The sequence below is a fragment of the Lutra lutra genome, chromosome 6 (assembly GCF_902655055.1).
Source record: "Lutra lutra chromosome 6, mLutLut1.2, whole genome shotgun sequence".
Lineage (NCBI taxonomy): Eukaryota > Metazoa > Chordata > Mammalia > Carnivora > Mustelidae > Lutra > Lutra lutra.
The window spans coordinates 133,908,355-134,196,712 of record NC_062283.1 but is presented as its reverse complement, the minus strand read 5'-3'; positions in this window follow the sequence as shown (position 1 = coordinate 134,196,712).

Below are 288,358 nucleotides of genomic sequence, written 5' to 3'. Positions count from 1 at the left end.
ATCAGCAGTTGCAACATATATAAGAAATGTAAATTCAAAGTAATGCACACATACATACATACCACCAAGTACCTGGTGTTGCAACACATTTAGTAAAAGAAGAGTATTTTCCCCCTAATTTCTTGCTTTAAGTGAAAATCTATTCCCATGTTTATCTGGATGAAAGTGGCGTGACATTTTTGTAGCTCTCTGGTGATACATGACCAATATTCTTGCGCCTTCATGCACCCATGATCTTTATTTATCATTCTATAGATCTTCTTAAAGTGCCTGCCTTAATGCCATATGCTATGTTCACCAAGAACTTTCTCCCTGTGTACAATGGCCTTCTCCACCCCAAATCCTATCAACTCAGGAAGTGGTTTCAGCAACTATAAGAATGGAAGTTCGACTGAAGATTAACCTAATTTCTGTGACTTGCACCTCTAAAATAGCTTACCCACCCTCTTTTAACTGTCTTCTGCAGCATTATTAGCTAAAATTTCTATAACTTTGAACACTAGTGGCCAACTTCTTGATCATAAATTTCTATTTTTCCAATTTTTCCCTCACCTCATTCCTTATACCTGCTAAAATACCTTGGATTTTAAAAACTTTTCCAGCCCTTGGTCTTGTGCCTTATACTTTCTCGTGGGTTCGTTGTTCCATTTTAGTCTTTCCTTCCCCTCCTCCTCCTTTCTGTCTGGCTTCAGAGGTTGATTATTCAATTCTGTCATTATCTGGCCCTGGAATACACTGCATGTTAATACATATTGGTTGAATGAATAAATGAAGAACCTTAACGCTCATTACCAGCAATAAGTACACAGTGACTCTGCTAACAAAACGGTTTTAGAAAGAAACTATGACAATTTTAATAAACTGTAAGTTAAAGTTAGTCTATTTAACACATTGTGCTAAGGTGAGTAAATAAATCATTAGGGAAATTATAACTTGCCTCTATATATTATTCATCTAAATCATGACGGTTCATTCAACCTTAGAAAATAATCTTTAAAACTGATTGTCCTTTTTCTATTCTAAGTATTTGCAAGTTACGGTAGAAATTTAAAATCCTCAAGCTGAACTTCATTGTATTGTTTGATACTATATGCTATCTAGCTTTAAGTTGTCGGTGCCTGATCAGGCTCCACAAATCTTCTGTTAAACATTCAGGAAAGGTGGTTAAATTTCAATATCAATGGACAACAACAAAGCAAGTTACTGAAGAGACATCTTGTCAACAATTTTGTATTTCCTTTCTTGCTTTTTCTTAAACACCTAGTGCTGTAACATAATATATGAATAATTTTAATTCTAACATATGAATTCTTTATCCTAAAGTGATACAAAGATTTAAAATGCATTTGTGAGGTTCTGTGTTTCAGTGTCATTTATTTTGAAACTAAGTTCCTGTAGTGTTTAAAAGATAGGGATAACTCCTGAAACCCACATTTATGTGATTAGACACCTAGAGATATATGAAATATATTTATTTATTAAGGAAAATTAATATTTGTTAATCTAAGAAATATTAAAAAGGAATATTATAAATCTATCATTTATAATATTTTCTACTTTCTCAGAGCATCAAGTACAATAATTCCACTGTATAAAAAACTTTTTTTTTTTTTTTTTGGTAACAAAAGTTTATAGGGGTATAACAACAGGAAATAAAACTCCTCCACCTCAACAGCTAGTGAAACCTAGTGTATAGGAATTGATCCTTTTTCACCACGAAGTGACGCATCTGACATTAAGCTGAAGGTTTTGGTAAGAAATAATCAAGAAAAATCCATGTTGTACTTCCATAGGGGGTATCCAGGAGAATTCATTATAGATATTTTTTTAACGGTTTGTTCATTTTTGTTTTGTGTAAAATAGGACTTTTGTAATGACTGATAAAATGCATGTAGGCCACTTTTTGTGTATGTTACCTAGTCATCCTGAAGAGTACGTGATCAGTCATTTCAATTTTTTTGTATTTTTTGAATGAGAAAAAGATATAAATAAATAAGATACTAAATCAACCGCTTAAGAACATTCATGATTACTGGATTTTCTAAGTATAAATTTAAGCAGATTTATTTTTATATTAGAATAGAGAGAACTCAGTGATATTTTAGGATGGTCAAGAAATTTAACTTTGTTCAAATTGTGGTTTAAGAGAGAATTGCAGGGGCACCTGGGTGGTTCCATCAGTTAAGTGTCCTACTCTTGGTTTTGGCTCAGGTCATGATCTCAGGGTTTTGGAATCAAATTCTGCTTTGGGTTCCACATTCAGTGGGGAGTTTGCTTGAGGAATCCCCCTCTCTCTCCCTCTGTCCCTCCCCCTGGTTTGCCCTCTCTCTCAAATAAATAAATCTTAAGAAGAGAGATAAAGAGAATCACATATACTTTTTATATAGAGTCAGCATTTACTCTGCCAAATTTTGGAGCAATTCAGAGTCTATTTCACATGTCATGTGCTTTATATTTGAAAACTAATTCCAAAATATATTTATATGCATCTAATAGAATTGGATGAGATCAAAAGATTAGATTATCTGGTCTATCTTGACAACTGATCTGTTTTGGCACCAGAAATTGATTCTGCTTCTAACAGGCCTATTTAGTGAGCTGTTGGCACAAGTAATGACTTCACACCCAAAAATGCCAGGGCATAATGATATGAATACATTCAGCAAAATGTTAAAATGGTGCATTTGGTTAATGGCCAAGGAACTTATTTATGAACATTAACTAGGTGTGTCACTATAAAAATACAATTATTTTGTTTGTGGTTTACATAATTATAGATTATGTGGTATGTGGTATGTGGTTTACATAATTATAGAAACAAATTATTTCTATCACCAAATGGACTTTCACCTATAACAATTTCAATTAAAACCATGACTACAAAGTTTACCGTATATACTCAAAGAAAGTTTGTTTTGCCATCCTGAAATTATCATAGTACAATTTTATTCTACTTTTAAAAAATTTAATCTGTAACTCATGGGTTAAATGCCAAAAAGGGTTTTGTTTTTCTCTTGCTTTGTTTTAAATTTTAGTCTATGTGAATTGCTTAGTTCTGCAATATTCAGAAGGAAATCTCTGGGATACAGATTTTGTTAAAAGAGTTCCAGTATTTCCTGCATCTGTTGGGTGGAAATGGTACCCAATGCAGTTTTAACAACTATTTCAATTTTTAAAAATTAATTAATTAATTAAAAAAAAAAAACAAAACAGAGGTGGACAGAATCTAAGTTTAAAACAATGGGGGAAAATTCCTGGTTTTTTTTTTTTTTTTTTAAAGAACTGTGGTTTTTAAAGCTTCTATTTATTTATTTGACAGAGAGAAATCACAAGTAAGCAGAGAGGCAGGCAGAGAGAGAGGAGGAAGCAGGCTCCCCGCTGAGTAGAAAGCCCGACGCGGGGCTCGAACCCAGGACCTGGGATCATGACCCGAGCCAAAGGCAGCGGCTTAACCCACTGAGCCACCCAGGCGCCCCTCCTGGTTATTTTTAATGTTAAAAAATATGTTTTAAGGTGGGCACATATTGCATGGAGCACTGGGTGTGGTGCATAAACAATGAGTTTGGGAACACAAAAAAATTAAATTAAATTTAAAAAATATATATGTTTTAAGACTAGTTCCTGAAAAGGTTAAACTATTGTTTCTTATCCTATCTGAATTCTTTTAGTCCTTCAGTCCTTGAATTGAAAGTAACTTCAAGGAAGTAAGGTTTAATTTATGTTACATGTGCATTCACATGTAAATCTCTTAGTTTCTAGCAGTTTCAATTTCTGGGTATTATTAGTTTTTCTATTAGTCTATAAACCATAGTTAATTAAGGAAAATTTTACTTTACTACAACATATACTTCATTGTCATTCCAAATCACAATATTTAAAATGCCACTTAGAGTTAGGAATTAATTGTGGCCCATGGGTGGCTCAGAGGCTTAAGGGTCTGCCTTTAGCTCAGGTCAGGATCTGAGAGTCCTGGGATCCACCCCAGGTCATCTGTTGTCCTCAGGCTCCCTAATCAGTGGGGAGTCTGCTTCTCCTTTTGCCTCTCCCCTCCACTTTCTGTCTGCTGTTTGTCTTTGTCTTTCTGTTTGTCTATCTGTGTGCCTTTCTCTGTCTGCTCTGTCTGCTCTTTCTCTCTCTCAAATAAATGAATAAATACAATCTTAAAATAAAAGATCTTTTAAAAAAAGGAATTTATGCAGGTTCATACTTTTTTTTTTTTAAGATTTTATTTATTTATTTGACAGAGAGCACAAGTAAACAGAGCAGCAGGAAGAGGGAGAGAGAGAAGCAGGCTTTCTGCTAAGCAGGGAGCCTGATGTGGGACTCGATTCCAGGACTCTGGAATCATGCCCTGAGCTGAAGGCAGCTGCTTAACCAACTAAGCCACCCAGGCGCCCCTCATACGTATTTTTTAAACCCTTGAAAAACCATAACAGTGGGGGGCCTGGGTGGCTCAGTTTGGTAAACGACTGCTTTCAGCTCAGGTCATGATCCCAGGGTCCTGGGAATCAGAACCCCACATTGGGCGCTCTGCTCAGCAGGGAGCCTGCTTCTCCCCATCCTTCTGCAGCTCCCTCTTCTGTTTCCCTGCCTGTACTCTCCTGTTCTCTCTCTGTCAAATAAATAAATAAAATCTTAAAAAAAAAACAAAAAACAAAAAACTGTAACAGTAATAGAAAGAACACTCTTAATAGAGAGTCTGACTTTATTTTATATATTTGATCACTGACAGCTTTCAAGCCCATCTGTCTTCCCCTTCTTTTGTACAGTCTAGGCACACTGATCAGACAATTCACACATACTCCCTCTTTTGGTACCAGCAAGAAATTTAGATCTTGCAATCCTCCAGCTCAGGCTCTGGAATTTTTCCCCACTTCCAAAGGCTAACTTCTATAAATGGTCAGCTTACACTCTGTCTCACTCACCCCACCCAAACCTGCTTATGCCTGCCTTGTGCTGTTCAGGAGTCCTTCATTATACTGACCCATTGAAGGGACACCATACACTTTTATCTAGCTATCTAAAGGAGCACTTCTAGAGCCCTGGTGTGGCACAAAATAATTACAGATAAGATTTTAATCACATCCAACTTTCTCCAGGAACACGGGCATGGTATTACATTGATGACCTCAGCCCCCCATCTGGATTTATGTGCTCTATCCCCATGAAGACCTTAGCCCTGCAGGGGTATTAACTTTTCAACATATTATCAACTCCACAGCTGGATTTACTCCAGTGAGGACCTCAACTCAAAAGTTTGAATAGTTGGAGTTATTCTGGGTTGAATTATCCACAACCATAAGTCCCATTATAAAATTTCTGGAATCTATTTATGACTTCCTATATTCCCTTCTATTCTCCCATCTTCTTTCCTAATTCAGCCCCAAACTCTATGAAATACCCTTCCTCCTTCTTCCCTTTTCCCTTCTGTTCCTGACCTTTGCTTTCCTAGCCCCGCTTCCTGATGTACAATTACCAACCTTGAAAAGATAATAAAATCATTTTTGTGTAAGCCTCACTGAACCAACAAGCTCATAATCTTAAAGTATACTAAGTGTTGGGTATGTCCCTCTCTCAATTACCTGGCCAAACTACAGTCTTTAGAAGATCTTAAAGAAACTTTACAATAGCGCAATTCACCCCCTGTCAATCTGTTTCACTGGCCACATCTCTAGACCTAAGCCTGAATTGTCCTCCTGGTTCCAGGTGGGTGGCTCAGTCAGTTGAGCATCCAATGCTTGGCTTTGGCTCACATCATGATTTCATGGTCCTGGGATCAAGCTCCATGTAGGGCTCCATGGTCAACACAGAGTCTGCTTGAGATTCTCTCTTCCTCTGCCCCTCCCCCCCATTTGTGCACATGTTCTCTCTCTCTCTCTGAAATAAATAAAGTCTTTACAATAAAGTAAATAAATAAAATACTAATTACAACTATTCAGGATGGCCCCCTATGATATCCAAATCAAAAATACCTACTGGAATATATTAATTCTTGGTTATCCATGCAAAATGCAAAGCCTAAGATTTTAACCTCTAAGGATTAAAGGATTATTGGCATCGTTGACCTAAATACCCCTCAGTTTTATACTTACTGATTCCTCTACCTCAGACATCTCCTCTTTATTGACTTGCATCTTTTGAATTTTGGACTGAATGAAACCTTACTATTAAGCAGAACATAAAATGGCCTTCCACAATTGAGTGTGAACACATGTAACAGTGCTAACAGTTCACTAGACAGGGTGCTAGAAGGAGAATCAATTCCTGGTGCTGAAACAGTTAAATCAATGGTCAAAACATAGGTTTAGTCCAATCTTTTGAGCTCACCTCATTCTACCATGTAGTTTTGTTTTGTCATAGTTTGCCAGTCTCTTAGTTTTTGAATTCTGGCAACTGCAAAATAGTCCTTCTCTGCTTCTTCTTCTTTTCTTTCTTTTTTTTTTTAATAAATTTTATTTATTTATTTGACAGAGATCACAAGTAGGCAGAGAGGCAGGCAGAGAGAGAGGGGGAAGCAGGCTCCCTTTTGAGCACAGAGCCTGATGCAGGGATCGATCCCAGGACCCTGAGATCAGGACCTGAGCAAAAGGCAGAGGCTCAACCCACTGAGCCACCCAGGGGCCCCTGTCCTTTTCTGCTTCTTACACAAGATCTGAAAGCACTAGTTGTCAATCCCCTTCGTCAGTTTACTGTTTTAGCTTCCTGCTCATCTCCTGAAGTCTGACTTTTTCCCTTGGCTTTTAGCTTCATCTGCCTTTTCATACTTCTATGGATATTTCTCCCCTGTCTCCATGTTCTTACACAGGACATACTTGACACACTGCTTTCTTGTCTTGGACCTTTTTCTCTTTCAAAATCTCATGTTCTCTCAATAATCACTGAGATTTGTTACCTGCCTCTTTAACTTCTCTCTCTCAAATCTTGGCTGTCAGGAATAGAAAGTATAGCTTTCTCTGGTGGTATCAGAGTATGCAGGGGGCACCCGTTATTTATACCTGGCCAGCCGCCATTCACTGTTCTTTTCAAAAGTTCCCACTTTTCTATGAGAAAACACCTCCCCCCCAATTCCTAGTGCATGCAGTTTGGGAAGAGTTGGTCACACTTCCACATCTTGGAGGACTTATGAGTCAAGGGAAGTCCCTTGGGGCTAATAATCTTTAAAGGAAGGACTTTCGTGGTAGTATAGGAAAATAAGTAATTTCTTTTCTGTAGGTTTGCTGTAAGATTAGATATAAGCTTGAAAATTCCTTGCAATCACCACTTAGAAGGGAGTTCTTCCCTTATGTCTTCACATGGTGAGAAGGGAGATCTGGGCAGGATCTGTAGATTTGTAAATCATTATCAGGTGTGCTGCAGTGGAAGCCAAGGGAGTGAGCTCATTGAAAAACCATTTGCAGAGTGAGAAAACTTGCCAAATGGAACTTTGGGGAGAAGCCCAATACTTCATGGTTAGGTGGAAGAAGAAAAACCCATACAAGAAAAGAGAATGGCCAAAATAAGTTGGAGGAAAATTAGGAGCCATTGCTGAAATAAGGCAGAAGAATGTTTTGAGAAGATATGATCAGCCGAGTTAAAATCTGCAGAAGGGCCAAGTAAATTGGGACTGAACACTGAGTGGTCTTTGGTGATCTTGGCAAAAGATACTGAAATAAATCAAGGAGGGGATAGGGCTTGAGGAAATGGATACAGCTAGTACACCTACTCTTTCAGAAGCCTTTGACTCTGAAGGGAGAAAAAAGGTAAGGGAGCAGCTATAGACCAACAAAGGATCAAAGTGAGGTATTTTTGAAGATGAAAGAGATTAACATATGTTCATAAGTGATAGAAAAGGGGAGGGGAGAAGAGGGGGAGGGAGGGGAAAGAAAGAAAGTTAAGGAAGAGAGGGAAGAAGTGAAGAGAAGAAGAAAAAAATAGGGGGGAAATTTACTTTGTGGAATGAAGTCTCTGAAGATGGTGGCTGAAATAGATGTCGGAACATAGTTTAAAAGAAGATTCTCTATCCTCTCTATCCTCGTCTCTATCTTCTATCATCTCTACTCTGTATCACCTGTCCCTACCCTCCCCCAAGATTGGATTTATGACAAATGATATTTATTTTGTAATTACTTAAAGACACCTTAAATCTATATACACTAAATAGTTTGCCTTTTCTCTGAAAACCTACTTTCTCTCAGAATATTGCTTATCTTTATGGTACCATCATATACTTTGCATCTACTTTACCAAGTTAATAATCTCACATTCTTTCTTGAAATTCTGGTCTGACTTACCCACTAGCTCATTAATCAACATTTTTAGTTCAAGTTATTATTAGTATTTACTGAAAGTAATCATTTAAGAAGCATCAAGAGCCTCCGAAGCATCTCCACCCTCCTTTATATCTCTTCACAGCAATCCTTTCCCTACATTGCTACTAGAATAAAATATAAACAAAACAAAAGACAAAAAGCCCCTTACCAAGTTTACAGATCCTTCAGAATTTACTGTTACCTTAAGGATAAAATTCAACATACCTAATCTGAATAGTAGCTAAGTTTTATTTTGATTGTTTTCTTCTACCCAGTACGTCCTCCATGTAGGACTTCTTGTTTTTCTGAATTATTCCTTTCTCTGTGACTGCACAAAATTCCTTCTCTGCCTGGTTTTCATTTTCTACTTTCCTCATATACCTTTTTTTAAAAAGCCATTTTACTGAGGTATTACTGACATATTAAAAAACTGTAAATATTTAATGTTATAACTAGATGAGTTTGGGGATAAGTGTATATCCATGAAACCGTCACCACCATCAAGACTATATACATATCCAGCACCTCCAAAAGTTTCCTCCCACTCCCTTTAGCATTATGTTTATTTTTGTGGTAAGAACCACAAGATCTAGTCTTTTAGCAAATTTTATTACACAATACAGTATTGTTAGCTAAAGACACTCTACTTATACCATTATAGATCTACAGAACTTATTTATCTCATACAACTGAAACGTTATAGCTTTTAACCATCACCTCCCCATTGCTCCTCTTTGACAGCCCCTGTTTAATCACCTTTCTGTTTCTGTGAGCTTGACTATTTTATATTTCACATACAAGTGAAATCATATAGCTTTGTCTATGTCTTATTGTGCTAAGCATAATGCCATCCAAGTACATCCATGCTGTCACAAATAACAGGATTTTCTTCTTTTTAAGGCTGAGTATATTCCACTGTATGTATATACCACATCTTCTCTGTCCATTCACTGGTTGATAGACACTTAGATTGTTTGCATATTTTGGCTGTGGTGAATAATGTTCCAACGAACATGGTGCAGATCTCTCTTTAAGATCCTGATTTTATTTGCATATATGTCTAAAAGTGGGATTGGTGGATCATATGGTAGGTAAATCTATATTTTTTAAGAACATTCATACTGTTTTTCATAATGACTGCACCAATTTACATTACGCAAAACAGTGTACAAGGGTTACCCTTTTCTCCAGATCTTTACCAATATTTGTTATTTTTCTTTCTGATAATAGCCATTTTAACAAATGTGAAATCACATCTCATTGTGGTTTTGATTTGCATTTACTTGAGCACCTTTTAATGTACTTGTTAGGCATTTGTGTATATTCTTTGGAGAAATGTCTATTCAGGTATTTTGCCCATTTCTAATTGGATTTATTTGACATGGGATCTTTTTAATGTACTGTTGAATTAGGTTAGCTAATACTTTGTTCAGGATATTTGCTTCTATTTTAATCAGGAACATTGGACTGTAATCTATTTTCTTGTAATGTCCTTGTTTGATAATCTGGCCTCATAAAATATTTTTGAAAGTGTTTCCTCTTGTTCAGTATTTTGGAAGAGTTTGAGAAGGATAGGTATTAGATTCTTCTTTAAATGTTTGGTAGAATTCACCGGAAGCCATCTGATCTGGACTTCTGTTTATTGAAAGGTTTTGATTACTAATTCAGTCTCCTAATTAGTAATTGGTGTGTTCAGAGGTTGGTTGGTTGTTTGTTTTTATTCACAAGCCATTCTTGGTAGGTTGTATGTTTCTAAGGATTCATATATTTCTTCTAGGTTTTTAATTTGCTTGTGCTTAATTGTTCATTATAGTTTCTTATGATCCTTAGTGTTTCTGTGTTAACAGATGTATTGTCTCCTCTTTTATTTCTTATTTATTTAATAAGTCTTATCTCTTTTTTCCTTCACTAATCTAACTAAAGTTTTATTAATTTTATCTTCTAAAAAAAAACAGCTTTTAGTTTTGTTGATTTTTTCTATTGTCTTTTTTGTCTCTATTTTATTTATTTCCACTCTGATACTTGTTAATTATTTGACTCTGCTAACTTTGGGCTTAGCTTGTTTTTTCCTTTTCAGTTTCTTGAAATACAGTCTTGGGTTTTTTATCCAAGAATGTGCATTCTGCTGCTCTTGGATGGAATGTTCTATATAAGTCTGTTAAGTACATCTGGTCTAACATGTTAAGTCCATCTGGTCTAACATCATGGTCTACCATGTAGGTTGAGGCCAATACTTCCCTATTAATTTTCTATCTGGAGGATCTATCTATTGTTGAAAGTTAGGTACTGAAGTCCCTGCTATTATTATATTGCTATTTCTTCCTTCTGGTCTGTGAACATTTGCTTTATGTTTTTAAGTTCTCTGATGTTGGGTGGATAAATATTTATAATCATGACATCCTCTTGATGAATTTATCCCTTTATCATTAGATAATGACTTTCTTGTATCTAATTACAGTTTTTGGCTTGAAGTCTATTTTGTGTGATATAACTACCCCTACTTTCCTTTGGTTTCCATTTTAATGGAATATATTTTTTTATTCCTTCGCTTTCAATCTATGTGTCTTTAAAGCTGAAATGGAAAAAAAAAAGCTGAAATGAGTCTCTTGCAGGCAGCCATATAGTTGAAACTTTTTAAAAAAATTTATTCAGCCATTCTAGGTGTTTTGATTGGAGAATTTAGTATGTTTACATTAAGAGAAATTATTGAGAGGTATGGACTTACTACTGCCATTTTTAAAAAATTGTTGCTCTTGTAATTTCTTTGTTCCTTTTTTCTTTTCTTGCTATTTTCTTTGTGATTTGAGTAGTTGCTTTAGTATATGTGTTGATTCCCTTTCTTTTATCTTTTGTGTATATACTATATGTTTTTTGCTTTATGGTTATATGATGCTAACATAAAACATCTTACAACTTTTGACATTTTAATTATAATGTGTCTTGTTGTGGTTCTCTTTAGATTCTTCTTATTTGGTATTGTTTGGGCATCTTGGGCCTGGATGTCTATTTCTTTCTCCAAATGAGGGAAGTTTTCAGCCATTTCAGTTATTTCTTTGAATAAGATTTCCACCTTTTTTCTGTCTTTCTTCTCTTTCTGCACCTTATGTTTTGTGTATATATTTGATCTTTTTTTTTAAATATTTTATTTATTTATTTGACAGACAGAGATCACAAGTAGGCAGAGAGGCAGGCAGAGAGAGAGAGAAGGGGAAGCCGGCTCCCTGCTGCACAGAGAGCCCGATGTGGGGCTTGATCCCAGGACCTTGGGATCATGACCTGAGCTGAAGTCAGAGGCTTTAACCCACTGAGCCACCCAGGCGCCCCTGTGTATATATTTGATCTTTTGATGGTATCCCATGATTCCCATAGGCTATTTTCATTTCCTTATTCTTTTTTTCTCTTCTGATTTTATGAATTCCATTGCACTTAGTTTGAGTCTGCTGATCTTCAACTTCATGTAGCCTGCTGTGGAAGTCTTCTACTAAATTTTTCAGTTATTGTATTCTTAAGCTCTGTGATTTCTGTTTGTTACTTTTTTTTAAAGATTTTTATTTATTTATTTCACAGACAGACATCACAAGTAGGCAGAGAGGCAGGCAGAGAGAGAGAAGGAAGCAGGCTCCATGCAGAGCAGAGAGCCGGATGCGGGGCTCAATCCCAGGAGCCTGGGATCATGACCTGAGCTGAAGGCAGAGGCTTTAACCCACTGAGCCACCCAGGCGCACCTGTTTGGTACTTTTTAATATTCTCACTTTGTTCATGCATTCCTTTCCTGACCTTGGAGAACATCTTTCTGACTGTTATTTTGTTATTATTGAGTAAGCACTTACATATATCTGTTTCATCAAGATCTGTTTCTAGAAGTTTATTTTGTTCTTTTGTTTGGAATATATTCTCTTGTTTCTTCATTTTCCTTGACTCACTGTGTTGGTTTATGTGCATTCAATAAAACACTTTTCCCAGTCATGACAGATTGTTCTCAGGTAGGGCATGAATCTCATCTATTAGCCCAGCCTCAGCTCCTAGTTAGCTTTCAAAACTGATTGTTCAAGTCATGGTCTTTGTTTTTAGTAGCTCCCAATAGTTGAGGGTATGCTAAGCCCCATCACTGTCCTATAGGGGAGGATCACAGTCATTACCTAGATGGAGACTGATTAGAACCCAGATCCCAGAAGCAACTGGGAAAGTATCTAGTTAAACCACTTCCACAGAGTACCTGGGAGATAGGCATTTTGTCTGCTCTCTCTGCATTGAGCCCAGGCTTATGGCTACGGGCAATGGCTTATTTATTCCTCTGGTGGTGTTCTCATTCCTTAAAGTTTTTTGTGTTGATGAAAGACTTGCATTACTGTATTCTAATTTGAACATTAGTCACCTCCTCTAGGCTGTACTGACTGGATTTGGAAGAGAAAGATCTTTACTCACCAGCCTGGTTAGGAACCCTCAGGATTTCAGAACTTTTCTATAGTTGTACCTTCTCCACTCTTCTAATTCTCTTTTAGCCAAGGGGGTGGGGAGGGAGTCTTAGGATTGTGTGCAATCTCTCCATCCCTCAAAATCAGGTTGGTTGCTAAGAGCTTCCCATTTTCCCTAAGGCAGTGTTCTGAAGTTAAAGTTGTGCTCCTTCTGCCAATCTGGCAGTCAGACCAGTTGCTAAGATTTCAAACTGCTACTGAGTTCTACATCTCTCTGCAAAAGCTTGCATGTGCCATTTTCAGCACTGGGGGTAGGTGTTGGGTAACTGGGGGATTCTGTAGTTGTCCCGTGGAGTTTGTGTGTGAACCTCTTGTTGCAGTTCATGAGCCAGTTACCAGGATTCATGTCTGGCTGTTGAGATCCATGTGCCAGTTTTCTTTGAATCCATTCATGTTTTCCCTGATTGCTAGCTGTTGATAGTTGCCTCTGGACAATTCAGCAGTGCCAATCCCCTCAGTATTCTGGGTGGGATGGGATAGAAGCAGGCCTCCTGGACAGTGTCCTACAAAGTGAGGAAGCCAGGTGCTCACTTCACTCACTTTTCTTCTTGGGAGAATCACAGGCCAAGTGATTCTCAGCTATCTCAGCACCAATTTGCACCATTCTGAGGAACAGATGATGCGCGGAAAGTGAAACTGCTTTTCTTACCCTTTCAATGCATCCACCTAAGTACTGGAATCTCTCAGCCAGACTCTGGGCTCCCACAAAAGTATTCTTATGCGGATGGTTGTTCATATTGGTGTTTCTGTGAAGGAATGAGGACCAGAACTTCCTATTCTGCCTTCCTGGTAATGGCATTCCTCTCTCATATTTCTAAGCCCTCTTTATCCTTCAGGCTACTACTTCTTTGGCAAATTTTTGGGTAACATTTGGGATCTATGAACACTCATATCAACCTAAGACTTTTATTTTAATTTTTAAAACAGCATATATATGTATGTACTTTCTTGCATACTAGATGAGATTTTAAGCTTTTAAGCTCTTTGTCTTATATGTTTATATTCTCAGGATATATTGCAATTACAGACATATCTCAGATATATTGCAGTAACTGACATATGACATTTATGTTTGAATAAATGAAATAATGTTGCATGTTGGCTATATATAAAAATTTTAAACAGGCTTTTCTTTATATTTTATCTTTCTTTCCTCTTCCCAGATTTGTAGGATTTACATAATGTCTGTAAGGATTTTTATAATCAGCTTCTAAGTATCTGTTCAGCACCCCTCTTTTCTAGATTCTTCTCATTCTGCTTCATTTCTGTGTTCTTGTGTAATGCTTGTTGGAACTACCATGTGTTTATACAGTGTTGATGACTAGAAATAGTTGATTGGCTCTAGAGTGATCCAAAATAAAGTATGACACAACCAGATTTCTTTCCTGGAAACTTTTGGACCAAATCTGAAGGACTGAAGGAAAGAGGGTTTTTTCCTTTGTTTGTTTTTGGTGTCATTTTTTTTAAGAGAGGTGAAACTTCATGTTCTGTAGAAAATTAGGTATAAAGTAAGAGGCTACACACACACACACACACACACACACATTCACCCCAAAAGAGAAAGAAGTTGACATATACAGAAAGAGACAAGATTTTGAGAATGGTTTAAGGTGATATTTAGGGTCTTGACATTACTTGCTTGTAACATTCAGCTTTTACTCTAACTCTTAAGGCACTCATGCCCTTTTCTTACCCAATGGTTTCAGGTGGTTTTCCATCACTTGAAACTGAAGAATTTTGAATAGTGGTCTCTATTTAGGTGAGGAATATGAAAAGATAAATCTATCATATCCTTTAGATTTTGTGACATTATTTTGTGGTAACAAATAAATCTAAGTTTCACTAATTTATAACAATAAATATCTCTTTCACTTTTGTGTTATATGTGAATTAAACATCATTGAGGGTCTTATTCGTTTTTTGAACCAAACCAAAGAACAGACTTTGCTTAGGGTGCCATTCTCATGGCAGATGGGAAGACCAATTGTAGAACTATGAAATGACTTTTAAGCTTTTGCTATGCATGACTCATAATACTTCCCTCATATTTGATTTGCCCAATTAAGTCACATGGCCAAATCTTTTTCAGCATGATGCAAAGTATTTTCCTCCCACAGGGAGGTCTTGTAAGTCATATAACAATTGATATGATATATGATTTTTTCTTCATTGAGCCAATTCATCTTATTAAAATTTCACTTCTTCTCTTACCTGATCTTAGATACATATTAGAAGAAAAAAGAATGGGCCTACACTAAAGTCTTCCTAGATTTATTTCCATTCTTAAAATAGAGGTTGATTAAAAAAAAGAAGAAGAAAATAATTTAGAATTATTAAATCTAATAGGAGAAGAAATAAGTGAAATATTTCATGTAGTATGAGGGAAATACATTTTGAGTTATATTTGTTTATTCTATTCCCCCTTATACCTACTCAGTATCTTTCCTGTATGAGAGAATATACAAGAGCAGAAAAGCATGGTGTCATACTTACACATCCTTTACTCTGGAGGTAGACCACCTGGGTTGAAATTCTGGCTCTACTCTTTCCTAGCTATGTGATATTGGATTAGCTATTATTCATCTTTGTATCTGAATTTTAACTAAATAATAGTTCCCTTTATAGGATTATAGTGATTAAGCAACTAGAGACAAGAAAAAGAATTTAGAACAGTATAAGCATGGGTATAAATCTTTGTTATTGTTATTGTAAAGATGTAGATATCTTTTTAAAATCACATTCCCAGTACTTATCATAAATCCTGTATATAGCTAAAAATATTTATATATTGAATGGATGAAAGACTGAAAATAAATGATTATTTCATTGATATACTTTTATGCATGTGAGTACACACCAACATTATATATGTATGTAGATATATACATATATACATATAATTGTCTTATCTTCATATGAAAACACATTAAAGGAAATACATTTAAAATGTGGAGATAGTAAAAATCTTACATTTTTAAAACTACACAGTCATTAATTTTGCAAGATGTCAGAATTTGAAAAGACATTATCAGTGAAATGCTGTGGAGGTGTTCCTGTGTAATAGGGAGCAAAAGGAGAAAGGGATGGCATTTATACTTTTGCCCTGTCACTTTGGCTTTATGTCAGCTGCTTAAAAGATGGAACTGAAACGTGATTGGTTTCATAAGAGCTTTAAAAATGAAAGAGAAAAGTGGTTTCCTGCATATTAAAACAAATGTACAACAAATTCAAAACACTGAAGGAGAAAGAGGAACAGGAATAGTCATGTTTTATTATAAATACCAGTGTTGTATTTTTTTTTTAAGTTGACAACCAAGATGGCCAGACATTAGGCCATTGCTATGTGTATTGATGGTCCCCCATATTTAATAATATTTTCTAGTGTTAAGAAACCTCAACAGTGATAATCAGCTGGGAACTTCTACTAAAAAGAATCATAAAAGACAAGAGCTAAAAGAAACTCAGGTTGTCTGACTTTAGGTCCTGTGTTCTTTTTCTGTTCTATGATTGCTCCATCTGGCCCAGTCTGTTTTGTGGAGCCTGTTAAGTAAAGGAAATAAAACATTTACCAAATGTGTCATGTCATATTCAGTAATTTGAATATATATAAATTATTCATTTGAATGTAGAGAATCTTTTTCTTTTTTCATGTTTAAGACAGGGTAATTAAAAAATTGAAATGTAGTGCCTTCCCAAACCAATGTTGTTAATCAAAATAGTGAATAGAGATTTATTTAATAGACATTCACTCAACAGTTTATGATGAATGATTACCTAAAAAAAGATAATTTAAACAGATAATCACGTCAAAAAATGGGCAGAAGACATGAACACACACTTCTCCAAAGAAGACATACAAATGACTAACAGACCGATGAGAAAATGTTCATCATCATCAGTCATCAGAGAGATTCAAATCAATACCACATTTAGATACCCCCTTACATCAGTCAGAATGGCCAAAATCAACAAGACAGTAAAGTAGACAACGAGTGTTGGAGAGGATGTGGAGAAAGGGGAATCCTTTTACACTGTTGGTGGGAATGCAAGTTAGTGCAGCCACTTTGGAGAACAGTGTGGAGATTCCTCAAGAAATTAATAGAGCTTCCCTATTACCCTGCAATTGCACTACTGGGTGTTTACCCCAAAGATACAGATGTAGTGAAAAGAAGGGTCATCTGTACCCCAAAGATCATAGCTGCAATGGCCACAGTTGCCAAACTGTGGAAAGAATCAAGATGTCCTTCAAAGGACAAATGGATAAAGAAAATATGGTCCATATATACTATGGGGTATTATGCCTCCATCAGAAAGGATGAATCCCCAACTTTTGTATCAACATGGACGGGACTAGAGGAGATTATGCAGAGTGAAATAAGTCAAGCAGAGACAGTCAATTATCACATGGTTTCATTTACTTGTGGAGCATAAGGAATAACATGGAGGACATGGGGAGATGGAGAGGAGAAGTGAGTTGGGGGAAATTGGAGGGGGAGACGAATCATCAGAGACTGTGGACTCTGAGAAACAAACTGAGGGTTTTGGAGGGGAGGGGAGTGGGAGGTTGGATGAGCCTGGTGGGTATTAAGGAGGGTATTGCATGGAGCACTGGGTGTGGTGCATAAACAATGAATTTGGGAACACTGAAAAAAATTAAATTTAAATTAAATTGTAAAAAATGATTTTTTTCTTTTTAAATGATTATTTTAGTTTAATTTACATATGACACAGTGTCCAAATTTAAAGTATTTAGTTCAGTGAGCTCAGGGAAGCACCCATGTAGCCATCATAAACATGATATAGAATCTTTCTTTTATCCTAGATTGTTTTCCCATGCTGTTTCCAGTTAGTTTCTTCCCTCATTCCAAAGTCAACTGCTATTCTCATATGTTACTTTTGCTTGTTTTTGGACGTCATGGAATCTAAATCATGAAGTATGAACTCTTTCATTCTTGGATTTCTTTCATCGATGTAGTGTTTTTGAGGTTTTCCAAGTTATTGTATGTGTCAGTGTTTAAATTCCTTTTAATTACTGAGGAAGATTCTATTACACTGAGTGAATGCATTCCAATTCTTTTCTTCATTTTTCCATTGCTGGCTATTTGATTGTTTTGCTATTCATTAATTATTATGACTAAACTTTCTATGTTCTATTAGTTCTTTTTAGTTCTATTAGTATTTTTGTGGATTTATGTTTTCCATTTATTTAGTAGTGGAATTCATGGGTCAAAGGGGAAATATGTTTTTAACTTTATATTAAACTGCCTTTTCTTTTTCTGTAAAGTGAGACATTCATACAGACCATGTATGCAAATTCTGATGGCTCCACATTTTCCCTTTAACAATATTGTCAATCTTTGAAATTTTAACCATTATAATAGATTTGAAATGGTATCCCATTTTGTTTTTTATTAGCATTTCTCTGGTTACTAATGATGTTGATCATCTTTACAAATGCTTATGTTGAGATCTTTTCACCTTTATTTAGGTACCTAAAATCCATCTCAGATTATTTTTATATACAAGATAGAGGTCAAGACATTTGTTGGTTCTTTGGTTGGTTGGTTGGTTTTGTTGCCTCTCCCCCCACCATGTTTTCTGCTACTTTAGTTTTTTCTTTTTTTTTTTTTTTTTATTATGTTCAATTAACCAGCATATAGTACATCATTAGTTTTTTATATAGTGTTCAACAACTTGTTAGTTGTATATATCACCCAGTGCTCATTACCACATGTGTCCTCCTTAATACCCATCACCTGGTTACCCCATCCCCCCTCCCTTCTGTAACCCCAATGCTCATAAAGGCAACGTCTGCAATAGCCAAACTGTGGAAGGAGCTGAGATGCCGTTCAACAGATGAGTGGATAAAGAAGATGTGGTTCATATACACAATGAAATATTACTCAACCATCAGACAGGATGAATACCCACCATGTTCATCGACATGAATGGAACTGGAGGGGGATTATGCTAAGTGAAATAAGTCAAGCAGAGAAAGGGAATTATTATATGGTTTCACACATATGTGGAACACAAGGAATAGCACAGAAGATCACAGGGGAAGGAGGGAAAACTGGGAAGAACTCAGAGGCTTCCTACAGAATGGCCTCGCCGGAGCAGCCTTGTCTGAGGAGCAGCCTCGCCAGAGCAGCCTTGTCAGAGTGGCGTCATGGGGAGCAGAGTCTGTGTCATCAGTGTTGTCCTCCTCATCATCGTTGCTGTCGTCATTGTCTCTTCGTCATTGGGAGCGGCTTCCTCCAGAGTGGCCTCTTCTTGGGAGCGACTCCAACTGGGGAGTGGCCTCGTCGGTGAGCGGCCTCGTCGGGAGTGGTGGCCTCCTCTGGGGAGCAGCCTTGTCAGAGTGGCATCATGGAGAGCAGAATCTGTGTCATCGGTGTTGTCCTCCCTGTCATCGTTGCTGTCGTCATTGCTTCTTCGTCATTGGGAGCGGCCTCGTCCTGGGAGCGGCTTCCTCCAGAGTGGCCTCTTCTTGAGAGCGGCCCTGTCCGGGGATCGACCTCACCAGCAGCGGCCTTCTTGGGAGTGGCCTCTTCTTGGGAGCGGCTCCGACCGGGGAGTGGCCTCATCTGCGGAGCAGCCTCATCCGGAGCGGCTTCTTGGGAGTGATCTTGTCGGAATCATCGTCGTCGTCTTTTCGTAAGAGACAGCCCTGACCGGTCAGTTTGATTTTTGATGCTTTGCGTGAAATAAAGCTTTGTTTGATTTTCACTTTAAAAAAAAAAAGAAAAAAAAGAAATCAGAGACGGAGACAAACCATGAGAGACTCTGGACTCTGGGAACCAAACTGATGGTTTTGTTTTTAAATGTATGAATATCCAATTGTTCCAGCACCATATGTTGCAAAGTTTGTCCTTTCTTCATTGAATTATATTGGCATATACGTAAAAATATGTAATTGGTCATGCATATATGAGATCATTTTTTTAGATACTTTTCATCTATTGATCTATTTGTCTATTTGCAGGCAAATACTACATCATTGTAATTATTGTGGTTTTATGATAATCTTTAAAATAGGTAATATAGTTTCACTAAATTTGTTATATTGTTTAAGATTGTTTTGAGTATTTTAAGCCCTTTGTTTTTCCATAACTTTTAGAATAATCTTGTCAATTTCTACTGAGATTTTTTGAATGGGATGACATTGAATCTATACACAAATTTATATGGAATTGACATCTTATTAATGAGTCTTCCAATCAATGAACATGATATATCTTCTTTAGTCTTTCTCTATAATGTTGAAGATTTTTAATATGAGATCCTGGACATAGATGTTAAGTGTATTTCTGATTATATATCATTCTTTTAAATTAATATTTATCTTTTAAGTAGGCTTCACACCCAGCATGAAGCTCATCATGGGGCTTGAGCCAATGACCCTGAGATCAAGACCTGAGTGGAGATCAAGAGTCAGACACTTAACCAACTGAACCACCCAAGTGCCCCGGTCATGTTTTTTGTTACTCTAAATGGTATTGTTTCTTAACTTTGTTTCCAACTGCTTTTGCCGGTATAAAGAAATTAAATTGATTTCACATATTGATTATCTATTTAAATCTAGCTCAAATAACATTTTATTTCTAGAAGGTTCTATATGATTTATCACATATGAATGGTAGTGTAATTACCACCACAATCAAGTACCTCTTCCTACTTCTTTATTTAGATAGCTATACCTGTCCTTCATCCACCCCTAATTCCTGGCAACTAGTCTACTTTGTATCTGTATAACTTGGAAAATGTTATATAAATGAAATCATAGTATGTGACATTTTGACATATTTTTGACTCAGGGTAATGCCTTTGAGATCTATCTAAGTTGTTGTCTCTTTAAATAGTCCTGGAGCTCCTGGGTGGAACAGCTGGTTAAGTGTCCAGCTCTTAGTTTCAGATCAGGATGTGATCTCAGGGTGGTGAGATCAAGCCCCACATTGGCTCGATGCTGAGTGTAAAGCCTGCTTTAGATTTTTCCTCTGCCCCTTCCATTTGTTCTTGCTCTTTCTCAATCTCTCTCTCTCTCTCAAATAAATTTAAAAAAAAATCTTTAAAATAAATAAATAAATAAATAATCCTTTAGGGGTTTTGTTTGTTTATTTGTTTGTTTGTTTTTATTGTTTAGTAGTATTTCATGTTATAAATATAACATTTGGTTTAACCATTACCTATTGGGAAAGATTTTGGGTATTTCCAATTTTCTTTTTCTATTACAAATAAAGCTGCTATGAACATTAATATACAGGTTTTTGTTTGAATAAAAATTTTTATTTATCTGGAGAAGATGCCCAACAGTATGATTTTTAAAAAATATTTATTTATTTTTCTTGGTAGGGAGGGGCAAAAGGAGAGGCAGAGAGAGAGAGAGAGAGAGAGAGAGGGTAAAAGTCCTAAGCAGACTCCATGATGAGCACAGAACCAAGGCGGGGCCAATCCCACTAACATGAGATCACAACCTGAGTGGAAACCAAGAGTTGTCACTCAACCTACTGTTCCATTCAGGTGCCCCCAGCAGTATGATTCTTGAGTCATACAATAAGTGTTTAATTTTTCAAAGAAACAAACTATTTTTCAGAATGACTCTACCATTTTACATTCTCACTAAGCAAGTATGAAAATTCAAAGTATGCATATTTGCCAGCATTTTATGTAGTCACTATTTTGCTATTTTAGTTGTCTAAAATATTTCAAGATATCTCATCACAGTTTTAATTTGCATTACCCTAGTCACTTTTGATGTTTAAGATATTTTCATGTTTTTCCCACCATCCAATATATCCTCTTTGATGAAATGTCTCCTCATGTCCTTCACCTATTTCCCAATTGGATTGTTTGCTTTTCACAGCTGAACTTGAGAGTCCTTTATAAATTCTGGATACAAATCCTTTGCTAAATATGCTGTTTTCAGATATTTGCTCATGCCCACCACCAGTATTTTCATCTTCTTAACAGGGTCCTTTGCAGAATAAAAGTCTTAATTTTAATGAAGCTTAATTCATTGGATTTTTTTTTCTTCTTTTATGAATGATGCTTTTGGTTATATCTGAAAACTCTTCACCAAACTCTAGTTTTTATAGATTTTCACTTTTATTTCCTGTATAAGTTTTAGAGTTTTACATTTTACACTTAAATCAGTGATCTATTTCTAGCTAAAGTTGTATATGGTGTGAGGTTTAGATGGAGATGATGATGATGGTGATTGCCGATGGTATATGAGGCAAAGACTATTTTTCCTTCATTGAATTGCATTTTCACTTTTAGAAAAAAATAAGATGTATGAATGTATACTTGTGTACTTTTATTTCTGGATTTCTATTCTGTTGCATTGATGTATATGTTTATTGCTCTGGTAACACCACAGTCTAAGACTATACAAAATCTTAAATTGGGACAGAGAGTTTCTTGCTATTTTATTATTCTTTTCCTCAGAAGAAATCCATTATAGTTCCTTTGTCTTTCCTTAAAATTTTAGGATCTTGTCTAGAACTATAAAGTATTTTGCTGGGATTTTGACAGATATTGCCTTGAACTTATAACGGTTTAAGAGATTTGACATTTTTAGAATGTTGTATTACAATCCATGAACATGATATGTGTTTTCATGCCATTTGTTCTTCTTTGATTTTTTAATCAGTGTTTTGTAATTTTCAGCATGCAAATCCTATACATGTTTAGTTGTTTTTTACCTATTTATTATTTAGTTTACTTTGTTTTTTTAGAAAACATCTAAATATTTCATTTCTTGAATGATTGTACATGGTATTATATTTAAAAAATTATTTAACTCCGGGGACAGACAGAGAGAGAGGGAGAGAAAGTGTTAAGCCACTCTGTGCTGAGCACAGAGCCTGACATGGGGTTCAATGTCACAACCCTGAGATTAGGATATGAGCAATACCAAGAGTCAGATGCTTAACCATCTGTGCCACTCTGGTGCCCCATCAAATGGTATTTCATTTTAAATTTTGATTTCCATATGTTCACTGGTCATTTGTAGAATTTTTCTTATTAATGTTGATATTATATTCTGTGACCTTAATGAAATTAAATATTAGTTTTAGGAGTGTTTTTGTAGATTCCTTGGGATTTTCTATATAATCATGCCATCTGCAATAAAGACAGTTAATTTCTTCTTTTATGATCATCATGTGTTTTATTCCCTTTTTGCCTTCTAGCATGGTCTGAAATTCCTAGTACTATGTTGAATAATAGAAAGCATTCTTGTATTGTTCCAGATATTAGGTGAAAATAATTCAGTTTTTTACTAATATAAATGATATTAGATGTAGGTTTTTGTTGTTGAGGAAGTATCCTTCTAATTTCTGATTTGCTGAGAGCATCTATCATGAATAGGTGTTGAATTTTATCAAATGATTTCTTGCATCAATTGGTATGATCATGTGATTTTTTTTTTTCCTTTAACCTGTTAACGTGGTAATTTGCATTGAACCATCTTTTCTTTCCTAGAATAAATCTTCCTTGGTCATAATGTATAATTCTTTTATATACACTGCTCAAATTTATTTGCCATCATTTGGCTAGGGAATTTCAGTCTATACTTGTGAGGGATATTGGCCTGTATTTGTCTTCTTTTTCTCCTTCTTCTTCTTCTTCTTCTTCTTCTTCTTCTTCTTCTTCTTCTTCTTCTTCCTCTTCTTCTGTACTGACCATTTTTTTTTTTTTTGGTATTAGAGTAATGATAGCTTTATAAAATGAATTAGGAAGTATGCCTTTTTCCATTTTTGCAAGAGATTGTGTAGATTGGTGTTTTTCTTTAAACATTTGGGTAGAATTCTCCGGTGAACTCATATAGACCTTGAAATTACTGTTCGAAGAGTTTTAAATTTTTGAATTTATTTCCCTAAAATTTTTAGAGCAACAAATGCCTGGACCACCAGATACTGTAGTTTTTAAAGAACCTCATAGTTCTGGAAGATATATTTTTCTTCCAGAAAGGGCATGGTAATGAATAAGAAACCCTGACTCTGGTATTGTATTACTTTTCCCACTGCATATCTATCATTTTGTTATTCTTCTACAGTAATAATGTCCAAACAATTTTTTTTTTTTTTGTAAGAAGCCCAGGGTTGAAAACAGAAAAAAAAAGTGTCATAATTGGGAGAGTTTTGTGTTTGCTACTGAGGTGTCTCTGAAATGAACAGGGCTCTGTGGGACACAGTTATCAGTAACTCTGGTCTAAGGAAATAAAACCCTGGAGTGTGAATCAGCAGGCATGAACTCTAGGATCGTCTCTGCCACAAAATTTCTGTGTAACCTCAGTTAAGTCTCTTCACTTCTCTAAGACACATGATACACATGAAATTATATGCAATATTTTGTACCTAAAAACATTAAGCAACATGGAACTAGAAAACACTCTCTGTTCCATTGTAGTTATAAAAATGTGTGATTCTGTATTTATTGCTTTATAAACATGATAAAGTCTTTGAATAGTATGGCTTGTGTTTTCAAAATTTTATGATTTTAACTTGCTTTTATTCACATTTTATTTGATCCTGGTATTAGTCTGATAACATGGTAGGATAATTCTTTTTTGTATCCATTCTCTAAGGAGGAAAGAGTGAGTATGAATTGTCCATGGTAGAGGCATCTATAGAGAAGCTGATGAACACTTCATTCTGCTACCCCCATGTATACCATATAAGAAAATTTTGAGAGTCATCCTGAAGTTATTTTTATGCTGAAGCAATCTGCAGCAGTTGTGTTATATAGTGTCATATAAAGTCAACTTAAATTCTAAGCCTATTATCCCATGTAGGAAGGTAGAAGATATTCTATTAAATTAATCTTCAAGTTAAAGTTAACACCACTCTACCACCTAGAATGTAGGTAAAACCAAAAGGGGGGAATCTAAAATCTTGTATTAGCAACTTCTGGATTATTGTAAAGAATATGATTTTTTTAAATTTTATTTTATTTTATTGGAAAATATTTTATCATTTTTATGCTACAAATACAAATCTTATACTTTCTAAATTTCTAGCCATGTGGCTTCTAAAACCTCAAAGAGCATTGCCTCTTAGAATAATGACCTCTTAAAGTGTATATATATATATATATTTTTTTTTTTCAGTGCGCTGATCTCACTGTTTCTGGAAAGAATTAAATCTACTCTTCAAAGTTCTCAAAAAGGAAAGCTCTATAACCTGAAAATACTAACATTTTATACAAGATTCCTAGAAGTTGTTTATGGAAAGAATTTTGCTGTCAAGAATATTCTTTCTCTCTCCTTAAAATTTCAACTTAAACCTATATCCTGCTAGGTGGACTTTAATAGGAACTCAAAAATATAAATTCAGATTTATAAAAGACACTACTCAGAAGAAGTACTCTGTGAAGTGACTCAAAGGAGTAAAGTTACTGAATATAGCAAATGGTTTTAAAGGGCTCTTCCTTTTCTTCTCCAGAAAATATCTATACCCCTTTAATTAGAGGTTAACAGAGAAGGTTAATAACTGTCTTTACAATGACAGCCTGAAAAAAAAATCAATGGCATATTAAGGACAACTACTTTGATTTTGCACATATAGTTTTTGAGATAGTATGCATCTTCTAATATTATGTACATATTTCTGATAAAGCTATTATATTACTCCTGCTTTAAAATAAATTGAGTCTACTTTTGTTTGTGTCCATATTTTTCTGGAGTATTGTGAACCAAGGTAACTATGTTTCAGAGATAAGTTTCAAGATAATCAAATTTGAATTTATACTGTTGTCCCATAAAGAGAAACTTTCATAGTTCACAGAATCGGTTTCTTTGAGCTTCATTGTTAATAAAGAAAATGTAGAGAGAGTTGTCTTTAAGCTAAAAAAAAAAAAAATCCCATGCTTCAACTGACATCTGGTAAGTAGGAAACTCATCTGCCCTTTGAGCGCTGGTATCTGAGCTTCTGAAAGTAGAGGCTGCAGTGGGTCCAAATCTTATAAAATTCTCTAGACCTTATGAAGTATTCAGAAATCCATCACAGTGGAACTATTGTTGTTGATGTTACTCAAAAGATTCACTAAATATGCATGCCAATATTTGTGGGAAAAGTTAGTGATCTTCTATTTCAGAAGAAACAGGAAGACAATTTCTCCAAGTTGATATAAAGGAAAACTACCCAAAGTTTTTATTTATTTTTGTTGTAAAGCACATAACATAGAACTTACAATCTTAACCATTTTTAAGTGTACAGTTAAGTATCATTAAATATCTTCACATAGTTGCAAAATAGAATTCTGGGACTTTTTCAGAGTACAAATTTGAAATTCTATATCCATTAAACAACGCCTCCCCTTCCCCTTTCCCTTTCCCTGAGCTCCAGTACCTTTCGTTCTACTTTCTGTTTATATAAATTTGATTACTTTAGATACTTGATACAAGTGAAATCATACAACATTCGTCTTTTCATGACTGGCTTATTTCACTTAATATAATGTCTTCAAGGTTCATCCAAATTGTAGCCTGTAACAGGATTTTCTTTCTTTTTAAGGCTGAATTTTATATATATATATATATATATATATATATATATATATATATATATATAATGTTGTATCATATATATCTCATATATATGATGACATTTTGTTTATTCATTCATCTGCCAATAGACATTTAAGCTGTTTCTACCTCTTGGCTGTTTTGAGTAGTGGTGCTCCAAAGCTTTTATTTATTTTCTGATTTAATCTTATTGTTTGGCTTACACCAAACCAAGTAAGAAGAACATATTTAGTTAGGAGTTGGGAATTCTGATTTGCTCTAGAACTAACCAAGATAGTATGTTTAAATGAATTTTAATAAGTGAGTCAGTTTCAATTTCTTCAAGAGTAAAATCAAGGGGCGCCTGGGTGGCTCAGTGGGTTAAGCCGCTGCCTTCGGCTCAGGTCATGATCTCAGGGTCCTGGGATCGAGTCCCGCATCGGGCTCTCTGCTCGGCAAGGAGCCTGCTTCTCTCTCTCTCTCTCTGCCTGCCTCTCTGTCTACTTGTGATCTCTCTCTGTCAAATAAATAAATAAAATCTTAAAAAAAAAAGAGTAAAATCAAAAAGGGCAACATACTCTAGGAGAGAATATGGGAATAGGAAGTGGGAATGGAAAATGGGAACTCAGCCGAGATGGGTGATGAGAAGCAGGATTAATTTGCCTGTCTCAAACACATTCAGGTATAAGAGATGGTCCATGAAAGTTAGGGATTTGGAAAAAGGGCCTTTACTTAAAGTGGAGGACTTTGAGTTGCTATACCATTAATGAAATGGTGGACAAAAATAAGTCTAGATACCTGTATAGGAAGATAATAAGGAAGGCCTTGCTCTGATTAGACAAAGAAAAGTATTCTCAGGTAATTTCTAACTTTTTACTTCTTATAGGAGTTTGATGTTTGAATTTATACAACTAAGCTAAGAAAATAACAAAATAGTTTCAGCCACACTAAATATTGGCATAGATATAGAAGAAATGGAGTTCTCAAACACTGCTAGTAGGAATATAAAATTGTACAATTGCTATGGGAAACAGTTTGACCATTTTGTAAAAAGCTAAGCAAACACCTGTCATATGGCCCAGGCATTCCATTCCTAGGTATTTATCCGAACAATTAAACATATGTTCACATAAAGGGTTGTGCATAAATGTTCACAGCAGATTTTTGTGTAGTAGCTTCAACTGAGGACAATCCAAATATCCATCAACAAATGAATGTATAAGTAAGTTGTGGTATATCTATGCAATGGAATACCACCCAAATAAAAAGCAGTAAACTATTGATGCCTTACAATACTTGAATGAATACCAAATTTTGAAATTTTTGGCATCAAAGTATCAAAATTATTATGCTGATGAAAGAAGCTAGACAAAAAAATGTACATGCTATATGATTCCATGTATATAGAATTCTAGAAAATGCAAACTAATAGAGTGATAAGAAGCAGATCACCGACTGCCTGGAAAAGGAATAGAAGGAGAAATGGGATACAAAGTGGCACAATGAAACTGGGCTGACAAAAATGTTTATTTGTATTGTAGTAAAGGGTTCCCAGATATAGATGTATGGTAAACTGGATACAACTGTATACCTTAACACTGGACATTTAAAATAGGTTACATTCATTTAAAAAATTGTTAATGGAAGAATTACTACAAAAACTGACTAAATACTTGTTGCATAAAACTTGAAAAGGTCATTTTAAGTGTCATAGGGAAAAACAAATATCATTAATAGACTAATTGCTTTGATAAAAAGGTAATAAAGGATGTATTGAGGTATTACTCCTGTAAAATATCAACATTTATCATTAATCTCTCTTAGAGCACTTACTAAAAATATTACAGAGCTTGACAAATAAACTAATGTAACAGAGTCCTGAAACACACCTGGAAATATATGGAAAAGATGTGTCTCAGAAATGGAATTATGTATTAATGGAAAAAGAAGATCTATTTTTTGGAAGATGTATTTAATGAATATACACAAAATAATTTTCAGACAGATCAGAGAACAAAATACAAATCTTCATAACTTTTACAAACAAATATAAAGACATATAATAATGGCCCCAAGTGAGAAAATTTTCTTAAAGAGATATTAAAGGCATATATCAGAAAACAAATAGAAGTACATTAGGTTTTCTGGTTCCATACAAATTTTAGGATTGTTTGCTCCAGCTCTTTGAAAAATGCCAGTGGAATTTTGATCAAAATGGCATTGAAAGTATAAATTGCTTAGGCAGTATAGATATTTTAACAACGTTTATTCTTCTGATCCATGAGCATGGAATGGTCTTCCATCTTTTTGTGTCTTCTTCAGCTTCTTTCACGAGTGTTCTGTAGTTCCTTGAGTACAGATCCTTAACCTCTATGATTAGGTTTATTCCCAGGTATCTTATGGTTCTTGGTTGCTATAGTAAATTGAATCATTTCTCTAATTTCCATTTCTGTATTTTCATTGTTAGTGTATAAGAAAGCAACTGATTTCTGTACACTGATTTTTTATCCAGCCACATTACTGAATTGCTATATGAGTTCTAGTAGTTTGGGGGTATGGAACCACAAGAGACCCCAAATTGCTAAGGAAATGTTGAAAAAGGAAAATAAATGTGGGGCCATCACGTTGCCTGATTTCAAGCTTTACTACAAAGCTATGATCGCCAAGACAGCATGGTACTGTCATAAAAACAGATACATAGACCAGGTGAACAGAGTAGAGAGCCCAGATATGAACCCGCAACTCTACAGTCAAATAATCTTTGATAAAGCAGAAAAAAATATCCAGGTTGGGGGGGGGGGGAACAGTCTCTTCAATAAATGATGCTGGAAAATTGGACAGCTATGTGTAGAAGAATGAAACTCAACCATTCTCTTACACCATACACAAAGATAAACTTGAAATGGATGAAAGACCTCAACGTGAGGCAGGAATCCATCAGAACCCTAGAGGAGAACATAGGCAGTAACCTCTTTGACATTGGCCACAGCAACTTCTTTCAAGATATGTCTCCAAAAGCAAAGGAAACAAAAGTGAAAATGAACTTCTGGGACTTAATCAAGATCAAAAGTTTCTGCACAGCAAAGGAAACAGTCAACAAAACAAAAAGGTAACCCACAGAATGGGAGAAGATATTTGCAAATGACAGTATAGACAAAGGGCTGATATCCAGGATCTATAAAGAACCCCTCAAACTCAACACACCCAAAACAGATAATAACATCAAAAAATGGGCAGAAGACATGAACACACACTTCTCCAAAGAAGACATACAAATGGCTAACAGACACATGAAAAAATGTTCATCATTAGCCATCAGGGAGATTCAAATCAAAACCACATTGAGATATCACCTTACACCAGTTAGAATGACAAAAATTAAGAAGACAGTAAACACCATGTGTTGGAGAGGATGTGGAGAAAGGGGAACCCTCTTACACTGTTGGTGGGAATGCAAGTTGGTGCAGCCATTTTGGAAAACAGTGTGGAGATTCCTTAAGAAATTAAAAATAGAGCTTCCCTATGAACCTGCAATTGCACTATTGGGTGTTTACCCCAAAGATACAGATGTAGTGAGAAGAAGGGCCATCTGTACCCCAATGATCATAACTGCAATGGCCACAGTTGCCAAACTGTGGAAAGAAGCAAGATGTCCTTCAAAGGACAAATGGATAAAGAAAATATGGTCCATATATACTATGGAGTATTATGCCTCCATCAGAAAGGATGAATACCCAACTTTTGTATCAACATGGGCAGGACTAGAAAAGATTATGCTGAGTGAAATAAGTCAAGCAGAGAGAGTCAGTTACCATATGGTTTTGCTTATTTGTGCAGCATAAGGAATAACATGGAGGACATGGGGAAATGGAGAGGAGAATTGTGTTGGGGGAAATTGGAGGGGGAGATGCACCATGAGAGACTGTGAACTCTGAGAAACAAACTGAGGGTTTGGAAGGGGTGGGGGGTGGGAGGTTGGGTGAGCCTGGTGGTGGGTATTATGGAGGGCAGGTGTTGCATGGAGCACTGGGTGTGGTGCATACACAATGAATTCTGGAACACTGTAAAGAAATTTTTTTAAAAAAGTACATTAAGTTTTAAATATCCTGTTTAACAAAAGATATTATAAACACATTGGGAGGAGATATTGAAGATACATGTCTCATATATATTTATATATCCCACACATATATATCATATATATCCCACATATATCCTATATATACCACCTATATATGTCATATATAATATATATATACTTATTATATGTATATCCCACAAAGAATTAGGACCCATAAAATATGAAGAACTTTTACAAATGAATAAGAAAAAAAGGAAAAAAAACTGAATGAAAAAGAAGTAGAGATATGATCAGTTTATAGAGGAAGCAGCCTAATGGCCAATAATTGTAAAAAGGTATTTACTTTTATTAGCAATCATAAAAATGCAAGTTAACATGAAAATTATATACATCACACTGAAATATTTAAACATATGACAAACTGAATGTTGGCAAAGAATTCTCATACTCTTCTAGGGAGAGTATAAATTGGTACAACCATTTTGGAGGGCAACAGGACAACATTCAGTAAATTATAAGATTTGTATACCTTAAAATCCAGAAATTCAATTTCTTGGCTTATATACTATATCAACTCTTAAACATATACCTAGTAAACCATATACATATTTTCTTTTCAGCTTTAGCTTTGTTTGTAATGTCAAAGTCAGAAATATCCTAAATATCTAGCTATAGAATAAATCAATGAAATGTGGCATTTTCATTGTCATTGCAAAAAAACCCAGAAAATTAATCAGTAAGCTTAAAAGTTATAAAACATAGGCCCATTAAAAATAGCAATTCACAATAATAATAATATAATATAATAATATAATATAATATAAATAATATAATAATAAAATAATATATATTTTAATGTCTAATAGGTTTGTGGTAAAAATGTAAGATAAAAATACTCTTGGAGATGATTAACATTAAAATCACTATGATAATTATATCTAAAGACAAGACAGTGGGCAAATGCCTCAAAGAGGGAGAGAGATTTTCAAATGTATATTTTTTGTTGTTTGACTTCTTAAGAAAAAATTTACAATATTTCAATCCAATACAGCATAAAGTTCAGATTGATCAACAACAAGGGAGTGGGTAAGAAAGTAACAGACTGTATGACAGTGAGATTTAAACATATTCAATTTTTTCATCACTCTCTCCCATATCCATGTGGCTTGTTACTTGACATTGTAAAAAGAAAATAAACAGTGAAGGAAAGTTAGGAAGTTATGGTTTAAGGATATGATGGCTTTCTTTTGAACATGCTGATAAATTACTAGAAAAATCCATGCAGACCTAGGTTATTCTGGACAATGAATTTTACAGGTTAAGGATCCCATTGAAATTTTGTTTTTCTAATTAATTGTCTAATCATTTGGATGATAAAATTAAAGAATATTTAACCAAAACTAACAAAACTATCCTTAGCTAATTTTTTGAGCTTATGGAAATTTCTTAAGCTCCTTGTACTTATTTTTTAATCTTTTTTTCAAAATGCAGAGTTTAGACTAGTGCATTAATAACCATCTTTCCAGTTCTAAATCCTTCAAATTCTACTTTAAAATTAATTCATATTGCTAGTCCAAAGGGAATCATATTTTTATCTACTATGTTGACATAGTCTTATTGTGACAAAACTTGAGGATGCCTAGCTTGCGGTCTCAGATTTTATTTGCTGACATTAATTCTCTGAAGGCATGATCAGAGAACTCTTATAAGAATACATTTTAAAATGTACAAATATATTCTTTCAAGCTAATGATTCATGTACTAAAGATTTAAGCATAAAATCAGTTGCTTTGTGAACTGTTGAGGGACTTAAGATACTTCTAGAACATACATTAAATTTTGGTCATAGTGTGTGTCTTCCTTCTCCAAACTTTGTTTCATTGACACACACCATAATTAAGTGTCTCTTAAATAAATGTTCTCTTTATATTTCCATAGCTGGAAGAAGTTAAGCAAAAACAATTATTTAACTTTTTAACCTGAAATAACTTTTACAAAAATTTAAAAATATTTCCTTGTTATAAGAATTATAGTCTCCTCGAAAATACAAATAGTTCAGGAACATTTTGGATATTTAGCATTGACAATTTGTTAACTTGGAATAAATAGGAAAGTTCACATTTTATAATATTTCTTTAATGAAGTACGTATTACATTAACTTGTAACAAGATGATTTCAATGACAGAGTTCCAAATATAATAATAGTCTGCTACAGATTTGAACGAATATTTTCCAAATGGTTAGTAATTGTTATACACTTCAATCATCACCACCACCCCACAAAAGTAATTCTGGGATTTTCACAAAAATATATATCTAGGGGCACCTGGGTGGCTCAGTGGGTTAAGCCACTGCCTTCAGCTCAGGTCATGATCTCAGGGTCCTGGGATCGAGTCCCACGTCGGGCTCTCTGCTCAGCGGGGAGCCTGCTTTCCTCTCTCTCTCTCTGCCTGCCTCTCTGCCTACTTGTGATCTCTCTCTGTCAAATAAATAAAAAAAATCTTAAAATATATATATATATATATATCTAAAAAATTTAAAATGGTACTGCATGTTTAAACCTCATTAACTGTGTAATTAACTGTGCAAAAATGTATCTAAATGAACCCTTCCCACAATTTCCTTAATGTTTCATCTTTATTTTACAAGTGTGAATGAAATGCTTTCTGGAAAAAAAGTGTTCATAAGCAACTCTTTTTGAGTGCTAATTAGGGTATTAAATGAAGTAATGAATAATATATGAAGTTGAACTATGTATTGAATTTCACCAAGTATATAAAATAATACTCTCGTATTGGGAATCCTGGGTGGCTCAGTCAGTTAAGTGTCTAACTTTGGCTCAAGTCATGATCTCAGGGTCCCGGGTTCCAGCCCTGTGGTCTCCCTGCTCAACAGAGAGTCTGCTTCTCCCTCCTCTGTCCCTCCTCCCGCCTACCCCACACTTTCCTTGCTCTCTCTCTGTCTCTCAAAAAAATTCTGAGTGGTGGAGTGGGCAGATGGAGAGGAAGAAGCAGACTCCTAGCTGAGCAAGGAGGCCAATAGGAGGCTCAATCCCAGGACCCTAGGATCATGACCTGAGCCAAAGTTAGACACTTAACTGACTGAGCCACCCAGGCTCCCCTAAATAAAATCTTAAAAAAAATAATACTCTTGCATTGATTTCTTATTTAATACCTAATGAGGGAATTCTTGTGTTACTGTAGGTAGACTGGCAGAATTTCTGTATGATACAAGTAGGTAATATTATAATTTTCACTGATTTATTAGAAAATTAGTCACATCATATGATTAAATATAAATAGTAATTTATTGAAAAAATAATTTTTAAAATGTTTAGTTGTATCAATATTTCATCATATAAATATGCAGGTTATAGAAGACAGCTATGTAGGTCTTTCCAAAAGAATTATGATTCTTCTAGGTACATTTGTTACTACTTTACCTGTCAGTTTTGACTTTCCAACTGAATTTAAAGCTTCATATATCTTCTGAGAAAATAGAAGAAACTAATTAAATATATGATGTTTGCAGTAGTTTCAAAACAGATAAATCCATTATTTGAGGAAAAACTTACTCTTCACAAATTAATATAAATGCCTCTAAGGGTCTTTTGATGAGGACCAAATGCAGATCTTCATTGTTCAGCACTGTTCACATATTCAGACTGGAATACTAGTTTCAGAAATTATAAATCTAATAAAGTTGCATTAATTAAGCTTAATAAAAAAAGACCAAGACTGTTTTCAGGTTATTTAACTATAGGTTAAAGGCACACAGGAGTTATAAAAGTATGCAGTAGCATTGCTCTTTGCCCAGTGAGTTACTAAGTAACACTCAAGGTGTGCCCAAGTCTGTTTATGAGAACTGCACTTGTTATTATTATTATATAATTAATGTTACAATAAACCAACCAATGTCACATTAAACCAATGATATATGGGCAACAAATGGAACAGAGTTTTTAATTCTATGAAAACTAAAGTAAAAGTTTTGGAAATATTAATAATATTAAGATGAATTGCTACAGAAGTTCATGTTAAATCAGTTTTGATCAGACAATTGCAAAATATAGGACAAAATACCATAAAAATTTTAAACAAGTCAGCATCCAGAAGACTTCACAAGTGTCTTTAACAGCTTGCTCATTTTAAATAGTCTAGTTGTCTAGTAACCACATAGTCTAGTAACCATAGATGCTACTTTATGTAGGAACTGTAATCATTGGATCCACACCCAAAGACTCACCCATGCATTAAGAAAATAAATGCACACTTTTCACAATTTTTTGGTGTGTATATCATTTGTTTCCCAGCTTTATAGATTTAAAAAAAAAATTAAACTACCAAAGACTGTTCCTAATCATTTGAGAATAGGAGCTATCCATTTTAAAGGCAATGCATATTATGCACATCTGGCATGGAATGGTGAACCAAGGCCTTGCAACTTTGAAAATCACTTTCTTTAGGGGAGTGGGCGAGACAAGTGTAGTAAGAGAAACAACAAATATAAAAGCTCATAATCAAATACCTATAATTTAATTTAAGGTAGTAATTCTATGAAGGGACTATAAATGCCCAAAGAGTATCAGGAGATGATAGACAGTTACGTTGACTTTATTGGTAAGTTAAAGCATCTTTGAAGAGCAGAACTTTGAACAGAAAGTTGAAAATAGTCATGGAAATGTCTGGGGCAGGAGAACTCTAAGCAGAAAAAGGTTGGGCATGCTTAAGGGACATCTGGAAGGTGCCTGTGGCTAGAGAGTTGTGAAAAATGGGGAAAGTGAAGTTAAATTCAGAGAGATGGGAGGGATCAGTTCACATAAGTCTTTTTAGATAATATGTCTTTTTTTTTTAAGATTTTATTTATTTATTTGACAAACAGAGATCACAAGTAGGCAGAGAGGCAGGCAGAGAGAGAGGGGGAAGCAGGCTCCCTGCTGAGCAGAGAGCCCAATATGGGGCTCTATCCCAGGACCCTGGGATCATGACCTGAAATGAAGGCAGAGGCTTTAAACCACTGAGCCACCCAGGCGCCCCATAGATAATATGTCTTTTGATATGGGTTTTGATTTAGTTTAAATGCAATGGAAAGTCACTGGAGAGTTTTAAGCAAGTATATTAATATAATTCAATCTAAACCCTGATTTATTCTTTAAAATTATCACTCTGGCTGGTTCTTCAAGAGGTACGAGGAAAAACAAGAATAGAAAGTGCTGCAGAATTTCAAGGATTAGTGTGGTAGAAAAGGAGATTGTAATCTGTGATTTGATTTACTATCCTTGTTTTATTTTTTTATATTTTTAAATTTTTTTCAGAAAGTAGCTAGCAGATTTTGCTGACAGGTGTTATAAGTGGACTGAAAGAAGAATCAAAAATAACTTACGAGTTTTGGGCTTAGCATCATTGGCTAAGATTGGGATGACTAGGGGAAGGGTATGGTGTATGGAGCAGGTCAAGTGATCAATTTTACATAATAATTTCAAACTTGAGATGCTAATTGAGAATTTAGGCAGAGATATCACATTGGACGTACAATTCGAGATCTCAGTAGAGGGGTTATAGCTGGAGATATAAATTTTAAAATCATCAGTATATAGATGTATTTGAAGCCATACGTCTGGATGAACCCATCTAGGGAAAGGGCATGTCCAGAAGGGAGAAGACAGACAAACTCAGTGAGACATAGCCATGATTTCCTTAAAACACTGAGCCAGGGGCACCTGGGTGGCTCAGTGGGTTAAGCCTCTGCCTTCGGCTCGGGTCATGATCACAGGGTCCTGGGATCAAGCCCCACGTCAGGCTCTCTGCTCAGTGGGGAGCCTGCTTCCCCACCCCGCCTGTCTCTCTGCCTACTTGTGATCTCTCTCTCCGTCAAATAAATAAATAAAATCTTAAAAACAACAACAACAACAACACTGGGCCAGAGGAGAAGCTAAAAGGGAGATTGAAAAGCAGTAGTCAACGGGTTGTGGAGAATTAGACAACTTTGTTGTAAAGGAAAGTTAAAGAAGAAGGGAGCTAAGAGTATAAGTGTTTGGAAAAGAGAAAGACTGCTCTAACTTTGATAGTGTGGTAAGTGCCCTCCTCAGAGCTCTTCATGTGAGTTCTGAGAAAAATCCTAGAGTTCCTTAAAATGAAAGACATTTAGAAGTAGACCCCACAAGTATAAATGACTAATGTAAGGAATTTTTGTATGAATTGATGTGAGAAATTGTTGCTAACTAGAGAGGAACATAAGGTCATAAGACGTGTAGAAGAGAGCTAATATTAAGTGAGGCATGTTGCCATACTAATAGTAGTAATGCAGGTGTGAGGGGAAAGAAACGGATGCAGAAGAGAAGTGGGACAGGCACAGAAGTAAAATCCTTGAACAAGTAATGGTGACTGGTTCCAAGCATAATTATAGAGATTGGCCTTAGATGAATGCAAGGTACTTATTTTACTGTGGAAGGAGGAAATGCAGAGTAAGTGAGTCCAGATGCAGAGGATAGATTTGTAGTGGGAAAATAAATTCACTCCTATTTGATTACTCACTGGTTAAGAGTACAGGGGCAGGGGCACCTGGTGGCTCAGTGTGTGAAAGCCTCTGCCTTCATTTCAGGTCATGATCTCAGGGTCCTGGGATCGAACCCTGCATTGGGCTCTCTGCTTAGCGGGGAGCCTGCTTCCCTTCCTCTCTCTCTGCCTGCCTCTCTGCCTACTTCTGATCACTGTCTGTCAAGGGAATAAATAAAATCTTTAAAAAAAAGAAAAAAAAAAGAGTACGGGGCAGACGGCTGAGGTTCAGTTCCTTAGCCTGGCCTGTGACCGCTTTCTAATCTTGGAAACATTACTCGATCTCTCTGTGGCTTAATTTCCTCATCTTTAAAGTGTAGAACTACCTTATGAGGTTGTTGTGAGGATTTAATGAGTAAAAATGTCTAATACATTTAGAGTAATATCATACTTTTTGCATGAACTGAACTAGAAGCTAAGAATGAAGAGACAGAAGGAGGTTTGGGAAAGTTTTGTTTTCTTAACATGTTCTTTGTCCTGACAGTTTTCTAAGTACTGTTTTAAATGCTTTAAATGTATGAATACATTAAATACAGCATCTCTATTAGACATTGATAAAAATCTTGCTTAAGGTTACACAGCTAGCAAGTGGCAGAGCTAGTAGTATTCATACTAATGGAGTCTGCCTCCAAAACCTGAATTTTTTTTCCTTTTCTCAGGGGATTTTTTTTTTTTTTAACCTTTGTGCTGAGGTACAAAATACATAAAGCATCAACAAAGAAGATATAACAAATAAATACATGAAAATATGTTTACCATCATTAGCCATTAGGGAAATGTACATCAAAATTATAATAAGCTATCATACCTATCAAAATGAGTAAATGAAAGACTCATACAATGATATTAGGAATTTAAAATAGTACAGACACTCTGGGAAATAGTTTGGCAGTTCTTTTCAAAACTAAAAGTGGACTTACCACACAACCCCGAAATTGCACTCTTACGCATTTACCTCAGAGAATGAAGACTTATTTCCATGCATAAATGTTTATAGCAGCCTTATTCATAATAGTCAAAAACTGGAAACTACCCAAATGCCTTCCAATGAGTGAATGGTGAAGCAAAATGGTTAAACACCGTAGAATATTATGCAGCAATAAAAGGAACAAACTATTGCAACACGAAACAACTTGCATGAATCTGAGCGAATTATGTTGAGTAAAATAGTCATTCCCAAAAGATATATATTACATTTTTCTATTATGTATATTCATAACCTCATAATTGGAAAGATGAAGAACGTCTTGCCAGGGGTTAGAGACAGGGAAGCAAGAAGAGGGGTGTTTGACTATCAGTTGCTAGCACAAGGTAAGCTTGTGGTGAAATAATAGTTGACTATCTTGATTATGATTGTAGTTATACAAGGCTACACATTAATGCTGCTGCATTGGGCTATGTATGTAAAACTAGATTACTTGTGTAACCTATGGCATCTGAATAAGTGTTATCAATTGTACTAATCTCATTGTCTTGGTTCTGAGATTCTGATATTAACATCCTGAGATGTTAAATTTGATGGACACTGGAGAAAGGATACACATGATTTCTCTGTACATTGTTTTGCAAACTGCTGCAAATCTATACTTTTTTTTCAAAATAGTTTTTAAAAAAAGCAAAATATGAAAATGTGCCATTGCAAAGCACGTAGCTCAATGAGTTTTCACGCACGCACATGCCCATGTAACCACCATTCAGGTTGAAAAATAGAACAATTCCAGCACTCACTCAGACTTATATCAGCACTCTGATGTCTATTTGCCATCATTAAGTTTTGCTGATTTTGGAACTTTGCACGTGGAAATGGAATCCAATTGTATATACTCTTCAGCATCTGGCTTTCATCCATGTTGGTGCATGCATCAGCCATTGTTCTTTTCCTTCGCTGTGTGCAATTTCATTGTGTAAATACACTACATATTTTTTTACTTTGCTATTGATGGATATTTGGGTTGCTTTCCAGTCTCTGGCCATTTTGAATAAAACTGCTATGATCTAGCACATGTGTTTTGGTATATACATTTTTCCTTGGGAATGTGCCTAGAAGTAGAATTGTTTAGTAGATACAGCCAAACAATTTTGAATCAATTACACGTCCACCTGCAATGTATGAGAGATCCAATTGTTTAACGTTCTTTAAAGCACATAGAACCTGTGATCATAAACTCTGTGCTATATATAGGAGTAGAGAAAAGGTGTAAAATAAGTATAGCAGGGAGTAGTGAAATGACTTTACTTGGATTGTATGGTAGGACTATTGACATGAATAAATATCCTTTTGAAATTTTGTGATGCTAAATTTAATGGAACATGAGTGGTCCTGATTATGTAATTCTCTACAATAAAATTCGTCTGCTTGGGTGCTGGTATATGTTGTTGGATTTAATCAAAGTATTTTGAGAGAAGCAAGTAGAACAGATTAGAATCATTTGAAGTATTTAACACTTTGTAACTAGGATGTTTGTAGATGGTAGCAACAAGGAGAGAGTCAATGATGCATGCTTCAAAGAGGGGTGCTTGTTATATTTTGGGGTATTTATGTTTCTGTTTTATTAGGGTTTCAGTATCACCTCTGTATCTTTTAAAACTTTTTTGTACACCTTTTAGAGAGTGCAAATTTATGTTATCTGTAAACAACTACTTTTGACAGTTATAGCAGATAAAATTGCAGTAACGTATCATTGCTTACACATTAACATCTCCCATTTTGCTTTCCCATTGCTTGACCTTTATATTGGCATAGCCTATTGTTTGATATTCTCTATAGAACTGCAGAGAGTTTAAATTTTACATATTCTATGGTACATTTACTATCTTTTCTTTTAAAGTCTTTAGAAGGAGACAATGAAATTATCACAAATTTCTGATTCCATTTCCCCAGATATTTGTTAACTCTATCCTAGAATGCTAGCATTTGGAAAGCTTTATTGAGACTTTGCTCCAGAGATGCCACTGCCTTTTCATATTCTACCTATTAAGCAGGCTTAACCAGGAAATATCCTTCAAAAAAAAACAAGACAGTTCTATTTATTATTTGTTTGCTTATTTATTTATTTACTTATAAGAAATATCAAAATACTGGATTTTACAAAAAATCAACTAATTTTTTATCATCATTTTGGGATAAACTTATTAAGAAGTTATCTGTATATGCATGTACATGTATATGCATGTGTGTGTTTATAGCTATGTGTTATAGAAGATTTGGGCCATTACTTTTAATAATATCATTTTAATATCATTATGTAGAATTCTTGACCAAAATTTTTGGATAAAGTGACTTTAACTTATGTTACTACCTTCTTAGATCATATCTACCAAAGTGATTTTTAAAATTCCTACTGCATAGTTGAATTTTTCCAAAATATGTTTAAGTAAAAATGACATTTAAAAAAATTCTAGAAAGTATCTCATGATAGATTAAAATATTCAATGATTCCTAATGCTAGATCTATCTATTGTATTGGGAGGTGGTATGATTTTTAGCATTTGGATGACTACTTCTGATAGAACACTCTATATTTCATCTGTAAATGCCATGATTTTGAAGGTAGTTGTAATAACCTTGTGGATGAAAAATATCAGCTCAATAGTAAGTTAGCTTTTCTTGACATAATTTATAAAATTAGTTCCTATTACTATGATATCATTTCATATTGTAATAAGGCAAAGGTTGCCTTCTACTACCAACACCAGAAGGACAAGAACTTCTCTTGGTCTCCCCTAGCAGACAGCATGTATGCATGTTCACATTTATATAACATTTACAGCAGTGATTTATATAAAGGACAAATATTACTGTACATTTCAACTCTCCAGATATAAAGAGAGCCAAATTTCATCTTCTCTTAATCTCGTGAACACAGACCTTATCTTTTTCTTATTTTCTTGAGACAACTTATCCAGTAGTACAGAAATTATTATTATCCAGTGCTGTAGTTCCTTGTATATAACTCCCAATTTGATAGTTTTAAGAATTTATTTTGAGGGGTGCCTGGGTGGCTCAGTGGGTTAAGCCGCTGCCTTCGGCTCAGGTCATGATCCCAGGTCCTGGGTTCGAGCCCCACATCGGGTTTTCTGCTCAGCGGGGAGCCTGCTTCCTCCTCTCTCTCTGCCTGCCTCTCTGCCTACTTGTGATTTCTCTCTGTCAAATAAATAAATAAAATCTTTAAAAAAAAAAAAAAGAATTTATTTTGAGGAGAGAAGATCTTAAATGGCAAGATGGAGTCTGAATCTATTCTCAACATTGGCGTCATCTACAATGTAATTAGAAACCAATTTCAACGTGCTCAAGTAAAAATTAAAAACGATTAAAAGGATTCCTTATTAAAAGGAATAAAATAATTATTAAAATGATTATTAATATTATTAAACTCACAGTTTAAATGTGAATCTGGGCACCAGGCTTAGTATTAGAAAAGCTTCTTGGACAATGCTAGACACATAAAGCTATCTTCAGGAAAGAGTAAGGCTAGGTCTTCTGAGGTTGTAGGATATGGTCCTACATAAGAATTCTTACATTCCTTTCTTTTTGTTCCTTCCATCAAGAGACAAAGGCCTGATGTGGGGCGTTTGATTAGCTGTTGCAAAAAAACAGGCCTTCATGCTGCCTGCCAGGGCAGAGCAAGAGAAATTCTTGCCCTTCTGGTGTTAGTAGGCGAAGGTAGACTACTTCTTTTAACCAGAAGACACACGTGCCTAAAAGGAAAGGATGGAAGCTCGTCAGCTGAAAGAAGATATCAAATGACCTCTTTTCCATTAAAAAAATAAATATATACATATATACACACATGAATGTGTATATATAGTATTAAGTATATTGACATAAGTTTGTATATATATACACACACACAGGTGCATTTCATATAAATATGCATGTATATTTTACATACACATTTCAGCAGAAATAGGGTTTCTTGGAACAAAAGATATTAAAACTTCTTTTTTTCTGCGATCCTTTCCCTTTTTGTCTCCCTTCTGAACTATACTTTACTCTAGAGAAATTCTTACTGCTGGTTTCTTTGACCTATGTAATGAATCAGTGTGTTAACTAGGCGAATAAAGATCATATAAGCATTTTTCAATAACATCATTATCTAATATTCAGGAAAAAAATGTACAGTTGTTCCATTATTTCTCTTCTCAGAAAGGGTAAGGAAAATTAAAGTTGCTTATTTTAATATAGAAGGGACAGGCAATGCTGTCACAGATGCTATGTGAATTATCCCACATACGTGACCTTATCACCCCTAGAAAGCTCCATGACATGCTTCCTTCAACCTTCTCTTCGTCCGTCAGAGGTCTATGCACTCTGAGGACAGAGCTAACCTTTCCCAGCTGTGCCCTGATCTCTCAGTCCTTTCACTCAGCGCCTTGCCAGGAAGAGGCTTAGGGCTTCCAGCAGCTCCGGCCTCAGAGGGCCTGGATAATTAGATTTCTACTCTTTGTGGATTTTTCAAATGATAAGTTTAGAGTGCTGGTAAAAAGTGGCAGTTTCTCATACTAACACTGCATCTTGGAAGAGGAACCAGAATCCCTAGGGTAATAAGTTTTAAGATGTGAACTTGTAAATAGAGACGGGACGAAGTAGAACACTGTATAATTTAAGACATTAACCGGGAGATAATTAAGATACATAGATACACAGATAATCACAAATTTTGAAGATAATCACATTCCAGGCTTGTAAAGTCTTTGAGGAAAAATAATGCTTCCATTTTCTTTTCCTTATATTTAATAAAAATATATACTTTAGAGAACAATATATAGCCATATTTATAATTTTGGAATAATTTCTAAAGATCTACTTACAAAGTAAGAAGTAATATAAATAGATTATGTTGGATTATAACATTGAACAGTGAAGAAATAATTCTCCATTGAGCCTATTTCTATGCATAGGGTATCAGTAGAGTCACTCTTAAATTCAATCTCTCCATGACAATGACCCACAATTTTTAATAATAAAAAGCCCAAGTAACCCACAGAGTTTTAGATGTTTTTGGTCTTTTCTGATATTTGTATTTTCTATTAAAATATAAAGGAAAAAATTTAGCTAAGTTCTTATGGAGAGAACGTTATTCTTCTAAAATGTTTTGATGTCTTTAAGTCACAATATAACGGTATGTTTTTAGTGTTTAGAGATGGTGCATTAAAGGAAGCTCATTTGGGGAGCAAAGTTGGTGCAAATTCCTCACAGATGTAGTCAGGATGACTTTAAAAAATATAAAATGTATGCATCCACTGTGATCTAGGTATATCTTAATTATAATTAAAGCCTGTCTTTCTTTTCCCTTTGGAAACCCTGAGTCTTTGCAGAAGTAGGTGAAGAGAGAGGACACCTGCTTTTCATTTGAGAGCTGACAGGTCATCAAACATTGTGGTTCTTGCATAGTTCTTAACATTCTTTTCCATGTTCTGATTTTATTTTCATTCTGTGCTCTTTACTGTAAATTAATTTTTCAGCCCAAACGTCCAAACTAGTTTTTACTTGAAGAACCAACTTGTGTCTTACCTTCTTGCCCTAGTCTTTTCCTCTCTTGTTGGTTATTCTATTGTCATTTCTTTATTTCTAACTTTAGTAAGTCACTTGCCACCCCTAACTTCAATGCCAAGCCACCCCACAAAACACAAAGTCACTTTATAGCAGCTGCTCCTAACTACCAAGAAGAGAAATAAAATTGAAAACAAACCTCATTATTTCTAAATGCAGTCCTTTGTTTTCATTTGTAGGTTCTCTTGGTTTTTGGTTTTCTGTTTTTTGTTTTTTTGTTTTGTTTTGTTTTGGTTAGAAGTGGAAGCTAAATGTATCTGACACAGAAGCATATTTTATATATCCCTTTTTAAAGAAAGAATACAGGAGATTGCTTTAACCAGTGATGGAATGACCGACTTTTGTCCATTGTGGTAGTATATATACACAGAATATTCACACTGCTGAGAAAAGATCTCTTTCCCAGAAGTTTTTGCAAATCAAATACATTTCATTCTCATTAATGCTTATCTCCTTCCCCTATTAGTTTCATAAAACTTCATGAAAATTATTAGGCAAAGGATGGATCTACTTTTTCTAGTACATCAAAGAACAACTATTTTTTTTTCTTTTTTTTTTAATTTCTAAACTTCCCCCCCTTTCTCCCCTCTCTCTTCACATCACTGTCCTAGAGAGATTAAGGTACCCAAAGTTCTTTTTAAAAATTGATAAATGAACAAATACATGGAAATAAAGGTAGCCACAATAGTGGATGTTTGTTCAGATCACACAAATTTGACTCAAGTTTCTACTATTCCAATTTGAGCTTGTCCCCAGGAATACTGAAATGACTTCTTTCTTTATAACTAATATTTTTAGCTCATTGACCTGGGATGGGAGCCACTTTACAGAATTGGTGAGTTCACATTTTAAGTGTACCATATATATCTTTCTTAGAATATATTAGAAGTTTAAGTCTTTAATAGTATTTGTTTATTGATTTAACTGTCATGTAAAAATTGCACAGCTGATATAGTGGTCGTTTTTACCTGGCCTATGATGCTACTACTTCAGTAAAAAGTCTATAAGGCATTTCTATTTCCTCCAAGTAAGAGCATTCTGTGACAGGAAGTATAAACAAGGATGTGGATTAACAGTGACATTTGTAAATATTTTAGTGATTGAAGGATAAATTTTGAGCAATTGAATCAGAGATTTAATTCTTTCATATCGTTTCAACATGCATGTGCATGAGCCAGGCCACAATTCCCCTGAAAAATTTCTGGGCCGTTCTAAATTTCATTTCCATGCCACATCAGCTATGGTGTCTAGGGAAAGTCTATGAATTAACTGTCACCTGGAAATGATCTGCCTTGAAAACTATAAATGTAACTTTCTACTCTTTGACTACATTCATCCATTCTTTAGCCTCACTCTGATTTCCCCAATATACCTGCTATTCAAACTAAAAGAGACTCACACTCCTCGATACTCTCTTTTCTCTGTCAGGCCTCCTTGCTGCTCAATCCTGTCTATTTCCTTCTTCCTCTCTTTTCCCTTTCTACTTCCCCCTCTTCTCTTTCATCCTCTGATTCCCCCCACCCCCCATCATTTGATACCAGCAACCCCAACCCTGCTTTCTTCAGTTCCTTTGGACACAGAGCTATTACTTGACTACCCAGTCCTGCAAATCCTGGTCTATAATCCTGGTAGCAACCTTTCAATTATCCTTGGTTCATTAGTGACAATGAGCTCACCTATGTTACCATAGCAAATAAGCCTCCAGATCTCAGCAGTTTAACGCAAGTCTCATTTTCTGGTCATATCATACTCTGGTAATACTTGATAGCCCCTCCCTACTTTATAGTTAATCCTTTTGGAACACATGGCATTTCAGATTTTCAGAGCCAGGCAAGAGAGAGCATGGAGCAGAAATACCCACTCTAAACTGCCTTAGAGTGGATACAACACATCACTTTTATTCACATGAGCCCTCTTAGATGCATGAACGTTCAGGAATTGTAGAGGACAAGATGGATATTTGCTGAGCACCAGCAATGTCTGACACACAGGTTCACTCAAAAATATTTTCCTCAATGTCTCCACATCTTGCCCTTTTCCTTAAGGCCTTAAATTAACTCTCCTCTCCCACCTCATCTTCCTCATTTTCCCTTCCTTGCATTCTCTGTAGATTGCCCTTTCCATCTTCCATGAGAACTTTGAATGTTTTAGATTTGATTTCCCTCCATTTTCCAATTCCATTCATTCCTTCTCACTTTTCTTTCACTCATGCCAATTTATCCGTCCTTAACCTTGTTCACCAAGACCATGCTCCCTCAACTGTTTCCTTAATTCTCTATCTTTGCACTATTTCTTTTATCCTAGGATCTTTTCTTCAACCCATTTGTATGGACTTGTTAAAAAAAAAATCTATCTAACTACAGTGACTGTGTGATCCATAAATCTAAAATATTTACTATTGACTCCTTTAAAGAAAAAGTTGTGAAGCCCTGTTTTAGAGCAAAACTCTTACTCTACTTTGAAAATGTATCCGATGTAATCTGTATACAACAATGATCCAAAAACACCAATGTTACTTTAAAAAATAATAAATAAGCTCTTCAATGACTAGATATTACATGTCATTCTTTTTCTCCTTGAATAAATATTTCATCCCATTTTACCACTTGCATTAGTCATAGTTCTCCAGAGACATAGAACCAATAGGAGACATAATACACACACATATGCATGAAGATTTATTGTGAGGGATTGTTTTATGTGATTATGGAAGCTGGAATGTCCCAGATCTGCAGAGCCAATATCCCTGTTCAAGCCTAAAGGTTAGCAGGCTGCTATTGTACCAGGAAGAGCTAATGTTCCAGTTTGAAGACCTCTTAGAGCCTTTGTTGGTCAGCAGTGGGTCAGCATCTGTTTTATTCAGGCCTTCAACTGACTGGGAAAGACCAAACCACATTATGGAAGTCACTCTGTTTTGCTGTTTACTGAATCAAATGTTAATGTTATTAAAAAATATTCTCACAGAAACACTCAGAATAATGTTTGACCAAATATCTGGGTACCCCATGGATCAGTTAACTTGACAAATTTTATCATCATACTACTTAATATTATTCTAATGTATTTAATGTTTGAAATCCTTTATAGCTGACTCTATCATACTTCTGTTCAATTAAAAAATACATTAAAATTTTAAATTATTTTTTTCTGGCCACTATACGCTACTAAAAATTTATGCCAGATTGAGATGTTACGATAATAGTTATTTCCATAAGATTGATCAAAATAATATAAATACATTACATTTATAATGGAATGTTAAATATAAAATTCAAAATTTTACTTGGAATTCATCTTTCAACAACATAGCTGCTTTCTCCTCAAATAGTTCCTATTTAGATCAATAGTACTTAATGCAAGACTAAGAATTAGCCTGGCATCAAATCTAACCTTACACTCATTTTTATAAATGTGAATGAAAAGGAATCTTCTTTTAATATAGCAATGTCACTTGGCTTTATGTCATATATCATTTTATCTGTGTCTATACCTATACATATATCTATATCTATCTATCATCTATCTATCATCTATCATCTATCTGTCATCATCTATCTCTGTATCTATCTTTTGGTTGACAACTTGATTAGATCCTTTAGCCCTTGAATCAAAGAATCAGAAAGCATGCCAGTGTGATAACCTGGTGTTATCAGGTAACACTGTGTAAAATAATCATGCATATGTATCTGCCTTTCCAACTGGGTGCAAGTTCCTAGAGGACAGGAACAATCTTAGATTCCACACTGCCACATATTATCTGTTATATAATGGATGCAACTTAATAAATGTGGTTTGTTTTATGGTCTTTTTTTTATTGCCAAAGATATATAAATAATAGGTCACCTATAAAGCATAAGTAAGTTAGATAGCTGTACTATGTATTTATAAAAGAAAAAAATTTTTTCAAGTCTTATAGGTAGTTTTTTGTTTGTTTGTTTGTCTGTTTTTGTTTACAAAGAATTGTTTATACAACTGTAGGGTTAGGCTAAGCAAGCCTGAAATCCACTGGGCAGATAGTCAGGATGGAATGATCATGAGTAGGCTGGATCCCATGGACATGAGCTGAAGCCCGTCGACCATCAGCAGCAGTCACTCACATAGGAAGATCCAGGGGAAAGGAAAACAGTTGCATACCCAGTTGTTCGGTATCTCTTCACTTAGGGAAAGTGTAAACATTTTTTTAAAAGGCCTTACAGGGGTACCTGGGTGGCTCCGTGGGTGAAAGCCTCTGCCTTCAGCTCAGGTCATGATCCCGGGGTCCTGGGATCGAACCCCACATCTGGCTCTCTGCTCGGCGGGGAGCCTGCTTCCCCCTCCTCTCTCTGCCTACCTCTGTCTACTTGTGATTTCTCTCTCTCTCTGTCAAGTAAATAAGTAAAATCTTGAAAAAATAAATAAATAAAAAGCTTTACAATTTATTAAGGTATGCCCATCCAGGATAACATCTCTCTTGATTAACTTAGCCCATTTGGGACTTTAAATATATCTGTAAAATCCCTTTATAATAACATCTGGATTAGTGTTTGATTGAATAACTAGATAATCTGTGTTTATGCCAGAGAATGGTGGCTCTCTCCTTTCCATCTAATCCCTACCCTAATCTGAGACTATCCCTTGTAGCCCACCCTATCTGGAAGTATACTACAAAGGGAATTTTAGGGAATGTAGTTCAACCTAGCCAAGTTAACACAATACAGAACTATCACAGGGACACTTGGGTGGCTCAGTGTGTTAAGCTTTTGCCTTCAGCTCAGGTCATGATCTCAGGGTTCTGAGATCAAGCCCTGCATCGGGCTCTCTGCTCAACAGGGAGCCTGCTTGCCCCCCTCTCTCTCTGTCTTCCTCTCGGCCTACTTGTGATCTCTCTCTCTGTCAAATAAATAAATAAAATCTTTTCTAAAAAAGCTATTACAGATTTGGTAGATAGGGTATTTGTCTTGCTCTGACTTATTTCATTTAGCATAATGCCCTCTACATCCATCTACATTGTCACAAATGGCAAGCTCTCATTCTTTTTTATGGCTGAGTAATATTCCATTGTATGTATATACCACATCTTTATCTGTTCATTTATCAATGGACACCTGAGTGGCTTTCACACCTTGACTATTGTACATAAGGCTGTAGTAAACATGAGGGTGCATATACCTTCTCGAATTAGTGTTTTCATTTTCTTTCAGTAAATATATAGTAGTGGAATTACTGGATCATATGGAATTCCTATTTTTAATTTTTTGAGGAACTTCCATACTGTTTTCCATTTTGGCCACATCAGTTTACATTCCCACCACCAGTACACAAGGGTTCTCTTTTCTCCACATCCTTGCTAACCTTTGCAATTTCATTTATCTTTGATATAGCCATTCTACCAGGTCTGAGGTGATATCTTACTGTGGTTTTGACTTATATTCCCTGGTGTAGTGATGTTACCTATCTTTTTATGTGTCTGTTGGACATCTGTATGTCCTCTTTGGAAAAATGTCTCTTCAAGTCCTCCATCCAATTTTTAATCAGATTGTCTAGGCATTGAGTTATATGTTAACTATTCTTAAATTTAAAAAAAATAAGGTAGATAAATTGACATGTATTTGAAATCAGTTATTAAGTAATTTCTTCTTTCTCATATTTGGAGCAAATAATACCAGTTATTTCAAGAAAGAACTGCTTTTCTTCCCTCTGTTTTAGCCTAGGTCACCCAGAAAGGAAAGCCTGGAATAAAGCCTTTAATCCCAGCCCCAGGAGCAGGAGTGGGTGGAGGGGGAAGGACTGGAGAAGCAGGAAAGGGAGCTATCATCAAAGGCTTTCTTATCAAGCTGATCCTACCTGGCATCAAGTGTAATGAATTGCTTAATCTCTTGGGAATGCCATCTGAGAGGACATATAAATAACTGATTCTCAGGGCAATCTTGCCAGGTTGGGGAAGGAAAAGAATTTCTCTGACAGCACTCATCTCACATTGGTTCACCACAGGGACCTTATTCTCTGCTTCCATGTAGTTAATGTGCAGTGGGCCTGTCTGGTTCTTCTATTTCTTGCTTTCAGCATCAGCAGAAAAGCTTTCAGGTAGGAGACAAAAGTTTGGGCAGTAGCTTGCCAGTAATCTGAACTCATGGAGGCAGGTTACCATGACAGGGGCTGGAGAGCAAAATTGCACCAAGGCCCCAAAGACCGAAAACACTGAGACTCTCTGAAGTGTCAGGAAGAACTTCTCAGTATTATTTCCTGTTGTACATGCTCCCAGAGAGCTGTCTTGCTGCTATAACTCTCTAAACACAAGGATTTAATAACCTGACTTGTATTCATAGTGGAAATAATAAGCCAGGCTTGGAAGTGACTGTGAGCAAAGCAACCCAGCTGTGGGGAGACACTCACAAGTATGCAAAGCTGCTCCCCTGAGACTATATTCCTGTCTGAGATTCATTATCTTTGTTATACTTCCCTAGCTCTGAACCTGGATCAAAACTGTGCTCCACTTCTGTATTTGAAGAAGCACCCCAGCTAAACATAACAAAAACATTTTCAGAGCACAAAAGAATGAAGAACACAGAGAATATATATACATATATATGTATATATATATTAGTCAACTTCAAATTGAGATATATATCTCAGTTTGAAGTTGACCAAAATAAGAGATAAATAATCAACTTTATTTTACCCTTTACTCCTTACATTATCTTCCTTCGACACTTTTACCAGAGTCTCTAACAGTGGTACAGTTTTCCTACATTGAAGATAGTATACGCTTGGGAAGTATGATGGTCCCACATACACATTGTTTCATCCCTGGCTCTTAAACAAAATAATTAGAATAGTCTGATTTTAGTCCGAGAAAAAAGAAAGGCAGATGGAGAAGTCAAATTCATTCTACATACTATGTGTTTCTTTTAATCTTGTTGTCCCTGGGTAACTATAATATGAAAGGAAGTTGAGACTAAGAGAAAAAATTAAGAAAATTATCTAATTCAGAATCTGAATAAATTATCCATTTATTATTCTGCCAGGGCCGCCATAACTAAGTGCCACTGACTGAGGGGCTTAAACAATAGACATGTATTTTCTCACAGTTCTGGGTGCTAGAAGTCCAAGATTAAGTTGTTGACATATTGACAGAATTAGTTTCTTCTGAGGCTTTTTTTATGATTAAAATTGTATTCCTCCCTCATCCTCACTCAAACTACTAATTTATGTTGTTCTAGGACTAATATTCGTTTCACATTGTCAAGGAAATTCTTTAATAGCCTTTCTGTGCACTTGCTCTATGCCCACATAGTTAATTGCTAAATGTAGCCAAAACTGTTCTTGTAAAATGGGAAGTGTCTTTATATCTATGTGTATATTACCACTATCAAAATAAATATAGACACACAATGTATACAGAACTCAGTGCCAACTTTTACCATGGAACTGATTGTACTCACTCTTTTTCAAATTAAAAATATATATATTGATTTATTTATTTGAAAGAAAGAGAGAGTGAGCAGGTTAGGGGCAGAAAAAGAGGGAGAAGGAGAAAGAAAAATCGCAAGCAGTCTCCCTACTGAGCATGGAGCCAGTGTGGGGCTCGATCTCAGTGCCCTGATATCATAACCTGCACTGAAATCAAGAGTCAGGCATCTAACTGACTGAGTCACCCAAGAGCCCCTATTTTTTTTTTTTTAATTTTTATGTGCTTATCTCCTATGGTAGTCCATGAATTCCTGGAGGGCAGGGTCACGTTTAATTCAATCCGGACTTAGAACCAAATACAATATTTGAAATATGCATAGTTGTCTCTTAGTAATTGTTAAATAAAGAATGATCACTTAGTGGTATCTTAGTTTTTGCTGCATTTCAACTGATTATGTGTTGATTTTCCTTTAGTTGGTGTAAATCTCCTCCAGACTTTTTGGTGAGCATAAAGGAATTAAATAATAGTTCAATTTTATTTATGTCCCTAGAAAAGAATGTTTTCAACAACCAGATGGGAGAAAAGAATGGGATAAAAGCAAGAAGTTTGAACCTTTTGAATTTTCTGCCCTTTAATGTTCAAAGCAACTGATATTTTAAATCTATTTCCTTACTTTGAGTGCTTGAAAGTAAACGTCAATGTTTTAGGGGAGGAAGCATCTTGTTCTATTTAGAACTTCTTTTCCTGTGCAGGAAGCTGCTTTTTTGCTTTTTCCCCCCTCCCAGAGAACTTTGTTGTGTACCAACAGACCTGTGTCTGTCTTTTACAATTTCCTAACTCTTCTCACTATCTGCATTTTTACTTCAGGATCTTCTGGGAAATCATACTAGTTGGTTGTGATGTTGAAAATGCTCTCTGCTTCAAGTTTCTGGTACAGATGGTCAGTTCCCATAAGCCATCTTCCTCATTTGATCAAACATGCCCACTAGAGGTGACAAGGGGGCATCAGGATTTGTACAATTCTCTTTGTGACACCTAGTTCCATTTTCATCATCCTTCAAGTGTGAGTTATATGTATTCATGGACAGAAAGATAAGAAATTATGTTTACACTTACATAAGACAAGTCATATTAATGTTAAAAATGTTTTGGAGGGCAGTGATAGCTAAATAGACTTCATCTTGTGAGGTTGTCTATAAATATTCCCCGATCTGAAAAGAACTGATAAGTGAAAATATTAGTCTTAACTTGCTGGAGATTGCTATAGAAAAAACTGGCAACGTGAGAACAAATGTTATTAAATAAATGTCTAAATGCACCAGATATTTTTAAAGACATTCCGTAGAGAAGGAATAAAAAATCAATTGTCATTTAAAGTCAAACGCTATATGAACACAAAACACGTACCATAGCTTAAAATAATTCTACTCAGGGTGCCTGGTTGGCTCAGTGTGTTAAGTGTCTGCCTTTAGCTCAGGTCATGATCCCAAAGAATCCCTATATTTCATGAATAACTTCTCTTTAGAAAATAAAAAACACAAATATAACAAAATTAAGGAAGTTGTCAAGGTTTCGGGAACCTAATAAAGTTTTCAGTTATTGTTATTGGACTAAAATTTTCTTAAAGATTTTATTTTATTTATTTGTCAGACAGAGAGAGCACAAGCAAGGGGAGCTGCAGGCAGAGGGAGAAGAAGGCTCCCTCAGCCCGACGGGGGTGGTGGTGGGGGAGGACTCAATCCCTGAACCATGTGGTATGACCTGAACTGCTGATCCCTGCTCAGCAGAGAACCTGCTTCTCACTCTCCTCTCCACTTGTTTCTTTCTTTTTTTTTTTTTTAAATTCTGTTAGCTTTTCACGTTCTATTTTTATTTATTTATTTATTTTTAGATTTTATTTATTTAACAGAGAGAGAGATCACAAGCAGGCAGAGAGGCAGGCAGAGAGAGAGGAGGAAGCAGGCTCCCTGCTGAGCAGAGAGCCCGATGCGGGGCTCGATCCCAGAACCCTGAGATCATGACCCGAGCCGAAGGCAGCGGCTTAACCCACTGAGCCACCCAGGCGCCCCTCCACTTGTTTCTCTCGCACTGTCTCTGTCTCTTTCCCAAAATAAATAAATAAAAACTTAAAAAAACAATTCCACTCAGTTAATTTTCTGACTATAACTGAGAAATGTTAAAAGTTCAATTTTTATCTTCCATGTATAAGAATACATAGATACCTTGGTGTATTTTAGATGATAACCAACAACGTTCTGTTCTCAATGAAGTAGAGGTAAATAAATACAAGAAACATATTTTCAAATATAGACAAGGTAGAGTTATCTTTTTGTTGATAATCTTGGCCAGGAAATTCATGTTTCCAAGCCTTTTCAAAAATCATGCAAAATAAAATCAGTCTACACAGGCTTGGAAACAGTCAAAATAAAGCTGCTTAAATAACAACAACAAGAAAAAATTTGATAAAAAAATGAAAAATTGTGTTATCTATGTTACTGATATAAAAAATATTGGTATCACTACTTGTGATACCTTGTATTTACAAACTTATTTCATAAACTTTTTAAAAATAATAATGATATACTTATTATGGAGTTACTACTCTTCCGCCTTTACATGTAAAAAGAGTAAGGCTCAAAGAGGGTAAGTCAATGGCCCAAGATCACACAGCTAGAAAAAGAAGAGCTAAACTTGAGCTCCATCTTCTGAATTTACTCTATCTCGGGACGCCTGGGTGGCTCAGTTGGTTAAGCAGCTGCCTTCGGCTCAGGTCATGATCCCAGCGTCCTAGGATCGAGTCCCACGTCGGGCTCCTTGCTCATCAGGGAGCCTGCTTCTCCCTCTGCCTCTGCCTGCCATTCTGTCTGCTTGTGCTTGCTCTCTCTCCCTCTCTCTCTGACAAATAAATAAATAAAATCTTGAATTTACTCTATCTAGCTCTCTCTCATGAGCAGCAACTAAAATACTTGTTTTAATATAAAAATCGGAAAATAATCCTCAGAATATTATAACAGCAAGTGTCCTTTAGATATTTTGAGCATCTTTGCCTACTGGCAATCTTTAACTTTACTCATCCCCCGTACTCTTGCCTCATTCATCATTTCATCAAATCACAGGACAAAAAAAGATCCAAATCTCTCCTTTTGTTTATGAGAAAACAGAGACCCAGAGAAACCAATCTATTTGTTTTAGATAACCAAGGTAATCACTGGAAAACTGCAAATAAAGTTTAGTTTTTCAGTTCCCATTTGTATGATCTTCTCATTGTCTTCCTAGTTAATCACATAATCATTCAAAATTATTTATTGAAAATACATTCACTGGGGCCCCTAGGTGGCCCAGTCATTAAGCAGCTGCCTTCAGCTCAGGTCTGATCCCAGGATCCTGGGACCAAGCCCCACTAGGGCTCCCTGCCGGGCAGGAAGCCTGCTTCTTCCTCTCCCACACCCTCTGTATTCCCTCTCTCGCTGTGTCTCTCTCTGTCAAATCAATAAATAAAATCTTTAAAAAAAAAATACATTTACTGAGATGATAGAACAATTTTATCATTTTCTCTGACTTCTAGGTATCTCGTAATTCAACTGGAAAGATATAAAGATATAACATAATTAATCAAATAATTGTCATTGACCATAAGTTCACTGACCAAGGAAAGGCCAATGCAGGGTTGAGTGGGAAAGGAATCCTAAGTGAGGGAAGCTGGGTCTTAACTATATCTAAACCCTTCGTGATGGGTGGAATTCTGGTGGAAGATAGCGAAAAAATAATATTTTAGGGGAGGATAACAGTCTGACCTTAACCTGTATGCCATGAACTTTTATAGATGTTCCATCAAATTGTAAACTACTTATTAAATTCATTATTGCTGCAAAATACAGGCTTTGGTGGTTACTATTGTATGGGATATTGAGCTGAATAGGACTAAGTGGACAAGATGCTGAACAGTATATGAAGGATGTCAGAAGTGTGGCTCAAAATTAAGCTAATACCAAGTAAAGACTGCTTTTTCCTCATACTTACAAGAGCTTTGCTTTGTGAAACTAGAAGAGAGAAAAATCAGGGAAGGAAATGGTTTCATTCAAACAGCAACAATGTGCATGACAACTGAGTTAAAAAAAAAAGGCTATATCTTCTTAAAGATGCACTGAGCTAAGGGTGATTATCTAGGCATTACTGTTGACTCATTTTGTAGTTCTTAGAAGAACGCCACCAAAAATACTAATATATAAAACTTGGTTGCAAAAATAAACATTTGCTGGTCTAACAGGAATGTCCATGATGACTATCAGTAGTCAGTAAAGAAATTTGCCTGGATGAAGTGATGACCCTGAATTAACACGGAGGCAGAAATCAACTACCACTCAGACCGAGGAGAGACTGTCAAGCATATTCACCGGACTTCGTTGGGATATTTGTTGTTACTTTTGGTAGAGTTTAAGTTAAAATGGAATTCAGTCTCATTTATTTTCCTAAGTTTTCTTTAGAGAGAGAGAGAAGAAGAAGTCAAGAAAACCAAGAATAAATCACTAAATATCTAACACTGAAAGAAATGAGATAGATAGAGATCCTTCCTGGATTGGAATGTTAGCATGATTATAGCTAATTTGACACCTATCTATATAAAACAACAATTGCAAATACTGAAAGAACACTACAGTTTTTTAATACTGTGATTTTTTAGTATATTTGTTAAAAGTATGGACAACAGATAAATATATCTTTACAGAATTAAGTAACAAAATTTCTACCATTTAGGACATGTTGTAATTAATAGTTCTTTCAGCTAAGTTCATTTTGCTAAAAATGTTCTTAGCAAAATACTTGGCTGGAAAAAGGCTCATAGTCGAATTCTTTTAAATAAACCAAAGGAAAGGGACACCTGGGTGGTGCAATCAGTTACCTGTTTGCCTTTGGCTCAGATCATGATCCCAGGGTCCTGGGATCAAGTCTCATGTCGGGTCCTTGCTCAGTGGAGAGACTGCTTCTCCCTCTGCCTGCCACTCCCCCTGCTTGTGCTCTGTCTCTCTCTCTCTCTCAATCAAATAAATAAATTTAAAAAATAAAGGAAAGACTTGTGTTTTAAAATAGAATTAATAACTCATATGACAAAATTTTATTGAAAAGAGTTAATAATTTTGAGGTAAAAAAAATCACTGAAAATTTTAATCTGGCTACAACCTAGCAAAAAGAAATAATGGATATTTAAGAAGATGTGACATAAAAATATACAACTAAAGTAATAGAAAATGTGTGTCAAGTAAAAATGTGAAGGCAGAAAAAAAAAGAACAATACATTTTTATTCCTAAAGTGGAGTAAAGGAAATTGGTGGTAGCTGTGGTGATGGTGGTGGTGTTTTGTGTGTGTGTGTGTGTGTGTGTGTGTGTGTATGTGTATGTATGTGTGAGAGAGAGAGAGAGAATACCAAAAGAAAAACAACTAACCAATCAGCCTTTATTTAAAATAATTTATTTGAAATAATGGCAAGCTGATCTTTCAACCTCAGTGGTAATAGGACCATGGGGTTTTAAATGGAAACCCTTACTCTGTACGGGTCACATACCTTCTTTCAAATTTAACATTGCACAGTTGTGGATTAGTAGTGTTGTGAAGATTTGGCATTGCATAGCTCATTATAACAGATTCATCAAACTATGGATCGAATCACTCCTGTAGTTTTTAAGAATATTGTATATTCTATAACTTGTAGATGTGATTTGGGGATACTAAGAGATCCAGAGATACACTCAATACTCAAATACTCAAATACACTCAGTAAACACAGTGCACCATAGTTTTATGGATCCTACATACTCACTTAAAATAGACTGAAGTTAAAAAGGAACTTGAAGAGTAAAAAAAAAAAAAAAAATAAGAGAAAAAATAAAAAAATAATAAAGTTAGTAAAATGGAGTCAATAAAATGAGGATGATGTAAGAGAATAATGAGAAAAGGAAGAGTGAAAGGCATATAGGTACATGTGAGACAGAATTCCAAGAGCGTGAGAAGACAGATTTTGAGCGCAAGCAATGGGACACTGGTAATTGATATAAAAACAAAACAAGCAAACAAACACCAAACAGACACAACAAAAACAGAGTAGGCTGGTAGATTCAGATGGTTCTTCCCTGAACCTGTCTGACTGAAATTAGAACCCAGGGTAAGTTTTGGTCAAAAACAATGTGCTTTCCTAAACTGGCATCATGTATATATTTCTTAAAATCCATTGATCTCAGCCTCTTAGCTTGTTAATTGTGAAAAAGGAAGAGGCAGGAGATGAACAAGAAAAAGAAGTCCCAGAGGGTACTTACTCTTTCTCCCCCTTTTTGGCATCTAAGATATTCATTTCATTCAATTATTCATTATCAAATTGACCAACTAACTGAGACACTGGAGAGATAGCAGGGTGTCAAACCACATGTGTTAAAAAGAGGGAAAAAGGAACAGGAAATGATTTTCAATATCTCTGTTTCAAGCAACTAGATCACTTCAAAATAGAATTAAATTTTATGATAGAAGAAAAAGTTTGAAGCTTGACTCCTTGAAACACTTTTCAAATGATTATTCTTGACTCTTTGTCTGAACATGCCGAGGCTAAAATACTCCCAGCAATTGCTTCAGGCTTCCTGAGATCATTTCTGGCTAAAAGTAGATAAGATCGGTACAGCAGTTTACTGATATCCTACTTCTATGTTAATAGGGTTATAAACAAGAAAAAAAAAAAACAAACTCCCAAAGCCAGTGTTTTCACAGGTTATAGAAAACCAGGCAAATCTCAGTCTAGACACATAACTACTATACTTTCCATTTCAACTTCTGACTTCCAATTCAGTTGACTACCGGGTTGTCTTTGATAAAGTGGTGTTGCTAGGCAACAAGGGTAGTCAGTGTTACTCACTGGCGTTGCTAGGCAACAAGGGTAGTCAGTGCTACTCACTGGCGAGAGGAGCTGCTGCTGTGCAAAAAAGCATTTACAAAACCTGTATTTGTCTATAAATACCTAGTACCTATCACTGTCTTCCTGCTGAGGATCACAAATGATAGCAAAGCCTATTAATAATATTTAACAAATGGATGTTGAATTTGGATGAAAATGATTCTGAGGAGGAGTCCAAGGGCTTTGCAGACAACGAAAGAGTCCATTCCACAAAATAATTGGTTAATAATCCCTGGCCTATGGGGCGCCTGGGTGGCTCAGTGGGTTAAGCCGCTGCCTTCGGCTCAGGTCATGATCCCAGGTCCTGGGTTCAAGCCCCACATCGGGCTTTCCGCTCAGCGGGGAGCCTGCTTCCTCCTCTCTCTCTGCTTGCCTCTCTGCCTACTTGTGATTTCTCTCTGTCAAATAAATAAATAAAAATCTTTAAAAAAAATAATAATCCCTGGCCTAGAGACAATAAAGAATTATATAAAATCAAAATTTAATTTAGAAGTTCAGAAAATTGGGCTGTCTAAATCAGATGTCATCCACAGAATAAAATTTTGAAGTTTGGCCAATTTAAAAAATATTATTAGCGTAATGGGAATTCTCCATCTGTCTACCTGAGGGAATGTACCCAAGACCAACACAGAGTTATAATTCTAGATCGTATCTGCTTGTGTTTTAAAATTTCTGCCAGTGTTTTCCTATCACTGTGCACTGCATTCCTTCCTGCTATTTCAGACAAGATTATTACATCATGTACTACCTTCAAACATTTATGTTATTATGTTATCAGATCAAACACTATCTCATTACTTCTTTTGCTATCCCTGCTACTTTTTGCACGTGCCAATATCAACAGTTTGGGGTTTTTTTGTTTGTTTGTTTGCGGGGGTATATTTATGGTAGTGTTAAGGGTATTTTTAGAAAAAATCATAAACAAAAATTAAATTCATTACCTTCAGTTCATTGAGATACATTTCAATTTACCTTTTGCTTTTTGTTTTATGAGTCTCATTTCCATATAGTTTAGCTAATTATAGTCCTCACTTCATGACACTCTATCATTGGTCTGTTTACCTGAGGCTATTAGTTTTCCCATTTAATTCTCTTCCACCTACAGGAACCTAATCTAATGTGTTTAATGTAGACTTCAGTATGAATGTAATCTTAAAAACTATGTATATGCATATCTATATATCTATATGAATGATTGTTTCCAGTATGCTACTTTGTTTTTTTTAAAAGTAATGTTGTGCTATATTCTTGTTTTCTTTCTCATTTTCTTCCACACGACAGTGTGCATTTAGCACCCACTCATAGTGAGATATAAGATGCACATACGTACATACATACATACATACACATGCTCACCAACTTCAGTGCTTTGATTGCTGCATATTATACTGTTACATATTTCCACTGTATGAGCTTCCCAACCCCCCAGTAACTGCTCCAACGAACATCTGTAACCATATTCACCCATGGACCTGTGTGTGAGAATCCCTACAGGCACACTAAGAAGTAGGATTGCTGGGTCAGAAGAAATATGTTGCTGTGGCTACTTTCCAGAAAGCCTGCACTTGTTGATGCTTCCTCTAATCAAGTCTTGTGTTTCCCCATATTCTTTTAAAACCATATTAATGGGCATTTATTTTTTTTTATTTTTTTATTTTTTTAGTTTAATGGAGAAAAATAGGACACCATATGCATTCTCTTGTTGGCATAAGGGACTTGTGATGAATACTGGTGTTATATGTAAATGAAGATTCACTAAATTCTCCTGAAACTAATATAAACTGTATGTTAACTACCTGGAATTTAAATTAAAAAAAACTTGAAAAAAATCAGCATATCATGTCATTCCTACATGGAAGCTGTTTAGGAACTCCATTTGTAAGTCATCTATACATTTCCTTGGGCCCTCTTTCTATTGTGACCACCATCATTTTCTTGCTAATTAATGAGAATCCTTTGTTAATTTTAGATATTATTTACTTCTCCGCTTAGGCATCATTAAAAAACTTCTTCCAGTGGGTCCTGCTTTAACAACTTCATCTTGGTATTCTTCATTGAATAGAAACCATTAATTCTGATATGGTACAATCACATTTTTTTTTCTTTTTGGTTCATGCTTCTGCATTTTTTTTTTAAAGATTTTATTTATTTATTTGTCATAGAGAGAGAAGCGAGAGCGAGCACAGGCAGACAGAATGGCAGGCAGAGGCAGAGGGAGAAGCAGGCTCACTGCCAAGCAAGGAGCCCGATGTGGGACTCGATCCCAGGACGCTGGGATCATGACCTGAGCCGAAGGCAGCTGCTTAACCAACTGAGCAACCCAGGCGTCCCCGTGCTTCTGCATTTTATTGAAGAAATTTCTAGTCCAAAATCAAAAGAAATCTACATTTTTTTTACTATTTATCTTATAGTTTCACCTTCCTATTTAGATTTTTAATTAACCTATATTTGACTCATCTGTGTTTTTGAAAGGTTGAATTCTATTTTTTATATAGAAAGCCAATAAGTAAATTTAATGAATTTAAAAAATCTACCCACTCCACCACTGATCTGTGTTGTCACCACAATTTACATAAATAGATCTCTTTCTGGGCATTCTTGTTTTCCTTGGTTCTATGTATCTTTTCCTGTACCAGGAATATACTTTTTTTTATTACTATGGTATAGTACGCATTAAAAAGTGATGAAGTAAGCTCTCTTCCTTTCTCTTCTTTCTCCAAAATTTCTAGGAGGAAAAAATACTCATTGGCCAGAGATTTTTCCTTCAGTATAAAATTTGTTATATTTGAACGACTCTGAAAAACAATATATAAAAAACCTTTAGCACTGGCTTTACTGAATGCCAGTGTGGACCTGGTCTGTGTTAGAACCACTAACACTTGGTCTTTGATATATTTGAGAACTAGAGACTGGCAGTAGTCCTTTCATGTTTCATTCACAGGTTGTCATGTATCTCTAAACTCAGCCAGCAACATATTCCTCAACAGGCTCCATGCTGTCCATCGCAGCTCGAGAACTTAATATGACATGGAGGTTTCATTAACATGCAGCCAAAATCCTTTTTTAATACCCTATTTTCTCTCTCTGTTGATCTTACTTCTCATTGTTATCTCTACTAGCAAAAAGTACAGATGGTCCTGACTTAACTATGGTTCAATGAAAGATTTTTTGACTTTACGATGATAGGAAAAGCCATATACATTCAGTAGAAAACGTACTTTGACTTTTGAATTTGGATCTGTTTCTGGGCTAGTGACATGTGATATGATCCTTTCTCAAGACGCTGGGCAGAGGCAGCAAATCAAAGCCCCGTCAGCCACGTGATCATGAGGGTGAACACACAATAACTTATACTCATTCTGCACCCATACAGCCACTGTGTTTTTTGGCTTTCAGTACAGGATTCAATAAATTACATGAGATATTCAATACTTAATTATAAGAAAAAAGCTTTGTATTAGATGATTTTGCTCAACTACAGGTTAACTAAGTGTTCTGAGCACATTTAAGTTGGGCTAGGCTAAGCTATCATGTTCGGTAGGTCAAATGTATTGAATGCATTTTCAATTTATAATGAATTTACCAGAATGTAATCCTCTTGTAGGTCAAGGGCATTCTTTGTATGAAAAAATTTAATAAATATAAATCTGTTATATGTCATAGATCTTCCAATGTAAAAAAAAAAGCCTGTTTTATAGATAACAATAAAAAGGAAACTTTATATTTGTATAATGTTTTATAAGTTTGTGTAGTAGAACTTTATTCCTTGCTTGCTTTTAATGACAAAACTCTGACTTGAGTGGAAGAATTGTCATTATCGCAAATTATAAAGGAATGATCGGAGGCTTAGTGTGTTTTCTTACTATACCTAGACCCTACAGCTGAGTGAGAGGCAAAATCATAATTGGACCTCAATTCTCCCCGCTTTTAGTGTGCTGTGCCACACGACCCAAGCCATGTTCTGATACCATTTCATTACTTATATTGGCAAAAAAGCCTTGTCTTCTCTAGAATATCATGTGAGAAACAGCTATAAAGCTATAAGCCATAGTTGAATATATCCGAATTTACTATAAGTTGCATTGAACCAGAGCTTTTGAATAAAAAGGTAATCACACATAATGATTTTAATCTTGATTTATAAAAGAATATACTATGACACTCAGGCAAACTGAATTATGGTAACAAGCATTAACAATCATCTATTGGCAATATTATTCTAATATTACCAAGTATTCATTCTCTGTAAATCCCCCCCCCCCATGGCTCAGTTTATATCATTATAAGTTCTCTGTATTTGAACAATTATGCCAGATCTACTTGGCATTTATAAAAGCTTTCCCTTGTGGACAAAAGTTGGCAAACACATGTTGTGAGACAAATGTAAGAGGTACTATGGCATTTGTGAGGCTCATAATATTAGAAACATATGATCACTGATGGCAAACAGACTAAGAAAAACTAAAAATGTGCACAACATGCCTCTGATTTTCTAAAACTGTGATGTGGGAAGATTGGAAAGTCTTGATTTGTTGCCTCTACTACAAATATATATATATAATTATCTCCACATTTTTGAGAAAGGGAAAAGCTTGTATTGTCTGAAACATGCTGGAACACTAGATGAAAGAAAGCTTAAAGGAGTAGATCATGCTACCTGCTCTATCTGCTCTACATTTATTTTTTATGACAGTCTATAAATTAAGGGACCCAGCAATATAGGTGAATGACCATGCAAGACAACACATGCAACCTATTGAGAGAACCTAACAGTCTTTTTTATCTGTTTCAAATGAACTACATTAAACACTGCTAGTATCTTGTGAGGATCAGATCATCTGGATTCTGCAAATCACTGAAGCTTTAAACAGTAGTGGTCTCCAAATGGCTCCTTTCTCCATGTTTATCTCCCAGTGACAAGTCCTGTCTCCTGCATCTCTGCAGTAGTCACTCACTCTCTCCACTATTAGTGTCATTGTCTTAATAACTCTAACCCATAGTATTTCCATGTCCTACTCATGTAAGGGATAATGTAACCTCCTGACAAATCTTACCACAACACCTGCAATCTATTTTATGTATTACTCTCATACTAATTCTATGCAGAACAAGTCCACTGAAGACTTTCCCTTCCCTAATTAAGATTTGTGAGTTTATGAAAAGCCCAAGGATGACTTTTGTGTAGCCTGTTTTTTATGCTGTGCTTCAGGTATGGATGGATGGATTTTAATTGACCACTAGCCTCCACACGATGTGAGGCTTTTAATTTTAATTGTCCTTCCTAGCAACTGTAGTTCTTCAACACTGAGTGTTTTCTTTGTGTCCAAAGGGAGATGATCCCATCTACATCTTGGTCAACTTTGCTTCAACTTTTATTATATTTAAGTATTTGAGAGCAGGGCATAGCCCTATGTATAACAATGGAAAAAAGAGGAACTTACAGGCATTCTTTTCTTTGCATAGTTCTGGTAGGCACAAATTTCAGTAACATCAGTTCTCCTACAACACTGCTCAAATTTCAGTGATCACTGCATTAACTGCCAGTAATTGTATTAAATACAAACTTAGATAGCTCTCATAAATCTCATAGATACTCTTAGATACTCTTAGATAGCTCTCATAAATCCATAGTCCATAAATCACTATGTAAATAACCAATGACATCATGATCAGGGACCAATCACCTCACTTCTTTCAAAGTCTGTCAATGATTGATCAGTGCACATTTGTGATTTGGTCCATCCACAGACAGCAAAGGGTATTATTACATTACTTCCTTGTCTCTCAAGTGTAAACCTAAATGACATTTACAAAAATGAATGATCAAAAAAGGAAAATTGACCAACCGAGATCAAAGCAGAGCAAACAGAAGAAGAACAATGGTGCTGGAAGTAAAATGCAAAGTGGGCATAAATGGAGTTATAGAAGAAATGACTGACCATAGGAATGATGACACGACCCCCATCCAAAAGTCTAGATGTGCAGCCAGGAGAAATTAGTAGTGGAGAACTTATTGATGTAAATGGAGGAGCTGATTGTGATCAAAAGGATGAAGACATCCTAGAGGATGTAATGCTAGTAAAACACTTCATTTTAAAGGAAGTCTTAGAAATACTTCACAATACTGAAAGCACAAAGGAGAAAATGCCAAAAGTATATTCAAACTTGGAAAGAAATATGACAGTTCTCAAGGCTTAGAAAAGATAGTAGTTCTGTATCCTGTTACATCACAGGAAAGGAAGCACTGTTTAAAGAACAATTCTTGATACATTTTTTTTTTACAAATAAAAAACACTCTAATTCTAAATATTTCTAATTGTTTAAATTACAGTGTGTTAAGTAAACAATAATTTGCCCTTATTTTCATTTTTGAAATACATTTAAAGCTTACACAATGTTTTTAATATTTAGACGAAATCTTTATAGGTCACAGAACAGTTAGAATTTCCCCCTTTGGGCGCCTGGGTGGCTCAGTGGGTTAAGCCACTGCCTTCGGCTCAGGTCATGATCTCAGGGTCCTGGGATCGAGTCCCGCATTGGGCTCTCTGCTCAGCAGGGAGCCTGCTTCCCTCTCTCCCTCTCTCTCTCTCTCTCTCTCTCTGCCTGCCTCTCTGCCTACTTGTGATCTCTCTCTGTCAAATAAATAAAATCTTTAAAAAAAAAAAAAAAAGAATTTCCCCCTTTGATTGTTACTAAGACCATAGCCAGCACATACAAATACATGCATATGAACATACACATATATATGAATGCTTTTGTATGAATGTGGTGGTGGTATATGTGTATATTACATCCAAATTATAGATCACTACAAAAAAGAAATGCCATAAAAATCAACACTCTTTAGCAAAAAGATTATACCATCCAAATTTAATTGGAGATACTGAGAACTTACCTTTTTATTCAAATGTTTTTCAGTAGACTTTTAAAGTGGTTATACAGCCAAGTACTGAGCTCACATCTTTCTGGCAAGTTTACCTCAACCTCTCTGGCAAGCGCACATGTGATGTGGGAAGATTGGATAGCATAGCTGTGAACACTCTCGGGTCCTCCTGTCAAAAAGAATGTTAAATGGTTCAGCGGACAGTGTAATTCAGCTGCTCATATTAAAATACTTTAAGGGTGATCATTGGCCTCCTAGAAATAGGCTTCTTAGCATATTTCTCCTGATGTAATTTTGTATCTTGTTTGTCCTTGTGTCTTATAGATATAAACAAGCCATATTCAATAACGGAGTGCATACTGCAATCTGTAGTGTAACTAAAAGATAAATTATCCCTTGATATTGAGACTTTGTAGAGCAACATGTTGCCAAACTTTATTTTCAAGGGCAAGACTATCAAGTGTTATTCGTCTGTGTATGCATAGGCAACTTGAAAAAACAAAACAACAGACAAACATAAAACCTCTTATAGTACTAGAAATCTTGTCCACATAAATGGTGAATACTCTTTAATCGATGAATTTGAGAGTAGATATTCAAATTATTCAAATATTTTTGGTGACAGAGTTACTTTACATATGTCTTCAAAGATTAGCAAGTTTCACAGAAATGCAAACCAATAGCATTGCTTTCAGTATAATTCTTAATGATTTAGAAATTATCTTAAGTTGTTCTTCATGAAGAATGAAATTGTAGACCTCAGGAAATGCAGTGCTGGTTAATGGGGATTTCTGGCTGAAGGAGAAGATCACCAGATTTCAGAATGTACTGTAAATAAAAAATGTTCTTAAACTTGAAGCAACTGCTATTTCAAAGATTTATGTGGTTTAGGAACTTTTGTCCAACTTTCATGAGAAAAGACAAAAATTACCTAACTGAATCAGATCCATTCTTAGGCCACATGGGTTTCTAGTATGCTCTAAAGAGGTTTCCTCTCTAATATCATCCTTAAAAAGTGACATGTTCTACCCACCCCAGCACTTATTAACTTACTCTTCACCTGTCATCCCTACAGTTATCATCCAAACATGGTTGAATTTTAGTCTATATCAACACCTGACAGCAAAAAGATCCTTCACTCTATAAAATACATTTTCATAATTTTTATTTAATTTATCTCTTAAGGTTTCAAGGGATAGGCCTTGATTTACATCTTCCAGACTTGCTAAAGGAACTTTATGCTTTTTTCAAAACATGTCATGGCCGCAATCAAATCCTATTTGACACTTAGTTTAAAAATAAGTGATTTACTAAATTTATGGTTAGCTATTGAAACTTCTTCCCATTTACACTTTTAACATTTGCCTTGACAAAGCCCAGGAAATGTGAATTTGTTATGAGACAGCCAAGAATTGTCATATAGAATTGGAGTCAGCAATTCTGACTCCACCGATTAGGAGTGGGGTGATAATTGTTAAATTACATGAACTCTGTGCTTTATTATTTTGTGCATAAAATGGGCACTACAATAATAATTTATATTGTATAGTGTTGTTGAAAGGATTAAGTTAGATGACACATCTTTTTATATTTGGTGGCATATGATAAACACTAAAATAGTATCAATTGTTATTTGAACAATGGTTTATACCAAACCTGGAAGTTTTGTCTGGGACAAATGTTAAACCAGACAGTACATGGGACTTAGAATAAAATTGCCCCAGGAAAACTAGGATGTATAGTAACTCTTTATTATAGTGTTGTTTTGATTACTTTTACTTCAGGCAACTGCGATTAACATTTCTACCCACCCATTCTTTTTGTTTGTGTATCTCAACCTATCCAAGATGATAAATATGGAAACAGTTAGATGGCATTAGAAAGTAAAGTGGAATTGCTATAATGTATCCACAATCTCCCTGGACCCCTGAGAAAGCAGTCAGTTACTAGAGTGGGTCACACCAGCAGTGCCACTGACATGATGATGGTAGTAGCTCAGTACATGTCCAGTTCAAATATGGGCAGCCTATTTTCTAGACCTGAGTCATTTATTATCAACCTTCCTATTCTTTTCAAAGCTTTCATTACCATTTCTTTTAATTACACATGTTTAGGGCTATGAAAGTCCAGGTGTAAGTCATGGTATGTGAATTCTGATAGGTCATGTGTTTTTCAGCTAAACTCAATGGCTCTCGTGGAAATAATTTTTCAAAGTGAAATAATTATTATCCATAAACCCCATTTGCTCTTCAGATTAAACATATTCTTCTTTTTTAAAGCTACAAACTCTAGAAACATGGTGGCATTTTTCTTTCTGGAGCTAGAAACATGTAATAAGAAACCAAGCACGTTTATGCAACAATGGTGCTAGCCGCTGAATTATGTCAGAGTTCCTTCATTTATTACTTCAGATTTACCAATAATTATGGATTTTTTAAACCAGATTTCAGAATTTGAACATATTTTGCTTCTATAATAAGAGTACACTCCAAATAGGTGGATTAAGAAAATGAAACCATACATTCATGAATTACAATTGAGGGCAAATGGGTGTTTAGTACTATGTTTAGCTCTAGTACTATGAGGGTAAATGAATGACAATTGAGGGCCAGTGTGCAAGGTACTAGGGCTGCCTGAAATTTCATTCACTATATCAGGTTTTGCAGTGGAAGAAGCATGACAATTGTATTTTTCTGACTAATGGTAGGAATCATTTTCATTACTGTGGTAGGCTTATCGTCAGACTGAGACAAGGGGAACGCGAACATCAACTAGTGTTTTCATTCAACCTCTCCAGAGTTTAGCATTCTCTCCTTAATATAAGAGAAATGAGTAGGTAATCTTCAAGACATGTAGTTTATCTCTAATTCTGTGTTTCTAGGGCCTTCTTCCTAATTTAGGAGAAACTAGTCATACTCAAGACCAAGAAGTCTGTCAGTTGCATGGTGCATAAGAGAAAACTGAAGGAAGAGAGAAAAAAGCTCTCTGATAAGAGTCAAAACCAAGGCCATTTTATATTCATACAGCATCTCCACAAAATTGTACCTATGCTCAGAAATGTTTGCAATAGGGATCCAAGACATTTATACCTAAGATCAGGGTCAACCGTGGCCATAGTTTAACACTTGTCCTGAGTTCATTTTGGTACTAAGCTCTCGACTACATAGGTTCTTTTGTGTGTGCATGAGAATCCTTCCCATCTCAGAATCCTGGTGTTCCTAGAGCCACTCAATGCTTCTGCCTCTCTTTCTCAGGTTAACTTATTAAACAGTTATGTAGACAGTCTGTTTTTCACTACAATATGACCAATTTAGCTTTAATGGAAGAACTGATGAAGTCTGTATCACCTAGGATACAATAAGGTAGGTTGGTCCTGCTGGGTTTTAGAAGACTAAGAAGAAAGGGGATTTCTCTTTCCTTTGCAGATTTCAACATATCCTTTTCTTTAAACCTCTGATCCTAGAGACTAAGCCTTCATTTTATTGTTAAATAATGTCTTATTCTCTAGCTTCTTAATGAAATGCCATCATCCTGACCTGTGTTTAGAATCACTAGTTGTGTGGCAATTATCCTGAACGTATTTTTGAATTTTATTTAAATGCCATGACAATAGAATTTCTTATCACTCTGTCTCAGTTTTTGCCAACATCCTCCATGGGTCTTCATATTAGTAAAGAAATTAAACAAGCAATCAAAGATCTATTCTTTAGAAATGAGGCCTCAGATACGTGATTCATGAAAGGAGAAAGTCAAATCATGATCTCATAACCAGATACCTATCAAGGTGAAGAAAAACAGGACCAAGCTGTACTAAGGTCCAGGCAAAAGAGATTCTAGAGGAGGTTACTCTGTGTCTGCCAAGACCACAGAGCTTCATCACACGTTCCACGAGGAACACTTAAAATTCAAACTGAAGGAAATTTTAATGAGTTTGTAGCTACAGAACAATTATTTTATACCTCCAAGAATAATGTGGTTTTTTTGGTGAGCTGACATATCCTGGCCTGATTTCCTGCATGAAAAATCTCAAATTTCAGTACATTAAATTTATGATGCCATTTGGGCCTGCCAAAGGAACTTTAAAAACAGACACATGATGTCCTAAGCTGAAATCTTGTTTTTAAAACCAACCCCATTTTATGTAAAACTCAGCCATGTCCTTTGGTTTAAAAAAAGGAAAAAAAAAAAAAAAGACTACTCAGCATTTACCTGCTTTCCAGATCAGGGAGCTGAGGCCCATTTTATAATTGGCTGTGAATATGTAATTTTATCCACTACAAGCTGGACTTCAAGTTTGATACCCAATTAGATGTTTCATTAGGCTGCATGTCCCATGAATTTGATTCCATGTCTATTTCTTGCCTTCTTGCCAAGTATAGCAACCTTGAAATACTTGCCTACTATAAAATTGTGCTTTGCATAATAATTCCCAAAGCAAACAAAATTTAAACTTGGTCAGTTCTTTTTTTTTTTTTTTAATCTCTCTTTTTACCAAGAATATCATTACCTTAGTAAAAATAATAAATTTCATTTGGGTCACAGTACCAACAGGAAGCCCCAAGACTGGGAAACTGGGAAACTTTCTGTGGTATATCTGAAGTAAAGGCTGCCAGACTTCCTGGGATCCCTAGTCATACACTATGGAATGTTTTTGTTTCTTCTTGTGTAGTCTCAGGAGCCTTGAGGGTATAAAATTTTTATGTACTGGAAAGCCTTAAGAGCTAGAAAGTATTGCTAAAGTGAAAGTCAGTCACTAGGCCTGGAGGAAAGAAGAGTGACATGGGAAAAAAGCCTAAATAAAACATTTTCCTTTTGTTGGCTATTTGGAGGGATCACAGTAGAAATACGAACACCAAAAGAAAAAATATGTGCATTAACGTATTAGATTATGGAGAACTCCTGGGTTATTTGAGCTCTCATGTATTTTTGGAGGAGAGGGTCTGACGAACTTGAAGGTCTCATAGTTTTACTCTTGTGTTACGAGGTGAGGGCTTAGCACAGTGACTGACACAATAGTGAGGGCACTAAGTGGTTGTTATATCTTTGATATGCTGGCCTTTTATTTATTTTTTAAAGGCTTTTTATTAATTTATTTGTGACAGAGCACAATTGGTGGGAGGTGCCAAGGGAGAGGGACAAGCAGACTCCCCACTGAGTGGGACTGGACATGGGGCTCTGTCCCAGGACCCTGAGATCATGACCTGAGCCAAAGTCAGATTTCCAGGCACTCTAATATATGTTGGCCTTTTAATAGTTTATAATATTCTTATTGTTCTTTATGATGTTTTTCACTTCATTTTTTTTATTGAAGTAGTGTTGACATACAATGTACATTAGTTTCAGATGTACTGCATAGTGATTTGACAAGTCTATACATTGTGCTATGTTCACATCTGTCACCATAAAATACTATTACAATACCATTGATTATATTCCCTATGCTGTTCCTTTATCCCTGTGACTTATTTATGCCATAACTGGAAGCTTTTGTCTCTCACCCCCTTCACCCATTTTGCCCGTTCCGCCACCCCTTTCCCCTCTGGCAACTATGTTTGTTCTCTGAATTTAGTCTGTTTCTGCTTTTTCTTTCCTCATTAGTTTTGCTTTTTAGATTCCACATATATGTGAGATTATATGGCATTTGTCTTTTTCTGACTTATTTCACTCGGCATAATATCGTCTAGGTCCATCTGTGTTGTCACAAATAGCAAGGTCTCATCCTTATTTATGGCTGAATAATATTCCTGTGTGTGTGTGTGTGTGTGTGTGTGTGTGTGTTTATCCTTTCATTTATCAATGGACATTTGGGTTGCTTCCATATCTTGGCTATTGTAAATAATGATGTGATAAAAATAGGGATGTGTAGAGCTTCCAAATTAGTGTTTTCATTTTCTTTAAGTAAATACACAACAGTGCAATTACTGGATCATATGAGGTTTCTATTTTTAATTTTTTGCGGAACTTCCATACTGTTTTCCATTTTACATTCCAACGTACCAATTTACATTCCCACAAACGGTGCCTGAGTGTTTCTTTTTCTCCACATTCTTACCAACACTTTTTATTTCTTGTCTGTTTGGTATTAGCCATTCTGACAGTTGTAAGGTGAAAAGTCACTGTGGCTTTGATTTGCATTTCCCTGATGATTAGTGATGTTGAGCATCTTTTCATGTGTCTGTTGGCCATCTATGTGTCTTTTTTGGAAAAATGTGAATTCAAGCCCTCTGATGCTTTCACTTTAAATTCTATCGTATCTTATGTTGAAATTGCTATATTGCCTTTTTTAATTCTTGTATTTTTGATATATATTTTTATTCTTTGATTTTCATACTTTCTGTTTCCTGTTTTTTCTTTTTCCATTTTATTTTATTTTACTTCTTTTCAGTGTTCAAAAATTCATTGTTTATGCACCACACCCAGTGCTCCATGCAATATGTGCCCTCCATAATACCCACCACCAGGCTCACCCCGCTCCCCTCCAAAACCCTCAGTTTCTCAGAGTCCACAGTCTCTCATGATTCATCTCCCCCTCTGATTTCCCCCAATTCACTTGTCCTCTCCATCTCCCCATGTCCTCTGTGTTATTCCTTATGCTCCACAAGTAAGTGAAACCATATGATAATTGACTCTCTCTGCTTGATTTATTTCACTCAGCATAATCTCTTCCAGTCCCATCCATGTTGATACAAAAGTTGTGTATTCATCCTTTCTGATGGAGACATAATACTCCATTGTATATATGGACCATATCTTCTTCCTCTTCTTTTTTTTTTTTTTTTAAATCCTGAGACTTGAGATGTTTCCACATAGAGAAGACCAGGGAGAGAGGAAGGGAAGCAGGGTCCCTGCTGAGAGCCCGATGCGGGGCTCCATCCCAGGACCCTGGGACCATGACCTGAGCCAAAGGCAGAGGCTTTAACTTACTGAGCCACCCAGGTGCCCCGGACCACATCTTCCTTATCCATTCGTTCATTGAAGGGCATCTTCGTTCTTCCCACAGTTTGGCGACTCTGGCCATTGCTGCTATGAACACTGGGGTACAGGTGACCCTTCTTTTCATTACATCTGTATCCTGTTTTGTTTTTCTTGCAAACAATATACTATGGAATCTTCTTAAATAGATATGAGGCACTTTATCTTTTGGTTGTTTTTACCCATTTATATTTAATTAACTCTTACCTATTTATTAGTTCCAATTACTTTTATATCTACCATCTTATTTTGTCCTGTGTGTGTATGAGAGAGAGAAAGACAGACAGAGGGAGAAAGAGAGAGAGATAGAGGGATACTGAGTAAGCCAGAAAATACCAATGGGAATTTATCATTACAATGGAGGAAGCTGTCCTGCTGGCAGTTCTTGGACTGACCCAACTCAGAGCAATATGAGAAAGAGAACAAAACACAAATAGAATGCTCTCCAACCTAGTCCACTTTATTTGCCTCTTTCCTTGTATCTGGGGACTTGTTTCACTTTCTCATAGTTTGAAGTTTTTCCTGTGAAGGCCTCAGAATCAATGATTTTCTATCCTGACTGTATATTATAACCACATCGAGAATATTTAATAAATATACCAAGCTGACTTGATTGGTCTAAGATGAGATCTGCAAAATAGTATATATATTTTTTTAATGTCCCCCACCCCTGAGAATTCTAATATGCAGCCAGGATAGAGAACCACTGCATGACAAACATCACCTTCCATGATACCATCATGTTTGCCTAACACAAACAACAAAAGCTTAGTCCCGAGGGTGTGCTCTTGCTTTTGAGGTTCAGAATCTTCCTACATGTAGAGAGCTGTTAGTGGGGCTATGAGTACCCAGAGTCCAGACTGAGATAACAGCCCAAACACTATTTGTGAGTACAATGAGAGAGTGCTTGCCCGGCTCAACCTTTTGTTAAGAACTTCAACTGGACTGTCTTCTCAGCTAAAGCAATATGAAGGGAAGGGGTTTAGTGCAAGAATTTTATACCAGAGTTCATATTCCATATTTTCTTGTCCTGGTTCCCCTCCCACTCTAGGCTCTTCTTTTCTTAATCTCCTTCTTCCAAGGATCTCTAACAGGATTTTTTTTTTTTTTTTTTTTTACTTGCCCAGTAAAGCTTAAAGTCCTGTCAACCTCTACTATGCTTTCCTTAGTGTTGAATGCTTGGTTTAAGATCACCATTTTCCTTTAGTTCATTTTCCCTTAGTTCACCTGCTCTCACAGGTTTGCATGTCAAAATGTCTCCTAGACTAAACTAACCTTGAGGGTCAGAGCCTTTGTCTCTGATACTTATTTACTCTGTGCCCAGAGTGAGGCTTTATTGGTGCATAAAATTATCTTTATGCATTTCTGTTATCTTCAAATATTGAGGCTCTCCATCTTAAATAGCTTTGATTTTACAAGTTTCAATAAAAATATTTAAAGAAACATTAAGAAGTAGCACATATATTAATTCAAAGTCTGTATAAAGAAATTTTTTTAGTCATTTAGTGGGAAGTGTGGCTATAATTTCAATTTTGTTATGGCTTATAAGCAGTTAAAATGGGCTTGTAAATATCAACCTATTCTTAGCATTCTGTGGTCACTGTTGACACAAACCAATTTGATGTGTTCTAGAATATCACATTTTATGGAAGACCATAGACATCTAAAATATTTTAGTTTTTTGGCTTATTACTGCATACTCCTTTTATAATAGCTAAACTTCAGGCAGCAAATAGATCCTTATAGAAGTAAGATAGTGCTATGGTAAGTGCTGTGAAGTGTGTAAACCTGGCGATTCACAGACCTGTACCCCTGGGGATAAAAATATATTATATGTTTATAAAAAATAAAATTAAAAAAAAAAAAGAAAAGAAAATCTGTGAAGACTGGAAAAGGAAGAAATAAAGCTGTTATTATCTGAAAAAAAAAAAAAGAAGAAAGATAATTGAGGGTGTTTTACTACATCTTGAGATATAGAGAGTGAAAAAGAAGGCCAAATTTGGAAGGAATAAACCAAGTGTGGGGTACCAGAAGCCTCAGGAAACAGGATCTGATGCCTTCAATTAGTCACAGAGGATGAAGAGGGAAGGTCGCAGAGCACAGTAAACAAACCATCTTGCAGTAGGCTTTAGAGCAAGCCTGGAGCCAGTTTCATGCCTGAAGATGTGGAAGTTGTCCTTGTGGAAAAATCTGCCTGAGAGGAGTCTATGTCTGATAGGAGAAAGGGGAAGAAGAAAAACCTAATTGGGTTTATGAGCAATTTAGTAAACAAACCAAAGGAAGGCAGAAGGGTTAGAGAGAGTCAGAACTACTTTCTAAAACTAAACAGTCTATTGGGAGAGTTTTATGATTTTCCTTTTGAGAAAATGTCACAAATTCAATGAAATTTGATCAATTTCTAAAGCTTATTCACTTTCCTTTGATTATGGCCACCATACTTTGCAAAGGTAATGGGATAAATATTATTTTTCTTCTATGCTTGTCAGTTTATTTACTAAAATATCGGAAAATAGGTCTAAGTGCAAAATAATTTTAATGTATAACATCAGTATGAGATATTAATATCAATTTTCTTTTAGAAAGTATATAAAGAGCAAACCACATATCTGTAATAATAGCATATGCACTATTTTGTTCTATTAGCTTGAAGCATTAAATATCTTTTCTAAATTTAAAAGAGACGTGTTTAAGTGAACAAATTAACTCTAATTTATTCATTAGATTTCTAATAGCCAATAAAACATTGGGATTTAAAGTTTGTTCATAGTCTAAAAGTGAAATAATTAAAGATTTACATATAATTTTAAGACATTCAAAAACAAAACAATAGTGTGTATCTAACTGGCTGGTGAACTGAGCTAAGGAATTTTAAAGACTGTACAAGTCAATTTAAAAAGGAATTCAGAGATATAAATCACTATGGCCAATGTCCTGGTTCCAATTAGTGAATGAAAAATACTGCAGAAAATCTACAGACGCCTATTATAGAGAATGCTCTGAAACAGCAATTGTTCCATACTTTATTATTAAACAATAAAACATTGTCTTTTCAGTCATATAAAATTTAAATATTTTAAACAAAGTAGAATACCACCCATCTCTTGAACAGCTATTGCAACTGTTTTTCCCAGAATAAGGAGTCTATTGTTTTATACACCAGATATGTCTGGAGCTATCTACAAGGCTGAAAAGAACCAGAGAGTGAACAGTTCGTCTATAATCCCAGCAAGTCAGTTTATTGATGATTCAGTAGTCCCTCAATTCCTTGAATTGAAAAACTGTTTTTTTTTCCCCCCAGTTGATAGATCTGTCTGCCTCCAAGCACAGAATTTGCCTAAAGCTCTTAAAACATAAGTGCACATACTTTATCAGTTAGGGAAAGCATGTTTAAAGTTTCAGACCATTGGCTCTCTGATGGTAGCAACTTCCTTAATTTCTGTTTTAGATTAGTCTTTTAAAAACTGATGAGATAGAGTTTGTATAAATTACACAAAGCTTTCTTCTTTCTCTAAAGTCCTATAGCACTACCAGGAGGTCTCATTCCACAAAAACAGTTACAGAAATTATTCATATTGATCAAAAATTGGACAGAGATATATTGTTCTCAAATTGAGATGCTTCCTAAATAGACTGAGCACTAAAATTGTAATTCAAATAGAGTGTATATCCTTGTCAATTTTTAAAGTCAAGAGTAAAATCAAAAGGTATCTGGAAAACTGAAGTGATCCCAAAGTCAAAGGTGTTTATATGGACTTGTTGCTATACTTAATGATTAAAAGAAGTAAGCTTTATTATAGATATTAAGCTAAATCTACAATTTAATCAACACAATCAATGCTGTGTTTTGTTGAGATTATAACCATATATAAATGTTTGACAAATAATTCTATGGATTGTACTCACTGATCACTCTCCACTATTGGAATGTCATTGCTCCAGCTCTTTTCAGGATTCAGCAGCAGTGGCCCAGACTAAAGAGCTGCTAACATGGTATGTGCTCTGTGAATCAGCCCTCCACGTTTGTGTATTGTGTTACTACACTTATTCCTAATAATTTAGACACATGAAATATAAGACAACAGACATTTCATCTAGATTTGAACAAAAGTTAAACTCATCTTTTGGTACAAAGATCTCAATTATAGTTTATATGCTTACCATATTTTCCAGTTTTGATTATTTTCTCAAACTAAAATAATCTGCATAAATAGTGTACTAACTCCAAAGAAAACAATTATCTAGAGCCATAAATCTCATGACAAGAATTTTGCTGGCAAAGCTTTGTGAATCCCATTGATATATGAGGACCTTGGGCTATGTATCTGGGTAGGGCTGGCATTCATCAATCACTACAAAAAATAAAGGAAAAATTAAAATGCTAGACATACTCATTGCAAAAATGGCTAGAAGTTATGAAGTGGTTCTAATCTTTAAAATAATTTCTGTCTTTGGAGGATATATTATGGAATCAGTTTTTTATATCTATATATTATATATTTTATTTTTAGATAAATATATGTTATTTTGCATTATATGTTATATAACAGCATATATAATATGTAAGTATGTATTCATAAAATATATTTTATATATTCTGTATTCTATCTTAAATATATTGTCTATATTATATATATTTATAAATCTTATTTATATTAAATGAAATTAGTTCTCAAACATTGCTTTTCTCATCACATCCACTGAAGCATGATTTCATTCTTTTCCTAGAAAATTTACTTCATTGTGTATGACTTGCCTTTAATATACTTTTAAATGCTTTTCAGATATAAATTCCATAATTTCATCTAAGCTATACCTTATTTTTTTTAAGTCATCTCACATAAGAAAACAATTTTTGAGGTGAATAATTTTTTGCCTTATAAAAGATCAATAACCAAGACAGAAGGCATCAAAAAAACTTCAAACTTTTAAGATAGGGGATGGCATATTGACATATACACTTAAAAAATAAACAAAACAAATGTCATAAAATTTAAACTTGGAGAAATCAGAGAAAAACTACAAATATATGTCAAAAGATGTTAATATCATAATTGTTTATCATGGACAATATCTAAGTAGGATATATCTATATATTATACATAGTATGTAACTATATCTAGATATCTAACTTTATATATAGTGTTTTATAATTTTTCATACTTTTATGAAATAATTTATACAAATTAATGATAAGCAATGATTCCCCTGACACTTCATACGCTAGACTTATTCTTTACAAGTGAACACCTTTAGCTCTTTCTTCTGGAAAATAATATTCTTTTTTTTTTTTTTAAGATTTTTGTTTATTTATTTGACAGAGATCACAAGTAGGCAGAGAGACAGGCAGAGAGAGAGAGAGGAGGAAGCAGGCTCCCTGCTGAGCAGAGAGCCCAATGTGGGGCTCGATCCCAGGACTCTGGGATCATGACCCGAGCCAAAGGCAGAGGCTTTAGCCCACTGAGCCACCCAGGTGCCCCAAATAATATTCTTTTAATGTTAGCTCTCCATCCATCATTTTAGTCACTGACCATCTTTTGCCATGACAGAAAATTTATCTTTTTGCCAGACCTCTAGCTCCCTGCCTCCTCCCCTGTTGGGGGTATGTTTTGTTTTGTTTCTCATGATTTAGTTCCTATTTTTTTAGATGTCCCTTCATATCTGTAGGTGATACATTACCTTATCGTCTTATTTCATGTTCCTTCAAGTACAGTCTCTTCGATGATCTAGTTTATAAAATACAGATATAATCTTCCCCATCCTATCCCCTGACAACTCTTTTCATAATTGTGTATAAATATTTTTTCTTAAAAATCCAGGAGTGACTGTAACTCCATTTCACTTCTGATGCTGCTTTTCTTTTCCCAGAAGTTTTTAATTGTTCCTTCCTATGTACTGTTTATAATAAATATATCCCCTATTTCTTTTCTTAACCTCTCTATCTAATCACATATTTTATTTTTTCAGGGATCTTCCTCCAGAGCTCTGTGTTCAATTTTGATCTCGATCAGTACCCTGTACCCTGCCCTTCTTTCCTGTTTCCTGGATTCCATGTCTTTTCCTTTCCTTTATTTTTATTTACTTATTCATTCGTTCACTTTGAATTTTGTATTTCTACAAGGCTTTCAGCTGGTTTGGGTCAAGGACAGAGATTTTGCACTTCCAGGTGGTGCTGATGTTATGGTCAGGGAAACACATTTTGAATAGCATAGTCCCCAGACTAGTGCAGTCCAAATGCAAGCCAAAGCTAGAATTTTAAATTTCCTGGTAGTCATATTAAAAACATAAAAGAAGGGGTGCCTGGGTGGCTCAGTGGGTTAAAGGCTTTGCCTTCGGCTGAGGTCATGATCTCAGTGTTCTGGGATTGAGCCCCACATAGGGCTTTCAGCTCAGCAGGGAGCCTGCTTCCTCCTCTCTCTCTGCCTGCCTCTCTGACTACCTGTGATCTCTATCAAATAAATAAATAAAATCTTTAAAATAAAAAAAAGAAACAGGTGAATTAATTTTAATAATGTATTTCATAAAACCCAATTTATCCAAATGAGTAACATTTAAGCATGCAGTCAGTACTGTAAAATTATTTAAAATATATTTTCTTAAAAAATATATATTTAATCTTTGAAATCTGGTACTTCTTTTATACTTTGTACCATGTCTCAGTTTGGACTAGCCACATTTCAAAAGCTCAATAGCCATAAGTGGCAAGGTGCCCCCACATTGGACGCATAGCCTAAGAGATCCTCTTGCATATGGGTATTAGGACACATGTACAAAAATATTTACAATGGCAATGCTCAAGATAGCAAAACCGTGGTAAGACCTAAATGCCTATTGACAGAAAAAAATGAATAAATTTCAATAAGTGAATTATATTACTATATGGGATTGAAGAACAACTTCATAAAACAAGGATTAAAGAAACATAATTTGAGTTAAAAAACAGTTGCATAAATCTACACGTTTTATGCTACTGTTTCATAAAACTCAAAGACAGACAAAAGGAAAACAATCTTTTCTTTTGCAATATATAAATATGTGATAAAACTGTTTAAAGAAACTATGGTAAGAGAGTGATGAACCCAAAGCTTGTGGCTGTGGTTCCCTAGCTGGGCTTTCAGGGAAGGTGTGGAGATAGTGGTGGCTGAGGCAGGAGACAGAGAGGAACATGCTGGTAGCTACAGGTTATGAGAAGACACTAGTTATTGGATTAAGGGGTATACCCAAAGTTATTGTATTTTATATACTTATATTTCAAAGCTTTAAACTTGATGTCTTACCCAAAGTTCCTCTAGGAAAACAGCGCCTGATACAAGGGCTGACATCCAGATTGTTTATTTGGGGAAGTGATTCCAAGAGAACAGGATTGAAGTTTTGGCAGAGTTAAACAGAGAAAAAGGGAAAGCCAGCAGAGTTATCAAGGACAACTGGAACGCAAACCTTCTAGAATCTTTGGTGCAACCAAAAGTATAGATCTCAGAATTGTAGAGAGAAGCATTTGCTTCTGACTCCTGACTGTTTTGGTCAAGGGTAGCCCCATGGAGAATTAACAGTCCATTTCCCGGCTAGGAGTTCCCCTGGGTCCCCTGTGTAGAGGCTTTAGGGAAGCCTTACCTCCCAGATGAGAGATTACCTTGCAGCTGAGGCAAGATAGTTGTGGCAGGAATAGCTAGAAATATAAAAGGGCCTAGAGGTTGTAAGTCAGGAGAGCAGAGTTCTCCAATATACTTACCTGAGCATATATTCTTGTGTAGGCATCAAATGCATTTTAAAAGACAGTTTAAAAAATTACACACACTTGTCTTTTTCTTCAGATGAAATCATTTCTTGGAAATTTAATACTCAACAGATACTAGAGTGTCCCTTACATGGCATGGAGGCCTTGGCTACTTCTCTAACCTCATTTTCTTTTTCTTTCTTTTTTAAAGATTTTTATTTATTTATTTAAATTAAATAAATATTTATTTATTTATTTGACAGACAGAGATCACGAGTAGGCAGAGAGGCAGGCAGAGAGAGAGAGAGAAGGGGAAGCAGGCTCCTTGCTGAGCAGAGAGCCTGACTCGGGGCTTAATCCCAGGACCCTGGGATCATGACCTGAGCCAAAGGCAGAGGCTTTAACTCACTGAGCCACCCAGGCGCCCCTACCTCATTTTCTAATACTCTCCTTGTTCTTTATAGCAACCCATCAGTATTGCCTCCTTAGGCTACTGGAACTCACCTCAGGGTCTTCATTGTCCCTCTGCCTGGGGCACTGTCACAGTGACTCACCTCTCATTCCATGGAAGTTTCTTTATCACTTTTACCTTCACATGACCAGCCTTCACTCAACCTACTATGCGTCACTCCCTATACTCTTGGGCTGTTTTTCTTTCTATGGCATTTATCACAGCTTGGTATTACACCATATAGTTACTTTTGCTGTCTGTCTCTCCTAGAAGAGTGACAGCTAGAAGAGGTAATGGGCTACTCCTTGTTCAGTTCACACCTCTACCTCAAGGACGTAGAATAATGCCTAACATCTAATAGATGCTCAACAAACATTTATTGAATGCCCTCATGTTTTTCACAATTAAAAAAAATCATACTGCTAGCTAGTGAATTTAATTTCAAATTCATGTACACTGAGGGACTCCACTCATTTAGTTTTATAAAATTTTCAATTTTCTATCTGAATTACATTTGACTGAATCAATCAAAATCTAACAAAATCTTTGACTCTTTTTTGAGAACTCAAACTGAGAACCACTATTTGGAATATATGACCTCTTTGTAAATAGAAACTAAGCCGGTATTTAAGTTTTGATGAAACCTGAAATTGGACAAATTCACAGGGCTTCAGGCCTAGCGGAGTGTTCTGCATGGTAATTGCAAGCATTGTATAAAGTGGTCATTCATTAGCACTTCCAGATAACACTTGGCTTCCCTGAAAGGATATTGAGTATGCAAAATTACAGCCCAGTGGTTATGGGATTACTAAAGTGGCATAGTCTAGGTCTCTGTGAATCAAAACTGTGCACTGGAGAAATGTGCTTCACAGTTTATTATAAACTAAAAGGAATACTAATGTTTGTACATGTTACTTAATTTAGTCCTAAGTTATTATTAAAATATTTTAGTTTTTTAGTTTTCATTAAGCAGTTTCGGTACTATCTGGAACTGTTTTTCCTCTAAAAATAGCACATTTAAAACCAAATCAAAATGCTTTCCACATTGAAAATACTTCATATTTGTATATATTTGTTACATAATCCACATGGTCTTATCACTGGGCATATTGGAGTCACAGCACAGATTAGTGGGGGAGGAGCAACATAAATAACAATAATGACTTTTCTACCAGGCAGTTGTAATGCTGAAAGTAGAGGGCTAAAGAAACTTTAGTATTGGCACCTAGAGTACCTTTTCAGGTTCCTTCAGGCTGAGTTAATGTCTAGGAGCCTCCTCTTTGACCTGAGCTATAAATCATGAATCTCTAAGGAGAAAGGAGAGTGATATTAGAGCTGGCTCTCCCTGAAGGAAGACAGCAATGACATCTCATTTTTGAGAGGGACCTGATACAAGTGTCTGTTGACTGAATTAATTAATGTTAATTCATGTCTAATAGCAATGACCAGTTAGGTACTAAAAAACAAAGCAAAAACACAAATTGAACTTTTTTTGTGATTCAAAAAAGCTTGTTTAAAAAAAATATACTGATGCTTGTGCAGAGGTCTTTTATTATTTAGTTAGTTTCAGGTTTTTTTGTTTGTTTGTTTGTTTGTTTTAAGATTTTATTTATTTATTTGACAGATCACAAGTACGCAGAGAGGCAGGCAGAGGGAGAGGGAGAAGCAGGCTGCCCGCTGAGCAGAAAGCCCGACTCGGGGCTCTATCCCAGGACCCTGAGATCATGACCCGAGCCGAAGGCAGAGGCTTCAACCCACTGAGCCATCCAGGCGCCCCTAGTTTCAGGTTTTATCAATTTCAGTTAGTTAACATATAATGTAATATCAGTTTCAGGTATAGAATTTAGTGATTTTTCACTTACATACAACACCCAGTGCCCATCACAAGTGCCCTCCTTAGTACCCATCATCCATTTAACCCATCTCCCACCCACCTCCCTTCCAGCAACCCTCGGTTTGTTCCATAGATTAACAGTCTGTTTCTTGGTTTGCTTCTGTTTTTGACCCATAGTCTCAGAGCAACACCATCACTATTTAGCCTCAAACTACCAATGAAAAAACAAAAACAAAAAGTGAAACACCAAATTATTTTTTTCATTTGAGGTGCTACGTGTGTGTGTGTGTGTGTGTGTGTTGTATATTTGTGTGTATGCACAGTGCAAAGATCTTAGTAAATTTAGCAGTGACAAAAATACAAAAAGAGCTAGAAGCCTGAAAAGTAATTTGAAATGAACAATTTCCTTACCACTTGAATACATATGATGGGGACTTTTTAATTTTTGTGTCTGTTTTTTTCATATCTGAAGATTTAATTAATCCATGCATAAGCAACACTCAAAAGAGCATGCATTTAAAATGGCACTTACTTTTTCAGGAAGACTTGCCAGTAGTTGGAACATCTCTATCTACCTAGATAAGAGAGAAAAAAAAAATACTCTAGCCTTTTTAAGTTTTAGTGCAATGTTTCACCAAAGACTACAACATGGAACCTAAGAGAACTAGTAAAATCTCAGACTGAAAGCATTTTTAGCTTGTGCTACAATACGGAGTTGTGCTCTGTAGATACACACTCCTCATTTTCTTTGCTGTTTCACGCCAAGTATTTTGGCTGCGCCATCCTCAAATATCAATTTGGAAAAACATGTCTGTCAGCAGCTCATTTTCCCATCAATTTAAGCTACTAAACCATAAAATTGTTGCAAACTGCAGATGGCTTTAAAGATTGTGTTGACTGTATAGAAAATATGCCGGATGCCTTCTAAATGTATAGCAAAATAAGAAGCTTTTTTCTAAGCCAAGATATTATATCCTTTTCAATGAAAGCCAAGAAAATATTTAGATTATCATTCAAATGCTCTCCATCAGTCTTTTAGGAAAAATATGCTTTCTAATAAAAAAGAAATTCAAGAAAAGATCTCCATGGAAGAACAAAATGTTAGGGTACCCTCTACCTGTGAGAGCTACTTTCCCACTACATGATCCAAGACAGAGTACACAAATAGGCAATATGTAGCTTTGAAAATTGTATTTCTACAGTGATGGCAGAGATTTAAAAATTACTTGATTGGCTCACTTACTAAGTACATAAAAGAAATTTCAAAGCAATAAAAGGGCAAATCCTTATTTGTATAGGTATCAAAAGAGAAGCCAGTGTAATTATATAGTAAACCAAGTTACAGCCAGTGCAATAACTATTAAAAGCATTTTACCAGCTTTCAGAATATTTACTACTATGTCTTAAAAGTCTTTGCAAAAGTGAACTTTTAAAAATTATATTTTATTGCCTTCAGAGACTTGTTCTGTATACTGGGCTAATCTTCAATGCTGTGCATTGTACTAAACATCATGAATAATGGGAAATATTATATTTAACTAATGAAATCCTGAAGAAGGTAAATTAAAAAAAATATGTTAGACAATTCTACATCAAGTTCCATATGTTCCGTGGAACTGTTAAAGGGGGGAAAAGACCTTATGTACCTTTAAGTACACTAAAGATTATAAAAAATAAGGTCTACAGAAGCCTATTCAGAAGTGAATTTATGGTCTAGAGGAGAGACTGCAGGACAGAGGCTAGTAGACTGGTTTCCATTCTCACTTGCTGCAAATCTTTAAACCTTTCCAAACTTCCTTATCTATGAACTGAAGATTTTGGACAAAATTGTATCTAAATCCCGGTTAGCAAGAACATTGTGATTCTAGCCTGTAAAAGAACAAAGACTTGCTTATTTTTCTTTCAAACTCATATCCCAGATTCTTAAAATGATTTTTCATACTGTTAACTATTGTATTCTTATTATTTTTAATGATTTTAGATAATTTTTCATGTAAAAATCCCAGCAAACATTCATTCTTTTTGTGCATGTACGTGTGTGTCTTTGTGCCTGAAATATTGCTCACATAATTGTAATTAGTATGTACTGCATAGATTTTGTGTTCTGCTTTTTAACATTATATCATAAACCTCTTTCCAGGTCTGAGGATAAAACAATTGCATACATCAAAGTAGTTCCAAAGTCAACATATATTTCCAAGTTTAGGTATTTTTCTTGACTTATATGTGAGCCCCTCAAGTCCAGAAATCCTTTGTTATTCATCTCTCATCTCTAGAATCTAGCAGTGAGTTAACATGCTGACACTCAGTAAAACATAATAACTAATTATAACTAACATTTATTCAACTATTATATCAGATGTTGAACTAATTGACTTGTGTAGGCCATTTATTTAGTAATCACAAGTAAATTTTCATAAAAATACTATTCTCATCTAATTTTTAAATGAATAAAATATGGCTCAGGAAATTCCAACAACTTTCCAATTTTACCCAGTTTGTAAGAGGTGGCACTGGTTTTATAATCCAAACAACAAGCTCTTAACAATTTCACTATACTTCAGTTCATTTTTTTTATATCTATATATTAAATGACTTTTCATCCTATTGAGGACCCATAAATTTTTTAGATGGACACTTATACTCTCTTTTGGCTATCAGCATTGTAAATAATAAAGTGCTACTAAACACATTCCTTTGTGTAGATATGTGTGGATTATTTTCACACTTGATGAACTCAAAATAATAAAATGTAATACATATGTCATTATATAATATATATATTATATAACATATAACATACACATATATATATAAACGGAATATTATTCACCTTTAACAAGGAAGAAAACAATACATTCTACAACATGGAGGGAACTTGAGGACAACGAAGTAAGCAAGTCACCAAAAGACAAACACTGTTTAGTTTCACTTATTTGAAGTCCATTTGAATAGTCAAATTTATGGAGACAGAAAGAAGAATGGTAGTTTCCAGGGACTGTGGAGAGAAGAGAAAGGGAGTTAGTATTTAATGGGTACAGGATCTCAATTTGGAAAGATGAAAAAGTTCTGGAGATGATGGGGATGGTTGCACAATAGCATGAGTGTAAGTAATGACACTCAACTGTACACTTGAAAATGGTTCAAATGGTAAATTTATGTTAAATTTTATCATATTGAAGAACTGAAATTAAATCTAAGGAATCAATACATTTTAAGCATATTGACTACTATTTAATATTTCTAGATACTATCTTTTGCTGTTCTTGTTTTACTTAAGGCACCATCACTACAAGAAGTTTTCAAAAATTACCCCAGAGTTTCAAGATCAAATGTGTTGATATTTTCAGTTACAGACCTGAGTAAATATAGCTCATGTTTTTATGACCCAGCCAGCTTATCCTTGAAACATGGCGGCTCTCAGTGATGTGAGCAATGGTGTTGTGGGGAGATGAGCAGAACAGAGCTGAGTTTTGGGTCCTTTGTTTGTCTCTAGGTCTGATTTCACAGTTGGTAGCCTGTATACCATGCAGTTTCTAAAGAGATGTAGTAAATTAAGGTTTGCTTTAGACCAAAATCAATATGAAAGAGAGCCAAACTTGCGGGTAGGGCATAACCGTAGTTGGAAGCTAAAGTCAGACTGAACAACTCATCATGTTCTATTCGAAGAAATAACCAGCAATTGACAGCAAGACAAAGAGTCATTCTCTAGGGGAGGGAAAGAAACGTGCAAGCTCTCAAATCCTCAAATTTGGGAGGAAATTAAAGTGTACTCAGATACTGGGTTGCCCAGAACAATTATGACACACCTAGTGTATGGCTATAAGATACCCAGGGCAGATCTCTAGGGAGTTGGACTTCAAGACAGGAAAACTAATTCCAGATTTACTGAACAATAAGATGTGTACCTATTGGAGCGCCTGGGTGGCTCAGTGGGTTAAAGCCTCTGCCTTCAGCTCAGGTCATGATCCCAGGGTCCTGGGATCGAGCCCCGCATCGGGCTCTCTGCTCAGCAGGGAGCCTGCTTCTCTCTCTCTCTCTCAGCCTGCCTCTCTGCCTACTTGTGATCTCTCTCTCTGTCAAATAAATAAATACAATCTTAAAAAAAAAAAAAAAGATGTGTACCTATTAACTATTGAGGCAGGTGCAGGGCTTTCTTAATAACTCGCTCTATAATTTGAAGATAGTATATTAAGCCATCAGTGATGAGAAAGTTATCTCCCAATTAAGTGAATCATCTTCCTTTCAGACTCTCGAAATTTATTGGCACAGTTAACTTTTTTTTAGTTTATGCAACAGAAAAGGCAACAGTGTATAGTTGAAAGAGGTTGGCTATAATGCAACATACATAGCTTTTCTGATAATAACCATGGATGAATTACTCAGCATGAGTTACTGACTATTGGATGAATTAAGGCCTAAGATACCCTTCAGTTCTAAAATTCTGGTGATTTAGAGTTATAAACAAATATAAAATTGTCAGCTTGTTTTTTATCACACTGTTAAATGCAGTATTTTTTTGAAATATATTAAGTTGAAATGAAAATATTAAATATAAACCAGAGGAGATAAAAATTAATTTCATTAACAACTAAGCTAGATTTAAACAGAAATAAAATATCTATATTTTAAGAAATAATTTTAATATAATATATGAAGAGAAATTTTAAATTACTGTTTAAATAATAAGTATAGGAATGAATCATACTATTTCACAGGTAAAATCAATACTTCAGGTCAGTAGGTTAAGGACATCACAGTGTTAATTTCCTTTAATCGAAAACAATGGGAAGGACATGATATGCACCAGACACTCTGATAAATATTGAACATATAATGACAAAGCAAGATATCTTGTTTCTCCAGAAAATCTTATGTTTAAGGAGAAACAGATACTTCTGTGGGAACACCTAAGACACCGAACCCAGCCTCGGCTTGGAGAACCCTTCCGTGGGAGTGGAGAATGCAAACTTTGCCTGATAGAAAAGGCCTAGGAGAATCATTCTAGACAAAAGAAGAGCATGGAAAAAACTTAGGGATTCAAAAACACACTTCTCCATTAGTGAAATACAAATATTCATGAAATACAATATTTAAAGGAAGGGGTAGTGAAAAATAGGCCAGAAAGTATGTATATCAGATAGGGTAAGGAAGGCCTTGTATACGTGGACTTTATATTTTTTGAAAGTAAAAAAAGTAATAGCAAATTATAATAATACTACAAAATATTTCTGTATTTCTTTTGTTGATGCTATGACAAGAGCATAAATGCTGAGACAAATTCCTTGTTCTTTTTTGTTGTTGTTTCAGGTTTTTATTGAAATTCTAGTTAACATACAGTGTAATATTAGTTGCAGGTGTAGAATTTAGTGAATAAATCATTAAGCTCCTTGATTCCTTGTTTTCTAACAAGCTAGGTAATTACTGGAAAATTCCTTCACCTCCATGAACATGTCATAACGACCATTTTTGTCTCTCTTCCCCCCTCATCTCTATGTTTTAATCTGTTTGACTAGATCATCTTTAGCGATGCTTCTCATCCAAAAAAATTTTAAATTCAGCCCTATTAGAGCTTTACATAATATAAAAATCTCATATACCTAGGACTCCAAAACCTTGCTTGAAGCAGACATGGAAAAAATTGTATCTTTCTGATGTCACTGGCTGTGGAAAGTAATTATATTAGAAACAAATGGCAGGAAAGGTACAAATTTTATCTCTTTTTTATAAGAAAATTTTTTATGCCTTCATAAAACTGTTGCTGAAATTGAAAACAGTATCACAGCGAGAGGTAGTATCCAACAAGAAACCAGCCTTTGGAGCATTCATGACAGACAACCATTTGGTACCCAAATTTGTTGGCACCCAAATTCCATTTATTAATACCACATCAGTGACTTTTTGGGAAATATATTCCTACTAAGCTCTCATGAGACTTATTTTAAAGCAGAAAGCCAAATTTATTACTTCAATCATCTGCAATGAAGGATATCTATTTCTCAGGACTAATAATTAGACAAGACATTTCTATCCCTTAAACATCATTATATTCTCACTATTTACATAACAAAAAAGTGGTCACCAAGAAATAGTATTATGGATTCCTATTCATCTTTTGGAACATTAAATGGTTCTTAAATTCCACTTCTTTAGGTTATATTCCCTGGTACCTAGTTAGTTATTTTCCCTGGTTAGAAGCTCCAAAGCACCATGCATTGTTCACCTATAGATCTTATAACAAAACCAATGAGATAATTTACATAGTTATATTTAAATGACTACCCTCTCCCCAATGAGCAAGGACTGTGACTGCCTTTCCAAGTTCCATTTCTATTTCCCTAATGCTGTGTCAGACAACTGAGTAGAGACTTTGTTATATGGGGAAAAAATGTCTACTTTATTCAACTAGTATTCTAACGTCATATCCTATCTAAAGCATTTAATGACCACCGGATAAAAATATTTATCGTTTTTTCAATCAATACATAATAAATGTGTTCTACATCAAGTATAATTCTGAGATCAGGTAAGGACTTTGTTTTCATACAACTTACATTTTTAGAGAATAGGTAGAAGAAGTAAAAAAAGTCAGATAGTAGTATGCTATGCAGATATTTAAAATAGAGTAATGCACCAAATAATGCCTGACTGCTCAGAGAAGGCCTCTTTCAGAAGGTGACATACATGGTAACATTTGAGTGACAAGAAATAATCATCCATGCAAAGATCAGGAAAAATCTTCCAAGTAAAAGAAAAGCAACATCAAATGCCTTGAAATGGGAGTGGGATCACCATATTTAAAGAACAGTGACATAAAATGTCTGTGATGTTGGAAGAAAATTGACAAGGAGAAAGTAGTACAAAATGAGATTGAAGTATTAGGTAGGGGCTAAATCTTATAGTGCTGTGCTGGCTAGAGCATAACCATGGCTTAAATGTACTTGAGTTAGAAATGCATGGGTCTTAAATAGGGAGGAAATAAGATCTGACTCATGTTTGAAATCAGATTCCTCCTTCTTTTGAAGAACAAATGATAAATGATCAAGAATGGAAATAGCAATAGGGAGATATATACAGGAGTCAAGAAGGGAGAAGATGGTGTTGAGATTAAGCTTAGTGATGGTAGAGAAAGAGAAGTGGAATACACATTCAGGATATGACTTTTAATTAGAGTAAACAAGACTGGTTGGATGTAGTGTGTTGAAGAGGCCAAGAATAATCATGAGAAATTTAGGATTCTAATGTAAGCAACAGACTATATCTGGTATCATTCACTGAGATGGAGGAAATGAAGAGAAGCAGTTTTGGGGGTAAGAATCAATAATTGACATGTTGAGTTTGAAATTATATGTAGATGTAGGGGCTCCTGAGTGGCTCAGTTGGTTAAATATCTGCCTTCGGCTCAGGTCATGATTCCAGGGTCCTGGGATTGAGCCCCACATTGGGATCTCTGCTTGGCAGGAAGCCTTCTTCTCCCTCTCCCATTCCCCCTGCTTGCCTTCCCTCTTTCACTGTGTGTCTCTCTGTCAAATAAATAAATAAAATCTTTTAAAAAAGTAGATATCAAGGAAGATTTTGTATATACAAGTCAGTATTTCTTAGGAGAAGCAGAGATTGGAGATGTAGAATTTGGGCTCATCAGCATGTGGAGGATATTTAAGGTGGTAGAACTGAATGAGGTCATTTAGGAACTATAGAAAGAGAAGAAGGGGAACCCAACACTTAGACCCAGTCCTTTTTTTTTTTTTTTCCTATATCTGGCAAGAGTTCTTTTTAATTAACATATAATGTAGTACTTGTTTCAGGGGTACAGGTCTGTGATTCATCAGTCTTACACAATTCACAGCACTTCCCATAGCACATACCCTCCCCAATATCCACTGAAAAATTAAAGGCTCATCAGGAATGGAATAACCAGCAAAGAAGACTGAAGCATAGGCAGGTAGGTGTAAGGAAATAAGTAAACAAACAAGAAAATGCGGTATCGCAGAAGCAAAGGAAGAGTTTTAAGAAGAAAGCATGACCTTGAATCATTTGGTAATGTTGTATAATTAACTTTCAAAATTCCCTTCTTCCTTAATATCCATGATTCATTGTCTCTTGGCTTTCCTGTGAGGTCCCTGGCCATTTCTTAATCATCACCTTTATTAGCATTTCTACTTCTTTCTGTGTTTTGAATATTGGAACAATCTAGAATTCTGCCTTCGACATTTTCTCTTGTAACTTCTTACATCTGCTCTGATGGATTGCATCCTCTTTCCTGGGTAAATATGCTTCTTGATCTGGATGATCCTTCAATGTAATTCCAGCCAGAGTGAGAAGAGTTTCAACAATATGTAGTGGTAATCAGAGGCTTGAATTCTAGCCCTGCCTCTACCAGTTATAAACTGTGTATAATAAGACAAGTGACATCAACCTTCTAGCCTCAGTTCTTTACATATTTCCTATGTGTACAAAGAGATGAGAAAATAATGATTGCCTTGGTCCTTTATAGTCCACACAAGCCTTTGGAAGGACAAAAGGGGGAGATGGAATTTTGTACCAGTTGTAACAGTGTAATTTTATTTTTTCTCTCCATATGTTCTCCCTCTGGTGCTCTATTTCCAGTGTATGTCTATTTTTTTTTCCTAGTAGGCATATTTTCTCATAAACACACTTTGTTGAAAAAAATATTCTCTATTTTCTTAAGTCTTAATTGAACATACAACCAAGGTATACCTGATAAGGTGAATTCTATAAGAAGATTTGGTGATTAAGCTTTACTAAGCCATTTTATACTTGGGCAGGGACTATTAAAGAATAAATCTCATGGGGCACCTGGGTGGCTCGAGCCCCACATGGGATTTCTGTTCAGAGGGGAGCCTGCTTCTCTGCCTATTTGTATTCTCTGTCTGTCAAATAAATAAATAAAATCTTTTTAAAAAAAGAATAAATCTCATTGGAAATGAGAAAGACTTATGATTGGCTGTTAATTATAATTATTAAATTATATCTCACAAAAATGATTTGCAATTAAAAAACACTCTATCACCTATTTAAAAAAAAAAGGACTACAATAAATGAGAAAGCAAAAGTATATTTTGGATGAAGATAGAGACTGCTATATGAAGAAGGAAAATCCCAGTCTGGTAGGATTTTTTTTTTTTTTTTCTGTTTTCAGTGATATGAAGTAAATTTTCTAAATTTTTTTTAAGATTATTTATTTATTTATTTATTTATTTGACAGACAGATCACAAGTAGGCAGAGAGGCAGGCAGAGAGAGGTGGAGAGGCAGGCAGAGAGAGGTGGGGAAGCAGGCTCCCCGCTGAGCAGAGAGTCCGATGTGGGGCTCAATCCCAGGACCCTAAGATCATGACCTGAGCCAAAGGCAGAGGCTTTAAGCCACTGAGCCACCCAGGTGCCCTAAGTAAATTTTCTAGTTGGGAAGGTTGCATTTGTTTATTTTTTTTTCCAATATGTTATTCCGGAAGAGTGTCCCACTTTCAAAAATATATAGTATATGCCCACTATGTTAAGGGTTTTGTTATAAACACTGGAAGGACCTTCCGATTTCAAAAATAAAACTATGTACATGCCTCCTATTACTTGAAGTCAAAGTAGAGTGTAAGGCTAACCATCAGAAGTGGATATAGGATGACAACGTCTAACTGGTTCCTCTTATGAACCAAATTTTCCAAACTGACTTGTTCCTAATGACCACCAAGGGATCTTAAGCCCAATCACTTGCCCCTTACACAAATCCCTTTCATTGTTTCCATAATAACTACCCTGGTGCTGCTATAATTTGAAACAATGGTTTCAGGGAGGCTTATTTTTCACACTAACAGTAGATGTTCTTCAAGACACCTGGACCATGTTCTCCTTTGATTTTTCTAAGGCATAGTTCTGAGTGGTAAAAGCAAGAGAGTAATTATTCCATGTATGGCAAACTAAAGACACTTATAACCCCCTTGCCACAACATTCCCTGAGGGTTGATGTAAATACATTAATCATTCTGCCAGGAACTGAATTTATATTTTAGTTTGCATAAGCATATCATGACAAGCAAGGTATTTTATGTTTCAAGACATCATACTTAATTAAGGTTTTTTTAACAGATCTTCTTTCCTTCTTTGGAAGAAGAATTTAAAACATTTAAATTCTAGCTTCCTAAAGTTTACAGTAATTTGGACAAATTAAACAAAAAGTAGTATAACTACTTTATAGATTTTAGTTTATTTTTTAAAGTATAAACCAGAAAGATGAATTAGTTACTCCCCCAATGAAAACTTCTAATACATTTCTGTAACTAATACCATTTATTACAACAAAGTTAAATAATACAATGGTATTATTGCAATATTTATTGTAAAATTACTAACACTATTATAGTGCCTATTAATTATTGACTTGTATATTTTTATGTATACAATTAACAACTCAGATACACAATTAACAAGTGTGATAATAAAACTCTTGAGAGAGGAGCTTATAATTTTTATTCAATTCAATAGAATTGAAACGTCTATTTAAGTTTTATTAAAATTTTGTTTCTAATAAATTCAGAATATATACAATCCTCATACATCTATCTATACACTGAATTTTGTTCTTAGAATGCTGTGTGGTTAGTGTTGCCCCTTATTGATATTCTAAGACTAATTTTTAAAAGATTAAATAAATGCTCAAAAGCAAATATAGTTCATATACACAATTACTATTTCCTTGTCACATGTGTGTCAACATTCATGAATTAAGACACATGGTCGACACCTGATCTCACTTGTTTATTTATTCTTTGGGATAAATTATCAATAACATAAAACCTCTGAGCTGATCCTTGGGAAAATATGAACCGGTGCTTATACATGGGAAAATGGCTGGCTGAGTGGGTGGGAGGAAGGTGGCTCACTGGACTATGAGTGATATTACCTTGAACCTCTCTTTTTACGGTGAAGGCAAGGTGGGTGAGGGGAAGCAGAAGATTCCTGGGGTGCAGCCATGGCAGTCACTATGCCTGGAGTTGTGATGTATAAAAAGGTCAGACCTCCAGGAACAATGAACTTGGTTTGACCCATGTATCTAATCTGGGTCTCAATGCTCAGCATATTCAGAGCGATAAGGCCAGTCCGTGTAGATGGAGTCATCTCTGTAACTGAGCCTTTAGTATACAGTGAATGTTTAAGGTATCCAGGTCATCAGCGAGCCACTCAAGTGGCCCTCTTCTCCAGCTGTCAGGATGTCAGATATCTGCATGGGCTGTGGGCTCCAGAAAGTCCTACATCTACCCAAATCCCAGGCCCTCCCAAGCCATGGCCTGAGCCTTGGTTGATACAGGCCCCAGCAAAAATCTGTCCCAGTTTCTTTGCCTGCTTAGTCCTCTCCTATCCCTCCCACACAGCTCTGAATAGAATTTTGCCCATAACCATAAAGCCCTTAACTGCTACAGCCTTGGGTTTCACGTTCTGAAGACCATCAAAAGGCCTTGAGAGGTGGCCTAGATGTCTAATACTTTTCAATGTAGACTCCTAATTTAGAGAGTCTGTGGTCAAGTACTGGTTACACCACTGATTAATTAGGGAATTTTGAAGTAAGTCACACAACATCATTAAGACTGAGTTATTAAAATGCATATCTATTTCATGGGTAATAGATATGAGACCATAAATAATGCCTTGTTCCATGCTTGGCACTGAGTAAGCAATGAAAATATGATAGTTGTCTTCTTTCCTTTTTATTTCTCAATATAAAACATTGTTTTCCCAGCATTCAACTGATTATGCTTTTAACACATTCACTAGATGTTTGCACATTCATACCTAGTCTGAGAACATGAAAACCATTCTAAAACAAATCTGGGGAAACAGTGAAAAACAATTTCTTGGAAACCCATCTTTCCATCCCATTCTCCTCCCCAGTCTTTCTATTATCATCCTCTGCACTGCACTCAGTACTCCCACACTGAGCCTCTGACATCTCACATGCCTCTTCTATACTACTCTTCTTGCTTTCACCTCTTACCTACCTTGAAGCTCTTTATCTTAGCTTCAGCTTAAACATCCGCTACGTAAAATAATCACTGACACTTCAGGGAGAGTTAAAGTCTCTGATTTGTGCTCCCAGAGTTCTAAGAACTCCTCATATGAATATTATATCCTTCTTCATCTGTGAATTTAAGGAGACATTGCTCAAATGGCTGCTTTTTATATTTTTCTTCTCAGAAATACAAACATTGGGGCATCTGGGTGGTTCATTCATTAAGTGTCTGTCTTGGGCTCAGGTCATGATCCCAGGGTCCTGGGATCCAGCCCCCCATTAGGCTCCCTGCTCAGCAAGAAGCCTGCTTCTCCCTCTCCCACTCCCCCTGCTTGTGTTCCCTCTCTCTTTGTGTCTCTGTCAAATAAATAAATAAAATCTTTAAAAAAAAAAAAAAGAAATACAAACATCTTCCTTTGAAAATAAAGAAAAATCAACATTAATGTCACGGGTTTTCAAGTTACAGACTTAAACATGTACTTTAAAGGTTGCATATATTCTCATCCCACTTTTTATCAACAAAAAGTATTTTCTGAATTAATGCTAGTTTTCTTGATTGCAAAATAACTGTATTTCATCCAGTCTTATGGATATTTTTGTTCAACTGGATTTTTTCTTTGTCTGAGTTTGGGCAGTATGACCTACAAGTCTTGGGACAAGGTTTATTATGACAAGGTTTATTATGACAATAAACAATGATAAATAAAATCTTTTGACCATTTGAGAATGTAATTAAATTAATGAAAAACATTATTTAATTCTGGATTTGTTATTTGTAAGGCTTCCTAGTATCTAAATAGTTGATTCATCTCTTAAATGCCACCTACAAATTTTGCAAGGATCAGGTGTTGGAATTGGTTAAGAGTTGAATATCAATCAGGTAAATATTAAGCAATATAATGGATTTATTTAGCATTGTTTGAAACTTGTTGAACAAAATAATAGTTACTTTTGAGGACAACACTCATTCTGTATCTTCATATTTTTTAAATTTGTTTTAAGTTCCCAACCAGAACCTAACCCAATAGTATTTTCTGATGATTCATCTTCATTGAGTGTTTCAAAGCATTCAGTATCTCTCTCTCTCTCTCTCTCTCTCTAACACACACACACACACACACACACACACACGCACTTTCAAAGTCATGTTTCAATAGGCTCTTATAACATAATTAACTGTATGATTTTAATAGTAAGAAAAACTGGCATGATTAATGTTGGGGAACAAACGTGACTGACTCTTGGTAAGTACAGCTTGTGGGAGAAGGGAAGTATAGATAAATGAAAGATAGCTTGCAGGTTAACTATAAGCATTCAATGTCCCATGGGCATCACTGAGCTGTGCTTTGTACATGTAATAGAGAACTTTATTTGGGACTGAGAATCCATGAATTCTACTTACACTGAGTGAAAACATCTATATGGAGATATACTCATTTATTTGTATAATTTCTAAAAAGGTACACAAATAGTTTATGAACATTGAATCAAGATGTGCCAAGAATATTAGTCCAGACCATTCTGTTAGATGAATAAGCCCAGATTAGAAGCGTGAATGGTAAATGACAACTGTCTGAGTGCATCTGATGTAAGAGGAGAAAAATGGTAAAGTGGAGCAAATTCTAGGAGAGGTGTCTGGATTATGGTCCCAGTGTCTTCAGCACAGGCCAAGCCATGCCTCTGAGCCTCTGTGGTTCCTTAGCTAAAAAGTGATGATCCATCCACACAACTAAAAGAGGTGATGAATATGGAAGTCTTATAAAAGTGAAAAATGCAATGAAAACAATATATGATCTGTTATATTTTACATGCTATATTTAATCCATTGAAAAATCAGTTTTTAAAATGGAAAAAGGCATTAGATGTTTTTTTTTTAGCTGTCAAAACCTTATTTTAAACAGCATCTTAAATGTAGCTCTGTTATCCATTGTAGATGCTACCAAAGACGTAACATCCAGTCGATTACAGGAGGAAAGTCCAGGGTCCTACTTTCTGAGATTTTCTCTCATCCTGTCAGGCAGCCATTAAAGAATCTTTCTTTACTCGTGAGTCCACAAAATTCCTTGAACACCAGAGATCCAGGCCAGAACTCACATTTTGCAGATAAAGAGTCTGAGGATCAGAAAGGCCAAACAAGAAATCTGTAGGGACTCAGGGAAGTGGAAAGTCTGTGGTTTTACTGTCAGGAGTTCCTACTTTTTAACAATTTGCTCATGCAGTGCCTTCTGAGAGCTCTACTTAACATGTTACTGTATTTGCTGGTTCACTGAAAGGTTACTGCCAGCATGTGAACAGATGAGGAGAGCAGCGTGGACTGTCAGCGCGGCTCCTAAGGCCAGCTCCATGGGAAAGGTTATTCATTCACCATGAAAGTCTCTGGCATCTGCCAGGTGCCAATACGAAACACATTTTGCTCAATTGTTTTTAAATAAGCCAAGTTGTTCACATAAAATATCAAGATAATGAAATATCAAATAGTTTCTTCTGGAAATTTTTTGGTGAGTAGAGACAAAACACATAATTTTTTATGTTCACAGACACCTATTGTGTAATTCTAGACACTAAGGCAGTCTCAGTGATCATCTCTCCCTTTCTCTCTCTCTCTCTCTCACACACACACACACACACACTTATACAGATATAAATACACGCAGCAAAAAAAAAAATTGCTCAAATGAGTAAACTTTTTTTTCAAAATATTATACAATGTTCTAGTACATCAGTTCTAGAGAGTTAGCAAGCAGAAGGTCTTATATCACACACCCCCAGACTAGAAAGGGTTATCACATACTCAATACAGGACATTCTTACGTTTTTATTTCCATGTTAGCAGATTTTATTGTGAAGACTGTCACTTCTGTCCTAATGAATTTAATAAAAATATTCAAATGTTTGGAATAATAAGAGCTAAATTGGGAAAAAAGTATTTTAAAATGATTGGTGCAACTGTTCAAACTTCCTGAAATAATATAGTTGGTTCATTTATGAATGTGGGAAAAGTTTGAGTAAAACAAGAGGAGCCCTAAGGGAATGGAACTTAAGTATGCCCGGAAATAATACTTCAAGAAAAAGGGGAATATTTTTGACCCTGTGGGAGAAACTGGGATTAAATTTGTGTTGCAAAATTATAAACAAAGGATAAAAACCGATGTGGTTAACTAGGATGTAACTGTAGGAAAAGAAATTAACAGAGGAACTTTAAAGAACAAACAATGTGGTAAAGGGAACAATTTTGAATACATATTATAAAAATAAGCAAAACTGAATAGGAAAAGATAATTAAGAAACAAATGAAAACAAATAATATTAATAATATTAAGGTCAACTAAAATTTTGCCAATGATTGAAAATGAGTTTGACAATATATGGAAGTCAGCAGTCATATCTTTGGCAAAATTTATTTGAAGACTATATTTGTTCATTGTAACTGGAGTATTTTACTAATGAAAACTCCATTTTGAATATTTCCTTTTATTCATGATTAAATTAATGATAACTTCCCATTTAATATTAGACTTAATTAAAGATCTCCTGTTCAGAAACCTTCTTCCAACTTCTTAAGTAGTCTGACCAAATAGATATAATAAAGTGATAATATTTTTCACCGTTTCAGATACCTTTGTCTTGGAATTTGTCAAGGTGATTAATTCTTTCTTCCCTCTCTTCCTCTTCATTTTCTCCAGCATTCACTCTTTAAGATGATAAACCTCCACTGGAATATATGCCCCACGAAGTTTTTCTTTCTCTGCTCTTCCAAATCAAAACAGAGAAACAGACCTAACTTGGTACACTTGAACATGTAATTGAATGGTTTCTTTTATTCAGTAGAATGTTCCAGATATCAGTTCTGATTTAGATATACTTAGATTCTTCTTGAACAATATAATAGTTAACTGTGTATTAATTTGGGATCAGTTAGAATGTATTGTGTCATATTTTCCTTTGAAAAAGTTTTTCTAAAATATGTTTAGAGTTTAAGATAGATTAGTAGAATTCCTTTGTTAAATCTTTCTCAATTAAACAATATTTATTCAAAACTTAACCACTCAATTATAGTGCTGTAGACGATAAAAGAAGTGTCATACACTTTATCAAGGGAGACAGATATGAATTCTCACAACTGTATTTTAAAATAAGTGTTGATACTTTTTATAAAATAGATTCAGTTAAAGGGCTATTAAAGGGTCTTTGCTCTCTGTGCATGAATTTTTCTCACACTGTGCTATCCTTACTGGGTTGAGGCCTTTGTCTCCTGTATTGCTGACGGGGTCTCTCCACAATGGCCCTTGGAAAATGAAAAATTGACTGGATTGGCAGTCTTCCAGCATCTTTCTCCCAGAGGCATTAGTAGCAGGGGCAGGGGTTAGGAGGAGAAGTAAAAATTCTATTCTGCTGCATTTTCAACCAATGACCTCTATTCTCTAGAAGCAGGCAAATACATAACCCTAAACTGCTAATTGCCCTTATTCCCTTATGCTATTCATGGGAAGAAATGTTCTGCTCTTTCATAATAAAGCAAAAGCTTATATCTCAATTGCTTTCTAACCGCTGTAGTTCTAGTATCCAAAGATTTCTGTGATTAACTGGATATAAAGTAAATGTGATTTGAAATCTTATCATCACATGTTGACTTCTTGTTTTGCTTTTTTTCCCCCCCAATTAAAATACCACACAGAGCAAAGATTTTAATAGTGAAAATATCTGGGGTCACTCCTCACGGCCAGGACTAGGGTGAGATGGAGGAACTTGTCTTGGAATATAAAATGTAGGGAGGTGCCAAAAAACTCAGCAATGAAAGATGAAGATACATAATTTATACAGTAATATTTATAAAAAATGAAAATCAACTTAGAAAATTCCTAATGAACAAAATTCACAATTTCAAATAAAGACCAATCAGTGAAGTTGATTTTGCCTATTGCTTCAGGCTGTGTCTCAGCAAAACACTATCATCATCTGAACCTTCCATGTCAATGGCCAATGTTGAATTGTCATTCATTTAAGATTCACTTGTTCATTTAAAGACATACTAAGTGGGTAAACCTGTAGTATATAGTTATGAAGCAATTTTGTCAGTTTGGTTCCAAATTTATTTTTCCTTAAACTAATAAAATTGACAAATCATTTTAGGGGCATACAGAATATACCATACTAACTTCTTTGTATCTTTTTCAACTTTGCAGTTCTCCTTTTTAATTTTTCCTCTAATGGTCTTATTTATCATACAAGTTATAATTGACTTTTTTGGGAGCTATGCTTTTTTTTCTGTAAGATATACTGAAAAAAATATTGTTTTGATTTAGGACTCAAAAGGACTGTGTTCTAGTGGTCATTCTCACACCATCTGAATAAGCTCAGTTTCTCCATCTATGAATAAAATGATTATATTTATAATTTTAAAATATTCCTTAAGATTTGGGGATGTTTTAAAGAAAATGTAATCTTAAAGATTTTTATTTTTAGTACCATGAAAGATTTTTCTACTATCAAAATTACTATTCTTTAGTTTCTATTTTATTTCCTTTTTCTACTTAGCCATGTTGATAATAAGATTGGGACTAGAGAAAGAAATGATAATATATAAGGCCTCTTTCCAAGAAAATTGCAGTCTAGTAATGACTCCTACATATACATATATAACCCTGTATTATAACATTTGTAAATAGAACAAAATTGCATATCAAACTCTACAAAAACATGTTCATACAAAGAAACCCAAACAAATATTTGTATTTTTCTGAGAGAACTATAATAAAGGGTAGATGGTGTTAAGAATAATTTCTTGGTTTTAGTAGATACATGAAAGTTAAAGCCTTCTTGAAGAGAGTGAATTTTAGTGCTTGAAATATTTATGAAAGTTTAACCATTGCAGTAGTAGACATTATTTTTTATTGCCAAGTAGCATTTCATGTATTCCATTGTATGAATGTAGCTGGTTTATTCATTCACTGGTTAAAAGACATGAGTTTTGTTAGTAATATTTGGCTACTGAAGATAAAACTACTATACATTCTCATCAATACATTATTTATGCATCTCTTAAAAAGTTGTGCTAAGGCTTGGAATATGCATTTTATTTTACTTTTATTGAAGTAGAGCTGACAAGTCAATGTTACTTTAGTTTCTGGTATACTATATAATGATTTGACCACTTTACATGTCATGCTATGCTCATCACAAGTTTGATTACTATCTGTCATCATGCAATACTACTATAATATCACTGACTATATTTCCTATGCTCTGTATTTTATTCCCATGACTTTTTCATTCCATAACTGGAAGCCTGTATCTTCCACTCTCCTTTACTTATTTTGCCCCTTTTCCCACAGCCTCCCTTCTGGCAACTATCAGTTTTCTACATTTGGGGGTCTATATCTGCTTTTCGTTTGTTTGTACATTTGTTTTGTTCTTTTAATTCCACATATAAGTGAAATCATATAGTATTTGTCTGACTTTCTCCACTTAGTATAATATCCTCTGGGTACATTCACGTTGTCACGATAGCAAGATCTCATTCTTTTTTATGCTGAGTAATATTCCATTGTGTGTGTGTGTGTGTGTCTATATTTATCTATCATCTATCTATCTATCTATCTACCTTTCATCTCTCTATATCTTCTTCATTCATCTGTTGATGGACACTTGGATAGCTTCCATATCTTGGCTATTTTAAATAATGATGCAATGAATGAAAGGGTGAATGTATCTTTCCAAATTAGTGTTTTCATTTTCCTTGGGAAAATACCAGTGGTGGAATTACTGGATGACATGGTAATTCTATTTTTAACTTTTCGTGGAAACTCCATACTGTTTTCCATAGTGGTTATGCAGTTTGCCTTCCCACCAGTGCAAGACAGTTTCTTTTTCTTCAGGTGCTCACCAAAACTTATTATTTCTTGTCTTTTCGATTCTAGCCATTCTAATAAGTATGTTGTTATCTCATTGTGGCTTTGATTTACATTTCCCTGATGATTAGTGATGCTGAGCATCTTTTCATGTGTCTTTTGTCATCTGTATGCCTTTCTCAGAAAAATGTTCAGGATCTCTGCCCCTTTTTAATTGGATTAATTGAGGGGATTTTGTGTGTGTGTTAAGTTGTATAAGTTCTGTACATAGTTTGGACATCAACCTCTTATCAGATATGACATTTGCAAGTATCTTCTCCCATTCAGTAGGTTGCTTTTTAATTTTGTTGATGATTTCTTTTGCTGTGCAAAAGGTTTTTTTTTTTTTTTATTTTGATATAGGGAGACTATTTTCATTATATATTGTAAAAGATTTTTTATTGCTTTCCTGGTAAAACTTTGCTGACTCATTTACTCCCCCAAACTTTGTAAATTTTCTTAGAAGACATGGGAAATAATGGGATAAAATTTTAAAGTTTGACTATAAACCTAAATTTAAATTTCTTCTAAAGATGATTTACTATTATTTCTGAAATTTAGTATTCATTAGCACAACAATGAGTAACATTTATTTTCCAGAATGAATGATTGTGCCTTAATTGTGAGATAAATACTCCTAGTAGAGTATAATTGCTGGCATTTTTTTTTGAAAGATTTTATTTATTTATTTGACAGAGAGAGATCACAAGTAGACAGAGAGGCAGGCAGAGAGAGAGAGAGAGAGAGGGAAACAGGCTCCCTGCTGAGCAGAGAGCCCGATGCGGGCCTCGATCCCAGGACCCTGAGATCATGACCTGAGCCGAAGGCAGCGGCTTAACCCACTGAGCCACCCAGGCGCCCTAATTGCTGGCATTTTTAATGCTAACCATCCTAGACCCATCTATTTCTCTTAAATTTCTGAATGAACCTAAATGACCCAGCTCTGAAACTTCAGATGGAGAGTAAGAACTTTGCAATTTTATAGTGTCCATTCCTCCCTCCCATCTTGCGTGTTACTGTAACTTTACAGTTTACTTTTACATATGGTATGGTATAAACCCAAAATATATTGCTACTATTTTTTGCTTGAGATAGGCAAATTTTAGAGTAAATAAATAAATAAATAAATATATGTCTATTATAATTACTTTCATTTTATCCATTTCCAGAGATCTTCATTTCTTTGTTTATACTTGCTTCCGTCTGATGTGTCGCTTCTGCCTAAAGAATTTAGTTTAAAGTTTCTTATAGTTATGCTGGTAATAATTTTGTCTTTGTCTCAATTGTGTGTATTTGTTTGCCTATAAAGTGGTTTATTTTTTCCTCCATTTTGGTAGGAGAATCTTTGGTTATAGAATAACCAAATTATAGAATTTGGTTATAGAATCTTTGGTTATAGAATTCGTGTTCAGTTTTGTTTTGTTTTTTTCTTTTCTCACTTTCAAGATGTCACTCCATTGACTTCTGGCTTGCATAGTTTTTGAGAAGAAGTCTGTTGTAATTCCTGTCTTTGCTCTCCTGCAGTTACTGTACCACTGCGCATAAAGACTCATCAGTCACCGAGGAACACTCTTTTAGTATTAACTTTTGACATTTAGGATTCCTGGGTAGATATGAATCCATTCAAATATAAACAGAAAAAAATGATTGCATTAAATGAGAGACTTGTGTAAATTTTTGTCAAAAAAAATACATAAAGTGTGCAAATGATAAATGAGGAAACAAGATACTTTGATTGCATACCTCAAGACAGACAAGAAAATTTTGGGTAACAACTTCTTTGAACTTTTAAGGAAATTAAAGGAAATATAGACAAAGAGTGAGGAGAGAGAGAGAAAGAGCAAGAGTTAGAGAGATGGAAATGAAGTACACCACTGCTTTAAATACTGCAGGTCTTTGAAGTCAAGAAAAGAAATGTGAGTGTAGTAGCACCAATATCTCAAGTGGCTTCTAAATGCTTTCCCCTTGTGCCACTCTAAATTAGGGAACTATGGAGTAATTTACTAACACTTCTCTATACAAACTCACTTAATATATCAGTGCTTTCAGAAAATAGAAGTATATGCTGATTCCTATCATCTTTCATACAAATTCCTCCATATCTGATAGAATTTCCTTTGTGTATATATTTAGCATTGTTATTTAGTTTTGAAATCAATGAAGTGTCTGCCCCATTTTTCATTTCTTCTTGATCATTTCCATCAGATTCTGCAAGAAAAGTTTATAAGCCCTTTTGTTTCTTTCCTAGGAATGTGTGTATCTGATGAGAAAGAAAGAAACAAAGAAAGCAAGCTATTTCATTAAAAAGAAGCTAATAACACTAGCAAAAAGAAAGACTATGATATCTTTGTAAAGTTTAGAATCTGTGATCATTGAAATAATCAAGATTAATTAATATATTTGTTCTATAGCTTGGACTTTAATTTTTTATATTTGCATATTTATTGAGATTGCATTATAAGTTGTAAAAATTAGAAACTATAAGTTAGTAAAAAAAAAATAAAGTTACCATCAATCTCAGCATTCAAAGCTAATCATTGTTGACCCATTAGTGTAGTGTTTTTAAACTTTTTAAAAAATCTGTGCATCACCACTTCCACTCTAAATTGACAATAGGTTATAAGCATTTTTCTAAATTCATTAGATTTCTTAAAGACATCACATATTGTGGTATTAGACATTTTTAAATTATCTGCTTCAGGTATGTTTTGTTTTCTTGATTCTACTTTAAGCTCTCCAAAATAGGAACTATTAAAACTTCCCCCATCCCACAAAAATAGTATAGAATTTTGTAAAAGTTATTCACCAGATAAAGATCTGCTTGTTTGGACTTGATGACAAGCAGTGATTTTTAAAGATTTTTATTTAAACAAAATAAGTCTCATTCATATGGATTCATCACATCTATATGGAGAATCAAAGCCTGAATGTCCACCACTATAGGCAACTCAATTGTTTAAGAGTATTACATCTCTAGGAGCTCATATTAAATAAATAAAACAGAAGTTACAGATCAAGACATATACCTCTGTATTAAGAGCTATACTTCCAGATGACTCTTTATAAAGGTGATACAAATCTATAAGCTCCAGTATACAAAACCAATTGTATTCCATAGGCTTATGAACATGAGAGATGATAAAATCTGTATCTGTTGTATAATAGTAAAAATGGAATCCCATTGTTTTAATTTATGTTTTTTTGATCACAAGTGAAAATTGGTATTTTCTAATTATGTGGTACCCAGTCAATTATTGTGTTATTTTTTTATTGCGGTATTTATCTCATTAATTTTTTTAACATATGAAGACAAATATTTATATTTAAAAACAGATGTATTTTTTGCTTTCTGATTTCTTGCTTCTGTGTCATGCTAAGGAAGTCATTCCACACCCTATAATTTAAAAAAAACACACCCTGAAATTTATTTGCATATTTAGTGTTTAATAGATATTTTATATCTTTAATACATAAATAATATCCATAAAGAATTTATTCTAAGTAAATAAATTTATGATACATAATGTTGGGATATGACTATCTCTGTATTATGGACTGGTCTTCTCAAGTGGGTAGCTTATTTTTCTGGATATTCCTCAACAATTTGAAATATAATTTTCACTATATACTAAATTCAGACTCAATATTCTGCCAATTTTTCTATGCCACTGCCTGCAGTAACACCATACTTAATTTTTTTAAAGATTTTATTTAATTGTTTGACAAAAAGAGAGAGAGAGACAGCACAAGCAGGGGGAGCAGGAGAGGGAGAAATAGGCTCAGTGTTGTGCAGGGAGCCAGATGTGGGCTCAATCCCAGGACCCAGGGATCATGACCTGAGCTGAAGGCAGACACTTAACTGACTGAGCCACCCAGGTGCCCCCAAATTGTACTTCTTTAATAAATGTAGTTTTATAATACACTTCATATTAAAAACTTTTTGATGTAAATTACAGATTCACCTGTATGAAATTACACAGCAAGATCCCATGTACCATTTATTTACTCTGTTTTCTCTAATAATAACATTTTGCAAATCTATAGTCCATTATCATACCCAGGATACTGAAATGTTTACAATCTATGAATCTTATTCAGATTTCCTCAGTTTTACTTGTATTCATTAGTGTATCTGTTTGTGTATATTTACAATGTTATCGCATGTATCCATCACAACAGCCAAGAAACAGAACAGTTCTATCACTACAAAGATTCCTTATGTTTCCCTTTTTTTAATTATTATTATTTTAAGATTTTACTTATTTATTTGACAGAGGGAGAGATCTCAAGTAGGTAGAGAGGCTGGAAGAGAGAGAGGGGAAAGCAGGCTCCCCACTGAGCAAAGAGCCTGATGTGGGGCTCGATTCCAGGACCCTAGGATCATGACCTGATCCAAAGGCAGAGGCTTAACCCACTGAGCCACCCAGGCACCCCTCCCTTTTATATCCATACCTATCATTCTACCTCCCTACCCCACTCCTATCCCTAATCCCTGTCAATCACAATTATGTTTCCCATTTCCAAAATGCAGGTGAGGCTGCAGAGAAACTGCATTACTTAATCACTGTTGGTGGGAATGTAAAATGGATACAGCCAATCCGTGAAACATGCAGTTAAATCATATGACCTAGCAATTGCTCTCTTGTTAATCTTCAGGGAAATATGCTGATTAAAAAACGCTAATCCTAAAACATTACATATTACACAATTTCATTTATTCAATATTTTGAAATTTAAAAAAATTTGAGATATTACCCATAAAAAAACAGGGAACACCTGGGTGGCACAGTCAGCTAAGTATCCAACTCTTGATTTTGGCTCAGGTCATGATCTTAGGGTCCTGAGATTGACCCCCACTTTGGGCTCCTTGCTCAGGGTAGGGTCTGCTTTAGGCTCTCTCTCAGTCTGCCCCTCCCTGCCCCACTGCTCTCTGTCTCTCAAATAAAGAAATAAACTTTAAAGAGAAAATAAAATAAAAACTTTAGAGATTATGCAATTTAATATGTGAATGCATAACACCATGTTTCTCTAGAACTTTATCGCTTAATCTCACCATTTTTTTTCTTGATTAAATTATAAAATGTCTTGTGGCACCTGGGTGGCTCAGTGGCTTAAAGCCTCTGCCTTCAGCTCAGGTGATGATCTCAGGGTCCTGGGATTGAACCCCGCATTGGGCTCTCTGCTCAGCAGGGACCCTGCTTCCCTCTCTCTCTCTGCCAGCCTCTCTGCCTACTTGTGATCTCTATCTCTGTCAAATAAATAAATAAAATCTTTTAAAAAAATTTAAAAATATGGGGTGCCGGAGTGGCTCAGTGGTTTAAGCCTCTGCCTTCAGCTCAGGTCATGATCTCAGGGTCCTGGGATCGAGCCCCACATCAGGCTCTCTGCTCAGCAGGGAGCCTGCTTCCTCCTCTCTCTCTGCCTGCCTCTCTGCCTGCTTTTGATCTCTGTCTGTCAAATGAATAAACAAAATCTTAAAAAAAAAATTAAAAATTAAAAAATAAAAAAATTATAAAATGTCTTTACATATTTCTCAATCATTGAATTAACTTTTAATTTATATATATTGTTGAAATTTTAACAGGGCATGCATTATAGTTGTAAAATAAAATGATTTCTTATCAAAAGCAAATTCTAAAGTATGTCATAAATTCTACCCATAGTACTTATTTAACATTTAAGCCTTCTTGGGAAGTTATCCTTTGAAATTTTATGAAATCCTAATCATTTAAATATAAGATAATATTTTAAATATATAACTAGTTTGTAGGAAATTTGAAAAAATAGAGCTACTTTGCTTTCTAATAAGAATATTATGTGTGTCACAAACATCATTTAAATTTGCTAATAGTCACATTAAAAAGAATAAACAGATAAGCTTATATTTTAATGTATTCTATTTAACCCAATATATCCCAAATATTATCATTTTAATATGCAAACAATATACAATTATTAACAAGAGATTTTACAATCTATACAAAGTCTTCAAAATGTAGTGAATATTTCATACTTGAGAGACTTCTTAGTTCAGACCATCCACATATCAACTGGCTAATAGCCACATATGGCCAGTGGCTATCCTGTTGTACAGGAGAACTAAGAAGCAGGGAATTAAGATTTTACAACAATTATTTGCACTCTCCCAGAAGCTTGGATAAAATGCTAGTTAACTAAAACTTTAAGAGTATTTTTTTTAGTTTCAAAATTTTCAGGTAGAATTTGTCAAAATTGTAATTATCTTTTTAAAATTAAAAAAAAAACTAGTGATGGATTCATTGTTTTAATTGACATTTAATTTTAATATAAATTAAATTATTATTTAAAAGAAAATTATTTTTTAAAAGATTTTATTTATTTATTTATTTGACAGAGATCACAAGTAGGCAGAGAGGCAGGCGGGGGGGGGGGGGAGTAGGCTCCCTGCCGAGCAAAGAGCCCGACGTGGGGCTCGATCCCAGGATCATGACCTGAGCCGAAGGCAGAGGCTTTAATCCACTGAGCCACCCAGGTGCCCCTAGAACAAAATTATTAAGGAAGAGTTGCCTTTGAAGACTACTGGACTAGAGAGTTGGAAGAACTTTCCTCCGGCAATATGACCATATAGTAGATAAATTACAAGAAATATATTTGATAATGAAATGCTGAAAATTATGAAGAACAATAAGGAAAGCAGAGAATGAACATGAAGTCACAGTCATATCAGTCAGAGCTACGGGACCCAAATAACATTGGCACTATCTCAGATTTAAAAATGTAATCCTAAAATTTCTTATTAAGCCAAGATTCTCAATGTACTTTTAGTCCTGATTCAGTAATACCACTTGGCTTCCAACAAATGAAAACACTATTTCCTTTGGGAAAAATGCATCATCCATTTGGGTTTTCAGCTTACCACAGATAAAGTTTAACTAAACATGAGGCACAATGAAAAAATAAAAGGCCAAATTAACAAATACAATGATTTTGTGATAACGACAAGATAAATAATTAATTTGAGTCCCGGGACGTCGAAGGATGGAATTATTAGATATATAACTTAAGAAAAAATTTAAGACAGTCAAGATGGTGGAGAAGTAGCAGGCTGAGACTACTTCAGGTAGTGGGAGATCAGCTAAATAGCTTATCTAAAGATTGCAAACACCTACAAATCCAACGGGAGATCGAAGAGAAGAAGAACAGCAATTCTAGAAACAGAAAATCAACCACTATCTGAAAGGTAGGACTGGCAGAGAAGTGAATCCAAAGCGACGGGAAGATAGACCGCGGGGGGAAGGGCCGGCTCCCGGCGAGCGGTGGAGCAACAGAGCACAAAATCGGGACTTTTAAAAGTCTGTTCCGCTGAGGGACATCGCTCCAGAGGCTTAACCAGGGTGAAGCCCACGAGGGGTCAGCGTGGCCTCAGTTCCCGCAGGGTCACAGAAGGATCGGGGGTGTCTGAGTGTCGCAGAGCTCACAGGTATTAGAATGGGGAAGCCGGCTACAGAGACAGAGCCAAGGAGTGAGCTCTCAGGTCGGGGTTACCTTGAACCGGTCACAGGCTCGGTCAGCTCAGAGCGCGGCCGGAGGCCAGGGTGATGGGAGTAATTGGGCGCTGTTCTCTGAGGGCGCACTGAGGAGTGGGGCCCCGGGCTCTCGTCTCCTCCGGGCCGGAGACCGGGAGGCCGCCATCTTCATTCCGTGTTCCAGAACTCTACGGAAAGTGCTCAAGGAACAAAAGCTCCCAAAAGCAAACCCAGCAAACCCGAGCAGATTACTCAGCCTGGCCCCGGGTAAGGGCGGTGCAACTCTGCCTGGGACAAAGACGCTTGAGAATCACTACAACAGGCCCCTCCCCCAGAAGATCAACGAGAAACCCAGCCAGGAACAAGTTCACCTACCAAGGAGTGCAGTTTCAATACCAAGGAGAGCGGCGGAATTCCAGAGGAGGAGAAAGCAAAGCACGGAACTCATGACTTTCTCCCCATGATTCTTTACCCTTGCAGTTAATTTAATTTTTTTTTCTTTTTCAATTTTTTTTCTCTTCTTCTGCTAAATTTTTTTAACTTTTACTGTTTTCTTTTTTAACGTTTTTTAAATAGTTTATCTAATATATATATATATTTTCCTTTTTATATTTTTTCTTTATCGGCTTCCTTTTTTTAATAGTTTCTTTTTTTTTTTTTTCTTTCTGAACCCCTTTTTATCCTCTTTCTCCCCCCTCACGATTTGGGATCTCTTCTGATTTCGCTAATGCATATTTTCCTGGGGTTGTTGCCACCTTTTTAGTATTTTACTTGCTCCTTCATATACGCTTATCTGGACAAAATGACAAGGCGGAAAAATTCACAACAAAAAAAAAGAACAAGAAGTAGTACCAAAGGCTAGGGACCTAATCAATACAGACATTGGTAATATGTCAGATATAGAGTTCAGAATGACGATTCTCAAGGTTCTAGCCGGGCTTGAAAAAGGCATGGGAGATATTAAAGCAACCCTCTCGGGAGATATAAAAGCCCTTTCTGTAGAAATAAAAGAACTAAAATCTAACCAATCGAAATCAAAAAAACTATTAATGAGGTGCAATCAAAAATGGAGGCTCTCACTGCTAGGATAAATGAGGCAGAAGAAAGAATTAGCGATATAGAAGACCAAATGACAGAGAATAAAGAAGCTGAGCAAAAGAGGGACAAACAGCTACTGGACCACGAGGGGAGAATTCGAGAGATAAGTGACACCATAAGACAAAACAACATTAGAATAATTGGGATTCCAGAAGAAGAGGAAACAGAGAGGGGAGCAGAAGGTATGTTGGAGAGAATTATTGGAGAGAATTTCCCCAATACGGCAAAGGGAACAAGCATCAAAATCCAGGAGGTTCAGAGAACCCCCCTCAAAATCAATAAGAATAGGTCCACACCCCGTCACCTAATAGTAAAATTTATAAGTCTTAGTGACAAAGAAAAGATCCTGAAAGCAGCCCGGGAAAAGAAGTCTGTAACGTACAATGGTAAAAATATTAGATTGGCAGCAGACTTATCCACAGAGACCTGACAGGCCAGAAAGATGTGGCGTGATATATTCAGGTACTAAATGAGAAAAACATGCAGCCAAGAATACTATATCCAGCTAGGCTATCATTGAAAATATAAGGAGAGATTAAAAGCTTCCAGGACAAACAAAAACTGAAAGAATTTGCAAACACCAAACCAGCTCTACAGGAAATATTGAAAGGGGTCCTCTAAGCAAAGAGAGACCCTAAAAGAAGTAGATCAGAAAGAAACAGAGACAATATACAATACCAGTCACCTTACAGGCAATACAATGGCACTAAATTCATATCTCTCAATACTTACCCTGAATGTTAATGGGCTAAATGCCCCAATCAAAAGACACAGGGTATCAGAATGGATAAAAAAACAAAACCCATCTATATGTTGCCTACAAGAAACTCATCTTAAACCCGAAGACACCTCCAGGTTTAAAGTGAGGGGGTGGAAAAGAATTTACCATGCTAATGGACATCAGAAGAAAGCAGGAGTGGCAATCCTTATATCAGATCAATTAGATTTTAAGCCAAAGACTATAATAAGAGATGAGGAAGGACACTATATCATACTCAAAGGAACTGTCCAACAAGAAGATCTAACAATTTTAAATATCTATGCCCCTAACGTGGGAGCAGCCAACTATATAAATCAATTAATAACAAAATCAAAGAAACATATCGACAATAATACAATAATAGTAGGGGATTTTAACACTCCCCTCACTGAAATGGACAGATCATCCAAGCAAAAGATCAACAAGGAAATCAAGGCCTTAAATGACACACTGGACCAGATGGACATCACAGATATATTCAGAACATTTCATCCCAAAGCAACAGAATACACATTCTTCTCTAGTGCACATGGAACATTCTCCAGAATAGATCACATTCTTGGTCCTAAATCAAGTTTCAACCGGTATCAAAAGATTGGGATCATTCCCTGCATATTTTCAGACCACAATGCTCTGAAGCTAGAACTCAATCACAAGAGGAAATTTGGAAAGAACCCAAATACATGGAGACTAAACAGCATCCTTCTAAAGAATGAATGGGTCAACCAGGAAATTAAAGAAGAATTGAAAAAATTCATGGAAACAAATGATAATGAAAACACAACGGTTCAGAATCTGTGGGACACAACAAAGGCAGTCCTGAGAGGAAAATATATAGCGGTACAAGCCTTTCTCAAGAAACAAGAAAGGTCTCAGGTACACAACCTAACCCTACACCTAAAGGAGCTGGAGAAAGAACAAGAAAGAAACCCTAAACCCAGCAGGAGAAGAGAAATCATAAAGATCAGAGCAGAAATCAATGAAATAGAAACCAAAAAAACAATAGAACAAATCAACGAAACTAGGAGCTGGCTCTTTGAAAGAATTAATAAGATTGATAAACCCCTGGCCAGACTTATCAAAAAGAAAAGAGAAAGGACCCAAATAAATACAATCATGAATGAAAGAGGAGAGATCACAATGAACACCAAAGAAATACAGACAATTATAAGAACATACTATGAGCAACTCTAAGCCAACAAATTTGACAATCTGGAAGAAATGGATGCATTCCTAGAGACATATAAACTACCACAACTGAACCAGGAAGAAAGAGAAAGCCTGAACAGACCGATAAGCAGTAAGGAGATTGAAACAGTCATCAAAAATCTCCAAACAAACAAAAGCCCAGGGCCAGATGGCTTCCCGGGGGAATTCTACCAAACATTTAAAGAAGAACTAATTCCTATTCTCCTGAAACTGTTCCAAAAAATAGAAATAGAAGGAAATCTTCCAAACTCATTTTATGAGGCCAGCATCACCTTGATCCCAAAACCAGACAAGGATCCCATCAAAAAAGAGAACTATAGACCAATATCCTTGAAGAACACAGACGCAAAAATTCTCACCAAAATACTAGCCAATAGGATTCAACAGTACATTAAAAGGATTATTCACCACGACTAAGTGGGATTTATTCCAGGGCTGCAAGTTTGGTTCCACATCCACAAATCAATCAATGTGATAAAACACATTAATAAAAGAAAGAACAAGAATCATATGATACTCTCCATAGATGCTGAAAAAGCATTTGACAAAATACAGCATCCCTTCCTGATCAAAACTCTTCAAAGTGTAGGGATAGACGGCACATACCTCAATATTATCAAAGCCATCTATGAAAAACCCACCGCAAATATCATTCTCAATGGAGAAAAACTGAAAGCTTTTTCGCTAAGGTCAGGAATACAGCAGGGATGTCCGTTATCACCATTGCTATTCAACATAGTACTAGAAGTCCTAGCCTCAGCAATCAGACAACAAAAGGAAATTAAAGGCATCCAAATCGGCAAAGAAGAAGTCAAACTATCACTCTTTGCAGATGATATGATACTATATGTGGAAAACCCAAAAGACTCCACTCCAAAACTGCTAGAACTTGTTCAGGAATTCAGTAAAGTGTCAGGATATAAAATCAATGCACAGAAATCAATTGCATTTCTCTACACCAACAACAAGACAGAAGAAAGAGAAATTAAGGAGTCCATCCCATTTACAATTGCACCCAAAACTATAAGATACCTGGGAATAAACCTAACCAAAGAGACTAAGAATCTATACACAGAAAACTATAAAGTACTCATGAAAGAAATTGAGGAAGACACAAAGAAATGGAAAAATGTTCCATGCTCCTGGATTGGAAGAATAAATATTGTGAAAATGTCTATGCTACCTAATGCAATCTACACATTTAATGCAATTCCTATCAAAGTACCATCCATTTTTTTCAAAGAAATGGAACAAATAATCCTAAAATTTATATGGAACCAGAAAAGACCTCGAATAGCCAAAGGAATATTGAAAAAGAAAGCCAAAGTCGGTGGCATCACAATTCCGGACTTCAAGCTCTATTACAAAGCTGTCATCATCAAGACAGCATGGTACTGGCACAAAAACAGACACATAGATCAATGGAACAGAATAGAGAGCCCAGAAATGGACCCTCAACTCTATGGTCAACTCATCTTCGACAAAGCAGGAAAGAATGTCCAGTGGAAAAAAGACAGCCTCTTCAATAAATGGTGTTGGGAAAATTGGACAGCCACATGCAGAAAAATGAAATTGGATCATTTCCTTACACCACACACAAAAATAGACTCAAAATGGATGAAGGATCTCAATGTGAGAAAGGAATCCATCAAAATCCTTGAGGAGAACACAGGCAACAACCTCTTCGACCTCAGCCGCAGCAACATCTTCCTAGGAACATCGCCAAAGGCAAGGGAAGCAAGGGCAAAAATGAACTATTGGGATTTTATCAAGATCAAAAGCTTTTGCACAGCAAAGGAAACAGTGAACAAAACCAAAAGACAACTGACAGAATGGGAGAAGATATTTGCAAATGACATATCAGATAAAGGGCTAGTGTCCAAAATCTATAAAGAACTTAGCAAACTCAACACCCAAAGAACAAATAATCCAATCAAGAAATGGGCAGAGGACATGAACAGACATTTCTGCAAAGAAGACATCCAGATGGCCAACAGACACATGAAAAAGTGCTCCATATCACTCGGCATCAGGGAAATACAAATCAAAACCACAATGAGATATCACCTCACACCAGTCAGAATGGCTAAAATGAACAAGTCAGGAAATGACAGATGCTGGCGAGGATGCGGAGAAAGGGGAACCCTCCTACACTGTTGGTGGGAATGCAAGCTGGTGCAACCACTCTGGAAAACAGCATGGAGGTTCCTCAAAATGTTGAAAATAGAACTACCCTATGACCCAGCAATTGCACTGCTGGGTATTTACCCTAAAAATACAAACGTAGTGATCCGAAGGGGCACGTGCACCCGAATGTTTATAGCAGCAATGTCTACAATAGCCAAACTATGGAAAGAACCTAGATGTCCATCAACAGACGAATGGATAAAGAAGATTTGGTATATATACACAATGGAATACTATGCAGACATCAAAAGAAATGAAATCTTGCCATTTGCGATGACGTGGATGGAACTAGAGGGTATCATGCTTAGCGAAATAAGTCAATCAGAGAAAGACAACTATCATATGATCTCCCTGATATGAGGGAGAGGAGATGCAACATGGGGGGTTAAGGGGGTAGGAGAAGAGTAAATGAAACAAGATGGGATTGGGAGGGAGACACACCATAAGTGACTCTTAATCTCACAAAACAAACTGAGGGTTGATGGGGGGAGGGGGTTTGGGAGAGGGGGGTGTGGTTATGGATATTGGGGAGGGTATGTGCTATGGTGAGTGCTGTGAAGTGTGTAAACCTGGCGATTCGCAGACCTGTACCCCTGGGGATAAAAATATATGTTTATAAAAAATAAAATTTAAAAAAAAAATTAAGAAAAAAAAAAAACCAGACACATTTTTTTTTTAAATAAACAAGGAATAAAAACACCTCCCTCCCAGAAAAGGGCAAAAGAAGAATTTTTTTTTTAAAGATTTTATTTATTTATTTATTTGAGAGAGAGAGAGAGAGAGATGGCAAGAGAGAGCACAAGCAGGGGGAGCTACAAGAAGAGGGAGAGGGAGAAGCCGACTCCCTGCTGGAGCTCCATCCCAGGACCCTGGGATCTTGACCTGAGCCAAAACCAGATGCTTAACCAACTGAGACACCCAGGTACCCCAAGAAGAAATTTTTTTAATGAAAATATAATTATTATAATTTTGAATTCCAGCAGCTGAGCAAATGTACTGAAAAACATCTGAAGAAATGATCCTATATTAACATAGAGAAACATATTGTGGTTCAGGTCACCAGTTCTTTAGTATTATGCCAGGATCTGGCACATGGTAGAAACTTATTAAATATTTATTTAATCAGTTAAAAGATAAAACTAATAGTTATATATTCAATATATTTAGGTGGTACAAATTTAATATTTGAGAAATTCTCTTCCTCATAATAAACACTCCATGTCATTATTAAAATATGTTCTCAACCTTCTGGATTTTTTTCGCATGATATGTAGCAATTACATCCTTGGAAAATTTAATTAACAAATATTTCCTTAAAAATAGAACACTTTCTATTATATAAAGACCTCATGATTTCTGTAAATAAAAAGCAAATATAATAATTTTTTACATAAAAATTTGCAAAATCTCTGGAATTAAGCAACAAATATGCTCATATACAAAAAACTAATGAAAAACATACAGAGTAGCATCCAGTTCTTATCTTGTAAATACAACTAGGTGGTAGAAATGAAACATGCCATCATTTGAGATTTAGACCTCTGCTTTCAAAGTAAATGACAGAGTTAGGGGCATCTGGGTGGCTCAGTGGGTTAAAGCCTCTCCTTCAGCTCAGGTCATGATCCCAGGATCCTGGGATTGAGCCCCACATTGGGCTCTCTGCTCAGCAGGGAGCCTGCTTCCTTTCCTCTCCCTCTGTCTGTCTCTCTGCCTGCTTGTGATCTTTGTCTTTCAAATAAATAAATAAAATCTTTAATAAATAAATAAAGTAAATGACAGAGTCAGAATTTTATTCTACTGGTAAATTTTGTTGCAGTTTGTATTTAAATGAAATTAGATACCTTCTCAACATTGACACATTTAGTGCTGAAGAAAAGAAAAATATGAAATTTACAAATTCTGAGCACAATCTTTTGGGTCACATTTTTATTTATAAAAATACTGATAACAGGAAAATCCAGCCTGGCATCCATCTCCTGCCTCCCTGTGTTTTTATATTTTTTCTTGTTACTATTCAAATAGTGGATATTTGTAAGATCATATGATCATTCTTCCGTACAGTGCTTATTGTGATATATAATTAAATACATATTTTTTGGATTCCCTAATGTCCAGCTGGCTTACCAAAAACCTTGGTAGAGCTAGAATTAAACCCATTTGGGGGAGCCTAGAAAGGGAAGGGGTAAATGCAAAGACCTCCTGAAAAAAATCCAGCTCTGGAGTTCTGCTTTTGCTTTGAAGCAAAGTCAGTGAAATTGAAATCTTATGGCGTGACCTGAATGAAGCCCCATGCTCTGGCCTCGTGTCGAGTGTGAGTGCATTATGGGCTGCACCTCCTGAAGTGGGAAAAGCCCCAGAAATGGAAGCCAGGGCATTTGCATACAGAGTGCAGATTCCATTGTCTGAGTGAAGCCGCTCTTGCTTCCTTTCAATCCTTGTAAGGATCAGTCCAGCCAACTGTTTATATGCCCTTCATTATGTTGGTTTTGGCTAGGAAAAGGCTGTTGCAGAGAGATTTTCTTTCAGCTTACACTCTGAGAAGCCATGGGAGTTCATCAGCTTGACAGACAGACAAGCCTGCCTTTTCTTTCCAAGAAATAAGAGTGACCTGTGGTCTGTGGAGCCATGTCTGACAGTAAACAAGGGTAGATAGCTTGAATCCCATCTCATGAAGTTCAGTTCTCAACTGAGGGAGAGGGCAAAGCAAGAAAGGACAGGAGAAGAAAACAAAGTCACGGCTATGGTATTTAAGGGTGAGGTGCTACAATTATTACTTTGTAGACCAATGGGGCCTCACTGATTTTTTCAAAAGACCTTTCTAGATTCACCGTTTTGTTATTAAAATCCACTTCTCTGACCTGTTAGAAATAGGAAGTCAACAGTTTTGGAAAATAGCATGCTGTGGTTTCTGTTGCCTAAAACACTAGCTTGAGTCCATAGCACTGCTGTCACAGAATCAGAAAATGGGGTGCCTGGTTAACTCAGTTGGTTACGATACAGATTCAGATCTATCAAGATAAGTCTCATTCTTCAAAATATAAACAACTCAACATAAGAAAGATGCTCATGTAGCACCCCTGAGAGTCTTCCTCTATTCCACATATATGGAATTTATATGATTTTTTTTAAGGTTGGAGTTTGATGGGGTCACTCAATTATATAACATAAATAAATTTCAATAGGTCTAAGTGTAATTAATACTAATGAGTTTGATAATATCACATTAGTCGTGAAATCTTAAGGTATTTTGTGAGTTCATATTTGAGACCTCATCTCTTATTTCTATAATCCAACCAAGCACAGAGTTTTCTCAATTTATCAAGAAGTAACTATTCTTAATTAAAAGGATTCTGTTACAAGGAAAACATAAGAATAATAATTTGTTCTTAAAGTTTTACATAACTCATTTTAATGTTTTCTACTTGTAAAATTGGAAGTTAAGAGAGAGCTTAGAAATGTATAAGAAATAGGGACGCCTGGGTGGCTTAGCATCTGCCTTGGTTAAGCATCTGCCTTGGGCTCAGGTCATGATCTCAGGGTCCTGGGATCAAGTTCCACATCAGGCTCCCTGCTCAGCAGGGAGTCTGCCTCTCCATCTCTCTCTGTCACTCCCCTTACTTGTACTCTTTCTCTCTCTGTCAAATAAATAAATTAAATGTTTAAAAAAAAAAAAAAGAAGAAGAAGGACGCCTGCATGGCTCAGATGGTTAAGTGCCTGCCTTTGGCTCTGGTCATGATCCCAGGATCCTGGGATAGAGCCCTACATTGGGCTCTTTGCTCAGCAGAAAGCCTGCTCCTCTCTCTCCCACCCCCCACCCCCGGCTTGTGTTCCCTCTCTCGCTGTCTCTCTCTCTTTCTGTCAAATAAATAAATAAAATCTTAAAAAAAAGAAATGTATAAGAAATAAATTCATCGGGGCACCTGGGTTGCTCAGTGGGTTAAAGCCTCTGCCTTCGGCTCAGGTCATGATCTCAAGGTCCTCAGATCGAGCCCCAGATCAGGCTCTCTGCTTGGCAGGGAGCCTGCTTCCTCCTCTCTCTGCCGGCCTCTCTGCCTACTTGTGATTTCTGTCAAATAAATAAATAAAATCTTTAAAAAAAAATTCATCAAGGGACGCCTGGGTGGCTCAGTTGGTTAAGCAGCTGCCTTCGGCTCAGGTCACGATCCCAGAGTCCTGGGATCAAGTTCCACATCGGGCTCCTTGCTCAGCGGGGAGCCTGCTTCTCCCTCTGCCTCTGCCTGCCATTCTGTCTGCCTGTGCTCGCTCTCTCTCCCTCTCTCTCTCTGACAAATAAATAAATAAAATCCTTAAAAAAAATTCATCAAATATTCATCAAATGCAAAATAATTAAAACAATAAAATCAAGTAGTGGGGGTTGGTCATATTGACTTAAAAAGCGTGTAAGAGGTTTTTAAGGCTCTGTTAATGATCTCCTTCTTTATTTGTGTGCTGGTTTTCCAGGTTGTCTCATTTTGTATTTAATATTATTGTCATACTATTCTGTTACATATACTTCAATGAAATTATTTTAAAAACTCAAACTCCACAAATATCCTTTTCTCTCCCCCAAAACCACCCATGAATATTCCTATTATGAACATTATCATACAAGCTCAGTATCCCCCCCTTTCTCTTTCTGGAAATCATACCAAAGAGACAGGAAACAAAAATAAGCAAACAAAAATAGCACCACCAACTCCCTTTCTAGTAAAATTATGTAGGATTGGCAGTTTGACAATTGTCAGAAATTAGATCTAAGGAAACACAAGCAAAAATACATTGGCAGCTAAAGTTCACACTGGAGTGTAATAATTACATCCCTTTTTAAAGAACCTTAGTTAGATCTTGGCATAGAGGATTGATTTCTGGCTGAGAATAATACAGAGTGACATGGAAAGTGGCGGTGGAAAGTCTTAACAGTACCCAGGCGGGACACAATTCAAAAGGTGCCAGGAAATATACATTTCCAAAATAGAAGGTGCTCATTCTGTGGTGCAGAACCAATGTCTCTTGTTGGCACCAGCTCGCTGGAAATCTGGAGGACCACGGTTTATCATTAGAATAAATTACCATGGCCTGGTATGGCTGAGAAACAGTTGAGGCAAAACACTACACAGATTCACCGGAACCAAAGATCCCTGGTTCAGGGAAGTCCATCTCATGTAATTATGATTAATAAAAATATCATGGGGCAGAGCATTAATACAGTAATACATTTATTAAAAAAATATAGCAGAAAAAAGAGGAATAAGCAGATAAGAATGCTTTCCAGAAAATGATGCCACAAATCAGAGAAAAAATGTTAAAAAATTTCAACTACCATAAATTTAAAAATAATATAGTGAAGCAGTCACTTCTCCTATGGAAGAGTAGAAAGTACAAATGTGAGAAATCAGAAAAAAGATGACAGAAGACAGCAGTAGACTCTAAAACATAAGCTGGCAGAATTCAGGAAAATAGAAGAAAGCTATCAGAGAAATAAAGATAAAATTGGAAAAAGGAAGAGGGGAATGGATGTTACAGAAAAGAGAGAAAAGCACATAAATACAGAAATAAGAAAAGACAGCAAAATGAAATGGAAACAAGGAAAGAATCAAAAAGAATTGACATAAAAATGGTAGCAATAAACAATAAGCAAAAGAGATACAACATAGATTTCCTTAAAGTTTTAGAAGAAGAGGAAGAAGAAAGAGAAGGAAGAGGAGAAGAGAGAGAAAGAAGGAAGGACAGAGAAAGAACAAAAGAGTGGAAGAAATAAATATTTTAAAGTACAATTCAGGGAAACTTGAATCTAACCGTAAGAATGCCAACATGTGCCTATACCCTGTAAACTTTACTCCCAAAAGTCAGTAGTGAGACACAAACTTGTAAACATATTGGACATTGAAGGCAGAGAGCAGGGACTCCTGGGTAGCTCAGTCAGTTAAACATCTACTTTCTGCTCAGGTTATGATTCCAGGGTACTGGGATCAAGCCCAGTATCAGGCTCCCTGCTCAGTGGGGAGCCTGCTTCTCCCTCTGCCCCCACAATCCCCGTCCACCCTCCTGCTTGTGCATGCTTTTTCTGTCTCTGACAAATAAATAACATCATTAAAAAAAAATAAATAAAAGCAGGCAGGCAAAGACAGTCAGGCAAAGAGATTAAGTATTTATGTGTGAGAATAAGGAGGCTGCCCACACTTTGCCCTGGTGACATTCATTACAAAGAGACAGAGGAGCAACACCTACAAGACGCTCGTGGGAAGGAGGTATGAGATTGAGATCCAGATGAGATGAGATCCAGGTATGAGATGCGAGTCAGACTCGCATCCCAGCACAAAGACTGTTTTGAACATGCAGCATCTGAGGAAACATTCCTGATGGAAGACTCCTCTAAAGGATGAACTTCAGCTGAGCAAAGGGTTACTGGAAACACCGTGGCAGAATTGGTCTCATTTAATCTCAGACAAGGAAAATCTAACTTTTTTTTTTTTTTCCTATGAGACTCACTTTAAAAAAAAAAAAAGATATTCAGCAATGTTAAAACTCTTCCTTTTTTTAAGGATAGGGAAATGTGTACTAATAAATGCAAATATACAAACAGAAAAATGTAGAAGTTGCATTCTTAATATCAAGCTAAAGTTTACTCCATAAGGATAAAGGGAACAATTCTCATTGAAGACATACTGTTCTGGATATTTATGCACCAAATATCAGTAGCAGAATCCATGAAACCAAAATTACAGGAGATGCAAGGAGACATACAAATGAACTAGCAGAAGAAAATGTTCATTCACTCTTCTCAGATGGTCACAGCTGGAGTAAACAGTAAATAAAGATACTGAAGACATTTAACATATGTAATAAAGTGATTTTCTATCATCGCGGTGTCTATCCATTTGTCTAAATATCCATTTATCCACCTCACAAACTCTACTGAGGAAAAAGAAAACTCTACACTGAACATGAAACACGTAGATGGTCTTCGAAGCCTTTACAAAAGTTGCCTACATATAAGTCCATTAAAGTAATCAATCAAGTTGAACTTAAAAAATACAAATTTATGAAAATTCAATTCGAAACATAATCGGTGGCCACCTTGGTTAAGCATCTGCTTTTGGCTGAGATCATGATCTCAGGGGCCTGGCACTGAGCCTGTGTACGGCTCCCAGCTCAGTGAGAAGCCTGCTTCTCCCTCTGTTCCTCCCCACAACTCATGCTCTCTGTCTTTCTCTCTCTCTCTCTCTCTCACAAAAATAAATAAATTGAATTAAAAAAAAAACATAAATGGTTTGTATAAGGCTGTAGGTAATCTGCTGTCCTCCTCTTCTCCCGATACCCAGCACCCTTCTACCTGCTTCTCCAACCTGCTGGAGCCACCAACGTCCTCCCCTCTATTCCTGATGACATCTGGCAGGTTCTGACTCAGGTTTTATGTCTTATTCTCTCCTTGGAATGTCCTACCCCCTAGCCATGTGACTTGCTTAAACATTTCAGTCTGATTTTTATTAAATGCCATTTCGGTGAGGTCTTGCTTGGCTATTCTAAAATCTGAAAATTTCAGATCATGCTTTGACACTTGTTACCTTCCTCTGTTCCTTTTTCCTTAGAACTTCCTTTTTTTCTAGCATACTTAGATGTAGGTATGAACATTCTTGTGTTATATTTTCTGTCTCCCCCACATAAACGTCATAGAAGTCAGGGATTACTGTTGACCCCATTCACTTTGTATCCTGGCTTCCTAGAATAGTGACTGGAACTCAGCCAATGCTTCATAAGTGTTTCTGAAATGGATTTCTAAAAGAACAACCACTTGGAAGAAATGATCAAAGATCACATTTAAGGTAGTGAGAAAAAAGACAAAAATCTAGGAATAAATCAAATAAGCAATAAGATCTAGATTAAATAAAAACACAGATAATAAAACTTGAAATGATTACTGAAGAACACAGAGGAAGATTTGAACAGGTAGTTTTGAGAAACAGAATCACCATTATAAATACTTCAGTTCCTGGAAGGCAAAGGGATATACTTCATCCATTTCATAATAAAAATACTAATACATTCATTTTTTAAAACCATATCATTCCAGTTTATATAGAAAAAAAGTAACAACAGACTATATCAAGGAATAATATATAAAAATAAGAGTACTAAATAGTGGTAGCATTACCCAGATGTTAAAATACAAAGCGTCAGTTATCTAAAAAGAGTTCTGTATAAACTTTATTTACCATTTAATCCTGCTTGTGAATTATTAAGTCTTTTGAATTTTTCTTTGTGATTTTTGTACTTGATTTGAAAAGTTTTCTTTTCCAAATTTATTATTTTTCTTTTAACATTTTGAGATTTCCTTTTTTACACTGGACAGTTTATTTCTTGCGGTATTTGTTTTAACATTAAATATTAAAAAAAGATATATGATGATTTTTTTCTCCAAAGTCTTGCCAATGACACATTTATGAATTCACATATTGACTTACATGCTTTCTTTGCATACATGAATTATATTGTTTATTGTATATAATATGTAATATATATATTATATATAATTACATGCAGATCTATATCTATAATATCTGTATCTATCTTTCTATCTATGAGATTCTCTCTCTCTCACTGTCTCTCTCCACTGGATTCAACTGAGAAGGGTTTTGTCTTTTGGGTACATCTGCTTCATTGAATTCACAGATACCACATTTTTTAATTTACTATAGCTTCATAATAATTTTTAATATTTGATTATCTTTTGTTAGCCTTTCTTTTCTAATTTTTGACCATTCTAAACTGTTTATTATCCAATTAAAATATAAAATTATTGTATTAACAAAATTAATTAACATTAACAAAATAATGCATTGGTATTTTGAAGTGGAATTTTCATAAACCTGAGGATGATGTCATGTAGTTGATGCTGTTCTGATATCAGTCTTATATTCTAAAAGCATGGTGTGTCTCTCTGTTTATTTGAAGCTCCTTTATCTCTCTCAGAAAGAAATTTGTGCTTTTAATAAAGGGCTACACATCTCTTACTAAGTTTACTCTTAGGTTTTATGTTTATTTTGCTACTGTTGAGTTTGCAGAGTCTTTGTTTCAAATGTATCTTAATATTTGGGTTTATATCAAAATTATAAATGACTGTTTAATTCCTTTTTTATACCTCACAACTGTTATTCTTCATATTTCTGTTTTATATTTTATTTTAATGACCAAGAGATTAAGAAAAAAAATTAAATTATTTTCCTTTGCGATCTCTGAATTTAAAGGAAATTGTGATGTTCCCATGTAGTTTGAGAGATACTTTTATATCAAATGAATCCTGTTTCTAATTTGATAATTTTTTTAAGATTTAGATTGGGGTTTAAATTTTATCCACTGGCTTTTCTGTGATATTTTCATATGGCATGTGGTTTGCTTAACTGACTAACTGGTATTGACTGACTGATAAATATAGTTTATGGTACTAAATCATCTTTTCATTCTCATATAAACCTAGCTGAAGATGAAATTTTTTAAATAAGACATTAATTTTAATTAAATCTCCAATTAAATATGTTTAATTTTATATTTATTTAATCATTATTTATTTATTAACACTTAATGGGATTTCACATATATATCCATTAACAAAATGACCCTATATTGTTATTATTGAATGATCTTAGTATAAAAATGTTTCTGGTTTTATATTATAATTAGAAAATCTTTAAATTTTAAGTGTTATAGACAAACAGTGGTCCATAGATTTAAAACTTCAGAACAAAACTATCACCTAAAATAATTTATTACCTCACCTCCTAGTAAAGATCATTCAATATTAATTTCCATATCTTAACCATTTTATTTTGTATATTTTTGCTAATTTAAAGTGTTAATGCTGATAATTTTATGATGTTTTATCCCATGTTTATCCAATATTTACAAACTATAAAGCCTGCAACAATTCTTTTAGAGTTCTACCCAAATCCTTACATATCCATAGGACTTCTAGGAAATCACTGTATTATTTAATAAATACACTTAACACATGTCTCTCACTATACAGAATACTTAAAACTATGAAAAGAATTAAGACAAAAAATAATATTTCGAAATTAGATTTTGGACCTCCAGTCAAATGATAAGTGTAAATAAAGTTGAGGGTATATACATATCTTTCTTAATTAAAAAATATATGTATGTAAAGAAGAAATGAAAATTGTAATTCTTCATCCTCCCTTTTATGTTGTTTATTAAAAAGTTGTATTTAGGGGCACCTGGGTGGCTCAGTGGATTAAGCCTCTGCCTTCCGCTCAGGTCATGATCTCAGGGTCCTGGGATCGAGCCCCGCATCGGGCTCTCTGCTCAGCAGTGAGCCTGCTTCCCTCTCTCTCTGCCTGCCTCTCTGCCTACTTGTGATCTCTTGCTCTCTCTGTCAAATAAATAAAAAATCTTAAAAAAAAAAAAAGTTGTATTTAGCTATGTATTTACACACACCTGATTGATGTTTGGTGACACGTGACCATGGTAGGTGAGCGTGATAGATTATCTAAAATAGAACAAACTCCAGTTACTAGTCTAAATATGCATTTATAGTTATTGTTCTGGGTAAGTTGCCAAATGGGGCATTTTGCTTAGTAAGTTTTGAGAAAGTGACTTTTTGTGTGTATCAAAAGGCAAAATATGGGGCTTCCTAAAATCATAAAGGGCAGAAAGAAAGAATTTTTTTAAGATCGTATTTATTTATTTGAGAGAGAGAGAGAGAGAGCAGGGAGGAGCAGAGGGGGAAGGAGAGGGACAGACAGACTGTACTGAATACAAGCCTGACCTGGGGCCCCATCCCAGGACCCTGACATCATGACCTGAGCTGAAAACAAGAATCAGACATTCAACCAATTGAGTCACCCAGATGCCCCAGAAAGGTGAAATTTTTATTTCACTGCTTCAGGAAACAAAAAAGGACCTTCCTTTAGTATAATATCTTTATGCTCTAAATAAAATTTAAGGGGCGCCTGGGTGGCTCAGTGGGTTAAAGCCTCTGCCTTCGGTTCAGGTCATGATCCCGGGGTCCTGGGATCGAGCCCCGCATCGGGCTCTCTGCTCAACGGGAAGCCTGCTTCCTCCTCTCTCTCTGCCTGCCTCTCTGCCTACTTGTGATCTGTCTGTCAAATAAATAAATAAAATCTTACCCAAAAAATAAAATAAGTAAATAAAACTTAAATTTTTTCACACCAATAGGACCACTGAGTGAAAGACTGCTCTTTGTCTTTTATTTTGTTTTGTTTTTTATTAAGCACTTACACCTGTAAGAGATGAACAGTTTCAGAATAGAATAAACAAAAAAAGATTATTTCAGTGAAATCACTTGACTTTTCACTAGAAATAATTTATAAAATGCTAGTGTGTGCATTTTACTTCTGGAAACCATCAGTTTGATCTCTGTATTTAAGGATCTGTTTCTGCTCTTTGTTCATTTTGTTGTTTAGGTCCCACATATAAGTGAAATCACATGTTGTTTGTCTTTCTCTGCCTTATTTCACTAAGCATAATATTCTTTAGTTCCACTCACATTGTTACAAATGGCAAGATTTAATTATTTCTTATGACTGAGTAATATTCCAATGTATATACTACATCTTTATCCATTTACTTACTGATGAACACTTGAGTTGCTTCCATAGTTTGGTCATTGTAAACAATGCTGCAAAAACATAGGGGTGCATATATCTTTTTGAATAAGTGTTTTCAGCAATGGGAAGTTGAAGTTTTAAAATATTATTTAAGACTATGAAAAATAATTTTCACATGAGGCTTACTAAGCAAACAACTCATTTATAAGTTTGCCCATTTATATTTTGCACAAATATTTAACTTTAATAGTCATTATAGAAAAAAATATTTTTAATAGGGCATACACATTGTTTTATAGCAATGCTGGCAATTTTATATGATTTAATCTAATATACATGTTGGTTGTATATTATTCTTCATTATTTGAATAAGCTATTTTCTGTATGTGTGCATTTCTAGTTAACAAATTTTCTTCAATCTGTATCAGCCATTAATTCAGCAAATATAAACTGAAAAAAGTGAAATAAAGCTTTAAAAATGGCAAATCACTATAAAATTGTACTTTTGACAAAATCATGTAATTTTCAAGTGAGAAGAAAATTTATTTTCAAAAATAATAGATAATAGCTTTCCTGGATCATACAGCTTTGCCTTTTTTTCTAAGTTGAGTGAGAGAAAAAAAATAGTGTAAGAATTTGAGCAAAAAAAGTAAAGAAGTAAATGAAAGAAGGATAGAACACAAAGGAGAAGTTGTGAGTAGAAGAAAAAAAGGAAAAATGTATTTTTACTGAAAGTTCAGAAATATTATTGGACATATTTATGCCTGAATATTACATAGATCATCTGAAATTAAATGAGAGTCAGGAAATAATGCAAAAATCATATTTCCTGTGTTTACAAAGACATGTCGGTGGAAAGACTGACTATGAAAAAGTTCTTTTCTAAACAATAATTAAACCAAAACTACATCTGAAATTGCCAAAGAACATTTGAAAACGTAGGGCTTCTATTTAAATTTTACATTTTATCTCAATGTTGAGACACTATTTTCCTCTCAAAGAATACCTGTTTATTCAGTGCAGCAATAAAATATAAGGGTAAAAATTATGACAATATTTTGAGACTTTAAAACCCCTAAATTCAGTCTGAAGAGTCTGTATGTGTATCCAAGAGTATTATGGTTCCATCTTCTATTTTATTTTTGTTTCCTCGGAATCCTATAATTATATTTAGTAGTAAATTGAGGCAGAGTTAATCCCAAAAAAGCCCCAAATGGTTTTTTGTTTGTTTGTTTTTTGGCAATGATAAAGGTATGATTTGTAGATTTGTCCCTTGTGTGGTCATTATTACCAAACCCACTATTCTTTCTTTTTCTAAGGAAATAAGACTCTTTCTAGTTTTCCCAGTCATTATTCTAGAGAACCCTCAAAATTCAGTAGGGGTTCACAATCCAGTGGGTTAGACGGAGATCTTCTTAGATGGAAACTCCTAGAGAAAAGTAGAGGATTAGGCAGCATGGCCAGGTAGAGAGACCCTCTAAACCACCATATTAGATGCCACTGTAACTTGATGAACCAGAGGTCAAAGGTCTTGTCTTCCTTGACCTACTATTGCTGTGTTGTGAATATCCTTAGTGAAACTTCAGGAGCTTTTTAACTTTCTAGTCAATAAATATTAGCTATTCTTAATACCTTTTTAATAATATTATTATTAACCAAGCAGCTGTTGGGTCCTGAGGATATAATAGTAAACAGAAAGACATATAATTTTGCCCCATGGAAGAGAAAAAGAAATTAGTTATGCATATAATTTGGCATTAATGAAATCAAATTCTTCAGTTTATTTTTAAATGCCACATCCGAATTAGTGTGTTTAATTTCATCATAAAGGGATACTTTAGTTCAGACTCTCAATTGATCTTTTTGTGTTGAGACAATAGTCATGTAAATTAAGCCTCCCCACCTCTTCTTTCTAGGTAACATTAGTTTAGTAACATATGCTAAGTAACACTTTGCTGTAGTCCTGTGAAGCAGTTATTTTATATATATGTGTGTGTGTGTATATATATCTATATATATGTACATATATATTTATATATATATCAGGACTACAATTATTATATCCACTTATAGATGAGGAAACTGAAGCACTGAGTGGCATACTGACTTGTCCAAGGCCACAGAGTAGGCATTCAGACCATAGACCATGTACATCTAGTTACAAGGAAAGGAACCATACAGCTTCTTCCCATCAAAGATAGGTGGTACAATTAGTCGAAATGATTCAGAAAATATCATGAGACAGGATTATAATTATTGTATTGTTTATGGGTGTCAAAATTGGGAATAACCCAAATCTCCAAAAATAAGGATAATAAATGAAAATATAAGTCTAAATATAAAATGAAATAGTATATAGCTATTTAGAATAATTAAGTAGACATATGCTTATTGATACGAAAAGAAGCCACATGATATATGGTGGAGCAAAGAAAAAACGGTTTACAGAACAACAAGGAGAATATTAAAATTAGGTAAAATTGCATTTGTGTAGATGCAGAGAGAAATGCCTGAAAATGTGTTTACACATTCCAAGAATGATTACTTGGAGACATTGAGGTCTTACCTAAGCTTCACATTTTCAATTGTACATTTGTGTGCTATGTGAGCTTATTTTTACCCTAATCATGCATCAATTTTATAAAATCAAAACTATATAATAAATAACAGAAAAGTAGATCTAGTCCTGGCTTTGCATCAAACTACTGGTGTTACCTTGGGTAAGTCTTAAATTATTTCTATATTAGGTTTATCAAGTTAGCTTTAAAAATAAGCTTGATGGTCTTATTTTCTAATGACTATGATTTATTCATTCAAAAGGCACTTGGTTACTTACCTGTGTGTTCAGCGTGGGACTGAACCACCAGCATGGACTGACCTAGAAGACTAGGAAAAGAACAAAAGACGTGTCTGAAAACAACTTTGCCTATCTTCTATTCTTTCTCTTTTCTCTTCTCTTTAAACTGCTATGTTGACGGTGAACCTTGGATATACAGATAAGTAGAATTCAACCATGGTGGCCAAAGGACAGGAATTTCATTGTGGTTAGACCCCCACATCTGGTGGCCTTGTGGTAGAGCACAGGGTTGGAGGTTAATTTCGAAGGATGAGACTGGGAATAACTGCTTCATCAGACCTGGCCTATCCACATACGTAGGACCAACCCTGGCCAGCAATCTTGACAGTTGCTTAGATAAGAAAGTGTCTACACGAGAAGAGGCTTCAGTGAGTTAGATAAAGGAAGTTCTCAGTACCCAGATCGATATCAGAAAAAGCTATTAGAGAATTATAACCAAATATAATTTCCTTGAATGTTCTATAGAATTCAGGAGTATTACCAAACTCTGCCGCCAAATGTTTTAAAAAACTGTTCTATGGGATTCATGAGTATTACTAAACTCTGCTACCAAATCCTTAAAAAAAAAAAAAAAAAAAAAAGCCCCAGTCTTGGTATCTTCCATTCATTAATTTATTTAGTCATCAAACACTTAAAATTGAATGTCCATTTGTCAGGCGCTGTACTAATTGCAAAAATGAATAGGTTCTAGACCTCAGAGTCAGTGGTAAAATAAGAAAGACCTTTTACTATACAGATACTGCAATACGGTGTAGTACATACAAGGGCGGTAATCAAAGAATGGCAATCGTAGCCCCTCTTAAAACCCTAGGGAGAGCGGAAAATAAAGTCCTTTGTTTTACCGAAGATTAAGTAATCTTCTGAAGTGTTAGAAAGATTCATGGATCCCTATAGGATAGAAGTTTTTCCTATGTGTTTCTGTTTACTAGAGAGGCTTTTTAATCTATAATCAGACTCTATCCAGTTGCAAAAGTTCTAACTCATTAGTCACTTTTTCAAAATCCAAGACAATTCCCTTGGATTCCCCCAAAATCCAAGACAATCCCAGGTAAAAACCCACAGCTGAAAGTTAAAAAAATGCTTAGTTCTCCCCAAATATAAACACAGAGTGGGACCTAGAAGAAAAATTCCCTCTGGCCACTGTGGTTTAGTGGCACATGTTCCCACCTATGTTCGTTTCCTAGGCCTGCCATAGCAAATTACCACAAACTAGGTGGCTTGAAACAACAGAAATTTATTCTTCACAGTTCTGGAGGCCAGATGTCTGAAATCAAGGAGTTAGCAGGATCACACTCCCTCCAGAGGCTATAAGGGACATTCCATTCCCCTATTCCAAACATTTTTGAAGAAACCAGAGTTTAGTTGATACCTTTAAGCACATCCGCTACGGCTCTGAAATAACATTATATGCAACCATTATTCACTGTTTATAATTAACACCTTTCTAGTCCACTGACAAACAGCACTAAATATATGACAATCCAAACCGGATAGTAACTACAATTTTAAAATGTGTTGACTGAGAAGTGTTACACATTATTTCTCATTGCACTCTCTGAAAACTAATTGAGTTTTAGCAGTATCTCATAATATTGGGTTATATGCAGTCACATATGGACTTTACATTAGCTCAAGCATTTCTAGAAACAAGAAGATATAATCACATTAAGGAGTTATTTTAATATGGCATTAACTATTAAAGTCACAGCTGAATCTAGTTTGACTACTGTTTAAGTCACCCAGTGGTTAGCAGGAATGAACTGGAGAGTCCATAATATTTCTAGGCCACATCCTGGGCTTGTAGAGCCATTCTCATTGGCTAATATAGAACTGTTATGCTTCATTTAACTTTTCTAAAATAAATAATGCTTTGATCTATTGGAAGCCCAACAGATTTAATCTCTTGGAAACCCGACATTTAATCTAGCATTATTCTTTTTCTGTAATTGAGGAACTACCTATCTCCAAGGAGATTCTAAGATGATTTATAGTATTAAATGTTTAAGAAGGAGAATCATTATTTATTTTAACAACCAAAAAAAAAAAAAAAATCAGGAGCCTACAGATTCAGAAGACCTGGGATGATACTATTACTATAGAGAAGTTTTAAGTTTCATTTTCAGTTTTAAGCTTCTTGGGGAAAGGACAACCATCAGTTTGTAACAATGATATGTGGTAGCTACTGCTTTTTTGTCAGTCTTTCTTCTTGTTGAAGACCCTGTCCTTTGCTCACATATGACCTAGTTTTGCTTCATCACAGCATCCCATCTCTCTAAGAGCAATGGATGGGTCAAAAAGTGGGCATGTAACCCAAGTAAAGCAAATCAGACTTCATCTTTGGAATTGTTACACTGACATTAGGAAATGCAAGTGCTCACTCCCACTCTTTCTCTCTCTTTCTTTCCCCATCAGGTTGTTAAACTGGGGCTTCCAGAAGCATAACCGACAGACGCGTAGGGACAATTATTTTCTTTAGGAGGGTGTTATGTGAACAGGCAAAGACAGGCCAAGATTTAAAAAGACAGGGGTGGGGGAGAGAGAGATTACTAGATGAGAAATACTACCTTAAGTCCCTTTTAGAAAGGTTCCTGTGACTTGTCTATGGATTTTGCCTCAGCGTCCTCCTTATTAGAACAAACAAATTCCATAGTTGGACTTGTCCAATGCTTTCTTAAAGATTTTTTGCTTTTCTTTCTTTTTTATTTTTTCAGAAAATATCGCTAAAATGAATATATATCAGCTAAGACTTAGAGCAACAGGTTGTGTTGCTTCCTGAAAAGACATTTTAAAACAGTCACTGAAGGGAGCTTCTGTGGCTCAGTGGGTCAAGCATCTGACTCTCGGCAACACTGGCTTTTGTCAGTGTAAGTCTGTTCCTTTGGGAAAGAATGTCAATCACAAAATATTGGTTTACTTTTAGGAAAAATATCTACTGAACTCCACCGTTTTTTATTCACCCAAGTAAAGCAGGTTATTACTAAGAAGTACTGACTATGAACAAACATAACTGAAGGTTCCCATTAAGAACACTTCAGAGGCGCCTGGGTGGCACAGTTGGTTGAGCATCTGAGTCTTAGTTTCAGTGCAGGTCATGAACTCAGGGTCATGAGGCAGGGCCCTGGGTCGAGCTCAGCGCAGGGTCTGCTTGAGTTTCTCTCCCTCCGCCCCTGCCTCCACTCTCTCGTTCTTTCTCTCACTTCCTCAAGTAAATAAATCTTAAAAAAATTAATACAGTCACACAAGTGAGATTTCATTCACTTTGTGGCCCTAAATGTGTGAAAAGCATTGCTGATATGGTCATAAAGATTTCATAGCCATGCTTCCATTTTCTTTAAGTTGCCATCCTGCAGGGCACTTGGATGGTTCAGTTGGTTAAGGTTCTGCTTTAGTCTCAGGTTATGATCCCAGGGGCCTGGGATCCAGCACCACATAAGGCTCCCTGCTTAGCAGGGAGCTTGCTTCTCCCTCTCCCCCTGCCTGCTGCTCCCCCTGCTTATGTTCTCTGTGTGTGTGTGTGTGCCAAATAAATTAATAAAATCTTAAAAAATAAATAAGTAAATAAACAAATAAATAAGTAGACATTCCGCCTTACTAAGGAAGTGGTTCAAATGGTTGCCTTCAGACAGAGCCATATTATTTTACTTGAAAATTGCGTTTGCATTTATGTAAGCTCTCCTACAGATATTTAGTTAATGTTGCAGTATTTCCTGCCTTAAACTGTGAACAGTTGGGGTCTAAAATTCCTGAGTGTAATCCCTGAGGAATGTGAGACTGAAAAGAGCTACACTCTGAAGGACACATGAGGAAAACAGCTTGAAAAAAATCCTTCAAATGGTATTTATTACATCATTCAACACTACAGTAATCTATATTAAGACCCCACTGAAGCCTGAAGACACACAATAGAAAAAAAATTATAAAATATGTTTCCCAAATAAATTACTTTAGAAAACATTGCCATTTCGGTAATGTTTAGGAAATTTCTAAAATTCTCTTGTATGCTCAGAATATAAAATTACCTTAGATAATTATATTAGTTATATAGGTGAATGTCAGCTACAGAATAATGAGTTAATGTTTGAGAAGTATGCTAACAGAATAAATCTTATTAATTTATACAAATGTATTTAGTTTACTACCAATGTTGAATGGTAGTCTTAATACTCTCTATCATTTAGGTTTATAAATTGAGGTTGATTATTTTCAAGCAAAGATATTGTTAGTTCAAGGAGTTCCAAATTATCATGAGAATCACATTTTTATTGCATGCATGCAAAAAACAAACAAGCAAACAACGTCTTGGTCTTTGCGTCCTTATTGAAATGTATCTGGCATGCATATTGACAGCTGACATATTAGCATCAAAAGTGGGACTAAACTGATTACTAATAATTCTGTTCCCCTTGGGTCATGGACTCCTTGTTGAATGCTAAAAGAATATAAAATACTATTCTGGTCATTCCTTAAAATGCTTGGTTATGAGAAAAATTGAAGCTTATCCACCATGCATTTTTTTTTACACAAAAATATTTTTTTTCCTTAGTGATTAAACAACATACGTTGGCAGAGTTAGCTCCTCTTATTAAAATATTTTATGCCAAGGCCATCAAACACAAATTATTCATTAGTAAAATCAAGTTTTCTTACTCTTCAAAAAAATGACACTCTCATGTTACTTAGTTTTTCTTATGGATATACCTGTCATTACATCTCATCAGAACACAGAAAAGACTTTTCTGTGGTTTATATTTGTCTAGAAAAATCAAGATTTCTTTCCCCTCTGTTAGGAAATAGCCATATTTGTAACAGTTTAAAATTACAGTCTCAAATGGCCACCAGATGGACATGGAAACTATGGCATCTTATTTTGTTTGGGTGCTTAACAGGTGCTATATCATAAGTACAGTGCTTTTACTAAACTATGTAGGCAATCACTGAACAGTAGTATTTGTATGTTGAATTTTTCATTCTGGTAAAATAATTTGGTGATTTATATTCCAGTTTGTACTTGATACAGATTTAACTGCATGCTATTTTTCTTTTTTTTTTTTTTAAAGATTTTATTTATTTGACAGAGAGAGAGAGATCACAAGTAGGCAGAGAGGCAGGCAGAGAGAGAGGGGAGGAAGCAGGCTCCCTGTGGAGCAGAGAGCCCGATGCGGGGCTCCATCCCAGGACCCTGAGATTATGACCTGAGCTGAAGGCAGAGGCTTTAACCCACTGAGCCTCCCAGGTGCCCCTGCATGCTATTTTTCATGGCCATTTTTTCATACCTTGATCTAATATTGTTTGGAATCAGTTGTCATAAAGTTTATAAGAACTGATTTTTATCTAACACTGTTTCCATCCAAGGCATAAATTAACAATTGGTTTTAAGTTGTCTGATCAAAAAGACAACAACTCCTAAAACTCCCCCCTTGAAAGACTTTCAAAAACACGATGGAATTTATGTTGTAATGCAAAAGGCCTGGAAAAAACATATATTCATGACGGTTTATTATTTGCACGTGTCATCATCATGTTGGATGGACTCCATTGTTTCTAAGGTAACTTTAAAACTCAGTATGTTTTCTGTAAAATATTTTTTGCCTAGTGATTATTGAATGCTTTCTGACAAAAATTAAATCTTTGACTAAGACACGTTAAGTTTGTGACTCCTTTCCCTCTCCCTCTCCTTTCCCTTTCTCTCTCTCCCTCTCTGTGAAACTACTGATATCTATCAAATAGAACAATAGAGAAGAAGCTAGGAATGAGTTAAGCATAAAATTTCACCTTAAGGAGCTGAAAACAAGTCAGGGAAATTAAGAATTTAAATAAATTACACGCAATAACATAGTGGGAATAATGGGGTATGAGTATAGGAATAAGGGGAGAAACTCATTAAGCAACCCCAAAACAAGAAAATTAAGAAAAATAATAGTGTCAGCCTCTTGCAGATCAATTAAAAAATGGGAATTGAGCCAATGTTTGAGAGGGAAGAATAGTACTATAATTTCTTTGGAAAGCAATGGCAACGGGCCATTTATCATGTTGGTTTTACCTTGGATTGGTGCCCAGCCTGGACAATTAATAAAATATTCTTGTTACAGCACTGGCAACTTTATCTTGCCACTATTAATGAAGTGTCACTAACAACTATGTGCACAGATCTGAGACATATTCTAAGTTCAAATGAAGTGAAAACACAATCAATAAAGAAATTCAATGTAAAGAAACAAATCAGCAAAGGAGACCAGTATCTGCTTTTTCTTGGGGTAAACATGTTGAGTAGAAGCATAAATAAACCTGTATAATTTCATGATAAGGCCCATGTTTGCACCAAAATACGCAGGTGATATCTGAGTATCTGAATGAGTTAGCTGGGTAGATTATTTGTAGGATTCCAAGCAACTAGATATTTGAAGTCCATATACATTGGTCCTCGTAAACACCCAAGTAAAATAGCTTTGCATAAATATGTTTCCTTTTTAATATAAAAAATGTATAGTGCATTCTATCTTTTCCTAATGACATTTATAAATTAGAAACTGTACTTAATAATTCTCCCTATTTCTGTAAGTATTTTGAAGAGCGACTGACCACAAACACATTAGATTCTTTAAGTTACAAAGGAATTCCCCAGTGCTTTAGCTTTTCTATGGTTTTATCTCAATTTATGTATTTTTGCCCAAAATAGTTTTTATGAATAGTAATGCTGTCATTTAAAAACAATGCATTTTACAATAAAACGCAGATAATTAAATGGTTGAATATATTATTTGATGCAACAAATTTTCTTTTTCTTTTTTTAAAAGTAGTGTAGTTGCTTATTTCTGAAAATTTTTATTTCTGAAAATACAATGTTAGCCACAACTGGGTCAATTTAATGTCTGTTAGAATCAGGATCTTATCCAAGTGCAATAAATAACTCTTGTTATTTTAATCATGCTACATAAACACAAGAGAAATGTTGAAAATTCAATCGCTGTCTTTCAGGGGGCTTTCTGTTACCAAAAATAAATAAATACACTGAATGGAGTCTAAACAATATGATTGAAAAAGCCTGATAAAGACACATTTGTTCTCCTTATCCTAATCTTACAGTTTTCTTAAAACATGATAGTTCACCAAAAACTAAAGATTTGGTGAGTATGTTGAATTTTAGTGAAAATCTAATATCTTTTCTATATTATTTTATATTAGAAAATGATAACTGTATTTATTTTTTATTTTATTTTTTTTTAAGATTTTATTTATTTATTCGACAGAGAGAGATCACAAGCAGGCAGACAGGCAGGTAGAGAGAGAGGAGGAAACAGGCTCCCTGCTGAGCAGAGAGCCCGATGCGGGGCTCGATCCCAGGACCCTGAGATCATGACCTGAGCCGAAGGCAGCGGCTTAACCCACTGAGCCACCCAGGCGCCCGAAAATGATAACTTTAAAATGTTAACTTTACAAATAATACCTTTTGTTGCTTTTTTTTTTCCATTGGAAAATTAAGATACAATCTCCTATCATCTATGTAATTTTTATAATGGTGGAAAAGATGCTTTGTCTGATTACCAAACCACTTATAAAAATGCGCATATGTAGTATGCAAATGAGAATACAAAATTTTGAAGATTTTAGTTTATTAACATAACAGGTTAGACTCTTCTTTGGAGATTTAGTTATATCAAAAGGACAAGAAACATGTACACATCCCCATATACAGAAAATACGAGAAAGGCAACAATTAACCAATGGGGTATACCCCATTATCTAATGATTTGGTAAATTGTGTATCCATTAAGATAGCTTAGATAGTACAGATAGTATGGTCTGCCCAAGTGGTGTGTCTTACTTATATACCAACGTGGCATTATCATTTCAAAGTAAACTTTTAAAATAAAAGTTATTTAAAAATCTGTCATTCATACCAAAGGCTTGAAGATAGGCTGCCAGTTTTCTAAAACTAGCATCTCTCCCTACTTTACTCTGGTAATTTTAATAACATGTGTTTAAAACAGCCTGAGTAAAATAAATCAGAAAAGACAAATACCATATGATTTAATTTATCTGTGTAATCTAAAAAACAAAACAGGGGCGCCTGGGTGGCTCAGTGGGTTAAAGCCTCTGCCTTCGGCTCAGGTCATGATTATGTCCTGGGATGGAGCCCCACATCAGGGTCTCTGCTCAGCAGGGAGCCTGCTTCCCCCTCTCTCTGCCTGCCTCTCTGCCTACTTGTGATTTCTGACTGTCAAATGAATAAATAAAACTCTAAAAAAAAAATAAAAATAAAAATAAAAAAAATAAAAAACAAAACAAATGAACAAACAAACCAAAGCACAGAAACAGACTCTTAAATACGAAGAGTAAGCTGGTGGTTGCTGGAAAAGAAGGGAAGTGTGCGTGGGGGTGGGTGAAATATGTCAATGGGATTAAGAGGAACGAACTTCCAGTTATAAAATAAATAAGTGATGGAGATGAAGATTACAATATAGGAAATATAGTTAATGATATTGTAATAACATTATATGGTGACAGATGGTGAGCATCACATAATGTATAAAATTGTCCAATCACTATTTTGTACACCTGAAACTAATAAAACATTGTATGTCAAGCATACTTCAATTAAAAAAAAAAAAAAGACTAATGAGACTTTGCACAAAAGTAACATTCTGCTAATGTACAATGATAGCAAATCCTCAGAATAGTTGAGGGTGGTTTTTTTTGGCTCCACTCCATTGTTTTGTATGATTATTTTATGCACTGTTTATTTTAACCAGAGGTTTTTCATTATTACTGGAGTTGTTCAGAATCATGAAAACACCTTTGATGATTTAAATAAGTAAATTCCTATATACCATTTGATTAACAGTAGTTCTTTTAGCAATTGTGTGATGAAACAAAGGACATTTCTCTATTTACAAAAGCCATGTTTTAATCCACAGATTATTGTTGCCTTCCAAGATATTAGGTACAAATATTCAGCTTATCCTCATAAAATATTCCCACTGAAATTAGGTGGAGTTCTGATTGGTTTAAAGCTTAAGAGCATGGGTCACTGTAATACAGTCAGTTGGAAAAGTATGTGAAATAATTGAAATTAGAATGGGACACACCCATAATGCTCACTAGAAAACAATATAATTAAAACCACACTGATATATCATATGACCTTGACCTAAATGGAATCAGTTTTGGATGAGGCAGCAAGGCTTCTTTATCTTTGTTTTTTAATATATTTGCTCATCTTTTTTCGGCACTGAGAAGAAAAGCAAATGGCTTATTTTTCTTGGAAAACATCCAAACATCTGTATGTGCATTTCTATTCTCCTTAATCATCCAGCTAAAGCATAGGTCACTTCCTTATTATGTATGTGGAACTCTGTGTACAGACTCTACAAAAATAGGGCAGAACCTCACTGAATTTAGAGTATGGGCACATGACTTAATAAAAAAAGTTCATTTCCAAATTTTGTGTATTTGAGTTTAAACTATTTTCCCATAATTTCCAACATTTAATGATTATGTGTTTTTAATCTAAAATATTTATTTTATATATGATATTAATAAAGATATTTCAACTGCTCTTATTAAATATTTCCCTACCTTCTCATTCTGTATGGCCACCCTCAGGCCTAGAGGTGCTTTCACTCTAGAGTATGATCTTCCCTCAGAAGGTGGATGTAGTGAAGAGGACTGCAAGGTCTCTGGAAGTGGGTCTGGCACCTGTGCTGGAGTCCCTGGTTCCTGGAGTACAGATCAGAAATGGTGACAGGAGGCTATAGCCTCTAGATGAGCAGGTTTCCTTGGTCTAACAGTTTTCTCATTCCGCATGAAGAGGTACCTGGAGAAGGACCAGAGGAGACACCTCTAAAATATGGAGGCCCAAGGTAGGGACACTAATACTGAAAATATAGATATTCAGGACAGCACAGAGTTTCAGACAAAGATGGCAAGCTATGTTGGCCCTTTACAGCATGTGTAGAGGCAGCTTTATCAAGAGGTGGGGTGAGCCAGAGGTTGCATACTCAGCAGGGACCTAACATGAGCGGGACTGGACACTTGTATTTTATAAGTTGGACTCCTTACACTTTTTATATTCTTTGTGTTTATTCTCTGAGGCATTTGTTCTCCTTTGTGTTTAGCAATATGTTGTGTATTTTCAGCCTATTGTAGCTTTGCTATAGAGAATGATTATCTATAGTTGCTTCATTTAGAGCCATTAGAGGAGATAGCACCTACAAATGTAAGCAAATCATGAGAGGAGTAATCAAAGGACAGAGGAAGTTTAGGAGAAAAAAATGTTAACTGAAGAGACCAAGGCTCAGATCACCCAAACTCTGTACAAGGGTAACCTTGAGTATCTTGAGTTTTATTTTATTAAAAGAGACAATTTCACTTCTCTCCCTTAACTTCTATTTTTTCTTATCACTTAATTAGTATAATCACTTAATTAATTTCTTATCACTTAATTATCAATTAATTAATTAATTAGTCTTATCACTTAATTATTTTTTCTTATCACTTAATCAATAGTGATACAGCATATGATTTCCCAATTCAAAAGCTCTTACTCGCTATTTCATATCTAAAGTTTTATTCACTCATTTAATATTCCTTGATCATCTACCATGTATCAAGGACTATGTAGCAGGCATGGGGTATAAAGACAAACAGAATAAACGTGGTCTTAACCTCACACGAAATGGAGGAGAGATGGTAATTAAACCATAAAGAAGGAGAATAGGGCATGGAAGGAAAAGCAGTGAAGGAAAGTGGTCACAGAATATTACATTGAAGTACGTAAGAAGAGAAGGACTCAAATTCGCCAAGGAAGGAAAAGAGTGTTCCAGCAAGGGTAACAGCATGTGCAAAGGCCCTGAGGTGGCAATATTAGCTTTTTACTGAATGGAAAGAAGAGAAGTATACCCACAATGGAAAAAGGAAGAGAGAAATGATGTTGGAATATTAAACAGGAACCACATGAAGCAGCAATATTCAGGAGTTTGATTTTTTTCCCATAAAAAGATTGCCATTGAAGAATTTTACAGAAGGCACTGGCATAATTGATTTTATGTTTTACACAACTTATTTTGCCTGTTTTGTGAAGAGTGAATTAGAATGGATCAAGAGTTGGTCCTAAGATACTATGAGAGGCAGCAGTAGTCTAGTTAGGAGTCATGGGGTTTAGTTTTTATTCACAGTACAAATATTGTTGGAGAAATTTGAGACATATTCTGGTGGCAGAATCTGACCAGTTAGCTGAAATTTCTCCAGCAAGTCATAGTTTCATGGATGCAAACCTGGAAAATGTGAATGGGATTTTGCTGGAAAGATAGCAAAGGCAATGAAAGTATTTACTGGACAATAGTTATAAAATGGACTATGGAATCTAAGTTGGAAAAGAAGAGGTGATAAGAGAGGAGAGTAATGGATGAGATGAGTATAATACAATTAATGGATTTGAAATTAAAAATTTATAGAGGAAGAGTTACAGTGTTAATAGATATCTATTAGGGGTTTTATTTTGTTTTGTTTTGTTGTTGTTATGTTTTGTTTTATTTTGGTTTGGTTTGGTTTTTGTTTCATTTTGTTTTGTTTTGTTTTGTTTTGTTTTAGTTTGGTTTGCAAACCAAAAAACTAACTCTGACTCCCTTAATCATTAAATAAAACCCTTGTGACCAAGCCCCGGAAAATGCAGGGCAGAAATTCATGGAAATTCCTAGGTCCATAAGATGAATCAGTGAAACTACCATTCAGCCCTGTTTATCTTTGATGATTTATATTTTCTAAATTTCCAAGAGAAAGAATTTTTGGATGACTTTAAAGTGTATTTATATATTTATAGTCATTGACCGTCTATCTACATTCAGAAGACAGGGCTACACTAATTCTATAATGACAGAAGTAACCATTACCTACTAAAGCCCTACCAGCTTGAGTAAGAGACCACAACAGGAAGTTGTGGTCAAGGAGTAGAATGTTAGAAATTATGATTTCAAAAATGGTGCCATTTCCGGTGATAACAAGGACTGATAGGGGTGGTGGGTGCGGACTACAGAAAAGTCCTTGTCAAGTACTCAAAGTCACTCATTGCATAACAAAGAAAGAAACAAAGAATGTTTCTGGTCTGTGGTATTGGGAGAATTAAAGCAGCCATAATTATATAGAATAATTATATGGGTTAAAATGCTATAAGTCCTCAAGTAAATGAACCCTTCTCAAATTATTCCAGCTTGAGTCTATCATGGATTTTCTATTAGGAGCCTAGTGATACGTCAGCTAATCTAAAACATTTTGTCTCATTTTTTTTCTCTTTTGTATATTACTGTTAGTAATAATGATAAAATTTTGAGTAATCACTAATAACCATTGTGTATATATGACATAATAATAGACATTATATTATTTAATATTTTAACAATTCCATGAGGCAGGTTGTGGTGTTTCCATAACACAGGTGAGAAAAACCAAGACTCTGAGATGTTGTATAATCAATTGCAGAGCCAGTCTGCTCCAGGATTTATAATTTTTTTGTTGTTTTTTAAGGAGGAAGAGGGGTGGGAGATGGAGTAATGGGAGAGGGAGAAAGAAAAAACAATTTTTCAAGATTTTATTTATCTATTTGACACAGAGGGAGCAAGGGAGAGAGATAGAGAGCAAACACAAACAGGGGGAATGGCAGGCAGGGGAGAATCAGGCTCTCTGCAGAGCAGGGAGCCCAATACGGGGCTTGATCCCAGGACCCTGGATCATGACTTGAGCCGAAGGCAGATGCTTAACCGACTGAGTCTCTTTCAGGTGCCCAAGAGAGAGAATCTTAAGCAGGCTCCACACCCAGCAAGGAGCCTGATGCAGAGCTCAATCTCACAAACCTGAGATCATGACCTGAGCCAAAATCCAGTCTGACGTTTAACTGAACCACCCAGGCATCCCCCGTATTTGTAATCTTAAATATAAGTACTGTATGACTCCCACAAAGGGGATACTAAGATGGGTAAGCCTGTTCTCTGCACTTAGAGTAGCGCGCACACACACACAAGACTTGTGATTATAATAGTAAGTTTCTTGGACAGACATAAATGCTATAAGAGTTTTTAAAAAGTTTATGTTCACCAGGCACCTGGATGGCACAGTCAGTTGATTTCTGCACAGGTCGTGATCTCAGGGTTGTTAGATTGAATACCATGTTGGGCTCTGCGCTGCCATGGAGCCTGCTTAAGATTCTCTCCCCCTCTCCCGCTGCCCCTTCCTGCCCCCCCCAAAATTATGATCACTATAGTCTGAGGAAGCCAAAAGAAGAAATGGTATGCACACTAAAGAAAGGGTGTTATTCTCTTTATCTGCATACATTATGATTTTCATTCTTTGTACATGTAATTTACTAAATTTCTGAAACATTTATTTATAAAGAGTGTGTAGGAGTATTTTCAAACAATCAACTGATTAGTTGGCATTGAAGAATTCCACTTGAAACCTTCCCTAAAGTCCATCAGAATGGATCATAACTAACTTGGGGAGTTAGCTGGATGAAAACATTTACTTAAGTCGGTGTATATAGTGGGGAATATAAGCCATTCTCTGCACACAGACAGCCATAGTCAAAAAGAGCTCAGTAAATTCAGAGCGTGAAGATCAAAGGTGTTATAATTACATTCTATTTCCATTTCACCTTACTTACTGTGCATGCTTCTTATTTTATGATGTTTACCCAGCCCCATTACCTAGTCCTTCTAGTTCTGAGGTCAGTGGAATGGCATTTCCCTTTAGAACATTATTACTTCACACCCTGTGTAATTGGCTCATGGAATTAGAGAGGTTGTGATTACAGCAACAGAAGATTCCCCCTTTGATAAAAATGCAGAATTGTTATGGTATGATTTACTTTCACCCATTCAAACATTACGCAGACTCAGGGTTGTTGTTTTTTTTTCTTTCTTTCTTTCTTTCATTTATTAAAAATTTGAGATGTTTGCTATTAAACTGAGCTGGCTAAAAACCATTAGACAGAGATATTTACAACTTGGAGAAATTCCAGACGCAATCAATCCAGACACTTTTGTTTAAAAAAGAAAAAAATCCTTAGACATCATTTACAATTCACAGGACATGTTGTTTTCACATAGGGAAAATTGTTATCTACCAAAATTATATCACAGATAACACACAATATCTGACAGGATGGAAAATTGAAGAAGAAATGTTCTTAGAGTTTGGAATCTTCATTTTATTTTTAAAAACACAAATATGTTTTTGTAAAATACTTCATTTATGATTTGGCATTTCTGTTGCCAATAATTTATAGAAAGTAAGAACAGCAGTTGGCTTATTTAGTTCAGGGAAAATTTTGAATCTTTTCTGAAGACAACAGAACTTGAAACCAAATTGAAAATGTTACCATTCCCAAATTGCATCTTTTAGGAACAAAAGCCCAGCAATCTCGGTAATTTGAAGAGTAACACTTAATCACTAGTGACAAGGGGACTTTTCCATTCAGTACCACCAAAGACAGTTGAAACTAAGGAAAATGGAAATAAAGGAGACTGTTTGAGTGGAGGGGAGCCACAGGTATAATCTAATCCCCATTAAACCAGACACTGATGAAAAAAATTGTTTTAGTATTCCTATAAATAGGATAATTCATATTGGTTTTTTGGAGGTCATATGTTGGATTTGGGGAGTTTTTTGTTACTTCTCCTGGTTCTTGTGACTCTGCACAGTGGAAATAGAAATTCCAAAGGTGTTTTTTTTTTTTTGTTTTTTTTTTTTTTTAAGATTTTATTTATTTATTTGACAGAGAGAGATCACAAGCAGGCAGAGAGGCAGGCAGAGAGAGAGGAGGAAGCAGGCTCCCCGCTGAGCAGAGAGCCCGATACGGGACTCGATCCCAGGACTCCGAGATCATGACCTGAGCCGAAGGCAGCGGCTTAACCCACTGAGCCACCCAGGCGCCCCTGAAATTGACAAGCTTTTATCTTTTGAGTGTTTGTTAGACTGTTTTATATACCTGCAATACGAGTGTTACAAAAACATTCCGTCTATGTATTAGTGACTGAATAAATAACTACTTTACTGCTTTTAAAAACAAAATAACTCAATTTTTTGACCTAGCCAGCAAAGTAGAGAAACCTTTAATCAAGGAGGAAGAGCTTGTAACTTTCTGGAAAGTCTCTGCCCATTATTCTAGTTTACATCTCAAAAAAAAAAAAAAAAAAGTGCAAATTTTTTTTCTGAAAATGTTTTCTTGTAAAAAGAGTGCAAGAATTCCACAACCCATGGAAAATAATTTTACTTAGCATTAATGTTAATGGAAATGCCTATCATAAGGATCACTTTTCTTCTATATAACAATATTGAACTCACTGGGGCAGAAAATGAAATGGTTTGTACATTATGTCATCATAAAATGCCCAAAATAGGGCTTTGTAGGCTCTGGGTACAATAGTCCTCCCTTATCTGAGGTTTTGATTTTCATGGTTTCCGTTACTAGCAGTCAACCATGGTCTGGAAGCAGATGATCTGCTCTGATACATGGTCAGCAGCAGCCTAATGCTAAGTCATGATGCCTCTGTCATTCTCCTCATTCATCACATAGGCATTCTATATCTCTCTAGATACATCTCTATATCTTCTCATGATCATAAGAAGGGTGAGTACAGCACAATATGATATTTTGAAAGAGAAATCACATGTAATTTTTATTAAATATATTTGTTATAATTGTTCCATTTTATTCACTATTGTTATTGCGTCTATTTGTATATTAACCTTTATCATAGGTTTGTATGTAGAGCAAAAAACACAGTCTATATACGGTTTGTAGTATTGTTTTGGTATTTACTGGGGGTCTTGGAACATATCCCCCACAGATAAGGGGGGACTACTCTATTCAGTGCATGTCTAAAATGAACAAACACAACAAGTTTATGGTCCTTCTATTTTTTTTTGTTTTTATTTTTCATTTTTTAAAATTATGTTTAGTTAATCCTTCTTTTTTGTTTTTCTATTATTGTCCTTTTGTTTTCTTGGATCTGGGTTCTTACAGTCTTTCTCCTAATTAACGTCTTTTTGTTTTCTTTATGTTTGTTCAGCACAACACATCATGCAGCAAGCCTCTTGGTTCAGGATGCATTTCTAAAGTTATATATAAAATAATGGGAGATCCTAAATAACTTGAGAACAAATTCACTTAATGCAAGGAAAAGGTTAATAGATATAACTAGACCATGAAGAAAGAGCTTTACGTGCAATTCTTTGCTATTTAACTTTGAGTTTTGTAGGCAGCTAAAAATAACCCAAGCACATTGTGCTATTAAGTGATCCTTTATACTATAGACTTTAAGCTATGCTGTTTCTACTTCAGTGTTGATAGCTAACTTTCTTAACTTTATCTGATGCATTTGAATGATTTCAAGTTAGCACCATTTTTCCATGATTAGCAAAAATAATAATGATAGTAACTTTTGAAATGTAAAACTCTTCCTTTGGCTCAGTCAATGATAGGTTACTGTTTTTAGTCTTGGCCTTTCTGCTTCTATTAACTGGTAAACAAAAAGAAACTGCATTATGTAATAAAAACTAAAACTAAAAATAATAACAAAGAACCAACACTATGCATAATCATAGAGAAATGATTTGTCAAGCATTTCTCTCTCTTTTATAGATAAGCTGACAATCATTTTTTCCTATTAGCTATGAAAATTCATAAAAATCTCTATGTCAGTGAGTGTCTTCAATTATGTGTTTTCAAAAATCACATGCCTAGCAACCATAATTAGAGAGGACATCAAATGTTTTGGATTAGATAAGGAGTAGGACCAGGATAGGCTCCCAGACCTGGTGTCAGCTTTGAGTCTCTCTAAAAGAAGGCACATTTCAAAAAACAGGGGTTTTGTAGTATAATACTCCCCAGTATTATACTAAACTGAAATTTTCCACTTCTTATCTAGATTTCCCTTAGATTTTGTTTCTAACTCATCTATAATCTTCCTGCCTTATATAACACATTTTATTTTATTATACATTACCTTCTAGTCTTTTAATTAATAAAATATTTTTAGTCATATGCAATATATGTATATTTGAGTATCTTGTATGCACAAAATCACATGTACATATGTATTTCCTTGTATACTTAAGAAAAATTTTAGTATCATATCAATATTGTGGAGTCTTAGAATGTCTAGTCTAATGATCCATTCAATAATAGAATCCTCTTCTACTACATTGATAGAGGCATTGCCTAGATCAGCTTTGAATATTCAGAATGGTGATTTACAATCATTGGAAGTCTTTGAATAACTCTAACCTTGTTTGAAATTTCTCCCCTGCATCACACTGTGCTTTCTGCTTATGATTCACTCTATAGTCTTCAACAGCATAGAGATGTAATCTAGTGTGTCTTCCACATGCTGGTGCACATACCAGGTCTATTTCTTGCAGTAATTCCTTAAAAGACATAGTTTCCAAATCAATCTCTCATCAAGCAACTTTGTCAAGAGTATTACATTGAGGGGTATTACATTTCCAATTATAGAAAAATGTGTCTGTTACTAGATACGAGTATTAGAGTATGAAATAAGTATGCAAGTAAGGTCAAGCATTAGCTTGATTGTTTTGTTTTGTCTTATCTCATTCCTGTTGATCTGTACCAAAGTTTATCATTGAATAAAATCACAAGGTAGCTAGCCAATTGAACAGACTCTATTCATTGTTCATCACTACTAGTTATGTTTACCACAATTACGATTTATCCTTACCAGGTGAATTTCTAAAGTGTTCAGGTAGCTAGCCTCAGGAAAGGTGTCTTTATCTCAAGCTTAAGGTTAAATTTTAAATCGATGTTGATTATGCTTAATTAGTTTTCCTTGCCAGAATTGATTAAGGAATGGATGGACATGTGACCCAGGTATAGTCCATGAGATGTGTGGAAAGTATATTGTGAGGGAATAGGAAAACAGGTTTCTGAAAAATAGTTTCCTACAAGGAAAAAGAGAACACATAAAGGGACAGCTTCCTTTCTGCTGGACGTTATCTGACCCACCTGTGATACCTGGGAATAAGGCAACGTACATATACATAAGGTGAATTATTTCCAGGTCAGGCAGACACACAGAATATGACAAGTAGTTCTTTTTTGTTTATTTTAAAATTTGTCAAGATAAATTTAAATGAAGTGAAAATAGAGGTAAAAAACTAATGAATTTTGACAAATATGCAGAGTCATGTAACAATCCCACAGTCGAGAACAGTTTCATTGCCCCCAGAGAGTTCTCATGCATCTTTGTAGGCCATCACCTTCCTCCACTTCTGGCCCTTGGAAACTATTGATTTCTTCTCTGTCATAGTTTTGTCTTTCCCAGAAGATCATATAAATGGAATCCGGCAGTACATAACCTTTGACTCTGGCTTTTTTCACTTTGCATAATGGATTTGAGATTCATCTATGTCATTACATAAACAGTAGCTTATTTCTTTTTACTGCTGAGTAATGTTCCATTTTATACATGTGCCATGGGAACACTGGTTCTTGATGATTTTCAACCACAGAATCAACCACATTGAAAACCATCCTACTCTGGGACTTATTGAGAGGTAGGATAATTTTTCCCTTTTAAGCTATCTTGGTATTTTTTGTCCAACTCATTCTAGCTGATGTACCAGATTGATCTGTCTTAATATTAATGACAGCAAATATCAAGTTCAAACATAAGATGATATATTTATTCTTACCAAGCATTTCACCTAAAGTACATTCATTCAAAATAAATTTGCCCAAAATTCCATTCTATAGCCCACTCACTTAAATTCTATCTTATTGGATTAGGTAGACCATAGTGGCTGTCAAGCTATATTTTTGCCCTAATTTTTTCAGTTAGTATGTGTGTTATTCTGTTTCATTTATGCTGTTACAGATTTGGTAAGCCTATCATTTATCAGCTAACCAAATGTAATGATATAACAAAAGTTATATATATTGAAATCTGGTCATATTGTCTTTTATTATATTTTTCCTTTCTTCTTTATGTAATTTATCTAACCTTCCAATAGGGATAAGCATGTTAGTCCAATTGTTTCTAGATTTTCTCTAAATCTTTTTCTATTTGAAATATTTGTTTTTAGTAATGTGGAGAATTAATCTAATTAATTCTTATCCATAGTGATATTCAGTTATTTCAGCAAAATTTATTAATGAGGACACCTTTCTAGAAAAGAATCATATTAATCTAGAAACATAATAGATAACACTTATTCAGCAAGTATAAAGTCTTTTACACTCTCCTAAGTATTTTAATTATATCCTCACGTTTCAGAACTTCACAAGCATTATCTCAAATTTACAAATGAAAGAACTAAGTTTAAATCTTAACTCTTAAATGTTAGGATGTAAACTTGTAAAATGTCATAAAAAATAATGAGAAGTAATGTGTTCCCTTTTTGTAGTGTATTTCTTTGGGCTATAAGGGTGAAGTTTCATTTCATTACATTAATTTCTCAAACTGTTAAAAATAAATATCCAAATAAATAAATAAATAAATATCCCAGACTTCTACATTAAGACCCAATGGCTGCATTCAGTATAAATGTATCCATATGCTTCCTATTTTTGTTTTATAGTTTGAAAATTACTCTAGCTAAAAATAAGTAGTAGCAACAACATGACCTATTGCCAATACATATGGGGGCACCTTAGAACCTAGCAACGTTCTTTAGTAAGAGTGTATCCCTTATCACTCACCTGATATGCAATTACTTATTTCTTTTTTTTTATAACATTTTATATTAATTTTATTTTTTATAAACATATAATATATTTTTATCACCAGGGGTACAGGTCTGTGAATCACCAGTTTTACACACTTCACAGCACTCACCATAGCACATACCCTCCCCAATATCCATAACCCCACCCCCCTCCCAACCCCCCTCCCCCCATCAACCCTCAGTTTGTTTTGTGAGATTAAGAGTCACTTATGGTTTGTCTCCCTCCCAATTCCATCTTGTTTCATTTACTCTTCTCCTATCCCCTTAACCGCCCATGTTGCATCTCCTATCCCTCATATCAGGGAGATCATATGATAGTTGTCTTTCTCCGATTGACTTATTTCGCTAAGCATGATACCCTCTAGTTCCATCCACGTCGTCGCAAATGGCAAGATTTCATTTCTTTTGATGGCTGCATAGTATTCCATTGTGTATATATACCAAATCTTCTTTATCCATTCGTCTGTTGATGGACATCTAGGTTCTTTCCATAGTTTGGCTATTGTAGACATTGCTGCTATAAACATTCGGGTGCACGTGCCCCTTCGGATCACTACGTTTGTATCTTTAGGGTAAATACCCAGCAGTGCAATTGCTGGGTCATAGGGTAGTTCTATTTTCAACATTTTGAGGAACCTCCATGCTGTTTTCCAGAGTGGTTGCACCAGCTTGCATTCCCACCAACAGTGTAGGAGGGTTCCCCTTTCTCTGCATCCTCGCCAGCATCTGTCATTTCCTGACTTGTTCATTTCACACCATTCTGACTGGTGTGAGGTGATATCTCATGGTGGTTTTGATTTGTATTTCCCTGATGCCGAGTGATATGGAGCACTTTTTCATGTGTCTGTTGGCCATCTGGATGTCTTCTTTGCAGAAATGTCTGTTCATGTCCTCTGCCCATTTCTTGATTGGATTATTTGTTCTTTGGGTGTTGAGTTTGCTAAGTTCTTTATAGATTTTGGACACTAGCCCTTTATCTGATATGTCATTTGCAAATATCTTCTCCCATTCTGTCAGTTGTCTTTTGGTTTTGTTCACTGTTTCCTTTGCTGTGCAAAAGCTTTTGATCTTGATAAAATCCCAATAGTTCATTTTTGCCCTTGTTTCCCTTGCCTTTGGCGAAGTTCCTAGGAAGATGTTGCTGCGGCTGAGGTCGAAGAGGTTGTTGCCTGTGTTCTCCTCAAGGATTTTGATGGATTCCTTTCTCACATTGAGATCCTTCATCCATTTTGAGTCTATTTTCGTGTGTGGTGTAAGGAAATGATCCAATTTCATTTTTCTGCATGTGGCTGTCCAATTTTCCCAACACCATTTATTGAAGAGGCTGTCTTTTTTCCATTGGACATTCTTTCCTGCTTTGTCGAAGATGAGTTGACCATAGAGTTGAGGGTCTATTTCTGGGCTCTCTGTTCTGTTCCATTGATCTATGTGTCTGTTTTTGTGCCAGTACCATGCTGTCTTGATGATGACAGCTTTGTAATAGAGCTTGAAGTCCGGAATTGTGATGCCACCAACTTTGGCTTTCTTTTTCAATATTCCTTTGGCTATTCGAGGTCTTTTCTGGTTCCATATAAATTTTAGGATTATTTGTTCCATTTCTTTGAAAAAAATGGATGGTACTTTGATAGGAATTGCATTAAATGTGTAGATTGCTTTAGATAGCATAGACATTTTCACAATATTTATTCTTCCAATCCAGGAGCATGGAACATTTTTCCATTTCTTTGTGCCTTCCTCAATTTCTTTCATGAGTACTTTATAGTTTTCTGTGTATAGATTCTTAGTCTCTTTGGTTAGGTTTATTCCTAGGTATCTTATAGTTTTGGGTGCAATTGTAAATGGGATGGACTCCTTAATTTCTCTTTCTTCTGTCTTGTTGTTGGTGTAGAGAAATGCAACTGATTTCTGTGCATTGATTTTATATCCTGACACTTTACTGCATTCCTGTGCAAGTTCTAGCAGTTTTGGAGTGGAGTCTTTTGGGTTTTTCACATATAGTATCCTATCATCTGCAAAGAGTGATAGTTTGACTTCTTCTTTGCCGATTTGGATGCCTTTAATTTCCTTTTGTTGTCTGATTGCTGAGGCTAGGACTTCTAGTACTATGTTGAATAGCAGTGGTGATAACGGACATCCCTGCCATGTACCTGACCGTAGCGGAAAAGCTTTCAGTTTTTCTCCATTGAGAATGACATTTGCGGTGGGTTTTTCATAGATGGCTTTGATAATATTGAGGTATGTGGCCTCTATCCCTACACTTTGAAGAGGTTTGATCAGGAAGGGAGGCTGTACTTTGTCAAATGCTTCTTCAGCATCTATGGAGAGTATCATATGGTTCTTGTTCTTTCTTTTATTAATGTGTTGTATCACATTGATTGATTTGCGGATGTTGAACCAGCCTTGCAGCCCTGGAATAAATCCCACTTGGTCGTGGTGAATAATCCTTTTAATGTACTGTTGAATCCTATTGGTTAGTATTTTGGCGAGAATTTTTGCATCTGTGTTCATCAAGGATATTGGTCTGTAGTTCTCTTTTTTGATGGGATCCTTATCTGGTTTTGGGATCAAGGTGATGCTGGCCTCATAAAATGAGTTTGGAAGTTTTCCTTCTATTTCTATTTTTTGGAACAGTTTCAGGAGAATAGGAATTAGTTCTTCTTTAAATGTTTGGTAGAATTCCCCCGGGAAGCCGTCTGGCCCTGGGCTTTTGTTTGTTTGGAGATTTTTGATGACTGTTTCAATCTCCTTACTGCTTATCGGTCTGTTCAGGCTTTCTCTTTCTTCCTGGTTCAGTTGTGGTAGTTTATATGTCTCTAGGAATGCATCCATTTCTTCCAGATTGTCAAATTTGTTGGTGTAGAGTTACTCATAATATGTTCTTATAATCGTCTGTATTTCTTTGGTGTTCGTTGTGATCTCTCCTCTTTCATTCATGATTTTATTTATTTGGGTCCTTTCTCTTTTCTTTTTGATAAGTCTGGCCAGGGGTTTATCAATCTTATTAATTCTTTCAAAGAACCAGCTCCTAGTTTCGTTGATTTGTTCTATTGTTTTTTTGGTTTCTATTTCATTGATGTCTGCTCTGATCTTTAGGATTTCTCTTCTCCTGCTGGGTTTAGGGTTTCTTTCTTGTTCTTTCTCCAGCTCCTTGAGGTGTAGGGTTAGGTTGTGTACCTGAGACCTTTCTTGTTTCTTGAGAAAGGCTTGTACCGCTATATATTTTCCTCTCAGGACTGCCTTTGTTGTGTCCCACAGATTCTGAACCGTTGTGTTTTCATTATCATTTGTTTCCATGAATTTTTTCAATTCTTCTTTAATTTCCTGGTTGACCCATTCATTCTTTAGAAGGATGCTGTTTAGTCTCCATGTATTTGGGTTCTTTCCAAATTCCTCTTGTGATTGAGTTCTAGCTTCAGAGCATTGTGGTCTGAAAATATGCAGGGAATGATTCCAATCTTTTGATACCGGTTGAGACCTGATTTAGGACCAAGAATGTGATCTATTCTGGAGAATGTTCCATGTGCACTAGAGAAGAATGTGTATTCTGTTGCTTTGGGATGAAATGTTCTGAATATATCTGTGATGTCCATCTGGTCCAGTGTGTCATTTAAGGCCTTGATTTCCTTGTTGATCTTTTGTTTGGATGATCTGTCCATTTCAGTAAGAAGAGTGTTAAAGTCTCCTACTATTATTGTATTATTGTCGATATGTTTCTTTGATTTTGTTATTAATTGTTTTATATAGTTGGCTGCTCCCACGTTAGGGGCATAGATATTTAAAATTGTTAGATCTTCTTGTTGGATAGTTCCTTTGAGTATGATATAGTGTCCTTCCTCATCTCTTATTGTAGTCTTTGGCTTCAAATCTAATTGATCTGATATAAGGATTGCCACTCCTGCTTTCTTCTGATGTCCATTAGCATGGTAAATTCTTTTCCACCCCCTCACTTTAAATCTGGAGGTGTCTTCAGGTTTAAGATGAGTTTCTTGTAGGCAACATATAGATGGTTTTTGTTTTTTTATCCATTCTGATACCCTGTGTCTTTTGATTGGGGCATTTAGCCCATTAACATTCAGGGTAAGTATTGAGAGATATGAATTTAGTGCCATTGTATTGCCTGTAAGGTGACTGGTATTGTATATTGTCTCTGTTTCTTTCTGATCTACTTCTTTTAGGGTCTCTCTTTGCTTAGAGGACCCCCTTCAATATTTCCTGTAGAGCTGGTTTGGGTTTGCAAATTCTTTCAGTTTTTGTTTGTCCTGGAAGCTTTTAATCTCTCCTTCTATTTTCAATGATAGCCTAGCTAGATATAGTATTCTTAGCTGCATGTTTTTCTCATTTAGTACTCTGAATATATCATGCCAGCTCTTTCTGGCCTGCCAGGTCTCTGTGGATAAGTCTGCTGCCAATCTAATATTTTTACCATTGTATGTTACAGACTTCTTTTCCCGGGCTGCTTTCAGGATCTTCTCTTTGTCACTAAGACTTGTAAATTTTACTATTAGGTGACGGGGTGTGGACCTATTCTTATTGATCTTGAGGGGGGTTCTCTGAACCTCCTGGATTTTGATGCTTGTTCCCTTTTCCGTATTGGGGAAATTCTCTCCAATAATTCTCTCCAATATACCTTCTGCTCCCCTCTCTGCTTCCTCTTCTTCTGGAATCCCAATTATTCTAATGTTGTTTCGTCTTATGGTGTCACTTATCTCTCGAATTCTCCCCTCGTGATCCAATAGCTGTTTGTCCCTCTTTTGCTCAGCTTCTTTATTCTCTGCCATTTGGTCTTCTATATCGCTAATTCTTTATTCTGCCTCATTTATCCTAGCAGTGAGAGCCTCCTTTTTTGATTGCACCTCATTAATAGCTTTTTTGATTTCAACTTGGTTAGATTTTAGTTCTTTTATTTCTCCAGAAAGGGCTTTTATATCTCCCGAGAGGGTTGCTCTAATATCTTCCATGCCTTTTTTGAGCCCGGCTAGAACCTTGAGAATCGTCATTCTGAACTCTGGATCTGACATATTACCAATGTCTGTATTGATTAGGTCCCTAGCCTTTGGTACTGCCTCTTGTTCTTTTTTTTGTGGTGAATTTTTCCGCCTTGTCATTTTGTCCAGATAAGAGTATATGAAGGAGCAAGTAAAATACTGAATGGGTGGCAACAACCCCGGGAAAATATGCTTTAGCCAAATCAGAAGAGATCCCAAATCATGGGGGGGGGGGGAGAAAGGGGATATAAAGAAGTTCAGAAAGAAAGAAAAAAAAATTTAAAAAAGAAAACCAATAAAGAAAAAGTATAAAAAGGAAATATATATATATATATATATATATATATATATATATATATTAGATAAACTAGTTAAAAAAAATGTTAAAAAAGAAAAGGGTAAAAGTTAAAAAAATTTAGCAGAAGAAGAAAAAAAAATTGAAAAAGAAAAGAAAAAAAAAATTATTTTAACTTCAAGGCTAAAGAATCATGGGGAGAAAGCCATGAGTTCCATGCTTTGCTTTCTCCTCCTCTGGAATTCTGCCTCTCTCCTTGATATTGAAACTACACTCCTTGGCAGGTGAACTTGGTCCTGGCTGGGTTTCTCGTTGATCTTCTGGGGGAGGGGCCTGTTGTAGTGATTCTCAATCATCTTTGCCCCAGGCGGAGTTGCACCACCCTTACCTGGGGCCGGGCTGAGTAATCCGCTCGGGTTTGCTTTCGGGAGCTTTTGTTCCCTGAGCACTTTCCGTAGAGTTCCGGAGGGCGGGAATGAAGATGGCGGCCTCCCGGTCTCCGGCCCAGAGGAGCCGAGAGCCCAGGGCCCCACTCCTCAGTGCGCCCCCAGAGAACAGTGCCGAATGACTCCCGTCACCCTGGCCTCCGGCCGCACTCCGAGCTGACCGAGCCTGCGACCGGTTCAAGGTAACCCCGAGTTGAGAGTCACTTCTCGGCTCTGTCTCTGTAGCCGGCTTCCCCGTTCTAATACCTGTGAGCTCTGCGACACTCAGACACCCCGATCCTTCTGCGACCCTGCGGGACCTGAGGCCACGCTGACCCCGTGTGGGCTTCACCCCGGTTAAGCCTCTGGAGCGATGTCCCTCAGTGGAACAGACTTTTAAAAGTCCGGATTTTGTGCTCCGTTGCTCCGCCACTCGCCGGGAGCCGGCCCCTCCCCACGCGGTCTATCTTCCCGTCGCTTTGGATTCACTTCTCTGCCAGTCCTACCTTGCGTAAAGTGGTTGATTTTCTGTTTCTAGAGTTGCTGTTCTTCTTCTCTTCGATCTCCCGTTGGATTTGTAGGTGTTTGCAATCTTTAGATAAGCTATCTAGCTGATCTCCCGCTACCTGAAGTAGTCTCAGCCTGCTACTTCTCCACCATCTTGACTCCTCCCCTGCAGTTACTTATTTCAATAGACATGATACTTATATCCCCGCGCCCTGTCATGTGTTTGTCCTCATCTCAAAAAGGATTAATCAAGGATCAGATTATGTACTAAAAGTAAACTGCAACACTGAGAGTCTTCTGTAAGTACTTTATAAATTTTATTTCCAACATGATAAGACTACCGTGAGGTGATTTTCTAAATTGTCTGTGAATATTTGAGGGAAGACATCAATGCCTTTCTTAGCAAGTCATAAAGCAGGTTGCCCTGGAAGATTTGCTGGTATCCTTGTTCAATGGCCTTTTTTTTTTTTCCTCCTAATTTGCTTTTATAGTCAGAGAGTATATTTAGTCATGTCCCCATTAATCATCTCCAGGGGAATCAGCCAACAAAAGTTATAATGTTCTGTTTTAGGATGTCAGTCCTGGTGTTTGCTTGAATACCAAAATCTCCTAGACAATTAGTCATGGCAATTCCAAAGCTGATGCTTAGAGGCCTTCGTTCAATTTAGGAAAGAACCCTGGGAAGCTACAAGAAAGGCCACAAAGTAGGAGAATGTCCCTGTTGAGGTTAGGCTGAGACTAATGTATAAATGTGTGTAATGAATATGCAAGGGGGATTCTTACTACAGGAAGCAATTTCTTCTGCCCCAGGCATCCGTGTCTTTACAGTAATAATGACTGATGTCTCTGCTGTAGCTTTCTGGGCCAGAGCTGCAATCAACAAAGGGAACCGATCAACACTAAAGGCTATCAGCCTATCATCTTACCAGATTGTTTGATTTCTCTCCATCAACTTCAACAGGCAGGGCACTCAGGAAAGAAGTGTGTGTGGTGTGTAGAACCCTATTTCAGGAGGATTGGGAAATGCCTGCTTGGGGAATTTCACTCTGTTTCACATCCTATCGCTGTCATATCCTTGTCATGTTGGCTAGTTCCCTAGTTTCTCTGTGCCAAAGCTTCCTTAACTTATAGAATAAAAAATAGTATGCAGCTCATGGGGTTGTGAAGACGACTAAATAAGCTATTTCATTCTAAGTGCAAAGAACATTGTCTGGCATTTTATAGGCCCTCAATTAATGGTAACTATCATCATCATTGTTGTATATATGAATTACAGTTTTACTTTATTTGAGATTTTTATACTTTTATGTACCAGCATTCATCAAACACTTGAGTTCCACAAATACCAAAACACCTGAATGTCGAAAATCTAAGTTAGTATCTTTATGAACTAACGAAAATTCACCAAAAAGACTTAATATTAAAATATGTTCAGATACTAAAGATATATAAGTGCTATCATTCTATTCTATGTTACTCAATGTGAATATATAGTTTCTATATGTTTCTTTCAGCTGTTTTCAAAAAACATTTGTTCTCATTTAGAAAGTGCTAACTAAGAAAGAAAAGAAACTTTTGAGGGACACCTGGGTGGCTCAGTAGGTTGAGTGTCTGACTCTTGATTTGGGCTCAGGTCATGGTCTCAGTGTTGTGAAATCGAGCCCCGTGTCAGGCTCTGATCTCAGTGTGGAGTCTGCTAGGGATTCTCTTTCTTCCTCTCCCTTGGCTCCTCCCCCCACTCTTTCTCTCTCTCTCAAACAAATAAAGAAAGAAAATCTTAAAAAAAAAAAAAGAAAAGAAAAGAAATTTTTGAGACCCAGAGCTAAAACGGGTCCTTACTGTTGACATATTTTACTTGAAATCACTGGAGATTCTTTGCTATATGATTTTTCAACTCCTTTCTATTTCTAATATTTCTTACATCTCTTTGCCTTTGACTAAGAAAGCATAATCCACTATTCATATATAATAGCAATCGTACAGAAGGAAATATATGTAGAGTACACATGAATATTCAACATTGTTGTGAGGTCTTCACATGTCTTATCTCAAGACAGCCTTCACAACTCTATTAGGTCTTACTATTATTACCCCTACTTTAGAGATGGAGAAACTAAGGACAGAGAATGTGAGGGACCTGTTCCAGATCATTATAGCTAGTAAGCTAAAGGGCTAGGACTGAAACCTCTAGAACCTGCCCTTCACGAACTCTAAAGCCAGCCCTCCAGAGTAATCATAATCATCCCCCACTAACCATAATCATCCATGGGGCTTGACTGGTCATCCAACAATAATCTTCCTGGTTATTTTATACAGAATTCTGTTTTTCTCTGTACTAATCTCTTTCTAAACATGCTATTTTCTTATTAAAAAATGACAACTATCATAAACACAAAGTAAGAGGCTTAATTGTGTTTGATTTCCTTTAGTGAGCAAAACTTCCATGATCAGATGATCAGACAAAAGAATTATTAGGTCCTTAATCTGTAAATTTATGAGGCTGGACTATAAAATAATTAAATTAACTTTTAACACAGCTCCAAATGAGTTTTGTTCTATTCAGTTTTGTCACATATTGGTGGGGATGTGATTACCATTTTAATACCCCCACTAGTCTTACAGATTTCCTTTGACGTCTGAAGCACATGTCTTTGTTTTACTTCTTCTAATTCTCCTTAGTGGTGAATGCTCATGTGTTGAAAGAAGAGGATTAATTTTTGGAAGGACCAAAAATTCATTTAAACAAATGAAACAAGTGAAAGACTATTTCCATGTTATAACAAAGAGAGCAAGGGAGGGAGAAAATACAGTTTCTCTGTGTCATTATAATGGATCCAGATTGAAATTCTGAGAAGTAATCTCTAAGAATATTCTGAGTGGTATGGAGCTATAGTCATTGGAATGTATGTGTAGCCCCCACATTTGACAGCTGTAAAGTTAACATCCCTTTTGTTAAAACATTGAGGAAAAAAGTTTTTTAAAAACTTTTTTTAATGGGCACTGAGTCAAACTGAAAATTTTTGGATCTCTGCAAAGGATAGCAGGAGGGTAAAGCAAAGAAGTTGTTGGAATGTGAAATTTCATAAGAACTTATGCTTGTGTCCATTTTTATTGTTTTCTTAAGCAACCAATGCTTCATTTCTACATACTATTTCTCCTATAACCCACTGCTCTGGAATTTTGGGCTCCAATCCAATTACAACTGTAGAAAGAGAATAGTTTTAATAATAATGGAATCTGGCTGCTATTATTCAAACTTTAAATCATCCTGGAACCAAAACATGTTATTTGTAAGATAAGACCTCCCATAAGCCTGCATTACCTATCAGACAATTCCTAGGCTCAAATAGCAAAAGTGCCCACTTTTCTTTCAAGTGCCTTTGTTACTTGTCTCAGCCAGGTCACCTTCTGAGTCGTATCCTTCACCATCCTCCCCTTCTCCTTGCCAAATAATTTTTAAAGTCTCAGGAAAGCACTCTTTGAATTGTGTTGTTCATGGCAGAGTCAGCATTGCTAATTCTTCCTGAGTTTTCCTCAAATTGTGGCTTGTCTCCAAATCCAGAAATGCAAAACAATATGATTTCTGCAGTTTCCTACATGACCCAATTTAAGGCATTTGGGGTACTCACATTTTGTATCATTAAGAGGTCTTTTTAATTTTTTATTTATTGATATGGTCCCCCAGAATTACTTGCATGGTCAGTAATAGATAAATTATGTGGTCAATTAATGGTTTTATAAACATATGGTTATGTAACCTCTAAACCCAAAGATCTATCATAAATAAATAAGACAGACTATAAATCCTGTGAGAACAAATTACAAGCCTCCAGTTTCCCTTAGGAAACAGCTGTACTGAATCAGATGGATTGATGAAGGCCAACTACATTTGGCCTTGAGAGTTGGCCTTAATTAGAAACCATGACTCTCACTAAATGTATAAGGATAAACTTTCCTTGGACATAAAGTTACCTCTTGTTGTTGTTGTTATTGTTGTTATCTCAGGTCATGCTCACTGGCATCCACAAAGCACTTTAATATGTCCAGACCTCCATGTAGAACCTTGATAGCATCTTACTCCTAAGGCTTCTTAGTGTTGTATGATATTTTCTCTAGATATATTGAACAACAAGTTTCCATAAAACTTACAGATTATTGGGACGCCTGGGTGGCTCAGTGGGTTAAGCCGCTGCCTTCGGCTCAGGTCATGATCCCAGGTCCTGGGTTTGAGCCCCACATCGGGCTTTCTGCTCAGCAGGGAGCCTGCTTCCTCCTCTCTCTCTGCCTGACTCTCTGCCTACTTGTGATTTCTCTCTGTCAAATAAATAAATAAAATCTTAAAAAAAAAAAAAAAAAAAAAAAAACCAAAAACCTACAGATTATTAAATGAGAAGTTTTCTCTCTAGCTAGAGGTAATGTGAGTAAAACCCAACATTAGAAAAGTTTTAGGTATGTTTTCACAGACATTTATAGCAGATGCCAGTTGCTAAAGGCTAAGTAATTGTATTTAGCAAAAACATTAAACAGGGTGAGGTCTTTCAGATAGTCACCACTATCTGAAATTTGATATGCTCTGAGGCATTGTGAGGTTTATATGGAAACAGTATCTTTGCAGACAGCTTTAGGAGATGCACAGGGGATCCGTGAACCACATTATGTGTCTACTTCCCATCAATTATTCTTACCTAGAAATTGCCAGATGGTGCTTAAGAGATTGGCTAGATCACTTAATAATCTATAGATGGAAAGGAGAGCAAATTTTATAGGAACAAGTGAGTATTTTTCAGTTGTTTAAGAATACTAGGAATAACATTGACTTGTTCAGATAATTTAATATTTAGTTATTATTAAATTAAATTTTTGTAAGGAAGTTAGAGATTCTCTGATTCGAGAGGATGCAAGAAACAGAATCAGTCAAACTATACCAAATAAAGCAATATTTACTTAGTCAATTATGTCTTATGTAATACTCTGATCTCATTCACTTATATTTAGGGCAAATTTGACTCCTATTTACTGAGAGTAAATGACGGGAATGGGTATTTAATAAAGTCATTACTTAATTAGTATCCTTTAGCATATTTTTTCATGAAGAACCTTGAAAAAAGGCCTAAATTGTCTTCATCTGTGGATGTTTGATTGGGAGATCAATATTTTGCCATTTGTTAATAAGACTAGGGATAAGCATACATCTTATTCTGACTAGCTCTGAACAGAGCTGTTAATTATGTTACAAAAATCTATAGAAAAGATTGAAAATATAATTATATGAAAAATTATCCATAACCATCAAGGCATAACCACTCTCATATTTTGATATATATAATCACTTAGGCATTTTACTATGCACATATGATTACATATATAAGTACATATGCATTATAACTATAAATTATAAACTTATAAAAACAATAGGCAATTAAATATATAATATAAAATATGGTATTATAAAGTTTTTTGAGATTAAAAAATCATAATTCCACAACACTATAATTCTTGTCACTTTTCATTTTATCTTCTTGTCTGTATTCATGTTTCTTCTTATTGCAATTATAAAATTCATACTTCAATAACTGCTTTGATAAGAAAATTATAACTGCATTTCTATTGTTTTAAGGCAATTCTTTTAACACACATTCATTTCAAATTCTTCCAAGAAGTGAAAAACCATGACATTTACACCTGAGGTGTTTCAGCCTTTTGGGGTGACAACTCAGGAGACATAAAAAAAGCAATAACATGAAAAATTCCAAACATCTTATTTCCATATGGGAAGCAGCTGTTCTTTTTCATGCTGGTAAAGGGAGATTTGCATGCTCTCTGCTCTATCTAGCCTGCTGGGGCCCTGATCATTGAAATCTCACTCCTGCTCAGATGCATCTTAGAGGGCTGGTGGGGATACAGAAAACACTCGTTGGAATTTATTCTGCGACTAGCCCTGTGCTGTGAATTTTACAGTCATTACCTCATTTAATTCTCCGACCTCTATTTTAAAGATGAAGGAACTCAGAAAGGTCACATAGCTTGCCCAAGGTCATATAAATTATAAGTGGCAAAGCTAGGATTTCATCTGCATGTTGCCAGAGCCCCTGATCATAGCACAGTGTTATCCTCTATGTCTCTGAGGAGCTACATTCCACTGTTGACTAGGAGATTAGTAAGTGGACGTCTTTTGCTGGAACCCTCCATACCCTATCAGTTGTCTTCACATCTTTAAGTAAATACTCTGGCTTTCAGAAGATAGCCTAGCCTTGGAAAATCTATCATTCTAGTCCTGGGAAAATTCCTGATACACTATTCCTTTTCTAGCATTTTTTTTCTCATTTCTTGACTCAGTACCTTGAATTAATTCCCTAGATAGAGTCAATCATTAGCTATTTCTACTTTATCCCTCTCACCCAGACCTGGAAGCTTTATACCTCCCCCTAAAATCAACTTGCATCTTCTTCTCTCGTCTGCAGTCTCTTAGCCATTTGAGACATTTGAGGGATCTCCTAATGTTTCCAAAGCAATTCAGTTCCTCAAAAGCTTTCCATCTAGTTTTCCACTTGGTTCAGATCAAAATGTTTGGAGTCAACTCTGAATCCTCTTTAAATCATGAACACATTCTATGAGTTCTACTTTCAACATAATTTCAGGATACAACCACTTCTTACTTTTTTTTTTTAATTTTTTTATTTTTTTTCAGCATAACAGTATTCATTATTTTTGCACCACACCCAGTGCTCCATGCAATCCGTGCCCTCTACAATACCCACCACCTGGTGCCCCCAACCTTCCACCCCCCACCCCTTCAAAATTCTCAGATCGTTTTTCAGAGTCCATAGTCTCTCATGGTTCACCTCCCCTTCCAATTTCCCTCAACTCCCTTCTCCTCTCCATCTCCCCTTGTCCTCCATGCTATTTGTTATGCTCCACAAATAAGTGAAACCATATGATAATTGACTCTCTCTGCTTGACTTATTTCACTCAGCATAATCTCTTCCAGTCCCGTCCATGTTGCTACAAAACTTGGGTATTCATCCTTTCTTTTTTCTTTTTCTTTTTTTTTTTTTTTTTTACAGCTTTATAAACATATATTTTTATCCCCAGGGGTACAGGTCTGCGAATCGCCAGGTTTACACACTTCACAACACTCACCATAGCACATACCCTCCCCAATATCCATAACCCCAACCCCTCTCCCAACCCCCTCCCCCCATCAACCCTCAGTTTGTTTTGTGAGATTAAGAGTCACTTATGGTTTGTCTCCCTCCCAATCCCATCTTGTTTCATTTACTCTTCTCCTACCCCCTCAACCCCCCATGTTGCATCTCCTCTCCCTCATATCAGGGAGATCATATGATAGTTGTCTTTCTCCGATTGACTTATTTCGCTAAGCATGATACCCTCTAGTTCCATCCACATCGTGGCAAATGGCAAGATTTCATTTCTTTTGATGGCTGCATAGTATTCCATTGTGTATATATACCACATCTTCTTTATCCATTCGTCTGTTGATGGACATCTAGGTTCTTTCCATAGTTTGGCTATTGTAGACATTGCTGCTATAAACATTCGGGTGCACGTGCCCCTTCGGATCACTACGTTTGTATCTTTAGGGTAAATACCCAGCAGTGCAATTGCAGGGTCATAGGGTAGTTCTATTTTCAACATTTTGAGGAACCTCCATGCTGTTTTCCAGAGTGGTTGCACCCACTTCTTACTTTTTATTATTGCCATGACTCTGTTCCAAGCCTCTCCTCCCTTCTACCTCTGATTCTTCTCCTTCTACCCGCACCTCCCTACTCTGTTATCCACATAGAGGTCAGAGGGATCCTGAAACTTCTGTTAAACTGGGCTTGTCTTCTGCTCAATGCTCTCCAGTGGCTTCCATCTCAGACCAGAAGCCAGATGTCCACAAGGCCCTCCTTGCTCTGATCCCCTCCACCCACTGTCCTGTCCGTCTCCCTCCATTCTATTTGTCTAACCAAACAGGTCACCTTCACTTTCTCAGATAACCCAAGCATCTTTATGCTTCAGGAGCTTTGTACTTGTTTTGCTTTTTGCCTCAGACATTTTTCTGACCAAAATCCTCATGACATGATTCTCCATCTTACTTGGTGTGTTTGCTTATAAGTAACTTGTTCTAGAGAGGCCATTCCTGAGCATCTTATATAAACTAGCAGCTGCCAACCTCAATGCCTTATTCTACCTTTCCTTATTTTATGTTTCACCATAGAAGGTATCCAAGCACGACCTATAATATATACATTTCCTTAATTGCATATTGCCTCATTACGACGATATAATCTTCATGAGGGAAAGGAGTCTGCTGCATCTACTACTATATTGGGCCTATTCACGACAAATATTTATTGAATACATGAATGGAATTCACCTTACTTTAGAGAAACCTTCATTTTAGAATGGTACTAGTTACTTTTTAAGTATAGTGCTCAATAATGCAAGTCACTTTTAAAATCATACTTAAAACGTATCACTTATTTTAATAATCCATGTTATATATTGACTCTTCAGCCCAGAATTAAATTTATCATAAAATTATGGGATTTACATTATTAAATAGGTATTTAATTTAATCTAATCTAATCTAATTTACAGAAAGGTAAATTAAGTGTTGGTGTATATTTTATTTTACATTAATTTTTGATGTCTATTTATAAATAATACCTGTTTTTGTTCAGTCCAGCTACCTTATTGTCAACATTTCATACTCGGACTATGTGCCATTTTGTAGTATAGAGAATGTTCAGAAGTGCAGTAATGCTATCCCCACTTCTCTTTTTCCCTTGGTTGTTGCTATTTATAAGATTTTTTTAACCACTTTACCCATAGCTCTTCTTTAGAAGACCATGCTAGTTTTAAAAGCTGTGATCACAAGGGAAGAAATTCGCTTTCCCAGACTGGATCAAAATCTATTCATTATTTCATGTAATATTTTCTATTTCCTGCTAAACAGTTAACGAAAGCCACCAGGGAGAATAATAAGAAGGAAATAAAATTTCAACCAAAAGAATTATGGCTGTTCTTACAAATTGAAAACTTATTAAAATTAAACTTTCACTAGCCAAGTTGGTCTTGAATGCTATTCTGAATACTATCCGATTTCCTGTAGAAGATGAACCTAAGATCAAATGGGTCTTTACCCAAAAAATTCAATGAAAGATGACTTAAGCCAAATACCAATTAATACACAAAGAAAGGAAGGGAGCTAATTAAGGAAAGAAAATTTTTTTTTTTTTTTTTTTTTTTTTTTACTTTTTGCTGGTTTATTATGACCAGGCCAAACCCATCTATTTACAGTTTTTAGGGGAAGAAAGTATTTTTTTTCTGAAGAGAGACCCTGACAGAGCTTTCCTACTCCCCATCTCCCATATCATCAGTTTTTTTTTTTTTTTTCTGGGAGAGGAATCTGAGGTGGTTTTCCAGCTAAGTGCTCACAGCTGTTTCCACAGCATCAGTCAGATGGAGTTTCTGCTCATGTTGACTTTGGCTTCGGTCTTCCCCTGGAGCCCAGCAGCACAAGAACATTTGCTCTGTGGCCTGGGGCTCTGGACAAACAATCCAGTTTCTGAGTTCTTAACGTTCACATTTGATGAATTCTTCTCTTAATTTCTCCTGGAGAAAAGTCAAAGACACTGGAGAGTCCCCTCTGCCCTGTGACAACAATGGTATTTCCCCCACACAGAACTCTCTCCGAGTTGATATGTAGCTGAAAACCTGGAAAGTAACATGTACAAACTATGCCAATCCATAAAAATATGCATTCTTTTAAATATGTTTCAACACATTTTGACAGTTTTTCTGAAATTCCAGACTCCTGTGAAGACTTTAAAAGTAAAAGAGAAAAATAGACTCTAAAGCGAACCCTGGAATATTTTTGTTAAAAGCACCATGAGAAAAGATGAAATGTTGTTACAGAGTTAATTAAGGGGTTCAGCTGTCATAATTGTGCTGAGGTAGGATAGCACTTCTTAATGTTATTTTGATAACCTTTCAAAAATAGTAAGTCTAATGCTTACTTTTGGTTACAATAGTTTTTATTTGGATCCTCACACTAATCGTAAGGGGCAAAATTAATGATTGATTCTTCAACATCTGAAAGAGTCTACACAAAAATTTATAACAAAATGGCATTAGGAAATGATCCATTTTTGTTAACTGGCTAGCATCAAGTGGGTCCAAATGTGTAATGGATGAAACCTGCCTGCATTTGGGATAGCAGTAGAGGTATGTGGCTGTACTTTCCATAGAAAGATTCCAATTCTAAAGGAAGAACATTATGACAAAGGTTATGAAAACAATCATTTGTATAACAAAAGGGACCTTAGAATCTTTTCCCTGACAAGTTCCAAAAGCATGCATTTTAAAATTTTTTGTAATAAATCTACCAATAGAGTCAAAGTAGGCATTAAAGTGGTATTAAATGACATTTCAAAGTTCTGTCAAGTCCACTACTATGATATTTATATAATGCTACCCAAAGACATAAGAATGTCATGTGTCTGGTCAATTTATTTCATACACACACACACACACAGGCAAATTTTATATACCACTTTAGTATTGTATATCTTCTTGTGAGTATGTTATTTAGACAATCAACTCTGTCAGAGCATACCCCTTGCTTCTTACACTGATTCAGTAAAGAGAGTACATAACAAATAACCTGGAATCCATGACTATGTTAACTGTGTTATTTGTCACATTATCCTAATGGTAAACAAATAAAATATACATATATGTTCATATTGTTGTGAGCTGTTTATAGCTCACCTATTTATGAACCATTTTATTTTATTTTTTTTTAAGATTTTATTTATTTATTTGACAGAGAGAGATCACAAGCAGGCAGAGAGGCAGGCAGAGAGAGAGGAGGAAGCAGGCTCCCCGCTGAGCAGAGAGCCCGATGCGGGGCTCGATCCCAGGACCCTGAGATCACGACCTGAGCCGAAGGCAGCGGCTTAACCCACTGAGCCACCCAGGCGCCCCTATGAACCATTTTAAAGCATGAAATAAAAAATATCTTCACTTTGACAAAATAGTTTGATGCATCAGAGTGTGGTCTCTGGAGCAGGTTGCCTGGGATTAGATCCTATCTCAATTTCTTGCTAGCTGTTTGACCCTAAGCCAGTGACTGATACTCTATGCTTCAATTTCCTCATTTGTAATGTGAAAATAATAAAGTGTTAAATGCATATTTGATGTAAGGTGTTTACAGAGCACCAGGCATATCACTTGCTCTCAATAAAGAAATAACTATTTTTGTTGTTGCCTTTCTATTTTAATGCAACTCATCTCCTAATGGAAAAAAAAATGTTCTCTATAACATTGTGTCTGTGGTCATCTAATATAAGCTTGAATAGTAAAGGACTTGCTTTCTGGAAGGGCCCAGGACTTTGTTGGATAGCCCTATGGGCTGTAAGTTTCAATGTTCAATGTAAGCAAAATCTGTTTTCCTGAATTTTCTAGGTTTACAGATGAACTCAGATCATTTCTATACCTTCCCCATTACAGCCTTCAAATAAAGCTTTAATTCTACTCCTAACATCGATCTATAATTTTTTCTAGCGAAGACAAACATGCTCTATGCACGCAGATTTCTTCTGTCACATAATTTTATTGGTCTCTCAAAATCTTTGTGAGAGGTTTGAAAACTTCATTTTTTAGTTTCTGAGCTTGACAGATACATTATCTTCTCTGACTCTAACACTATGGTTATATTGTTTGTAGTCAAATAAAATCCACTGGGTGTCTTTAATAGACATTTGTGTTTTTATATACATTTATATTGTTTATAGTAAAATAAAATCCATTGGTGTCTTTTATATGCATTTTGTAAATCAGCCTCCTATAATTATTTATCAATATTTTTAGTGTAAATATTGGCTGTAGGATTTCTGATTTTAGCGATTACAGAGTAGCTTGTATCAAACCAGACCACTGGTCAAGAAAACATATAAATGTCAGGTAAACAACAAGAAAAATGGCACCATAAGTGTCCCACGTAGCTGTGGTCATTAGCAATCAAACAAGACAGCCATGACCTAAGGGGTCAACATCACTATGAGAAGGAAAATGTCTTGAGATGCATGGGGGTCATTCTGTACCACCTCTTTCTCTCCAAGAAAGTAAGAGTCTGGAGGTTTTAGCAGTCCCACAAAGTTGTGGAAACAAAAAATACAATGAAGAGCTACCAAAGCAGGAGGATCCCATAGACAAGGGAACCACAGAGAAGAGAGCCTCATAACTGGTATGTCTTTTTCTCATCAAGACAGTTGCCTAACCCCAAGCTTCAAAGGGAAGAGAAGGGAAGACACCAACTAGAAAATGACTACTGAGACCAGAAAGCCAAGCAAGGTCCTTGACATTTTGTAGGACTGTGGGGAAAAGAAAAAATGTTATCTGGGTATTCCAAGAAGAAGAAATTTTGGTAAACACTCCAAGCTTTCAGTTAAGACCCCTGAAAGATTATGATGTAGGAGAAAATTCATAAATTAGAAACAAGTCAATCTTCACAGAACTTGCAGCCCAGCACCAGTCATTTCAATTTTTGATGGATTCAAGTGATCTATACCCTAACTGCTCTTGTTGGAAAAAAAAAAAAAATCTAAAGGAGCATAATTCAAAGCCAGAGCCTATACAGTTTTTCAACAAAATATCTGAAATTCACTATATATACATTTTTGCCCTTTAAGAAATTAAGAGAAAGACACAATCTTTAATATTTCAAACTCTTCCTGTGTTACCTCCATTCTGCTATTTAGCCTATATATTGGATGTTCTTATTTTGTTTTTATGATAATTGTATTTTTCTGTTCTAAAATGTCCATTTTTAAAAATTTTCTATTTCTTTCCTGAGACTTTCTATTTTTTCATTTATTTCCAAAATGGTCATAATTAGTCACTGAAGCACTTGCTAATGGCTGCTTTAAAATCTTATTCATTAATTCTAAAATCTCCATCACTATTGATTATCTTTTGTAATTCATTCATTCGTGGTATGACAAGTGATTTTCAACTGATGCATGGATATTTTGTGACTCTGGAAGTTATTGAAAGCTTGTTTCCGTGGGCATCCTCTGACCCACTCTGCAGGGAATGGGTAACAGCACCACCTTATTACTATTACGTGGGGCTAGAAGTCCAGGTTTCCTACTTGATCTCTGTTGTCTAAAAAGGAATGGTTTCCTCATGCTTTGTGAGCAGCAATGTTCATGTTCACGTGACTATTCATGTCTGCTTCTTAGAAGGACTAGTCAGACTCAATGATCTCATTTTAACTTAATTTAACTTAATTACCTCTTTAAAGATCCATCTCCAGTAGTGCCTGGGTGGCTCAGTTGGTTAAGCATTTGACTTTGGCTCAGGTCATGATCTCAGGGTCCTGGGATAGAGTCCTGTATCAGGCTCCTTGCTCGGCGAAGAGCCTGCTTCTCCTTCTGCCTTTTGCTCCCCCTGCTTGTGCTCTCTCTCTCTGTGTGTCTCTCTCTGACATAATAAATAAATGAAATCTTTAAAAAAATAATAATCCCACTTCTAGTTATATACCCTAAAGAAAGTTGTGACCATAAGAAAACCTTCACAAGGATTTTATTACAATATGATTTTTTAAAACAAAACTTTGGAAGTAATATAACTATTTATTAATAGGGTGTTACAGATATTTTGGGGGGGAGAATTATATCTCCCCAAAATTGTATGTTGAAGTCCTAACTCCCAGTACTTCAGAATATGACTGTATTTGGAGATAGGTCTTTATTTTTTGAAAGATTTTATTTATTTATTTATTTATTTATTTATTTATTTATGTGTGAGAGAGAGAGAGAGCGAGAGCAGGCAAAGGGAGCAGGGAGCCCAGTGTGGGACTTAATCCCAGAACCCTGGATCATGTCCTGAGCAGAAAATAGATGTTTAATCAACTGAGCCACCCAGGTGTCCCTCCATGGCAATTTTCATTCTAAAATTATTTCTTAGAGTTTCTTTTACAATAGGACTTGCATGACTAAAAGTGGTGCTTATTATTGTTTATCATGTCAAAGTCAAAAATAACCACAAGCACCCATCAAATACCTGTAACTATTTCTAAAATGGTAGAACTAGAGCTGCTTGAAAATCAGAAAACTCAATCAGTAATGTGGAAGGAAAAAGAGAAATTGAGACAAATATTAGAAACACCATACTATCTTTTAAATTAGGTACTATAATATAATGAACTTAACAAACTGAGCGTTAGAGAAAAAGTGTATTAAAATTAAAAAGAAAAACAGAAATGAATCCAAGTTTTTCTCAACATTAGAAAGGTCTATTTTAAAAGGTATTTTCTGATGGGGTCAGACTAGATCATCGAACAGAAAAAGACTCAGACCGTAATTTTTATACTGCACAGCTGTAGAGCCATAAGAGGGTATTTTTATTCTCTAGGAAAACCCAGTCTATTAGAAGCTTTGAAATCTGATTTTTAGGATGAATCACACAATGGAAGTGGAGGGAGCCCTGAAAGATAACTTAGTTTAACCACCTGGCTGTAGTGATGAGGAAACTGAGGCACCCTTGAGTTAAGCGTCTTAATCAAAGTAATATAGGGATATGAGGGCAGGGTCAGGAGCAAATTTCATTTGTAATCTATAGTTCAATTTTTTTTAAGCCTATCCATTTAATAGATGTCTCCATTAAAATAGCTTTTCTTTGCCTTAAAAATGCTTCTGGGAATTCTCAATTGGGATTTCTATGAAATTTCTCTCTGGGTTCTGAATGCAACCTACGTCTAATGCCAACTGCTGACTCTGTGTACGAGATCACCAGCATTTCTCAGGGCGGGCACCTTTGAAGGTACTCAAGTTTCAGGCTACCACCAAAGGGCCTGGAAAAGTAGAGGCACTAAAAACCACTGTGTTGATTTTGGAGATGTGTCCAAATTTGTGTCCTTCCATTGCGAAAATAAATAAATAAATAAATAAATAAATAAAATCACTAGATCATCGGATGTCTGAAGAATTTATTTAAGTGTGGTGAAGCATAAATATCTTTCCCAGACTGATCACTATGGCGACCTTCTGTTCTCATTCCTTTTTCTCCATTCGTAATATTCTGTACTGCCAGTTTGCTGCTCTGATAATCAAAGGAGTCACACAAATAGGTTTCTAAATCAGTCGAGAAACATTTTTTGAATGCCTACCATATTCTAAGCTATGTGCTAAATATATTCAAAAGTATCATGAATACAGGAGAATCTGGACAGCCCAGGTCTTTTTCCAGGCTATTTTGACTCAAAATCCATGGTTGGTGATTCTTGTCAGATGTACACAATCAGCACCTTCTTTCATCCTTCATAATTTGTCACACTTGAAGACAGTTATCCAGTGCAGTTAGAGTTATTGCAACTTTTTGGAATTAAGCCTGGCTCCTATTGACAATAGGAGCCCCTCTCTAGTCTTGATTCAGAGTCTTTCCTGGGATATAATCCAGAGCCCTGACACATTTCAGGCCATTTCTGCCACCATCAACATCAGTGGAACAGCCCCTGCTGGCCTTTGACGACATCTCCTCAGATCCAAGCTGAGATCAAAGTAAAATACGTTGGGTCACAGAAGAAAGAAACCGATGTGGGGTGGGGGTAAGAAGGGAAAACACTTACATTATGTATGACTAGTGCAGGGAGTAAATTTATTTATAGAAATTTTTGTCAAATTTATTTATAGAAAACAATAAAGAACTTTTTTCACTTTTGTCGAAAGAATCATTTAAGCAGCTGTTAAAAAAATTGACCTATATGTGTTCAAAAATTATCATTTTAGCTCAAGCAATGATACCTGTTATGCCCCTGTTTTAAATAAGATGAAGTATGAGAATTGCTGGTATTGAAAAGGGAGAAGATTTCTATCTACAATGAATTAAATCAGGGAAAGTAAGAACTCAGAGATAACTACACCATTTGTGTATTCATTCAGCAAATATTTAGGACCCATTGGTGAAACTACGTAAAAAATAAATGGATCATGAGCTATATCTTAAATTTTTTCATCTAAATATTACTAATAAGAACTATTAAGCTGCTTAATGCATATTCTGTTTGATAAATTTTAAATAGAAAGAATAAATACTTTAGAAAAACATTTTGTTTCCATATGGACCTGAGACTTAATTAATAGAACATCAAAATAGTTCTGAGAAATAGTCTACTAAGTGCTCTTATCTCAAGTGGGTATAGTAATTAACTTTCAAACATTAAATACAGCATATGACATAAGATTTTGAAAAAAGGTAAAAAATGTCACAGAAAATCATGGATTTAGAATTGGAATCAGGAATGAGTCTTCAAAAATTAGTCATGGACATACAATATGTGGTTCTATGCAAAATTAAACAATGTTTATTGTGCATTTAACCTTCTCCAAAGCTTGTATGGTAATAACTGTCTTTATAATGGATATCCTGGAGAAACAGATAACACACAGTTTAAGAACTTGAGCCTTTTGGAATTGGCTGTCAATTTGTTCACTCTAAATCTTGTTGTGCTGGGAGTAGGTCAGAATGGAAGCATTCTGTGTGAGGCTCTGAGGAGTCAGACTGGAGTGGGCAAAGAACTCTCTCCATATTAAAAGATATACTACTTAAAATTAAAATATTCTGGGGCACCTGGGTGGCTCAGTGGGTTAAGCCTCTGCCTTTGGCTCAGGTCATGATCCCAGGGTCCTGGGATCTCTCTCTCTCTGTCAAATAAATAAATAAAATTTTAAAAAATTAAAATATTCTTTTGAAGGGCTAAACCTAAGCATTTACTTCTGACAATAATCCCTCTTAATCAGATGACAAGATACTTTCCTTCCGGATAAACCAGAGAATTAAGAAGTTAAGCAGATTGAGGAACAGGTAGGGGATGAAGACGGGGTGCAGGTGGTCCGGTACATAGTGGAGTGGGAAGGGGTGAATACTTGCTCAGCCACCAGCTAGTTTTGTGACCACAAAGAAGTTACTGTCCCAATCCAAGCCTTGGTTTCTCATCTGTAATATGATTCTAATAGTATTGATGTTGGAATAGTTGTGAGAATCAAAGGAGAAAATAAGTAAAACAATTAGCACAGTGCTGGAAGAAAGGATCGACCCATATAAGGGGGTAATTATAAGGTTTAGGAGTCCCAAGTAAGAGGAGAGGCCAGAGAGAACAGAATCTCTCCACTTTAGCACACTAGGAAGAATTTAGCTATCTTCTGAAACAAAGAGGCAGAGTGATGTCAAAGAAGAAAAAAAAAAAACGAGAGAAAGAAAGCTGCCCAGTGCAAAAACAAACATAACAGCAAATAGAGGAAGTAGATAACTGCAGATAGAAAAGTGTTCTGAGAAAAATACAGTGTCCTAGAAAGAAATGAGTATAGACACTTTATCCTGGATGCCTTGGAAAGTTTTGCAAGACCCTAACTGCAAGACAAACGTCATAATTCAAATACACAGGGGAATAGTGTTGCAAGGAAAGGGAGCGGAGTGTGTATAAAATGAACTCAAAAGTTGAAGCAGAAATAAGTCAGTCATCCTATAATCCAGAGACTGAAAACAGTAATAGGTGAGGTCTGAGAGGTAGGCTAAAATCACATCATGTAGAGTTTTTAGGGTCTCCTTAAAAAAGGTAAAAGACTTTCAATTTTGCTTTTTAAGACTAAGAGCAAATCACTAGAATCTTTAGTAAAATTTGATATAATCTATATTTTAACATAAACATTCTGGAAGCTCTATGGCATCTTGTCTTTTTTTTTTTTTTGACAGACAGAGATCACAAGTAGACAGAGCAGCAGGCAGAGTGAGAGAGGAGGAAGCAGGCTCCTCACAGAGCAGAGAGCCCGACGCGGGGCTTGATCCCAGGACCCTGGGATCATGACCTGAGCCAAAGGCAGAGGCTTTAACCCACTGAGCCACCCAGGTGCCCCTATGTCATTTTGTCTTAAAAGCAGGAATAGATCTCTCTGCCTGCCTCTCTGCCTACTTGTGATCTCTCTCTGTCAAATAAATAAATAAAATCTTAAAAAAAAAAGCAGGAATAGAACAAGACCATTTAAATGGCTTCAGGAGCCTATGCAATGGTTCATGATTGTTTGATCCACGATGGAGATGTAGAATGATTAAAGATGGTCAATCAGTTTCAGAATAGATGATAAAAGTGGACCTGACGCTATAAGAAGATGAGGAAAAATGAAGAATCGACCATAACTCCTAAGTTTTTGGCTTGAGAAATAGGATGAATAAGGGTGATATTTCCTGAGAGAGGGGGTATTTGGAAATAAGTAATGTGAGGAAGAATGGATTGCTGTAGGCAAAATGGCAAAGAATTGGGGTTTTAGTTATAATTCTAATTTAATAGACATTAAATTAGAGATGATAATTTGCCACCCAAGAGGAGACATTACTGAGAAATTGATTAATGAGATTGGAATACAGGGAAGAGATTCAATCTAGAAATATAAATCTGGGAGTTATTAACATATATTCAGTTTGATGTAATGAATTTGTCAGATTCCCAGGAAGAGAGTGTAGATAGAGAATAGGCCCTAAGTGTACACTTGGAGTGCTAGTATGTTTGGAGCTCTGGAATAGCAGAAGAAGCCAACAGATTAGACTGAGAAGTCAACATGTGCTGTCCTGGAAACCACATGAAGAAGCTGAGTTTCAAGTCAAGCTTCAAAGAGGAAGTGTTTGTCTGTCAAATGACCTAAAAGGGGCAGCTATGATGAAGACAGAAAATTGAGTATTGGATTTACAGTGATGGAGTTGTTGATGATCTTAAGTTCAGGAGTGCAGTGATTTTGATGGCCTGAGTGTGGGGAATTAAAGGGAAAATGGGTGATAAAGTATGTAGATATGAATTTTAATAGCTTTGTTTATTTAAACAAAAATATAAGCAATTCATCCACACATAAATTGAATTGCACCTACATGCAGTATTCTGTCTCCAGGAAAAACATAACAAAACAGAACAAAACACGTTTTTATAAGACACCTGCAATATCTTTATGATTAATTTTCAAAATTGATTCCATGGCTTCCTTAATCATGCACATTTTGTTAACAGTGCTGAAGCTCAATGGTGACAAAGCAGAAAATGTTCTTGTTCTCAGATTTTTCAGAATTTTCATTGAATCAGATTAAGAAATAATAATGTGTCTCTTTTTGCATGGTGAACAGAGCTTGAAAGAGCAATAAAATTATTCAAATCTTTCCAGAGCACTATCTCAAGAAAATTTTTTCCCAAAATGTATATAAATATTCAATATGAATTTTTGGCCGAAGTTTCTCAAGCTTATCCATGGCCCGGCTGGATGCTTTTGGCCAGTTGTGCAAAGTAAAAGGATTCAAAGTACTCTACTTTTAATTCTTTTCAAAATTGGAACCCATCCCAGGCAGAGCTGTACAGCTGTTAGCCAGTGGTTCCATGTGAACAGTTCCCAGATGTGTTACCTGCACCAAGGCCAAGACAATGTGATATCTATCTCATCAAATAGCAAAAATATTCTCTTATATATGGGATTGACTCACATGAATGAATTGTGAATCTTCCATCAATTTCTCCTGAGTATTTCCTCCACATCAAGTTTTAAATGACTAGGGTCCATTGCAATTGGTCTCATCATTTAGCCTCAAAATACAGTGATATAAAAATGTATTTATTGAAAATAGTATGCAGCAATACAACATACTTCAGAATCTGCAGTGGCAGACACCCTGAGCCTTCAGAATCCAACAGTATTCTTCCATAGTTTTAGGCAGTAGTTGTTAGCACTTTGCAAAATTTCCCAAACAAGACTAATGGTTACAAGTAATAAAAGCCTAATACAGAGGTAGTTGTGGAACTTCTTTATTTTTTTCTTCTTATTTTATTTTATAAGCAATATTTGTTCAACATAAGTACATCTTATTTTTTATAAAGTACCGATAAAGGAGAGAATATAATTATAATTTTTATTATCATCCTCACTGTTGAAAATATATTTATCTACCTCTGTCTCAAGAGAGAGATGGAGACGGGGAAAAAACTCTAATATATGTACGTAAAGAAAAAATAGGAGAAATTTGGGGCAGTTGGCCTGAAATGCATTCCCCTTATGGAAAGCACTGTACATTTTTTGGGAAAGATCCTTAACTTGCTATTTGTCTGTGAAAATTGAGAGCGTCTGACTTAAGTCTAGATTGGTAACATTTAGTAAGCATAATTGGGTATATATATATATATATATATATATATATATATATATAAAGAGAGAGAGAGAGCAGTAATTTTGGCATTGTTTCTGTCAACTGGAAAAACTTAACGGACTAAGAAAAGGAAATAAAAGGGTCTACATGACTTTACAATCTAGAGATCCCTTGTTAAAACTATTTCACTATAATTGGTTTTCTTTGAAATCCTGTGTATTTTTACCATGCATTAAAAAATCCTATTCTGAGAAAGGGTTCACAACTTTCACCAGACTGTTAAAGATATTTAAAAAGCATTTTTTAGACATCCTGCTTTAAGGAAAGATGATTCTAAATAACAGCACTATAGAATAATACCCACAGGAGAACATAATAGGGAAAAAGTTCCTTATGGAAAAGAATGAACAGTAAATTTCTAGGTATCATGGAGCTGTCATATTTGAAATAGTTTGTTTCCTCAACTTTAACTACCCTCCATTACTCGCAGATCTTTTATTAAAAGCCCATTACATATAAAGGTTTAATTTTAGTGTTCTTTAGAGAAGGAAGAGATGGTAGTACTAAAATGGCAGCAAATGAAGCAAAGCCTGAGGGATCCAGCAGGGGCATGGGGTGAGGGGGCAGTAAAGAATGATATGGACACGATGTTCCTAGGAAGATATTGCTGCGGCTGAGGTCGAAGAGGTTGTTGCCTGTGTTCTCCTCAAGGATTTTGATGGATTCCTTTCTCACATTGAGATCCTTCATCCATTTTGAGTCTATTTTCGTGTGTGGTGTAAGGAAATGATCCAATTTCATTTTTCTGCATGTGGCTGTCCAATTTTCCCAACACCATTTATTGAAGAGGCTGTCTTTTTTCCATTGGACATTCTTTCCTGCTTTGTCGAAGATGAGTTGACCATAGAGTTGAGGGTCTATTTCTGGGCTCTCTGTTCTGTTCCATTGATCTATGTGTCTGTTTTTGTGCCAGTACCATGCTGTCTTGATGATGACAGCTTTGTAATAGAGCTTGAAGTCCGGAATTGTGATGCCACCAACTTTGGCTTTCTTTTTCAATATTCCTTTGGCTATTCGAGGTCTTTTCTGGTTCCATAAGCAAGGGAAGCAAGGGCAAAAATGAACTATTGGGATTTTATCAAGATCAAAAGCTTTTGCACAACAAAGGAAACAGTTAACAAAACCAAAAGACAACTGACAGAATGGTAGAAGATATTTGCAAATGACATATCAGATAAAGGGCTAGTGTCCAAAATCTATAAAGAACTTAGCAAACTCAACACCCAAAGAACAAATAATCCAATCAAGAAATGGGCAGAGGACATGAACAGACATTTCTGCAAAGAAGACATCCAGATGGCCAACAGACACATGAAAAAGTGCTCCACATCACTCGGCATCAGGGAAATACAAATCAAAACCACCATGAGATATCACCTCACACCAGTCAGAATGGCTAAAATGAACAAGTCAGGAAATGACAGATGCTGGCGAGGATGCGGAGAAAGGGGAACCCTCCTACACTGTTGGTGGGAATGCAAGCTGGTGCAACCACTCTGGAAAACAGCATGGAGGTTCCTCAAAATGTTGAAAATAGAACTACCCTATGACCCAGCAATTGCACTGCTGGGTATTTACCCTAAAGATACAAAGGTAGTGATCCAAAGGGGCACGTGCACCCGAATGTTTATAGCAGCAATGTCCACAATAGCCAAACTATGGAAAGAACCTAGATGTCCATCAACAGACGAATGGATAAAGAAGATGTGGTATATATACACAATGGAATACTATGCAGACATCAAAAGAAATGAAATCTTGCCATTTGCGATGACGTGGATGGAACTAGAGGGTATCATGCTTAGCGAAATAAGTCAATCGGAGAAAGACAACTATCATATGATCTCCCTGATATGAGGGAGAGGAGATGCAACATGGGGGGTTGAGGGGGTAGGAGAAGAGTAAATGAAACAAGATGGGATTGGGAGGGAGACAAACCACAAGTGACTCTTAATCTCACAAAACAAACTGAGGGTTGATGGGGGGAGGGGGGTTGGGGGGGTGGGATTATGGACACTGGGGAGGGTATGTGCTATGGTGAGTGCTGTGAAGTGTGTAAACCTGGTGATTCACAGACCTGTACCCCTGGGGATAAAAATATATTATATGTTTATAAAAAATAAAATTAATAAAAAAAAAGTTGGAAAAAAAGTGAAAAAAAAAAAAGAATGATATGGACACAATCGTGTGGTAAATGTCTTTATCCAAAATGTGCTGGGAAAGGGCACCCTCGAGGAAGGGTTAGAAGGCAAGAAATTAGATCTTCCTGCTACAGAGGAAGATAGTCTCACGAGAAGGACAAATCCAGAAGGATAGAAAAACTATAGATAACCAAGAAGGATATATTCTCTCTATTTATAAACCAATCTTTCTGTTATCTACCTATGTAAAGGAGATCATATAACATCTTATAAGTTGCTTTCTCCTTAAGCATATATTAGGAGACCTTTCATTTTTAACAAATGTATTTCTATGCTGTAATCAATCATAGTGACAAAATGTATGACTACAATTTTCTTTATCCTGTAACTTATTTTTATGTATTTTGACTGTTTCCTTTCTTTCTTTTGCTTTTCCAAATAATAAATGCCTCGAGTATTTCTTGAATGAATACATTGAATACTACAATAAAAATTCTTTTGATTAATTTTGGCACATTTGTTCAATTACTTCCTTATGAAGGTGGAATGCTTAGTTAACTAGTATGCATACTTCTTAATTGCATCACTTACAACAGATTAAAAACCCATTTATCAATTTATTCTGGGTTTCAATGTGTGGTTGACAATTGAGTTGAGTAAATTACTTAATTGGGATATAATATCACATTCAGAACATCTGCGGTAATTCAGTAACCACATCAGCAGGACTTACTCCTAAAAATTTCATCTTGGCTACCTATTTAAAGTAAAATGTCAATTTCAATTTCTATTCTTTAAACAGTTATTAATAGGGGCCTTAAGTAGATTTCTTTTTGTTTATAGTTTTAGATATGAAATATAGACCCAATGCTTAAATTGAACAGAAGTTAAAAGCTAAACTGATCTGCATTAAAAGTTTAGCAAATCTTGTTTCAATGTACATAAGCTGTTCTAGACCTACACACCGTCATCCTAAAATTTCCTTTCACTGATCCTTTGAGTTTACTCTTTCTTAGAGCCTATATTTTGCCTGGATATGACAATAACAAGTGCAGAAACAGTACATATCAAGTAAACTTTGTTAGTGCTTGTGTGTCTGAAAATGTTATCTAGTCCTTGTGCTTGATCATAGTTCAGCTGGGTATATAACTGAAGGTTCAAAATAGCTTTTTCTTTGAACTTTAAGACATTGTTTTATTGTATTCTACCATTAAGGCATTGCTAATGAAAAGCCCAGTGGCTTTACGATACTTTTCTTTGTAGATGATTTTTTTTCCAACTAGAAATTTCAAGAATCTTCTTCTTATATTTTATGGAATTTTATAAGAGTACATCTAGGTGGGAATTTGTTTTTATTTATCCTATTGATAATTAGTAGAGTTAATCTAATGACTATATCTTTATTAAGTTTTGCTAACTATTCACATATTTCTTTTTTGTTTTGATGTGCTATTCCCTTCCATTATCTCTTTTTCCCTTCACTTTCCTATTTCTTGAATATTGTACCTACGTATTAATCCTCTGTGTCTTTTAAATTTTTAACCATTTTTCTCTCCCTTTAGCTATCTGTGTGAATAGCCTTCTCAGTTTTATTTTCAGACCATTGAAAGTTTTGTGTTAATCATCATATTTCTTTTTAATTGAAAAAACTCCTGACCTCATGGAATTTTACAGAGTTTCAATTATTGTTGTATGAATGAAATATAATCTCACATATTTCTATGAATATTAGACATTATTTTTTTTCTCAATTACCTCTCCAATAAACATTCACTGAATGTCTCTCAGAGCTTTGTGTGTAACTCCAGTAGAGTACATCAGCAAGCTGCCTTTCCTGAGATATTTGAATGAAGAGAGTATCCAGTTTGGAGCACTAGCATCCACAGTGGAATTCCACCCATCTTAAAGAACAGCTTTCCACTTGGATCAACCCAAAATGACATAGTTGTTAAATCAGAGTCAGAACCATGTTCCAGTGATCCTGATTCCTAGCCTGGTATTCTTTCCTGGATATTTTTGGCTGAGTGACCCAGCAGATAGGATTATGGCCAATTAGTTTTATATCATAAAATTTTAAATATTTCACATAAGGTATTGGTCCTTTATAGTTACCATAATCTTTAGTATGTAATATGAATCATATAAAATTATATCATTTTTGAAGGTATGAGTCATTTACAATAATACATTTCTTCACATTTATAGACATTTTCTTGTGTGCAAATAGTTTATATAAGACATTTTAGTTGAGTAAGCTTTACTGTGCCAAGAATGCTGGGTTTTCCTTGAAATGTCAAGGCTTTGAAGTCTAAGGAAAATATTCTACAGCTCCATGGCAGCTGTTTTCAGATAGAGTTATAGTTACTAGTTTATGGTTGCTGTAGTGTCCCAGTTAATACCATAGCAATGAGGCTTAAGTCCTGTCAGGAACACAAAGTCATTGTATTTATATGGATTCAGTGGGTATTTCTGCTCTACAGTTAAGACCCAGTCAGAATTTTCAGCTAGGGAAACTCAGATCTCCTGCCCTTTCAAAACACCTCTCTAAAAAGGAAGAAACTTAACATCTGACCTATCTACAGGAGCATTTAACTTAAATGTGTCAGGTAAGAGAGGAACCAGGGGATGCTTGTCATCTGGAATCTTGGAAAGTTCTACAATTTCAAGACCTTCCTGAATAGCAAAAGGATTTTAGGAGGAAATTTGAAAGAACTGATTTTTGGTTTAAGTAATGATGAAAAAGGACTAAAAACAATACACTTCCTTTGCAACAGTTGGTTTTTCAGGACAGGCAACTGCAGAGAACATTTACCCCTACTTCAGCCGCACTGCTCATTCTCCATGAGGACATAGGCATTTCCTCAAGGAGTAATCAAGTATCTTCCTAAGAGACAGAAGTGCTATGATGCCTCTGGGAAATTGACCCACTGGGGAATTATCAAACATATGTAGAGACCATCAGTCCTTGCCATCAAGAGGCAAGCAGAAAGGCCAACAACAACAGTGATTTACAATGTCATGGCATTCTGTTGTCTCTTGAGGTAACTGAAGTTTTAGCCTCACTTTATTTAGCTATTCATTTTTTGGGAAGTTTTTATGTTGTAAGAACAGAGAACACATTTTAGTAAAGTAGTACTCTGGATGGTAGACTTATGTTGAATGCTTCTGTGGATTTTATTTTAAGAAATGCAAAATTAAGAGCAAAAACACAGACATTTTTAGAAGAATAGGACACAAGAGAAAACAGAGAATACAACATGGAACACGTTTTTTTTTTTAAACGACTCACTAGCTTTAAGAAAGGTCACAAAAACATTCAATAAATGTGTAGTTGTTCAGGCAGGAAATTAAAGGCCTGAAAGAGTTCAACTGCAATTGGACAATACCAGCATGCCTATATTGACCACCCTGGAGGTAGGAATGTGCTCTAACTGCCAGTTGTGGCTATGCTCTAATACCTGTGCAGGTGCCACCTGTGCTTAGACTAGCGTCATCTAAAGGGCGATGATTTGCCTGATACATTAAATTTACTCCAGCATGCATGGGTGAAATGACAGATGGCTTGGGAAGCAAAGTAATTTCGAAACTTAGGGAGAAGTTAGTTGACAGCAATTTCAGTAAGTTCTAATTAGAGGTAATATGTGCACTCTTCTGTGTTTTCTGTAATGCCATGGGTTGTGTTATTGCCCAGTAAAGTTTAATAGTATTTTGCCAAGAGTGACTCCATCCTTAGGTTCAAGGGAATTTTAATTTGAATGAAACTTCCAACATAATACATGGTCTCTCAAGAATTCAAATTCCATTTGCCTGATAAAATAAAAACAAATCACTCTACTTTGAGAAAAAAAGTGATACCACTGTATTCAGTGGCAAAGTCTTATAACTATTAAAAGGTTAATAATAATAACTAATTACATCTAGAAAAACAATTATCATTGAATTTACCAAAAGATATTTATCATAGTAGCACTTAATTATGCACTTATATATGTACTTAATTCCTTGCTTTTATGTGATCAAAAAAGTGTATTTAGTATCAGATCGGTTGGAACCTTCCAAGATTTTTATTGTTTATTTGGGACTTCTTACATACAATATTTGTTTTCAATATAAATAAAATACAATATCATAAGAAAGCATAAAAAGGACATAAAATAAATAGTAGCTTTCAATCAAAGTGGGAGAAAGATGAAGAAAGCTGAAGAATATAGCCAGAAATGGCAAAGGAAATGCAGTTGGTGGGGATGGCTGATTCACCTGAGGCTTGTGTGAATATGTCAGAATGGTGCACTTCAGGACCACATATGCACAGCCCTTTGTGACATAGTTGGCACTGTAAACTCAGAAATAGAGTGATGATTTTGACCCTTAAGCATAAAGGAAGTAAGGTTATTTTTTAAAAAAATCAGTGACAGGTTAAATAGTCATTTCATTTAAGGTGATTTTCTGTTGCGTAGCCATTTTGAAAAATATAGTCCCATATCATCTTGCTCACACCCATAGGGCAGATATTCAGAAATTAAAACCATGTCTTATATGAGCAATAAGTGTGTTTTTCTCTCTTTTCTGAGGAAAAAAAATATATTAAGTGCCTTTGATACTGCATGTTTTCCAGGGTATAGCCAAAAATGTGCGTCCCTATTTCACTAGAATTATCTTTCAACAAATGTAATATGGAGAAAGTGGGAGGTATTCTAGAAACTGTTTTCAGCCTTGTGTTGAACTTTTTCTTTTTTCTTTTTCAGTCATATTCTAAGGTGGTCTGTGTCTGAAAGTGTATGTGGTTTTTACTAATATTGTTGCTCTTTGTTTTTTAATATGGATTACTTTGCTAGCTAATAATTTTAAGGTTAAATAGACAAAATAAATGCTAAAGCACATACATGCACTATTTCTTAACACATAACTCTATCTATCACCTTATCACTAGAGTCAAAGTATAAGTTAAAATTAAGGATTCTGTGAAGCTGTAAATATAAGCTTAGAGAACAGAAAAATATGACCCCAAACTAACAATTTGACCACTCTTAGCAGAAAAAAAGTATTACAGTGTATGTCATGTTTATGCATTTTAAAAGCAGAATAAACTTCATTCATATTCACATGCATAGGTATTTTGTCTCAGCAGTAGTGTTTGCAATAAAACACATAAAATCACAGCACATCTCTTTCTATTCATATAATTTTACAAATTTACTCTTAAAATTGGTCCTATTTTCATGTAAGCTAAGGGAGCCTTGGTGAGATTGATGAATAGTCACAAAGTCCAGGAATATGTACATTGGCATTTATTCTGAGGAAGTGTATATGTGTGCATGTGCAAGTATATGAGACATGTAATTTAGCCCACAAAATAATATATGGTACTTTGAAATTAATTGTGCACATGTTGTGATTACCAATAGCTCCAGTACAGCTTTCATTTAGAATCTTATCTACATATTGTGCCACCAAAGGAAATTGCTACCTTGAATTTTCAGACAAATATCAATTGATTGTTAAATTTGCTAAAAAGTTGCCTGGACTCCATTGTGCTACCAATGGATTTCTAATGGTACCTTTAATGCACTAGCATTTGTTTTGAGATTGGAAACTAAAGTGGTTTTCTGATTCCCTTCTTTTCCACTGTAATTAAATTTGCAGTCTTTTAAATTCAAATCCTGTGTGCCTAAGCAAAATTGAGCAAAGTAAAATAGAACAAAATTCACAATTTCTTATTGGGCCTCCTCTTTGCCCAAAGCACTATGAGTGGCTCAAAGCTCTGTAAGACAAGGTCTCTGTCCCCAAGGAGGTTCCTCTTGGGGCTATTGCTCTTGGAAATGTTCTTCCTGAAGACTGTGTAAGGGCCCTTCCTCTCAGGAGATCCCAAGCTTGTAGGAGGCAGCTGGTGCAGTGACAACACTTAATCAAGGGAGTACTATTCCCTACTCTCCTATCTTGGACTGTAAAACAGGGAAGTGCATCAGTAAGAAATGGAAAGTGGGTATCCATGTTTTTTCTTAAATCTCTCTCCTCCCCATGCTCCCACCCCCACCAAAGAAGAGAGGTAGCTGACCTGATTCATGGGATTGGGGAGTCTGTTCCACTTAACTCTTCCTGTTAGCAGGGTGTTTGGTTCTCTGCTCCAGGCATGCCTTTCAGAGACAGACCTGGAGGACATCTCACTCTGTTCTGCTGCCTGGGTCCCTCAAATATGAAGCAGGAATTCTGGATCAGTGTTATCTGCTCTGCAGACACAATTCTCCCTCAGGTGGATTATCTCAAGTTCTAGGGGACAGGAGCATCAAATGTCAGATTGTTTTCCCCACATCTAAAACAGATTCTCCAGGATAGTCTTATGAAAATTAAAGGCAATACATTTATATGGTTACCACATTTAATTTTAAAATTTTGGTTGGAATTGTAGAGGGTGAAGAAATGTAATATTTATTGTTTCTCAACGCATGCAACTAAATACCCATTAACAACAACTTAAAGGTCTTTATATACCCTGCAACTCCTAACAAAGTTACATGAACAAGGTAAGTTCCTATTAATAGATTCATCGATTACATTGACTTTTCAATCAGAAAGCTATGTTTGTTTAATTATTTATCGAATGGGAACAAAGTAATAGACATCACTTCAGTGGAATTTGAACTTACTTACAGACATCTGTGTAAGTGCTCCAACTTTGGCCTTATCCTGAAAAATCACATAAGTATAGGACCCATATAGTATCATTGCTACGACAATACTACATTAATTTTATTGCTCAGAAGACAGCACAATCTTTAGTTGTTAATGTGTTACTAAGAAAATAACCCAGAAAAGCAATGTAGATTATTTGTAGATCAACAAATTAGAGGACGTTCAAAAGCAAAGGTGAGGGAAATGCCCAGAAGGCTGAAGCAATAGAAATGTCTCCAACCTAAAACTAGGACCTGGGGCGCCTGGGTGGCTCAGTGGTTAAAGCCTCTGCCTTTGGCTAGGGTCATGATCCCAGGGTCCTGGGATCGAGCCTCACATCGGGCTCTCTGCTCAGCGGGGAGCCTGCCTCCTCCTCCTCTCTCTCTCTCTCTGCCTGCCTCTCTGCCTACTTGTGATCTGTCAAATAAATAAAAAATCTTTAAAAATAAATAAATAAATAAAATAAATAAAACTAGGACCAGTAATTTGTGACATTCATCTGAGACCTTAACAAGAGCAGACTTTCAATGGCACTTGGTTTCAAAGGCACTTAAAGGTCTTTATCAAATCATATAGTAGTGTAATAAAATTTGTTTGGAATGTGTTCTGACCTCTTTATATATGTTCCTCCTCCCATTGTGCTTCTTTCCCTTGCATTCAGCCATCCCACGTCCCCTTTAGCACATAGGAGTTCCACATTGATGGATATGACTCATTTATGACTTCCACTCTCAAGAATTCCCTGGAAAACTGGCTCAGAATTACCCATGGGACTTTCCTGGATTTCGTACTTCAGGGGCTCCCCACTTCTCTGTCTGAATTCTCCAATTCTTTACTGATTTTTCCTAAGAACCCTTTTTAGTTTTACTTCCACATTATTCTTCATTTCAGTGTTTAACTTTGGGAACCTCAATCTAAGATACTGGATTATGTAAATAGAATGCATATAATATAGGAATAACTTCTAAATAATCAATGCTTCATTGTTGCCTAAGTTTGAGACCTTAGTACTTTTAAGATTAGAACATTGATCATTTGACTGGTTACTTTTCCTTTAAGATTTCCATCAAATCAGAAATGTCCTTTATGTACATCCAAGTGTTCGCTGGTTTTTTTAAAAGGGGGGAGGGGTGGCTTGAGTTAGGAATGTCTGCCTTCTAATTAAATTGTAGCAGCTAATGTGTCAGGAGATGATCTATATTCTCCTAACTGTGTCATTAGTTATGGCTAGGCAACTTAGATAGGAGGATATAGAGTTAAAAGGATAAAATAAATGGAAACCAATGCAAACATGAATGAACATAACAGAGTTTTCAGGTACAGTGCACCTTGAAAAATTTTGGAAGTCTACTTAAGAAATGGTCATCACTGGACTTTTGCAGCTGGTAATGGGAGCCTGGGTAATTCAAACCAAATCTGTTACTGAGAGCAACTAGAAAAAGTAGATAAAATACTTTTAAAATGTTTAATGAAATAACCAAGCTGCTGACAAGGCAATGAAGACTTATGGGTCAAGATACATAATGAGATGAAATCCCAGAAGATTGAGACCAGCATTGGGGGATGCTTTTTCTCTAGGGTCATCTGCCCACTCTGGATTAAATCAGAGCTTTAACAGTCTTTTGGGGTTAAGGCACCAGAAATAGGATTTCTGAGTCATAGTGAAGACCCTGATAACTTCCCCAAGATGGCTGGGATTCTAAAGGAATAAACTCTGAAATTGAGGATAAACAAAAGTAAACAGTCACCCAAAGGAATGAGATCTAGGTAATAAGCTCAATCCCTGAAATTTAATTAAAGACACAGCTAATACCTCTACCTGTCTGCACAAAACATTCTTCTCTTTCTGGGAGAAGACATTATGATAGATCTACATATGATAGATCTATCTCAAGTAAAATCTACAATTTTTATATACAACTTCTGGTAATTATTCCAAAATTACCTGACACAAAAGGAGATAAAACAATATGATTGCAAATTTATTCAGGCAAACATAGTAGAAACAGACCCATAGAGTACATAGGTAAATAGGTTGTCAGATACAAATATTAAAATAAACCTGCATGGTATGGTCAAAAAACTAAAAAAAAAAAAAAAAAAAAAAAAAAACAGAACAAGAATCTAAAAGGAAACTGGAAATGTATATAAAAGAACTAACAGAATTAGAGAATTTTAAAAAAATAACACTAATTAGTAATTAAGTGGATGGGTTTGCTAGCTGATTAGACAGATACAGGAAATAACTAGTGAATGGAAGGACTTAAAAGTGAATACCCAAAATGAAGCTGAGAGAGACAAGTGACGAAAGGACAGAAGATAAAAGGAATAGAAAGACTGACATATGTGTATTGAGAATCCCAGGAGAAGGAAAGGAGAGAGAGAGAACAGGTGAGAAGCAATATTCAGTGAGATAATGGCAGATGATTTCTAAAGTTAATGAAAGAAATTAAACTATTGATTCAAGATCTAATGTTTTTATATTAAAATTCCTTAAAATCTTAGGTTATATTCAAAAGTTCAATTAGTCTGACAGCTGGCTTCTCAATGAAAAGTTGTAAGTCAAAACAAAATACCATGAGGTTGTATTCAGAAAGTTACAGCAGCAAGAATGAAAAAAATCACGACTCAAGAATTCTATATCCTATGAGAACTTCCTAAAATGAAGCTGTAGTAATGGCATCTTAAAAAACAAACACAAAATTCTGGGGGAAAAAATCTATCCCAATACACTTTCATTGAAAGATATACTTAAAGGTATTCTCTAAAAAAAAGAAAAAAAAAGGAAAAATTAATGTCAGAAATGCAGAAATACAGGAAAGAATAAAGAGCAAGTAAAAAGGTAAACATGTGGGTACACATAAATAAAAATTGACTACATAAGTATGTAATATTAATCACAATGCTTTTAAGAGACATAACTTTTAAAATAAACTGACTCAGAATCAAAATTTAGTATGTAGATTGTTGAATAAAGACTTCTCTTAAGATTAACAGCTGTGGGAAGGAAAGGGAAGATACATGGATTGGAAAGAGGGAGACATTAAACAAGGATCCGGTCTCAAGAACAGTCTTGGAAGAGCCTGTGGGGAGCTTTAGATCTGGAATAGTTTGAGTTGAACCAAGATAGCCAGGATTTTGTAGGATTACTATTGATCAGTCATTTGATGTGGCTAGCCTTAAGAAGGAGTAGAATCTTGGTTGAGGAAGCCATCTTCAGCAGTCAATTCTTGAAATGGTTGACATACAAAGGCTATTTGCTAACAGTACTCCCAAAAGCTGGGACAAAGAAATGCTCATTGAAAAAGAATCTGGGGGCACCTGGGTGGCTCACTGGGTTAAACCTCTGCCTTCAGCTCACGTCATGATCTCAGGGTACTGGGATCGAGCCCCACATCGGGCTCTCTGCTCTGTAGGGAGCCTGCTTCCCCCCTCTCTCTGCCTGCCTCTCTGCCTACTTGTGATCTCTCTCTGTCTCTCTCTGTTAAATAAATCAATAAAATATTTTTAAAAAATGAAACAAAAAGAATCTGGACAGCACCCACCACAGTCCACCTATTATGCCACTCTGACCCACTTCTTCATGTATGTTCTGGAGCTGTTCTAGCAGGTTTTGATGGATATCTTTTCCTGAGGCTAAACATAAAAGAAGGAGAACAAGGAAAAATAGTTCTCATCAATACAGCATCTCAGGGCCAGGACTGATACTCATTATAGCACTCCTTTACTACCCATTGTAGAGTCCCACTCTGCAGCTAGGATGTCTGGACTCTCGGTGGCTTATCTAGTTAAATAAACCAGACCCTTATCACTGACAGTTCTGTTCCCTTCTTTGGGAACTGGAGTATTTAAACTAGTAGAGCCCATATCTCTATGTACAAATTCCCTCAAGTGGGCCATTTTCACTTCTAATCCTTGGTTTCCATTCCCATGTTGTTGTTGTTGTTGTTGTTGTTGTTTTTTTTTGTTTTGTTTTGTTTTTTTTTTTTTTTTTTTTTTAACACAGTATCATACGAAACTGCATGCCAGCAGGAGGAAGAGAGAGCATTCTGGACCCTATCCTTAGTTTTGATGGATGAGAACTATCCAGATTCTCAGAAGAAAGAACACTCTATGAGTAAGTAATGAGGGCCTCAAATAAAGATTAAGAGAGGTAAGGTATCAGAGATAATCTCTTCTCCCTGTTGTAACTTTCCTGACTCTCTGCCACTGGGTCTGACCTGTCTCTTCTCTCAAGGGAGCTTTGTGATATTAACCTCTTCTAGGACTGCCTCAGCTGCATAGAACAACCTCACACCAGGTTAAACTCCTTTCTGGGGCAGCTCTCATCCAATAACTGATGCAGGACAGTAAAGACTTAGCCATCTTGGGGCATCTCTAAAAGCTGACTTCAACTCTAAAGCTTCCTATGAAGCAAACTATTCCTGTAGTAAGCACACTTGTAGTTTTCATTCCAAATGCTTATCTTTGCTAGAGAATGACCTCAGGCACATGATTTGGAGCTTCTGAAGAACTTCATTTAACATTTTTTTTTTAAAGATTTTATTTATTTATTTGACAGAGAGAAATCACAAGTAGGCAGAGAGGCAGGCAGAGAGAGAGGAGGAAGCAGGCTCCCTGCTGAGCAGAAAGCCCGATGTGGGGCTCGAACCCAGGACCTGGGATCATGACCTGAGCCGAAGGCAGCGGCTTAACCCACTGAGCCACCCAGGCGCCCCAACATTTAACATTTTTTACAAGGCAGGTCTCCGAGCCACAAATTCCTTCAATTTTTGTTTGACTAAGTAAGTCTTTATTACTTTTTTACTTTTGAAAAATCATTTCACCGTATATGTAGGATTCTGGGTTGGTAGATTTTTCTTTCAACATTTTAAATATTTCTCTCTATTCCTTGATTGCATGATATTTGAAGACAAGTTCCTTTAGAGGTAAAGTCTGCTTTTTTCTCTATCTTCTTTCAAGATTTTCTCTTTTCTTTGGCTTTCTGAAGACATGACGAGGCATAGATTTATTTATTTATTTATTTTGCTTGGTGTTCTCTGAGATCTGAATCTGTGGTGTGATAAATAAATAATACTTAAATGGGGGAATAAGACATTTATTCCTTTTATAACTGAAAAGAAATGAGTCCCATATTTTGCTACATATTATGTCTCTGCTTCTACATTCAGACTCTCAAACTTCACATTAAAAAGTCACTAAGAGGCTTTAAAAAACTTAAGATTATTTATTTATTTGAGAGAGGGAGGTAGTGGCAGAGGGAGAGAGAGAAGCAGTCTCCCCGCTGAGCAGGGAGCCCGAAGGCTCAATCCCAGGACCCTGGGATCATGACCTGAGCTAAAGGCAGAGGCTTAACCAAACTAGCCACCCAGTTGTCCCCATAGGAAACATTTTAAAGAGAACTCCATTGATCTTTCATGATTGTTATTTTATGTGCTTTCCTTTTGGCTAAGTGTTGAAATTTGTTGTTTTCTCCCTCCTTTCTTTTTCCCTCCCTTCCTTTTCTCTCTCTGCCTCTCAAAAATAAAGATATAAATAAAACTGTGCAATGTGTTTCTCCCTTTCTATACTAGTTGCCATAATTCCTTAGTAAAGTAATCTTTACTAAAATTTATGCTATTGAGAATACTATGTGAAAAATTCTCAGTAGTAACAAGGTAAAATGATTTTATTCTACTGAGGTCACCTGCTATAGTCTCTCTAAATAGTTCACATTCTAAGAAAACTTGACAGTGCTCTTTATGAATATAATTTAATGGACACTACAAGAAAAATAAAACTCTATTCTTCACTGAGCACAGCAAAGAAGACTTCTTTTTCAGCTCTCACTTATTAGATGATCAATTAATTTCTCTTTACACTCCAGGACACAGCATAAAAAGGACCCAATAACTTCAATCAAACCTAGAGAGCAATGAGATGATCACTTCCCACTGAGGGCTTTAAGTGTTCACAGGCCCCTGTTGTGTTTAATGTAGATGCAGTACCCTATTGGGAGGATGCCCTTTTTGTTTCCATATTAGCTTTTAGATCAATGATCTCTGGGGTCTCTAGTATTATGAACAAAATGAAACACTCACCCACAAGTGTAGGTCTTATAAAATTCATGCAAATATTTGGTTAGAAAAATTATATATATAAATTTTTATATTATATCATTTATTCAGTTAGAAATATATATGTATATATATATTATTTTTTCTCTGTCATTTTGGAATTAATGACAAGGAATTTTTCCAAGTCTTTACAAAATGCTCTTCTAACCAATAGTCTGCTAACCTGACTTAACTTTGAACAGCTCTAGTCATGGAGCTGCACATTCTCCAAGCTGCACATTCCATGTGGACAGGTTTTTTTTTTTTTTTTTTTTTGGTGGACAGATTTTGTAATGTTGAATCTAGATTATTTCATTCTAACTTCCATTCATTACTCTTCTTTAGTTGATCTTTCTCCCAGTATTTTATATGGCAGCTTTTGGGAAAATAAAATTTGTCATATCCAACAACCTTTAGCACAAGGCATCTCTTTTTCAAGGCAAACATCCCCAGTAGTCTCAATGGTATCTCATACTACATGGCTTGCTTTATCCATCCTGTTTCCTCTGGAGGTGTGGCACTCAGCAAGAAACTCTGGAATTTGTGAGATCAGGGTATAAATTTTAAATCACATACTCTATGCCCTACCTCCTGTTTATATTTGAAATCTACTCAAAGACTGATCACTCTCTTGGCTAATTAATACCTAGTGGCAGAGAAGGAAAATTACAACAGGGGGTTGAGATGAACTCTGAAGCCTTACCTCTCAATCTTCTTTATTTGAGGCCCTTGTTAGTTACTCATAGTATGATCTTTCTCATGAGAATCTGGGTATTTCTCATCCATCAAAACTTCCTTTTCTGTGCCCTATCCCAGCAGGAACCTGATCTTCTCTGCAGAAAAAGTATTGGTGTTGAGTTAATTAGAAAAGTTTAATTCCAGGCTTAGCGGGCAATGTTTTTATGTCAGCATCAGCCACAGAGTTGTGCACAAATCCAGCACATTCATAAATTGCTCATAATAAATGTCTTAACCCACCTAAAATGCGGACGTACCCAGAAAGCACTTAAAGGATGGATAAAAAGGCCACATTCCATGTTTAGAAATACACAGGTCCAAGCTACCTCTATTTAAGAATGGTATATAGAAAGGACAAATCTTCTCTAAACCAGTGCTGCTCAAAGAGTGTCCCCTAAATAGATGTGTCAGTAATATCTGGGAACTAGTAGAGATGAAGACTCGAGGTGTCACCATACCTACTGAATCAGGATATCTAAGGATAGAGTCCAGAATGCTCTTCCTTCCTTGGAGTTCTGGCTTCCTGTTGATACAGCATCAAATGTGGTAAGAGCAAAAAATAAGTATAAAATCTTCAGTACTGAGAGTCTATAGTATTCAAGATTTTCAATTACCTGATTTGTTAGCCTTACCTCCAGTTATCTCCTAAAGAATCTTTCCTAGATTACTGCTCTTGGGCACACTTTTGTTTACCATTACTTGACTTGGAACACTAGTGGTATCTATCTTTATCTGTTAGAATTATATTCATTTTTCAAAATAAAACACAAAACCTCTCCCTTCTTCTTGTCACTTTTCTGACATGCTTAGAAACCACATGTAGAGGGAAACAAAACAAAACCTCCTTTTTTTCTATACCTTCATATCACATCATTGACAGTCTTCTTGCACTCATTGTCACATTTTCCATGTATAATAATTAAGTGTTCTAGAAAATAGAGATTGAAACAAAACTTTATATGCTAATAATTAATTAGTGAGTGTGATCACAAAGAAGCAGAAGTAAAGGGAGAAGAGAGCAAGCCATGGAGGGAGAAAAGAAATTAAGTTCAAGAGGGTGAATTCTTGACATGGATACTGCTTGAGATCAAGTACAACTAATTGGTTATTCTTGATGAACCATCTTCATGGAGTCCATATGAACACCTGCATTTCAGAACAACCTCTCCAGAGTGAAGAAGGAAGAAATAATTATCTGCTGGCTCTTGTCTTCATTGATAAAACTTAGTATTCTGGTAGGTTAACTTCCCCTCTCTTCCCAGTTGTACTTGAGCTATCCTGCCTGCAACTTAAGCCTCAGCATGGACAGCAAATCTCCGGGGTGAGAGAGAAGAGGACAGTGAGGACATGAAGCAAAGCGGCTGTCAAGTTCTGTTCACATGAGGTTGGTCTGAGCCTATTGAGAGCTGGCCAAGCCATGGCAGCTGGGAATCAGAGGCAAACACAGGCCCTAGAAACAGGTGATATTCAGGGGATCTAACGTGGTTCTCAATGGTATCTAATACAAGTTATGTGTATACGTGATTTAACTGCCTATAGAAACTGCAGGTTCCTTGAAGATATGACTTTGCATCTTATATTTTCATAACCTCTACTATTTATCTCAAACACCATAGTTTCTTCCTGAATGTGCAACAGAAGTTAAGATTGTCAGAGCTTAAAACTGTTTGCCTAATGAATTGCATTGTAATTAGTAAGTTCTCCTCTTTCTACCAGAAATCTACAGTTTGGAAGTTTACTATATGAGGCAGAATTCTTTAGCATTGGGGCACCTGGGTGTCTCAGTGGGTGAAAGCCTCTGCCTTCGGCTCAGGTCATGATCCCAGGGTGCTGGGATCGAGCCCCGAGTCGGGCTCTCTGCTCAGCAGGGAGCCTACTTCCCTCTTCCTACTTGTGATCTCTCTCTGTCAAATAAATAAATAAAATATTTAAGGAAAAAAAAAAGGATTCTTTGGCCATATATTTTAACTGTGCATTTCAAGGACCTAGAATGGGCTCCATGCTCAGTGGGGAGACTGCTTCTCAGTCTCCCTCTGCCACTCCCCTTGCTTGTGCTCTCTCCCTCTCTCTCTCTCTCTCTCTCTCTCTGTCAAATAAATAAATAAGATCTTAAAAAAAAAGATTTTGGAAAAAATAAATAAATAAATAAAGTTGATTATCTCTATAGCACCTTACTAATAAAATGCTAATTCATTTAATAATTAAGATTTTTGTTTTGGAATTCAAATTCCCTCAGACAAATATTCTCCCAAAGCTTTGAAATTCCCATATTATGAATGGTGTATGGGCCAGATAAACTGTTTATCCCTTTTCTTGAGTTAGATCCCTTTCTTTTTCTACATATCTCTTTAAAACTTATCTTTGAAGATCCCACTTATTCAGTTCACAGATGATTTTTGTGATACATAACTCAGTAACACAAACATTCTTAGAGGCACCGCTCACATGGGTGCATATTTTAAATTCTAACCACATGTTCTTTTCAGGGAACATGTTTTCTTTTAGAAAACCAGAAATAGAAAAATTCTATACAAACATTTCAATAACAGAATATAATTTTAAGAACCACTTATGCTTTGGGGGATTCCTTTTTCTCTCTTCTTCCACAGATTCCTCCAACCATAACATTCATCCTTCTTCCACTTCAACTCAATCACCTATATTAAAAAAAGAAATCTATTGCTAGACCTGTTCAGAGAAGGAGAGAGACTTCTGCTCCTCTCCAAAGGGGAGGCACTAACCCTACTCATCTTCACTGTTAGGCCACCAAAAGTTCCATTACCTCTGGTGCCAGTCACACAAACAAAGTCTTGATGACATATAGAACTTAATGTCTAATGTACAGAAACTTTAACAGAAGACCATAGAGGAAGGGAGGGAAAACTGAATAGGAAGAAATCAGAGAGGGAGATGAATCATAAGAGACTCTGGACTCTGGGAACCAAAATGAGGTTACAGAAGGGAGGGGCTGGAGGACAGAGAAACCGAATGATGGGTATTAAGGAAGGCACATGTTGTGATAAGCACTGGGCGTTGTATGCAACTAATGAATTATTGAACACTACATCAAAAACTAATGATGTACTATATGCTAGCCAATTGAACATAATAATGAAAAATTTTAAAAATAATTAATTAATTAACATGTAAAAAAACAAATTATTCTACCTTTAATTCCTCTTCTTATTTGTTTCATGTATTTGGCATTATGCATCCTATGATGTTAACTTCTATACTATCTGTTGCATAATCAGCATCAGATATGGACACATCAGAATATGGATGTGTCATATATTTTTCTTTTAGAAAGAAATATTTAATATGTGTATACTCAAAAATTATTGAATTGAACACTTGCTAAAAGGAATATATTTTTCCATGATTGTTTCAGTTTCCATAAACCCTTAGATCACAGTTTTTTCTATTGCAAAAAATGTATTCTGCAAAGAACAATACTATTTTAAGATATATATTCTTATAATATTTGCATGATAACAAGCTTATTTAATAGCTCAATTTACACTGATTTGTTAAAAAGTATTAAAGACATTTCCTTCTGTTCAATGGCCATTTAAAAATATTAGAAAAAGTGGAATATCAAGAACACTTCCTTCCATATTAAAACATTGTTTTAGGTGGCATAAGGAGATACATTGTTTTCAACCTAAAATATTCTCACTTTAAAAAAAGCATCTATGATATGAAGAAATCATCCTTTCAGCACTGCCTTTTGCTTCCATTCCCCACAGCATCAAGTACAGATTCTGTTTGTATTTCCCTATAGCTTTTTATGTGATTGCCAGGAGCAAGATAAAAATGTATCTTGCAAAGCATGCTTTATTTCAGGTGCTGGGAGAAATGTGAATGCAGTCATTTTCGCTAGAAATGTGTTCAAATAAATTTAGAATAGACAGTAACTAACATCTCCAAACTATGCACACACAGAAAAGTATCAAATATTTAGGTCCCTAGCTAGAGATCATCACTAGAGGAAAGTAGGTTTAATTTAAAATAAATTGCTTTCATTCATTTAATACTCACAAATATTTTGTTTATAAAACTATTGTTAAAACCCAGGCACTATGCTAACATAGGAATTACAAAATTTAAAGACTTAGTTCTGCTTTCAAGGTAGAGCGGGAGAGGAGGATATGTAAAAAAAAAAACAAATTATAACTTGTATGGCTGCAAGAGAAGGGAGATGTCCAAAGCACATGGAGAAAGAACAATGGATAAGCACAGGAACCTCCCTCAGGTCAAAGCTCTAAGGAGGAACAAGTGACTATAACTTCCAGGAGATCTCCAGGTGGATAAGTCCATGCAGAGGTGAGAAATATTGCAGGCAAACGAAATAGCAATTTGTAAAGGTAGGAAAAAGCAATGTGCATATTAACAACTGAAATTAGGGCAACTTATTTGAAGTTAAAAAGTACATGGGGCACCTGGGTGGCTCAGTGGGTTAAAGCCTCTGCCTTCGGCTCAGGTCATGATCTCAGGGTCCTGGGATCGAGCCCCGCATTGGGCTCTCTGCTCAGTGGAGAGCCTGCTTCCTCCTCTCTCTCTCTCTCTCTGCCTGCCTCTCTGCCTACATGTGATCTCTGTCTGTCAAATAAATAAATAAAATCTTTAAAAAAAAAAAAAAGTACAACTATGGGAGGATGTGGTGGTGGCATGAAATGAGGCTGGAAAGGGTGGAAATGACACCAGGGCCTGAAAAGCATTCCATTTCAAAGGACTGATCCCATAGGCAATAGATAGTTCCTGAAGAACTGTGAATATAGAAATTATGCCATCAGTTTGTGTAAGTATAAATGTGTTTTAGAAATATCACCTTAGAGGCAGTTCAAGGACAGGTAGGGGGACTGCAAGGATGAAAAGACAATGTGCAGGATGAGTCACGACCGAAGATACCCCAGTTATCCAGGAGTCAGATGTTAGAGATGTTTAGAAGATTGAATTGTGAGGGCAGAAAAGGAAGGGGAGTGGGGGCATGAAATGACTCTTAGATTTATTTGTTGGGCAACTGGATACATGGTGGCATCGTTACAGACAGAATGCAGATCAGAAGCATTTGGGTATGAGTGTGTATGCATGCATACACTTATTTGGGAGGGTGTAGGAATAACACATGACATTATATTAAAATGTGGTTCAGTGGTTTCATGATTTCTGTTTCTTTTTTGTTTTCTACGGTGTATATGGTTTCGATAGATTGAAATCTCCACGTATATCCCATCCCAAGAGGCATTTCCTCATTATTTCATCCTGTATCTATGATAGCCTGTGTAGTAACACAGAACCACCTGTGTATGGGAAAGTTCTTATTTCTTCCGATCCCCCACATCACTCTGTTGTTTCACCTTTTCTTTTTTAGCAGCAACTTTCATTACCGCCAAGTCTAATATCTAAACTCTTTCAAAGAATTAGCTTCAAATTCCTCTCTTCCAGATTTCTTCTGATTCTCCTTTCTTAATAATTCAATATTAATTTAGAGAATAGACATCTTCTCCCTACCTCTGATATCCAAACTTTCAGCTACCCATAATGCTAACAGACCTCTTTTCTTTTTCTCAACATGTAAAGCCTTCCTCCAAACATTTCCCCCTTGCCTGCCCGTTTTGCTACATGTTTCTTTCAGGAATAAGTCTTTTCTCTCTGCTCCTCAATGTCTTTACCCACAGGAATATGCACAAACTTTTAGTTTCAAATTTAGTCAGTGCTGAGCCTGATTTTTGTTCAAACATTTATACTATATGGTATAATATTTAATACCTCCAACCCAAGTTTTCTGCTGCATTTTAAAAGGATAACACCTACTCATCGGGTGTTGAGTCAATTAAAGGAAACGCAACATATGTAAAGCACTTAGTATAGTGCTTGACAAATGGTAGGCATGTCATTTATGATAGTTTCGCTACAATTACTGTCACAAATATTACTGTGCATTTCAAGTCAAATAAATAGGGAAACTTAAGTTTACTGTTTCAGATACTGTTTAAACTGGCATCCTTAAGAAAGAGCACTTCTCATTTTCATTTGGAGATTAACATTGGTTTGGGTTTGCTGAAAATGAGTGACATATTATACTTCTCCAAATAGTGAAAACACTTGTAAAAACAGAACTGTAATAGGTTAATTTGAACCAGTTTTCTAATTCCCATGAGTACATTTATTATGTTTGTATTTCTCATAATCATATGGTCATAGAAAGAACAATTTGAGTGTTAACCAAATTAATGGTACTCATAAAAATTGTTAATTTGATGATGCGCTGATTTTATTATTAATGGCTTTTAATAAAATACTCCCCAATGGATAGTAACTCACAGTTTGTAATTTTATAAAAATAATGCTTTGAAATTGTGTGGTACCTTCAAATTCAACAAAATAGTTTTGTGGAATTTGTGTTTCATGTATGTTTGGATGTACAAAAAAGAAAGTGTTGATCCATTGCCTACAGCCAATCATATTAATAAATGTCAAAGACAAAATGAAACTACTCCTCTCATATTTTCATTCTATTTCCTATATGAAGAAGAATTGTCTTCATTTTAAAAAGTGGAATGGTAAGCATTAATAAAAAGGAATGGAAGTTCTTAACAGTAAGGATATTAAAAGAAAACAGGCTGCTGAATTACAGTGTAGTCTGTCACCAGGACAAGTGATGTCATGGTAAACTACCAAAGTCTCAGGGAAATTCACAGGTGAAATAGAGATTCTTAGCGTGATCCAGCTAAGGAAACTATAGAACAAGAAAATCACTATAAATCTTGAAGGCTAGCAGTTACAATAAGACTTTTTCTCCATGAAATTGAAATAAACATTGATATAGTCTATAATGTTGCATTCAGAGAATGCGTGTTGAGTTCTTAAAAGAAAAACCTGCGTATTTTCCCAAAGGGCAAGCCATTGCTTACTAGTTTTGGGTTTGGTTTTTTTTTTTTTTTTCTGTTTTTAAAGTAAGATAAAAGCTGGTGATTCAGGGAAATTCTACCAATGTTATTTCATATTATCTTGAAATTTTAGCATGGAATTTAAGAACTCTAGCTATGGCTTTTGAATAGTACAAAATATTATGTTCCTAAAAATAATGCAGTTGGGAACATTAATATAGATTTAAGTTGTAATAATAATAATAATGTTAATGAGTCAGTTTAGCAAAGGATGTGTCTTCAAATCTGTTTCATTCACTAGTTTATTTTTTTAACTTTTATGAAAGTAATATACAAATATTTTAAAATCTCATAGTACAGAGTACTGTATGCTTAAAAGCCATGGTCCTTAAAAAAAAAAGAAAAAGCCATGGTCCTTACCTTCTCTTTTATCACCCCAGTTACACCCACAGAAGCAATCATTAGTGATTTCTATGCTTAGATAAACTTAGTTGCCTCCTCTAAATGATATGTTAATATTACTCTAAATCTGTATATTAATATTTTCTCTAAATGATATGTTAATATTACTATTTCTTGATTTATCTAGAATAGGCAATAACAATAATGCCTATTCTAGATAAATCAAGAAGTAGTAATACCATGACTTTGAAAATTTAGCTTACTTAAAAATCTCCTTTATTCTCACCTCTTCTCAATAGTTATAATACTACTTTTCTCTTTATGTTTTAAAGAATATACTTTATTTTTTTTTATTTTTTTAAAGATTTTTATTTATTTATTTGACCGAGAGAGAAATCACAAGTAGGCAGAGGCAGGCAGAGAGAGGGGAAGCAGACTCCCCGCTGAGCAGAGAGCCTGATGTGGGACTTGATCCCAACACCCTGAGATCATGACCTGAGCTGGAAGACAGAGGCTTAACTCACTGAGCCACCCAGGCACCCCTAAAGAATATACTTTAAACCAAGGATTGACACACTGTGGTCTGTAGACCAAATCCAAATTGCCATGTTTTTAATTAATTAATTAATTAATTAATTAATTCAAATTTGTATTTGAATTCTAGTTAGTTAACATATAGGGTAACATTGGTTTCAGGAATAGAATTTAGTGATTCACCACTTACCTGTAACACCCAGTGCTCATCACAAGTGCCCTTCTTAATACCCATCACCCAGTTAATCCATTCCCCACCTACCTCCCCTTTGGCACCCCTCAGTTACTCTCTATCATTAAGAGTCTCACCACCTTTTTTTGTAAATACAGTTTTTTTGGAACACAGCCATATCCATTTCTTTATGATTGTCTGTGGTTGCTTTCATAACACAATACCCAATGAATAGTTTCAAGAGAGCATTTGACCTACAGTCTATTTACTATGTCCCCTAAAGAAAATAAAATTTCAAAAAAAAAAAAAAAGAAAAGAAAAAGAAAACAAAATTTCCAACCCATGGTTATTTGTTTATTTGCTTATTTGTTCATTTCTCATAGTATGAACTGAACTCCTTCATTGTTAGAGAAGTATATCAACACCCATAATCATTCCTTTCCCTCTCATCCCTCTTCCATCCACCAACTTGTAGGAGCTCTCCTTTGACATTTACATTTTCAAGACGATGATATTTAAATTAGATTCTGCCATTATGACAAAGCTTCCATGTTTTATCTGTGAATTGAGACTAAAAATCGAAAATCAAAGTTTTTACATTACTGTGATCCTGTGCATAGTGCCCCATGCATATCTCAATAGGTCAATGAGATTTCTACTCTGCTATTCAAGAAGCATGCTCAAATGGATTCTCTTACCACACCGCAACACCTGGTCAAATATGTCACTTATTTTAAATTTAGTCCATGAGTGCAGTAGGAAGAATTCTATGATGGCCCTCCCATATCTTCATCCTGGTATACAAACCTTGCTTAATCCCCATAGTGTGAATATGATGGATTCTAGTCCTATGAATAGGTTATGTTATATGGCACTTGACTTTAAGAAAGGGAAATTATTTGTGTAAACCTAACTTTATCACATGAGCCCTTTAAATCTTGTACTAATTTTAGATACAGAAGAAGCAGAGCATGAAGTCAGAGAAAGGCAGTCCTGCAGACTTGGAAAAAAATAAACACCTACATTGTGAAATGCTAATAGTGGGGGCAGGGAGGATATGCTGTAGGAATTGACAGCAGTCCCCTGCTGGCAGCTAGCAAGACAGCTGCGACCTCAGTCCTATAGGCACATGGAACAAACCCAGCCAAAGTCCAGAATGAGCTTAGAAAGGGATTCTTTCCCACATCCTTCAGATAAAAACTAAGTCCTGCCAACACCTGAAATTTGGATCTCAGCCTCATGAGACCCTGGGCAGAGAACCCATTCATAGTGTACTAGACTTCTGACCTGACTGTGAGATAATAAATGCTGAGCTAATAAGTTGCTATTGTTTTAAGCAGCTAAGTTTGTGATAATTTGTTAAATGGCAATAGAAAATGAATGCAACATTTATCAACTGAATTTTGAGAGTCAATAAATCCCCAAGGGCAGTTTTTCTGTATTATTTTGAGGTAGTTTTACAGCATGCCCATACACACTGTGACACTCCTACAAAATGTGTAGTTTAATTCTCTCCACTTGAATATGGCTGATGACTTACTTTTAATGGATAGGATACATATAGAATATGTCATGCTATATGACTTCCCAGGCTAGGTTGAGAAAAGTGATAAATGTCCCAAACTGGAAGCATCCAAGATGTTCTTCAGTAGGATAATGAATAAACAAATTGACACTGCAGAATATTATTCAGTGATTAAAAGACACAAGCTATGAATCTATATAACAACAAGGATGAATCTTAAACACAAATCCCTGAGTGAAAGAAATCAGTCTTATGAGACTGTCTGCTGCATGATTGCATCATAGGACGTTCTGGAAAAGGAGAAACGACAGAGGTAGAAAATAGACCCATGGTTCCAGGGCTTGTAGTTGGGTTTGGGGGTGTAGTGTGTGACTAGGACTAAGTAAAGGACCCAAGATATTTTAGAGCTGAGAAACTATTCTTGGGAGACTGTTTGACACTATTCACTTGTCAAATCCCATTGAACTTTACAGCATAAAGAGTAAATATCAAATATATGGAAATTTAAAAAAATCAGCCAGGAAGGCAAGGGATCTCGGAATTGAATGCAGACTGTGACAAAAGAATCTAGTACAAATATATGATGTAACCTCTCTGAAAAGGGTGGAGAAAAAGGAGTCTTGATCTAAATAACGCGGGAAATGACTGGACAATGTAAGACTAAAGAAAAAGAAATATATGTAAGTATCGTACTCTGGGTGGTAAATGTGTTTCTCATGGAAGTACAGGTTAACAACTATGAATGTACAGCATATGTTTACTCAAACAATAAGTGAATAGTTGGTAGGCGGTAGGAGTCAGGATTCTCAAGAGGTGGGAGTGGGAAGTTACTGAGAAGCAAGAGGGGAAGGCTAGAATGAATCATGAGATACTTAACAATTAGAGGTATCAGTTTGAAGTCAAGGTCAGCTTAGTATAAACACAGATGGATATCTGAACACATCAAGATAGGTATACATGCATGTGTTTATATACATACATGTAGTTCTTTGCTCTAGTTGCTGAGAGGACCTAAAAGCAGTGAGCATTCCCAGAGTCCAGATCTTAGTTTCTAACCCCATTTTCCAATGAAAGTAAGCAAGGCTCTTTTGAGAAACGGCTGATTCTAGGGCTGTGGTGGGAAATTTAAGAAGGGCCTAGAGCTTCTCGCAGTATCAGAAGGAATGTGGAACCAACTGAAAAAACTCCTGATAGTCAAAGCTGAAACAATTTGAGCAATAAAATAAATAATGCAGTATTGAATTATAACCTAAAGTATAAAATAAATATTCATGAGTTCAGACTGAAATGATTGAAAATTACATAGGAGAGAAGAGACAAATCTTCCACACAGAAGAATTCCATATAATGTATATAATTACTGTTCCCTCAAGGGGGTAGAGCATAACTTCTCATCCTTCGTGTATGGAGTGTGCTTAGTAACTTGCTTCCAAATAATATAGAAAAGAGGGAAGTAAAATGCATTTATGTTGGGGTTAATGTAGGGTATGAACTCAGCCATAATACCTGACTTGCTAAAATGTAATGCAGAGGCCACTGGGGCAATGGAAGGTTTGGGAGAAGGGTGTGGGCCTTTGGAATGCCAAGGCCTGGGTGATCACTCTGCTGCTGGAATGCCATGGGGAGTTGTCTTACCCAAAGCTTTCTTAGCCCAAACAGCCACCCTGGGATCTAAGAGATATATGCATTGTCCTATAGGCTATGTTTAGCAGACCTCATAGAACATGCAGATTAGCATATCATATCTTTCTCATAAACAGATCCCCCTAGTTTTAGTAAGACCCCTTGTCATACATCATGTGCTTGAGAAACAGTGATGAGGATTTGTGAGTATCCTGAAAGACCAATAAAAGCAGAAGCAAAGAAAAGCAAAGTGTCTTTGTCTCTGAGCCATTGACCCCCTGGCCTTCTCCTCTCTTTCACAGCAAAGTTTGGAGTAATCTTTCATCTGTTGCTACAGAGATTGCTGGGCCATCCCCGGCACATTTACAGTAGAGCAACTGGACACACAGTACCTAACACAGGGGAATGAGGCTAACCACACTGGTGATGTCACATTCCCTTGCTCTGTTGTATTGAGAATGGCAGATCATCTCGGTAATCTTCCACCTCCAACAAACGTAATCTCACTCCTACTGTGACAAAAACATCAGCCAAATTTAAATGAAAGGTCATACCTGCCCAATAATCCTCAAAAGATATTAAGGAAAATGAAAGAAATCTGAAGACTGTATGGAGTTTTGTTGATCATAATATGTCAATATTGTTTGATGAGTTATGACAAATGTAACAGATTGATGCAAGATGTTAACAACATGGGAGACTGGCTGCAGGGTATATGGGCCTCTTCTTACTATCTTCGCAACTTTTATGTAAATCTACATACTGGAACAAAACATTTGTTAGAAAAAAAAATCAATATAGTTTCTGCCTCTCTTTCTCAGGACAGGCCTTGGGAACCCTGCACTACCATGGAAACCTAATCATCCCAAAGCCACACTGCTGGAAGGATAAAGTGGAAAGATAGACACACAGAGAGATGCCCCAGGAGACCCAAATGTTTCAACCCAGATGTCTGTCTTCCCACTCTTTTGGACATAGGAATGGGTGGCCTTTCAAACGAGTACAGTTCTGGTCTTTGAGCAGCTCCCATAGGTAAGGAGAACAGAGATGAGCTATGCCCTGCCCAGACTCAGATTTATGCATAAATCAGTGTTGTAGTTGTTCGAAGCTACTAAGTTTTGAGGTGGTTTATCATGTACCATTAGATGCATGGCACAGTCATACTTGCTAAAATTTTACCGTGGTAGACGTAAAAAAGATTTTTAAAATGATTGTTAGTTTTACTCAATATTTGTCAAACTCTTAGTTTGAACACATCTCCCTTAGCTCTGGAAATAATCTATCATTTTTTAAAAATAATTTCTCTCTAAACTTCCTCTGAGCTTCCTTCTCAGAACTCTAATTAGTTCAATACAATTTCAAATAGATACTGCATAATTATCTTTTCTCTCCTATTTCCTATGATTATGTGTTTTATATATGGTTGAGGAATTGCTTTGACTTTATCTTTTTTCTAACTTTAGATTCTTTGTATTTTATCAGAAGTATTTTAAACTTTGGATGATAATTTCTTTTCCTGTGATCTTTACTTTGACAATTTATGATACCATGATATCATTTTATGAATGATATATGTGTGTATATTATACACCCATATACACAAATCTTTCTAAGGATAAATTATCTTTCCATTTCTTGCCTTACCTCTGTTTCTTTTCATATTTCAAAATGATGCAGTACAATGGTTGGCTGATACCACTCCATTCAAAAATGGGTTTTATTAACAAACAGCTTTTGCCAAATGGTAAACAGAATTGGGTGTCAGTCATTGTGTGTAGACTTCTCTACAATGCCAAAATACACCAGTTTCTCCATTTCTCTCTGGGAAGATTAATTTGCTTAGATAATAAATGACCTTTGTTTATTTTATTGTGTGCCCTTGCTTGGGGTGTTAACCACCTAGCTTCTGGGTAAAGGGACAAAGGAAGATGACTGCAGATATAGGAACTCAATCATTCTTTCTCTTTCAGTCCCTCTTCTCCCTCCAACTCTCCGAAGTTACTTGCCTTGTTGTCAGGGGCAGCTGTACCTCCTCCTGGGCTTCAGCCCCTTTTGGGTTCATCGGCCCTTCTGTTTTCCATCTTCCAGTGGTGTTTTAGAAACCTTGCTCAGCTGATATCCCACTTTCTATTAGGTTTATGGTTGTAAAATTATATTACTATAATCCTATAAGGTAGGACTATATATTTAACATTATTTTAATGGGTACCCAGAGATAGGAGATAAAGGTATTTATTCTTAGATTAGAAGTTAAAAACTTTATTAATGACCCAGAAAAAAATATTAATGAGATACTGTTCAAATGTTCATTGTGGGGGCGCCTGGGTGGCTCAGTGGGTTAAAGCCTCTGCCTTTGGCTCAGATCATGATCCCAGGGTCCTGGGATCAAGCCCTGCATCAGGCTCTCTGCTCGGCGGGGAGCCTGCTTCCCTTCCTCTCTCTCTCTGCCTACTTGTGATCTGTCAAATAAATAAATAAAATCTTAAAAAAATATATATTCATTGTGCATAAGCTGAAAGGGAGAGATGAAGTATAAAAAGCTAAATTCTAAAGGCTAAACTGGTTGTTAAGTATTATCATTACTATTAATTATTATTAAAATTTCTATTATCATCATCACTGTTATTGTTCCAGGTACTCTGCTGCAAGTTTTACCCAAATGTTTGGCTCATAAAACAATCTAAGCACTTCTCTCCTTATCCTCTGCTGGCTTCTAGTCTACAGTCACTATCATGATGTGATATGATGGCAAATAATATGATGTGAGATTATGGCAAATGCCTAGTCAGGGCTTCCATGCTTTCTCCATAATCTACTTACCACAGGGTCATCAAAATGATCTTTTAAAAGTAAAAATTGTATAATACAGTTGCCTTCCTTAAAATACTCCAGTCAGCTTGCAAAACCCTTAGAATAAAACTGAAGTCTTACGATGAGCTATAAGCCAAATAAAACCTGGTCCTTCCCTGAATGTTTATTTCATTCCATATTTCTCTTTATTTTGACTCCCTGTGCTCCCCATGCATGACCTTTTGCTCTAGCCTGGTGATAGGTGTTATGAAGGGCACGTGTTGCATGGAGCACTGGGTGTGATGCATAAACAATGAATTTTGGAACACTGAAAAGAAATAAAATAAAATAAAATGGAAAAAAATTTAAAAATAAAGATACATACTCAGAATCATTATGTAGGTCATATTGGATAAATATAAGTACATCTTTTTAATAATGTGAAACACATGTCATTTACTAGTAATTACATTCCCAGCTTAGAAGGGTTTGGGGTGTGTATATGTGTGTGTGTGTGTGTGCACGCGCGCGTGCATTGGCCAGTTGGTTTTTAGAAAACGTGCCCACATATTTGAATTGTCCATGTCTGCATTTTCCTGAGAGCAGTTATTCATTGCACTTGTGGCTTATCAAAGGCATAACAGAGGCTAAATTAACCAAGCCATAAGTTAGCCTAGAGCTGTCTCCTGGTTTAGTCTCTGCATCGATTTAGCGACGAATCTTCTGAGGAATATTTTCCAGATACCACTAGAATAAGAATTTCTCTATATAGAAGAGAAAGTATCAGTTGTTAGGTCAACACTCCAAAGTACTAGAGGGAAAGGAGGTTAAAGTGGCACGATTAAGCAGATTTAAGTAGAAAATGCCAATCTGGATGTACCCCTACTTACTGCTCATTTAAGGAGATATTGAAGAAACCGAAGCAATGTAAGTGAGTTGGAAGTTTTTGCGTTTTGTTTCTTTATCATTGCATTTCTTTTGGGGCAGTTTTCCAGTTAGACCCTCCTATGCCCGCCTTTACTTGGTTTGAACAAAATCCCCAGAAAAGAACATCCCTTTGCATTTCATTAGACCATTGAATGGTTTATTCCTCCCTGAGGATGGGGGTGAAAGTGTCCCTGTTAGTCACAAGCCTACACTTGATCTCCTTTATACATTTACGCACGGTGCCATTTTCATTCCAGGGCATCTTAGTTAAATCCAGGGAGCAGAATCATTTAGTGGGACCCTTATTACGGCTGCAGGCCATATGCTGGCATTTGAAACTACATTTCCTCATTTTCATCTAACTAGGTTGATATAAATCATTATTTTTAATGACCGGTGACTACTCTGAATGTTTATAGTTGCTTGTGTAGAAATGGCATATTCTCTACTTAAGAACTAGGCCAATGGTGATAATGGAGCTTTGGTCTAGGTCTACCCAGGAAAGTAGAAACATTTAAAACAGAAAGAATTTAATGTAACAAATTGATGACAGAAGAACTAATAGGTCAGTTTGGTGAGGCAACATAGAAATTAGCAATAACAAGAAACCCACTTGAAAACAAGAAAACAAGAAAACCACTCCTATAGGCTAGAAGAAATAAGAGATTTTACTGAAGTTGGAATTGTGATAAACTCTTTTTGTCCTAATGGTAGATGGAGTCACAAAGAAAATATAGCTTTTGGAAATGCTGCCCGAGACAGGAAGGTAAAGGGAAGAAATTTCTAGTTTCTCCTTGACTACCATCTACCAATCTCCCACCAGTAACTTCTGTTGGGCAAAAACAAGAAAAATCTAGCTGCATCCAGAGGCTGGGAGGCACAGTTTGAAGCATTCTATGTCACAGAGCTTGACAGAGGAAGGCAGAGAATGGACTTGAAAGCAAGGAAGACCAGGAGTGGCAAAAATTATTTTTCAAATGGATCCAACAATCCAATATATTTATTCAAAACATAATTGTATATCCATGCTGAAGTGGGCAGGTTCTTATAAAAATGTTTTTTTAAGAACTTTCTTGTTAAATAGCATGGAGGACAAGGGGAGATGGAGAGGAGAAGGGAGTTGAGGGAAATTGGAAGAGGAGGTGAACCATGAGAGACTATGGACTCTGAAAAACGATCTGAGAATTTTGAAGGGGTGGGGGGTGGGAGGTTGGGGGCACCAGGTGGTGGGTATTGTAGAGGGCACGGATTGCATGGAGCACTGGGTGTGGTGCAAAAATAATGAATACTGTTATGCTGAAAAAATAAAAAATTAATTAAAAAAAAAAGAACTTTCTTGTTAAATGAGAACTATAAACTAAAATCTTAGCAGGAAAATTTAACATTTAGTTTTACATCAAGGAGAAATATCCAAGGCAAGCAAAACTGTTGTATTTATGAACTCATTCGTCTATATATGGCTCCTTAAGATAATATATTTCTCTCAACTAATGTTAAGTCAGGTATTAAAACTTAAGTTATAGAGCTCCTGACACAGTGGCAATCTTTGTTTTGCCAGTTGGTAGCCTCATTGCTCCTCCATGGGTGCCATCTTGGCAATGTACACTCTTCACCACAGAGGCACTTGGATAGAGCAACATAAATTAATCTCAACTTTATGGAACTTTTATGGTGTGTATTCACAACACATGATATCTTTATATCCAATAGCAAAACAAACTTTTTGAGTTCTGCTTAGCTGAAACCATATGATCACAAGAGAGAAATTAAAATAAAAATTCCTTTTAGATATTCATTATAGATTGCTGCCCAGAAAAAACTACACACAAATCCTATCAAATAGGATTCATTTTATAATTTTAAGGTATTCTATTGATAAAGTTAAGTGGCATATTACCAATGCAATTGATTATAATCCCAAAGTCAAATGACTTACCTATATATAAAACTGACTTACCAACTATAGTTTTAAAAATAATTGGATATTGGACATATAAATCTTGAAAGTCAATAGCTATGGAAATAGGTGGGATGGGAGTTGACCTTTTTAGTTCAATGAAGTTGATGTTTAGTGGCTCAAGGAAGTAGAATGGAAATGAGTACTTAAGTTTATACTGTCTCCATTCAAGTGAATGCAACATAAACACCAAGGAAAACAGCATTCTAGGATATTGGCAAGGGTATAATTGAAACGATAAATCCTGAATTCTAAACTGGTTTATGAGTGAAATTAAATAAGACAAGGCTTAATTGGTTGAGAAACGTAAAATCATATGAATAAAGAGATGGATGGATGGATGAGTAGATGGACAGATGGAGTAATTAATCATCTAGAACAAATGCAGACATTTGTCAATTAACATTATATGTGTCATTGAAAAAACTGAGATTTTTGTAGTAGAAGTTTGAGAGAAAACTAAGAATAGTCTATCCTCTTAACTATTAAGAATTCCTTTCTGTCAGTGTCCTAAATATTCAATATAAATCCTTGGCCAAGAATATTTTCATCACTTCCTGTAGAGAAACCCTTGGAGAATTATATTGAATACCTTAATGATATGATGTTTTCATAATGAAATTTAATTTCAGCTCATCTGTTTCTAGTCAGTTTTAAATGGGAACACTTCCTAGATCTGCGGCATGTAGAGCGAAACGTGGTATGAACCTAAGAACCCATCCCAAGTGGACAGAAAACTAACATTAATGCATCTAAATAGATTTTTTTTTTAATGAGGTCATCCCCTCCACTTATATGAAAATAATATCTATTTAGCTTATAATTTATGAGGCTCTATGGTAGATATTGGGAATAGAAATCTTCATAGATTGTCTCTTCCCTTTAGAAACATGAAGTCTAGTAAAGGAATCAGACATGCAAACATTATAATGATATAGGTATCAGTGGAGTTACCCTAGATCACAGAAACGGGAAAATCTAACTACCTACTGAATCGGGAAAGGTAAACATTTGTGATTGGTTTTGATGGATAGTTCAGCAAGAGAGAGTGTGACAGACAGGAGTGGATCAGAAAATATTCACTGTTCCACATCACTCCTTTTGGATGGAGCATATCTCTGCACCATATTGATATTGGGATTGATCACGTGTATTGCCTTAGCCAGAGGAAGTTAGCAGTCATGATGCATGCAGAGTCCTTAAATGTGCTAGTATGATTTGGTGTGGCCCCTTGTATTCACTTATCTGCCAGAAAAAGAACATACTGTAGATAGCTGCTGGTCCAAGGAAAATGAAGAAACATGGAGCAGATCTAATGCCAACTTACAGTCTGGAACCACGTCCAGCAGATCTAAGCCAGGCCTTGCCTGAAACAGAGCTGTTCTACACAATGGATAAGATGAAAACTAAAATGTGTGTTGCTTTAAGCCACTGCACTGGTTTTTAAAGCAAAACTTGTTATGCCTTATTACTGACATGTAGCTGATAAACAGAAAGGAAAAGTCCTGCTCAGTAATGGGAATACTGTGTGAAGATCATGGCTATTCCTTTGCTATGATCAGGCACTGGGTGACTATAAGAGAAAAATTGGAATGGAAAGACACAGTTTAAGCCTCAATAATGAAACTAAAGAGTTGAACAAAATTTCATAGATGATGGGATATCATTAAAGTATTTTTCAAAGAGGGAATGATATAATTGTACTCCACAATTAATCCTGCAACTTTATCTGGGAGGATATCTCTTAGCAAATTTGCTAATTCAACAGATATTAATAAGTACAAGCGAGGTGCCAGATATTTGGGATATGTTAGTGAACAAAAATGAGATCTCTGTTCTTACTTTAGTGGAGGGAAATAGACAATTAAAAATAAATGTGATAAGCAATGTATATGGTATATTAGAAAGTGATAAGTGACATGAAAAATAAAACAGAGGGCTGGCTGCAATTTTGAAAAGATTAGACAGAGTAGGTCTTGCTGAGAAGGCAACATCATCTCAGAATTTACAGTAGTCGTGGATTTTTTCAAGACTGGCAGCTATGGTGTACATATAAGCACCTAGTCAAAATCTCATAAATAACTTGATAATTAAAGGAATAAACTATTAACTAGGGTATGAAATTAAGGTTTAAGAAAGCATATCATTCACACAACTTGTAAAGCATCACATAGAAAGTGTTGAAGAACATCATGATTCTTAGTAATTACGAATTATGGCATAATTACAGCAAAGACGTCTTCATCAATATGTACATTGTTCTGTTCTGTGATAAACTGGTTCATGAACAGGCACTAACAGTTGCTGCTGGCCACTTGGCATTTTGTGACAAAACCTACTTAAAGCACCATGATCTGAGTTTTCACTGGTGAGAAGTGGTGGTTTATGTTCATCAAAGCATACAGCAGAGCCTTGGCAATCAACTCCCAACTTGGCATTCTAGAAGGTATCTTCGTGCTAGAGAATTCAAACACTATGCCAGGCCCCTCTCCAGGAAACAGTTGAAACAACTCAGTTACAGTTTCAAGTTACATTTTATGTGAAGTACGATATCATGACATTATTTGAATGATGCAAAAATAATTTGCAGTCCTTTCTTTGCTTTACAGTGGACACAGCGTGTATCACATGTAACTTAGTGTTGTAAGTGGAACTATGCTGATAGCAGCTGTACAATACAATATGTGAAGGAAGATGCTGTCCAATATTATTCATCTTCTTGTTTGCTATCAGAAGTAGCATAGGTTTATGGAAGTCTTTCTGCAAGACAATTCCTGGTCCTAAGACTTGACACCTCCCTCTCCCTCTCTTTCACTCTCCATATACTGCTCTATCAAGTTGGTCTCACCACTGCTATTTCCCTTTGTCTCCTTACATATCAGCCTAGTACACAACTGTTTGCATCTCAGAAACCTCCCAGTGTACATTTTTGCACACCTACCTCCTGGGCTCCCTGTTGCAATCTGAGTGATTGTTGAAAAATGCAAATGGGATTGTCACTAACCCACTTAAATCTCTTCACTAGCTTCCCACTCCTGTTTTGCTTTCCTCTTTTCCATCTCTTATTTTTAAGAAAAATTTATCTTTGCTTTCCAGATTTACATGTTATACATTCTATTTCTAGCCTTTTTTAAAAGTTAACTCTTAAATTTGATATGCACATGTACCAAAGTCTACCCTTCAGATATAGATTGAAAAGTCATTTCTTCAAAGAAAATATTCTGACATAGGCCCTCAGAGTACCCTGCTTCATTATTTCATAGAACTCAGAGTAATGATACATAAAATTAATTATGTAATTATTTTATTTCATGTGTATCTCATTCCCTCCACCTCTACCCTACTACCAACAAAGGCCATAATCACAGAGATCTATCAAGTTGCCACCAAATCCTTAATGTCAATCATAGTGCCTGGCATTTAACAAACACTTCTTGAAGGAGTGCATGGATACATGAATGAATCAATCAATCAATCAAACAAACAATCAATCAAGATATCATTCATATACTGAAAGCATAAAACACATAAGAAAACTCTAGCAGAGATGTTTCATTATGAAAAGTAAAAGGGCGCCTGGGTGGCTCAGTGGGTTAAGCCGCTGCCTTCGGCTCAGGTCATGATCTCAGGGTCCTGGGATCGAGTCCCGTATCGGGCTCTCTGCTCAGCAGGGAGCCTGCTTCCCTCTCTCTCTCTCTCTCTCTCTGCCTGCCTCTCTGTCTACCTGTGATCTCTCTCTGTCAAATAAATAAATAAAATCTTTAAAAAAAAAGAAAAAAGAAAAGTAAAAGTTATATAGAGATAATATCTTCCACATACTGCCTATGTACAATGCAAACTGCAAATAATTCTCTTTCTGAAAGAAAGAAAAAAAAGGAAGAGAGAGACAGAGACACAGAAAGAAGAAAAGAAAACAAAAAGGGAAAGGAATTCAGGGAAGTCTATGGAACCCATCTCAATAACACTGCCAAAAAGACACTGAGCTGAGAAAAAGACACAGTTAAAGTTGTAGGACGTGAGATAATATTTTGATATAATCACTAATGTGTTTTTTTGTTCTAAATTATGCCCTTTCCCTTTTTTAATCTCATGGCCCATTATCCGTGAAAACCAGACTATACAATTAAGGTGTTTGAAACATATTGGCTCTGGCATGGCCAACTCTGATAAATACAGGACATTGGTGACAACTGGAGGAGGATTCAAGTTTGGATAAATTTCTGAGAAAGAGATCCTATAATCTCTCTTCTATCCTGGAAGTGAGTTTGAAGGGAAGGGCAGTGAAAGCAACTCTAGTTGTTTTGAAAAGAGAAACTGTGTTCTCTTCCCAATAGGATTTAGGAAATAACATTCTCAAGAAAGGGTCTACTACCATGGTAGGGCAAGGAGAAGAGATGGTCATGGAATATCTTGGACAGAAAAAAAAACCAGAGAAGTGCCACTAACTCTCCATGACCCTAGAATGCCATGAGAAAGCAGACATGGAGGGGCTTCATAGCCAGCTGGGCAAGATGCAGATGCCCACCCCACACCCATGGGAACACAGGCCTTTTGACAGAAGTTTGGATGAAGACCACACCCAAGGGCTGGATAGCATAAGTTACAGCTCAGTAGCTGCTACTGTGATAGAAGATGGCCATGGTAAAGCCAGTATCTTCCCTGTGCCATGATATGAAGGCACCTAGAATATTCCCCTAAGAATAAGACACAGGGAAAGGGAAATCTGAAGTTGAGTGAACTTAAGCCTGAAATGATGGATGATACTCTTGGGTGAGCAAGTCTGCCTAGAGTTGAAAAAATTAAGTTTTCTGTATCAAATATAATAATAGCTCAAAGTAAAGATTCAACTAAGTTAAAGAAAAAAGAGAAGGTAGATATATTTTTGCACACCTGAATTTGCAGCTGTATGAGCAGGAAAGCCCTCCAGTTTCCTCTGACTCCTTCCTCTGCCTTTCTTCAGGTCCCCTTTGGAGATAGTGTTGCCCATAATTTTTTTTTAACCTTTATCCCTTCTTTATTCATTTAAATCTCAAGGTTGTTAGATATTTCCTTACTTGTATTTAGATAATATAAAAATCCCCATCACATGTCTCTTGCTCAAGAAATGACTGGTTGTAGGGGGGGCACCTGGCAGCTCAGCCAGTAGAGCATGTGACTTTTGCTTTTTTGGTGTGATGTTGAGCCCCACATCAGATGTAGAGATTAGTTAAAATCTTAACAGCATCAAAAAAAAGGAAATGACAAATTGGAATAAGACAAGATTACCTTGTAGTAAATAAACCTCTGTGGCTTTGTTTTTCTATCAATAACAAGAACACTGAAGCTATTTTTTATCCTTCTTCAAACTATATATGTGTTTTCTCCTTCTCACCCTCTCTTCTTCACATATAAGTGTGTGTGTATATATATATATATATATATATATATATATATATATATATATATATGCATGTATATAATTTTCTTGAGAAGGCAAAGTAAGATTTTCTTCTATTTTCCTGGGAAAATATTCTTCCAAAATATGCTTGTCAGTAGTTTTCTTATGCTATATTTTCTTAATGTTAGGTGCTGAATTTGGATGTTAATCCCTTTTGTAGCTCCAACTGGCTTCGAAATAAGGTGGACACATTCTGCTTAAATTCGCTCCCTCCACATACATAGGCAATGTTCTATTTCTTTCTTTAACACTTGAGTGGGAAGACGTGATATCAATATTATCTATTTAGCCATTCAGGTCCCTGAGAGGGAAGAGAAAATGCCAAGGCTATGAGCATTTGCCATTTAGGAAGTAACCTCAGCATGGTTTCTGACTGTATTTGTCGCATGCTCTTTTTCAAGGGTTGGTTTTGCTGAACATGGAATATGTTCTTTCTCAATTGTGAAGGTGACCTTCGGTCATCATTCTTTGTCTAGATAAACCAATTACTCTGAAGAAAAGTCAGGAAGAAAAGAGAGCTTTCTGTTTGGTGTGACTACTACAGTTGCCGATAAAATCAGTTGCCAAAAAAAAAATATATTCCTTGAACTTTTGTCTCCTTCTTTACTCCTTCCCTTACCTCTTCCATCCTCCATTCTCCTCCTCTTCCTTTTTCTTTTCTCAGGTACTCATGCCTAACTTTTCCAGGTCAGGGACTTCCTTCAATAAGGGAAATATACTGGACGCCTACAAGAAAGCCAATTTCAAGATAACTTTCCATCCAGCTCTCTGGCTCTAGCTTTGGAGTACTGATAAGCAGTAATGAAAGAGCTCTAAATAACCATTTTTCAGTTTTCTGATGTTGTACCCATCCTCTGACATTCACATTAAGCTACATTAATGGAAACTCTTAGGCGTTATTCTTTTAATTACCCATTTGAGGAAAAATATGAGGCATTAGCTTTCAGGGTCTTATTTCAGCTTATCCAAATAGCATCACATCTGAGGGATGGTCTTTCAAGTTTGTTGTCTGAGGCTACACTCTTCCCTCGTCTCAATAATAAGAATATTTTCCTCAAAAAATTTTGGGACCTTTTAAAATAGTTTTTGCTATTTGCAAACCATACGTTTCCCAACTTCTCTGAATGTAAATTAAAATTTTTTAAATTGTAAGCTCAACTAATATTTTTATAACAGTAATCATTTCTAGAAGGTGCTTGAAATGAGACAGGTCTGAGTTTTAAATTCTATTTATGCCACTTGTATCAAGTAGCCTTGAAAAAGTTTTCAACTCAATAAGCCTAAGTTTCCCCACGTGTAAAATGGAGATAATCTAGAAAAAGTTGCTTTGAAGATTAGATATGACATATATACATCATTTAGGTCCGTGCTTGATATATATAAGGTGCACAAACAAATAAATACATTATTAGAAGCTACTTGTTTAAGTTAGTTATAATTTTTAGGTTCCATTTTAAGCCACTGGGTATTTGGATATCACGATTCTTAAAGTAGAATTCTATTTATAGATGGTTGTTGCTACATGTCCTCAATAACCATACCAGACGATGCTGAGTAAAGTGGGAACTATTTCTCTAAAGCCTTTTAAGGATACAACACTTCCTTCTTCTTAAAAGGTTTCTGTGAAAATAATCAAGATGTCATTCTCAACTATTTCTCAGGCTTTTCCTTACCTTCTATATTCTTCATGAACCTGTGGGAAATACTGAATGGAAATGTTCTATGATAATCTCTATAATTGTTCTCTCACTTTTGCATTATAAATAATCATTCTGCATACTCAGCAACTCCAGTAGGCAGGTCTAATTATAGGGTATACTGTAGAAATAAGTCACTTTCTTAAGAAAAGGAATTGAAAGAGATTCATCACTTTAGTCTTGCAACTTGATTTTTATAAGCTATGAAATCTACTAGCTATGTAAACTAGATATGACTAGAGCATACTAAAAATAATAGTTAAGCAAAAAGGTTTAACGCAAGGTTTAAATTTCTTTTGATTATTATTTTAATGCAAATAGGAAAACCTAATTCCTGTCTGGGTGCTACCAAGTAGACAGGTCTGCCGGTTCCTGCTTTGCAACATACTGTCCAACAGTTCATTCCCACTCTAACCAAGAAAGGGCTGAATCACCAGCTTAAGACAGTTTTTCTGATAACATGTATTCTTTTGTTAAACAGAGATGTTACTTTTTATGAGTCAGTGTTACCTTTGACCAAGGTCCACCAAGAGAAATAGTTGTATTTTACATAAAGTAGCTAGGCAACATGAAACTGTTTGTATACCTCCTTGTATCTCCTGGGCAGAGAAAGGGTATTTTGTCATTTCCTATGCGGATCTATAATTTGGTTTGACGGTGAAACTGTCTGAGAAGTGACACTCCACCAGGAGCTTACTGGGCTGGAGACTGGCTGGGACGGGAAGTCCTGGTCTGCGTCTGAAAGGAACTGAAAGGAGACAATCTGGGTGCTGACTCCTGTGTTAACCAGTGAATGTCAGTTCAAGTAAGATGAACTTATTTAGCGCTTACTGCTTTTAACCAAAGCTTCAGAGGCCTTATTTCAAACCCATAGCATGAGAAGAGGTAGAAGTCTTTTTGGGATCTTTGTAGTTCTTAACTTGCTTTCATAGGTCAGGGAACACGAAGGGTGAAGGAGAACTGGGAAATATTGAGCTTCAACCGTCTGTTGACCTAGCTGATGGTTACATTCTTTCTTCCCCTTTTTCTGTCCTAAGAAAATCCCTGTAATTTATTGTGAAATGTAGAAGCCACCTGTAGCTTTCAGGCCTATTTTGTGTAGACACATTTCATGGAACGTCTTTGTGATTTTTACCTCAAGGCTCAGAAGTGGAATAGAATAGTTGTCAAGAGAAAAAAAATTAAATCAGACAGTCTGAGTTCAAATTGCAGCTGTACCTCTCATTAGCTGTGTGAACCGCTGATCAGCTACTCAATTTCTCTGTTTCTATATTTTCTTGACTACAAATTAGTAGTAAAATATAGTACTTAATAATAAGATTGTTGCAAGGCTTAAATTAACTAATGTATTTTAAGTACTTTTATAGATAATAATAAATGCCATCTATTATTAATTAAAATACCCCAACACTGACTTAAGGTAACATATACTTAAGGGTCCATCTTCCAAACAGAATTGAGGTTTCTAAACTCATATTATATGACTTGAAAGAAGATATCTTGGACTATTCAATGTCAAGCCATGAGCCAGAGAACACCTGAATGTCAGTCTTATTTTTTTTTTTTGAGTTGAAATTCCTAAGTAAGTGTCTCTTATCTTTTTTTTTTTTTTTTTGTACATGTTCATAAAGAAAAAAGAAGTATATTGGGCCTCTGACCAATGTATAGGAAATCTTATACTACTCCTATGGAGAGGGTCTTATGAAATACAGATTACATGACCTGTTTAAAATAATATTTCCTGATAAAATACAGGACATCAGGTTAAATTTGAATTTCAGATTAAAAAAAAAAAAAAAACAAGTTATTTTTTAGTGTAAGTGTGTCCTGTGAAATATTTGGAATACTTTTATGTGAAAAAAAAGTTTATCTGAAATTCCAAATTAACTTCATTTGACATTTTATTTGCTGAATCTGAGAAACGTACCTAAGAAGACAACAAGACCAAGGTTCTTCTGTCCCATTCAGCATCAGGATAAAACACAAGAAGAATATCCAATATTCTTATGGATCACTTAAAATAATAAATTACAGAATTGATATTTAAAATTTTTTTTTTTTTTATTTGACAGACAGAGATCACAAGCAGGCAGAGAGGCAGGCAGAGAGAGAGGAGGAAGCAGGCTCCCTGCTGAGCAGAGAGCCCGATGCGGGGCTCGATCCCAGGACCTCGAGATCACGACCCGAGCTGAAGGCAGCGGCCCAACCCACTGAGCCACCCAGGCGCCCCCAGAATTGATATTTTAAGATGATAATCAGGATATGAAAGGCAACGACACAACAGCCTTCAACTGGCTGACCTTCTCCAGGTAGTAGAGTAAAGGGAAAGGGGAAGGAAAGTCAGAGTCAAACCTTGTGTCCTGCATATATTTCCCAGTGGTATCCTCATAGCATTTATCTGGCCTAGGAGCTGGGACACAGCAAGTTCTGTCTCTTAGGGTCAACTGTACTCAATAATACACTGTGGGTAATTTGTCTTTGGGGATTTCTAAGCTTATTTGTTAGGTTTCTTTCTTTTTTACCCCCTCCCCCCCGTGCATTAGCTATAGAGCATCCCTCTTGTTTTTGTAGGCATCTGGATATGGTAATACTTGCTTCTTCTTTTTTGCAAGTAATAGTGATCCCCTTTGACCATATAAATTGCCTTTACAATTTTATTTCATTTCTCAGATTAAAAAGAACTATCACTTCACTTTTTCAGAATTTGATCTTTGAAAGAATACTCTTGTTAGGTAATAGTGTCCCTATTTTAGAGATGAATAACTTTAAAGGGAAACTGCATATAATCAAATGACTGTGTATTTACTCTGTACCAGGAACTATACTAAACATCACATGCATTTTACCTTATTTAGTCCTCATAAAGATAACAAAGATAAATGAAAATAGGATAACATAAATTTAGGTGATAGCAATATATAGATTTATTATGCTATCATGAATTTTAGGTATATTTAAAATTTTTCAGAAAAATTTGGAAACCAATTGTGAAGCCCATGTTTCCTGTTTTACAAATGAGGAAACCCAAACTCAGAAGTCAAATAACTTGACCATGGGCAGTCAATGAAAAGCTACAGTTGTAACCCAACTTTGGTCCAAAGACCACTTTTAATCACTATATTGCATGGGCTATGTGCCAAGGACACTGATGCTATGACTAAGGCACCTCATTTAGAGTTTCCATGGTAGTTTTACATGGAGTGTATGACTATAGCTGCAGCACAAGGAGTTCAACTTGCTGAAGTTTGTCTAGATAAACTGTGGCAGTCTAGTCCAGTCTTGATATCAACCATCGGGTTCTAAGACCAGTTTTCTTCCTCACTGAAGAAACCATAGCACCTAGAAAGTTTATTCCAACCTGGCTCCAACCCCTTAATCTTCTAAATGGAGCTCTTTGCCCTATAAATAATGTCCCTCTGTATTCTCACCATTGATTTCACAGCATCACTTTGCAAAAACACAAAATATTAATGACAAAATTCTAAACATACTTCTATACTACTTCTATATGTCTAATCTACAACTTCTGATATGGGTTCCTATACTCAGAGAATGAATTTTTATTATGTTTCAGAATATAAGGAATTATCATAACTACTTCAAAAGTTTCCAGCAATACAAAACAGCCGGTAAATCATAGATAAGCCTAAGACACACCAATCCTTATGGGTGTGTGGGTGTGTGTGTGTGTGTGTGCTGTTTGAATTGGGTAAAGTTGGTCAAAATTGGTTAAATCAGATATGCTTTATCTTATACTTTATCTTATTTCACATGACTCTGGAAGGTATAGTTAAAACCAGCGATGGGAAGAGACAGGAGAAGATACTCTGTCTGCTTATGGGAAACCACTTCTTGGCAATTCAGAATTGCCAAGCAATAAAACATACTATTATAAGATGGAGTCAAATCCCAACTCAGTTACTATTTGCAGCAATATTGCAGAAAAGAATTATACATGAATAGGCTAAAGGGCTTGATTTAAATACTTTCTGAAGTTCCTTCAGATTCCAAAGTTTTGGGATTCTTCAGAATTAAACCCACACAGAGTGAGCTGATACGAAAAGAGAAACAGGATATGTGTGAGGAAGATAGGACATGATGGAAGAGGTGCCTTGACTTTAAAATTCTTCTCTTTGCGGATCTCCTTGTCAATTTTAAAGCTCCTCTCCTAAGAATTTGATAACAGTTCCATGATATTAAACATATAACATATACCGTTTGGGAGCAAAATAAAATTGTAATAATAATCATGTCATAAGAGCACAATAGTATAATTAAAAATTAGTAAGTATAGAAGGGGAAAACTGTAATTGGATATTGGTGGCAAATATAGAGCAATGATTCTAGCTATTACTAATTACATATCAAAGTGTATTTATGTCATGGTAAAAAAATTTACTATTTAATATTAAAATTAAATACAATTAAATTACAATTTAATGTTTCTTATTTTAGAGTTAGCCATCTGACAGTTTCTCTGCACTGATTTATTTTAAGAATGATTATGCTTATGGAAACATGTACAGATGTTGAGCTTGATGAATTTTTATTAGCTATTGGCACAGTCTTCCTAATTTATTTCAAAGAAACATTTTTTTCCTCATTTAATTAGAAAGAATAATCATGAACATTTGGGCTCTGGGTATATCTTTTTTTTTTTCTTTTTTCTTTTTTTGTTTGCAGGGGTGCGGAGGGAGTGATTGTTTTTTTTTTTTTTTCTCCTTTAAGTAAATATTAATTTTTAAATTCAGTGGGAAGGAATGAAAGGGGGACTCAATAACTTTTAGTGGTGGAAGGAAGGAAAAAAAAAACCCAGCTCATTTGTTGCTAGTACCTTTATTTAGAAAGACAAGGAGGAATTATGCTTTTGCATTTTGTACGACAAAAAATCCAAGTCTAGGTGTAAAATCAGGGAAATATAAAATGAGTTAAATTTGAGTCAATATTTAATTGACTATGACATCATGGCTATATTATGACTCTTTTCACAGCCACCAAAAAAGTCGCTTGGCCAGCACAGGAAAGGAGAGTGCCAAATAAGTGACATTAAGAACCTTGAATTGTATGAATTTGGTACATTCTTAATCTCTCTAACTACTGATGCATTGAAATATTATTCTATGTTTTTGAATGTTAAATTCACACAAAATACAATAATTATGGACCATAATGCATATTGGATTCTGGTAGACCTAATGTCAAACTTCTTGTTTTCTAAGGCCATAAGTTAAAATAAATGAAGAGTGTATTGGTAATGATGATTTAAGATATATGTTAGGCACAAATTTATTCATTTACTCAGTTTGCGTGTATCATGTATATTAAATTATTAGACAGCTCTGTCAATGATTCTGACATGTGCCCAGGTTTGGACGTCTCTGGCCTATATAAAATAACACTGCTTATATTAGCTAATTATATTTGCTGTCAAAAGAAACATAAAACAAAAATAGAGGTCCCTAATATTTTTCTGTTCCCTCCCATTTCTTCTGTCATAATGCCACATCTGACTGTCATGGGCACCTGCCCTAACTTTCATAGGAGCCTCCTGACCTGTTCCTTTTCTCCACTTTCTCTATTTGGCTATTAAAATACCCAGGCTAGTAAAGCCACAGCCCTTGATCTAAATTGACTACACAGACAATCTCACCCATTCCAGTGATTTCAATCACTACCTTTACAAAGACAGCACACATTTTTTTCTTCTTGTTGTAAGTTTAAGTTTTGAATATAATGGATACACTTCATCTTCTATTTTCTTAAGTGATCATAAGTTGATTGGAACTATTCATTGTAAAAGAAAAGAAATGTCACTACATGTGGCACATACTCTCTTAAGAATCAAAACTTTCCCGTTTTCCAATTTCTCATTTCACTCAAGATTATTATAAACTTATCAGGAAGGGTCTCATAGGTGGCTCAGTCGATGAAAAGACCAACCCTTGATTTTGGCTCAGGTCATGATCTCAAGGTGGGTCATGAACTGAAGCCCTGCTCTGGGCTCTGTGCTCAGCAGGGAGTTGGTTTGAGATCCTCTCCCTCTGAGGCCCCTCCCTGCTTGTGCTCTCTCTCAAAATACAGAAATGAAATCTTTTCAAAAATGTGTCAGAGAAAGAAAATTACAATTTATAGTTTACGTTCTAGAAATTTTCCTCTAATGTAGACATGTACAGTTTCTTCTAAATGCCTACTATCTACAAGCATTAAATAGCATATGCAAAACATATTGATGGAAGAGAGGTACATAAGCCCTCCAATAGTATTTCAATTATCATTAGCAAATGTGATAAACACACACAGACACAGACACAGACACACACACATTAATGCCTGTGTTCATAAAGGTCTCCATACAGTAATAACTTTCTACCAAAGTTGAACAACTCACGTCTTATAAAATGAATCTTGAAAAAGAAATGCCTTGGAATATATATTCAGTATTCCAGATGTCTTGACAGAGAAACATGTTTAAAATACTTTGTCTAGATTTTATAGACTAATTCTTAGCATCTAGAAAAGTAAGGAGAAAGAAAAGAAAAATTTATAAAGGACAGTGAAAATTTGATACAAACACAATATAAAAATATTAAAAAATATAATTAGATGAGTGAAAAATATAATTAGGTGAAACCTAATTGCTTCATTGCAAATGACAAGATTTCATTTTTAATGGCTGAATACTATTCCATTATATATGTGTGTGTATATATGTATAAAATTATATGTGTATGTATAAAATATACAGTGTATAAGATATACAATGTATATAATATCATATGTATATGTCTAATGTATATGTATAATATCATACATTAATCCATTGGTCTATCGATAGACACTTGGCCTACTTCCATAGTTTGGCTATAGTAAATAGTGCTGCAATGAACATAGAGGTTCACGTATCCTTTTGAATTAGTGTTTTTGTATTTTTGGAGTCAATGCCCATTAGTGTGATTCTTGGATCATAGAGTAGTTCTATTTTTAATTTCTTTGAGGAACCACCATACTGTTTTCCACAGTGGCTACACCAGTTTTCATTCCCACTAACAGTGCAAGAGGGTTACTTTTTCTCTACATCCTCACCAACATCTGTTGTTTCTTGTGCTTTTGATTCTAGCCACTCTGACAAGTGTGAGTTGATACCTCATTGTAGTTTGGTTTACATTTCCCTGGTGATAAATGATCTTTTCATGTGTCTGTTGGCCATCTGTATGTCTTCTTTGGAGAAATGTCTATTCATATCTTCCTCCATTTTTTAATTGTATTGTTTTCTTTTTGGGTGTTGAGTTTTATAAGTTCTTTATATATATTCTGGATACTAACCCTTTATTAGATACGTCATTTGCAAATATCTTCTCCATTCGTTAGTTTTGTTGATTACTTCCTTTACGGTGCAGAAGCTTTTTTATTTTAATGTAGTCCCAAAGTTTATTTTTGCTTTATCTCCCTTGTCTCAGGAGACATATCTAGAAAAATGTTGCTACAACGGATGTCAGAGAAATTGCTGTCTGTAATCTCTTGAAGAATTGCTATGGTCTGATGTCTCACACTTAGGTATTGATCTATTTTGAGTTTATTTTTGCATGTGGTGAAAGAAAGTGGTCTAGTTTCATTCTTTGGCATGCAGTTGCCCAGCTTTCTCAACACCATTTGTTGAAGAGACTGTCTTTTCCCCATTGAATATTCATTCCTCCTTTGTCAAAGATTAATTGACCATAAAATTGTGGGTTTACTTCACGGTTTTTAATTCCATCCTGTTGTTTTATGCCAGTACCATACTGTTTTACTTATTACTACTTTGTAATATAACTAGAAGTCTGGAATTGAGATACCTCCAGTTTTGTTTTTTCTTTTTCAAATTGTTTTGACTATTCAAGGTCTTTTGTAGTCCCATACAAATTTTAGGATTGTTTTTTCTAGTTCTGTAAAGAAAACTCATACATTTTACATGCAGCCTGAATCTCTTTTCTTCGTACTCATCTCTCTCACAATTTAAAGCACATGTCTCAAATGAAATACGAAGATACTCAAACCCAGCTTTTTAAAAAGTACATGTGTTACTTCCCCAACTCAGGTCATGCCCTTTCTAATTGGTCATCTTCTATCATATGAAATTCTTCAATAACCCTAGGTTTACTCCTTAGGTGACTCTTCTAGTGACTCCATAAGTAGGGCCCATGGATCTTTCCATGTTTTTCATTTATTAAACTCTTTTAAAAAAAATACTTCCTGTTCCACACGAATCTCTCTACTTCTGTTTCCCAAAAGAGTTCCATGTCAGTCAGCCTGGTCCCCTTTCTGGATGTTATTCTCTTGATCTGTCTTCCTCTCACACTCAACATGCTTGTGGGTCTTCATGGCATTCCTGTGAAATACTCTCTAATCTCCCCTCAGTCAATAACTTTCCCATCTCTCCATCTCACAGTCTTCATAATAATTTACAACATTTCATTTTTAATTACATTTCATTGTAAACATGACTTACATAGTTAAGAGTAAAAACTAGAATTCATTTCTTTTTGAAAATCTGACACATTCTGCAACAATTATAGGAACATACACAACTCCAAATCAGTAGTTATGAAAGAAATTAATTACTGTACTCTCTGCAGCTTTATCTTGCAATTAAAGGCAATTTATTTTCTCATTGTTCAGTGGCTTTCTGGATATTTTGTTTTTAATGTAAAGATAAGTGCATGCATTTTTTATAGAAATTGGAAATACTGAAAAATATAAAGAAAATTAAAATTGCCTATTCCCTGTCACCCTTGCATAAACACTTTCAACATTTTGCACAATTCCTTCTAAATTCTTTTCCTATGCCTATAGGTAGGTATTTGTTGTAATACTTATGCTTAACAATGTTTTTGATGGTTTTAAAATGTTTATTAATAAACATCTAAAATACTTTAAAATATTACACAGTAAATGCAGATAAGGGCTCCAGGAAGAATAGAACTAAGATGACTGTTTATAGTCTTATGAATCTGTGTGTGTGAATCAAGCTTAGAACCCAAAGGGTTTGAGAAATTTGTATGTGTTTCCAAGAATACGAAACAAAAGAAAACAATAGTTGTGAAATAAGTGTGTTCTTTCATTCGTTAACTTAAAAAAATTGCTGAACATTCAGTTCTGAATTAAATTCACTGTGAACAAGATATTCCAGATGATTCTGCTTAAAGAATTTACATCCCAATTAAAGAAACAGACAATATATAGTTAAGCAAATAACCTATACAGTGCAGCTTCCAGCAAGTGCCAAGAAGGAAATAGAAAGGTTGCTGTCAAAGGAATAACTGGAGGGACCTACTTTAGAAAGGATCATCAGGGAAAGGACAAACCACAGAAAGATCAGAGGAACAGTGTTGCCAGAGGAATAGAAAGTACATGGTGCAGAGACAGGGCACGCATCCTCTAGGGAAGGAAAGAAGGCTGGCCAGCATTGCTAAAGCTAACAACAACTGAAGAGCATTTTAGAGACAGGTAGGATTTGGATCATAGCGGCCATATATTTGACCTTAGCTATTGTGCAAGAGCATAGTATATTAGATTTGCAATGCATCTAAATATAGAAGCTATTACACTTTGCAATTCCTCCTACCATTTCTTTGTGTGTTTGCCTATATATGTACATTTATAAAAATAGCACTGAATATCTGTCTACAAGACTGATTACAAATAAGTACATTTTCTAATTCAATCATTTAGATAGCTCATTATAAAACTATAAATGTATATATTTTTTAATTTTGGGTAAAACTGACTGCATTTAATGCAACGGTGCACACAGAAATGTTGATTGAGTCAGAACTGCTGTTACTACAAAGATAAGATTGTGAAATTCAAATATATTGGAGGAAAATTAGACCTGATGTTACTGCTTGGTTGTGTTTTATTTTCTTTAAATAAAAATAATTGAAATAGGAATCCATGGAAATGGAATATAATCTATCACTTCAGTAAATTGCTTTGTTAATTGTTTTATGCCATTAACATCTCATATTATGATATGTTATGATATGTTATGATATGATATGATATTATGATATGATATGATATATAGATGATTCTAAAACATGAATTGTTTGTAGTTAGTTTTTTTTTTTAAGATTTTATTTATTTATTTGACAGAGAGAGATCACAAGTAGACGGAGAGGCAAGCAGAGAGAGAGGAGGAAGCAGGCTCCCCGCTGAGCAGAGAGCCCGATGCGGGACTCGATCCCAGGACCCTGAGATCATGACCTGAGCCGAAGGCAGCGGCTTAACCCACTGAGCCACCCAGGCGCCCCTGTAGTTAGTTTTTAATCTGTAGGCTGTTTCTTACCACTAAGACACTCCTTGGCTTCCTTTTGCCCCCTTATATTTCAGCTGAATTCCGAACCTACCTGAAGCTTAATAAACCTGGTCAAAATGTACTTTACACTAGTACTATGGTATGTAACATGATATATTCTCCACCACCTCCCTCCCTCTCAATGCTGTTTTCAGCTTGCATTTTCACCTTCCTTCTTCTCATCATTTCTCATTCATTCAGCATGTCCAAATTCACAACCTGATATTCTAGCTTCTGGCTTCTGACATTCTGGTGGTCAGAGCGGTAGCAGCCCAGAAACAGGACGGGCCAGGAATTTTTAAATTTTATCCTTTGAGGTTTTTTGTTTTTGTTTTTGTTTTCTCCCAAAGCTATGTGGCTTATTGGGGGATGGAGCCAATTAGGTTATGGTGCGTAAGGGTATCAAGACAGATATATGTCTGCTTCTGGGTGGCAGCCATGATGATAAGGCAGGGCTCCGTGATGTCTTGGCCAAGGAAGCTGTCATCTGCACACAGTCTCTGACCAGTGAGCTAGGAAACCAGACCACATGGGTTTCAGCTGAGCTTACCTCCAACTCTGCAGTTTCCATCTTCTCAATGACCAGATCCCAGAATTTAAGCTGTCATGGATTGTAGTTCTGCATACCCTGCATACCATCATGGACCTCCATGACATTCTCATAGGACAACATAGTGTCAGCTGTGGAATTCCCTTTCTATGAATATACAAAGAAGGGAGGCATAAACATTTTCTTCTAGGTCATTATTTCATTAAAAATTGATACCCAGGGATACATGCTTCCAAAACCATTTCTTGGACTCAACTTAGACCTACTGAATCAAAGTTTCTGGGGCCCAGGAATTGGAATTTGCTTTTTTAACAATAGCCTTGATATTGTTAATATTTCTTCACACTAAGATTTGGAACTCCAATTGTTTAGAGTTCATTTGTTTACATTCACTTGTATCCGATACCCCCTTAAAAATCAAGAAAAGTAAAAATAGGAGCACCTGGGTGGCTTGGTCATTAAGTGTCTTCCTTTGGCTCAGGTCCTGATCCTGGGATCGAGCCCTGCATCAGGGTCCCTGCTTGGTGGGAAGCCTGCTTCCCTCTCTTCTACTACCCTTGCTTGTGTTCCCTCTCTCCCCATGTCTCTCTCTGTCAAATAAACAAAATCTTTAAAAAAGTCAAAATATGTGAGAAAAAGTTAATATATGGAGACTATGGAAAGTACAAAAATATGTTTTTTTAGGTTTTTTTTTAAAAGACTTGTATAATACATTGGTACCTGGGAAATAGGGAAATTGCTTCAAGCTAGATTTTTTTTTTTTCAAGAAAAGATAGGAATTGGAGCCAGCACTCAAAAGATTCACATTTTTGAGTGAGGAAGAGTAAGGAAGAGAGAGACATTATAGTTCCAGAATTTCAAAAGCATACAGATATATGTAAATAGAGGAAAAATTTAATAAATACCTAGGAAGAGAGAATAAAAGTTATCTCCAAAAATTCTTTGGGATCTGGAAATGAAAGACCACTTTCTAAGTAGCCCAGCATAACTGTAATTCCTAGGGAATATTTGGGGATGCATCAAAAAATGTTTCCAGCTTTTTATACCTCCAAAGTGAAGCAACAGGGACCTAAGGAATATGCCTGCCTTCCAAAAATCCTTACCTATAGACAAATGGAGAATATAGTAGGCTGGATGGTGCAAGTCTGCTTTGTCTAGGAAGTAATGCAAATACTCCTGGGAAGTGACTCTCACAGCAGTTTTTAAAAAGAAAGGGCCTGCCCCACTTCTGTGTGGAGGAGATGCTGTTAAGTGTGTGCTCTGAAGGACTGAGCAATCATCCATTCATGAATCTCACAAAAAAGGAAAAGGATTTGCCTCAAGTCTCCAGGTAGTTGAATGAAGTGAAGAATTTTAAGAGATTATTTTAATTTTTAAAAATTCACATATTTTACTGTACTCTGCTATTCCAAAATGTCCCTCATGTCTCAACAACCATGTGTAATACCGTGTACAGACAACTACAAGGCAATGACAACACTGGAATTGGATAAGTCAACCATTTGAGATAAAATGGATTCAAAGCATCTTTATGGCCTAAAGATCCTAAAAGCTGAGCCCCTCTGTCCTTTGGCCCCAAAGACCAGAGACTAAGTGCAGGGTCATGCTCTCAAATGAGAAGCTCTCAACCCCAAGCCTTGTCTCCTGCTGCTGGCTATGCAATTGTAGGCAAGTGCTTTAAGCTCTCTATTAATTGATCTCTTCATCTCAAAAGAAGAAGAATACATATTGAATAGGATTGATCAAATACATGTGTACAAACCACATAATGCTGTTGATTTTTAAAGACCTACACAATTAATACAGTATTAAATTACATTTAATATGTTGAAAAAATTCTTGATTTTTCAAATGGCTGCCAGGCACTACAGTATTAAAAAGTACATATTCTCTTGTGCAACACTCTTTTCTGTTTATATTTTGGGGCAAGCCCTTTAAGAGGTGTGATACTTGAACCTTTATGTTCAGTCTCTTTATTACACATGATACAGCATTTTTTATTACTAACACATACAGGTGGAAAGCACACTGCATACTCAAAATATCTTCTCTTATGGATTGTATTTGCAAGCAAAAAAATTGAATTAGTCCTCTGTAGTTTATAGTAGCTTATTTGTTTTCTACTTTTTTGTTAATACTCCAGTAAAACAGATTTTGTGCACACTCGAGCATGATTTTGCACATTCTTTGTAGTCGAGAAGCACTTAAGCATACTTCCTTCCCAACGCCAACCCTGAACCTAGCTGCCATTTTTCAGAGTCAGCCAGAAGTGTGATGAGTTTGCAACAAAAAGGATTTAAAGAGCTAGAATCAATGAGTACACTCAGCATTACTGCTCTGCATACCCCAAAGGAATGGCAAAATGACACATGAGCAGGAACTAATGGCTGATATCTTACGGAGCATGACGCTAATTTTTCCAACAGTTGGCTGCCTGGGTTTGGAGGCTATTCTTTGGGAGACACATCACATCCATCCACAGAAATTATCATTACTGCATATTCCAGGCTGAAATTATTTTAACCAGCTTTATTGATGTATCATTTGTTTTACCTTCCCTCTGAGAGTTGATACAATAGATAACTATTATAGATTACTGTATATACGCATAAATACACACAGAATTATAACCATTTTCAGATTCTATTTTTACACTTGTCAATACCTTTAACCAACACAAAGAGTTTTTCAGTCTCAGGGCCAAAACAATTTTTGATACTGAATTTAAAGCCCCGGCACTTTTTCTCTATTGTGATGAGGTTCTTCTGTTGGCATCTCTGGGAGCATGCACAAGCCTTCCTTAGCAAGAACAGAGGCAGGAGGATTCGCTAAAGCACTCTTTTACAAAACTGGACATAGTTTGAACATTTCACAAAATTGCTATTAACCAGATTTATGGCTTAACTTCACTGAGGTAAATAAGCACCTTAATTCCTTTTTAACTGGGGAAACATTTGCTAAGTTAGGCTGATGCCTCTGTGGACATTATCTCCTTCATCTCCCTGAGGTTTCTAGGTTACATATGCATTTTTCTTTTCTAACAGTTAGGGCGACATAAAATGATGCTGGTAATGTTTGCTTGTTACCAAGCAAGAATTGTAGAGAAAGTGAAAAGCAACATAATTACAAAACAGGAGAGGGGCGGTAAAGGTTACTGTATACCCTGTTATTTTAGCTGCTGTTTTTCTAGCATTCCCTTTCTGCCCCCCACCAGCTTAAGAATTAGTTTCAGCCTCTCACTGTCTCAGAAAAAAACAAAAACAAAAAAACATACTATCCTCTTCCTATGTTGAGGATTTCATTTTTTTTCTACCTAATTTGAAAGATCCAGTCCTCCAAGGCTAAGTCATACTTTTATATGATAGTATTCCTCACCTGATTCCTATTTTTATGGGGAAATGTAGGCGAATCACAAGTTTCAAGTTCCTCTTTTATGATGCAATTTTAGCAACTCTGGCTTAATCATATATCTTGAACTCTAATAGATTTGTAAAACATAATATATATAAATTATAATATCCATAAGTTATATATATAATTTATATTTACACACACATATATATAAATTCCAATTATATATAAATAAGTTCCACATATAGCATCAAATTTGTTAACAGCCATGAATTATTATCACTTTAACTAATATTGTTACTTTCTTTTAAAAACACTTTTCCATTCTGGAAATGTTAAACCATATGACAAAAATTTCTGAAAAGACAGAAAGGAATTACTTATAATGTGAACTAACTACTATTATTATCATTTGTATGTTTCCCTAGCCCGGGATAAAACTCAGATCTCAGCGTGTCTCCAAGCTGTATTTATTATTCTGGTCCTGCATCTGCATTTCCTAAGATTTTAGCCCAATTTCAACTTCTAAAGCCTTTCCAACTTATCTTTGGAACCATTCAGAAAATCTCACAAATATTCTCAGACTCAGAACTTAGGTAACCAGGGGGATCCCATAGACTCAGTGGTTCCTTCTCTGACCTGTGTTGTCATGCTGCTTTAGAGATCCCGCATTTCCTCCCCACCTTGATGTTATTGCCATTGAGCTAGCAGTAACCGAAGCAGACTATAGCCTCCTTATACAGCTGACAATGCCATGCCCTATCAGTTCTCAGTTTCTGGCACCACCTTTGCTAAATCCACCAGGGCCGACCTACATTTCCAATCTCTCCGAGATTTTAGTAAAAGGGCTAGGATTTTAGATTCTTCTTTCAAGATTAAGTATAAATCCAGAAGGTAATAGTGTTGGCGGTGGCACTGGGGACCATGGTAGTTATCATCACTACCTGCTTTATACTCTAAAGTATACCCTTCGTTGCACCTTGGCCCGTTGTCTTTGAACCTCTTCTGTGCCACTTTAGGGAACTGTTGCCAGGCAATATTTCACAAGAGATGAGGCCAATTGAACATCACCAGTAAGACCAATGTAGGTTTACGCTATGGCACTAATATGGGTATATTTCCCTCCATTCTATTGTTTTCCACTCAGGAGTACCATATGCACTATGCCTAGAGCAAAGCATACCAAAGTAAATAAATCAGTTATAGCTCTACTCACATGGAGCTTAGAGTCTATCATGTAGGGGAGAGGCAGATGGTAGGCAAATGTTTGCAGTATTAATGATTATTATAAAAAGTGAATTATAGGGCGCCTGGGTGGCTCAGTGGGTTAAGCCGCTGCCTTCGGCTCAGGTCATGATCTCAGGGTCCTGGGATCGAGTCCCGCATTGGGCTCTCTGCTCAGCAGGGAGCCTGCTTCCCTCTCTCTCTCTCTGCCTGCCTCTCTGTCTACTTGTGATCTCTCTCTGTCAAATAAACAAATAAAAAATCTTAAAAAAAAAAAAAGTGAATTATAGGCTGTTATGTGAGGCTAGAGAAAAGGAATCTAATGTCAGGCAAGGACTTCAAATTAGCATAGTTGTGCGTGTGTGTGTGTGTGTGTGTGTGTGTGTGTGTGTGTGTGTAGGTATTTGCCTATGTCCTTATTTTCTTCCAGCTGTGATTACTCCATTGTATCACATGACATGGCTTCACACATTTAAATTGCTTACTTGGTTCCTGAAGGCAACTGAATTGGGACCCTAGTTTACAAGTCAAAGAAAACATCCCAGGTGTAAGACTCAAAGAATGAGATAGAATTAGTCACAAAATTTGGGATATTGAAAAAGAGCATTCTAATTTTTTTAAAAACCTGTATTTATAGTAAATAAATTTATTATGAAAAATTATAGCAATAACAATCATTTTCATATCACAGGAATTGTTTTAAGAACTTTATATTTATTATGTCATTTAGTCTTTATATCAAAAACATAAAGAAAATTCTGTGTGAATCCATCTTGCTTTAGATGAAGAAACTGATATTTGGAAATATAGTAATGTTCCAAAGTTTACCCCTCAGCCAATGGTCAACTCAAAATATGAATCCATTTTTGTCAACTTTAAATCATGAAACCTTAACCGCTCTATTTTTTTTTTTTTTGCTGTAGAAAAGAATAGAAAAAACTAAGATAGAAAAAAAGGACAGAAAACATTACAACATGTCATAGCTAAAAGGGGTGTGTTATTTGTTAAAAAATAAATTGTCTCAGTAAAATAGGTGTATGAGTATAAATTAGTTATAATGTGAAATCTAATTTTATTTTGTAGGGTCAAGAATATTTGAAAAAGAAAACATTATTTTCCCCAGCTCTGAAACAGGAAAATAAAACAATGCCCGGTATGATTGTTGCATAGAGAGTGAGCAGAAGATTATTAGAGAAGTGGGTAGAAATGGAATGGTAGATTTTTCAGTGCTACAAATTTGAACTTTAAGGGTATTGAAAAACTCCCAAAAATTTAATTAAGAAGATGATACAAGTGGCCCCTGGATGGTTCAGTTGGTTAAGCATCTGCCTCTTGATGTCAGCTCAGGTTAGGGTTTCAGGGTTATGAGATCAAACCCCGTGTGGGGCTCCATGCCTTAAGATTTTCTCCTCCCTCTCCCTATGCATCTCCTCCTCCCCCTACCCTCTCTCTCTCTAAAAAAATAAGTAATAAGTAAATAAGGAGGGTGATAAGGTATATATTTTTCTAAGATCATGTTGAAGTAAATTGAGACAAAGAAATCCCAGAGATATTGGTCAGGAGAATATTGTGATTATCCAGGGAAGCAAAGATGGGAGCTTTGATAAGGCATGGCAATGAATATAGAGAAACCTGGAAATGGATTATTGGTATTTTGGGGAAAGAACTGAAAGAATGAACACATGATTTTTTCCCTTTCTTTTATTTGCATACTGTTAATTAGAGTATAGATCCAATTTTTAACCTGCTTTTTTAAGTTTAATTTTCACCATGAACACTATTTGATATAATTACAAAATATTATTTAAAATTATTTTAATATGTAATATTCAAACTGTTAATTGCAATTTTTATAACAAAAGTAATGCATACTGATTTTAGAAACAAAATCTGCATTAAATGATTTTTTTAGCAAAGAAATGGAATCCACCCTAAAGAAGAACAATTACATAAATATTTTTTATTAACTATATACATACTATCCCTTTCTCAAAATATATTTCATGAAGTCTATAAAGTTGTTCTGCATTATACAACAATTATATAAACCTAGTGTTCATGGGTGCAAATATTTTTTAATGAATATACCAGAAGTAATGTAATCAGAAGTCAAAATTACAATTCTGTCTGGTTGTATCTTATATTACATTAATTTTGATTTAAAATAAAACTGACTTTCTAAAGCAAAAAGTAGCAAAGCAAGAGAGAAAGAGAGACAGAGAGAGAGAAAGAAAGGGAAGGAAAGAAGGAGGGAGGAAGAGAGGAAGGAAAGAAGTTTTGTAAACAAGTCTATTATTTTAAGGCAAAAAAAGAAAGTACAGGGACATTATGAGGGAACTTTTTTTTGTAGATGACATTTGTCTATATGGAATCAAAGAGCTTCTCAGAATCATAAGCAATTTATATTTCCTTTAAAAATCTAGTTACTATGTTTTACCTAAAATAATTAAAAAAAAAAACAAAAACTATGCAGTCTCTCAAATAAAGATTATATTACCTATGTCGTAAGCTTGTGTTTAAGATTGTGTAAGTTTATCCTTGCAAAATAGTTGGTACATAATAAGCATTATGTAGGCATTTGAGAAAGGAAGGAAGGAAGACAGGGAGGGAGGATGGTCATTCACTGATAATTCTATTTCAAGAAATGCCTAAGGAAAAAAATTGCATGCCATTTTAAGTTTGTTTACTTAAAGAGTGTATTAACAATTGGAAAGGACCGATCAGTATCATTTTGTGTCCACAGTTATGAAAATGTTTTTACTAAAAGAGACTGATAGAAGAATGTTGGCACTGCTTCTTCATTCTTTTTTTTTTTTTAAAGATTTTATTTGTTTATTTGACAGAGAGAGATCACAAGTAGACAGAGAGGCAGGCAGAGAGAGAGAGAGAGAGAGAGAGAGAGAGAAGCAGGCTCCCTGCTGAGCAGAGAGCCCGACATGGGACTCGATCCCAGGACCCTGAGATCATGACCTGAGCCGAAGGCAGCGGCTTAACCCACTGAGTCACCCAGGCGCCCCTGCTTCTTCATTCTTAAAGAATAAGCCAGCACCTGTTATCACTAGAGGCAACATTGCTTTTACCACCCATTTAACATGCTGATAATTGCTCCTGAAGATTCTGATACTAGGGATACAGTCTACATGCTTTGAATGGTCCTTAAGTATCTGGAGTGTTTGACTAAGTCGAATATTTTGAGTTACAACATCATTATATGCATTAAATGATCACATTTAGCACATTTACTTAGACTTCATGTAAGTTATCCACCTTTGCATCTCTAAATTATTACAAAAACAAATACATTTCTCCCTTCCTTTTATTTATATCACAAGGTAAGAAATCATACTAAAATTAAGATCAGGTAGAGAACGTGTCCATCAAAAAGAAATTTTTATATATATGTCTGAATAGAAGTAATTAGTTTAATGCAGTTTAACGGCTTTAGTATTGAAGAAAGAGAATAAGTAAATAAGTTCATCTATATGTATAAGTGCATACACATATTTATATAGACCCACATATGGGCACATATACATATGAATGTGAATTTGTGTTAGTATTAATCACTCTTAGTCTTGCATTAATCTGGACACACATATAAAAATTTTATTTTCAAAATTATACACAAGTTATTAACAAAAGTATTCATTTACAGAGTAGTAGCCATTCCCAGGTATTTCACCAGAAATTTCCAATATATTATCACCTAATTATTTCTGAAGACAATTCAGTGATGTAAGTATTATTATTTCTTTTTTAAAGGTAAGCTACAGAAACTGAGGAATGATGCTTGGCAAATTACAACCAAGGTATATGCTTCTCACTTTAATGTTGAAATATCCTATGATTTAGCACCAAAGTAAACATGCATTTCTTAGACAGAGCTATTTGAAAATCCAAATTCATTTCCATTTCATAACAATTTACTCCTGTTGTTGATGAAAATATCCTTTTATTGCACTTTATTTGCACTTTGTAATTGTACTACCTATATCGTTCTATCTCTTGCAGCTCTGCTCTCTATTTTTCCATGCCAAATAGTGTATCATACCTTTACCTTGGCTACCAAATAATACCTTTGGGTATCACTGCCATATACAACGATGTTTCCATGTGTATATATGTTGCCTCACCAAATGGACTTGAACTTCACTGTGGGCAGCAACTATTAGCTATGTGGGAACTCTATAGTATCTTGGTCAGTGCCGAGTGCAGAGGTGTTCATTTAATATCCATTGTCTCCTAAGGTTATTTGTTAAGAATGTTACTAGAGCTATGTAATAGTTTACCAACTGGCCAGCCTTTTAACATGAAAAACTTAGTAACATTGAAGTATGTTTATTTCCTTAAAGTAAATCTCTCTTTCCTTCAGTGTTGACATTCTTTTTCTGCTTGGAGGTTATGCAAGAGTCATGGTAATATTTTTAACATCCATTAGTTTACCAGCAAACCTCATGAAGATCAAAGAATTATTGATCTCCCACTCCCTTAACACACTTCTCCACCCAAGTGCCAAATTACACAGATGGAATATGTAAATAAAGAAACTTTATATAAAATATGTACCAAAAATATTGCACTTCTTGGCATGATTAGAAAGAAAAAAAACTACCACTCCACAGTTGGAAAAATTCAGTACATAATGAGGAACAATTTGTCACTAATAATTTTTTAAAGTTATATAATATGGGAATAGCTTAACAGAAATACTACTTGTAATAAGTATTAGAACCTTGTTTATGTGCATTCACATATATAATATATAACTTAAACATGTTCATTTGGTGGAGAGGCCATAAAGCACATTTTTCTAAATTCAAGGAATTTAAAAATCATGTTTTTAGAGGTGAATGTCAACTTTAGATAAATGAGAAGTACAATATAAAGTAATTTACTTTGAGAATAACTTTCATTTTTGTGTGGCTCTAAGATCTCAGAGATTTTCTGATGATGAAGAGGCCCTTTAAGACACTGCTGCCTCTTCTAGAATGTTAAATGCTTGGACATGACCTGAAATAGTCCACATACCTGTAAACTGAGAACAGGATTCATCATACACTAGGAATGCAGGAAAATGAGGCACAGGGAAGGAAAACATACATGGTATTTCACATGGCAGATCATGAGAATAAGTTGCTCTTTATATTTAAAGTTAAGATTAAAAAATCCAGAGCTTATAAAATCAAAAGGCCTAAAATAATAATAAAGCCACCAAGGGTTTCCCAAGCCTCTCTCAATTCCAATATGTTGAATCAGTTCAGATGGAGCATATGAATATTTAATTGGTTAATCCTTGGACCAAATTTCACTTCTTTGCAGCTCAAATTCTAAATACAGAAGGGAAAAGGAAAGAAAGGGGAAAAAGCTAAATTTTAATAGGATGCACGATTAAAGAACTCACGAAAACAAAAAGTGCAGCTTTATGGATTCTTCATGCAAAAGTAAGGCAATGATGCACAAACACATATGTACATGTACATTGATAGTGTTAGCCTTTTTCTCTTTTTCTAATTACCTACATGATGAATCTTAGGACTATTTAAACTACATAGCTTTCAGGCAAATTGATTCAAGTGCAAAGCATTACTGCCTGGAACTTGCACACCTATTTCAAGTGCCAATAATTTTTTCCCTCTTGTTTGTTTTGGGGACTGTTACAGAGGGTTGAGTTTGGTAGAAATTTGAACTTCAGATAAAACTTTACTGTTATAAACTACTCCATTCAGTGAACCAATTCCCAGAATTGAAATACAGGCTTACTCTAATGTCTTTCTGCAAAAGTCCATTTATAAAATTCAACTGGATCTAACAATAATTTATCATATCTTCCTGGATGTAATTAAATATATAAGGGGGAAAAGGCCCTCTTGGAGAATTGCACTGCTAATTTTACTTTTTAAAGGAATTTTAGAAGAAAGATGTTGATGATTATTCTTAAAAGTATACTTAAAATATTTTGTTCCATTGTATGATAAGAAATTACTTGTCTTTCTTACTCCTCTTTTTTTTATGAGTCCAAATAGAAATTACATAAAAACTCAAATTGTAATTCATAACAGGCTAATATTTGAATGAATCTTTTATTTTTTATGTTAAGATATAATAATTTTGCAGTTTGATTGCTCAGCATAATATTGTCAATTATATATTTTCTCTGGGGGAGTATAAAGAAGGAAACATTTATCCTACCAATAAATACCAAAAAAATAAAGTAGGTTAAACCCCTACAATTTTTTTCTCAAACATTCCCTTACTATGTCTTTTGAATTCTATCCCATAGTTTCCTCTCAAAGTAATTTCCTCCTTGCATTTCATGCATTTGTTCATTCATAGAATACTTTTTCGAGTGTCCCCCATGTTTCCAGTGCTAGACGATGTTCTTGAAGCACAGAGATTAAAACAGGTTATAGGGGCACCTGGGTGGTTCAGTCGGTTAAGTATCCGCCTTCACCTCGGGTCATGATCCCGGGTTCCTGGAATGGAGTCCTGCGTCAGGCTCCCTGCTCAGCGGAGAGCCTGCTTCTCCCTCGCCCCATGCTGCTGCTCTGCCTGCTTGTGCTCTCTGTCAAATAGATAAATAAGTAAGTAAGTAAAGAAACAAACAAGTAAATAAATAAAAACAGGTTATAGAGTCCACCCCCAAAGAACTTCCAGCAACTGTTGGAGGCATTCAGGAATTGATAATAACAACTTACTGGGCAAGTGTCCATGGCAGATGCTCACAGTCACAAAATTTCTGAAGGCACCTGACCTGATCCAAATAAAAGGTAATATTTGAACAGTCTTTATAACGAGTATTATTTAAGTAGGTTGACAAGATCTGTAAAGATGTTACAGGTAAAGAAAACACCACATGAAAGTATAAGGGAGCATGTCTCTCTTAGGAAACTGCAAGAATTTCTTTAAAGCTGGGTAAGAATTATCTCCCATGGTTGGAGCAAGAGATCAAGATGAAAATGTATAAGGACAAATTATAAGCATCCTTGGAAACATACCTACAAAGTTCTTCCTGCAGTAGGCTGAGATCCCCATTTTCCTACTATCCAATGACAACTGCTCTCAGGTGCTGGTCACGTGGCTCCCTCCTTCTTCCAAGCTCACAACAGAACATTTGTTGTGCATTGAATTGCTCTCATTTTGAGTCTCTGGTTATCATTCTTACACCTCTAGACCCAGGTGCCACATGATTACATCCAAGCCAGCCAGATAATGCTCCTTTTTATTTTTATTTTTTTTTTTAAAGATTTTATTTATTTATTTGTCATAGAGAGAGAAGCGAGAGTGAGCACAGGCAGACAGAGTGGCAGGCAGAGGCAGAGGGAGAAGCAGGCTCGCTGCCAAGCAAGGAGCCTGATGTGGGACTCGATCCCAGGACGCTGGGATCATGACCTGAGCCGAAGGCAGCTGCTTAACCAACTGAGCCACCCAGGCGTCCCGATAATGCTCCTTTTTAAAAATCAGCTGTGCCATGTAACAACCCTAATCATAGGAGTGAAATCCCTTACTTTCATAGGATGTGGACACTAGGGGGCAGAGAATCCTCTAGAGCATCTTAGAATTCTGCCTACCACACTAGCTAACACATAAAATATCCCACAAGACCTTCTACTCACTTTCTCTTCCCTATCTGCTGCAAGATGAAGATATCCAGTTGAAGACTCTGAGGTCTTGAAAGATAGTGGGGCCACCAGATAGAAGGACCATAGGTCCTGGAATGAGTATAACATCACTTACTCTTACTGATCCCCACCTTCTTGCATTGTTCTGGGAAGTGAGCAAAAAATGAATCTTTATTGTCTTAGATTTTTGGAGCTCTCTATTCAGTTGATAACCTGTTTTGGTTAACGTAGAAATTTGTATCAAATAACAATAAAAATAATATTGTGATATAAGAGAGCTTACTGTTTTCTAGCTCTTTCCTTTCCCTAATAATTCAGGTAGCTTCTCTCTTTCTGTGTTGGTGGCCTTGAACAAAAAGCTATATTTGAGCCACCAAGTAGATTTTGTAAATCTTACTATGTGCCCATATCAGTTTGAAAGCCAATGTGTCTTGATGTGCAATACTCAGGCTTTACTGAAAACAAACAAACAAACAAAAAAAAAACAAAACAAAACAAAACATATTTCTCTTGGAATTATGAAAACCTGACCTTTGCATCTCAAGAGCAAAGTTGTAAGGTTCAGGATATATACTATGTACAGTGTGTCATAGAGCAGTGAAAGATGCATGATAATATGCTATCATTTTCTTGCCTAGAAGGAGAAAAAGTATGATGACTGAAGGAAGGAGGAGGATGGAGGGATTTTGAGGAGATACTGCCTCTGTCTATGAGAAATAGAGAGATATACAATCTTGAGGGATCTGGGAGCCACAGAGAGAAGCCCCAGTGCAGCAAGAGGTTGAAATGGTGGAAGAACAACACTGGTGGAGGTGCTTAGTGCATTCCTGAAGACTCATTGTTGGAAAAGCATCTGTGAGTTCTAAAGTATTGGGTGGGCTGACAAATCTGTAGGGTCTGAGAGCGAGGACAAGGACCTCATAGCAAGCATGGACTTGTCCACTAGAGACAAAAACTGGGCAAGTGAGAATAGAAGCCTATGCAAGGCAAGGTAGGGACACTGCTGTGAAGCTGTTGAAAATAGAGGGTGATCCCCATTGCCGACAACCTTCTCCTGATATTAGCATCTATTTTTTACATGACTCCCTCCTCCACATCACTATTAGATTACTTTCAGGGAGAAGAGAGGAACATAGAGAAGAAGGGGAAGATTTAATGTATTTGGAATGCTTCAGGGGAATGACTGGGTTTATGAACTGGTGATATTAGGCTTTCCATCACCAGCTGAAATAGAGGCCCAAACTGAAGTTTTTTAGAGAAATGTGTAAAATCACATCTATGAAGATAAGATGTAACATCCTTCCTAAATCACTCCATGGAATGCTTTTTAATTTAAATATTAATAGATGCTGATGTTTAAATGGTAGGAAACGCAAGCACGACATACACACACACGCACACACACAGCTTCCCGAATGAAAACCTACTTAATTTCATGAAGAGGGTCTACTGAGGCGTACTGTGATTTTAATAGGCTTCTTTTCTTTTGCCTAACCCTTAAATGTTCCCTTGAATGTTTTCCTCTGCCATTTTTGTTTCATGCTCGAAATACCACCCTCAAAAACTCCTAAGCACACCATGTCAAACAGAGTTGACTACCTAATCTTTAGCTTTTGCCCAGATCTTGCTTCAGAGTTCCACACTATATTTTTAATTCCTTACAAGATGCCTTGCTGACCACTTCTTTACCTTGTGGGAAGCTCCAAACCAACATGTGTCCCTAGCCCCATCTGCAACCCTTCTTACATGTTGTTACCTTCATCACTGACATTAAAATCTGAACACTGTCTGAGATTTTTTCCATCTTTGTAGAGGAGCCATTACACATACACCTATACTTTCATGAATTTTACTTCCTAATTCATTCTCCTATTATACATATTTTGTTATTCAAATATTCATATATATATGTGTGTATATATATATATATATATTTGCATGTATATATATATATATATGTTCTTTTTTTTAAATTTCCACATTTTGGATTTTTCTCCATAGTACCTGCATGTTTTTATTAAAACTTCTCGTTTCATGTTTTAAAATTTTCCCTATCTGTTGAATATATTTATAATATTCAGTTTAAATATCTGTCATTCTTTTGCATTAGTTTTGCTTTTTGAGGTAAAGATTTTTCTATTAATGATTTTTATTGCATAGTGTTTGAGCTTCTCAGTAACTGAGAATTTGTATTTTAATGGATATGTCCATTACTTTCATTAATATTGGTTACTAGAGAAGAGTTACAAAAGCTTGGTCTCTAACTTGAGTCCACCTTGGTTTATGACTGGAAATTCTATTACTCATTCTAGACTGATAGCTCTTCCAGCCCTGATCTATGTCTAGGAAACTTCTAGTAACCCTGTCCCACCATTGATTTCATCCTAAACCCTTACCTCCCGTTCTAATCAATTCATGTAGCGAGAATGAAGGTGGAGATACAGGAAAGTTCAGATACTCCCCAGGCTATGTACACTCGTTGATAGAGCATCTCCACCACAGACAGACTCCAATTCCCCTCCTCATTATTCTACCCTACGTGGGTGACAGTGGAGCTGGTGCTTCTATATTCCTGCCCTATGCAAATGAAGGCTTGGGAAAAGGAAGGGACATAAATAGGAAATCTAGTTCAACTTATGACTCATCTAAGGCTCCTGGCCTTCTCTAATTTGCAATTCCCACTATCTTGTTCCATCAAGATCCAACCATCTTTGGTCTCTCCAAAGTTTGTTGTTTTTTTTGTTTTGTTTTGTTTTGTTTTGTTTTTTTGTTTTTTTAGTTTTGTGTGTTTGTTTGATTGATGAGTGGTTGAATAGAGTTTCTGTGACTGATGCTTTACATATTCCAGAGAGCATCATTCCTATTGCACTGTGTCCCCCAGTGAGATGTCCCTCCCTGAGAACATAATATGGAACAGTGCTCACCAGAATTTTGCAATGATTCTGAATTCATTAACCTCCCTCACTGTTCTGTAGTTGGTTCTGTGAAGGAATACAGAGGACTGTGGTAGTTCACCATGTTGTCTAGAAGCAGAAGAAACTATCAGTTTTTAATATATGACACCCTTTAGCTACTGACAGTTCCTTTAGAATAAACACTATTTCAGTCATCAATCTGTACCCAGCATGAGATTCAGTACTTGGTTCATAGTAGAAACTTATTAACAGAGTTTAAATCAATTTCTTAAATGAAATAAGAAAAAAAGGAAAGGCAGTTTTCTTAAGAGATATCAGAGAGAGAAATGGAGATAAAGACAGACAAAGAGAATAAAGAAGGAAATATAGAGCATAATTGAAAATTTTTAGGTGAATAACACTGTTGATGATAAATCCTGGCTTTACTACCATTTAAAGAACCTCATAAGATGTCATTTTGCTCAAATATAGCCACAGGGCATGTGTTTGTTATATCTGTCAGCCAGAACAAGTAGCATCTCAGATCATTATCTATCTAATTGCAAAGAACCAAAAACAAATCCACAATTTGTCTCATTACTGACTTCTTATAAAAGGATTTAAAAATAAGACTCACATTGTCAAAATCTATTGGCTTCAGCATGAATATACTCACAGATTTTTCCTCAGAACACAATTTAATTAATCCAGGGATGTGCACATCACTAAAAAATCTTACTAAAAATTAAATTTCTACTACTTTCTTGCATATATTGCAAAAATCAAAAGTTTTATCTGTCTTAGATAAATACTCTTCAGACTATAAATATGGACTCCCAACCATCACCAGCCATGCTCTGAATCCATAACCATACAGAAACCATAATTTAGAGGATTATTGATAGAGCCAATTTCTTGTCACAGAAAATCATAGAGTTGGTGGTTATTATGCATATTTTGATTCTTCAGGTGTATACAGTTGTCCTCCTGTATTTCTGATTACTCTAAGAAATTATTTTAAGTAAATATCTGTCACAGGTATTCTATTAAGATCATCTTTTTTGAGTTGAAACTCATAAACCATAAGCAGATTTTTTTTTTTTTTGGCTTTGGCTCATAGGAAACCATAAGTTTTTAATTGAAAATTTGGATTAGCTTTAGAGGCATAAGGAAAACATGCCCCATAATAAAACTCCCATTTTCAGGGGAGTTTTATTTCCAAAAGAACCTCATTATAAAGAAACCTTATCTAGAACATGGGATCCAAGAAAAGTATGTCAAATAGCAATATGCAAAGTTCAAGGTAAGTGTTAATGACATGGATATAAATGGCTTCATGAAAACTTAAGGAGACAATTTGGATCATAGCCTTTAGTAGGAAAGTAGGGGAATGAGAGGTTCATAGAGTTGCATCTGCTTTAAATATCCAGCACTTTTGAATCAGGGGAAAAAATGGAATCAAAACTATGCATGGGGAAAAGGAAAATGTTCCCTAAATGGAGTATTAGTTTGAGTTAAGGAATAGGAGAAAAAGGGGTTTTGGCAGTAAAGGCTAGTTTTGTTCTTTATTTTATAAACTACTGGCCATTTGGTGATTTCCTCTTAATTATTTTTAATATTCCCTTTTACATACATATTTTTTCCAGTAAGAAAAGAGTACAACCAGACTACTTATATTTTTATTCAGAATTTTTGGACAGATTTAATGTTTTTATTCTTATGTGACAAGTCCATTTATTGAAATTGTGGTTTGTATTTCAGGTAAATACAGTACAGAGGCATAGGAAAGCAATGTCAGCATTAATCAATTTTCTGTTCTGTATTAGTTGGAATAAAACATTCCTGGGTGACATGACAAAACCACACTTTATAAAAGGGAGACAAGATCCAGATAGCTTTTGGTTTTTCTCTTCAAATCTTGCCATATTTTTCCAGCTCAAAAGTCCCTCTTTAAACTAAAACAGATATAGAATTCTAGTACATATATTTAAATTTTGATAGTTTTATCAAAACATGTTTCCTTTTCTTTTTTCATTGAGATGGAGTTTCAGGCCTTCTTTAAATCTGTTTTCTTCTTTGATTTACTAATAAATTATTTCCATCATATTGTGCTCATAATTTCTTTAAAAGCAAGTAGCAATTGGCTGCATGCTTTAAGTGAGAGTATCACAGTGTGAAATCTAGATTTGGTAACAACTACTTACCACATACAGCCCTAAGGTTGAAAGATTTTTTCTTTCCAGTCTTTTCCACCTATGCCATAAGAATATGTATATGAGTATATATGTATATATAGTTTTGTCTTTTATTATTTATTTGTATTTATTTCACCGATTTTATCTCCTTTAGCTGTCATACAAAGTGATGAACTATTGGCTTAAAATGAAAGATTATAGGGGTGCCTGGGTGGCTCAGTGGATTAAAGCCTCTGCCTTCGGCTCAGGTCATGGTCCCGAAGTCCTGGAATCGAGCCCCGCATCGGGCTCTCTGCTCGGCAGGGAGCCTGCTTCCTCCTCTCTCTCTCTCTGCCTGCCTCTCTGCCTACTTGTGATCTCTATCTGTCAAATAAAATAAAATCTTAAAAAAAAAATGAAAGATTATAAAGAAGTTAAATAATTTATCACAATTCAAGCCTTATAAACAATTTTATATTAATTTTTAAGCTTAGGCAGAAAAATCTTTAAGTAGAGAAGTTTGGGAGCTTATAAATTTACACTCTCATTTTGCATGTGAGCCTGTATGTTTATGTGTTTGAATTAATTTCTCCAAAGAGTTCATGTTTTAAATATAAAATTATGCAAGGCTAATATAAATATAAGTTATTGAATTTGAGATCACTAGTGAACCAGAAGAGACTGTAAAAATTACAACCATGTTTGCGTGAAGAAGTACATAATTTCATGTGATTATTTACTCAATGCTTTAACTTTTAAAAATAAATTAAATTGGGGCACCTGGGTGGCTCAGTGGGTTAAGCCTCTGCCTTCGGCTCAGGTCATGATCTGATCAGGATCCCAGGATCCTGGGATTGAGCCCCACATTGTGCTCTCTGCTCAGCGGGGAGCCTGCTTTCTCCTCTCTCTGCCTACCTCTCTGCTTACTTGTGATCTCTGCCTGTCAAATAAATATATAATCTTTTTAAATTTAATTAATTAGTTGATTAATTAAATTAGGAATATAAACACTTCTAACAAAATTAAAAGCAAATAAAATTTAGAAAATGTCACATACATGAAAGAAAAAGTTACTGTCATATTGATGTCTTATTCATGTTCAATATATAGGATTAATTTTTAATATTAGTAGAAAAAATAGTCAAAGGATATCTTTAAAGAAGGCTCAAAATTTAAAATTTAAAAACAATTACTCAATTGTAATAAAACATTGCTATAATGCTGATGTACCTATCAGTATGTTCTCTTTCTCTTGTTCTTTTTTTAATGATTAAATATAGGAATAGGAGGTGCGATCCTCCCACTGCTGGCATGATGTAGTAGGGAGGCCACTGGAGGGGCCCTTGGGACCCTGGTCTTGGCACTCTCCCGCATTGTATTATTTTGAGTATAAAACCGAACCTCCCGGGGTGCCTGGGTGGCTCAGTGGGTTAAAGCCTCTGCCATCGGCTCAGGTCATGATCTCAGGGTCCTGGGATCAAGCCCAACATCCGGCTCTCTGCTCAGCAGGGAGCATGCTTCCTCCTCTTTCTCTGCCTGCCTCTCTGCCTGCTTGTGATCTCTCTCCGTCAAATAAATAAATAAAAATCTTTTTAAAAAAAAACCAAAAAACAAAAACGAATCTCCCTAAGCCTCAGTTTCTATACCATTCAAGTGATAAGACCTAAGACTCTTTCTAAGATCTCTTCTAATTCTGACATTCTAGTAAAAGGATGCCCCAGGCATCTGATATAAATTTATGTGTCATATTTTTAGTTATTTAAAATAACTCATTTTCAAGAATAGTGTATTTTGTCACATTCCATCAGGGTATCCTTCATCTTCAAACTGAAGAAGAGGGTGAATGATTCCAATGTTTTTTCTAAACAAAATACCTAAAAGAAAGAGACTCTAACAAATTCATTATTTGAGAGCTCTTTTATAAGTTATCTTCTAAAAGAGCACAATTTGTTTAACTGTAATATTTTTGTAGAATGGGAACTTTGTTAACCATTTAATTGTCTGATAAGCCTTTAAAGCGTAATATGCTTTGTTTCAAACAGAGAAACATCATTCATTTAAATTTCGTGGAGACAATGTAGGAATATGTGCAGGTTTGGCTGAATTCAGGTGATAGAGATGAATTACCATGTCTCTGATGACAAAGGCACAGGGCGTCTAAGTGTTCTGAGACACTAATTATTTAGAAAACCAAATCGTATCTACTACTTTTATAAACAGCTAATAATCAGGGTATTCCGCAAACTTATTTTTCCTTATGTGTATTTAAAAAAAAAAACACTTGATTCTACTCAATCAGGGCTGATTTTGTCATGCAAGGAACATTTGGCAATGTCTGGAAAAATTTTAGTTGTCACAGATTTGGGGGTGGGCACAGTGTGGGAGAAGTTCTACTGGCATCTCATGAGTAGAGGTCAGGGATGCTACTGAATGTCCTACCATGCACAGGACAGCACCCCCCCTCCCCCAGGACAAAGGATAATCCTACCCCAAATGGCGGTAATTCCAAGACTCAGAAAACCTTCTGGAAAGTGCACATGCAAGTTGTCATTTGCTTCAGTATCAGGTCTATGATAAAGTTAAAGGGTGCTTTTCTTCACCTCCTCTCCCTACAAATCATGAACTTAAAAATTCTATTCAACTAGTATAATTCCTTTTTATTTTTCTGTTGCATTCTATCAGTCTTGTTTTTTCGAGAGATTTTAATTATTTATTTGTTTGACAGAGCAAGAGAGAAAGAGAAGGGACAAAAGTAGAACATGAGAGGGAGAGACAGACTCCCTGCTGAGCAGGGAGCCCAATGTGGGACTCATTCCCAGGACCCTGAGATCATGACCTGAGCCCAAGGCAGATGCTTAACCAATGGAGCCACCCAGGTGCCCCATATATCAGTCTTGAAGATATAAAGAACTGAAAATCTTTAAGGTGATACCTTGGGGAACTTGTTTCTGCTTCTTTGCAAATACAATAATTTCACTGCAAGGTCTGTTTAGTGACTTGTTTTGAAAGGCTTCATTTTTTTATATTACTGCCAAATTAATTACTGCTTTTGAAAATTTGGTTGAGGAAGTTAACACAGTCTTTTGATTCTACGGTTGTTTTTCAATGGTACCCAAGAGTTCTAGAAAGGATAAATTGGGTAGGGATAGGGGGAGAATTTAGTGTTGATATTTAAAATGTGTTGTACATGCTTCTATCTATCTCCAAGTTTGTTTAACATAACTTCTTCTTTTTTTTCTGAAATTAAACAAGTCACTGCTACTAATTTTTTATTAGCATTTCCATTTTCTGAAGGAATCCCAAATCAATGTCTGGGTAAAACCATAATGGAGGGCTGTTGATGGCTCTCTTATTCTCACAGGATTGTAGCGCCACCTACAGGAGTCCTTGTGCATCCCACTAGCGCTCCCAGCAAACATTCATATTTCCTGCCTATAGTACAAAGGAGAATTGGACAAGTTTGGAATGCAAAATACAGCAAGACAACAAACAAAAACCCAAGGGAAATACTTATATTGTATCGTATGTCTTTCAGGTATGAACTTACCTGAACAGTTTGAAAGCCAGTAATTTCTAGATTTTCAACTCTCTAGGGAAATATTACTTTCAAAATCTGGATTCTTTTAGCAAATAAGAATCTTTAAAATAAGAAAACCATACTTTTTTCGCTAATGTGTTGAAAAGAAATGAGTGGTGAATGTTTAACGGTACTGAGTTTTAAAAAATCAATACCAAAGTTTATAACTAATCTGGAAATTACAAAAATAAAACAAATTCATAATAATGTAAAAATAAAAAGTAAACTGAAAGATGCTTTCATTTTCCTTTTCCCATTCTCTTCAAAACATGGGTTTATTCAATTGAAAGCCTACTTTCTATTTTTGGTGAAAGCCAGAGTTTCTAGGTTTAGAACTCAAACCAGATTTTTTATAATGACGACAGATATCAAGTTAATGTTCTTGTCCCCTGTGCTTCTCTTCCTCATGCATGTGAACTTTACTGATGAAAAACTGTTATACAGACATATCATAAAATAGTATCTGTGAGAACCTTTGCAAGAGTCAAACAAGGGTTTAGACCATGTCAATAAACATCTAGTTGCTCAGTAAGGAAAAGGCTGGCATTCAAAAATCCACCACTTACTCCTGTAGAAAGGACATTTAACTCCTAAGAGCCCAGTTTTTACACTAGCCAGAGAGAGAAACTTTGGTGATTACATCATTAAAATCTGTCTGCCCACTCTGCCTGTGCCAAGCAATCATGTGCTTTGATGCGGTGTAAGGGGAAATTACCATAAATCTTTTTCACTACTAGAATGTTCATTGGTTCCTTTTGGTAATTTTATGTAGTGTGGATTAAAACCAGACTTTGTCTGTTCCTATCAGAAAAGGAAATGTAGGAGGAGCAGGAGATATTTTTAGAGTAAAGACCAGCCAAGCAAATTAAATCAGACCATTAAGCTTAATGGAGTTTGAGAGAGCAAGGGCAATTATTAGCTCAAAATAATGACCTTCAATCCAACTTTAAGGAAATGTATAATAGCAGAATTCCTTCAGCTAGTCATTCAGGGGTCTCCCTCTTTCTCTGTCCTTCTCACTCTTTCTGTATCTCTCGCTTCCCCCATCTCTGACTCCTGAGCATAACCACAGGGAATGGAGGTAGCAGAAATCAATAACCAACCAAACTGACCATGAGATATAGTTATATAAGCTTAAATATATTTTTCACAGTAATATTAATTTCCTCCGATAGAATTAAAATAGCTCATCAAAAGTTAGCCATATGGAACCTTCTAAGAATTCAGGTAGAAAAATTCTTTAAAAACTTGGCCCTGAGGGAATTTATGGTTATTTATAGCCTGAAAGTGGCACACTAGCCATAAAAAAATAAAAGCAGTTGGAGGTAGTATCATGAAAATAATGAGAAGAACCAAATGGTTTTTATGGGATGACATCAGTCTTAAATGTGGTGAGAGAAACCTTATTCTTTCTCTGTTCTGTTATGCTGAAATAAGGTATATAAGGCAGATTAGGTTTCCTAGTGCAGGGAATTTTAAATTGTCTAAAGGCAAGCAGGTTGGAGGCAAAATTATGGCCTCATCTTTGTGAGTTTGAGATCTGCTCATATGTATTTTTTTGGGGGGGGTGGTATTTTTATATAGTAAAGCCTTACTCAAATATAGAGAATAATAATATCAAACCTTTGAATGTAACCCTCTTCTTATTATGCAAAATGGCTTTAGTAACCTTAATATCTAGTTTATGTTATGATGAACTATGATTTACAATACAGATTTAATGTAGCATACTTACGTCATGCTTTTGCTATATAACTTTTGTAACATACAAGCAGAAAGATCTCTCTACACTTTAGATCAATTTCAGAACTAAAATCATATACCTAATGCATATTGAGAGACTGTAGCATTAATTTCTTTATATTTTATTTAAAATAGTCAAATCCATAAATATTTTTATAGGATCCCAGAAGCTTCTTGTGAATAAGTGAACAGTCCAAAGGACTCTGCAATTTGAAAAAGCAAAATCTCTTTTAAAAAAAAGAAATATAAATCAAGAAGAAAATTAACACATGATAAAGTATGTATTCAGTCTTTGCTTAGGATCAAATTGTATTTTCCACATAATTTAAACAAAATTCACAAAGACTAAGATGCCAAGTTGATACATGACTTGGAATATATTGGCAGTTATAACATAAATTCTGGAACACTGTTGAAAGGAAAAAGAAAATGCTGTTAAATATTTGATGCTACAAATGGGAATGCTTTACTATCATTTAACGTCTTAACCTAAAAAGTACAACTTAATAAAGATAAGTATGTTTCAATCATTTTTCTGGATCTCTTCTTTAAGATAGATTTTAAAAATCCACAGTCGTGTGTTATTTTACTAAAATATATAAAGTATATTTAGTAAAATATATTTTCTTTCATTTCTCTAAAAGTGGATTTTCAAGTATCTTTTCTGTAAACATGCTGAGAACTGTACGTTGCTTTAAATGAAACAACAGGAGGAGCTCTTATTTACTGAGTAACAAAATCACTTCCTATCAGAAGGAAGATTTCATTTGTATCAATCTAAATAAGAAATAATACAAAGACTAAAGGCAGCATAGACTAGTGACTGAGCTTCCGTCTTGGCAATGAGATCTATTAATGGGTGAAGGTTATTTATCTTCTTTGAGTTTCAGTTTCTCTATCTGAAAATGTAAAAATAAGAACAGCAATATCTACCTCATGGGTAGTTTTTGTGTATTCAGTGACAATTGCGTGAAGGCTTGGTGTGCCGTCTTACGTGATACTTTTTTTAAAAATTTCTAATTTATTTCTTTAATTCTCCATTTTTATATTTTTATTTTTTTACTAACACATAATGATTATTTGTTTCGGGGTACAGGTTAATTGTAACACTAGTACAAAAATTTCCCATTTACTACTTAATGGAAGCAGTCCCTCAACTCTCTGCATGGTACACTTAAATTCTAGTTCTTCTCTATGAATTACGTGTTTTTGGATACATCTTTGTAAAGCCTTTCTCTGTAAAATATAGATAACAATGTGCAGAAGTACATGTGAAAAGTCCTAATGCATTAGTAAACAAACCAGTGGCTCCTTGTTTAACCAATGTGTTGGTTAGAATAGGCTATACAATGCTGTGATGGCAAACCCCAAAATTATAGTGACACATTACATAAGAATGTATTTGTCATTTGAAATCATCGTGGACCTGGTGACTCTCCAGAGCAGCTCCCTTCCAAGGGTTGAAACAAGGATCCACAGTTTCCATCGTCCGCTATACACTTTGAAGCTCCTGACCTTCAAAATCGAAGTAGAGGAACAGGGTGGGGAGACCTCACACATGCCTTGAAGTATTTTGGACTGAACCTATCACTCTGTTTCTACAACTAGTGGTAGGGCCCCAGCCAGACTTCAAGGGAAGTTGGGAAAGGTAGGATAGCATAAGGAATATTCCATGAGCTCTATTGTCTGCTGTTTCTGCATTACAGGAAAAAAAAAATTATTAGCAAAGCTATTTAATATATCTTAGTCTTACTAATAGTTATGGCTTAAAAAATGTATTTGGTGCTGATTTTAAATCTTTACTAAAGCTATGAGTAGTGAAAAAAATTTTTCATTGTTTTCTATTTTAGAATATTTTATCTTTCATAATATTTTTACACATTCCTGTTTTAAAATAAGGGTATAAATTAAAATGTGTTCTATGTCAGTATCAGATTTTGGCTACATGTCCCATTTTGAAATCAGCTTTTATCCTTTATAGTAGATAGACACATCAGGATTACTGGTAATCTGGACTAGAACTTTGCATAAGCATATTAAAAGAACCCAATAACCATGGTGAAGCTGCACTTTATCAGAGAATGACCATACGCATCATTATATAAATCTAAGAAACACTGTTTTTCATGAAACAGAGAGGAGGCTATTTTTCTAATTAGAAATCTGTTTGCAAAAAAAAAAAATTGTCAAGATAGGTAACTGAGGCTTACATTGTCCCCAGTGATTCTTTGGTGATGTAGAAAAATATATTAAATCTGCATTACTCTTATCAAAACAAAATAAAAATATCAGGAATGCACCCACACAGTGCTCTAATACATGGATTAGAGATGTGATGGCACATTTTTTTTCATGATGCAGTAATATAATTTTAGGTAATTATCCCCTGTGGTTTATCTACTAGGCAGAAGTTGAGAATATGAGTTGTTTCCATTGAAAATGCACGGGAAGAGTCCATCACAGTCATTCCGACCAAAACTCTTCTGTGAGTTCTTCAAACTGTCTACCATCATGCTAGTATTACATCCTTAATCAGGAAGACACTTCTCATGGTAAAAGCTTGAAAGTACTCCTTTACATGTGTTATTTATTCTGGCACTGGAGACAATGCCTCCAGTTTGTCAGAGGAACATTTCCAATGGAGAAACTAGTCAATCAACTGTATTTATTTTCATTGACAGAATATCTAGTTCAGCTTAACTTCCTAATTGACAGATTTTTTTTTAAGATTTTATTTATTTATTTGACAGAGAGATCACAAGTAGGCAGAGAGGCAGGGGGAAGCAGGCTCCCCGCTGAGCAGAGAGTCTGATGCGGGGCTTGATCCCAGGACCCTGAGGTCATGACATGACCTGAACTGAAGGCAGAGGCATAACCCACTGAGCCACCCAGGCGCCCCATCTAACTGACAAATGTTTTAAACTCCATTTGTCATTTAACGATCTTCACGTGTGTTATAAGCTTCTCAAACCGGAACATATGGATGCTTCCATCTCCAAGTTCAGGCTTACCCCCCTAAAGAAGTAAGACATGTACAAAATATAATTTCTACTTTAATGTCTGTAAGGGTAAGTAAGGTGCACAGGCTTAGGCTCTATGAAAAAGGACCTCATCTTACTGAAGAGGCGATTACAAATACTCTTGGAACCTAGTGCATGACAAATATTTCTTATTTTCCAGTTAGCCGTTCTTTGATTATGCCAAGGTTCTTTCTCATAAGCATCCAAAAGACCCTCTTATTCCTATCTTCTCCTTTTTTTTATGATACCCTTTCTTCTCTTTTCCTCTCCAATTCACCCACAAGCACATATCTACCTGGATTCTTGACAAGAGCAAGTCCTCTTTTGCTGTGGTGTATATTTTGCTTTTCAGTGGGATATGTATAAGATGGGCCTTGGGTTTCACTAATATGCATCAATTCTCCAGCAATATCCTAATGTACTAGTACATCAAAAGCTATTCTGATTTTGCAGAGGACTGAACAGATCCCTTGAATACATCCAGGTCCTTTAAACAAAATGATCAAGAGAAACAGAGTGAAGAAGAAAGGAAACACTACCATACTCCTCCCACTAGTTACTAAAGACTTAAAATCCTTAAGTCTTAAAAGCCTTAAAATCAAGTCCCTTTTCAAGATCCAAAAGCTATTGGCCCAAACACTTGGCAGTTAATATTAACACTTTTGTTTTGTCATCAGTTTTAAAGTTGTCTTCCTAAGATGCCAAAATGATTAGTGACGAATCAGTGAAAATGTGTTTAAATTATCAAAAATTTGAATTTTACACATTTTTTATTAATGGAGAAGTGGAGCCTAAGCAAATATTTCTTGTACTGACACTAAAATCTGGCTATTTAGAAGTATTCATTTAAAGAGAGAAATGATTATTTTTCACAAAAAGAATTGCATATCAAATCCAAAATAATCAATTTGCTCATTTTCTCCCCTGTTTCCTGTTCTCTATTTTAATTACTCTTATTTAGGAGTCTGAGTTTACTCATAACTCTTAGCTACCAGGAGATAAAAGAAATGGGAAAACAAGTCTGACATTCTATGCTTCAAAGTTAGAAACAGCATGCTAAATATATTTTCTAGGTCCTCCCAAAGGATTTAATAAATAATTCTGCAAATTATTCCAGGGTTATTGACAGGGGACATGGCTTTAATTGTCAGCTCTTAGCCATAGCCTAGAGGAACTTATTGCTATGTAGCTAACTCTTCAAAAGCTCTAACTGAAGGAGGAGGCTGGAAAGAAAATTGAATAAAGAGTATCTCCTAAAAAAAAAAAAAAAAATTAAAAAAAAAAGTATCTCCTAGTGCATTCATCTACTGGTTTTCCATTTAGAGGTTCACAATGGATAATGTGCAGAATAAATTTCTCTGTTGGGAGTTTTAATTAGTTGAAGAAAAAAGTCTGCAGAGCCCTACTGGTGTTTGAAACATAGTATCATGGCAAGTCCATAATTGACTCTACCAATTCCTTGTCTTCACACTTCACATTACATTGATTCCATTTCTTCACACACACACACACACACACACACACACACACAATCCTTTCATTTTTAAAAGTGTTCTATATTCCCAAAAGTCAATGGAAAAGGTCTTTCAAATTTTATAAAGCTATAATTTTTAAATACTGGTAACAATAAAAAAATGAACAGATAAATTAAAGAAGCAGAATAGTTAGAAATAGCTTCATGTACAGAAAAGACATATATTATCAAGGACTTGACAAATGGGGAAGGACAGGATTATTCAATAAACGATGTTGAAAAACTGCCTATCTTTTTCAGATCTTCACCTCAGTTTTGGCAAGTAAACATGAATTGATTAAAGAGGAAAATATAAAAATTACAGAAGTAGAAGAAAATAGAAATAAAAAACATATATCAAGAATGGCATGATGTATAAATATATAAATACTGTACATACATAAGATAAAGAGATCATATGCATACACAAATAATAAAAGTTACCCCACAGTAACTAAAAAAAAAAAATAACTATAGATGGGGATAATAATGGAAGCAAAGCAATTGTTACAAGGCTTTTGCCAGTAAAGCAAGAGAGAATGATGGCTGAGACTAGGCTTAGAGCAGATTCTAGTCATATCCTGAAGGTTTAGTATGAAAGACAAGTGCTAAACACAGCATTGGACATATAGCATGTGTGAGAAAAAAAAAAAACTGAGATTTTGATGTTAACATCTTACTTTAGCATACCTAAATTATCTTCTCTTTTACAGTAAACTTGTTTATAATTACCTGTGATAATTTTTTATTTTTCCCGCATCTTTGTTTTATGCCTTTGAAATTATTATGTATCTATGTATCTCTCAATATATAGATATATTTAATTTGAAATTATTTGTATGCCACTTTAAGTGAGTATGTGTATTTTAATGAAGGATATATCGTTATCAGATTCTTTTTTTTTTCATGATCAGATTCTTAAAGAGGCTTGTGTCCTTAGAAAAGTTTAAGGATGTAGGTTTAAAGAGTCCCTATCTGAAATTACTAGGGTAGGTATAGACGTATGAACCCCACTAGAGTCATTAAACTCTTTGGTAATGTTCTTGAGTAGAACTTTGATTTCCAGGAGTAAAAAATTGTTGGTAGCTTCTGAGTTAGAGAGATATTGAATTGTTAAACAGCATTTATCAAGGCAGGTGGACAGGGAGAGGAGGTTTGGACAAAGACAAGAGTATTGAGACAAAGAATCTGGGGTTCTGCTTTGAGCATTCTAAATTTGAAAAGCTTTTATGCTTCTAGGCAGAGTCTAAATGGTTGATAAAAAGTCTGGAACTCAAGGGAAAGATCAGTGTGGAGCCATAAATCTTAGCGTTTTCAGCTTATGGGTGATATTTAAAGCCATGAGACTAGAAGACACGTGATTCAGTAGCGTGTTTAAATAAGGAACTGAAAGCAGTTCAGCACCAAGACATTCCAAGAGTTGAAGCTTTGAAACAGGAGGCAAAATTAGCAAGGGAAACTGGAAAGGAATGGATAGGGGGTCAGAGGAAATTCAGGAAACAGCATATTTTGAAAACCAAGACAAGAGAGGATTTCAAGGCAAGAGCTCAGGTGTGGGAGATGCTGCTGAAGGAGGAAGTAAAATGAAGGACATGTAGTGGCAGAGGGCTGGCGGGAGGCTCAGAGGGAGCTAAGTCAGGGTTGCCTCTGCAGAGGAGAGGGGACGGACATTGCACTGAAGCAGGCTGGGGAGCGATCTGAGGCTAGGAAAGACAATAGGAAGTGAAGACAGCTGAGCAAGCATATGAATAATTAACACGTGCATATTACCAGTATGACTTAATAGAAATCCAGTTCCCTTTCATTAAAGATCTTAAAATTTTCTCAAAGGACAGTCTCAACTGAAACATTGGTGTGTGTGTGTGTGTGTGTGTGTGTGTGTGTGTGTGTGTGTGTGTGTGAGAGAGAGAGAAACTCCTTTGCTTCTGTTCCTGCCATCTGTGTCTGAGGTCCCCAATACCACCGCAGGTCTGGTGATTTACCAAGAGGACTCAGAGGGTTCAATGTACACAGTCACATGGACGATATATTACAGAGAAAGGTTGCAAAGCAGTATCAGAAAAGGGAAAAGGCATAAGGGACAAAGTCAGGAGGAAACCAGGCACACGTTTCCAAAAGCCCTCTTCCAGTGGAGTCATGCAAGACATGCTTAATTCTTCTGGCAGAGAGTTATGACAACACATGTGAAATATCGTCTACCAAGGAAGCTTATTAGAGACTTAGAGACTCATTACCTAAGGCTTTTTTTTTTTTTTTGGAAGCTGGTCGCATAGGCATCTTCTTGCTGAGCACATACCAAAATTCCACACTCCCAGAAAGAAAGCAGTGTTCAGCATAAACCACATTATTTGTTCAAAACAGTCCAGGTACAGTGATCTTCCCTCATCACTTAGGGATTGGTGGAAACCCTCCCAAAACCTAAGTTCTCAGACATCAGACAGGGGTCTACCTTGCAAGAAGGCCTTTGTAAGGAGATCAGTCTCAGGACTCCTATGGTATTTTCTATATACCATCTGTTATGGACTGAATGTTTGTATCCTTCCCTCCAACATTCATATGTTAAAGCTTTACCTCCAGAGTGACGTTATTTAGATTAGGTCATGAGCCATTACCCTCATGACGAGACTAGAAGTACCCTTACAAGAGGAAGGAGAAATGTTCCTGCACACCTACCTAGGAAAGTCCATGTGAGCACATAACAAGGAGGCTGTCTGCAAGCCAGGAAGAAAGTTCTCATCAGAACCCAACTCTGCTACCACCCTGATTTCAGACTTCCAGACTCCAGAAATGTGAGAAATAATTGTCTCCTTTAAAAGCTACCCAGTCTATTGTATTTTGTCATAGCAGCTCAAGCAAACTAAGACAGCATCTAAAGTTGATTCTCTGCTTCTTTGTTGTCATGTTTTTTAGCAATATTCTGGCTTTGGTGCATACCCATCAAAGAGGCCGAGCAAAGGAAAAGCTAATCAGGGAGTGGGGATTATGGGATAGTGTAGCCAGATTATCTGTGTGTCTGGGAGCAGCAAAGCAAACCCAGACACTGTTTTGAGAGCCAAAGTCACAGCTAGAACTTAAGGACAACTGTTAAAGGCATGAGAGGGTGAGAAATCAAAGCAAATAGAACATCAAACAGTAACATTTTTAAATTTTGAAAATTATTTTTATAGAGGTATTAGTTTATCCCAGCTCCTACCTTTTTACCTAGCTACTAGTATTTCCAATTTTTGGAAATAAGGCTAGCCACACCTAGACAATAGGTCAAAAGTGGGAGAGTTAAGGTGTCATTCACACAAACAGACTTGCCCTGCTTCACAACCAGTTCTGGTTTCCAGTAGAGAAGTCGGCCCCAGTCATCTGTCACTATGTAACAAAAGACCCCATAACTTAGTGGCTTAAAGCCACAACCATATTATTAGATCTTACAATTTCTGTGAGCCAGACATTTGGGCAGGGCTGAGGGATTCTGCTATTCCACTCTGTATTCATAAGCTTCTCTTGGTAATATTCAGTTGGTAGGACCATTCTGGAGGGTCCAAGACAGTTTGTCTCACATGCCAGGCATCTCGGTGGAGACGATGGGAAGCCAGCCTCAGCTGAGATTATCAACCGAAACCCCTGCACATGACCTCTTCAGGGTGGTGGTCTCAGGGAACCTGAACTTCTTACAGACAACACCAGATTCCCAGAGAAAACCCTAGAAGACCAAGGGAGAAGATTTAAAGCTTCTTATATAGCTACAGAAGCCCTAGAACATTATTTCTGCTCCATTCTATTGGTCACAGAAATCAAACTAAAGCCAACTCAGTTTCAAGAGGAAGCCAAGTAGATTTCACTTCTGGATGGGAAACACAGCAAAGAATATGCAGCTATATCTGCCACATTCACTATTTCCACACTTCTTCTCAATTATGATACAGTATGGTTTCTTCTTGCCCTATTTTCATCCTCTTTTCATTTATAAAGTGTAGGTACTATTTTTCAAAGAAGGAAACATTTTATCTCTCTAAGAAGCTGGTAAGAAGTTGTCTGACTACTTTGATTTGTTTTTACTTCATATCCAAGAGATACTGATATTTATTTTTGAAAACCAAAGAATTGGGTTCCTTGGTGGATCAGTCAGTTAAGCATCTGTCTTCAGCTCAGGTCATGATCCCAGGGTCCTGGGATAGAGCCCCACATTGGGCTCCTTCCTCAGCAGGGAGCCTGCCTCTCTTTCTCCCTCTGCCCCTCCTGCTTGTGCTCACTCTCTCAAATAAATAAAATAAAATAAAATAAATAAGAAAGAAAGAAAGAAAGAAAAAGAAAAAAGAAAGAAAAGAAAAGAAAACCAAACAATTTCCAAAAACCAAAAGAAAACCAAAGAATTTCCAAAAACTCTTCTTGGGTCTATGTATGAATGATAAAAATAAATTTATCTGACATATAAACAATGAAATATGATAGAGCTGAGTCTGTTCTTTCAATAGGATAGGGAATTACTTTTTTTTTTTTTTACCATTAAACACAACAACCTGGAGTTTAATTTATTATAAGGTTACATGGCAAAACAAGACAAAACATGATTCCCATAACAGGAATAACAATGCCAAAAATACTTGAGGAAGGTGTTTGAAGTGATTCAAATTCATGATCAGTAGTCATAACAAATGAATATGTACAAGCACACAGCCATTAGTGGTTGGTTAGATTTTTGTTTTAGGATTGAGATACCACACATTCAGTTGTATACATTCTTAAACATTTTTTTTTACATATTAAAAGTCACAATTTTCTTCTGTTAAAGAAAACTCTATTTAATTCAATTTAACTGTTAAATCATTGACAAGATATAATAAGAACAAGTTTGCAACTAGAAAGTACTTTGTTTCCAAATGTCAAAGCAAAATAAAGGGCACTCTCTTTCAATATCATTTGCAATACACTATATTATATAAAAGGTAATATTGCCAGGTAAAGCATTGCAGAATTTTGTTTTTGTTTTTAATTTATAGGCAACAATCTCTTGGGCACTAGCCTTAGCAATATTTTTCTGGATCTATCTCTTCAGGCAAGAGAAACAAAAGCAAAAATAAATAACTAGGACTACATCAACCTAAAAAGGTCTTGCAGAGTGAAAACAAAAATAGTCAATAGAACAAAAAGGCAACCTACTAAATAGGAGAAAATATTTGCAAATGATGTATCCAATAAAGGGTTAATATCCAAAATCTATAAATAACTCCTATAACTCAGCACCAAAAAGAAAAAAAAAAATCTGATTAAAAATGAGCAGAGGACCTGAATAGACATATCTCCAAAGAACACATACAGATAGTCCAAAAACACATGTAAAGATGCTGAACATCACTAATCATCAGGAAAATGCAAGTCAAAACCACAATGAGATATCACCTCATACCAGTCAGAAGAGCCAGTGTTAAAAAGACAAGAAATAATCATTGGAATGGATGCGGAGAAACAGGAACCCTTGTGCACTGCTGCTAGGAATGTAAATTGGTGCCACCACAATGGAAAACAGTATGGCAGTTCCTCAAAAAGCTAAAAATATAAATACCATACCCAGTAATTTCACATGTGGGTATTTACCTAAAGGAAACAAAATAGTAATTCAAAAAAAAAAAAAAAACAAAACTATATGCACCTCTGTGATTCTTGCAGTGGTATTTACAACAGACAAGATATGCAAGCAACTTGAGTGTCAGGTATAGATATATAATAGAATATTACTCACCCATAAAAAAGAATTCAATCTTGCCATTTGCAGCAACAGCGATGGACCTATAAGATACTATGTTAAGTGAAGTAAGTCAGACAGAGAAAGACAAATGTCATATGATTTTACTTATATGTGGAATCTAAAAAGGCATCTGACTTTAGGTACCACTTTAATAATCACTTTCAGTAATCACTGGAATACAAACATCACAGGATTTATTTGAAAGTTCCTGGGGGAAAAGTCAGTTGTCCCTTAAGATCGATTTATCTCTTCTCTCTTCCCTTTAGAGTAAACCTGGAAAATGGAGGAAGTGATTGTGCTCATACTGTAGAGCGCACGTCTTTCAAGATGGCTTTGACTTGAGCTGTTTCATTTTCAACTCTCAGTCAACACTAGGATGAATTTTAACTCTGGGTTTCATTTCAGGAGTGTAATCCACTGTCCTACGTGAAAAAGGAGTGCTGTCTGTGGTGGGGTTTTTAATTTCCAAGCTTAACTCTGACAGCTGCCATAGAAAATGTCCTTCTCTTTGACTCCTAATCACCAGGAAGGCTGCTTGGCAGATATCGCATCCATGTATGAATATTCATTGTAAAGTCTCTATTGGCCAACAGTAGTTGATCTGACTTTATCCTTTCTGGACCCAGAAAATATTACCAAGACAACTATAGTTATGCCACCTTGGTCCAGATCTACCTCAGGATTACCCAAGGGCCAGAACAGCCTGGTGGCACCATCCTCAGGGCTTCTCCACATCAGATTCAAGTCTGTGTCCCCATCCCCCAGCCTGGAGCTGTGTGGCTGCAGTGAAGTTCCTATGGTTGCCATAGGCATCTGTCACTGATAAAATGACCCTGCTTATATCCACCTGACAACCTCCAGTCTTCAGCAAATCTTTATGTAAGGGTGAAAACCAAGAAAAACAGAAAAGGGGGGGGCGGGGAAGAAGACTTTTACTGGATGTTTTGTGTAGACTTTTATATTTTAAAAATCACTCCTGCTCACATACCTTTCTCCTAATTAGAATGTAATGATCTAGTTAATGAGAACTCTGGTCATTTTTATTGAAATCAACCAGCCTTTGAGATAACTAAATGAGAAGTATGTCCTAACATTTTAGGGGCAATATCTCTCCTCATTTATTTTATTCTGTAGGTTGAAATGCTAGAGAACAGTTTTATAGAGGTACTGTGACACATTTAGCAAATTTAAAAAAGGGGGGGATGCCCAATTAAACTTGAGCTTCCCATAAACAATAGGACCAATTTATTGTATAGGTCTATACCATGCAATACTTGAGACACGTTTATACTAAAAAAAAAAAATTATTCATGGTTTATCTGAAATTTCAATTTAACTGGACATCCTTTATTTTATTCAATATCTCCAGTTTTATATATGCATTGCATTTCCATAATTAAACTTAGAAATCTCACTTAATCATATAGGAGACAAACATCCAAATGGAGAATATATTTTAAATGACAATGAGAGTTGCCGTATAACAGAAGTCCTTGTAAATACATTAAAACAGCTAAACATAGTATTGATTTGATTATCCTTTTGACTCTCTTTCAATAAATTTAAAGTTGGTTGGAATGTAAAAGCAGCTCAGTGGCCTGAGAACTTTATAACACTCTTGAGGAATGAAGCAGTAAATTAGCAAGAAATAACTCCTTGCCAGAAAATGTCTCAGTTTTACTGACATCATTATTTATTCTAAATTAACAGAAGGATGCTTTGAAAATATGACAGGTATTAGAGAAGCAGAAGACCCATGGAATATGGGGTTCCTTTTTTTCTTATACATGCCAGTGATTAGGAAAGTCAGACTGAGCGCTAATTTACTGTTTCAGTATTGTCACATGATACTGAAGAGAAGCTAATCCTAAACCACAACTCTCATATCCATACCTTGCATTAAAATACACATTATGTTTCTTATGATAAGTGGTTAACTGAAGCAGTAGTAGACTATTGTATGTATATTATATACATATAGGTATTGTGTGTGTATGGATGCCTGTGTATGTGTACAGATGGACAGATGGATATATATGTGTATATATGTATATGCTTATATATGTATGGATACAAAAACACACACACAAACACATACACACAAAGTCACCTTCCAGAAGCAAACATGGCAGCATTGTTTTATCTGTCAATATTTTTCGTCATTTTTAAATTTATATTCAATTAATTAACATATATGTATTATTAGTTTCAGAGGTAAAGTTCAGCGATTCATCATTGTATATAATACCCAGTGCTCATTATATCAGGTGCTCTCCTTAATGTGCGTCACCCAGTTACCCCACCCCCCTTCCCTTCAGCAAACCTCAGTTTGTTTCCTATGATTAAGAGTCTCTTGTGATTTTTCTCCCTCTCTGATTTTGTCTTGTTTTATTTTTTCCTTCCCTTCCCTTATAATCCTCTCTTTTGTTTCTTAAATTCCACATATGAGTGAGATCATATGGTAATTATCTTTCTCTGAAAAATGTCAGAAATACATTTTGTCATAAATTTTTTATGGATCTACATTTGCTGTTGACAAACACAAAAGAAAAAGCAAGATAAACCATAAACATTATACATGTAAAAGAACCACAATTCCACATATATATATATATATTTGCTCTTTAACTATTTAATCAGTAGTTCAAGTATTTCTATGATCAAGTACTATGCCTCCTTACCTACAAAATAAGAAGTTGATAGTGCTTCTTTCCTTCCTCTTTTATCCTATTTTACAGGGTATTACTTTTCTTTCTTTAGCAATCCTACCCATTTCTTGGAGAAAATAAATCACATTTTAACAAAATACAGCATAAAAGCTCTTTTAAAAGGACTTATGTTGGGGTGCCTGGGTGGCTCAGTGGGTTAAGCCTCTGCCTTCGGCTCTGGTGATGATCTCAGGGTCCTGGGATCGAGACCTGCATCGGGCTCTCTGCTCAGCGGGGAACCTGCTTCCTCCTTTCTCTCTCTCTGCCTGCCTCTCTGCCTACTTGTGATCTCTGTCTGTCAAATAAATAAATAAAATCTTTAAAAAAAAAAAAGGACTTATGTTACTGTGGAAATAATCAAGAGAGCTCACTAGAAGCAAAAGCCTTTCATGTTATCAGAATAGCTTTATTAAAAATAAAATACATTAAACAAATTAATAGTATTAATAATACTATAAAAATAAACTATAATACTATACTCAAGGCAATACCTACTTACAATACTATAAAAGGATGCACAGTCTTAGAAGCAACTACTTGAAAATAGGAAGAACAAAAGTATTCTCTTGAGTCTAAAGAAGTCTATCATATCAGAGTGTTAAGTTAATTTTCATTCTTGTTATGGATTAAGTTAATGAATCCATGGACACCTGGGTAGCTTAGTTGGTTAAGCATCCGATTCTTGATTTTGGCTCAGGTCATGATCTCAGTGTTGTGAAATTGAGCCCTGCGCCATGCCCCCTCTCCAGTCAGACTCTGTGCTGGTTGTGGAACCTGCTTAAGATTCTCTCTCTCCCTCTCCCTCTTCTCCTCCTCACTCTTAAAAATTAATTAATTAATTAATCCAATTTTATTATGAGACTCTTGTGTAATTCTAACTACGTTAACTGAAGGGAAATTTTCCTACAACTAGAATGAATTAGTGAAATTTTTATTTATATGTGTGTGTTTGTGTATGTATGTGTTTGAGTGTGAAATACCTTTTACACACAAATTACAATGGTTATAGTAGTCCTATTTGTATGTTTGACTGAAGGAATTTGTGTATTAGTAATATTTTTACAGTTAAAAGGAAGAAACGTGTTGCTTTGCTTTTTAAGGAGTAACTTTCAGTCACTTTAATTACACCTTTTGCTTTTAAAAGTATCCAGTTGTTTATTTCTGCTACCTTTACGTTTCAGCTATAGGGTGACAAGCTATTTCATGTGCATTGAATTTTAAAGAGGATAATCATTAGGTAAGTAGGTATTACCTTGAGTATTATGGTTTTAGAAAAATTACAATTAAAGCAGTGGAGATGGGGTATGAGAAGAGGTGATATTTGACTAAGTGGTTATTTATTTTGTTGAAAACTCAAACCCCATTAGAGATTTCCATAAAGTTTCATACTACTAAAGGTCCCAACTTTTTATGCCGAGGAAATAAATTCCTATTTAGGTATTTGACAGTAGCGTGTTGAAAGGTCATTTGTCAGCAGGGTCACTTAAGTTGTAGAACTTGTTAGGAAAGCTTGATATTGCTTGGTCCCACATTGTTGCTGTCTAAAATCTCATGGGTAGTTAACAAGAGCAATTAGGCAAATTCTGATATAGCTGAGATTGACCCCTTTCAATATTTTGAAACACACATAAGTGTCCATCAAAGTGTGTCAATAACTCTGTATTTAAAGATAAGAGGAGATGCTACTGTGAAGGATTTCTACTTCTTGCAGAGAACTGAGATTTAAGGCCAACCCACCCTCCTACTAAAGCCTTGCCAGAAGAAAGGTTATTGAAGGAGGTGGCAGATTGATGTTGGAAAGTCAGCTACTCAACTACATATTATACACATCTCTGCATTTACTCTACTCTATGTGTCCTATGTTCTTTAAAGTCACAGATCAGAAAGTACTCTAATGTCCTTCTATACTGAGCTCTTTATATGCTATCTCATATATTTTAATGTATTTTAGTTTAAAATGTAAAATCAAAATTAAGTAGTGAAGTGTAATCATTAAAAGTGAGTAATTTCACATTTATTTTAATATTGCTTTGTATTGCCAAATATTTCTTATGGGGATGAAAGAGTGTGCAAGTGTCATCTGACTTTTGTAATATCTTTCAAAAGAGATAATCAGATATTTGTAGTATCTCTGATTCTTTAGAAAGTCAGTCCTAATTTTCAGGTAAATTTGAAAATATATAATAATTAAGGTTCTATAAACTTGAGATCATTTTTACTCTGAGAAGTTCTTGGCTTTTAGATTGCATCCTTAAGTCCCTACAAGCCCAACTTTAAAAAAAAAAAAAGTACTAACATATATGTCTCTATTATTCATTTATTCACCAAATATTTGCTGAAGGCCTACATGTTCTAGACACGATCCACAAAAGTCTATAAAATCTATAAAGAGATTGAACAAAACAGAATGGGTCCCTGACCTCCTAGAATTTAAAATCTAGTGAGTAAATCTTAGTATTAGTGGATTGATCCTGAATAACTCAATATGTAAGCAGAACATTTTCCTTTGGGTGAATCAACCTTATTTTAAAAAGATATTCTTTAATATCAGTGTATTAAAAGAAGTCTAAGCTATAATAATATAACAAATGTCAACTTGTTTTTAAGGAACTGTGTTGTTAATGACTAAAAAAGTTACTCAACTGAAACACTTTCAAAAAGTGAGCATGTACATAAACACATAGACTCATACACACAGTTCAATATAAAACCTGAAGTTACCAAAATGGTTAATGTTAACTGGCTTTGACTAGTGTGTTATTTTTTTTTAATAAAAACAATCATGTGGACTTTTTGTTAAAAATTATATCCTAGGACAACCTCCCAGATATTCTGATTCAGTATGTTAAATATCCATCCCAGGAATATACATTTATCAATTAGTCTAATCTGGGATTCAAATGCTCCATGGATTACACTTTGAGAAACATTGCCTTAAGTAATAAATAGACTGTCTTTATGAGTCAGCAAATTAGACCAGGTTATAGGAGTTCCATTCCTGTCCATGGAGAATTACCTGCTAATGAACTTGCTCTCCTATCATAAAAGAATGAAAACAAAATTGGAAACAACAACAAACAACCTCCCTGTCCCAGAAAATATATAAAACAATGATTTTCAGGGGCACCTGAGTGGCTCAGTGGGTTAAGCCTCTGCCTTTGGCTCAGGTCATGATCCCAGGGTCCTGGGGTGGAGGCCGGCATCTGGCTCTCTGCCCAACAGGGAGTCTGCTTCCTCCCCTCTCTCTCTCTCTACCTGCCTCTCTGCATACTTGTGATCTCTGTCAAATAAATAAAATCTTAAAAAAAAAAAAAACAATGATTTTCAGATATCTCACACAGCAGTAGAGGATTATGATTCTTCAATAGATAACTAAACAAATGAGATGAGCTATATATATGGTTGCTCCAGCTTGATTCATGGATGTCATTCTCAGAACTTAGAGCATGTAAGATGAGCTTAAACATCCCTAAGATGAGAATACAGAAATTGGACTTAATAAACCTGAGATAGATAGAAATTATGGGCTATATTACAAGAGGACAGGGAGCTGGAAAGAGACAGAGACAGAGAGATGGATACATATAGAGGGCCTTTGAGTATTTAAACACACGTAAGATAAAACACAATAAGACAGGGGAACAAAACAGGAATTATACTGAATAGTTCCCCATGCTCACAGAGGACTGAAAACATTTTACCTTCCTCGGTTAGAATGGAAAATATTCAGGGTTTTGTACTTAACAGAGAAGCTCCCTTGCTGCGATCTATTGAAAGTCAGCCCTCTACACAAGGGTTTGTCAGATGTCCCATGGCCCCACCGCCCCTGCTGGGGGGGGAGCTCTACTGTGGGGGGAGCCAGGGTTGGGGGGGCTGATAGCCTTCCCCGTAGTCCGTGGGTCACTCTCCTTCCTCTCATGGGCCCACTTCCCTGTCCTTGCCCCCTCTCAGCCACTCTGCCCCCAACCCCTGGCCAGGATAGTGGTCAGCATCAGTGGGTCTCGCCTGCCTCCCCCAGCAAGCCAGTGAGGGTGGCACCCATCCTGCCCTCAGGGGTACAGGGGAGGCCAGGTTGTCCAGGATGGTGGGGGAGGGGGTCAGTGGAGAAAATACCTCATAATATACTCACATATATTGAGTAGAATCAGAGAAGGGTATCATCTTAGTAAGGAGCTAAGAGAGCCCAAGACCAAAAGCTGTTTTGGTTAGCCCTAACAAAGTTTCAGAGAAAGTGTCAAAAAGATAAACTTGGTCTCAAATAGCTCATCTGAATGTTAGAGAAAGTTCAACATTCTTTAAAGGCATACAACAAAACCCAGTTACCAAAAAATAAAAATCATTAGGTAGGATATTCAAAAATTCCAAGGCATTCAAAAAAGCAGGAAAATAAGATATAAATATTCATCAGCAGAAGTAGACCTAAATGAAAGATTATGGAAGTAAAAGCCAAAGACTATACAACAGAAATTGCAAATCTTATAAATATGTTCAGAAGTGTAAAGGAAAACTTAAAAATGATGAAGAGAGAAACAGAAGATATTTAAAAAAATAGACTGCTAGCAATAACAAATATAATACATAGAGTGAAAATACACCAAAGAGGATTAAGAACAGATAAGCACTACAGAAGAAAAGATCTGTGAACTTGAATACATAATATAGAAAACTAGTCAAGATGAAATTCAGAGAGAACCCAATGAAAAATAAACAGAACATCAGCAACTGTGGGGCAATATCAAGCTGTCTAACAAATGTATAATTGGAACCCAGAAGCATGGAGAGTAAGAGAAATGGAGAAAGGTATGAGGAAGCAGAAAAACTTTTAAAAAATATTAAAAGTGGTGAGAAGTACCTTCAGATCCAAAAGTTCAAAAAACTCCAAGCAGAGTAAGCATAAAGAAAAATATCCTACAACACTAAACACATCCTAAAAATGATGGGAAAAAAAAAAAAGGAAATTTTAAAAGCAGGCAGAGAAAGACACATTATATACAGAAAACCAAAGATATGAGGATAACAGATTTCTTGTCATAAACTATGAAAGCCAGAAACAAGAATGGCACCTTTAAATTACTGAAAGAAAAAAAACTGCCAACCCTTAATTGTATATGCAATAAAAATGAAAATAGTCTTTCACAAAATAAAGAAGGCAAAATAAAGACTTTTTTAGGAATGAAAAGAGAGAGTCATTTTATTGACATTAAACTCTACAGCCAGGAGGATAATGTCAGATGGGAATTTGAATTTTCTCAAAGGAATGAGTAGTGGTTAGATGACTAGCTGTTTAAGGGCACCAAATAATAACAGTGGTGTTGGTAGGCTTCAACCATATGTAGAACTAAAATGTATGACTATTAAATAGCATCAAGACAGGAAAGTAGAACAGAAGTTTTTTTTAACACCAGATGGGAAGTGATATAATGCTAGTTAAAGTGATAGTGGTAAGTTAAATGTGTAATATTGCAAACCTTAAGGGAAAGCTAAAATATAAAATAATGTATGCCAATAAACCAATAGTGGTCTAAAAATGTCATAATCATAAAATAATCATTAATGCAAAGAGGGGAGAAAAAAGAATTACCAAAAAATAGATGAAATACTTAGTAAGATGATAGATTTAAAACTAAACTAACAATAATCATATTAGATTTGAGCGGTCTACACACTTCAATTAAAACATAGATATTATCAGGTTGGATAAACAAGTTACCAATATATGTTGAAACCCAATTAAGTCTGCATGAAACCCAGATTAAGTAAAAAAGATACAAATAAATTAAAAGTAAAAGGATGCAGAAATATGTGCCATGCAAAACACAATTTTAAAAAGCTTCAGGATAAGGAATATTACTAGACAAAGAAGTGTCATCTCATAATGGTAGAGAAATCAGTTAATCGAGAAGATCCTAAATGTGCCTGCACCTTAATAATAGATTTTTTTAAATGGGTGAAACAAAAAGTATAAAAGAAATAACCAAAGTATGATTATAGTTGAAGATTCCAACATGCAGATTTCAACACCTCTTCTCTCATGGATAAAGTGATGGAAAAATTATACCAAAAAAATTGAATGAGGTTGTGGAAGACTTAAACACTCTCAACCAACTTTATCTAATTGACACATAGCACATTTTAAACCAAGAACAATTAAAACTACATATTCTTTTTAAGTTCACAGAGAATATTGACCAAAATACTATATTTTGATCCATAAAGCCAATTTGAATAAATTAAAATAAATTAAAATCATACATACGATGTTATTGTCCACAATATTAAACCAGAATTAATAAGAGTCTATAATAAAAAGTATATATCCATGTACTTAGGAATTTAAAATGTGCAACTAAATAACCCTTGAATAAACAAGGATATCACAATGAAAATTAGAATATATTTCAAACGGTATCAAAATGATACCACTCACATCAAGAAGCAGTGCTTAAAGGAAAATGCATAAAATTAAATGCTTATGATAGAAAATTTAAAAGGATGTTACATAAATAGCTTCCACTTAAGAAAATGAAAAAAAGTAGAGAAAAACACAAAGCAAGTAGAAGGAAAAAAGTAATAAAGATAACACAAATCAGTAAAACAGAAAGGCAAAAAAAAAAAGAGAGAAAAATTAATGAAAGCAAAAGTTGGCTCTTAAAAGTGTCACTAACTTGTTAAACATCTAGCCAACTGATTGAGAAACTGGACACAAAATTAGCAATACCTGAAAGAATGGAAAGTACTGAACATACTTCTTAAGTTGAAAAGCTAATAAGAAAGGAATATCATGAACATCATTACACTTGTAAATTTGAAAACGTATATGAAGTGAACAAAGACCTTTAGAGACACAAATCAGAAGTTCACTGAATAATTAGTAATATGAAAAAAACTATACATATAAAAATTTAATTCCTTTAAAAATTGAATTCTTATCTAAAACCTTCTTACAGAGAAAAATCCAAGTCTGAGGTAATGCAATGATGAAACTCTGAGGAAATGCACTATTTTTCAGTAAATAGTAAAGCAAATGGAGCTCATAAAAAAAAAAAAAGAGGAGATATGAATTTTGATCCTTACCTCACATCATATGTAAATATGAGCTTAATGTATCATACTCCTAAATATAGGGTAACATTTATAAAATTTCTAGAACAAAATAGAGCTGATATCTTCTAAGAGTATGTTTTTAAAAGATTTATTTATTTATTTGACAGATAGATAGAGAGAGACCACAAGTAGGTAGAGCAACAGGCAGAGTGAGAGGGAGAACCAGGCTCTCCACTGAGCGGGAGCCTGAGGTGGTGTTCGATCCCAGGACACCCCGTGATCATGATCTGAGCTGAAGTCAGCCGCCCAACCAACTGAGCCATGCAGGTGTCCTCTAAGATTAGATTAAAAAAAAGAAGAAGAAGAAGAATTAACAAATTGGATTTCATAAATTTTGTTCAAATGATCTTCAAAATACACTATTAGCAGCATGGAAAGATATGCCATGGATTGGGAGAAAATATTTACACAGCATATATCTGATAAAGGATTTGTAAGGAGAACACAGGCAGCAACCTCTATGACCTCTAGTAAGAAGTTTTTCTACTAGACACATCTCCAGAAGCAAGGGAAACAAAAGCAAAATAAACTATTGGGACTTCACAAGAAAAAAGCTTCTGCACAGTGAAGGAAACAATCAACAAAACTAAAGATAGCCTATAAGATATACGTATATATTGGAATCTTTTTTTTTAATTTTTTATTTTTTCAGCATAACAGTATTCATTATTTTTGCACACACCCAGTGCTCCATACAATCCGTGCCCTCTACATTACCCACCACCTGGTGCCCCCAACCTCCCACCCCCCACCCCTTCAAAATTCTCAGATTGTTTTTCAGAGTCCATAGTCTCTCATGGTTCACCTCCCCTTCCAATTTCCTCAACTCCCTTCTCCTCTCCTCTCCCCTTGTCCTCCATGCTATTTGTTATGCTCCACAAATAAGTGAAACCATATGATAATTGACTCTCTCTGCTTGACTTATTTCACTCAGCATAATCGCTTCCAGTCCCGTCCATGTTGCTACAAAACTTGGGTAGTCATCCTTTCTTTTTTCTTTTCTTTTTTTTTTTTACAGCTTTATAAACATATATTTTTATCCCCAGGGTACAGGTCTGCGAATCGCCAGGTTACACACTTCACAGCATACTACGACTACTACTACTACACTACTCACCATAGTACATACCCTCCCCAATATCCATAACCCCACCCCCCTCTCCCAACCCCCTCCCCCCATCAACCCTCAGTTTCTTTTGTGAGATTAAGAGTCCTTATGTTTGTCCTCCCTCCCAATCCCATCTTGTTTAATTTACTCTTCTCCTACCCCCTCAAGCCCCCATGTTGCATCTCCTCTCCCTCATATCAGGGAGATCATATGATAGTTGTCTTTCTCTGATTGACTTATTTCGCTAAGCATGATACCCTCTAGTTCCATCCACGTCGTCGCAAATGGCAAGATTTCATTTCTTTTGATGGCTGCATAGTATTCCATTGTGTATATATACCACATCTTCGTTATCCATTCGTCTGTAGATGGACATCTAGGTTCTTTCCATAGTTTGGCTATTGTAGACATTGCTGCTATAAACATTCGGGTGCACGTGCCCCTTCGGATCACTACGTTTGTATCTTTAGGGTAAATACCCAGCAGTACAATTGCAGGGTCATAGGGTAGTTCTATTTTCAACATTTTGAGGAACCTCCATGCTGTTTTCCAGAGTGGTTGCACCAGCTTGCATTCCCACCAACAGTGTAGGAGGGTTCCCCTTTCTCCGCATCCTCGCCAGCATCTGTCATTTCCTGACTTGTTCATTTTAGCCATTCTGACTGGTGTGAGGTGATATCTCATGGTGGTTTTGATTTGTATTTCCCTGATGCCGAGTGATATGGAGCACTTTTTCATGTGTCTGTTGGCCATCTGGATGTCTTCTTTGCAGAAATGTCTGTTCATGTCCTCTGCCCATTTCTTGATTGGATTATTTGTTCTTTGGGTGTAGAGTTTGCTAAGTTCTTTATAGATTTTGGACACTAGCCCTTTATCTGATATGTCATTTGCAAATATCTTCTCCCATTCTGTCAGTTGTCTTTTGGTTTTGTTCACTGTTTCCTTTGCTGTGCAAAAGCTTTTGATCTTGATAAAATCCCAAAAATTCATTTTTGCCCTTGCTTCCCTTGCCTTTGGTGATGTTCCTAGGAAGATGTTGCTGCGGCTGAGGTAGAAGAGGTTGCTGCCTGTGGTCTCCTCAAGGATTTTGATGGATTCCTTTCTCACATTGAGATCCTTCATCCATTTTGAGTCTATTTTCGTGTGTGGTGTAAGGAAATGATCCAATTTCATTTTTCTGCATGTGGCTGTCCAATTTTCCCAACACCATTTATTGAAGAGGCTGTCTTTGTTCCATTGGACATTCTTTCCTGCTTTGTCGAAGATGAGTTGACCATAGAGTTGAGGGTCCATTTCTGGGCTCTCTATTCTGTTCCATTGATCTATGTGTCTGTTTTTGTGCCAGTACCATGCTGTCTTGATAATGACAGCTTTGTAATAGAGCTTGAAGTCCGGAATTGTGATGCCACCGACTTTGGCTTTCTTTTTCAATATTCCTTTGGCTATTCAGGTCTTTTCCTGGTTCCATATAATTTAGGATTATTTGTTCTATTTCCTTTGAAAAAAATGGATGGTACTTTGATAGGATTGCATTAAATGTGTAGATTGCTTTAGGGTACATAGACATTTTCACAATATTTATTCTGTTGTCTGATTGCTGAGGCTAGGACTTCTAGTACTATGTGGAATAGCAGTGGTGATAACGGACATCCCTGCCGTGTTCCTGACCTTAGCGGAAAAGTTTTGCAGTTTTTGCTCCATTGAGAATGATATGTTGCGGTGGGTTTTTCATAGATGGCTTTGATAATATTGAGGTATGTGCCGTCTATCCCTACACTTTGAAGAGTTTTGATCAGAAGGGGATGCTGTACTTTGTCAAAATGCTTTTTTCAGCATCTATGGAGAGTATCATATGGTTCTTGTTCTTTCTTTTATTATGTGTGTGTATCACATTGATTGATTTGCGGATGTTGAACCACTTTGCAGCCCTGGAATCAATCCCACTTGGTCGTGGTGATAATCCTTTAAATGTACTGTTAATCCTATGGGCTAGTATTTTGGTGAGAATTGTTGCATCTGTGTTCATCAAGGATATTGGTCTGTAGTTCTCTTTTTGTTGGGATCCTTGTCTGGTTTTGGGATCAAGGTGATGCTGGCCTCATAAAATGAGTTTGGAAGCTTTCCTTCCATTTCTATTTTTGGAAACAAGTTTCAGGAGAATAGGAATTAGTTCTTCTTAATAATGTTTGGTAGAATTCCCCCGGGAAGCCGTATGGCCCTGGGCTTTTGTTTGTTGGAGATTTTTGATGACTGTTTCAATCTCCTTACTGGTTATGGGTCTGTTCAGGCTTTCTATTTCTTCCTGGTTCAGTTGTGGTAGTTTATATGTCTCTAGGAATGCATCCATTTCTTCCAGATTGTCAAATTTGTTGGCTTAGAGTTGCTCATAGTATGTTCTTATAATTGTCTGTATTTCTTTGGTGTTCGTTGTGATCTCTCCTCTTTCATTCATGATTTATTTATTTGGGTCCTTTCTCTTTTCTTTTTGAGAAATCTGGCCAGGGGTTTCATCTTATTAATTCTTTCAAAAGACCAGCTCCTAGTTTCGTTGATTTGTTCTATTGTTTTTTTGGTTCTATTTCATTGATTCTGCTCTGATCTTTATGATTTCTCTTACTCCTGCTGGGTTTAGGGTTTCTTTCCTTGTTCTTTCTCCAGCTCCTTTAGGTGTAGGGTTAGGTTGTGTACCTGAGACCTTTCTTGTTTCTGAGGGGGAAAAGCTTGTACCGCTATATATTTTCCTCTCAGACTGCCTTTGTTGTGTCCCACAGATTCAGAACCGTTGTGTTTTCATTATCATTTGTTCCATGAATTTTTCATTCTTCTTTATTTCCTGGTTGACCCATTCATTCTTTAGAAGATGCTGTTTAGTCTCCATGTATTTGGGTTCTTCCAAATTTCCTCTTGTGATTGAGTTCTAGCTTCAGAGCATTGTGGTCTGAAAATATGCAGGGAATGATCCCAATCTTTTGATAACCGGTTGAGACTTGATTTAGGACCAAGAAATGGGATCTATTCTGGAGAATGTTTCCATGTGCACTAGAGAAGAATGTGTAGTCTGTTGCTTTGGGATGAAATGTTCTGAATATATCTGTGATGTCCATCTGGTCCAGTGTGTCATTAAGGCCCTTGATTTCCTTGTTGATCTTTTGCTTGGATGATCTGTCCATTTCAGTGAGGGGAGTGTTAAAATCCCCTACTATTATTGTATTCTTGTCGATGTGTTTTCTTTCATTTTGTTATTAATTGGTTTATATAGTTGGCTGCTCCCACGTTAGGGGCATAGATATTTAAAATTGTTAGATCTTCTTGTTGGACAGTTCCTTTGAGTATGATATAGTGTCCTTCCTCATCTCTTATTATAGGTCCTTTGGCTTAAAATCTAATTGATCTGATATAAGGATTGCCACTCCTGCTTTCTTCTGATGTCCATTAGCATGGTAAATTCTTTTCCACCCCTCACTTTAAACCTGGAGGTGTCTTCGGGTTTAGAGATGAGTTTGCTTGTAGGCAACATATAGATGGGTTTTGTTTTTTATCCATTCTGATACGCCTGTGTCTTTTGATTGGGGCATTTAGCCCATTAACATTCAGGGTAAGTATTGAGAGATATGAATTTAGTGCCATTGTATTGCCTGTAAGGTGACTGTATTGTATATTGTCTCTGTTTCTTTCTGATCTACTTCTTTTAGGGTCTCTCTTTGCTTAGAGGACCCCTTTCAATATTCCTGTAGAGCTGGTTTGGTATTTGCAAATTCTTTCAGTTTTGTTTGTCCTGGAAGCTTTTAAATCTCTCCTTCTATTTTCAATGATAGCCTAGCTGGGATATAGTATTCTTGGCTGCATGTTTTTCCTCATTTAGTACTCTGAATATATCATGCCAGCTCTTTCTGGCCTAGCCAGGTCCTCTGTGGATAAGTCTGCTGCCAATCTGATATTTTTAACCATTGTACGTTACAGACTTCTTTTCCCCGGGCTGCTTTCAGGATCTTTCTTTGTCACTAAGACTTGTAAATTTTACTATTAGGTGATGGGGTGTGGACCTATTCTTATTGATTTGAGGGGGGTTCTCTGAACCTCCTGAATTTTGATGCTTGCTTCCCTTTGCCATATTGGGGAAATTCTCTCCAATAATTCTCTCCAATTACCTTCTGCTCCCCTCTCTGTTTCCTCTTCTTCTGGAATCCCAATTATTCTAATGTTGTTTCGTCTTATGGTGTCACTTATCTCTCGAATTCTCCCCTCGTGGTCCAGTAGCTGTTTGTCCCTCTTTTGCTCAGCTTCTTTATTCTGTGTCATTTGGTCTTCTATAATCGCTAATTCTTTCTTCTGCCTCATTTATCCTAGCAGTGGAGAGCCCTCCATTTTTTATTGCACCTCATTAATAGCTTTTTGATTTCAACTTGGGTTAGATTTTAGTTCTTTTATTCTCCAGAAAGGGCTTTTATATCTCTCCGGGAGGTTGCTTTAATATCTTCCATGCCTTTTTCAAGCCCGCTAGAACCTTGAGAATCGTCATTCTGAAACTCTATATCTGACATATTACCAATGTCTGTATTGATTAGGTCCCTAGCCTTTGGTACTGCCTCTTGTTCTTTTTTTGTTGTGAATTTTTCCGCCTTGGTCATTTTGTCCAGAATAAGAGTTTATGAAGGAGCAAGTAAAATACTAAAAGGTGGCAACAACGCCCAGGAAAATATGCTTTAGTTAAGGCCAAATCAGAAGAGATCCCGAATTGTGAGGGGGGAGAAAGGGGATAAAAAGGGGTTCAAATAAAAAAAAAGAAAGAAACTATTTAAAAAAAGAAAGCCGATAAAGAAAAAATGTAAAAAGAGGAAAAATATATATATATTAGATAAACTATTTAAAAAACGTTAAAAAAAAGAAAATGGTAAAAGTTAAAAAAAATTTAGCAGAAGAAGAGAAAAAGAAAAAAAAATTGAAAAGAAAAAAAAAATTAAATTAACTGCAAGGCTAAAAAATCATGGGAGAAAAGCCATGAGTTCCGTGCTTTGCTTTCTTCTCCTCTGAATTCCACCGTTCTCCTTGGTAGGTGAACGTGGTCCTGGCTGGGTTTCCCGTAGATCTTCTGGGGGAGGGGCCCGTTGTAGTGATTCTCAAGCGTCTTTGCCCCAGGCGGAGTTGCAACCGCCCTTACCCGGGGGCCGCGCTGAGTCATCCGCTCGGGTTCGCTTTCCGGGAGCTTTTGTTCCCTGAGCGCTTTCCGTAGAGTCCGGAGGACGGGAATGAAGATGGCGGCATCCCGGTCTCCGCCCGGAGGAGCCGAGAGCCTGGGGGCCCCACTCCTCAGTGCGCCCTCAGAGAACAGGCCAAATGACTCTCGTCACCCTGGGCCTCACGGCCCGCGCTCCGAGCTGACCGAGCCTGCGACCGGTTCAAGGCAACCCTGAGCTGAGAGTCACTCCTCGGCTCTGTCTCTGCAGCCGGCTTCCCCGTTCTAATACCGGTAAGCTCTGCGACACTGAGACACCCCTGATCCTTCTGCGACCCTGCGGGACCTGAGGGCCGCGCTTACCCCGCCTGGGCTTCACCCCAGTTAAGCCTCTGGGCGATGTCCCTCAGCGGAACAGACTTTAAAAGTCCTGATTTGCTCCGTTGCTCCCGCCGCTCGCCGGGAGCCGGCCCCTCCCCCCGCGGTCCTATCTTCCCGTCGCTTGGATTCACTTCTCCGCCAGTCCTACCTTGCAGAAAGTGGTTGATTTTCTGTTTCTGGAATTGCTGTTCTTCTTCTCTTCAATCTCCCGTTGGATTTGTAGGTGTTTGCAATCTTTAGATAAGCATGTTAGCTGATCTCCCGCTACCCCGAAGTAGTCTCAGCCTGCTACTTCCTCCGCCATCTTGACTCCTCCCCTATATATTGGAATCTTAATCAGCCATCAAAAGAATGAAATCTTGCTGTCTGCAATGATGAGGTCGGAGCTAGAGTGTATTATGCTAAGTGAAATAAGTCAGTCGAGGAAGACAAATACCATAATGACTTCACTTGTGGAATCTAAGAAACAAAACAGATGAGGCATAGGGCAAGGGAGAAATTGAAAGGACTTGTATATAAGAACCTTAAACGAATTCTTACATGTCAATACTTAGAAGACAAATTAATTTTAAACTGGGCAGAAAATTGAACACATACTTTACAAAATAAGATATGTAAATGGAAAGTAAGTACATGAAAAGATACTCAACATCATCAGTCATTAGGGAACGCAAATTAAAATTACAATGGGATACTACCATATATCCAACAGAATGGTTAAAGTTAAATATAATGATGGTACTAATTGTTGGCAAAGATGTGGAATAACTCAAACACATAGGTGTTAGCAGAAATGCAAAATGGTAAATATTTTAGAAAAGTTTGACTTTTTAAAGTTTAAATGGTAATATGACTATTTTAATTTGCCACCTACTGTACTTTAAATTGGTAAATGTTCATGTATGTTCATTGCACCTTACTACATTTGTTTTAAAAAAAGTGACATGTTGGAATTCATCATATATGAATATTTTTGTAGTCATTAAAATATACATCTGAAGGAAAACAGCCTGTGAGTACCCATAGCCCTTTCATTCAAAATAAAGTAACAGGATTTTCTCTATCAACTTCACTGAATTTTGTAGTTCCGACAGTACAATGTTATGAAAATTTTGTTCCAAGAAAATGATTGTTGAGATTGTCATCTACTTATTTGATAATAAACCACAACTGGTCAAAGGCAGGAATAAGTTGTATTCAAATGAGGAAACCCCAAAAACATAAAGTCTTTCTTATAACACATTTTTGTTTTTTCTAATTTGAATTATCTCTGGAGGCCATGGTATAGTGCAAGGTAGATCTGAAAACATAAAATATAGAGCCTATAGTAAAAACTACAGAGAAAGGGACGCCTGGGTGGTTCAGTTGGGTAAGCAGCTGCTTTCGGCTCAGGTCATGATCCCAGCGTCCTGGGATCGAGTCCACATTGGGCTCCTTGCTCGGCAGCGAGCCTGCTTCTCCCTCTGCCTCTGCCTGCCATTCTGTCTGCCTGTGCTCACTCTCGCTTCTCTCTCTATGACAAATAAATAAATAAAATCTTTAAAAAAAAAAAAAAACTACAGAGAAAAATGATCCAAAGATGCCAAAACCTACTGGGAAATTCTACCATTAGAACTTGAATCTAGCTGAGAGGGTGGGAGGTTCCCACTTCAGACCTTTATAATGGATTGCTACACAACCTGGCTATTTCACCAATTATTTAGAGTATGTTCCCTAAAGAACGGAGGGTACCTGCTTTATAAATCAGGAATTCAAGACAGTAGTTGTTACATTGACGAAAATTGCACGGAGATGGGATTTTACATATTTATAAAATGAAAATGACAGTATTTGCTCTCACCTCTTATGAAATCCCAGTCATTCTCTCTATAAGTATTATAAAAGAAAATTCAGTTAAACCTTTCATTTCAAAGGTCAAACATGGTAAATTAGACCCTCCAAGATTTCTTACCTGAAAGTATACAGAGGAAAGAAGGCATTAAAAACAGAGCTATTTTAAGTCACTATATTAAAACCTTGCACTTTATTCTTTAGATCTTTCTCAGAAGAAATTTAGGGAAATGGACAGCATGTCAGCTTTTGAGGGAAATCAATCTGTGCTGGATTTGCAGTTTTGCTGCTTCTTATCTATAACCTTTGGAAAGATAGTATGAATTTCAATTTAGTTTTCTATGAAGATGGGAAAGAATTCCTGCTTTGAGATGCCCTTGAGATGAACAGATAAAATATATGTGGTATTTAAAATTGTTAGATAATATATTTGCTTCTTATCTAATCTAGGCACCTATTCAGCCCAAAACTTCACCCGTAGCAGACGGGAAGCAACAAATAAGAAAACAAGGTATGGGCAGAAAAAGGGAAATTTCAAGTAGAATCTATGTAATTATATAATGAAGAAAATGATAATCAGAGACAAATAGCAGCATTAAATCATCATATTTCATATATGTCCAAAACTGCCTTATATGCTCAAAATGATGATGTACTAGAACTTACTGAGAAAATTACATTGCATTTCCTGGCTCCTGCATCGTTAGATATGAGACTTTTATAAGAGTGGGGTAGAAGGCTGATGGATGCTGACCTTGATGCTCCTGAACAGTCAGGAAAATCAAAAGCAACTCATCAATTAACACCACCTCTGAGGAAAAAAAAAAAATGCATATGTACAATATAGTACATAAACCAAATCTATCTATAATTCAACTACTTATGTCATGGATTAAGATGCATATTTGTGTAGGTCATAATATGAGCTGAAACAAAGAAAGTATGCATAAATATTAAGCAAGAACTGAAAAAAATAAGGAGGAAGTGGAGGGAGAGAAGAAGAGAAAGAAGAAAATGAATAATAATAAGGAAAAAAGCTCACAGATAGTTTTAAACCATTCCTGTGTAATTACTGGGTCAAGTAGAAAATTTAAAATAATATTTCTTATTATTTATAAAAGATGACAAAATATCAAATCTTATGGAATGTCACAGAAGTTATATCAAGAAATAAATACACTAGGGCACTTTGGTGGTTCAGTCAGTTAAGCATCTCCCTTCAGCTCAGGTCATGATCTCAGGTTCCTGGGATCGAGCCCCACAACAGGCTCTTTGATCAGCAGCAGTCTGCTTCTCCCTCTCCCTTTGCCCCTCCCCAGGCTTATGCTTTCTTTCTCACTCACTCTCAAATAAATAAATAAATAAAATCTTTTTTTAAGACTGTTTTCTGTTTTAAAACAGAAAGAAATAGATCATTTTAAAATGATTTTATTACTAAACATGAGAAAAGCTAAGTCTTCAAATAAGATTACAGGGAAATAAAGTAATCTTAATGAGAACAAGAGGAAGGAGTTAGTGAAAAAGCAGAATAAATTGATTATTAAACATCAAATATTATAAAATTTATGTGGCAATTTTTGTGAAAAATCAATAAAATTTCAGACAAATGGAATTAAGGGTAGGAGAGAAACCACAAAATAGGAAAACAAAAGAAAAAACAAGAGCAAATATTTAAAATATGAAATATTTTCAATATGAATATATTTTAAGATCTCAAAAATGGATTATAAGAAGATAAAAAGTACCAAAATTCTTAAGGATTGGAAAAAGAGCATAGCAAAAAACACAAAAGAAACAAACATTTATTTGGCAAAATACACCTTCAAAAAGACATCTGGGTGAGATGTTTTATATATTACTTCTTTCATACTTAAGAAAAATACAAACAACAACAACAACAAATCAGGCAAGTCCTATTTTGATTATCTATTCCAGAGCATATAAAGGTATAAGCAGTTTCTTTTAGAGCTTTACAATCCCAGATACCCTACCTGACAATTTCACATTAAACATTACAATCTAAATACATGAATTAAAAGACAGAGTTTGCAAAACTGGATTAAGAAATAATATCCAATTGTTTTCTATAAAAAATGTACAATTTAAATATATACTTTTAAAATGTGTGTTTAAAAGACTCATATGGATTAAAAGTAAAAGAATGGAGAAAAGTAAAGCACGCTAACACAAATCAAAAGGAAGATGCAACCCTTATGTTAATTTCAGATGAGGAAGACTTCAGAACAATTATCAGGGATAATGAATTATATTATATAATGATAAAGGAGTCAATATTCCAAGAAGTCATCTTAAATATGTATAAACCTAACAACAAAGCATCAAAATATGAGGTTAAAACTGATAGACCTGCAAGGAGAAATGGAAAAATCCACAGTTATCCTTGGAATCTTCAACACAGTAATTGATAGACCAGGTAGACAGAAAGTCAGTAAGCATATAAATGAACTAAACAACCACTGTCAAACAACTTGATCTAATTGACATCTGTAGAACATTCCACACAACAACAGAATGCCACTCTGTCTAAATGCATGACTAGTCTAAATCATCATCAGAAGCAGCCAGCCATCTATTCCAACTCCCTCGTTCTCCAAGCCCTAAATATTTCCTTTTTGTCAGGAAAAATAAAAAGTGACCCTTGGGACCTCTTTATCCATATGTGTCGAAGATGTTCCCTTAAATCACCAAGATATGTTTAGGAAAAATAAAAATTTGACATTGAATGTACACAGTGCTGTTGTTCAGAAGAAAAATACAATCTAAATAGGTTAATGAGATTTAAAACATCTCAACTCTTTAGGAATAGCTCAGTAGATTTAGTAGATCAAAGGTTAATAAGATGACCTAAGAGGCCTACTCACTAATGGCACAAGCAGAAAAAGGTTCTGAAAAACTACATACATACAGATAATTAAACTTGCTTATTTAGTATGCATTTGTTCCTCTACAATTTATTGCAAAAAACACAGGCATACTTCAATGATATTACAGTTTTGGTTCCAGACCCCTATAATAAAGCAAATATTGTAATAAAGCAAGTCAAAGGGATTATTTTGTTTCCCAGTGTTTATAAAGTTATGTTTACACTATAGCCTAGTCTAGCAAGTGTGCAATAGCATTACATCTAAAAAAGTCCCAACATACATACCTAAACTAAAAAATACTTTATTTCTAAAAAAATGCTAACCATACTATGGTGAGTGCTGTGAAGTATGTAAACCTGCCGATTCACAGACCTGTACCCCTGGGGCTAATAATACATGATATGTTAATTTAAAAATGAAAAATTTAAAAAAAATAAAAAATTTAAAATAATCTGAATTTTTGCTAGTTGTAATCTCTGATCACAGATCTCCATAATAAATATAATAAAAATTAAAAAGTTCAAAAAATTGTGAGAATTACCAAATGACACAAAGATATGATGTGAGCAAATGCTGTTGGAGAAATTATGCCCATAGACTTGCTCAATGCAGGGTTGCCACAAACCTTCAATTAAAAAAAAAAATGCAGTATCTGCAAAGCACAATAAAAGAAAGTGAAATAAAAAAAACAAAGTATGACTGTATCCGATTACATTATTTTTCATTATCAAATATATTCCTGTATAAGACACAGGGATCTCCTGCACAGTTTTTGGAGATATATGCTTTACCCAAAACACTTAAGGAATGTGCCTTAGGTGCTAAGCCATCATAATGGACGCTGAGACTATCTTATATTGTCTATTCTAAGGCATAGTGCTCTGTTGCTCCAGGCATTCAATTCTTGTCCTTGTCTGCAGGAAAAAATGTCAGCATGGCTCCTAAGACAGCAGCATTTTGAGTTTAAGTTCCCCCCATGTCCATGTTGAGACACACTTTCCTTCTCTTGAATAATCCAACTCCTTTCCTCTAAGAGTAAGGACAAGAGAAGTATCCTTGTACTTTTCTGGAACAAATAAAACCTTGGTGTCAGCATGCAGTGTCTTTGTCCTTTTTCCGGAGTGAGGTGAAAATAACCTCTCATTCATGATGATGAACCTACAGAGGAAAAAAAAAATGAGTTATTCTGCCACATTCAAATGAATCAAATTCTAAACAGAGAATAAGGATGTTCTATAAAATTATAAAAAAATTTTTCCCAAAGTATTCAACTTTAATATTTGACTGAATTAGCTAACCAGGATCCTTCTACCAAGTTCCAGGTATCAATACAGTGGGCGATAAATCACCGACAAGTTACAAGTGGAATGAATGTAATGTGATATATATAATAGCTTTATATATTATACATATAGCATTATATGTATATACATATACACACACATTAAACAATCTGTAAAATATTGCATATTTTTCAAAATAGGAATGTTCAGCTATTATTTTGAAAATTGCTATTTTATTTTTTTTTTAAAGATTTTATTTATTTATTTTTCAGAGAGAGAGAGAGAGCGAGCACAGGCAGACAGAGTGGCAGAGGGAGAAGCAGGCTCCCCACATAACGAGGAGCCCGATGTGGGACTCGATCCCAGGACGCTGGGATCATGACCTGAGCCGAAAGCAGCGGCCTAACCCACTGAGCCACCCAGGCGTCCCGAAAATTGCTATTTTAAATTACACATATTAATTTCTTTCTTTCAACTATGTAATAGACATTACTGTTGCTTACCAGTAGGTGAATGAGTGTCACTGCTATATGGAAGCATTTTCAAGCCCGTGTGTGATCTCTCTCCCGAGCAGTTTGACTGGTCAACAGTTCCAGATCTTGCAGCTTTAGAAAGGTGCAGCCTCTCTAGGCCTGGATCATGAAATTGAACCCATGGAGTTCAATTGCCTGCTGTCTACTAGACCAACAGTACATGTTGCTTAAATGGAGAGAAAAATGTAATTTGGGGTTGATATGGTTTTGGTTTTGTTTGTAATTATTGTTTCTGATGTTTGGCTTAGTTATTTATTGTTGTTATTTTTTAGTTACCCCAGCATAAACTAGTTTAATCTTACCAAGATGATACTACTAACATACTAAACTCTGGTACTGTGGAGACAGTCCTCTAAAAGAATAGAGAGCATCAAGTTAGAGCTCCAACCTGAGAAAGCTGATTAGTCTCTTAGACAGGATGCTACAGCTTAGCAAAATGAAAAAAATCAAAGGACCATGCTCAGAGGCGGTAAGTTTCAGAAAACACCAAACTCATTTCTAGTTACAAATTCTGACTTATGTATTTGTAGACATGTCAAGGAAACTGGTCAGTCAAGTCAAAGTCTACTGGTAAGACTTATCCTTCTATTTAAGAGCAAGTTGAATTATAATGAAAACTTTGGTTATGAGACATAAAAGCAGAATATATAGAGATATGGTTGTCTAATCTTAATTCCTGCAAAAGAAGTGCCTATTTAGAGGAGAGGAAGTTTCTGGTCAGACCATTTCTCACCTGAAGGGAAATAAAACACTGTGACAAATTCTTATGCTCTAGACTTCCTTTTCCTCACTTCCACATAAACATATCCTTTGTTCAGATGTTAATGTCATTGATAAAGCTACAAATTCCACTTATTATCAAAGAGGTCTTAGGTTATCTTGCCCTTTTATCAACATGAAATTATGAAGCCACTTAAAGTAATTTCTGTGGAGAATTTATATCATCCATTATTTGTTAATTTTGTTATCCCAACTCTTGCTGATTGAGTATTCCCTCACAGTTTCCTCATTCAATCAATGTTTACTGGATATCCACCATGTATTAGACCTGATTCACAGTGAATAGGCTGAATGTCTTACTCATGAGACATAGTCTATGAGGGACACAGACTATAAATAAATACATAATGGAAAGTGCCAGGAAACACTTTAGTAATTAATCTTTCACCATCACAATTATTTTATTTGCAATCGACATTAGCTTCCTTAATACAGTCCTTTAAAGAAAAATGAAAGATTCATTCATAAAATTTAGTAATATTAAAAAAATAAAATAAAATAAATTAAAATGTGAAAAAAAATTAGTAATATTAACACACTAAAGAGAGTAGTTCATGTTTGCACTTTAAAATAGCTATGTCAAAGGAAATCTTCAACGAAACGAAAAGACAACCTACTGAATGATGGAAAATATTTGCATATCAGGTATTTGACAAATAATTGATATCCAAAGATTACAGAGAACTCATAGAACTCAATAGCAAAATCACAAAAGTCTTATTAAATTTTTCCAAAGAAGACATATAGATGGCTAACAGGCACATGACAAGATGCTCAATCTCATTAATCAGCAGTGAAATCCATATCAAAACCACACTGAGATATTTCCTCACACCTTTTAGAATGGCTATTATCCAAAAGACAAGAAAGAACAAATGTTGGCAAGGATGTAGAGAAAAAGAACCCTTGTGCACGGTTGGTAAGAATGTAAATTGGTGCAGCCACATGGAAAACAGTATGGAGGTTCCTCAGAAAATTAAAAATAGTACTGCCATATGATCCAACAATTCTATTTCTGAATAGTTATCTTAAGAAAATGAAAACCCTAACTCAAAAAGATATGTGACTCTCATGTTCACTGAAGCATTATTTACAATAGCTAAGATATGGAAACAACCTAAGTGTGCCTCAACAGGTAAATGAAGATGTGTGTGTGTGTGTGTGTGTGTGTGTGTAACAGAATATTATTTAGCCATTAAAAAGAAAGAAATCTTGCTATTCATTTGTAACAACATAGGTGGAACTTGAGGGCATTGAAACTGGTGAGTGAAACAAATAGACAAAGACAAATACCATATGATCTCACTTAAATGCAGAATCTAAAAAGTGGGAAGAAAAAAAAAAGCCAAGCTCACAGATATGAACAGATTGGTGCTTGTCAGAGGTGGGGAGTGGGAGCGGGATGAGCAAAATGAGTGAAGGGAGTAAAAAGGTACAAAGCTCTAGTTATAAAGTAAAGTAAGTAATGAAGATGTAATGTACAACATAGTGACTATAATTAATAATATTTTATCACATATTTGAAAGTTGCTAAGAAAATTTTGTAAAGTTCTCATCACAAGAAAAAATATTCTGTAACAGTATATAGTGAAGAGTGTTAACTAGATTATTGTGGTGATCATTTTGCAATATACACAAGTATCAAATCACCATGTTGTATACCTGAAACTAATATAGTGTTGAGTATCGGTTATACTTCAATAAAAAATAACTGGTTGTGCTACAAAAATTGATCCACTATCTAATAGTAGATCATTTACATCATTAGTGTATCATTTAGAACATTATATATATATATATATATATATATATGTTGCAATGAGAAATTCATTGTATATATGTGTGTGTATGTGTTTGTGTGTGTGTGTATATATATATATGTATATATATACATATATATATATATTTCTCTTTCTCCTCAAATGCATGTGAGCCAAGAAAACATTCTATAAATAGGGTAATAATTAACACATTGCACAAAATTAAATTCAAGACACTTACAGAAGTGCTTTCACAGCTCCAAAGCTGTTCCTGTGGATGAAACACCTAAGGAAGAGGCTACAGAGTGTAGCCGTATTGCTTATTTCTAGTTTTACTGTGCTATAGATAGATTAAAAAAGAGCTTACAAATAGCAAAGCTGCGATTTTTCAGGATTTTTTCAGGAAACAAGATTCATTTTAATTAAGCATTACTCTCAGACAGGCAGTGTCTGGATGTTAAGAAATCATATCACTAAAATATCTGCTAGAAAATCATAGGCTTGTAAGGTGTCCTATATCAAATGGAAGTGGTGTATCTTAAACCACAAAGAAACAACAAGGAGGGATCCTAGGCATCCTAGGAGAGCTCTGAAGTCACTGTTACACTGATTTTCTCTTCTCTAAGTATCTTGCAAGGGGTAACTTCTGACATCTCTGAAGCAAACAAAACTATGTAGTAACTGACAAAGATGTTCTGCATAGGTTACAAACCAAGAAATTGAGAGGAGAAATGTTTCACTGTTTCCTTGAAGGGAGAAATAGAAAAGGTCACAAGAGCTCAAGTGTGACTGCGAGTGTCTAAGTCTGGACATATCTTTAAATCTCAACTCCGATTCTATGGTCCACAAAAAAAGCAAAGGGGCTCTGGTACTCTTTTTTTCACACTTTTTTTTTTTTTTTTTTTTTTGACAGAACAAGAATGAACATGAACCAACTCAGGGAAAATACGTCTAAGGAGAAAAAGATAATCTCATCAAGAAGTTAGAGTGAACACCAAAGAAAAGATGGCACCCAAATTGGCATCCAGATTGGGAAACTGCATGAATAATGCCAAATTAGCCTTTAGTGTCAGCTATAAATAAAGGAGTTCACTATTCCACGGATTCCCAGCTGTTCTCTGTGAAGGACCAGTAGTAAATATTTTAGGTTTTGAAGACCATATGGTCTAAGTTGCAACCAATCAATTTTCATTATAATGTGAAAGCAAATATATAAATAATACCTAAATGAATGTGCATAGGTATGTTCCAATAAAACTTTATCTATAGACACTAAATTTGAATGTCATAAAATTTCCATGTGCAATAAAATATGATTTCTCTTTTCTTCCTCCAATTTTAAGAAATGTAATAACTATTCTTAGCTCACAAGCCATACACAAATGTGTCATGGAGCAGATTTAGTCCATACTTTGCCAACACTTACACTATTCTAAGAACATAAGCATAATAAGGTCTATATGAAAATTTATTTTTATTATGTTCTGAATGTTTTATTTTTAATAAATGTGTATGAGGGAGCCTGGGAGGCTCAGTGGGTTAAGCAGCTGCCTTCAGCTCAGGTCATGATCCCAGCATCCTGGGATCGAGTCCCACATTGGGCTCCTTGTTCTGCAGGAGACTGCTTCTCCCTCTGCCTCTGCCTGCCACTCTGCCTGCCTGTAGTCTCTGTCCTCTGACAAATAAATAAATAAAATCCTAAAAATAAATAAGTTAATTAAAATAAATTTTAAAAATTTTTTAAAATAAATGTGTATGATACATTAATAGTTTTTAAAAAATGTGTGACTAGGAAAAGAAAATCCTATTTCTTACATAGTCTATGTGGTATGTATGTCTAAAATCTTTTATGCCTTACAGTATTAGATCCATAATGGAAAAAGAGTATCTAACTAATAACTTAAGTCCTAGAGAGTCAAAATCAAACATCTGGATCAGAGAGGTAAAATCTTCAAAGCACTGCCAAAATGTGCATGAGAGGGAGAAATGGCCATTGTTGATATATTTTGATTATATTTGTTCCTCAACAACAAATTAAAAGAATCTTCAAGTCCGCAATGCATACACATAAATTTATTCACTGAAGATCTCCTAGTTTTCTACCTCTAAGCCAATGTTTCCTCCAGAAACAGCAGTGCTAGAGAAGAAGATCTTTGTGGTCATTCCTGTCCAACCAAGTATAATCTGGGAACCTGAGTCCTGGGGCTTCATGTTTCTTTCTGTGCTCTGAATTATCTAGTATTGGGATGTTGTTAGAGGATCACACAGTGAAGGGGGCTTGTAAGAAATATCAGTGGCTCTTTTATCCAGGAAGATATTGTCTAAAGTTGGTACTTTTAATTTATTTGTAGGGGAAATGCATTTCTGGAGGTTTCACTGTGCTGCAGAGTAAGCAACAGCAAAACAGCAAAAACCTCATCTGCAAGAACTACTAGTTGTATGACTGGAGGGCTCAAACCTACCTGAAAATTAATTTATTTGCATCAGTTTTTCTGTATTCATAATTTTAATGTTGAATTCATTGATTTTCAAACATTTTTGTTAGTTTTTTTAAGCAGCAGTTCCATTATTTTAAGAGTCTAACAGAAAATCTCAAGATATAAATCAGTCCATAGTTGAGCCCAGGTTAATTAACTCAGGTTAATTCTGGGTCAGACTGTTGCTTGTAATTCTCTCCTCTCATTCAGTGGCTCCTGGGGTTCCTTAGAATATAACTGGCCAACTACTGGTCTTTATTGTTTTACTTACCATTTTACCTTGGTTCTGCTTTGCAAAAGTAAAAATTTTTTCCCAGCAATATACAGAAATGACAATCTATCAAAAAGGTTCTCTTTCAGAGACTTCAATGTGAGACAGGAATCCATCCCAGGAGCAACCTCTTTGACCTCAGCCACAACAACTTCTTCCTGGAAACATCACCAAAGGCAAGGGAAGCAAGGGCAAAAATGAACTATTGGGACTTCCTCAAGATCAAAAGCCTTTGCACAGCAAGGGAAACAGTCAACAAAACCAAAAGACAACTGACAGAATGGGAGAATATATTCACAAATGACATATCAGATAAAGGACTAGTGTCCAACATCTATAAAGAACTTATCAAACTCAACACCCAAAGAATGAATAATCCAATCAAGAAATGGGCAGAAGACATGAACAAACACTTATGCAAAGAAGACATCCAGATGGCCAATAAACACATGAAAAAGTGCTCAACATCACTTGGCATCAGGGAAATACAAATCAAAACCACAATGAGATACCACCTCACACCAGTCAGAATGGCCAAAATTAGCAAGTCAGGAAACAGATGTTAGCAAGGATGCAGAGAAAAGGGAGCTCTCCTACACTGTTGGTGGGAATGCAAGCTGGGGCAGCCACTCTAGAAAACAGTATGGAGGTTCTTCAAAAAGTTGAAAATAGAGTTACCTTATCACCCAGCAATTGCACTACTGGATATTTACCCTAAAGATACAAATTAGTGACCCAAAGGGGCACGTGCACCCAAATGTTTATAGCAGCAATGTCCATAATAGCCAAACTATGGAAAGAACCTAGATGTCCATCAACAGATGAATGGATAAAGAAGATGTGGTATATATGTACAATGCAATACTATGGAGCCATCAAAAGAAATTAAATCCTGCCATTTGCAACAACATGGATGGAACTAGAAGGTATTATGCTGAGTGAAATAAGTCAATCAGAGAAAGAATTATCATATTATCTCTTTGATATGAGGAATTTGAGAGGCAGGGCGGGCGGGGGTAGGAAATACAAAAATGAAACAAGATGGGATCAGGAGGGAGACAAACTATAAGAGACTCTTAATCTCATGAAACAAACTGAGGGTTGCTGGGGGGTAGGGGGGTAGGGATAGGGTGGTGGGGTTATGGACATTGGGGAGGGCATGTACTATGGTGAGCGCTGTGAAATGTGTAAGCCTGATGATTCAGAGACCTGTACCCCAGGGCAAAGAATACATTATATGTTAATTTAAATAAATTAATTAATAAATAATTTTTTAAGAAGGTCCTCTTTCAGAATAAAAATATACACAAACTTGTTATAAAGTTATGAAGGATTTCAAATTAAGACCTGTCCAAGTCCCTTTACCCGTTTCCCACAACAAATGAGAATCCCATTGTAAATTCCTGTGTGGTCTAGTTCCCTTTGGTTGCTTTTGGATACAAAGTCCACCTTATTTCAAAACACTCAATTTTGGAAGTATCCATATAGTATATTTTTCATGCACAGCACGTACAAATATTCCTACCGAAGGCAGAAGCTTCAGGGTGGGGGAAAGAGAGAGAGAGTTCTTAGTAACAGGAAGTGTCTCAATGATTCAACTGGAAAGATTTCTAGAAAAGGCAGTGAAACCGGGGATAGAAAAGTAACCCCCAACTGTGAATAGTCATGGGAAATTGAAAGATAGGAGGACATGCATAATTTAGCCTGGCTGACAAATTAGCATTCATTCCAGTCTGTGAATACACTGCTTTGGCCTGCCCACAATTAAAGTGCCAGCTTAGCTTTTAATTCAAGGGGCATTATAAGATCAGAAGAAAAAAATAACAGTTTCTAAAGACTTTTATTCAGGTTACTGAAAACATCTTGAATTAAACTGTAAGAACAGCTCATTTACTTTCAACTACTTTTGCCACTTGTTTTCATAGACCAAGAGAAATGCAACATGGAGATTGCTTGGGACAGTTTTTGGGACTCCAAGAATTATTGCTACCTATTCCTTCTGCTGATGATTATTTAGTCTAAATTTTTAAAATATAATTAGGACTCCAACTAAAATTTAACCTATCACCATTAAACATCCTTGAATTTAGCTATTTTAAAAACCACAAAATTTGAATTTGAGAAATATAATTTAGTAGTTATTTGTATAAACAACCTTTTCAAAATTAGATACCTGGTCTAAAAATGCAAGAGAAGGCACATCTGGAGATGAAGTTGTATGTTAATTTGCTCCTTGATCTCAAGCTGCTTCCTCAAGTATGTAAGGATTTCATTTATTATAGATTATTTGGACTTCTTTCCAAGCTTTGTTTTCTCGACCTGGGAGGTCAGTTCTGGGTGGGGAGGATGAACAATAGTAGTCAGTTAGGGAATTGTTATTTTTTTAAATAGGAAACTTCTGAGGTTGTATTTTTATCCCAAATGTGTGTGTTCATGTATGTGTGTGTGTGTATGGTGTATAATGTGAATTCACATTTCCAAGATATATTTTTTTCTAAAACCATATAATAGCATCTCCTGAGGATACATTTAGGAGGAAAAAAAAAGGAAGATTTATAAATGTATTCAAAGTTTCTTAAACAAAATCCAGTTTCCATTTATCTAATAAGCTCTTGATGTATTAAATATACATTTTACATGTATCTGTATACACACACACACACACACACCCCACAACTGTATGCTATCTGTGCACTTTTCTAAGCTCAGTTCTATGTGAAGTTCACTGAAAAAGCATCAAATCTTCATGTAGCCTGTGGCATGATAAAGTATACCAGATAATGAGGTAAAAACATA